This window comes from Manis javanica, chromosome 8 (assembly GCF_040802235.1).
Source record: "Manis javanica isolate MJ-LG chromosome 8, MJ_LKY, whole genome shotgun sequence".
In the NCBI taxonomy this organism is placed as follows: domain Eukaryota; kingdom Metazoa; phylum Chordata; class Mammalia; order Pholidota; family Manidae; genus Manis; species Manis javanica.
Window position 1 is genome coordinate 44,285,377 of NC_133163.1, and position 239,506 is coordinate 44,524,882.

General features: G+C 39.2%; 3 protein-coding genes across 7 annotated transcripts in view; 2 read left to right on the forward strand and 1 right to left on the reverse strand.

Annotated features, from left to right (window-relative positions):
• The window catches only part of TBPL2 (TATA-box binding protein like 2), a 23,619-nt gene extending 14,569 nt beyond the window's left edge, over positions 1–9,050 (forward strand). The window contains 2 exon segments of the mRNA XM_073212257.1: positions 1,253–1,347; positions 8,931–9,050. Coding sequence (XP_073068358.1) covers positions 1,253–1,347; positions 8,931–9,007 — 172 coding nt within the window. The 3' untranslated portion in view covers positions 9,008–9,050.
• A 10,171-nt stretch (positions 9,051–19,221) lies between these two features.
• On the forward strand, positions 19,222–57,544 carry ATG14 (autophagy related 14). 3 transcript variants are annotated; one of them, XR_005060776.2, is made up of 11 exons: positions 19,222–19,490; positions 31,294–31,356; positions 33,897–33,939; positions 36,171–36,252; positions 41,594–41,831; positions 45,074–45,303; positions 46,561–46,678; positions 47,904–47,994; positions 48,070–48,155; positions 54,631–55,013; positions 55,587–57,544. XR_005060776.2 is itself a non-coding variant. In XM_017655629.3 (10 exons), the coding sequence occupies exons 1-10, from the start codon at positions 19,270–19,272 to the stop codon at positions 54,935–54,937; spliced, it is 1,479 nt and encodes a 492-aa protein (XP_017511118.3). In that variant the 5' UTR covers positions 19,222–19,269; the 3' UTR covers positions 54,938–57,544. The 3 variants fall into 3 exon arrangements, 2 of the variants coding, with proteins under 2 accessions (XP_017511118.3, XP_036872292.2); XM_017655629.3 differs by having other exon boundaries at positions 54,631–57,544; XM_037016397.2 differs by lacking the exon at positions 19,222–19,490 and adding an exon at positions 28,690–29,059 and having other exon boundaries at positions 54,631–57,544.
• A 13,088-nt stretch (positions 57,545–70,632) lies between these two features.
• Positions 70,633–222,895, reverse strand: FBXO34 (F-box protein 34). 3 transcript variants are annotated; one of them, XM_073211211.1, is made up of 3 exons: positions 222,626–222,895; positions 212,751–212,812; positions 70,633–72,993 (listed from the first exon to the last, which is right to left on the reverse strand). In XM_073211211.1, exons 2-3 carry the CDS (start codon positions 212,792–212,794, stop codon positions 70,845–70,847), a joined length of 2,193 nt encoding a protein of 730 aa, XP_073067312.1. In that variant the 5' UTR covers positions 212,795–212,812; positions 222,626–222,895; the 3' UTR covers positions 70,633–70,844. The 3 variants fall into 3 exon arrangements, with proteins under 3 accessions (XP_073067312.1, XP_036872393.2, XP_036872394.2); XM_037016498.2 differs by lacking the exons at positions 212,751–212,812; positions 222,626–222,895 and adding an exon at positions 176,032–176,200; XM_037016499.2 differs by lacking the exons at positions 212,751–212,812; positions 222,626–222,895 and adding an exon at positions 175,594–175,970.
• Between the last annotated feature and the right edge of the window lie 16,611 nt (positions 222,896–239,506).

A 239,506-nucleotide genomic window follows, 5' to 3' on the forward strand; every position in this document is an offset into this window, starting at 1 on the left:
TTCTCAACCCCAATGAGATGTTCTCCATCCCTAATCAAAACCTTTTGTTTTTCATGCCTCAAACTCTTCTAAATTAGGCAGAGAATAAATGAAATGAAGTAAATATCTAATTGGGAATTCATTATGCTGGTACAATAAAACCCTGGTTCTGAAAGCCAAATTCAGTTCACTGTCGTTTACATACCCAAGACTTCTGTTTATACCTTTTAGAGTACTAGGGTTTGGTTGGAAGATCAAAGAGAGCCATTCCTTTTGTGCCCCAGCCATCACTTTCTTGGATCAAACCTTGTGGTTTCCAGGGCTCCAGCTAGTATCAGTGTCTCCCCAGTGTCAGAAAGTGGTTAGTGGGTAGAAGTCTTGACAGGCTTTCTGCAGTAAGGTGGAATGATGCCAGGAAGAGAGGGCCACACACAGTAACCTTCATATGTAAGAAGGGCCACTCACCACTGTGATGCACCTTTCTGGCACCTCTAAAAAGTCTCACATCTGCTGTTGTGTGGTCTCATTCACTGCAGAATGGAATGGAGTTTTTCTGTGTGGTCTGGATTCGCCCTTTTAAAGCAAGGACTCATGTGTCATCTAGTGCTCCATTTTCCAGATTTCTTCCTGTATATCTATTCACCGTTAGCCTTTGTTTTAAGAATAGTTTTATTTAACTCCTGACTTATTTTTGTAGGCTCCTTATACCTTTCTAGGAATCTCTCCTCCTCTCTATGCTAGACTATGGAGAAGCCATTCTTAGCTCTGCCATCCTTTGTTCAATGGAGAAGCCAACTCACATTTAGTAGTAAATGTGAATGAGTTAGTTTATATGAAAATTGTTTAGGTTTTATTTGCTAAACTGTTAACTCTAGCAGTTTATAAATGCATACAGAATGTGCTCATTATTGGGGAACTTGGAAACTTCAGAAAATGTATTTATTTTTGTGGATAGACTTTTTTGGAAAGCTGGAGAACATTTAACTAACAAGATCTTAATATATTAAATCTGATGCCCTAAATTACTTTAATTTCTAATACCTTAGGATGACTTGCACTTGAAAACATATTATGACCAAAATAAATTCTGGTTTTGACTGCCAAAAGAAATTACATACACCACTCAAGACTACTTTTATCAAGGTGGCCAAAAGGTTTTTGGTAGAATAACTTTCTTAAGCTGTTTTAATATGCAGCTTTAGTATACTGGGTCTTAAATATTATGGGAAAATAATTGATTAATGCTATTTTTAACTTTTTCCTTTTATATCAGTTATGAACCTGAACTGTTTCCTGGCCTTATTTATAGAATGGTAAAACCACGAATTGTATTGCTTATCTTTGTATCTGGAAAAGTTGTGTTGACAGGTTAGTTCTATGATCATTTTCTGACTTTCATAAAACTCAGTACTTTGCTTTTTCTTTTAAATGGCTTTGTTCACCATTATAAAGCAATTCTTGCTATTATAGAATACCTATTCGAAAAGTGAAAAGTAGAAAGGAATATTACATCACCTATCAGTCCCAATACCAAAAACAATATAACTTTTTTCATGTTTTTATGTCATTTTGATATGTATATTAATTTTTACATCCTGCCTTTTTATTAACCATTATAACATCTGAGCCTTAACTCATTGCTACAAACTTTTCAAGAAGGTTTTAAATAGTTGCAGAATGTTCCAACAGAGGGGTCAGCAAACCTTTTTTCTGTGAAGAACCAAATACAAAATATTTTAGGCTTTGTGGGCCATGTTGCAATTTACCTCTGCCATTGTAATGAGAAAGTAGCTATAGACCTTACATAAGGTCTCTGAAATGTGATTTTAATATAATTCACAAGATTTACATGTGTCATGTAATAGTCTTTTGGTTTTTATTCGCCCCCAACCATTTAAATTATAAAAATCATTATCAGTTCAGAGGCTGTCAAAAACAGGAAGCAGACTAGATTCGGCCAGCAGGCCAAAGTTCTAGCATGTTCTTGCATTGAACTTATAATTGTTCAGCGTTTAAATGTTTGTTTTTTGTTTGCTGATTATAAATGAGACAAACATTTGTCTGTTTCTATGTGTGGAAAATTATTTTATTAGTGTGGATGCTCAGAAATGGAACTTTTAAGGATATGATCATTTTTAAAGTTATTAGTATAAATTACCAGTTTCTTAAATGTGTATATGACATAGCTCTCCTTTATCATACAATCCTACCAGTGATGTATGTAAGTATATTTTACAAACCCTCAGCAGAATTCAAAACAAAATGATATAAAAGAAAACTTTAACAGTATAAGTGACAATGATCTCACTGCTTTAAGATCACTAGTAATCAGAAGAAGAGATTGATCACTTTTTAACATATACAACAAATAACATTTTATCTTTTGTAAATAGTGTGTACATAACTTATTCCCTTTGCCTACTTAGTTTTTATTAGTTTTTTCCCTAAGGATTTTTATGTATTCACCATAATATTAACAATTGCTTTTTGCTATACTTGTGACTTTTTCCAGTTGACTTATTTTTACATAAAGAAGGGCTTAAAAATTCTTGAAGTAAATGCTTGAGACTTTCTTCCATACCACTCTACTGAAGTCTGCTGTTTGTCTAATTTTATCTGGGTTTTTACACATTTTACCCTTCTGTACCAAGATGAATGCCAAGTTTGTATGGCATGAGCCAAATCAATTATGCCCCACTCCCAAAGAGCTGGCCAGCCATCTTAACACTACGGAGCCTTCTTCTCTTTATTAATTTATGATGACTCCTTTTGCCCTTTATTTTTATATAAGGGTCTATTTTGAATTCTTGTTTTGCTCTAGATTTATACTATCATATCTTATTATATTTCTATACTATTGTGGTTTGTGCTTTAATTCAAGTGGTCTCTGTATCTGATAGGGCTGGTTTTCCCTCATTGCATCTCTTCATGTTTGTCAGCTCCTTTCAAATATTTATTCTTCCAAACAAATGGCAGAATTTTACAAGATCTTGCCCATTTTTAAAAAAAAAGGATTTTTCATTACCCGGATTAATTTGAGAAAAACTGATAGTTACCACTCAGCATCCCAAAACATGGAATGTCTGTTCTTAAGTCATCTTTTAGAACTCTCAGTAAAGTTTTAGAGCTTATTTTTCTCTGAGAAATAAGTAACGTGTCTTCAAAGTAGGAAAGCTGTTTTGGAATTCAAGAACCTTTAGAATACAACAAACCACAGTTTCTCAGATGCCACCAATTTAGAGTCTGAAATAATTAAGACCTCCTAGTGACTGGCATAAAGTTTACCTCTGTATTCTGAAGGAAGGGAGAGAAGTCTGCCAAGTACATTGAATAGTATAGAAATATCAGAGGTGAATATATGCCTACATAAGGGGACAAACTTTTCAACACCTTTGGATGGATACTTTCACATATGTGCTATGTGTAATTACAAATCAGTCTTTATTTAAAATGCGAATTGCCAAGTACAGGCTAAGTTCCTATTATAGGTACTCAAGTTTCTTTAAATATCCTTAATTCAGACCAACTTTCCCACTTATTCAAAAGGAAAAAACCTTTCATGTACACATTTCATTGTACACACACATAAGTTTCAAATCACAAAGTAAAGGATTGTTAATACATAATACCCCAAACCCTACAATAAACTCCCCTTAAAATGTGTCACAAGACATAGGTCATCATCTTTGTGAGGAGAGTAACAAGAGGTGTACTGACTGAAGTCCAGAGTTTGGCTTCTGTTATGAAGTGAAGCCAGCCAATGTCTTACTACTGAAATATGAGTAATTATCTATTGCGATTTTCCTCCGTTTATTCCATGTTGTCTTAAAGTACTTTACCCAGAACTATGCAGTTTAGGTTACTTTTGCTCCGAACTTAGAGACAAATGCTTCTTATTCCTTTCTTGGGTACTTAAATTCTTTCACCTAGAAAGGAATTTAAAACTCAAGGGCCCAATTTTGGGTCTAAACATGGGGAAAGGGGCCAAGGAGGCCTTTTAGCCCTGCCTCTAGGATTTATTTCAGCTGGGGTGGCTGTATAGAGAGTCCAGTGGAGTCCTAGAGACCCACGTGGTCTTGTCCAATATGGCAAGACTCTGTGGAGCTGTTTTGAGAACAAGGTCCCAACAAGGGTAAATAACTTTTGCCTAGAAAATGTTAAGAGTATTGAAATTATAATGCACACTGTATTGAATAATAGATGTCAGATCTTCCCTTATGTAAGAACTGTAGAGCACCAATGCACATAATACAAGTGGCAGTTTGAAACCATTGTGTCATGCACCATTTGCATGGTCTTTGAGAATAATTTATCCATGTAAAATTGCCTTAATCCCCTGAGGTGCCCAAACTGCAGCCCAAACCGTGTCGGAGGCTACATCTGAATGCTCTAATTATCGTTAAGTGAGCTGAGGACAGAGAGGCCCTACTGTCCTACTTTGTCGTGGTCCCTGACAGCAAAAAGCAACAGGAACTGGGCCAAGTTCAAACTGCTTTCCCAAGTCCATGCTGCTTTGCTATAATAGGCATAATATTTAGGACCCATGTTTTTTCTCAGACCACAGTAAACTTAATAGCATAGCTCAGATATGCTGGAATAAAATATAATGAGCATCAGATCTGTCAACTTTCACTTCTAAGATCAGACACAATAGACTTAACATATGTTGCGCACTCATGTGCTGGGCGCTGGGATGAGGGCTTGTACTTGGATTCTAGTTAACTCTGTGTGGTTGTATTTAATATCTCAGTTTCCTCACCTGTAGAATGGGGACAATGGAGAGGGTAAGTAACCTTAACCATGTCAAACAGCTATCCATACTGAAGCACGGCTGGAAACTTAAGCTTCGTGGCTCCAGAGTCCACCATTAGCACATATTTGCCCTGTCTCCGGCTCCTTAAATGTCTATGCAAACACCTGTGTGGTCTTTTGGGCACCTTCTCCCTAACCTGATTGTCAGCTGAAGGAATGATAAGTGAATACTCTGTCAGTGGTGACAGGCAGCAGGTGTGGTAGCTAAGAGGATGGGCCCTGGAAACCAAATGTCCAGTTTGGATCCAGGCTTCATTTATTGGCTGTATGACCTTGGATGAGTCTAAATCCTCCACCTGATTTCCACATATGTAAAAGGCAGGTGACCATGGAAACCACCTGCTAAGTGTTGTGAGGAGGCCAAATCCAGTGCCTGATGTATGGTAAACATGGCAGAAACGTCAGCTATTGTTACCTCAGTTGAAGCCTGCTCTTCTTGTTCTTCCCTAGCATTGAAAAAGACTGGAATTTTGCTGTGATGCTTTGCCCCGATGATAGGAATATAAAATCTAAAGAGCCTTCAGTAAAATGCTTTATTTCCCTCCTGCGTAAAGGACTAAGAAGCTGGGTCTTTGTTATTGAGGGTCACTCTCAACTTGACATCAGTGGTTCTTGGAGTTGGGTCAGAGGGCAGCATAAAAATAGCACAGATATAGTAAGTGGGCCAAAGAGAGAACACAGTATCACGATCAGTAGTTAATGGCAGTCTCCCACTAATAGCAGATGGTATATACCGTAAAATGTATACCTCCAGGGTTTTAATGCTGTTTTTTTTCCCATTTGTAAGATTTTCACTTACATGCACTCACATATGGTACCACTGGGGAAAATCAGATGTGTAGTTGGTGAAGGCATAGAATTGGAAAATCCAAGCAGTATTGGAAATTAATATGTGGACTGGCTAAGGAGTAAGGATGAGCTTAGAAACCTTATAGACAGATGATATATATTTCATAAGCATTGGGTGCCTACCAGATACACATGCTGTTTTGGTGCTGAGGAAACAAAAGTGAATATAATGCATCCCCTGACTGTCAGGAATCCAGCTCTGGGGAAGGAGACAAACAAATCACATCATACTGGTTCCTACAGAACTGAATGATAAGCCTCATGTACTTAGACCAGCCATCCCAACATCCCTGATCCTGAGGTACCTTCTACTAGGACAATAAGCTTTGATTTTGTAAAGTATTATGGCTTACAAAGGACTTCTTACAAGCATTGGCTCATGTAACCCTTATAGGGTCCATCCATGTTGCAAACAGCAAGACTTCATTCTTTTTTAAGGCTGAGAAATAAATAAATAAATGAATGAATAAGTATATGTGTAAAATACACACACATCTTCATCAATTCATCCATCAATGGACACTTAGTTGTTTTCGTATCTTGGCTGTTGTGAATAGTGCTGCAGAATATAGGAGTATATATATTTTTTGAATTAATGATTTTGTTTCCTTCAAGTAAATACCCAGAAGTAGAATTACTGGATCATGTGGTATTTCTATTTTTAGTTTTTTGAAAAAATTTCATACTGCTTTCCATACTGACCTGTCCAATTTACATTCCCACCAATAGTGCATAAGAATTCCCTCCACATCCTTGCCAACACCTGTTATTTCCTGTTTTGTTGATATTAGCCTTTCTGACTGGTGTGAGGTGGTATCTCATTATGGTTTTGATTGGCATTTCCCTGAGAATTAGTGGTGTTGAGCATCTTTTCGTGTGTCTGTTGTCCATCTGTATGTCTTCTTTGGAAAAAATGTCTATTCAGGTCCTCTGCCATTTTTTTAATTGGATTATTTTTTTGGTGTTTTTGTGAGTTTTTTTAATGAGTATTATTTGGTTTTATGAGTTCTTTGTATATTTTTATATCAATCGCTTATTGGATATATCATTTGCCAATATCTTCTTCCATTTGATAGGCTGCCTTTTCATTGTGTTGGTTTCTTTTGCTGTGCAGAAGCTTTTTGTGTTGATGTAGTCCCACTTATTCATTTTTGCTTTTGCTTTCCTTGCCTGGGGAGACATGTCTACAAAAAAATCACTAATGCTGTTGTTTGAGTTTACTACCTATGTTTTCTTCTAGGAGTTTTATGGTTTCAGGTCTTGCATAGAGGTCTTTAAATGGTGTAAAGTTTCATTCTCTTGCATGTAGCTGTCCAGTTTTCTCAACACCATTTATCAAAGAGAGTGTCTTTTTCCCCATTGTATATTCTTGCCTCCTTTGTCAGAAACTGATGATATAAATGTGGGTTTATTTCTGGGCCCTCTATTTTGTTCCATTGAGCTATGTGTTTATTTTTATGCCAGTACCATACTGTTTTAGATTACTATACCTTTGTAGGTTAGTTTGAAATCAGGGAGTATGATACCATCAGCTTTCTACCTTCTCAAGATTGCTTTGGCTATCTGGGGTCTTCTGTAGTTCAATAAAAATTTTAGGACTGTTTGCTCTAGTTCTGTAAAAAATGTCATTGATGTTTTGATTAAACTTAACCATTTTAAAGTGAACAATTCAGTGGTGTTTAATACGTTCACAATGTTGTACAATCACCTTCTCTATCTAGTGCCAAAATATTTCCATTACTCAAAATAAAATTCTTTATCATTAAGAAGTTTCTTTCACTTGGCATAATGTTTTGAAGTTCATCCACATTTTACAGCTGAATAATATTCCATTGTAGGTAGATATCACATTTGTTTATCCATTCATCTGTTGATGGATACTTGGGTTGTTTCTATTTTTTGGCTCTTGTGAAGAGAGCTGCAATGAATATTGTCTATGTGAGCATTATTTGTTTGGGTACCCATTTTCAGCTTGGGTGGTATATACCAGAGGGTGGAATTTCTGGGTCATATTGTAATGCTTATTTTAGCATTTTTGAGGAACTGCTGAACTGTTTTCCACAGTAGCTGAGCCATTTTACATCCCCACCAGCAATGTATGAGGGTTCCGATTTCTTCATAACATCAACACTTGTTATTTTCCATTTTAAAAGTTATTGTTATAGCTCATCCTTGATTTTGAATCCTGATTTCTACCTGCTTCTCAAATCTGGTGATCCTCCTTTTGGTAATTCTCTTTCATTAGTTCTGTAATTAGAACAGATAACTACTTCTTACAGGTCATTTTTGCTCTTAGTGAGCCAGCCTCTATTCCAGCTTTATAGTCTCAAGGAAGAGTGTTTTAGTGTTTATAAACTTAAGCTATTGTCCATTTCTCTTCGAATCAACAGTTTTGATATTCTCTTCATTAATTTCCTTGCCTCCTACCCAATAATATTAAACAATAGTTTCCTGATTAGTTGACAGCCCCATATAAATGTAAGTACTGCCAGTCCATAACCCTTAGCACAACTTACCTGCATAACTTGGAAGGTGGAAGTAGTGGTGGTGGTTGGTGAGGTGAGGAGGGACTGATTTATAACTCTCAAGAGTGGAGACCATGTTGAATTCATATTTTTATCTATTTTAACTGTTAGAGAAGTATGTTATAATTAAAGATCCCCTAATATGGGTGAATGCAGTAACCACATTGTTTTTTCATGTGAAACCTTCCTAAGAGTGTATATCAATAATACCTTAATAAAAATTTAAAAAAAATAATTAAAGATCCCCTGAAACATTAAGACTCTACAGGTGACAGTGGTACAATTTTTCTCTCTAATAATCCCTTCCCATATGCTGACATTTAAAACCTTAGAATAGCTCCACTTTGTCTCTGTTAGTCAATATGAGGGAATCAAGATGTTAACTAGAGATGAGCGTATCAAAGGAAGGCCCTTTTGTTGGGAGCGAAGAGCCCACAGGTGCTGATGAAGGTCATGTTTTGTTGTGAAGCTCGTGGCACACAGACAGATAACATTCCATATTTCATACTGTGCCCTGTGAGCCTAAAGACAAATATGCCCACACAACGCAAGTACTAGAAGACTGTTCTAGGGTGTGTGTTTGTCAGAATGTGACTGTAGTCACCACATTTTTTTGTCTTGACCAGGAATGAATGTCATTTCTCAGGTATACCTAGAGAGATGCCATGGTATTAAAAGTAATTGGAGATGACAATGAAATTTCAGTCTTAAGAAAATTTTGATACAATTATATTAAAGATTGTGTTAACTTGGATTTCTTCATAGGTGCCAAAGAACGTTCTGAGATCTATGAAGCATTTGAAAACATCTATCCTATTCTAAAGGGTTTTAAAAAAGCCTGAGTGTATTTGGATCATTCAACAACTCACAGTATATTGGTTTGAATATGTGCATAAGCCCAGCATAGAAACAGCTGGACTGTAGATGTTCCATGTACATTTTAACTGTACTTATTAAAGAGTGATTCTATGTGAGTATGTCTAAGAAGTGAAGAGCCTTCCTTTTCAAAATGACTCTTGTATTTTATTTTAAAATGTGAACACATAAACTTACTTCAAAATTTGAGAGATTTACGGCCTTGCTAAAATATTATAGCATCATTAAAATGTAATGGTCTGGTCTTGTTAAAGTTGTAGTACATTAACATGGTTTCTGAAAATACGTAACAATATGTAGAAATTTCAAATAACTGCATAAAATAGATAATGTCTATAATATCATCTAGCATAATATAAATTAATGTGTCTATTTTTGGCCTTTTAAAATATTGAGTAGATCCTAATCATTAGGTACAGGCACTGTGAAGGATCTGTCAGAATACAAATGAAACATGAAAGCCTGAAACCTTATGAAAAATTAAATATCCTTTTTTTTTTGAGAGGGCATCTCTCATATTTATTGATCAAATGGTTGTTAACAACATTAAAATTCTGTATAAGGGAGTCAATGCTCAATGCACAATCATTAATCCACCCCAAGCCTAATTCTCGTCAGTCTCCAATCTTCTGAAGCATAATGAACAAGTTCTTACATGGTAAACAAATTCTTACATAGTGAATAAGTTCTTACAAGGTGAACAGTACAAGGGCAGTCATCACAGAAACTTTTGGTTTTGATCATGCATTATGAACTATAAACAATCAGGTCAAATATGAATATTCATTTGATTTTTATACTTCATTTATATGTGGATCCCACATTTCTCCCTTTATTATTATTATTATTTTTAATAAAATGCTGAAGTAGTAGGTAGATGCAAGATAAAGGTAGAAAACATAGTTTAGTGTTGTAAGAGAGCAAATGTAGATGATCAGGTGTGTGCCTGTAGACTATGTGTTAATCCAAGCTAGACAAGGGCAATAAAACAACCATGGATGCAGAAGATTTCTCTCAAAACAGGGGGCGTGAGATTCTAAGCCTCACCTCTATTGATCCCCAATTTCTCACCTGATGGCCCCCCTGCGACTGTGCCTGTCTTAGGTTGTTCCTCCCTTGGGAATCTTACCCGTCTTTGGCTAACCAGTCATCTTCCAGGGCCATACAGGGAGATGTAAAGTTGGTAAGTGAGAGAGAAGCCATATTGTTTGAAAAGGTTAGCTTTTTACTTCTTTGCAAATTTATGCCCTGTGGCTTCTATGCCCAGCATTTGTCTTGAGGTATCTTTACCACTTGGAGGAATTATGATACTCGGTAAATTCGATATGAGGCACGAATTCTATTTAAGGGTTGTAATTAGGAAGGAAGAAGAAAAGCTATAGAGGTAACAGACGGAAGAAAACGTGGGAGGATTGATTATTTCTTTGACATATCTTCTTGTAGAGTAACTTAAGCATGTTTTAAACTACTAATTAAATTGCGCACACACATTCACATAATAGGAATACAGTTACATAACCAAAGCAGATCTATAATTACTAGCCATCTCCAGTGAAAACCAGTTAGGCACCCTAGGCATTTGTGAAAATTTGTCTATGATATGATGGATATTGTCCAACTGTACTTGAACAGTCTGAGAAAAATCAGACAAAACAACCCATTCCTGGGAACTGTTCACATCCCATATGTTCTTTTAACAGTAGATAGTCTGTAGTTGTAAGACTTTGGAGCACTACAACTTGCACTTCTTCTAATTCTTGGTTGAGTTCCAACCGTATAGATCCAGTCAAATTTGTTTTACTGAAAGCACAGGCCAGCTTAGATATCTCCTTCTTCATTCCAATGGCAAGTCCAGGAACCAGTGGGATGGCTGCAGCTACAACTGCAGCATCGCCTGGATCGTTGTTGAGGTTTTTTGATGATCATATTCTGGTATGAGTCTTCCAGAGAGTGCTGATGTTGGAAGTTCTTCTTCATATCATATCTTAGTTCATTTTCTGGATAGCCAAATTAGGCTTTGATCCTCTGTATCAACACAAACAGACCCTTTGCCCACACTTTGATATGCTCTTTATACCATTGTGTAGAACTCACTGGAGGTCCCCACACAGGAACTGCTTTTTTTTTTTTTAAGAGAAAGGAATATTATCAGAAAAGTGTACCTCCATAGCTGATCATCTGACACCCTTTAAGTGATCAAAATTAAGGATATTTAAAGCATGCATTAATCATTGATTTACAGTTAGTTTTATCCTATCAGGGAGTAATCCCCCTTTTCTTTCTTTCTTTTTCTTTTTTTTTTGTTATGTTTAATCTACACTTACATGAAGAATATTATGTTTACTAGGCTCTCCCCTATACCAGGTCCCCGCTATAAACCCCTTTACAGTCACTGTCCATCAGCATAGCAAAATGTTGTAGAATCACTAGTCTTCTCTGTGTTGTACAGCCCTCCCCTTTCTCCCACCGCCCCATGCATGCTAATCTTAATACCCCCCTTCTTCTTCTTCCCCCCCTTTATCCCTCCCTACCCACCCATCCTCCCCAGTCCCTTTCCCTTTGGTACCTGTTAGTCCATTCTTGGGTTCTGTGCTTCCGCTGCTGTTTTGTTCCTTCAGTTTTTCCTTTGTTCTTATACTCCACAGATGAGTGAAATCATTTGGTATTTCTCTTTCTCCGTTTGGCTTATTTCACTGAGCATAATACCCTCCAGCTCCATCCATGTTGCTGCAAATGGTAGGATTTGCCCTCTTCTTATGGCTGAGTAGTATTCCATTGTGTATATGTACCACATCTTCTTTATCCATTCATCTACCGATGGACATTTAGGTTGCTTCCAATTCTTGGCTATTGTAAATAGTGCTGCAATAAACATAGGGGTGCATCTGTCTTTCTCAAACTTGATTGCTGCGTTCTTAGGGTAAATTCCTAGGAGTGGAATTCCTGGGTCAAATGGTAGGTCTGTTTTGAGCATTTTGATGCACCTCCATACTGCTTTCCACAATGGTTGAACTAATTTACATTCCCACCAGCAGTGTAGGAGGGTTCCCCTTTCTCCACAGCCTCACCAACATTTGTTGTTGTTTGTCTTTTGGATGGCAGCCATCGTTACTGGTGTGGGGTGATACCTCATTGTACTTTTAATTTGCATTTCTCTGATAATTAGTTATGTGGACCACCTTTTCATGTGTCTGTTGGCCATCTGTATTTCTTTTTTGGAGAACTGTCTGTTCAGTTCCTCTGCCCATTTTTTAATTGGATTATTTGATTTTTGTTTGCTGAGGCATGTGAGCTCTTTATATATTTTGGACATCAAGCCTTTCTCAGATCTGTCATTTACAAATACATTCTCCCATACTGTAGGGTTCCTTTTTGTTCTGTTGATGGTGTCTTTTGCTATACAGAAGCTTTTCAGCTTAATATAGTCCCACATGTTCATTTTTGCTGTTGTTTTCCTTGCCCAGGGAGATATGTTCAAGAAGAGATCACTCATGCCACTCATGTTTATGTCTAAGAGTTTTTTGCCTATGTTTTTTTCCACGAGTTTAATGGTTTCATGACTTAGATTCAGGTCTTTGATCCATTTTGAATTTACTTTTGTGTATGGGGTTAGACAATGGTCCAGTTTCATTCTCCTACATGTAACTGTCCAGTTTTGCCAGCACCATCTGTTGAAGAGACTGTCATTTTGCCATTGTATGTCCATGGCTCCTTTATCAAATATTAATTGACTATATATGTTTGGGTTCATGTCTGGAGTCTCTAATCTGCTCCACTGGTCTGTGGCTCTGTTCTTGTGCCAGTACCAAATTGTCTTGATTACTATGGCTTTATAGTAGAGCTTGAAGTTGGGGAGTGAGATCCGCCTACTTTATTCTTCTTTCTCAGGATTGCTTTGGTTATTCAGGGTCTTTGGTGTTTCCATATAAATTTTTGAATTATTTGTTCCAATTCATTGAAGAATGTTGCTGGTAATTTGAGAGGGATTGCATCAAATCTGTGTATTGCTTTGGGCAGGATGGCCATTGTGATTATATTAATTCTTCCTAGCCACGAGCATGGGATGAGTTTCCATTTGTTAGTGTCCCCTTTAATTTCTCTTAAGAGTGACTTGTAGTTTTCAGAGTATAGGTCATTCACTTCTTTGGTTAGATTTATTCCTAGGTATTTTGTTCTTTTTGATGCAATTGTGAATGGAATTGTTTTCCTGATTTCTCTTTCTATTAGTTCATTTTTAGTGTATAGGAAAGCCACAGATTTCTGTGTGTTAATTTTGTATCCTGCAACTTTGCTGAATTCCAATATCAGTTCTAGTAGTTTTGGAGTGGAGTCTTCAGGGTTTTTTATGTACAATATCATGTCATCTGCAAATAGTGACAGTTTAACTTCTTCTTTACCAATCTGGATTCCTTGTATTTCTTTGTTTTGTCTGATTGCTGTGGCTAGGACCTCCAGTACTATGTTAAATAACAGTGGGGAGAGTGGGCATCCCTGTCTAGTTCCCGATCTCAGAGGAAAAGCTTTCAGCTTCTCGCTGTTCAGTATAATGTTGGCTGTGGGTTTATGATATATGGCCTTTATTATGTTGAGGTACTTGCCCTCTATTCCCATTTTGCTGAGAGTTTTTATTATGAATGGATGTTGAATTTTGTCAAATGCTTTTTCAGCATCTATGGAGATGATCATGTGGTTTTTGTCTTTCTTTTTGTTGATATGGTGGATGATGTTGATGGATTTTTGAATGTTGTACCATCCTTGCATCCCTGGGAGGAATCCCACTTGGTCATGGTGTATGATCCTTTTGATATACTTTTGAATTCGGTTTCCTAATATTTTATTAAGTATTTTTGCATCTACATTCATCAGGGATATTGGTCTGTAATTTTCTTTTTTGGTGGGGTCTTTGCCTGGTTTTGGTATTAGGGTGATGTTGGCTTCATAGAATGAGTTTGGGAGTATTCCCTCCTCTTCTATTTTTTGGAAAACTTTAAGGAGAATGGGTATTATGTCTTCGCTGTGTGTCTGATAAAATTCCGAAGTAAATCCGTCTGGCCCGGGTGTTTTGTTCTTGGGTAGTTTTTTGATTACCAATTCAATTTCTTTGCTCATAATTGGTTTGTTTAACTTTTGTGTTTCTTCGTTGGTCAGTCTTGGGAGGTTGTATTTTTCTAGGACGTTGTCCATTTCTTGTAGGTTTTCCAGCTTGTTGACATATAGGTTTTCATAGTAGTCTTTAATAATTCTTTGTATTTCTGTGGAGTCTGTCGTGATTTTTCCATTCTCATTTATGATTATGTTGATTTGTGTTGATTCTCTTTTTCTCTTAATAAGTTTGGCTTGAGGCTTATCTATTTTGTTTATTTTCTCAAAGAACCAGCTCTTGGTTTCATTGAATTTTGCTATTGTTTTATTCTTCTCAATTTTGTTTATTTTTTCTCTGATCTTTATTATGTCCCTCCTTCTGCTGACTTTAGGCCTCATTTGTTCTTCTTTTTCCAGTTTCGATAATTGTGATGTTAGACTATTCATTTGGGATTGTTCTTCCTTCTTCAAGTGTGCCTGGATCGCTATATACTTTCCTCTTAAAACTGCTTTCGCTCCGTCCCACAGAAGTTGGGGCTTTGTGTTATTGTTGTCATTTGTTTCTATATATTCCTTGATCTCTATTTTAATTTGTTCATTGATCCATTGATTATTTAGGAGCATGTTGTTAAGCCTCCATGTGTTCGTGAGCCTTTTTGTTTTCTTTGTAGAATTCATTTCTAGTTTTATACCTTTGTGGTCTGAAAAATTGGTTGGGAGAATTTCAATATTTTGGATTTTGATGAGGCTCTTTTTGTGGGCTAGTATGTGGTCTATTCTGGAGAATGTTCCATGTGCCCTTGAGAAGAATGTGTATCCTGTTTCTTTTGGATGTAGAGTTCTATAGATGTCTATTAGGTCCATCTGTTCTACTGTGTTGTTCAGTGCCTCCATGTCCTTACTTATTTTCTGCCTGGTGGATCTATCCTTTGGGGTGAGTGGTGTGTTGAAGTCTCCTAAAATGAATGCACTGTAGTCTATTTTCCCCTTTAGTTGTGTTAGTTTTTGTTTCACATATGCTGGTGCTCCTGTATTGGGTGCATATATATTTTGAATGGTTGTATCCTCTTGTTGGACTGAGCCCTTTATCATTATGTAGTGTCCTTCTTTATCTCTTGTTACTTTCTTTGTTTTGAAGTCTATTTTGTCTGATATTAGTACTGCAACCCCTGCTTTCTTGTCGGTGTTGTTTGCCTGAAATATGTTTTTCCATCCCTTGACTCTTAGTCTGTACATGTCTTTGGGTTTGAGGTGAGTTTCTTGTAAGCAGCATATAGATGGGTCTTGCTTTTTTATCCATTCTATTACACTGTGTCTTTTGATTGGTGCATTCAGTCCATTTCCATTTAGGGTGACTATTGAAAGATATGTACTTATTGCCATTGCAGGCTTTAAATTCATGGTTACCAAAAGTTCAAGGTTAGCCTCTTTAGTATCTTACTGCCTAACTTAGCTCACTTATTGAGCTGTTATATACACTGTCTGGAGATTGTTTTCTTCTCTCCCTTCTTATTCCTCCTCCTCCATTCTTCATATGTTGGGTGTCTTGTTCTATGCTCTTTCTAGGAGTGCTCCCATCTAGAGCAATCCCTGTAAGATGCCCTGTAGAGGTGGTTTGTGGGAAGCAAATTCCCTCAGCTTTTGCTTGTCTGGGAATTGTTTAATCCCACCATCATATTTAAATGATAGTCATGCTGGATAGAGTGTCCTTGGTTCAAGGCCCTTCTGTTTCATTGCATTAAATATATCATGCCATTCTCTTCTGGCCTGTAGGGTTTCTGTCGAGAAGTCTGATGTTAGCCTGATAGGTTTTCCTTTATAGGTGACCTTTTTCTCTCTAGCTGCCTTTAAAACTCTTTCCTTGTCCTTGATCTTTGCCATTTTAATTATTATGTGTCTTGGTGTTGTCCTCCTTGGATCCTTTCTGTTGGGGGTTCTGTGTATTTCCGTGGTCTGTTCGATTATTTCCTCCCCCAGTTTGGGGAATTTTCAGCAGTTATTTCTTCCAAGATACTTTCCATCCCTTTTCCTCTCTCTTCTTCTTCTAGTACCCCTATAATACGGATATTGTTCCTTCTGGATTGGTCACACAGTTCTCTTAATATTGTTTCATTCCTGCAGATCCTTTTATCTCTCTCTATGTCAGCTTCTATGCGTTCCTGTTCTCTGGTTTCAATTCCATCAATGGCCTCTTGCATCTTATCCATTCTGCTTATAAATCCTTCCAGAGTTTGTTTCATTTCTGTAATCTCCTTTCTGGCATCTGTGATCTCCCTTCGGACTTCATCCCATTTCTCTTCCGTATTTCTCTACATGTCTGTCAGCATGTTTATGGTTTTTATTTTGAATTCTTTGTCAGGAAGACTGGTTAGGTCTGCCTCCTTCTCTGGTGTCTCTGTGATCTTGGTTTGCCTGTAATTTTGTCTTTTCATGGTGATAGGACTAGTTTGCAGAGCTTGGATGAGTGAGGGCTGGAAGAACTTCTCTTCTTGTTGGTTTGTGGCCTTTCTCTCCTTGGAGAACAGCGACCTCTAGTGGCTTGTGCTGGGTAGCTGTGCGTAGACAGGGCTTCTGCTTCCTGCCCGGCTGCTATGGAGTTTATCTCCGCTGTTACTGTGCGCGTGGCCTGGCTCAGGCTGCTGCTCCAAAGTGGTGGAGTCGCGTTGGACGGGGAGTGGCAGGGAGGCTGTTTATCTCCGTAAGGGGCCTCCGTGTTCCCTGCAACCCAGGGGATTAGAGTGCCCAGAGATCTCTGAGTTCCCTACCTCTGGACTAAGTGTCCCACCCTGCCCCTTTAAGACTTCCAAGAAGCACCTGCCAAAACGAAACGACGACCACAAAAAAAAAAAAAAATGGCTGCTTGTTTTTCTTTATTCTCTGGCGCCAGCCTCAGGCACCTGCTCACTTGTCTTGCTGCCCTGTTTCCCTAGTATTGGAGTCCCTATTCCTTTAAGACTTCCAAAAAGCGCTTGCCATAACAAAACAACAACAACCAAAAAAAAAAAAAATGGCCACTCACTTTTCTTTTGTTCTCCAGCGCTGGCCTCTGATACCCACTCGCCGGTCTTGCTGCCCTGTTTCCCTAGTATTGGGGTCCCTGTCCCTTTAAGACTTCCAAAAAGTACTCACCACAACAAAACAACAACAACAACAAAAAATGGCCACTCACTTTTCTTTTGTTCTCTGGCTCCGGCCTCTGATACCCGCTTGCCAGTCTTGCTGTCTTGTTTCCCTAGTATTGGGGTCCCTGTCCCTTTAAGACTTCCAAAACGCACACACCACAACAAAACAACAACAACAACAAAAAAAAAATGGCCACTCACTTTTCTTTTGTCCTCCAGTGCCGGCCTCCGTTACCTGCTCACTGTTCTTGCTGCCCTGTTTCCGCAGTATCCAGGGCCCTGCACATGCACTGTGTCTGGGCTCTGGTCTGGATGGCTGGGGCTGGGTGTTCAGCAGTCCTGGGCTCCCTCTCCCTCCCTCTCTGACTCCTCTCCTCCTGTGGGGAGCTGGGGGGAGGGGCTCTCAGGTCCCACCAGGCCGGGGTTTGTATCTTACCCCCTTTGCGAGCACTGGGTTCTCGCAGGTGTGTATGTGGTCTGGATTTTGTCCTGTGTCCTCTGGTCTTTATTCTAGGAAGAGTTGTCTTTGTTATATTTTCATAGATATATGTGGTTTTGGGAGATTTCTGCTGCTCTACTCACGCTGCCATCTTGGCTCCACCCCTAAATATCCTTTTGTTTTAAATGATCAGAGAAAATTATTTCTCACTTAAAAATAAATCTTAAGCTTACAGGAACCATTCAGGTTTAGTGTAAATTCTATTTTGAAAACATTTTGGGGAATTTTTGCTTTTGTTTTTCCTTTTTTTGACTTTTATGATACTATGTAATTGTATTAAAATAGTCAGGATAGGACTAAGTGGATAGAGCAAAGCATTCAGATTCAAGACCTACTTCAGCATCATCAGCATTTGATAGAGATGTGAGGGTTAACAGGGAGGGGAGGAGCTCTTGTGTCCAAGTGGTCAGTGGTTACATCTTTTACCAAATTGAGGAAACATTTGTGGGGTGGGAGAGTTCAATTTCTGAAATGCTGAGTTCATGGTGGCTACAGTATGTCACTTTATGCTAGTAGGCAGTTGTGAATCCTTGAGTATGGAACTTGGGAGAGAAGTCCCAGCTAGAGAGGATTTAGGGCGATCAACTGACCACCAAAATAATCCTTGAGAATCACTGGTCTAGATAATTTGACCTATAAACCCACTTTTCTTTTTTTCCTTCTGTGGTTTAGAGGCATATTCAAACATTATTTACTAACAGCCCTCCGACCCACCCTATTTACTCCTACAAAAAGAAATCTGGAGTAATCTACCTGTCTAGGTTAAATTTTACCTAGTTTAGATTCTTTCTCAGCATGGCCCAGAGTAGAGGAGCAACGTTGGACATTAATTTAAAATTCACTTTTCAAAAAGATACAACTTTGATTTGCACGTTTAGTACGGCTGTTTACACTAGTTAGCCGTTATCGGTAAATTACTATCAGATTGCCATTAAACATGTTTACTTCTTAATTCTAACGTGTTAGGTAGGTACTGTGATTATCTCCATTTAACAGATAACACATTTAAGCATTTGCCCTAAATCACACAACTATTAAGGAGGTGGGTGAGCCAAAATTAAGCTCTCTCCAAACCTGAGCCCACTCACTCGTTTTTTTTTTTTTTGCTGTAGTTTTAGCCAAATTTAAAAGCATTCATAGCGAATTAAAGAAATTCCCTTGTTTTGTTCCAGTCCGTTTCCCCAGAATCCTTAGAGCATCGTACTACTATTTCTTGCACAAGTCTGGGGCATTAACTTATAGTTTTAGCATGATCGATCGAATGATGACATTTTATTTGGCTGACTCGCTCCTCTAGTATAATTCGCCCGGCTTTGGGCCAAGAGGCCCGGCGGCAGTGGGGAAAAGCAACAACGCCGATCGCGCGGGGAAGCTGCGGGCCGCAGGAAGGGACCGGGAGGCTGGGCTAGGGCGCGCCCGGACCCCCGCCCGCCCTCCCGGTGCCGCCTCCGGCCCCTCCTCCTCGCCCAGGATGCACCTGGTTGAAAACAAAATCCCACGTGACTGGCTCTGCTCTCGGGCCATCATGGCGTCTCCCAGTGGGAAGGGAGCCCGGGCGCCGGAGGCTCCTGGCTGCGGGCCGCAGCCGCTCGCCCGAGACCTGGAGGATTCGGTGGACGACGCGGAGGGACTGTACGTGGCGGTCGAGCGATGTCCCTTGTGTAACACCACCCGCCGGCGGCTGACCTGCGCCAAGTGCGTCCAGAGCGGTGATTTCGTCTACTTCGACGGCCGCGACCGGGAGAGGTACGGCCGCCGCCACGGCCCCATTGTTTCTGACCCCGGGGCCGCCTCCGGCTGGGCGGGCGGCGGGCGGAACTTGGGGCCCGAGTCTGAGCCCCGGAGCCCCGCGAGGGGAAGGGAGATGGGGGAGGGGTAGCTGTTTTGCCCTCAGGGGACAGGGTCCGGGTGGGGGCCAGCTGAGGGAAGGTCGCCGTTTCCCAGCCCACCGAAAGCAGGCTGACCCCACGTCGCCCTGGGTGCTAGGGAACAGGAGATAGAAAGCACATTCTTTCTTTAGGAGAGAAACAAGAAGAGAAGTAACTGGTTAAGAAGGATGCGGGCCGTGGTAGCCTGTATCACAGGTGGATCTTGTTATCAGTCATGTTGACTCTAATGTGTGAATTAGGACTAGCTAGTTACTCTGTTTTTCCCCTCTGCCTCCAAGGATTGTTTTGGATGCCAAGGAATTGGGGGATGTTTGGCTTTGTTTTAAACTCTGGACTGGGTGCTGCAAGCCCTTAGTTAAGAGAATTGAATTTAGGGACATGTTTTGTCCCTGTTTTAAAATCCAGATAGGTAGGTAATTGCCAAGTCCTTCTTTAAGATAGTTGAAAATAATAGTGTGATTAACTGCAGGGTCTCTCACTCCCAACTTTTGTTTAAATAACAGCGTCCGTGATACTAAGATAGCTAACTTTTCTAGTGCAAAAGTTCAGGTTTTCATTTACAACAAGTCAAAAGCTATTATCTCTAACTTATTACTGAGGAAACTGCACAGTAAGTTCCTTGTCCTGGGTCACACAAATAATAAGTGTAGATAATAAGTATAGTATTCAAATCCAGACAGCCTGGATCTGTATAACATGAACTTAATCACTGGATTGTATCACCATTATATTTGGAAACGTTTTGGATTCCTAGTATTTCTCTAATCATGAATGGAGCTCGTGTCTTTCTCTTTTTGAGGAGATTTGTATGATATAAACTTTTTAGTTCATTGCTGTGTCTATAGCTGTACATGATGACTTTAGGAACTGCTGTGTAATGTGATAGTTTTAAAAATTAAACCAATTGTTTCATTATTAGAATATCAGGTATGAGATGGAAATGTCTAATTCATGGAATTTATCAAAGATTCAGTTCTGGACCCTCTATCTATACTTTTTCCTAGATCCATTCCCATGATTTAAATACCACCTATGTGCTGAAGACTGCCAGACTTGTATCTCCAACCCAGACCTCTCTGAACTCCAGAAAACAGCTGCCTACTCAACATCTGTGTTTAAATTTGTAATAAGTATCTCCATTTTAATATGACAAACTAAACTCATGATTTTCCATCATAAATCTGTTCCTTGTGTGTTCATCCCTCATTCCAGGCTTCCTTGACTCCTTTCTTAATTTCACCATCTCTAATCTCATTAAACAGATCCTATCTGCTTTTCCAAACCTATCCCAGATTTGACTCTTTCACCACTTTCTGGTCTGATCCACCTGGCTATTATTGTCTTGAGTCTCTGCTTTCCACCCTTGCTCCCTCAGAGTATAATTTCCATATTGCAGCCAGTGTAACCCTCCATGCATCTGTTTAGATCTTCCAGGGTTTTCTGTTTTTCCCAAAATAAAAAAAGCCAGAGTCTTTAACCAAAGTTCCTCCTCTGTTCTTCTGTTATTGTTCCCTTATCTTTTCTACAGTACCATCCTGGTCCCCTTGCCCATCTGCAAACAAACCCAGAGTACTTCTGCTTCAAAGCCATTGCAGTCTTATTCTGACTACCAGGAACTCTTCTCCCAGAAATCTTCACAGCTCCTCCCTTTGCTTCCTTTAGGCCTCTGCTCACACATTAGAGAAATTCTTTCTGACCATTCAGTGAAAATGGTAACCTCCTTTGCCACTTAATGTGCTCTATTGTCTCCCATAGCACTCACCACCATCGCATAGTATACATATCAACTTGTCCCCCATTCCAATGATGTAAGCTGTATGAGGGTAAGACTTTGATGAGCTTTGTACTCTGCAGTATCCTCACAAAGATGTTTAATAAAGATTTGTCGAATAATTGAATGAATTTACTCTTACTTCCCAGATTAGTCTTATTCTGCACCGTTTCATTATTACCCATCATGATTCATTTGTTGCTAAAGTCAGAAACCTGGAAGGTATCCTAGACTTTTACTTTTTTCTTGTTGTGTGTGTTCAGATCATTGGCAAGTCTAATTTGTCTGTCCCACAATTGATCTTAAATCTGTCCACTTCTAGTCCAGACCACCATCATTTCTCTCCTGGATACTTACTGGTTTCCTTTCTTTGACCCATCTAACTCCTCCCCACCCTCCTTGTGGCCTCCACACAGCAGCCACAGTAGCAGAAGTAAATCAGATAATGTCACTGTTTTGCTTAAACCTTTCAATGGCTTCCCAGGGCATTAAAATTCGTGCTCCTTCCTTTGGCATGTGTAGCCCCATGTGATTTGTCTACTGCTTACCTTCCTAACTTTGGCCGTAAGGTTGAGTTTAAAATGTGGGCTTTGGATTCATGCTGCATGGAATTGAATCAAAGCTCCACCACTTCCTATGTGATTTTAAACAAGTTTCTTAAACTTTTATGTGCTTTTTTATTTCATTTTGAAAATGCTGGGATCTCTAACTTCATTGGTTTCTGGTAGTGATTACATAAGAGTGTCCAGTAAAGTACTTAGCATGATGTCCAGCACTCAGAAAATAAGCTCAGTCCACGCTCCCCGCTTCCTCATACTCTCTGCTCCATCGTCAGGGAAGCCTTTTCCCAAATCCCTAAATACATGAAACTTTCCCACCATTGGGCCTTTTCCTTTGTTGTTCACTCTGCCTGGAACACTTTGCCTCCTGGTTGGCACCTTGTCGGTTCCCACTTCCCTCTTTTCTCCTGTTATTTTTTATCAAAACCTTAAATTCTTCCATGGCACTGAGCTTGGTATGTAGTATTTTTTTGAGGAAGATACCAACATCCTGAATATAGTTCCACGAAGGCATGAATTCCAGTATTGTTCAGTCAGATTACCAGTGCTGGGTCCAGCAGCAGTGGGTGGCACATAGTAGGCATGTTGTTAAAGAAATAGCAAAGGCCATACAACTTAAAAAAGTGAGCTCTAAATTCCTTGCTAAATCTGAGCATTTAAAGTTAATTTTCAGAAGAGGAGTGTGTTATAGTGGATTTCTATTTCTGGCCAAGCAGAAAAATGAAGAACAAACACCAGAAACATTCAACATTTAAAAATAAATATTAGGGTTCAGGGATGAGGACTGCCACAATGGTCTGCTCAAACAGCTTCACTTTCCATTTATCTTTTCTGAACCGTGTATTCCTTAAGAAAAGGAGTTTGTTTTCTTCATTTTCAGAACAGTGCTCAGTGTCTAGTAGGATGTAAGAATCTCTTGAGACCCAGGACCACTGTTCCTATAGCCAAATCATTTTTAATGAGCTCTCCTTGGGCACAACTACCTGCATAAAATACTCTGGCAAGTTACAGAGGAGTAAGTCACGTCTCTTTGTTCAAGGATTTATACTGACTACAAACAGGCCTTAAATTGCATGGGTCAAAGGTTGATTGTGAGATAGCCTACTGTGAAAAAGAAATACAAAATGAAAAATTTTGTATTCTGTGCATTGCTTTCAGACTTTTTCCTTGTACTTTATAAATAGGCCCTCACTAACTGTAGAAAACAACTTGGAAATAAAATATGGAAGCTTACAGCACAGTTTAAAACCCCTTGTTTAGTCTCTGATCCTTTTCAGTAAACTAGCCAAATTAGCTGTGCCTACATGGATCTTAAATATAAAGAGGGATATCAAAGTTCTTGTACATGTATTTTTCCAGGTTTCATTGGTAGGTTAGCTGAGTATACAAGTTTTAATGGCTTAGCAGTTTAAGAAAATTGGATATTAACAAACAAATCTATCTCACAGTAATTAGTTTGACTCCTAAGAAGGGAATATGTGTTTTTATATAACTTTGTGGCCAATATGACATTGGCAAATGGATTGAAAAATATGTAAACTCTTCACTTTTTTGTTACTGTTCAGTGGGTAAACTTCCTTATAACCTTGATATCCTCACCAACACTGTCTTGTCCTCATTGAAACCTTGGCCCCAGTCCTAAAACAATACTTTCTTCTCTGCCTTTTCATCTGCCCATTAACTTGTGTGCTTCTTTAAGAGATGAAGAGGAATGATATTAAGCAGATGTTAAGAGATCCAATGCAATCTTCCTTGGATTTTGTACTGGTGAACATTTTAAAATTGCAAGCTTCTAACAGGAACATAATTTTCTAGGTTGTACATTTTCCCGACACCAAAAGTAGCTCTGTTAGCCAATAGACAACTGACAAGTTAAGTAATCTTTCCATTCAAAATTGGAGAGAAAACGGTTACCAGTTTATGATAGGTGTCGGAATGAGAGAGGGAACATACCCAAGGATACTCAGAAATTAAAGCACTGACGAAAATCTGCCTGCTCATTTAGAAACCGTTCAAAGTGTGGATCAAAAAGAAAGACGCATTTTTTTTCATTGAAATATAGTTGATATGCAATCTTACATTGGTTTCAGGTATACAACACAGTCGTTCAGCAGTTACCCACATCATTAAATCCTCACTCCCATTAGTGCAGTTACACCTGTCAGCATAGGAAGATGTTACAAAATCATTGGCTATATTCTCCATGCTGTGCTACCATCCCTGTGACCAACTTATATTATGATTGAGAATTTTTGTGCCCTTTTATCCCCTCCCCCTCTCCACCCACCAACCCCAGCCCCTCCCCAGCAGTAACCACCAGTTACTTCTCAGTGTGTATGAGCCTTCTGCTATTTTGTTCATTCTGTTTTCCTTTGTCTTTATATTCCACAAATAACTGAAATCATATGGTATTTGCCTTTCTCTGCCTGGCTTGTTTCTCTTAGCATAATACCCTCTGAGTCCATCCATGTTATCACAAATAGCAGGATCTGTTTCTTTTTTTATGGCTGCCTAATACTCCATTGTGTATGTGTACCACATCTTCTTTATCCATTCATCTATTGATGGACACTGGTTGCTTCCATAACTTGGCTATTGTAAATAATACAGTGATAAACATAGGGGTGCATATGTCTTTTCAAATCATTCCTCATACTGATTTCCACAGTGCCTGCACCAATTGACATTCCCACCAGCAGTGTAGGAGGGCTCCCTTTTCTCCACACCCTCGCCAACATTTGTTATTCTTGTCTTTTGGTTGGTGGCCATTCTAACTGGTGTGAGGTGACATCTCACTGTGGTTTTGATTTGCCTTTCCCTGATGATCAGTGATGTGGAGCATCTTTTCGTGTGTCTGTTGGCCATTTCTATTTCTTTGGAGAAATGTCTGTTCAGGTCCTCTGCCCATTTTTTAATCAGATTATTTGTTTTTTTGGTATTGAGTTGTATGAGTTCTTTATATGTTTTGGATGTTAACCCCTTATTGGATAAATCATTTATGAATATATTCTCTCATACTGTAGGTTCCTTCTTGTTTTGTTGATGGCATCCTTTGCTGTACAGAAGCTTTTTGGTTTGATGTAGTCCCACTTGTTCATTTTTTATTTTGTTTCCCTTGCCTGAGGAGATGCATTCAGGAAAAAATTTCTCATATTTATGTTCAAGAGATTTTTGCCTATGCTTGCTTCTAAGAATTTTATGGTTTCGTGTCTTACGTTTAGTTCTTTAATCCATTTCGAGTTTACTTTCGTGTATGGAGTTAGACAGTAATCCAGTTTCATTCTCTTGCATATAGCTGCCCAGTTTTCCCAACACCAGTTGTTGACGAGACTTTTTCCCCATTGTATATTCATGGCTCCTTTATTGTATAATAATTGACCTTATGTGTGTGGGTTCATATCTGGGCTCTCTATTCTGTTCCGTTGATCTACGGGTCTGTTCTTGTGCCAGTACCAAACTGTTCTGATCACTGTACCTTTGGAGTACAGCTTGAAGATAGGGAGCATGGTACCCCCAGCTTTGTTCTTCAGAAAGACATTTTATGAAAATATGGATATTGCTTTTATAAGTATGTTTTCAGAAATGTTGCAGCTTTACCTTCACTGATTAGCCTTTTAAAATGCATGATTATGCTTTTACCAGGAAACAGAAATAAGGGCACTAAACAAATTGAGTGTTGGAATGAAAGATGAACAAGAAATTTAGATGTTACTGAAGATTTCAAAGGGAATACACAGCCAGTGTTGAAGAAATTACTGTTTAGATCTCTTTTCCCTCCAATATCTTTCTGGTTGTCAGCCACCGTAGCCTTTAAAAATCTTTTATCTTGAGAAGTCACTTCTCACACATATTGGTATATCCCATACAGCAGAACAAAAGCTCTTCAGGTAGCAAAACTTTCCATCTTTAGACAAGAGTTTATCTGCTGTTTGATTATGTCCTTTGGGAGGGTCTCAGCTCCCATCCCATGCAGCTTATTAGTTGTGTTTACACCATTACCTTCAGATCTGCTAGGAAAATACACCTTTTGTTTTTGATCAATGTAACTGGCTACTCTTACCATTATACTTTTTAGAATTTATAAAAAGCTTCACATTATTACTTCACTTGTTCCATTCCCTGCCACAAACCTATGAGTCAGTAACCTATTTTAAAATGAGGAAACTCAGAGTAGTTGTGCCTTACTTACTCCTAGGCTGTGCTAGTTCTTCAATTCACTTCTAGATCGATCTCTCTATCTATCTACCTAGCTTAGTTTAATACATTAGTGAGATGAAGGACAAATCATTCATTGCAATGAAAAGAGAAACTAGAGTGTAAATGTGCTAAGTTTGTGCTGATACTTTCACATTTATCTTAATCCCTATAACCAAGTAGGAAAGCATTATTCCCATATATTTGTGAAGAAGCTGAACAGTGCTTTGTTTCTGTTTTCTATTAATGAGTTAACCTTCTTTCCTTCCAGTGGAGTATGTTTTTACTATGTTTTCTCATAAATATTCTAAGATAGAAGGACCGTCCTGGCAGGAACCATGTTTTTTCTCATTGTACTTGTCCATAAACATTATACCCTTGTGGGCCTAAACAATGTAGAGAAGAAAAATTTGATGGTTAGTAATTCTTACCATGTTAGTATCCTAGTTCAAGAAATAATTAGCTCAATAATCATCTCTGTATAGGGAGACTGCTGTGCTCTCCTGACCTGAGAAGTGTCACTGCCTTATTTCTGGAAGCAAAAATCATCAACTCTTTTACCAAACCTGTATCCAAATGAGAGATGGGGAAAGTCCCCCACCACTGACCCAAAAACTCAGGGCTCATTTTTCCCCCATTGGGCTTAAGGAACCTAAGGAATATAATACGTCTCAAGAGACCTAAGAACTTTAGATGCTTTTAGGTGATTGTGTGTATTTTTTATAGGATATGATTCTCAAAGGGGAGCATGAGAAATTTAATTGAATGGTGTCTTTTTCTGATTATAAAAGTATATATGATTATTGTTAAAAACATAATACTTTAGGTATTATAGCAATACCTAAAGAAGGAAACAGATTTTATCCATATTCTCATGGCTATGTTAATATTGTGTTATATTTCCTTTCAGCCTTATTCTTACTCATGTGGGTTTTTTTCTAAACCCAGCATCTCATAAACACATACTCATATCTTTAGCTACAAAAATATTTTAATGTCTTTTATGGAAATATAGTGCCATTTGATAAATCATTCTCCTTTGGGAAAAAAGTTGTTCCCAGTTTTTGCTATTGAGATTACCTGATGAGATAACCTGATGAGATAGACTGATGAGATTACCACCTTCAAACACAAATCTTCCTTCCTCATCTCTGATTTCTTTCCTTAACCTGCAATAACTCATTCAAGGGGTTTAATATATTTTAAGGCCCTCAATTGCATATTTGAAAGATTATTATTATTATTATTATTGCCTTTCTTAAAATTCATTACTAGTGTTTCTCAGACTTTTCTATTGCCATAACCCTAGGCATAAAGTAAACATAGACCCTTCAGTTGAGGGAAAGGACTGGGCAGTCAGATGGAGGGATTAGTTATTTTATGAAAGGTGCTGATAACTTCATTAACAACACACTCCTGTCACTGGTATTCCACTTGGTATGTTGAAATGCTTTGGTGCAAGACAGATTGGCTTACCTTGTGAAACATCAGGATTTCCCCTGTGTGTAATGCCTTCCTTCCCATACCAGTGCCAACAAGGCCATCCTCCAGTCTCCCCAGGCAGGCGTGACTCCTTGGCGGTCCCCCTGAAAGCCTGCACTGCCTCTTGTACCACCCCCATGCTGGGCAACCACCTGCTCTAGTTCTCATCGTCTCCATTGCAGAGGGGCCACTTGAAAGTCAATTTAAGGGAGTACTTTTTTAATGGAAAAAAATCAGTTGCAAAATCATAGAAGAATTTAGTCTACAATCAGTTTAAGGAAGCACTTCTTTAGGGGGAAAAAATCATAAGTATGAAGAATTTGGTAAGTAATGTAGAAATCCTTTTTAAACTGGGAGAGAAAATATAAGAAATAGTGTTGTAAAAGCTATGGTGCATTGTACAGCTTCACTGGCAGATTCCTTTCCAAAAATAATATAAAACTAGACTCTCTAAACAACAGCAAAATACTTGATAACCATGTCTGCAAAAAAGTTTGGAAAATTTTATAGAGCAGAAACATAAATAGTCACAAAGCAGACTGAAAAATATAATTTCAAGATGTATGAGATAGAAATGGCTAATTTTCCTAATAAATAAGCCCTATAAAAACCTATAGCAAAATGAACAAAAGGACATAAATGGAAATAAGAAAAGAAAACAGCTAATAAGGTAGGAAAAGGCTTTCAACATTTCTAATAGTGAAATAAATAAAGGCAGGTAAGTGAACTATGAATGATCGATTTTGGGGGCAAAGAGGTGGGAGGCCAATCAGACCAGCAAAAACTGAAGAGAAATATGCAGTATTTGTGGAAAGTGTGAAAAAACAGGCTCTGTTACTCAACTGTTGGTGGGATTGTAAATTACGTGAAGTGATTCAGAGGAAACAAAGTTAATTGCAGAGTTTTATTTGTAAACATTTGCTGCAGCAATTGCAGAAAATAAATTTTCCTTATTGGAATTTCTTATATAGAAACCTAAAAGCTTATGAACATTTGTGCATTTGGATATTCATTTATAGCATTGTATATTTCTTATGTTTTCTCTCCCAGTTTAAAAAGGAAAATTTGGAAGTGTTCATCAGTGCTTGATATAAATTATGTGATGTCCATTCATTGAAGTTCCAAGTACTTTAAAGAATGAGACTGATCTATATGTTCTGACATGGAAAGAGATACAAGGTATTTTTTGTGATAAACCCAATTTGAAAGGCAGTACATAAAATATTCTTTCCCCCTTCTTTTTTTTTTTAAGGTAAAATATGTATCATTAAGTCTGGTTTGACTACAATGACTGGTCATCATTTACACTTCCTGACAATCATACTGGGAAAGCACAGAATTGTGGAATGAATTTTTTGTCTGTTTCTAGGAGTGGTGGGACGGATAATGCAGAGACTGGATGAGTGTGCTGATGAGCAGGTGAAATGCTGACCCAGCCGCACTCCTTGATATTATCTGTTTAACATAGTTAACACCACCTGTTTTTAATTTCCTTCATGAAGAATAACATTACTCATGAAGTCTTTAGTAGGGTGGGGATTTTTTATCTTCTGTTTATATTCCTGCCGTCATTTGTATGTTTATGTTTTAAACTTTTTTTCTTTTACACAAAGTGAAAGAGAACAACTAGCTTGGTACAAAGCTGGGTAGAGTTGTTTGTCATCCCAATTTGTTTTAGTGCAAAGTGGCATTTTTACAACAGATCTGGCAAGAGAACTTTGATAGCCTCTAAAAGCAAGATTTTCTCCTCCATGTCAGTCCTTGGTTTGCATGGTTTGACAAGTCTTGAGAGTTTGTTATCTCTTGCAGGTTATTGGAACATGAACCGCCACACTGCTTCAGTGAGGCAGAAGTAAATATCACACTAGTTTCTCATTTTTGATACAAGGAAATGGAAATAGATAACAAGCAATATGTTCAAGATTTCTTATATTCTGGAAGATGCTTTGTTACAGGTGCAGGCACATAGTAGAGGCATGATAAATTAATTGGTGAATTGTGGGTTTGTCTGCATTCCATGTTGGTTTCTGAGTTTTCTAATACTGTTCACTGCAGTTACCACCTTCCCAGCCATTGCAGTGCTACATCTGCTGTGACAGTCTGTGTCTGCGCTGTCCGGTCAGGCAGTCACTGGTTGTACGCAGCCATTATGGTTTTGTTAGTGCAACTGAGGAGCTGGATGTTTTATTTAACTTAAAATGTCATAAATTAGAAGTATGTAATTCTGCCCTATGTAATATTAACTGATTTGATTTTTTGCTTTATATATTGTGCATTTTCAGTGACTATTAAATGATAGGGTCATGATTAGACCATTTTATCCCTTCTGTTAAGAAGTAGATGTCTTTGGGTATGTTTCAAAGATGAGGTTATAGAAATACTCTTTTAGAGATACTTTCTATGTCTGGATTCTTTTAAGGAAGAGATTCCTAAGGCTGTCATGGTCTGTTAAATTGTTTTCATTTAAGCTAGGAATCAGGAGATAGCCAAAAGCTTAATCTTGAATACTCTGTTAGAGTAGCCTGTGGCACTACCACTGTTTCTTTGAAAATAGTGAGCCACTGTTAGCTCAGTTCAAGATCAGTTCATATCATGCTCCTCATACAATTTTTTTTTACCCAAATTCTTACTAAGCAACAAGCCAATTGAAGTACTCAGTAGCACATGTGACTGATGGCTACCATTTTGAACAGCACAGATCTAGAAGGTCTGTTAGCCACCTTCAGCTAGCTGGGATTTATAGGACACCATACCCACCACCTGTAAGGTGCACGTTCTCCCGGGTGCTTATGGAGATTTCATGAAGGCACACTGTATGCAAGGCCGTGAAACACACTGAAGTCGAAAGATTGAAATATCAATATATTCTGGGACCTCATCAGAATTAAAGTAGAAAATAGTAAGTTACCTAGAAAGGCCCATATATCTGAAAATTAAACGAAGTACTTCTAAATAGCTGACAGGTCAAGGAAGGAATTTTAAGGAAAATCAGAAATTTCAAACTAAATGATAAAATAGCCTATCATAAGTTTTAGGTTTAGCTAAGGCAATGCTTAGTGGGAAATTTATAGCTTTATATGGTTATATTAAAACGGGAGAAGCTTAAAATCAATGATCTAAGTTTCCATCATAAACTGCAAAAAAAACGCAAACTAAAATTCAATAAGATGATAGCAGGAAGAAAATGATAAGGAAAAGGGTGGAAGACTGATAGAGAAAATGAACAGCAATGTGATGCCCTTCTTTTTTAACTTTTACTAAGTATCATTTATAGGTGAGCAGAATTAAATCAAGCCTGCTAATTTAAATTATTTTTATAAAGGAAACCTCAATTTCCTTGAACTCAAATTCACTTGAGTGCTTTGATTTGCCTGTTTGGGAGGATAATTTAATGGGGCCAGGGGGACCAGGGGGAGGGAACTATAGACATATTTTATAAACTCATGAAAAAATTTTAAAGCTGAGAGTTTGAACTTAGTTTTAAAATAACCAAATGGTAAGCAGCTGTGTATATCCCATGGAGAAGATGTGTATTTACTTTCAGTACAGTGACATTTCCAGACGATCTACAGAAATAATTTCTCTCAGGAATTTGCATACTCTCTTTGAACTGAAAAAAAATGAACATCTAAATAAACATCTTTTTCTTACAGGTTTATAGACAAGAAGGAAAGATTAAATCAACTTAAGAGCAAACAAGAAGAATTTCAAAAAGAGTGAGTTTTCGTTTTGCTTTTTAATTAACAGAGGTTATCTAGTTGCCATGTGGTTTAATTCAGTGCTGTGGTATGCAGATGCATGGATTGCTAACTTAGGGAATTTAGAGTGCAATCTCAAAGGGTGGAAGAACAGTGCACCTAGGGGAAACAAAATAGAGATTATCAAGTTTCTAGAAAATCTTGATATCAGACTCAGAGCCCACACTACACAGCAGGTACTCTGAGACTACTGTTCAGATGTGTGAATCAAACCCCTGGCCCTGATATGTGACAACTGGGTCCAGGACAGTAGGCATATGAGACTTAAATTAGTGATGGTGGCTCCTGTAGGACACCGTTGCTTCCATTTACCTTCCTCTGTATCAGTTTTTTTTTTGCAAAACATAGTCTGCAGGTCATCTATATCAAAACTCAGTAACTGACTTAATGGTTTAAAATGCAGTCGTGGAATCCTTTGCTTAGATATTCTGATTCAGTAGATCTGGGGGGAAGCCCAGCAGTCTGAGTTATTAACAAGCACCCCTAATGAATCTCACCCTGGGGATTTGAGAATAGTCCTATGGATCCTTCTGTCCCAAACTGACCCAGTCATTGTTCTCCAGACACACTCCAGGTCTGATTAACGCATTTATGAGCAGACAAAAATCTTCTGAGATGCCCTGCATTAGAGAAACCTCCTTGGATTTATTTTATTTTATTTTATTTATTTATTTTTTTGAGAGGGCATCTCTCATATTATTGATCAAATGGTTATTAACAACAATAAAATTCTGTACTCAATGCACAATCATTAATCATCCCCAAGCCTAATTCTCAACAGTCTCCAATCTCCTGAAGCATAATGAACAAGTTCTTACATAGTGAATAAGTTCTTACATGGTGAACAGTGCAAGGGCAGTCATATCACAGAAACTTTCGGTTTTGATCACGCATCATGAACTATAAACAATCAAGTCAGATATGATTATTCATTGATTTTTATACTTGATTTATATGTGAATCCCACATTTCTCCCTTATTATTATTATTATTATTATTTTAAATAAAATGCTGCAGTGGTAGGTTGATGCAAGATAAAGGTAGAAAACATAATTTAGTGCTATAAGAGGGCAAATGTAGATGATCAGGTCTGTGCTTATAGACTAAGTATTAATCCAAGCTAGACAAGGGCAACAAAACATACACGGATGCAGAAGATTTCCCTCAAAACAGGGGGGGTGAGGTTCTAAGCCTCACCTCTGTTGATCCCCAATTTCTCACCTGATGGCCCCCCTGCGACCTCCTTGGATTTATTTAACTAAGTCATTTATCTAACTTACTTGGTCACATAAACTTTTATTTTTTTCCACAGAACGCTTCATCCCACAGAACAGATTTTTGCAGATGCTAGCTCGCACCATTTCTTTGGGAACTGATCATAGCATTTTAGATAATGAATTATCTTTTAACTATCATTATTAAAGATGACTGATGGAAATTACCGATTATGACTGAGGACAAGGGCTATGGCAGTTATGGGAGTTTATTGTGAACATTTATAGAAAGGCTCTGGTCAGTATTAAAAATTCAAAAGAAAGATGGTGAGAAAAAATTGCAGAAAACAGGGAACTTGGAAAACATTTTTTAAATGCTTAAGTCCCACTTTGGTATTTCCAGCCATTTCTAAGAACTTATCTTTTTTTTTTTACTAGGGTATCGTTGATATACACTCTTAGGAAGGTTTCACAAGAAAAATAATGTGGTTATTACACTCACCCTTATTATCGAGTCACCCCCATACCCCATTGCAGTCACTGTCTGTCAGTGTAGTAAGATGCCACAGAGTCCCTATTTGTCTTCTCTGAGCTACACTGTCTTCCCCATGACCCCACACACGCCATGTGCGCCCTTCAATCTCCTTCTCCCTCCCTCTCCACCTGCCCTCCCATACCCCTCCCTTTTGGTAACCATTAGTCCCTTCTTGGAGTCTGTGAGTCTGCTGCTATTTTGTTCCTTTAGTTTTGCTTCGTTGTTACACTCCACAAATGAGGGAAATCATTTGGTATTTGTCTTTCTCTGTCTGACTTATTTCACTGAGCATAACACCATCTAGCTCCATCCATGTTGTTGCAAATGGTAGGATTTGTTTCTTTCTTATGGCTGAATAGTATTCCATTGTGTATATGTACCACATCTTTATCCATTCATCTACTGATGGACACTTAGGTTGCCTCCATATCTTGGCTATTGTAAATAGTGCTGCGATAAACATAGGGGTGCATATGTCTTTGAATCTGAGAACTTGCATTCTTTGGGTAAATTCCTAGGAGTGGAATTCCCGGGTCAAATGGTATTTCTATTTTCAGTTTTTTGAGGAACCTCCATACTGCTTTCCACAATGGTTGAACTTGCTTAACATTCCCACCAGCAGTGTAGGAGAGTTCCCCTTTCTCTGTATCCTAGACTTGTTCCTAGTCTTTTAAGAACTTATTTTTAAAAGTTGTTGATTTTACATTTTTGAACTCCACAAAATTTATTATTGTCTCTTTTCCATACAGAGTGTTAAAAGCTATGGAAGGAAAACAGATAACAGATCAGTTGGTAAGCTATTAGAAGTATTTAATATTCTTTGTACTTGAGGTTACATGTTTTTAAGTTGGTAGAACTTAAAAAATAATTTTGACTTTAAATTTATTTTTGATCATTGTTTTGACAGTCCTCTGTTTGAATATATTTGTAGTATGGGCTTCTGAACTATTTCATCTAGATACCAAAACAGGTATTGACATATGATTATGGAATAAATCATCATAAAGGATAATTGTGAAGTCTGGTATTTGACATAGAAATACAAGAATAATGAGCTGTCCTTTCTGAAAAAGTTTACTCATCATAAACACACACTCTAGGTAGATTAATGATTAAATGTGAGAAGTAAATTAATAAAAATATTATAAGAAAATCTGTATTAATGTAATCTGGATGTGAGCAGACATTTAGAAGCTAGGAAGGAAAACCATTTGACAGAGTACATAAAAGCTTAAGTTCTACATTTAAAGACCTTAAGCAAAATGAACATGTACTGGGGAAAAAATCAGTACATGTGCAAATAAAGAGAGTTTAATTTTAATTTTTATTCACTGTTGGTGGGAGTATACATTGATGTATTTATTTGGGGGACAGTTTGGTGGTGGTTTGTTGGTTTTTTTGTTTTGTTCTTTTTAATGTACATGTGGTATGTCCAGCAATTTTCCTTCTAAGAAAATGGAAAATGCACAAGAATGTAGAGATTTATGGATAAAGAAGCTGATTGTCTGCAGCACTGATAGTAAAGTTAATATATAAATAATCTGTATGTTCATCAGTCAGGGTGAGATAAATAATTATGGTACTGTTTAGCTGTTAAAAACGAACATGATTATATGTTGATGTAGAATGATATTTTTTAATGAAAAAGCAAGCAAAAAGTAGGCTAGGGTAAAGTATTGACTCAATTTGTATATGTGTTTTAAATTCATACTCTAAAAAATCTGAAAAGATACATATCAGACTTTGAGATTCCAACTAAAGAATGAGAGGAAGTCAGGAAAACAATCATTTTCTTTTTTCTTCTGTGACATTTAATATTTTTCACAATAAACATCATTCATAATTTTTAATTAATACTTGTATGTGGTATAAATGGATTTTGCTTATGCTGTGAATGTTGCAGAAATGAAATACATTGTATGCAGAAAGATCATAGAAGACTAGTTATAAGGAATCTTATCCCCATTTTTCTAAATTCCCTTTACAAAATGTAGTTTTTCTATCAGAAACTTCAGTATCAATTCTTAAAGACTAATACATTTTAAAAGTGAAGATGTTTCATTGCTGAGCCAGTTGATTCCTGAATCCATCAGTCCCCATGAATCTATTTGCAAATGTCTCTGTCTCCCCATTGCAGAGGTTAGAGTGTACCCCACTGGAGCATCCCTGTAATGTTTTGTATCTCATGCCATCAGACTACTCAGACAAGTGTTAAACACCATAAGTATTTGAGCATTGTTTTAAGTTTGTAATGATCCATGGAGGCATTATAGAATGGATAATCATACTTTTAAGCAACCTACTAGATCATATTTTTCTGATCTTTTATTCATGTTGGGGGATGTTGCGCCTAAATCCTGGTAATATAAGAAGACAGTTTCATGTTTTATATAGTTTTATGAGGTTTTCAAGAAATCGTACATGAGTTAGACACTTTTAAAGAAAATCTTCTGTTTTGTAGTTTTTATTATTTTGCAAGCAATATTTGCTTATCATATCAGTAAGATAATTTGATGTTAATGGTCTCCTCAGCAACTCGCATGAAGAGTTAGAGCAGTGCATCCATAGAGCCTCCTGTGGTGATGCAGATGTTCTATATTTACACTGACCAGTGTGGTGGACATTTAGCCATGTGGTGTTGAACACTTGACATGTGGCTAGTGTGAGCAGAAACTGAAGTTTTAGAATATATAATTTTAATTGACCTTTAAATAGCCACATGTGACAAGTAGTTACATATTGGACAGAGCAGGTTAAGAAAATAGCCTTCAACATTTTTCTCTGTGCTTTTTGACACTTGTAAGAACAAGGTGGATTTTTCTTCTCTCTTAATTTCCTAGCAGTTGATATTAAAATGAGTAACATTTTTTTCTTTGTAATTCACCACAGTTTCAAAAACAGTATAATAAATATTATTATATTGGTCTTTTCATTATGTTTTTAAGATAAGTGGTGATCCTAGGTAGATAATCATAATAACCATTAGAGATGGTTTGTGATATTTATTGCATACTTTTTTTAAGAGATGGAAAATAATGTCCTGTAAGATGAGGATTGAACAGCTGAAACAAACAATATATAAAGGAAATGAAGAAATGAAGAAAAGTAAGTAATTTGCTCCCCTTCTTCCAGCTCATAAGGGGCTTGTGTGGAATTTGTGGGATTAATAAACTAGACAGAGGAAGAGAGGAGGGGTGGGGAGTGGGGAGCATAGTGACTAAAAAATTTACTGCTTGTCTTCCTCGCCTTGTAAAACATTTGTATAAGGGTTTTTTCCCCCTATGTATTTGAAACAAACACACACACACACCACCCCCACCCCCACACCACCCCTCAATTTAAAAAGTTAAGGAATGTATGTTTCCCATTTGCCATAGCTCAGAGTCTGTCTTATTTGATACTCAGTTATGATAACAATTAGTTCATGCCAGAAGCACAATATCCTGACTTTTTCTTCCTTTGTAAGTCTCACACATACTTTAATTTGTATTATTCTTACACAATGTTTGTATATTTCATACTTTATCCTGGGTGGCTATGAAAATTTGAGTCCTCTTAGAAATCCTGCATCCTCAGAAATGCTCCTTATATTTTTGAAGATCAATGTTTGAAGTTCAGAATTAGTCATCATACCTTGTGAATCCCTTTCTTGTCTACTTTTTGCTTTCAGAAGCAAGTATTTTATAGTAGTTGTAATAGTGTAAAAGCTTCCTTTGAAAATGTTTGGCCTAATAAAATACTCATGTAATGTTGCAGAGGTTTTAATAAGCTAATGATGCAGGGTGGCATGGTCAAAAGGTGCTCAGAACTGCAGACAACTGATTACCCACTGCATTTGGCATACATTCTCCAAAGGCCCTGTCTGATAGCAGTGTAGGGACTCATTACATAACACTGGCTCACCCTCTTTCCCTGTCCTCCCATCATGTTCACACCAGGCGTCTGCCACCACACAGCTTGTGACCCTCCTGAAATTGCTGAATTTACTATGCTCTTGTGTGTTTCTCTGAGGAGCAGGCTTAAAACTTTAATCAACTCAAATTTTTTTTTTTTTTTGAGAGGGCATCTCTCATATTTATTGATCTAACACACAATAAAATTCAGTATAGGGGGGTCAACGCTCAATGTACAATCATTAATCCATCTCAAGCCTAATTCTCGTCAGTCTCCAATCTTCTGAAGCATAACGAACAAGTTCTTACATGGTGAACAAATTCTTACATAGTGAATAAATTCTTACATGGTGAACAGTACAAGGGCATTCATCACAGAAACTTTCGGTTTTGATCATGCATTATGACCTATAAACAATCAGGTCAAATATGAATATTCGTTTGACTTTTGTACTTGATTTATATGTTGATCCCACATTTCTCCTATTATTATTATTATTTTTATTTTTAATAAAATGCTGAAGTGGTAGGTAGATGCAAGATAAAGGTAGAAAACATAGTTTAGTGCTGTAAGAAGGCAAATGTAGATGATCAGATGATCAGGTGTGTGCCTATGGACTAAGTATTAATCCAGGCTAGACAAGGGCAGCAAGACATCCACGGATGCAGAAGATTTCTCTCAAAGCAGGGGGGGTGAGGTTCTGAGCCTCACCTCTGTTGATCCCCAAATTCTCACCTGATGGCCCCCCTGCGACTGTGCCTGTCTTAGGTTGTTCCTCCCTTGAGGAATCTTACCCGTCTCTGGCTAACCAGTCATCTTCCGGGGCCATACAGGGAAATGTAAAGTTGGTAAGTGAGAGAGAAGCCATATTGTTTGCAAAGGTTAGCTTTTTACTTCTTTGCAGATTTATGCCCTGTGGATTCTATGCCCAGCACTTGTCTCGAGGTATCTTTACCACCTGGAGGAATTATGATACTCGGTAAATTCGATATGAGGCACGAATTCTATTTAAGGGTAATCAACTCAAATTTTAACACATTCCTAATCCCCCAAAAAAGGAACCACACAGAAAAGAAGGTATGATTCTAAAGCAGTGGGCCCTGTAACAGTGGTTTCTGTCCCCAACAAATCATGAGAGTCACCTAGTGACTTTTTAAAATATAGAGAATCTTGGGATCCACCCTGGATTTAGGAAATTAAAATGCCATGTGTGGGTTCTGGGTCAGTGGTTCTTAAACTGTCTCTAGTAAAAGACCAGTTTTTTTCTCTTTAATTTCTAATCTGTCATAAACTGATACTGATACTTTCATAAGATACAATAAAATTATTTACTAGGAAAATATTTGCACACTCGGATGCCATGGCAATGTCAGGTTGCCTTGACAAAGAAAAAAGTTTCTAACTTAACTCTGTTATTTCTGTACTTCTCTTGTCTGACTGGTAAAGGTTTAATAATGGGCCCAGCTTCATTGGCCACACTTAAATAGCCCTACTCTGGGTGGTTCTCGTGACCTGCCAGGATTGAGAAGCACTTTAGAACATAAATGCAAACTAGTTGCCATCCTATAATGAGACTCAGAAAATTTTGCAGCAATTTTAAGGGAATTAATGTATTCCAGAAGCTATGCATGGACTGAAGTCTACAGGTTAAAAGCTTGGTATCTAATAGATACGAATATATTTTTTTAACTTTGATGTTGTAATGCCACATATATTCAGAAAAGGGCATAAATTATAAACTGTAGAGCAGATGAATATTTCTCCAGAATCTTTTGATTTAATGTGTCCTGATACAGAATAATGCAGATACATTATACAGCATAGATAGGAAGTTGGATTGTATGAAATTCACGGTTGAATTGAACTGTGCAACAGTCAGTTACATACTCAAACAAGCAAGGGTAGGTTATAGAAATAGCATTTAAAGGAAAGTGTTTTCATGCTTAGGGGGAGAGGGCATGGAGAGAACAGACTAAACTCTAAGTTCCTATTCTGCACTAGTGATGAGTTCCTGCCTCCTCTGAGGGCCATGAAAATAAGTTGGAAACTCTCCACCAAATAGCACAGGGTCATGGCTAGACAGATTATTTGAGCACTTGTAAAGTGCCCAGTAGAGATCATGCAAACACATGAGCTTGCTGAAAAGTAAGTGTATGACAGGACCAGAGACTTAACTTTTTTTTATTAAAGTATCGTTGATACACAATCTTAATGAAGGTTTCACATGAACACCATTGTGGTTTCAACATTTACCCATATTATCAAGTCCTCACACACCCCCATTGCAGTCACTGTCTATCAGCATAGTAAGATGCTATAGTCATTACTTGCTTTCTCTATGCTGTACTGCCTTCCCCGTGACCTAACTATATTGTGAGAGCTAATTATAGTGTCCCTTAATCCCCTTTGCCCTCCACCCATCCTCTCCAACCGCTCCCCTTTGGTAACAGCTAGTCCCTTCTTGGAGTCTGTGAGTCTGCTACTATTTTGTTCCTTCAGTTTTGCTTTGTTGTTATACTCCACAAATGAGTGAAGTCTTTTGGTACTTGTCTTTCTCCACCTGGCTTATTTCACTGAGCATAACACCCTCTAGCTCCATCCATGTTTTTGCAAATGATAGGATTTCTTTTTTTTTATGGCTGAATAATATTCCATTGTGTGTGTGTACTATATTTTCTTTATCCGTTCATTTATTGATGAACACTTCAGTTGCTTCCGCACCTTGGCTATTGTAAATAGTGCTGTGATAAAATGGGTGCATATGTCTTTTCAAATCAGGTATATTGTTTTCTATGGCTAAATTCCTAGGAGTGGAATTCCTGGTTCAAATGGTATTTCTATTTTTAGGTTTTTGAGGAACCTCCATACTGCTTTCCACAACGGTTGAATTAATTTACATTCCCACCAACAGTGTAGGAGGGTTCCCCGTCAGAGACTTGACTTTTAGGACAGTCACATTGAGCAGGCATAGTAAAGAGGTGCATCTAAGGAGAAATAAAACTACAAGAGACCTTATGCCTGCAGCAGAACACCTAGTTCTGTAGTCCTCAAAGAGGACCATCTATCAGACATTTATTACATGCTTGTTATATTCTAGTCAGGAGACTACTTCAGTTGGACCTGTTATAAAGAACTAAGTTATGTGCTGTAGGTGAGGTACATGCACAATACCACAGACTTGCAAGGAGCAAGAGGTCTGGGGAGCAATTATGGATGGTTGGGGGGCTTTGCTGAATAAGTAAAATGTGGACATTTGCAGAATAGAAGCAAATAGCATTCCTGGAGAGACACTGATATGACCAACAAGATGGAGATGAGATATTTAGGGAATGAGGACTGGCTCAGTATCCATCCATCATGCATTTATTTAAGTAATCCTACCTTGTGAAAAGGAATTGAAGTACCTAGTAATTGAGAGAGGCTAGAGTGAAGGGTGTGCAAAAGGAACTGTGGGATAAACACCAGTTTGGAGGTGACCTGGAGGCTGAGGAGTTTGGTTTGTATTTGATTGGCTGGCAGTGCAGAAATGCTGAGTGTTGGCTACAGTTTACTGAGACAGTAAAAGAGGGTGTGGTGTGGCCAAGCCAGAGCAAGGCAGTTTGGGTGAGAGTTAATAGGTTGTGATAGTGAAAATGAAAAGAAAGCCTTATATTTAAGGAACTGTAGGACAGGACACCTTGTGGAACTGACCATCAAGGGATTGATTTAGGCAGTTGAAAACCAAAATAATCAAGTAAAATGTATCGAGGCTTTCCTGGAAAAGTAGCTTGATATTGAACTTCTTTGAGCCTCCTTAGTTGTTCCTAGGTATCTGAGATTTTACAGCTTTTTGCTGTTTTAGAAAAGTCTAGCTACAATCTAGCACAGCTAGCAGGTCTTTTTATCTAGAACCTAAAAGGAGCTCCTCCATAAGAAGGACATAAATCAGGCAGGGTGAGTGTCTGTCTCCTTTCTTGGTTGTGTGACCAGGCTTTTGTTGCCTTTGCTGGAGTTTAATTGCTGACGTAGAACAGGAGCTGGCCCGGTAGGTGGTTTCACCTGCCGGGGGCTGCTGTCCACTATCTCTGCAGGGCTCTCGGTCTATATTTTTTCTGCATGAATGCCTGCCATAACATTATTCCAGGGTTCTCTGAATGTAGCCCAAGGCAAACTCAAGAGGTTCTGATGAAAATCAGATAGCCAGTAAGTTTTTCAAACTTGAATTAGATATCTTTTCTGCCCAGTGTGGCTGTTCTTTAATGCTTACTGTAAGGAAGTCAGATACTTCCTGAGCTAAACTTAAAATGATAGGATAGTCATTGAGTGGTTCTCACTAAAGATGATTTTAAGTGGAGATCCAGTCATTTGAATGGTGGTCCCCTTTGCTTTGTGTGTAATATCTGCTTGAACTGAACTCTCAGTTTCCCTTAGTGAACATTTCCCGGTTAATTTTATAGAGGTTTTGCTTTCAGTTGAGACCTGCAGGAAAACACTCAGGCTTGTCGGGCGGGGTTCTGCAGTACCCAGGCACTATTTGTAGAGATAATTATTGGGTGTGATTTATTTCTTTTAGATTCTGAAGGCTTTCTCAAAACCAAGGAAAAGAATCAGAAGCTTTACACTCGAGCACAACGGCATCAAGAGAAAAAGGAGAAGATTCAGAGGCACAATCACAGGCTTGGTGACCTGGTAGAAAAAAAAAACATTGACCTAAGAAGTCATTATGAGCGTCTGACAAATCTTCGGCGATCGCATATATTAGAGCTCACCTCTGTCATTTTTCCCATTGAGGAAGTAAAGACTGGTGTGAGGTACAATAAGCATGTCTTTTGACTCCAGGAATAGATCAAGTTCCAAAGATTAAGTTTGTCAAATATGTCAATATGTCATTTATTGTGCCTCATTCAGGGGTCACTGGTAATGGGGTTTTCCTGGTAATGAAACTTTAGTCTTATCTTCTTGAGCAAACAGTGTACACTGAAGAAAATTGGGGAGGTAGTCAAGGTGGAGGGCGGTTGCCCTCCCGAGAAGTGGAGCCCAGGCATGTGCACTCACAGAGCTTCCAGAGGAGCTGCTGACTCACACTGCTGATGCAGAACCATCTGATGGCTGGTGTTGGCTGTCATCCCAGTTGGGCTGTTTATTAGTTATGTGCTCTGACGCAGGTTCTTGAACCTCAAAGTCTAATTTCCTTGTCTCTTAGATGGGGGTAATAAATGCCTACTTTACAGAGAAGTCATGAGCTAAAATGGAAGAAAACACTGGTGTTCACTGTCTCTTACTTGGCGGGCATGACATGTTGTTTCTGCCTTTTCCCAGTAACTAGCTGCTGTCAAGCACTGGTTACTGTAACTTCGTCTTAGGCTGTAGTGCTACAGATACCCTCAGGAGTCAGTGGGATGGGCAGGACAGTAGTTCCCCACCGGGCTGTTCATCAGGACCATTCAGGAACTTTCGAAAAATACAGGTTCTAGAGTTCACTCTCCCAACTTCCTTCTAATACTTTTATTTATTTATTTTTTGAACTTCCCCTGATAATGCTAATGATTATCCAGGTTTGGAACCTACTACTGAAGATTTTCATTTGCTTTCTCACTACCATCAGGCTGTTCCAGTTGAGGATTTCCTGTCTCTTCTCATTGCTCTCACTTTCTGCAGCTTTCCCTGGAATTGGACAGTCAGTGGCCTGTTGCTAGTTAGGACTAATACTGTTCTTTGCTACCTCAGCTTCAGTGTGTTATTTGTCTGTTGCCAGAATTAGCTTCCTAAAAGCCCACAAGTTTGACTATTGCTTCTGTCTTGAAAACTTGCTTCTGACTCTTACAGAATAACTTCTCATTAGCAGTAGTTGGCAAATATAAAAATTAAAAGGCAAATTCAAAATACAGCAGAATAGAAAGTTCAGAAATAGACCCTAAAGTGGCATTTTGGATCAATGGCAGAAAGTTGGATTATCCAAAAATTGGTGTAAAGAAAAAAAAGCTGACAAAACAGAAACATTCTGACAAATTAAATTCTGATGGGCCAAGCTCTCAATATTAAAAGACACTAAGTAAACAAAGGTTAAGACACTGCTTCAGATTTTGAGAGACTAAGGAGGTTGACAACCGGATAGAAAGTAGCAGAGGAAAAACATGGAGGAAAACCTTTTTCTTCTATACCTGTGCTTTTAAAATATTTTATTAGTGTATATTATTATATACTGTTAATTTTTTCAGCCGATATTTTTAAGTTATTCCTAAATAAGTCTTGTTCATTCACATTTCTCAAACTTCCTCAAGTGAAAGAAGGAAGAAATAGAGGTACAGCTTAGAATTGGCCATAGTGCCCTCATCCCTAATCTTCTCTGTGGCAGCCAGGAGGAGTTATCTTAGGAGTATATTGTGGCAGAACAAAAAAGGATTGGGAACCACTGACCAAGAAAAGAGAATCTAAACTTGGTGCAGCACAGAAGGCCCTTCCCCGTCTGCCTGTTTCCTACTTACTCCATCTCTGGGCACTTCCCTTGTGTGTCCTGCATGTAACTACACTGATCATCTCCACTGTGTGTCCTGCATGTAACTACACTGATCATCTCCACTCCTCTGACATACTGTGTTCTTCCCACTGTGCGTTTGTACCTGCTGTGGCTTCTCATTCCCATTCCACTCTGTAGGCTAGCAGTTCTCAAAGTGTGGTTCGAGGACCTTATTAGGTCCTTGAGACCCTTTCATGGGGTCTGTGCAGTCAAAACTATTTTTATAATCACTAACACTTTACTTTCCTTTTTCACTGTGTTGACATTTGCACTGGTGACTCAAAAGCCACAGTGGCTAAAACCTCTGGTGCCTTGATAGATACCAAGGCAGTGACTCCCAAACTGTAGTGAGAGAGTCATTGTATTCCACCAGGTGCCTGCAGCTTAAAAAGGCATTTTCTTTAACGTACTTTATTGTAAGAATAAAGTATATCATACATACAGTTTCACATTAAGAGTGTTCCAGGTGAAGCAGTAGAAACTACTAATTTTATCTAAATGTTACCGCCTTGACCGTTGTGTACATATCTTTTTATTGCACCGTATGAGGAAGTAGTAGGTATGTGAAAAGCAGTTGTGCCCCACACAGGAGTGCCATGGCAGCTTCAAAAAAAGCACTTGAGTGAGTGGCAAGTGGAACTAGTTGTTTTTTTTTTTAAGGGACTCAGTTTTTACTTGGAAGAACAACTGAAAGACTTGGGTATGAAAAGAGGTTTTCGAAAACCTTGATTGGTGCATTGTGCTCTGCAACTCAGCTGGTCAACAAACTCCACTAATTTTCTCGTTTTGAAAATACAGATTTTTTTCATTAAAATAGGCTATGTTAACACATACAGTTGACCCATGAACAACTTGGGTTTGAACCACGCAGGTCCACTTCATAATGGTTTTTTCTTTTCCCAATAAATATATTGGGAAGCCTTTTGGAGATTTGTCTCAAAAATTCGAAAAGACATTTTCTTTAACTTACTTTATTGTAAGAATACAGTATATAATACATACAGCATACAAAGTATGTGTTTACCTACCTGTTTATATTATTGGTAAGACTTCCAGAGAACAGTAAGTAGGCTATCAGTAGTAAAGTCTTTGGAGTGTCAAAAGTTATATAGATTTTTGATTACATGGGGGATCAGTGCCCTTAAAACATCCTGTATTGTTCAAGGGTTAACTTGTTTTTTTTTTTTTAATAAAAACCTTAATTTCTCTCAGATTTCTAATACAGTAAATAATCAATAGGTCTAACCCCCATACACAAAAGCTCTTTTGGGGGCCTCAGAAAATTCTAAGCATGTAAAGAGGTCTTGAGATCAAATAGTTTGAGAACCTAAAACTTGAGGCCTGAGCTCATGGTGTGGGCTTCTGTGCCACAGCTAGTTTGATCTCCACCTCTGACAGAAGTATTTCTCTTTGTATGTTCCTGTTAAATTCCTGTCCTTGAGTGCATCTTTTCAATGTTCTGGATTCCTGGCAAGTATGTTACATGTTCTTGAAAGCCCAGTCCCCTGAAATCTGTATGCATCTTCCGGTTTTTAGAGATCCCGCTGATGTTTCTTCAGAGAGTGACAGTGCCATGACCTCCAGCACTGTGAGCAAGCTCGCAGAGGCCCGGAGGACGACTTACCTCTCGGGGAGATGGGTCTGTGATGATCACAATGGGGACACGAGCATTAGCATTACAGGGCCTTGGATCAGCCTTCCCAACAATGGGGACTACTCTGCCTACTACAGCTGGGTGGAGGAGAAGAAAACCACACAGGGGCCTGGTGAGAAACAAATAGTCTCTGAAAGCTTTTTATGTGTGTGTGTGTGTGTGTGTGTGTGTGTATATGTTTTTTCTTTAGTTAAGGTAAAATTTACATAACAAAATGAATAGTTTTAAAGTGAACAATTCAGCAGCATTTACTACATTCACAGCATTGTGCAACCATCACCTCTCTCAAGTTCCAAAACTTCCCATCACCCCAAATGGAAGCTCGAAGCCATGAAGCAGTCACCTCCCCCTTCTTCCCAGCCCTCGGCAACCACTACCTGCCCTATGTCCTTACAGATTTGTCGGTTCTCAGTATTTCATGTAAACAGGGTCATGCTACATGGCCTTTTGTATCTGGCTCTTTTCGCTTAGCAAATTGCCTTCATGGTTCATCCACATTACAGCATGTATCAGCATTTCATTCTTTTTATGACTGCATAATAATTCATTGTATGGATGTACCACATCTTGTTTATCCATCAGTGGATGGACTAAAAACATATTTTTAGATATGTCACCCTTTGGGGATCAGTAATAGCTTTATTTATATGAAAAAAACCTCACTTTAAAGAAGTGTATTTAGCCCATTGAGTCCTATTTTTATAGTTTCTAACTTTGTAAATAAAAGAGCTTGTTTTAGCAGTCCTCAATAGAGATTGAAATAGCCCAATAGAAAAACCCTTTAAAACCCCTAGAGCTTCTTTTTGTTGGAGGAGTGTTCATTTACTTGTTCAGCAAATATTTAGTATATATGTGCTGTCTGTCATGCACAGTGCTGGTGATGCAAAGGTGATGTCACCCAGATAGGTGTAGCCCTTTGCCTTTCTGTGGAGAGGGCAGGAATCAACTAGTAAGTAATAATCAGAGGCACCATAGACTGGGTGCTGTGGACCAAACCGCACCATCACGGAATGGGTCTCATAGCAGAGAAATACTTTTCCATAGGGTACCCTGGGAGGCCTCTCTAAGGAGGTAACATTTAAGTTGGATAGTAATTTTTCTCATAAATAATACATTACTGGGTCCAAGCAGTTCAGACTTTAATTTCATTAATGCTTGGCCTGTTTGGGCCTGTTTGCTTAGGTTTCATTCCACTCAGCAGAAACCACAATGATGAAACATTAATGTCTGGCCATGGCCTTTTGATTAGTAAGAAGTAAAATATAACCATCAATAATGTGATGATAAAATTACAAATCATAAGTCTAGGTTCATTGTTTTTGTTGAAATTAAAGTTGTTTAGTGTATGGTTGTCATTTTTATACTTCAGACATGGAGCATAATAACCCTGCTTACACGATCAGTGCTGCGTTGTGCTACGCGACTCAGCTGGTCAACATCTTGTCTCATATACTGGACATAAATCTTCCCAAAAAACTTTGCAACAGGCAAGTAACTGAAGGGGGTGATATCATCTTTGTCATGGATCACTCATCTTTCTGTTGTGTTCTTATTTATTCTAATTAACTTGAAAAGAAGAATTTAAGTATTACCAAGACAGAAAAGGTCTGACTGAAATGTTGAGATTCATTTCAATAGCCTAATGTGTAAATTTGTTTCATTATCTTAAAATTGCATGTGAAGTCTTTGAGAAGACCACTTGAAAAAAATTGAAGGAAAAACCAGAATGTTCAGAAGGTATGCTCATGTATAAGAACTGGGTAAATTATAACATTTGGATTTTGCATTATTTTTTAAAATTAAAAACATGCCTTTTAAAATTAAAAATATATATAAAATTTTACAGTTTACCCAGTTCCTACTAAGAGCTTCCTACCCACCTATAGTTACTGTTGCTTTTCAAGCCAATATAAATACATATTATTACCATCCCCCCTACCTCCGACTTTTAAGCACAAAAGTTACCATTCTGTACTAAGGTGTTTTGCACCTTTTTAAGTTTTATTAACAAATACTTGTCAAGCACTTGTGTGTGTGCCAGGTACTGTTCTGGGCACTGAAGGGGGTACAGTGTGATCAAAACAGAATCCTGCTCTCCTGGCATTTACATTCTAATGGAGGGACAGTAATAAACCCGCAGGGTTGGGCTGACATAGTTCTCCCTGTAAAGAAGGTTAAAGCAGAGTGAGAGGGGAATGTGAAGGCAGGGAAGGGCTGGCTGTGTTTGGGCAGGTGTGTGATCACATGTAAACCTGAGGGAGGAGGGAGCCAGCTGTGTGGGTTCCTAGGGAAAGAGGCTGCAGGTCATGTGGGACCACTGTGAGCCCTCTGCTGCCATTCTGCACAAAGCGGACAGTTGCAAAGTTTCTTTTGTATAAACATGCCAAGATCTTTCTAGTCCCCTATTTATACTTAAAGGAATAATCTTTTAAGTACATTTAATTAGTGTGCAAGTATTTGTGTAGAATAAGCTTTCAGAAGTGCAATCACTTGCTCAGATAGTATGTGCATTTGTATTTGTTATTGGGGTATGGACATGCTCTCCGTGAGGGCAGTCGTTCAGTCTTAGAAAGCTTCTGTTAATTTACTGAGAGAGAAGAAAGATGAGGGATATGTTTTATCCTGAACTATATATAAAGCATACTATTCAATATGAACATTTTAATTTAGAATTTCCTCCAAAAATACAATGTTACAAATTGTGTTTTACAGTGAATTTTGTGGGGAAAATCTCAGCAGACAGAAATTTACTCGAGCAGTGAAGAAACTGAATGCAAATATTCTTTACTTATGCTTTTCCCAGGTATGCAAAGTATGCTGAACTAATTTCTTACTTGTTACGTATTAAAAATATTAATTAATTTTTTGCCTTTTCTAGCATGTAAACTTAGATCAATTACAACCACTGCATACCCTCAGGAATCTGATGTACCTGGTCAGTCCGAACTCTGAACACCTAGGCAGGTAAGAAGGTTGCTTTCCTCCAACTAGTGGTATTATGACTGCTTTATTAAGTAGAGTTGTCATAAGTGTTTGCAGAGCATAGCCTACTCCCCACCCCTACTCTTCCAAAATGGACAAAAACAATGCGTTCTGGTACAGAAATAAATGTCCTTGTGTAATCATTTCTGAGAAAGTTAATATCAAACATACCTAAAGTAGAGTAGAAGAACTCAGTGTTCCTGGAATAGGGCTTTCTGTGCTGTCTCTGAAGACCAAAAGCCACCTCTTTGAATCTGTGTCTATTTCTTCTCTAGTGTAGCCTAGTGTCTACTCCATTTCTTGTTCATATTCTTCTGTGCCTGCTCATTCCTTCCCATCCTAACAGGTCTTCACAGTTCCCTTTTGTCACTGAGTCAATCTGGCCTCCGTTTGTTGGAGATAAAGAGTTTATTAGAAGTTTATGAGATGAACTAGTTTAAGATCCATTAGCTTAAAAATGGGAGTCAGTAACAAAAGAGACCAACCAGGTTTGGTCTATGGGGTGCTGCTTTTGGTCCTTGCTCTTAGCGGGCTATCTGTGCATTTCTGCAGACTTGACCTGGTTAATGTCTTTGTACTTTGGAAAGAGAACAAAGAAAAATAAGAGGTGGGAAAGTTCTTTTGGGACTCCCCATCCTGTTATTCATTTGCTTCAACACTGGAACGCAGCTCAGAGGGGATCCCCTCCATTGCCTGGGTGACCCATGTAGTGAACTTCCCCCGGTGATCTGCCCGTAACCACTGTCTTGTGTTTCTCTCTTTCTCACACACACACGCACACCCTTTTTTTGGGACATAGACCCCTTTGGAAAAAGCTGTGAACTCTCTCCAGGAAACTGCATGTGTGCCCAGAATTTTGTGCCATTTTTAAGGAAGTTCATGCCCCTTACCCCAATCCCATTCGTTAGTTCATGAGCCACAGAAACCTTTTGGAAACCCATTCTGGTTTTAGTGGTTGATTTCTGTGGGTTTGCTTGCTATCCTTTCTGTACCTTGTTTGTAAAGGGTTCAACATTAGGAAATATTTCTTTAATAAGAATGAATGAATATTTATTGACACTGGACCAGCTACTTTATGTGCATTAAATCATAGGTAAGACTATTATTCTTTGCGTTGTGGTGTGGTCACTCATGCCCATGGGCAGAGAGCCAGAAAAAGTGGTGGAGCCAACGTCCAGCACATGTCTGGCTAATTCCACAAAGCAGTAGACACCTGTGCTTTTAACTGATGCACAGCATTCCATCACATTAACAAGTTAAAGAAGAAAATACATCAATTCAACCTGACAGATGCCAGAAAAGTAATGAGTAATATTTAGTTCTCTGTAATAATTAAGACTATTAGCAAAGTAAAAATAGATGATCAATAAAAGATATCTACCACAAACCTATACAAAATCTATATACTTAATGACATGTTACTTGCAAAGATATGTAATAGAAGCATTTCTCTACAGTCAGGAAAAAGAAAAGTGCCTCCTATCACTGCTATGCTAACATTGCTCTGAAGGCCTGGAACTTTATTTAGAAAGAAGTAAGGAGTATTTATATTAGAAGGATAGAAACTAAGTTGACATTGCAGACATTATTGACTATTGAACTGGATAGCCAAGAGAAATAAGAAGCTATTAGAAATGATAGTTCAGTATGGTGACCCAATACAAGATCAACATACTAAAAGCCATTGCTTTCTTAACATGTTAACAACTAGTCATAACATGTAATGGAAAAAAAGGGTTTCTTTTACCATAGCAACAAAAACTCTAAATTATATAGGAATAATCCTAACAAAACATGCAAACCTATATTAAAAAAATATGAAACTTTAACAAAAATTATTGAACATGTATTTCTCGAATGTCTGCCAGGCACTATATGAGGTATGGGGCTGAATGAAAGAAACAAGGTCTGAAGCAGTGAAGACCCTTGCAGGTTTCTAGGCAGCGAAGGCTCAGTATTGCTCTGGAGGCCTGGAATTTTATTTAGAAAGAAGAAAGGAGTATTTATATAAGAAAGACAGAAACTAAGTTGACATTATTGCAGACATTATACTGAACTGGATATCCAAGAGAAATAAGAAGCCTCCAGAGCAATGTGATACTACGGTTTTCTAGGCAGCGAAGGCTCAGTATTGTAAAAAAGCTGCTTCTCTCCATAAGGAAACCTGATCAGAATTTCAAAAAATATTTCATAGAACTTTGACAAACAAACTGATTCTAAAGCTCAACTAGAAGCACAATCTGCAAGGAAATTTTGAAACAGAATAATAAGAGATGGGCTTTGCCCCTTCTAAAACATAGTGTAAAGGTAATTAAAACAGGGCACTGTTAGCATGCATGTAGGTGGCGCAATTAGAGGAAGAGAATAGAGTCCAGAGGAGGCCCTGGCATCTGTGTGAGTGTAATAATATATGATAGGGGTCGCATGTTCAGTAAGATGATAATAGCTCAGTGGTGGTAGGCTAGTTGGGTATTCATATGGGGGAAAGAGTCGGATTCTTACTACATTCCATATATAGAAATAAATTCCAGATGACACAAAATACCTTATTCTTAAAAAGCTATAAAATAACAAGGAGAAAAGATAGTGTTTTATAATCATAGGGTGGGGAGAGAATTCCCAAGCAAGCCACAAACCCCAAAAACTAAAAGAAAAGGAGCTACACATTATACTGTATAAACTCTAAATGTCTCTGGTAAAAGACAGCATAAGCAAAGTTAAAAGGCAACAGATACGTTTTGCAACTTCACACGAAAACAAGTGGATTTAAATCTTAAGTTATTTAAACTCTTCCCAATTAGTAAGATAAACCGAATAGAAAAACGGACAAGTACTCAAGTAGGCAGTTCACAGAAATGAAATGCTAGTAGTCAGTATTCAAATGAAAAAAAATCTTCAACCTCAGTCAAGAAAAAAGTGCAATTCAGGAAAGTCTTTCAGTTTTCAGCCATTAAAAAAAGTTTTTGCCATTTCATTTTGACAAACATGCTACCAGTGTTGGTAGTGGCTTTCTTCTACTGAGAATGGACTTCTTTGGCAGGTCTGCAGTTTTCTCTGGGCTTACCATTGAGTTTTCCCATCTAGAAGGCTCCATCCAACTGAAGCACACATACACGTGCATATCCGAATTCATGCTGTGAACCCAGAGGTCAGAAAGTGGAGCTTCAGAGGTCATCTTTCACATTTGCCTCAGTCAGAAATTGGGCTTTAGAGATATTATTAATGGAAACTGGGTGGGACTTCCTTTTTCCACTGAGGCTAGTGTAACTTCAGGCTCTCATCCTAAACCCAACATAAATTATTTTGTCCTTAAATAAATTCAAACTTACAGAAAATTGCAAAAAAATAAAAATAGTACAAAGACACATAAACTCTTTACTCAGATTCACCTTTGTATTTTCCTCATTTGCTTTATCATTTGTGCAATGTCTCCATAAATACGCATGTGCGTGCGTGTGCACACACACACACACACACACACACATTTTCCTGAACCCTATAAGGTTAAGTTACACACATCATGGCTCTTGCACCCTTCATTAACCACAGTACAATTTTCAGCATCAGCAAATTTACCCTTGACAACAATATTTCTATTAGTCTACACATCATTTTCTCAGTTGGTCAGAGAATGTCCTTTATGACAGCAGTTTTCCTCCCCAGTGCAGGATCAGCCTTGAATTGGGTGCTGCATTTATTTGCTGTGTCTTTTTAACCTCCTTTAAATCTGGAATATTTTTAAGCCATTTTAAGGGGCAGGACATTAACATGTTTTCCCTTGTCTAAGGGAACTTTCATTTGGAGTTTGATGTTTCCTTGCAGTGAGTTTCAAGTTGTACACTCTGGGCTGGAACACCTGCCTGGGTGGGAGCATCTTCTGGAGACCACATCTGGAGGCCCATAGGAGCCACCTGTCCCTCCCTGGTGATGTAATTTGATCACCCTCAGGATGCTTTCCAGCTTCTCCACTGTGTAATTCCCGTATTTTTCCTTCCTTGCAACTAATAAGCAGTCTGTGTGGGAGACTCTCTCAGGCCACGTAGTTACCCTTCTCATCAGAATTGCCTCCTGAACTAATTGCCTCCTGAAAAATCTATTGATTTTTCTTACCTGGTCAATCTTTTCCATGATGGCACCTACATTAACACATTATCATCCAAAGTCCACAGTGGCTTGTTAGCTTCACTCTTGCTACATATTCTATCAGATAACACTTTTGAAGTAAGATATTTTGCAACAGAGACTTTTAAAAAGCCAAGATCATCCTCGTGTTGCCTTGATGGGAATAACCAAGCAGTGGGATTCTGCCTTCAGGGCCTTTGCTTAGAGACCAGTTACTCACGTAAACTGAATAGAGGAGTGATTTCAATCTTTATTCCCCAAAGACATTAGGCAAAAAAGGTTTAATTCTTTTGCTGGTTCTCTGTGATGTGTGTATGGTTTGGGGTAGGCTGGGCAGGGGCTTGGCCTCTAAGCTGGGTAACAGGTGAGAGTCACCTGTTGGGTAACAGGTGGAGATGGCTCTGCCCCTGTGGGTTCTCAGAAATGTGGTTACTCCTTAGAACTAAAAGCCTTCCAACTGGCCTCTCTGGGACTCATCCCCCAGCTTATCTTTCATGTGAAGTCCTTAATTGAGCATCTGCTAATGCCAAGTGGACTCTGCCCTGTGGGATATCGGGCAGGAGCGTGAGGGGAGGAGGGAGTCCGAGCTGGCTTTTGTTTTGAGATTGGCTGGCTGGGATGTCTGAGACAAGTTCGAGAGGTTAGCAGCCTGCAGGCAAAGAGCTCTGGCTGAAGGGCATTAGGGAGTGGAGCTAAGGAAAGGAATCTGAAAAGATGTCTTTAGAGTAGACCTGTTTGCCAAGTAAAAGACAAAGGGAAGGGAGAAAAGAAATGAACTGTAAGGAGAACCTTTTAGGAAAACAGCAGAGGAACTCAAGAGCTGAGATACTAGTTTCAGTGGTTACTGGCTTGTCTGAGGAAGTTTCAAGGGGAGGAAGGAAGACTCAACTGGGGAGAACCCCCCTCCCAGTTCTTGCTCCCTTCACCTCTTGCAAAGTAAGGACTTTGAGCAGGATGGAGGCCTGATAAGCTTGGGGAGCCCCTGGTCTGAGTTCTTGGTGTCCATTGTTCCCTCAACACCAGAGGAAAACCTGTGGCACATCTTCTAATTTAATTAATACTTGGAAAGCCCTAGAAACTGTGCATGGAACAGAAATGTTAGCTACTATTATTACTGTGTTCCAGCTGGGAAATAGAGTGAGTGTCTTGGAAGAATGAAGGCTTACTTGACCCAGAAAAAAGTGAGTCAGAAGGTGCAGGTCTGGTGGCGTGCTTTGGAGGCCAAGAATTTTGGACTATAGGCCCAACTGGTAGACTGTACAATTCTAGGATATTTATTTATTCTGTTTTTTTTTGCTAATCTCTGTCATTTTTCCCAGAGTAGTTATTAGTGAAACTCTGAGGTGAACCGAGGCATATGTCCCTATCTTGGGGGCTGCTGGAGCCACTGTGTCCCACCCTGTCGCTGGCTGCAGGGCAGTGCCCTGGAAGGGCTGGGCAGAGTGACTGCTCACTCCGAGGAAGTGCAGCCTGGCTTCTCTGAATCAGGAACTGGCAAGCACTTGAAAGGGGGCGAGGGAAAAGGCAGCAGGAGGCCTGAGTGGGGTTTGTGGACACCATTCCACAGGAGCCTTCACAGGGCTGAGGCCTGAGAAAGGTTATTAGATTTGGAGATGAGGATGTCATGAGGCACCTTTGGGAAATAAAAAGTTTTTCCCTGATAAACAGTGTATGTACTTTTCCAGATGAATATTTTCCAAACAGTTGTATCTCATTCTATGCTACAAATGTGACCCTAGAAAATTATGTGGTATCTTAAAATGTGTGCATTAGCCTGTTGTTGACCTCTACCCAAGGATGCTTCCCTGACATTCATTTCACTCTTTCTAGTCTTCAGTTTAATAATTGGGGGCTTCCATAAGGCAGAGAACATCTGTGCACTTCTCTTTTATATACGATTCATATTTGTTCCACTGACTCTTTATACACCATTCATATTTGTTCCACTGACTAACATACCAGAGTATACATCAAGTGACTGTTCTTGTCAGAATCGTCTCATTGGAATGCATAGATAAGCAGTTTTTTTTTTAAAGGAAATCATACTTTGGGGCAGCATGTAAAGTCTCAGTGGATGGGGTTTTTTTCCATCAAGATTTTCATAAATAAAGTAGGTAGAATGGAAAAAAGTATGGTATCATTATTTTATTCATTACTGGGATGGCAGTTATTAGGTAAATAAACCTTAGTTAGAGACCAAAAGTCGGCCCAGTGGTAACTTAGGAAGCCAGTGCAGTGACAGCTCTGGGTTTCTTGTGTCCCATCAGGTCTTATGTCACCTGTTGTCTGTTACGTATTATGTCTCTTAAAAAGCCCCCTCACTGTTTGCACACAGGTCAGGCCCCTTTGAAGTGCGAGCAGACCTGGAGGAGTCCATGGAGTTCGTGGATCCCGGAGCTGCAGGAGAGTCAGACGAGAGTGGAGATGAGCACATAAGTGACGAGGAAACAGACCTGGGCACGGACTGGGAGAACTTGCCAAGCCCCCGGTTTTGTGATATCCCTTCCCAGCCCGTGGAAGTCTCCCAGAGCCAGAGCACTCAGGTGGCCCCGCCCATCGCGAGCAGCAGTGCGGGCGGGATGATCTCCTCCGCGGCAGCCTCCGTGACCTCCTGGTTCAAAGCTTACACTGGACACCGTTAACCAGCACGGGCCAAAACAGGCCAAGTCTTCATCGGAAAAGTTCTGCTGTACTCTAGTAAACAGACTTTGTTTTTAGGTAAGATGAGTGCCTGGAACAAAGAGAGGTTAAACTGTTGGTTTTTTTGAGGCATTTCTGTCACATGGCCAATGGTGGTGCCTGACATGCTTATGATAGAACCAGAGGGGTCAGAAGTCCATCTACTCAGACCTGTGTTGGTAGAAGGACCAGTCACATGGCCAGTTATGTTGAGGCAGAAATTCGTTTGGGCCCCCTCTGATCACAGGTCGACTTAGGTCCTCATGACAATGAGACTGATGCTGAGCACGTCATGTTTGAGGCTGAATCACGAGGAAGTGTTGATATTAGGACTCGAAAGATAAAAACTGTTTTAATATGAGTTTGTTTATGTACCATCGTTTTTTGTGCAAAGAACCAGCAGGCAGTTTGAAAACTTGATTTCTTTATAATTTGGTCATATTCAGTGTTTAGGTCGAGGCTTTTGGTTTTGCTGGGGACGGTTGGTGTTTTGTGGGGGCGGAGGGGCAGTTTAAAATGACGTCACCTGTGCTGCTCGGCGCAGCTCCTCAGACATTCCCATTGGTCCTTCTCCCCGCACACCAAAGAAACTAAGGTCTTTTTTTTCTTTAGGGCCCACATCTATGAACAGAAGGAATCAGCTGCAACAATGTCCTAAAGGTTTTTAAAATTATTTTCTTGTATTCTGAAGAGAATAAGTTCATTTTTACCTATATTACTGAATTCCTACCATCCACACTATGTGCATTTTGAAATTATTTTCTGAGTGCAAAGTAGGTCATTGTGGTCGTTCTTTACATAAGCTAAATGCTTTCCTGGGCACAGCTTGAAAGCCACTTAATTAAATGGTGTCTGGTCACTCTTCCAGTATCCCAATTTCTTTCTAAGGGATTTAGTAGGTGGCAGGCATTTCCAGGGAAAACCACCCATCTTGTTTGTTTCCTAGAGGTCTTTGTTCTAAGGATACTACCTTTGCTCAGAAATGCAGAGCAAATCATTACAGTTTTCTGTGCTTCTCTATCCTGGGGAAAGCTCCCACAGCAAGAATCTTCCCTCACCAAGAGGTCATTTTCAGCTAATATGTCTTCTCATTCTCTTAGTGACAATCTTATAAGAAAATCGTAAAGAGGCATTGTGTACAAATATGTAAGTAGTTTTTATTTTTAATAACTTCAGAAAAAGTCCTGTGTAACAACTACAACAAAGAAATCCTATGAGAAATTCCTAACAGGCAGCATTACCTTATCTTGTTAGTGTGATTAGCATGATAGTACCTCAGATAAATCACTTGGCAGGTTTGCCCTGCTCTAGCTTCTTTCCTTATTGTAATTATTATAGTTGATACTTTGCCTCCAAATCTGAGGTGCTATATAGCTTTTGCTATTCGCATATGTAGTATTTGGTAGAGTCGCAGAAGAAAGGTGTTTATGCCTACCCAGGAGCCCCAAAGCCCCTGACTCTCTTGAACTTCCCACTTAGGGAGCAATCAGGCTGTGCTGGGGGGTGGGGGGGTGGCTCTTACCAGTGTCTGCTCTGTGATGACTAGGCTTGCGCAGTTCCATGCCAATCTAGCTCAGGGAGAGTGGGTGGGGTAGGCCTTAGCAAGCAAACACCAGAGGACCTTAGGAGTTGTCTAGGCACTTCAGACCTCAAAAAGAAGAGCTTAGTCTCAAGAGTTGCCAGACTGGGACTGGGGACCTGCGGCAAGAGACGGACCTCAGTGGAGAGCTGCACCAGTGTCATGGTTTTCCTCGAGTAAGCCTCTGTGAGGCCCTGACTGAAAGGAAGCTAAAGACCAGAATCCAGACATCACGAAGTCCTAGCTAGAGTAATTTAACACACTTACAAGGAACTATGGACATTGAGGGACTGATAAGGGTGTATTTTGTTTATATCAACTAGAGGCACTTTACTTAGCATTAAGTGAGCAAACCCATTGGTGGTTTGGAACACTGACACACTGGCTTACACTGCTGAAATGTTTTGGTTTCCATTATTCTGCACTGGATCTACCCTGTAAATATTCTTAAATATACATTTCAACCACTGAATTTTCTACTCTCCTTGCTGCTCATTAAAATCTTTTATGTAGGTGCCAGAACCATATGTAAACAGCTTTTTAAAAAACTGAAGCTGGTTATTTTTTTTTAAACAAAAAGCCATAGAACTTGGTCATGAACTTGGTTTTCCATATTAAAATGATTTGTTGAAACAAGGTAATACTAATAAAGGCCCACAGGCACCAAATAGGCTGCTTAAAATGGTCTGTTAAAGACTTTTTTTTGTAATGGAATATAACTAAGAAGTTTTGCACATCTGTAAGTTATGGGGAAAAACAGTATGTCAGTGTTGGGTATAGTGGATAGGATTCCTTTAAGGATCTGTGTGTGGGTAATTTGGGAAAGCGCATTCTGTGGCATACTATTGTTAAAAGGAATAATGTTCTTTTTGCGATGTGTGTTGCAGGAATTTCCCATTGTTCTTCCACCTCCAAACCAGTTTGAGTCATACAAATGTTTTCTAAATTTTTATTGTATTATTGCAATAAATCTTTAATAATACTTTGCTAATATGTGTGTCTTTTTCAAGCTGATTTTCAGAATTTTTTGCCAAGTAATGAAAAGCAACTATTAACATTTTTAAATTATAGATCATGGTGGTATTAATGATAATGGCCCATTCTCAGTAAGCTGGGAACCTGGTTGCTTACTAGTTATGTATTTTCTCTAAAGATGCATTTTTCTTTTGTGGCCATGATATGATGCAGGTGCCCCCAGTGATTTAGTGTCTTACTGTGGCCCCTGGCCTGGGGAGAAAGAGGATGGGCCTCTACATTACCCATATGGAACCTGCCCAGATTTTCTTCAGCACAAGGGAGGTTAGCGGGTAAACGGGACCTGTCAAGCTCAGGGAATGGAGCAGTTTTGGAGGGTGTTCCCCCACCCTTTTTGGTAACTAATGGAAATCTGTACCTTGCCAGCTGTATTACTGTGGAGAGGGACCACCTGCAGGAGGTCAGGGATACCGAGAGCAATTACTGCGGAACAGCCAGGCCAACTCGAAGAAATGCTTGGAGCTGTTGCTGTGATCTTCCTGCTCCTTTACCTGTAGGAGGCCAGCCACGAGCAGGAATAGAAGAATTCCTAAACGGCACGTGCTTTCAGTGTTCATGCCCCTCAGCCTCCCTGGTAACAGTTAAAAAATGTGTTCCCACCTGCTGTATACATGGAGGTTCCCCAGTTACATCATGATTGATGCAGGAGTCAGGTTGAAGCAGATGGGAAGAACTAAGAATTACTTTGTCCTTAGTGGTTGAGAGGAAATCTGAAACTGGGCTTTTAGGCCAGTCATCTGAACCTCAGCTGTGAAACTGAGAGTGTGCCACCACATCACCCGCTTCCTAGGATCTGGTGAGGAAATACCATGGGGGATTATCTGAGGGAGAGTTTGAATGGTCCCCTTTAAAAAGTGAAAAATAGGCAGGAGGTATTTGACAGTACTAGGTAAGTGCTGAGAATTGGGCTACAGCCAGTTGAGTGGAAGCAGCTCCCCATCAGGAACGGTCCTCGTCGCTGAGGTAGCACCTCCAGATCCCTACCAGAGTGCTCATTACCTCCTGCTTTGAGCAGGGCTTTATTAGCATTCATGTTTGACTTTGGAAGACACCTGGATTTTGAGGAAAGGGCTTTCCTACTCTTCCCAGCAGCTTATTTCCCTGTTTATTATCAGGAAGACACTTTTCAAGCATAAGCAAGTATTTGACTCTCTTAATTTGGGTAAGAAAGTGTCATGTTCAGAAGCCATAGATGGAAGAGACACCTCCCCATCCAACTGATTAATGAAAGATAGATGCACTGCCTATTTTGGGTGTCAGTGATTTAAGAGTTCCTTCAAAGTAGGAAGGACCTCCCCACACGGAAATACTCATTTCTGATTCAGTGCATGGTGCTAGCTTAAAGTTAGGAGTTCTACTTCCTTGATGGCCTCTGAGAAAAAGTCTGCTTTTAAAGCTGGAGAGCTCCTAACACCACGCCCAAGACCCTTTAGCGTCTAAATCTGGCCAGAGCCTTCCTATTCAGTGTGACCTCAGAACAGCAGCAGCATCACTTGATCTTGTTAGAAATGCAGATCCCGGGGGCCCCTGACTCACTGCATCGCAATCCTCACTTGGTAAGTCATGTACACTAATAGCAGCATTCATCTACAGCAGTGCTATGCAATGGAAATAAGGTAACCTACACGTGATTTTAAATTTTCTGGTAGTCTCATTAAAAAGGTAAATAGGTAAAATTTTTATATTTTAACTCAATACCTAAAAATACTACATATGAAAAAAATCAAGATATAAGGAGGGGGCATAGAAGAAAGGGGCTGCAGGAGGGTCCTATTTGTATTCTTATCCTGAACCACAAAAATACTGGGGAGGGCTTGCTCCTGTATCTACACACTCAAATACTCCCTGAATTTGCTCATTTTGGGTGTGCCAAGCTTCCTACTGAGACCCTAGGCAATAAGGAGCCTAGACTGAGCACAGACTGGAAGGAGGTCAAGGGGCCCGAAGCCCAACACTACTGGCCCTGGAAGAGGAAAAGTTCATGCAAGAGGTCCCAGCTTGTTGCAGGGGTAGGGGGCCAGCACCCAAGTTACTATTTCTGCTTAGAAGGAGAGTCAGTCAGGTCTGGGATGAAAGAATTGTTCACGGCAAGCCATGCACTTGCAGCAGAATCCTGCTCAGCCCCAGAGGCTCGGTGAGGAAGGCACATGAAGGCCGACAGCTCAGTCCCTGCAGAGACGGCCCCAGGGGCTGGGCCTGGTTCCATCCCTGCTCCTGCCAGACTGCATGTACTCAGTTCTGCAGATGGGACAGTAACCTCATAACGGACAGGGGACTGACAGAATTAAATACAACCTCACTCTATATTTTACTCATTGTTTGGCAACTACTGACCTTAAATTTGGTTTTTGGAGAACTGCATCAACCTCTTCATACTATTGAACAGCCATCTGAAAATACCAGTTGCAAAGCAACTGATTCTGATGGGTGGGAAACCAGAAACAGAAAGGAGGGAAATCATTTCAATAGCATAGATCAGTCTGTCCTAGTTAACTGAGACGGAAGCTGCCCCTTCCCAGGTCTCAACTTCTGCTGCAGCTAGCCTGTCACTCAACAAAAGTGTGCCACCTCCTACATGACTTCAGTTTCCCACCACGATACATGATACATATCATTCTCTACTGGGTGATTGGAATAAAGGATTTCCAAGAGTAATTTCAGCTGCATGCCATTTTCCCCATAAATGCTAACTTTACAATGTTCTCCCTGCTGTGTTTTATTCCAAGAAGAAGAGCAAAACATTTCAGTGGAGCCTTCTATTTTTAACTGCTTTTCCTAAGCCCACCTTAATACAAAAAGAATTTGAAGAGTGCCAGAACGAATTTGTTCTGAGGCTTGTTCTTTGCTAAAGAATGGGTAGGGGGCAAGTTTAATTCACATTTCAATAGAGAACATCACCTCTCACAAGGGTTGTGGTGTAAGAGTTTGCCATCTCTCTGCTCCCAACTACTTCCCAGCTACCAACTCTTAGTAGTGCTGCTCACCTAAAATAACACCAGGGTCCAACAAGCCATCCAAATGGGGTGCAGCCGAACTGTGGCTTTGCTTATTAAACCAGTTAGGCATAAATGCACTGGAACTCACCCAAGGCCACAATGATGTTTTCTCTTCCCGCAAGGTTGTGCTAACACCAGCTATGGCCACAAGCTTTGGAATGGCGTGCAGTGCATGTCAAAAAAGGGGATTGCATGTTCCCCAAACCAACTCACAGAGATTACAAAACTAGGTTGTATGAACCCCAAGGAAAGACAGGGATGGAAACTATCACATTCCTTGAGTACCAAGCACTGTGCATGCTAAAGAATGCATTTAAATACAGCATAGCACTGCCTGATAGAACTAGATAACATCAGCTCGTTACTGGCACAGTCTGTGGTGTATTGATGGACGCATGTGGTACAGACCGGCTTTATTCTTTTTGATGCAGGCTGTGAGATGAAGGGGAGGACAAATAGCTAGTCTAGTGAATGAAGGCAGGCAACGCTGTGGAGAACACCTCGGAATACCCTCATATTAAAAGTGTCCAAGGCCAGTCCAGAGAGGTCAGTAGGGAGGCCCTGACACAGCCAGGATAGAAGAGGTGGTTGGCTAGAGGCTAGGAAGGGGAACTCCTGGGCCATGAGTCATCATCAGCCCAAAGCAACCTGCTGCCAGGACCACTGGCAACAATAGGACCCAGATCACACTGAATGCACAAGTGACAGTCACCCAGCAAAACCCCTAAAGCTACAGGGGGTGTGTCCCTAACCAGGAAGTTCCCATGGGATTGGCTGTAGCCAGAGCAAAGGATCCTCCTGGAGCCCTTGATTACCCCCTTCAGGTTTCTCATACTAGACAAAAAATGATGGTATAGCCCAGAACAATCAACCTGCCAGCAGCCCTCACATTAAGATGGTCACTAGAGAGGACTTCAACCCTATCAGGGAGTGCGTACTGTGTGAGACACAGAGGGGATGGCATGACCACACTGCCCTCTTAAGAGCCCAGAGTGTAGTAGGGGAGCAGATCCATACACAAATGGGGGCATGCAATGGTACCCAGCCCAACAAAGTGGGCAAGCATGGTGGGGGGTTCCCGCCCTCCTGAGCTCAGAGTATCAGTGTGCCAAGGGAAGATATGTGGTCAAATTTGAATGATCCTTTCACACGGCCATTTTAATCCAAGTCATTCTGACAAAGTCTGGGGGAAAAAAATCAATCTTAGCACTTTCTCTATTTCCTATTCACCTGTGCCTTGGGTACCTGGTCTCCTTGATGGGTAGAGGGCCAAACCAAACTGCCCCAGAGACAGAGGGAGGAGTTGGTTTTCCCAGTTTCTGGTTTTTCTTCCAAATGATGAAGTGAGGGATGGGAAAGAAAAGTTAGGGGCAGGCATATAGAATCTCTGAGTAAAAGCTGAAGGGGGGTCTCCCAGAGAGAGGATTAAAGATGGTGGCATGAGAGATGAGACAAAGGCTGCCTCCTAAAACTGCAAATAATACGAAAATATAATTAAAACAACTAATCCTGAAAGAGCAACAGGAAAGATGGCTGCGCCAGACTGCATACACCTGGAGAAAAGAGCAGACCTCACAGAATGGGGTAACGTACCAAAAGCTGTGGCCTGGCAGGACCCAAGCCCTTCCCCCACCCCAGCTCATCAGCGGGAGGAAGAGAAACGGAGACGGGAGGGAGTGGAGGCCTGAGACTGCTAAACACTTAGCTCTGGAGATCTGCTCTGTGAGCACAAACATACATTGCATGGTGCTCTGGTGATTGGGGGGTTTGAAAGCTAAGACAGGCAGAATACCTGGAAAGACTGAGATTCTAGCCGCTTGTGGACATTAGGGATCCAAATCCAGCTGCTCTGGGACAAAAGAAAGGTGGACAGTCTGAGAGACTTCCTAACAGCGAGAGGGCTGCTAAAGGGGCAAGGATTGCACAGAGCTTAATAGTAGCTCTGGAGAAAGGACAGGTAGGCAAACTTGTCCAGGTTCACTCTGCCCTGCAGGTTGGGAACTTTCACGATCTTCAGGTGATCCAGGCCCCTGGCTGGCTATGCATCTCCAATACCCCCCTCCCTGATACACAGCCTGCTGTGCCTTCCTCCCAGACAGCCTGCACCAGGCTAGCAAACCAGCAAACCCTGCCCTGGCATGAGGCCAGCCAGAGGGAAGCCCCACCTACAGCAGCTACAAACACAAAGCATAGAGGCTTATACCTGTGTGCTCAGCCCACTAGTTCTGGCAGTGGAGACAGGTATAGCAGCCAGGAAGCAGGAAACAGCTCTTTCCTCCCCCCAGGCACCAACACCACTCCCCCTGCCACCCTCACATTGCTCCAGGGGCTGAGCATCTCTGGAGAGTAGACCTTCTGGGCACTAGAGGGCGCCATATAGAAATATGAAATGTCAAAGGAACCTGGTTCAAAGCAAAATCATTCATACACCAGAGAGTCAAATAAAACTGATCTCATGAAGCTTCCTGAAAGAGATTTCAAAATAAAAATCATAAATATTCTCATGGAGGTACAGAAAAATATTCAAGAACTCAGGAATAAATTCTGAGATCCAATCATTACAGAACACAGTATCAGAAATGAAACACACAATGAAAGGTTTTAAAAGCAGATTAGATACAGTGGAGGAGACAATAAATGAAACAGAAATTAGAGAACAGGAATACAAAGAAGCTGAGACACAGAGAGAAAAAAGGATCTCTAAGAATGAAAGAATATTGAGAGAACTGTGTAACCAATCCAAACAGAACAATATTTGTATTATAGGGGTACCAGAAGAAGGAGAGAGAGAAAAAGGGATAGAAAGTGTCATTAAGGAGGTAATTGCTGAAAACTTCCCCAATCTAGGGAAGGAGATAGTCTCAGTCCATGGAGGTGCACAGATCTCCCAACACAAATGACCCAAGGAAGACAACACCAAGACATATAATAATTAAAATGGCAAAGATCAAGGATAAAGACAGACTTTTAAAAGCACCCAGAGAGAGAAATAAGATCACATACAAAGGAAATCCCATCAGGCTATCATAAGACATCTCAGCAGAAACCTTACAGGCCAGAAGGGAGTGGCATGATGTATTTAATGCAATGAAGCAGAAGGGCCTCAAACAAAGAATACTTTATCTAGATCATAATTTAAATTTGCAGGAAGGATTAAACAATTTCCAGATAAGCAAAAGCTAAGAGAATTTACTTCCCACAAACCATCTCTACAGTCTATTTTGGAGGGACTGCTATAGATGGCAGTGTTCCTAAGGTTTAATAGCTGTCACCAGAGGTAATAAAACCACAGTAAAGAAAGTAGAACAGTTAATTACTAAGCAAATGCAAAATTAAATGAACTGCCCCAAAGTCAGTCAAGGGATAGACAAAGAGTACAGAATATGATACCTAATACATAAAGAATGGAGGAGGAAGAAAAAGGAGGAGGAAAAAAGAACCTTTAGAGTGTGTTTGTAATAGCATATTAAGTGAGTTAAGTTAGACTCTTAGATACTAAGGAAGTTAACCTTGAACCTTTGGTAACCACAAATCTAAAGCCTGTACTGGCAATAACTACATACCTATTGATAAGCACCGTCAATGTAAATGGACTGAATGCACCAATCAAAAGACATAGAGTCACTGAATGGATAAAAAAAAACAAGAGCCATCTATATGCTGCCTACAAGAGACTCACTTTAAACTCAAAAGACATACACAGACTAAAAGTGAAGGAATGGAAAAAGATATTTCATGCAACTAACAGGGAGAAAAAAGCAGGAGTTGCAGTACTTGTATCAGACAAAATTGACTTCCAAACAAAAAGTCACAAGAGACAAAGAAGGACATTACATAACAATAAAGGGGTCAATCCAACAAGAAGATATAACTATTATAAATATCTATGCACCCAACACAGGAGCACCTACATATGTGGATCAACCAGACAGAATATAAGTAAGGACACAGAGGCACTGAACAACAGATTAGAACAGATGGACCTAACAGACATCTACAGAACTTTACACCCAAAAGCAGCAGGATACACATTCTTCTCAAGTGCATGTGGAACATTTTCAAGAATAGATCATATACTAGGCCACAAAAAGAGCCTTGATAAATTCAAAAACACTGAAATTGTACCAACCAGTTTCTCATACCACAAAGATATAAAACTAGAAATAAATTATGCAAAGAAAATGAAAAAGCCCACAAACACATGGAGGCTCCACAACGTGCTCCTAAATAACCAATGGATCAATGACCAAATAAAAACAGAGATCAAGCAATATATGGAGACAAATGACAACAATAATTCAACACTGCAAAATCTGTGGGACGCAGCAAAGGCTGTGCTAAGAGGAAAGTATATTGCAATACAGGCTTATCGCAGGAAAAAACAGGAATCCCATATGAACAGTCTAAACTCATGATTAATGAAACTAGAAAAAGAAGAACAAATGAGGCTGAAAGTCAGTAGAAGGAGGGAAATAATAAAGATTAGAGCAGAAATAAATAAAATTGAGAAGAATAAAATAGAATCAATGAAAGCAAGAGTTGGTTCTCTGAGAAAATAAACAAAATAGATAAACCCCTAGCCAGACTTATCAAGAAAAAAAGACAGTCTACACACATAAACAGAATCAGAAATGAGAAAGGAAAAATCACTACGGACACCCCAGAAATACAAAGAATTATTAGAGAATACTATGAAAAATTATATGGTAACAAACTGGATAACCTAGAAGAAATGGACAGCTTTCTAGCAAAATACAACCTTCCAAGGCTGACCCAGAAAGAAACAGAAAATCTCAACAGACCAATTACCAGCAATGAAATTGAATTGTTAATCAAAAAACTACCTAAGAATAAAACTCCTGGACCGCATGGCTTCAACACGGAATTTTATCAAACATTTAGTGAAGACCTAATACCCATCCTCCTTAAATTTCCCAAAAAGTAGAAGAGTGAATACTTCCAAACTCATTCTATGAGGCGAGCCAGCATCACTCTAATACCAAAACCAGGCAAAGACACCATAAAAAGAAAGTTACAGACCAATATCCCTGTTGAACATAGATGCAAAAATACTCAGCAAAATATTAGTAAACCAAATTCAAAAATACATCAAGAGGATCATCCATCATGATCAAGTAGGATTTATTCCAGGGATGCAAGAATGATACAATATTAGAAAATTCATCAACACCATCCACCACATCAAAAAAAGGACAAAAACCACACGATCATCTCCATAGATGCCAAAAAAGCATTTGAAATAATTCAGCATCCATTCATGATAAAAACTCCCAACAAAATGGGTATAGAGGGCAAGTACCTCAACATAATAAAGGCCATATGCGACAAACAGACAGCCAACATCATACTGAACAGCGAGAAGCTGAAAGCTTTTCCTTTAAGATCGGGAACAAGACAAGGATGCCCACTTTCCCCACTTCTATTTAACATAGTACTGGAGGTCCTAGCCAGGGCAATCAGACAACACAAAGAAATAAAAAGCATCCAGATTGGCAAGGAAGAAGTTAAACTGTCTCTGTTTGAAGACGACATGATACTGTGCATAAAGAATCTGCTCCAAAACTACTAGATCTAATATCTGAATTCAGCAAAGTTGCAGGATACAAAATTAATACACAGAAATCTGTTGCATTCCTATATCCTAACGATGAACTAGCAGAAAGAGAAATCAGAAAAACAATTCCATTCACAATTGCGTCAAAAAGAATAAAATACCTAGGAATAAACCTAACCAAGGAAGTGAAAGACCTATACCCTGAAAACTACAAGACACTCATGAGAGAAATTAAAGAAGATACCAATAAATGGAAACACACCCCGTGCTCATGGATAGGAAGAATTATCAAACTGGCCATCCTTCCTAAAGTAATCAACCTATCAACCTATCAAAATACCAACAGCATTCTTCAATGAACTAAAGCAAATCATTCTAAAATTCATATGGAACCACAAAGACCCTGAATAGCCAAAGCAATCCTGAGAAGAAAGAATAAAGCTGGGGGGATTATGCTCCCCAACTTCAATTCTACTACAAAGCCACAGTAATCAAAATAATTTAGCAGTGGCACAAGAACAGAATACACCAATGGAACAGACTAGAGAGCCCTGATATAAACCCAAGCATATGTGGTCAATTAATATATGATAAAGGAGCCATGGACATACAAAGGGGAAATGAAAGCTTCTTCAACAGCTGGTGTTGGCAAAACTGGACAGCTACATGTGAGAATGAAACTGGATTATTGTTTAACCCCATATACAAAAGTAAACTCGAAATGGATCAAAGACCTGAATGTAAGTCATGAAACCATAAAACTCTTAGAAGACAACATAGGCAAAATTCTCCTGAGTATAAACATGAACAACTTCTTCCTGAATGCATCTTCTTGGACATGGGAAACAAAAGTAAAAATGAACACATGGGACTACATCAAACTAAAAAGCTTCTGTATGACAAAGGACACCATCAACAGAACAAAAAGGCATCCTACAGTATGGGAGGACATATTTTTACACAACATATCCAATAAGGGGTTAACATCCAAAATATATAAAGAATTCACACACCTCAACACTGAAAAAGCAAATAACCCTATTAAAAAATGCACAGAGGATATGAAGAGACAAATCTCCAAAGAAGAAATTCAGATGGCCAACAGACACATGAAAAGATGCTCCACATCACTAGTCATCAAGGAAATGCAAATTAAAACCACAATGAGATATCATCTCACACCAGGTAGGATGGCCAGCATAGAAAAGACTAAGAACAACAAATGCTGGCAAGGATGCCGAGAAAGGAGAACCCTACTACCCTGCTGGTGGGAATGTTAAGCTAGTTCAACCATTGTGGAAAGCAATATGGAGGTTCCTCAAAAAACCAAAAACAGAAATACCATTTGACCCGGGAATCCCATCCTTGGAATTTGCCCAAAGAATACAAGTTCTCAGATTCAAAAACACATATGGACCCCTATGTTTATCGCAGCACTATTTACAATAGCCAAGATATGGAAGCAACCTAATTAGTAGATGAATGGATAAAGAAGATGTGGTACATGTACACAATGGAATACTTATTCAGCCATAAGAAAAACAAATGCTTCCGTTTGCAACAACATGGACGGAGCTAGAGGGTATTAAGCTCAGTGAAATAAGTCAGGCAGAGAAAGACAAATACCGAATGATTTCCCTCATTTGTGGAGTATAACAATGAAGCAAAAGTGAAGGAACGAAACAGCAGCAGACTCACAGACTCCAAGAAAGGACTGGCAGATACCAAAGGGGGGCGTGTCGGACAGTGGGTGGGAAGAGAGGGAGAAGGGGATTGAGGGGTATTATGTTTAGTACACATGGTGTAAGAGGTCACAGGGAAGACAGTGTAGCACAGAGAAGGCAAATAGTGAATCTGTGGCATCTTATTACACTGATAGTCACTGACTGCAATGGGGTATGGGGTGGGGGGACTTGATAATATGGGTAAATGTAGTACCCACATTATTTTTTCATGTGAAGCCTTCCTAAGAGTGTATATCAATACTACCTTAATTAAAAATATATAATTAATTCATTAATTAAAAAATAGTAATTTTTAAAAAGGCTGAAGAGGGAGTTTTCTTTATTACGGTCCCCAAGGGGTAGGGGGAGTAGGCTAGGGTCATGGTGCCTACATGTTATTTCATTTCTTATGAGTCTAAGATACAGCAATGCAAAGAAGGCAAGTAGCTCTACTACTACAGGAAATAAAAATTGGTCTGATTTCCCCAGCTTGGCACTAGGGAGCTCTGAAGCCCAGAGTCTTTTTCCTAAAGATTAAACTAGACATGAAGACGAGGAGGGGGTACTCCCCGCTAAAATTCTCTATCATTCACATAGCTGGGAAGTGGGTCCTGAAGCACAGTTCAAGAGAGATCATTATGCCAAGACAGGGTTGGATCTTCTTTCTGTGTCCTCTGCTCTTGGTCAGATTCAGTCCCTCATAGAATCACAGCTTTGTGTCCATGAAAATCATATCCAGAATAGATGACTTGGGAAAACCACTCAAGAGCATTGTTTATTTTGTGTGCCCACAGTGGGCAAGTGTTAGAACCAATAACCAATGATAGTTGCAGCTAACATTACTAGGCACTTACCCCATGCCAAACCGTACTCCCAGTCCTCTGTGTGCACATCTCCTTCAATCCTAGCAAGGTACAGAGAGGTCGCTGGTCCACCAAACCACAAGGGAGGATGATGAGCATGGGCAACTTCAGCACCAGGGACGCGGGTTGAAAAGCTTTTCCAGCATACCTCACCTGGGGCGAGTTGTGAAGAAGGACCCGGAAGGACACTGATACCTTGAAAGAAAAGCAAGCTCTTCTCGGCCTGTCCTCCACCTGTGTCAGACAATGAGCCTGAGGGCTCCAGGCCGGCATGTCACAGGTTATCATTATGTGCCTGATGGAGGCAGACTTGCTCAGCACCAAGACAATTTTCAGTTTGTTCCCCCCTTTTGAGGGAGAAGCAGCTACTGCCTACCAATAAAGGCAGAAGACAACAGGTCAGACTCCGGTTTGAAAGCTGCTCTGTGACTACCCACCTCCTCAGCCACAGGTGACCCTGGCCCCACCCAGCTCCAGCCCCAGCTCATGCTGCTTGGCAGCCCTGCTCAACCTTTACACCTTTCTCCAAGGACCATCAGCCTCTGCCCAGGAACACTTTACCATCGCTTCTCCACAGCCGGGAGCTTAGGCTGGTTGCAGGGTTTTTGTGGATACCCGATTTCCAGCCAACCTAGTTCTTAGGTCCTCCACAATAGCTTTCTGCGGCCCAGTACCTTCCAGCCCTAGCAAGCATTATGTGACCACAGGCCTGAATATATCCTCAGTGACTTCTGAATGATTAACTAATTATGCCTGGACAAGGTGCAAGAATATCCGAGATAATACCTCATCCAAAAGGAAATACACAGTGAATGTTGGGAAGGCAATAAATTCAAAATAAGCATTAAGTTGCAAAAACGTAAGCTCAATGTTACGTAAAGATAGTTTCAGTGCAGAAAAAATTCTCTCTCCCTTCCCCTAAACTCAAAAACCTTTCAAATTCTTACAACCCTATTCACAACATCCTTCATTGGTAAGTGCCTACCAATATTAGCTCAAAAAAGGAGAAAAATCCGCAACACTCAGGTCCCAATTAGGATGCATGTTTTTATTGATTTTTTTAAATTTTGTAACCAGACAGAAAGAATAAAACAGAATGTTATAATCTGACTATATAATATTCTGTTATTCTTGGTCGATCACTAAAATAAAGCAAAGGACTGTTCTCTATGCTAATTTTGAAGTTGTCTGGTTAAACGATTATTTGGTATCCTTTCAACAGGTTAACCTCTTAACTGTTTAGAGTTTCTTCTCAGAAACATTCATATATTATACAGGACACATTCATAGTTTACTTGGGAAACATTCATGTTTTATACAGGATGTACAAATTTGAGACAAGACGATAAAAAAACCACACAACTGTAGCCGCAACACTATCCTAGCTGCATTGTGCTGATTATGTTGTTCAGTCAGTTGTCCACTATATACAACTGGATTTTAATAGTGCTATTTACAGCAGGGCCAAAAGCACTCATCCAAGGTAAAGGCGCTCAGGTTTAATGTGCACTTTCATAGCCCTAAGAAAACACAGCTATTATATACACTGTAAACACCACAGGGCATGAAATCTATCTCCAGTCACAAGCATCAATCTCACAGATCAAGCATACAAGGTGTAAGGTAAGGTGCCCGACTTTTCTTTTGTAAGCATACTTTTCAACCAAGACTGCTGCTAATCTTTTCACAGGACACTATTCCTGTACTTCCAATATGGTGCCAGTGCTCAAACCAGTTCTGGAACCCTTTTGGGGAATGTCTGCATAATCTGCAATGAACTTTTCTGAACAGCCTTGACGGTGGCAAGACGTCATCCTTTGCAGGTGGATTTGATTTGGGAAAACAGATGTAGTTATTCACCACCAAATGAGTCACCCTGGACCAAATGTGAGGTGCCACTGTAAGACAATGTGGCCAATTTTATTGTGCAGCTTGTAAATGAAGAGTTAAAAAATGCCTGAGCTATGGCAGTCCTGATGGAGTAAGTGTGGATTCTGCAGAGTGATGACCCTGCAAGGCATCACTCTCTGGAACGGTGCATGGAGGTGGTGGTCTGCAGTCCTGAAAATCGGTCCCTCTGTCACCTCTCAGAGAGACTCTAACATTCCTCTTCAGTTTCAGTCCCTTTTGCCTTCTTATGGATTGCCCGATTGAAGGTGTGGCAGGCAGGGACCCAGTGATTGTCATGCAAACCCAGCCTGCAGCCAGGGAAGCCCTTCTGAGAGCGATGGCAGCACATCCAGTACCCCGGCCCGTAGGGCAATGCCTGGCAGTAGGGCTTGGGGTGCCACCGGCACAGGGACACATCCCCTTTCACGTACTTCTTCTTGCACTGCTTGCAAGGATCGTCTCTATAGCGTGGATCTCGAACCCAGCGAGAATCAGCTGGCCTTATGTTGTAGTACTCAATGATAAACTTGAAATAGCAGCAGGTACATTTAAGAGCCACTAAACTCCTGGTGGGAAGTAACCTGAAGATTTTCACCATAAGGTGGTGGGGCAGAAAAGCCAAGTACTGCTGAGGCTCCAAAAGCTGCTGGATCTTAAACCTGGTCTCCAGAAAGTTGTGAGACACCTGCCTCCTCCAGCTGGACGCCTTGTGCCCCAGCAATGCCCTTCCCGCAGGAGAGGCTGGCAGGCCACACGGATCAGCCGTGACACTCTCTGCGTTGGGCGCACCACCGCCTGCAGCGGCAGCCTCAAGCTGGCTGGCCTCGGGAGACTCTCCTGTTGTGCTCTCATTCAGTGGGGAGCGGGTTGACTGGCGCTGATCCAGCGGCAAAAAAAACAACATCCCTGGAAGTGGGTCTTCACAGGACTTTAAACCAGAAGGCTGGTCTTTCTCTGCCTTGGACACAGTGATACTAATGCACAAAGATTCTTTCCTTCTCTGATCAAGATTTTGGCTAGTAAGGGGCACAAGCTCTCTACTTATACAGTCAACAGCACCTGTGGGCAATTCAATGGCTTTGGGACTGGTGTGAGGAGGGAAAGGCAACCCGACAAGTTCCTCTGTCATTTCCACATCATATCTAGTGCTGTTTTTCAAGGAAGTCTGCTGATCTGGCTCCACTTCTGCACTGTCCATAGAGAAACTCACACCCGCTGGCAGTGAGGGACAGCTTGGCAGAGCGCTGCCCCAGGCCTGATCCCCCTCAGGAGTACAGTGGTCAGCTCCTGACGGGCTGCCGTCCACAGACCCGGGCTCCACAGGATCCACCTGAGTGTCGGGGGTCTCCAAGATGCCTTTGTTTGTCTTGCCTTCATCAGCCTGAGTGCCACTTGCAAGCAACACCCGACCTACGTGGCGACGGAAGCTGTTATTTCTCGAGAGGCTTCCAGGCTCACGCTGGCTCTGCCGCTTCAGGCACTCGGACTCCAATCTGGCTACCATGTCAAGGACACGGACTGGCTCACTCTGTGGTTCACCAACCTCAGGATTTCCCTTTTCTGTGGGTTCTTCACAAGCTCCTGGGGCAGAGAAGGGCTCGGAGGCTGGCATCACACTTCTGGGATGCCCAGAAAACCTCACCACAGCAGGTGAGTTATTGCAGCTTTTTGCACAACTGGCTAGCAGAGCACTGGCTCTCTGCTCAAGGAAGGCAACCATCTGTATGACTGACAGAGGCCTCCCAGCACAGATGCCGTCCCCGCCGTCACCCACATAATGCACAGAACAGTGCTCAATGCCACAGGCAAAAGGCTCAGGCTGGTAGCACCTGCTGTTGACATCCCTCATCCTTTCTAACTGTATCTTGACTTTTTTAAGATGCCCTGATTTTTTCCTCCTTTTAGTAGCTCTCCCATCAATATCCCAGGAGCTTTTAATTTTCATAGATCCTATCCTACTGCTACACTGGTGGGCTGCAAAGAATGCAATTTTCTCCTTGGTATTTCCAGGTTTCACAACAGCCCAGATATCAAGCGGCCCTTCTCCTCCCTCGCCCTGGTGGATTGTGGCAGGTGGGGCATTCTTCTTGGTCTTCACATTCAGGCTGCTCTCTGCAGGACTCTTCCCGCTCATATTGCACAAAACATCTGGAGAAATTTCAAAAGGCTTTTGAGATGGTGCTTTGTCAAGAAAAGCGGAAGGAAAGACACTTGGTTTCATGTAGCTAGCTTTGCATCTGTCATCATTTACAGCCTCTTGGTGGCTCGTAGGAGTTCTCAGAGTTTCCTTGCTGGTTCCCAGAGGTGGCACTTTCTTCTGGGGTTTCCAGTATGGCTTTAGGTGCATAACAGAGGCTCTACAGGAAAGAAATACACATTTGATTAAGACAGTGATTTTAACTTACACTCACATGGTTCTATCAAGTAATAGAAACATTTTGTCAGTTCACTAAATCTTTACCATACCAACTCTCATTTCAGCTAGTTTAATGTACAGATAAAAAATTTTAAAGCTAAATAACCACTTTTGATGGTATACAGGCCAGAAAAATAAGTTGGTGAATTTCAGATTGAGTGAATGTCAAAGACTGATATTAGTTAATATCCTATACTATAAACTTAGCCCTATAAAGGTAAGGAAAGTTGAACTTACAGAAAAAATCCCAGTAAGGATAGGCACAATATAGAAGAGAGAAAAGTAGAGAAGGAACTTGTCCAGAATTTCTAGTTGATTGACACTATTTCTAAGTTATCACAAGTAGCATTTTCCTGGTGGCAAACAGCCCATCAAAACCATAGACTGCTTCCTAAGCCACTCCCATGCTGCTGAGTATCTAGATGTTTATAAATTTTCAGTTGGTTGGTTGCTTATGTTCTTCACCCATCATCAGTCTTGATTTCCTAAATAATCTATTTGTATAAGCTCTAAAATTGTCAAATTATCTACAAATACTTTAAATCAAACATAAAACCCATAATCTTTATTACTCCTAAAAAACATTTTAACTAGTTCAGAAAAACAGTGCCTTGTTTTTGTTCTCTGGCCAAGAGTGGAGATGGAAGGTCCCATTTTAGCAATCAGACACAAAGATGATTCATTACATGCAGAGATCTGTGTTCTTCTAGTCCAAGCCATATCATTAATTAGCTAGACGGAGTGATTTAACCTTGGACCAGTCACTTTTCCCCTGGGTCTGAAGTGAAATGATAACTAAAGGGTTGGAATACTAGACTATCAAATCATCTCATCAATTTATACATCAAAATAGCCCATTGCTACAAAGAACACCCTAAACGAGGAACAAGCATTTTGTAGGGATGCCTTGGTCTCCTACAAAATAAACCTACAGAATAAAAATAAACATCTGTGGTCAGATTGGTGGGAGTGAGGCAGGAACCCCACAGGTCCAAGCACACTAACATACTCTTGCTCACGGGGACCCCAGTCTAAGACATACATACAGGGCAACTTAGCATGTTCCCCTTTATTATCATTTGCTCCATAACAATTGTTGAGCGCCGGCAATATGTCAGCTTCTATGGTAATTGCTTTCAGATATTAGCTTTAATCATCAAGAATGAAAGTGATCATCCAGAAACAGGTTTAACTTTTATTTCAACTTTTAATTACTAGAGTCCAGTCTCAGCTAAGAGAACAAGTACAGATATGAATATCTTATAGCTAGGTAAAGACAAATCTTGCATTAAGGCACACAAGGTATCTTTTCAAAGATATCACTGAAATAGAGCAGACTGGTTTGTTTATGATCTTTAGCAATTTATATCCTAAATCTGCGGAGCTCTTCCCCCTTCCTGCACTGTAGCATTTTAATAGCTTCCTATCATTATACTCTATAATTTAGTTTTAACTAAAAAGCCACCCAGAATTTTTCAAGAACAAGATGAAGATATATGAATACAGGAGGCACATCTGGTATTGTCTTTCTCTGTCAACAATATTCTGGCTTTTCACATCCCTTCAGCCCCTCTCTAAGTGAAATGAAAAGAAATGGAGGTTGTTGAAAAAAATCCAATAACTTCTCACATAATGATCTCATTACAGAGTGTCTGTGAATAAATTTAAACTTCAGCAATGCCATTCTGCATTACATAATATGTTCTCATTGCGTTCCTCCCCCACACATTATTTTAGGTGCTTGTATTGATAGACAGAGACATTAAGAAAAACTAATGTAATTACAGAAGGCTTTTGTTTGCATTTATTAACTTATAAAGTCAGCTCAAGGGACACATTACTAACAGACAAGGTTTAAGCAGGATTAAAATAGGAGATGATCCAAGAAAACAGAAGTGAGGGAATTACAACAAGGAAAGAGAAAAGTGAGTAAGGTCATTTGATACAATTAGGGTGACTGCTGGAAGGTGGGGGATGGTTTTGTGGGACCCCAGAGGGAAGCAGCACATTTATGCACTGGCTCATATTCCCCACCGGGTGAAGGTTGCCTGGGATAGTAACCTCTCCCCTTTTCTTTGCTGGGCTTGAAGGCCCTGTTATAGAAAACAGAAAAATGCTGGCAAGACTTAAGAGTGAAAAACTGCAAAAATCTGAGTTTTGGTTGAAATTGGTGGTGGACTACAAGGATATGACACAGGGCACCAAGGGCCTCTGCTGCAAAAATCCATCAAAATAAAAACTGTACATCTCTAACAGATTACCCCAGATGGTGGTGCATTCCCCAGCATCCCCAGCCCCCTCCAACACAGACAGGCACGGTGGGAAGCTCTAGCCAGGTTGCCATGGTTGCCAATCTCATCATCACGATTGTACTTTAAAAGTTCATCATAATAAAGTCCTGCTCTCTTACAATAAAATAAAATGGAGGGTGACGGTACCTACTTAGACATGAGCGTTCCTTAGGTGCTCAGAATTGTCCTTGTAAAAAATTAAGATTCCTGGGCCCATTGAGTCAAAATTTCTGATTCTGTTTTTAATCTTTGATTTAATTTGGAGGGGAATTTAAAGGTCATGTGTTAGACCTGATGTAAGGGAGTCTGTCAGTGGGGCTCTGGATTAGGGCTGGGGTGCTGAACTACCAATGGAGATGAGGTGGGACTGTCCAACAAAAAGCCAAGCAGACAGCGAACACTGATGCTAATTCTAACAGCTGAGTAAAAACAGATCCATTTTCTTGTTATTCTCTTTAAAGCACAAAATAGTCAGTGCCCCTTTTATTGCCAAATTTCCTCTTCAACTCCTAACTCCAACCCCTCAGTTTCTTTGACTGCTTTCTCACCTCTCTTCTCTTCTTCCCCAGCCCTTAAACACCAGTGTTCCTCAGAGTTCTTTCTTTTCCCAGACCATTATTACACTTAAGCTATATGGTTAAGAAACCTCTTGTAGTTTTAATGACCACATACTAATGACTCTCCAGTGGTGTACTCTCCCAAACTTTACATCCTACTGCCTGCCAACTAGATGTACTAACCTAGATGTCAAAAAGAGTCTCAAAAACCAACATGACTAATTAGTGATTGCATCAAGTTTCTAGTCAACTAAGCCAGAAAGTTCAGTCACTTAGATTCTTCCCTCCTGACCCCCCACATACAATCATAAAGTCACTAAAATGCTCCCTCTTCCTCATCCCTGGTACAACTGTCCTAAGGTAAGCAGCCATCTTATCTCTGCTACACTATTGTTACCTACAGGAAAGTTGAACCTCTTTAAAAGTAATGCAAGGTCATGAAGCCCACCACTGCTAACCTATCATTCCTGCTTTACCCTACCATACCTCACACTTTGGAAGCTTGTTCACAGAACCATTACCATAGGACCAAGTAGATGAAGGCCAAGATACAAACTTTACAGCAGCCAGAACCAAACTAACCTAACAGCTGCAAATTTTTTTCATACCAAATGCCACCCATTTCCTTCTATCCATGCCTTATCAGAAATTTACTAAAAACTCTGGGCTGGATATTACTGGTGCAATTATGAATAAGACACAGTCACTGCCCTTAAGGAGACAGAGAAGTAAATGGGCACTAACAGTAGAATGTGGTATGTGTTCTAGCACAGGTGCTAGGGTGGCGGGCAGAGAAGGAAGGAATATCTGAAGGGAGGAGAGGGGACCATCAGCACCAAGCTCAGTCCTGAGGGTGTACAAACAGGTCAGAGAAGCCCTGATTTTCTAAGATAAGCCATAAAGGAACATGCACAAAATTCTAAGAGATTCAAAAGTAGATGATGCTTTTGGGAAACTGAGCTAAGGTGAGAAATAAGCAGAGTCTGAGCTACGGTACTGTGAGCTGAGAGATGACAACGGGTTAGTGAGGAAGAACAGGCAGGAACTCTGGCTGCGGACAACGGGTGAAGGCTGAGGGAGAAGAGTCAAGGATGGGTCCTCATCTTACAGCTTCACCAACTGGATTAAGAGGGGTATCTTTTAGTGAGAAAGCAAGAAAGGTGGAAGAGCAGATGTGAAGCAGGGGAAGAAGAGGAAGATTCAGTTTTAAGAAATGATGCCTACAAGATAGAGATATCTAGAAGGCAGGCTGACACAGGTCTGGCCAAAAAAAGTAGGAAGAAAGGGACAAGACAGTTGTCATATAAACATTTCAATGAGGAAGAAATTTTCTGCATAGAGAGTGTATGTGTCTTTTTCCAAAATTTCACAACGAACATCTATTACTGTTATAATCAAAAAAAAAATCTACACAAAAGGAAGGAACAGTCACTCTGAGGCCCTAGCAAGGTCAAATAAAGAATCATGTCCAAGTAGTGATGGAGACCCTTGGTGACACTGCTGTGAGGAACTGTATGTGTAGTATGTGAGCAGGCCAGAGACTGAAGATCATGGGGAACGAGGAACTGCAAGTTGAGAAAGTGAACCTTAGCAACTCTTTCACAAAGCCTGGCTGTGAAGGGGCAAGTCTTTGTACATACCTGTCACCTTAAATCCTTCCAGGAATAAGGTGAGATATAACAATGAATCAATTGAAACTTAAACAACTTTCCTCCAATGAAGGCCAAAATCCTGCTTCCAAATAATTCCAGTATTTCTTTTAGACTCTTAACTTCTGATTTCAGCCTCAAAAAGCTGGAAAAACTCTCACCCCCAACATAATTTATGATCCCAAAACAAAATCATGGAAGAGAATTTGACTTTGCTTAGGAAAAAATGTAATTGAATAAATCCCAAAGTCTAAAGAGTCATACTAAGTCCAGTCTGTGGAGAAGTAAACTTCATCAGTGAGGAATCAAATGGCCATACGTGGTCAGAGATTTCTCTTAGTGCTAACAGGAAGCCTAACATCAAAGGCAGATAGCTGTTTTCTAATTTGTCACTCTTAATCTTACTGTCTTGCCTATCAAAACAAGTTAGAAAATAAAGCATTTCTTGTTTCTTTGCATTAAAGATACAGGAATGCTAATTCCAAAAAGGAGTCATTATGTTAGCATAATAAGGGCTACCCTTTATATATTTATAAAAGATCAGAGGAAAAACAGAATTGTCCTGTAAAGATCCTTCCCTTGATACCTTTCAAAGGGAAAAAGTATACAGTAAACAAATTCACTGTTTCTTTAATAATGTAAAAGCTTCCAGAAAACATGTGATGACCACCTTCTTGAACAGACCATTATAGGAAAGATTATCAACTCCAGCAACGTACTGCATGTATATATAATGAAATCCTTATTTTTGCAAATGAGGTAACAAAGCTAAAATGACTTGAAGCCCCACAGCTGGTTAGTGGTAGAAGTAAGATCAGAATTAGGTAAGAGTCTACTAGATCTATACTTAACTTGTTACAAAAAAAAAAAAAAAAAAGCATATAAGAAACCTTGGTTTAAATTACGACAGAAATAAAATTAAATACTTCTGACAGCATCTATTCAAAGAGCTTTTATCTTTCAAATTGGGACAATTTTTCTTAAGTGCCACATAAAACCTCTACACAGAACTGTGAAGTAAAGCAGACATACCGTATCACCTAAGAAGCCATACTAATCCCAAAGTATGCAGAAACTATTTGAGGGCTATTAAAGTGGAAAAAGTGCCAAGACCAGGAAGGTGTGAATACAGAGGCATAACGAGAGACTTCCCTTTGTGATCCTCTAAACTCTGATAGGATACATCCAATTCCCCCAGAGCACCTTGAGGAAATAAAAAACAAAACAAAGCAAAAAACCTAAGTCAGAAAAGATGGTATTTCTTAAACTGGCTCCAAAATATTGGGGCTGACTTTTTTGGGGAAGGAGTTCACTCCCTTTTTTCCTTTTTAAGGAATATTCTCTAAAGCCTTTTCATGAGACCTTTGAACTTTGCTTTGGGAGGACTAGATGGTTAGTAGCACACAATTTAGTGGAAAAATCCTTTACTGTCGATTAACAGATACTGAGCTGAGTAATACAGAGAATAGTCTTTGGAAACACACGCATGGTTTTCTTAGCATGGTTTTCTTAGAACTCGTTGTTCCCAGCTTTCAGCATTCTTAGAATTCACAATGGCATTTAAAGGCAGCACACAGCTGTTTCATAGTTACCTAATACAGACTGTATCTTGATTAAAAACCAAACCTGCCTTCCCAAAAGTAAAGGTTTATGATAAGCTTGATGAGACAACAAAGTACCTAAAACACACTAAAAATGAGTATTACAAGTTGGGAAGGGAAGCCACTACTTTGCTCTTCTATTGTTATCACAAAGGAAGGATTACCTAACACAGTTCAGCAGTGAGGCAAAATACTTCGGCGATATTATGCTAGTTTACATAGGTCCGCCTCCCCTTTTCTTGGAGTAGAGAGGAAAGGGGAAGGCTTGGAGGAAAGAGCACTTGCTCAGACTGTAATGAATTATTAAATAACAGCTGAGGATAAAGACAAATTGAAATATTTTGTTTTGTTAAGCTTATCATGTTTATCTAAGTTAACCCAGTGAATAAGTAGTTCACACAGGTATTTATTTCCCTATTGCTCCTATAACTTAATGCCAAACACTCACAACACTCTGGCCTATCACAATGTATTGCTAGCTCGACAGACAAGTCAGTAGCCCACACGCCCACATGAAAACAAACATCATAATCCAAATGAAACCCAATAAAAAGTTCAGTTCCCCAAAAATCATTAATGTATTTTGAAAAGCACACTCAGCATCATCCCCAAGATCCCATCTCCACAGATTTTCATATATTAAGCATTCCTGTTAAAACTTCCTGCTTATTTTTCCTATTCTAATATTTCTTAATGAAAACAAAGAGAAAACCACTGCCTGCCCTTTCACATGGCAAACTGTTATTCCCTGAGTGAGATGATGCCTTTATTTTACTTTGAAATCAATCACTCCTCCACATATTTTCATATAAATTTAATATATTTTTAACGCAGTAGCAATTTTTGATATCACCTGCACATGCAGTACTTTAAAAGAACTGATCAGAGCCTTTACACATATCCATTTGACCAAAATATGATTCAGACATAAGGATGTCATTTCTCCCAGAGAAAAAAACATTGAAGATTGTAAGGCCAGTCACAAACACAGCTCAAAAATCCATTAGGTGCCAAATAATGTTTGAGATGAAAAATCAGAGAACAGCTACTAATTCTAGGGTGGAAGTGTACCACCACACTGTCTGTCTGCCAAGACACATACACCCCTTGGGTTGGGCTTCGATCTTGAGCCAAGTACCTTACACAGCCAATGGGATGCACACTGGCCCATCAACACCATGATAGGTAACTGAATTTTAAAATAGCTTATTCCTCAGGAAAGAAAAAGAAGAGGTTTAGAGAAAGTAAAAATTAAGGGTAACAAATATTAAGGCATCAAGCAAAACAGTTTCTTGAAGCATCAGTGCAGCAAACCTGCTGACAAGACTTTCATCAGCAACCCTGGGGTAAGGATTGGATGAGGCGGGGGATAATTTCAGAAACAGGACCCATGATGTTTATTTACCAAAGAAATAAAGCCTAATCCTACAGTATGGGAGGATTATTTGTAAATGAAATATCTGACAAGGGGTTAACATCCAAAATATATAAAGAACTTAGACGCCTCACCACCCAAAAAGCAAATAACCCGATTAACAAATGGGCAGAGGATATGAACAGACACTTCTCCAAAGAAGAAATTCAGATGGCCAACAGACAAATGAAAAGATGCTCCACATCACTAATCATCAGGGTCATGCAAATTAAAACCACAACAAGATATCCCCTCACACCAGTAAGGATGGCCAGTATCGAAAAGACTTAGAACAACAAATGCTGGCGAGGTTGTGGAGAAAGGGGAACCCCCCTACACTGCTGGTGGGAATGTAAGGTAGTTCAACCACTGTGGAAAGCAATATGGGGGTTCCTCAAAAAACTAAAAATAGAAATATCATTTGACCTTGGAATCCCACTCCTTGGAATTTACCCAAAGAATACAACTTCTCAGATTCAACAAGATATGCACCCCTATGTTTATCGCAGCACTTTTTACAATAGCCAAGATATGGAAGCAACCTAAGAGTCCATCAGTAGATGAATGGATAAAGAAGATGTGGTACATATATACAATGGAATACTATTCAGTCATAAGAAAGAAACAAATCCTACCATTTGCAACAACATGGATGGAGCTGGAGGACATTATGCTCAGTGAAATAAGCCAGGCGGAGAAAGACAAGTGCCAAATGATTTCCCTCATTTGTGGAGTATAACAACAAAGTAAAACTGAAGGAACAAAATAGCAGCTGACTCAAAAGACTCCAAGAAGGAACTAGTGGTTACCAAAGGGGAGGGGTGGGGAAGGGCGGGTGGGGAGGGAGGGAGGGAGAAGGGGGTTGAGGAATATTATGTTTAGTACACATGGTGTGGGTGATCACAGGGAGAACAGTGTAGCACAGAGAAGGCAATAGTGAATCTGTGGCATCTTACTACAGTGATGGACAGTGACTGCATTGGGGTATGGGTGGGGACTTGATAACATGGGTAAATGTAGTAACCACATTGTTTTTTCCTGTGAAACTTTTATAAGAGTGTGTATCAATCATACCTTAATAAAAAAATTTTTTTAATTAAAAAAAGGTTAAGATGATCAATTATATATTATGCAATTTTTACAAAATAAAATTTTTTTAAAAATCTAAAAGAAGTAAAGCCTAAACCACAGCCCTGAACCTTTCATTCATTTTCCAACCTGAAAGTTTCCAATGTATTGAATCAAGTTAGCAGTAGAAGCAGACATCATTAGAAACATTCAAACTTTATTTTTGGCAAAGAGAAACTTAAAAGTTGAATGTAAGTATCACAATCTCAAACAAAGGCCTTAAGACAGATGATACTATGAGAGAATAAGGCTGTGCTGGTGTGGGGTCAAGCACTGCCTGCTTATAACCCTTTGTCCCAGAATAACCATGTGTCCACGTGGCCCCTCCTTAGGGTGGTAGGCTAAGTATATGGTATGCTGATGGCCTGGGGCTGGCCAAATCCAGACTTATCTATGGAAACATTGTATTGGGAGGCAGACCTGTGTAACCAAGGTCCTGCTCCTTGGAGTGCTGGTCACCCAAGAATGAACCCTTCTAGCACAGCACGTAATCTTTGTCCCCTTGCCCCAGCACACAAGTAGGCTTTGTCTCTTCACCCCATTATCAGCAGTTCCCTCCCTGTCCACAATGGTGGTGCACAGCCTCATCTAGTCAGCCGCTCCTGGACTCCTTGTACTTAAATACCAATAAACCCTCATGTCACGTATGACGTCTCAGGGTCTTCCCTTGGGTCTTTCAAGCGCTTTTGCCCACTTGAGCATGTGCTCAGACTTATGATCGTACAACTGGAGTAATGACTGTACAAAACACACACAAGAGAGTACACAGATACTATTCTGGTACTGATTTATAACAGACTTATTTACAAAAATTAGTTCACAGAATGAGAAATGCTGGAGAGTAGAAGAGAATGACATTAAAATATAACCAACCATAGGCAAATGGGAAACTATAAAATGAGAAATAAAAATAAGATCAATAAGAATAGGACTTAGTATCTGTTACATCTTAATTTCATAGGTCCTACCATCTTTCCAGTTCTAGACTGTGGAACTATACGTAACTCATCCATAATTTCGCCAAAAATGCACTGGGGCAAAGACAAACAGTATTTCAATATAGACTTTATGGTCTTAACTGCTACTTCATCATGAGTATATTAGTCTGCTGGGCTGCCATACAAAAATACCACCATCAAGGTGGCCTAATCAACAAGAAAGTTACCTCTCAGCTTTGGAGGCTAAAAGTCCAAGACCAAGATGTCAACAGGTTTGGTTTTCCCTGAGGCCTCTCTCCTTGGCTTGCAGATGGCCGCCTTTCACTGTGTCCTTACATGGTCTTTTCTCTTGAGCACACATGCCCCTGGTGTGTCTCTTTTGTATTCAAATTTCCTATTCTTCTAAAGACACCAGTTAGACTGGATTAGAGCCCACCCTATCTACCTAACTTTAACTTAATCACCCCCCCAAATTAATCACCTCTTTAAAGGCAGCGTCTCCAAATTCAGTTATATTCTGAAGGAGGGTGGAGTATTAGAGCTTCAACGTATGAAGGGGAAGAGGGTGCACAATTCAGCCCAAAGCAATAGAGTAAATGTAAGAACTGACAGGTTACAATTTGATGTTTTAAGATCACATAAAAGTATCATGGAAGCTATTTTGATTTGATCTCCATATAATCCAAGTTGGCTCAAAAAAACACTTCAAATAATTCAAGAGCTCACTGCTCCAATAATAAACAACTGGACGTTATTTCTAACTTTCTGCAAAATACGTGTGGAAGGGAAAAAATGTTACATTCATATGAATGAAAATCTCACTTATAAAGAACACAATGGTTATTAATTTTTTGTAGTCACTAAGCCCTTTGAAATTCCAATGAAAGCAAATGGGCCCTCTTGAGGAAGGGGCTCATATCTATGAAGTTTGGCATTATTGTTTCAAGAGATTCATAAGCCACCTCCTTAAATGGATTCAGGTTAAAGAGCACTAACCTAAAGAACCATTTATTACCTAAATTAAAAATTAAGTCTATCCACAATAGAATAAATTACTTGAAACTGAGACCATCTTGAAAAAACAGAGGCTATGCAGTAACCATGACATTTAGCTACTTCCCAAAGGACTGGAACTAGCTAATGATCAACCAAATAGTATCAGAGTGAATTTTAATCCTAGTAGCCTATACTAAAGTTGGGGAGAGGGGAAAAGAGAGAAGAAATATTATTTCAGAAAATCTAAGATAAGAAAACCTACTGCAACTCAGCACAAAATCTTAGAATAAAAAAGAGAAACTTACAATAGGTAGCCAACAAAGATGATGTTATGCTGTGAAATTTTAAAACCTTCCTTATATTCTACTCACTCTATGCAAAGGTACGCTCTGACTTCCTTCAAAAAACAACTCTGGATATGTTCAAACAAGTGTGCAAAAGAGAAACTTACGTGGGCCACTATTCCATCTGGGATGTTTGGATAGTTTCACCAAGATTTAAGTTTCCAAGTCCCGGTGCCTGTCTGGTTTACCACTACTGCCCTAGAGCCTTACGCACAAAACATTTGTTGGATTTGAATGAATAAGGTATTCTAGATAAGACAACCTGAATCTGGAAAACAGGGTGAGAATCCGTCTCTACTACACAAACACCTCAACTAGGCCACTACAGCTATGTGTTAGACTCAACAAGATAAGTAGCAAGATGAAGGCCCAGAAAACAAAATAGCTATTTGTTAGAGATTTATTATGCCATTAATTTCAAAAGAGTAACCTAAAAAATAACTTGCTGAAGATTCATCTGGCAAACTGCTAAAAAACTTAAAATTTTACTTCCTGATCTATTACTTTAATTTCCCTCTTATGTCCATTTACATAATCAAAAGTCAAGTTCATCTGGAAAGCAGGTTCACAAAATCCCCCAAAGAAAAGTGAAAATCAAGTTTATTCTGTTGCAGGTGTACCTGAAGAATAAGCTTACTACCTTTGAAGAGTAGGAGAGAAGTCAGCTCATCTCAAGAGCACTGAGCTTGACCAAGATCAGAAGAGCATAAAGGAGGCGGCAATAAGAATGTATGAGGGTTAAGAAGTTAATTACCTGGTCACTTTTAGATTTACTGAAAAAAATCTCCCCTAGAAACCCTGCCAGATATTCTTAGGAGCTTCACTGAGCTAGTCAAAACACTAGGCAGGCCTTAGATCACTTTCTAGTCAATCAGTGTCAGCTGCTTGCCTTAAATGAAATACCAATATGGTACCTGGGTTTTTTTCCCAAATAAGTGAATTCTTCCCAGAAACAAAAATATTGTCACATTATAAATATCAGTAGTGGAAAATTTGGAAAACCCTCAAAGACATAAATAGGCCCCAAATAATACCCAATGTAAAATACAGCAGTTATGAAATGGGACTTAGTGTAAACCAAAACTAAATAAAATCAGATTATCTTCCAAGCTCCCTTCCCATAATTTTACCAAAAAAAGTACACAATTCTGAAACCAAGGCCTTCAACAAGCAGTAGCTAACTCTACTAAACAGATATGTTTTAAACTTTATTGCTCCTGATTCCAAGTTAGGCCTCAAAATGATTTTTAAAAATTAAACACATAAGCAGCACATTAAAAAATAACAACTTATATAAGCAGGTAAGATGTCAAACAGCAATTAACAATATTATACAACTAGGGACATACATACTAATTAGAGTGCATATTTATCCCTAATTTCTTCTAGCTGGGAAATCACTACCAGGAAGCACTCTAAGACTAGATGAAACAGGAGGGTCTCAAGTCTGCAGTAATCAGCTACCCAGTATACATATCACATCTCAATACCAAATCACATGCTATATTTTAATCACTGCTACTAAGTCATAGAAAACTAATTCAAAATAAAATATGGGTAAAGCCATTAAAAATGCCTTAAATGAAAATTTATTTGAAAATGATTCAACATAAATAAAAGGAATAATAGAAATAGCTATCACTATGAACTTTTACTGAATTAAGGGGTCTAGGTATTGATGATCAGTAGCTGCTAACAGTACAAAACTGAAACACAACCAGACACATTACATGCTTCTGATAAGGGAAAAAAAAAATCAATTCTAATCTGATCAATCCTTAAGAACCAGTTACCAGTTTACAGGAAACACAGGAGACAAAGAAATATGTTAAACAACAGAGGGATAAAAATCAGCAAAATCAACTTTGTGAGGAAACTACAGAACAAAATAAGGCTGGTTTCTTTAAACAAATTCCAAGTTACAGAGAGTGAGAGAGGAGAAAGAGAGAGAGAGAGAGAGAGAGAGAGGGAGAGCCTATACATTAAAAAAGACTAAGAAACCAATTCACCAAATATTTGGATCCTGAGCCAAACATACTGTAAAAATATATATGTGTATTACATATGTATGTATTGTTTAGTCCTCATCTCTTAGATATACAATTCTAAAATCTTTTTAAGTGATAGGATGTCTGGGATTTTCTTCAAAATACTATGGGAGAGAAGAAATGGTTGGAAGTATAGATCAAACAAGATGGCCACAAGATGATGAATTGTTGAAGCTGGGTAAGGCGTTGAACTTTTAACACTCCATTTTGTATTTCTGCACATAACTAAAACTTCCCAGAGTTACTGGTTTTTAAAAAGGAGAAATAAATAAATGGAAGCATTAGGAAAGGATTGGGTGAATGAGCTTAGAAATGTTCAATCTCCATACTGTCCATTTTGGAGTGAGAAAACTGAAATTCACTGGTTCCTGGGTAGGGCAGCTCTGCAGGGCGCACTGCAAGCCCCTCCCCACTAAGCCCCTAGACCATCGCATGCATCACTCCTTCCTGGTTCAGATACCAGGCACCAACCTACAAGAGCTCTTCTTGTCCTACCTGTTAGTGAAAAATGAACAGGAAATAAATCAGAAAGCAACGAAAAGATGAAAAGAAAGGAAGACAAACACACAAGCAGTCAAATAAAAGAGAATTGAAAGACAACAATGGACAAGACCAATCAATCAATATCTTAATTAAATAGGTACTCATTCTGTAATCTAAACAGGCAGTCTAATAATACCTGAATCTGTCTTGTGTAAGTGCACTTAATTTTCCCAACTTAAAGATAAATATAAATTAAACATTTAAATAAATGCATAGGAAATGTTGCTATTTAGGGACACCTCCTTATAAATCTATTTATAACTCCCCCATTCACCCATGGGGAAGGGAGAAATTATGGTATTAATACTAAAATATTAATAATAACATAACCAATGACACTTTATTGAGCAACTAAGCTGTAACTATTTTAAAGAGCTTGATTATATATATTTATATATTAATTTCACCTTCAGGACAACTCTATGAGATACATACAATTAGAATCATTTATCATTCCCATCTCACAAATGTAGAAACTGACAAAGTGTAATGAGTATTTTCAAATGATTATACAAGCAGCAGTTCACCTTGGAATACGAATGGGTCATTTTTTTAAATATGCTTTATAGTACATGAAGTTGTATTTTAAATGTATTTAAAGCATTGTGAAGTATTAAAAGTAGTTTAAATGAAGAACATATTTATGTAACAATTAGCAGAAGAGTCCAGACATTTGCCCAGAAGCCACAAAGTATGCTGCACAGTACAGTGTATTTATGACTGTATTTTCCTAAACCTCAAATCCCAGAGGTTCTCCATTCTTTAAAAGAAAAAGTCACAGACTAATGTCACTTCAAGTTCATTTTAATAGAAATGTTTTCCTTTGCCCAGGAAATGGTTAATACCCAAATATAACTGAACACCACACAGATCCAAGCTGAACAATTAGCCAAAAGGAAAGCTTTACATACCATCAATTCAAGGTATGATACCTTATAGATCCCACAGGATCAAGCACAAAACACTTCACACGTAAGAGGAGCTCCATGAAAAGTAAATCCAGAACTATTCTACAACAGCATCCGAGTCGCCCATATCTTCATCAATCTGGCTTGGAAATAATGCTGAAGAACTGTTTTGCCTGAAAACACCTGCCTTCATTGTCACGCAGTCTACTAATGGATCCACCTAACCTTGAGCATGGGGAAACCCAGTTTGACAAGGCAACCCTCCCTGGGGACCATTTCATAAACTCAGTTCCCCAAATCCCACCCTACCTCCCACTAGGAGAGGTCTTTTCTACTACCTGATTTCCTTATTTCTCTACAAAGTCTCAATATCCTCTTAGTCATCAAAGGTTGATAACTGAGCATGGCAGTTCTCAATCCTTTCTGGACCCTGAATCCTCTTCAGAAATCTGAGAAAGGTCTGAGTTCTCTGACCCAGAAAAATGCCAATGTATACATATAAACAATTTTGCACAGAATTTTGGGAAAGGCTCAGGGCTTCTGATTAAACGTTCCTGCCTTAGTTCTTCCTATTTTCCCCTTCACCTTTGCAGTGGCCATTTGACCTCTCTTCCTTACCTGTTAACATCTTTATCATTCTTTGCTCTTTGGAACCACTGAAACCACTTACCCAACTGGGCCCCTCCATGCCCAGGCCTCATCCACTGCCTGACCCCCAATATTACAGAACGGCTATTAATGCCTCTTGAATTCCCAGAACTGTCTCCCTTGGGACATTTACCATGGTCTACCTTCTCTTCATCTCCCCTATTACACTGTAAACTCCTGAAAGGTATGAGTAATCTCCTTTCTATAGCTCTCATTGAGAATGCAGACAGTGCCTTGAACTTGGTCAATGTACATTAGAGTGAATGAATGTCAAACCTAAGGACTTAAAACAAACCAGCCAATCAGCAAGAATCTCTTAAATGGAACACGGAGTTTCTGACTAATCAATATTTGGGCAGCCCAGGAAGTTGATACAATTAAGCAACTTTACCCACCACTTCCTGATCTAGCGCCCTGCTCTCTCAGAAATGGGAGGTGGATGAGGTAGTGACACAGAGGACATTCTCCAGGCCATGGTCACTTTTAATCTTTACTTTCCTGCAAAGCAAAAAATAGTTTGGCTTGAGTAGCAGCTTTTTACCAGCACTCTAGTTATCTAAAACATTCCCATGCAATATCAAATTTTGAAGAAAATCCTACTCACCAGCTATGTGCAAACAAACACTTCCACAATAGTTATTTAATTTAAATCTGTCAGTTTAACTAGAGGAAAAACAACTTTCATGTTGCTAATAACCTCCAGGACAGAACAATCTAGAAATGCAGGCATTTAACTATGATTTAGGCAACCTCCAGCTCATTTTCAAAGACCCAAACCACATCCTTTTAAATACTAAAACACACACACTAAGTCCCAACAAGAAACACTGTAAAGTCTACCCCATGATTCTTTACTATATTAAACACAGCCGTCTAGGGTCATATTTACATAGATTAAAAAAAAAGCCAAACCAACATAAGTGCTAAATAATTTTCTGATAAAGATTCTATATACTTAAACTAGAAAGGAAGAGGACACCAAGAAATTAAAAAATACTTTCATCTTTAAAGACAATAAAAGCATAAACTATGTCCTATTATCATGTTTAACTATTTCTGTGTATCAGTTTCATATGTACATATATATTTTTTAAAGCCACAATGCTTTATTAATTACTTCAAAGAAAACCCTAACTTTTCTGATTCTTGATTAATTACAAAGTTTGCAGAGTTTACACCCAAAACCCTAAAGTAATTCAATTATTAACAAACTAAACCACAGAGGAGAACCTGATATCCACGATTAGATTTCAATACCGGGTTAAAAGACAGCAAAACTTTACATACGAAACAGCAAACCAAACATGGTAAGAGAAATGATACAAAACCAACCTCACTCAAAATTTCTGTGATACGCTTATTCCTCTCTTTCCCACTGTCACTCTTACAGAGGAAGACTATTAGTACTTTCTGTGGAACTTGTGACTCATGGGTCCAACTCTTCCTTTCCATCCTCAAAGCAGAATCCTAACTCCCTAGGCAAGGTGGCCTTACAGCTAACAAACTAAAGTCCACTGGGGAAAAAAAACATTCTCTAAACGTAACAACACCTGAGCTGTAAGGAATGTTTTCTATGTACAAAGTGCTTATACAAACATCTCATTTAGCCCTCTTTCTGTTCCTCAGATCATCTGCATCTTGGGACCTTTGTACCAGCTGTTCCTTCTTTCTCCCCAATCTCTGTATGTCTATCCTCTTGTCAGGTCCTCTTGTCACCACAAACCTCACAACCCTCAATGTTTTTGTACCTTACACTCTGTAACCATTATGCCAAAAAGGAGAAAAAGCTCAGAAAATGAAACTTGCTCAAGATCACAGTAGTGATGTATCCACTACTTCAAAGGTCAACACTTTTCTGCACCAAAATTCAAAACACATCACATTTTAAGTTACAAGAGATTTAAGTAAACACAAGGTATACGGTATACCAAGTTCCCCCTATGAAAAATTCTGCAATGTCTGACTTCCAGACTGATACTAAATCCCATCGAGTATTAAACAACACTTTCCTCACGTTTCAGAAGGCAAAGTGACAGATAACTTGAGAAGGAGCTCCCTATCCAAAAAGCCTTCAGCAGTGATTAGTGAAGAACTGAACGCTGCCTGGAGGCAAACCAGAAGATAACTTACGCAATCTTATAAGAGGTGATGGTGCTAGACAACCAGGTGCACACGCTGAGTAGACTCTTCCCATCAGTCCATTCAGTGTTTACATAACAATGTCCTCAAGGAGACTAACACTATAATTCTTATTTCCACTGTGAGTGGAACACATAGGTGAGAAAAATGTTAAACACCAAAGGATAATCAAATAGGATGTTCTTCAGTTCCTAAATTCATGTGGAATATCATTGAACACCTACAGATACGCTCCAATGTGCTTGAAACTCTCATCTAATGAAGGCAAAATGAAAGCAAAACTGCATGCATCAGTTTAGCTGTTCAAATTTTATTCAAACTATTATCAAAATAAATAAGTATTGTATATATTATGTATTTCCTCTTTACATAGTTGCATAAGACCTACCAGAATACAAGGTTTACTAGTTTCATTCATACTTATTTAACTACATTTTAATAAAACATAAAAATTTTTTAATTCTACCTATACTGAAGGGTCTCAATGAATTTCTTCCTTTGGATAATATGACTCAAATTTATGAAATATCACTCCAGATCAGAAATTATTCACTGCAAGAGAGGATGGGGGCAGCATAAAACAGCTATTAATATATTTATAAGTATGTATCTGAAATCTGATCACAACTACAAAGAAGGTGGAGATCTCTAGGCCAGATATGCACCACTAGCATTGCACGCAAACTGCATCTATCTTGCAGGGCATAAAGAGATCAGGACCCTTAACTTGGAGAATTTTCACCAATCTCTAACCTTGGTGAATTTTCTTCCATTTCACAGGTATAAAACAATGGCCAGTCTCTAATCTGAACAGCCCAACAATCATTTCTGCTATTCAAATCTCACAGTTTGGGAGCTAAGTTAACAAGCAGATCTTTCATTCACTCAGTATTTACTGAGCATCTACTACATACCAGGAACTCTTCTGGAGACTGGAGATACAGCAATGAACAAAGTACATAAATCTCCATCATCAGCAAATGTGGTCTAGCTGGGAGACAAGACTGATAAAGCATATGGTGTGTAGAAGGTCTCCATGGAGAGTAAAGGAAGCAGGGAGCCTATTTGTCCTACCCAAACGACATATTAAAGCATAAGGTTTCAGAAAGCTATTTTACAGTCAATCATATCATGAAACAAAACTTTTCTAATAAATAAAACCCATTAGAAAGAATGTGTGCCCATTTATACGACAAATCCAGAAGTGGGAAGAGCACATCAGGGTAACACATAGAAACAAAATGGCACAAAAAGCAAGGTCTTTTTGGAACTGAATCTGATCCTGGTGTAAGCTCAAACCATTTGCAACAAATTTTACAGGAACATTATGGATACAAACACAGAAAAGAGAGGTTGAGACGATAGAGGGAAAGGAAGAACACCCAGGAATCAAGTTAAAAACTGGAAGATTATTCTTTAGGTCACTCACTGTTAGCCTAAGTATACAGTATTTGCTAAGTTGTCAATACTAGAATGAAATTTAGATGGAAATAGAAAAGTGATGTCATGACTATCTGATGCCACTCAGCTTTAAGTTCTTGCATGATTACAAGAAACACACAAATCAAAACTACCAATTTAAATGCTTTCCACAGGCTCCCATCGAGGAAGATGGGGAAGGGAAGGGAGGAACATCAGTAGTTAAGAGGAACAAAAACCAGCAAAAACAGGAAAAAAATTATATTTGAACTTAACATGAAAACAAAGACCAACCATAACGTAAATAAAAACAGCACTGAAATTAACACTATTCCTACCATGAAACTAGTAACAGAGGAAACAGGAAGGCTCAAGAGGCTAAGAGGAAATCTTAAAATATTAGGCAAATTTTATCAGAAAAATCAAATACTGTAAAATGTTCCTTTAGGTCTTAAAAAGGACTTTAATACCAAAATGTCCTCTTTAAAAAAAGTTACACAGGTGTTTTAATTCTACCCCACCATCACATTTCTTCCAATTTCCCACAAATCCCGGAAACAAAGAAAATTTAGTAACTCCAGAAATAGTACTCAATAGAAAGTTACACCTTAGAAAAGAAGTGATTCAAAACTACCAAGAAACAAGAAACTGAATTAAATATACTTAAAGATCATCCAATGCTATTATTTCATGCTCAAAACAAACTGTGTGATACTTGGTTTCCTGAGAACATCCTTGCTGCTGGAATTATAAATCCTAAGAATCGTAAAAGGAATAATGAATGATTCCTTTATTCCATGAAGGAATAATCACCTAGCCATAACTTCACCTACTAATGCAGGCCCAGAAACCCACTTTATCACTACACTGAGTTGACAAGACTCCCATGACTAGTTCATACTATAAATTTGTGTGTTAATCATATCGTTTTCTGTGTCACAGCCTTCAGTGGTTTCCCCTGAGATGGACCCTCACTGTTTCTCAATTCCTACTGTCTTCTTCACTTTGCTTACTATGCTCCAAAAGGACTGGCTTTCTTGCTCTTCCTTAAAAAATACAAAGCACAATTCCACCTCAGAGTCTGTACAACTGCAATGGTTCCCTCTGATTCTTCCCCCAGATGTTTAGGTGTGTCACTCTGACTTCTTCTATGTTTCTGCTCAAATGTCAACTTCTCTGAGAGGCCCTCCTTGCCCATCCACAGAGTGGAGTGCTCTTCCCTGCACTCCCTATTCCCTTTATCCTTTCTCTGCATTCTCGCTAGCACTTCCTCCCTCCCTACTGTCATGTGTGCATGTTGGTACAGCTTCCCCTGCTAGAACATCAGCTCTTGAAGGCAACTTAGTTTTATTCGCTGCTGTATCTACCAGGCCCCAAAACAGTATGGTACAGACACTCAATATTTTTAAAATAAAAATAATACCACTTGTTTTAGGGGGCCTTTGATGTTCTAATATCAAAATGCCCCAGAGTTTGTATAATTGGGAGTTTTCTATCCTGTATCACAAACTCTTCTGTTTTCTGAGAATTAAAATTATCCTTTCGTTGGTTATTATATCCATAAAATTATTTGAATGAACCAAAATAATAAATAATACTTTGATTTTACTCAAGTCTTTCATTCTATTCATAAACTAAAAGATTAGATAGCCTTCTATAATTTACTAGCTACCTAAAATTTAGTTTTATTTGTGACATCCTCCAACACTCAGAGTAGATGTTTCAGGCAGCAAATCTCAAATGCTGACCTATTCTTTTTCTGTCCCCACAAACTCTCTCCCTGGATCTTAGCTTTAAATATAACTATTAAGGAAAAATCTCTAAGATTTAATTCCAAACAACCTTGTCCCACAGCAAATCTTCAGTTCTAACCACACTTTAAAGGCACTTCAAAATCTAACCACAATATATTTAAACCAAAGATTACCTATCTCCCACCACCTATGAAATCCAGCCCAAATCTAAAAATTACTTTTTACCTTTGCCTCATTCAATTCTCTAGTTCCCCAGACCTTCTCTACTAGTTGTCTTCAATGTGGATTTGGTGGGGGAGGGCATTAATGAACCATAATTATAAGCGACTTGATTATCCTTAGGCAGAAAGCAATGCCCACATGGATCTGTTTTGAAGTCTTTGTAATGTGATGGGAAACCTCTATTCAGGGAATTTTACTTCCTCTACAAACTATCTCAGCTGTGACCTGTGTATGCTGAGGATGTTTAGACATAACCTTGAGCAGGCCGGCGATCTATCTACAAAAAGGTATTTGCATTGTGCTAGATCCTAAAAAGCAATGGACCAGCATCCTACCCAACTCCCAAGAATGAGTTGGCTCCTTGTTACTATGGTGATGAGCACCCTCTGAACAGTGATAATTTGCTACTTTGCTGAAAATTCAAAGCATAATGTAGCTTTCCTTTTTTGTTTTTTTACCAGGAATGAGGTGGGAGGAGGAGCAGAACCAATTACGGAGTATATTTATAAACACGTAAAGAAGTGAGTTTCTTGACTGAATTACAAGATCTTAAATCGTTTATAACTTATAGGAAAAAATGAAGGGAATAAGAGAACTGTATAAAATATAACATGATGGACTATATTCTAACAGGTACAATCCTACACCATTGCTGAACTTAGCACTACAGCCTTTCCAGAACAGAGGTTCTCAAGCTGGTTTTCAGATTAGTCACCCATACACAAAACTAATACATCTGGATGAGAAAAAAAAAATCCACTGAAGTAACTAGGAATTAACCAAAGCAAAGAGTAGTACAAGCCCAGTGCTCCTAAAACATTAGCAGTTTAGTGGAGACATTCCATATCTCAATAAATTTTTGAAAGAAAGTATTCAGCACCTAGTCCTTATTTTTTTTACTTCTTGGCAAACTAGGGATATAGGAAAATTTTACCTTAATAAAAGGAATCAGAATCACAGAGAATAGCATACACAAAAGCAAAATATTTTAAAACATTCCCATCCTAGAGCCAATAATAAAACAAAGGTGCCAGCCATCATATCCCAAAAATAAGATTAAGATACTCAAAGGAAAGAGACAGAAATGTGTCATTATTTACAAACTACATGTTTTGGGGCTTTCTGGTTAAACAATCAAATGAAAAATTATTTGGTCTATTAGTAAGTTCAAAAACCTAACAGATAAAAGATCAAAATTAAAAACAAAACAAAAAATATTAAAGAATTACCATAAGACCAGGCAATTCTACCTCAGTATGTATCCAAGAGAACTGAAAACAGGTACTCAAACAAATACATGTACACAGCAGTTTACAACAGCACTATTTAAATACCCCAAAATTCAAAACAACCTTAATGTCCAGCAGTGGATGAATGGATAAACAAATTGTGATATATACATACAATGATTATTATTTAGCCATAAAAAGTAATGAAGTACTGATGCATGTCACATGGACAACCTTAAAAACACTATGCTAAGTGAAAGAATCTACACACAAAGGGACAAATATTGTATGCTTCTATCTGTAGACAGGATATAGAATAGGAAAACCTACAAAGACAGAAGTAGATTAGTAGTTGCCTAGGGCCTGCTAGGGCAGGGTGGAGGGGCACGGACAGATGGGGAGTGATGGCTAATGGGTATGGAGTTTATTTGTGGAGTAATAAAAATGTCTTAATATTTGAGGTAATGGTTGCACAACTTTGTAACTAACATTAAATGAACTACTAAATGCCAGTGAACTCTATACCTGTAAAAAGGTGAATCTTACGGTATGTAATTTCTTACCTAAATTTAAAAAGTTAATGGAAGAGAACAGTCAATAAGATTTGAGGGGGGAAAAACATAGCTCCAAAAACATACATTAAAACTACAGTAATCAAGATGGCAGCGTGAGTAGAGCAGCAGAAATCTCCTCCCAAAACCACATATGTCTATGAAAATATAACAAAGACAACTCTTCCTAGAATAGAGACCAGAGGACACAGGACAATATCCAGACCACATCCACACCTGCGAGAACCTAGCACCTCCAAAAGGGGCAGCCCGAGCCAGGCGACGCCCAGAGCTACAGCAGAGATAAACTCCAGTAGAGCCAGGCAGGAAGCAGAAGCCCTGTCTGTGTGCAGATGCTCAGCACAAGCCACTAGAGGTCGCTGTTCTGCCAGGAGAGGAAGGCCACAAACCAACAAGAAGGGAAGTTCTTCCAGCCCTCACTCGTTCCAGCTCTGCAAACTATTTCTAACACTATGAAAAGGCAAAATTACAGGCAAACTTAGACCACAGAGGCAACACCAGAGAAGGAGACAGACCTAACCAGCCTTCCTGAAAAAGAATTCAAAATAAAAATCATAAACATGCTAACAGAGATGCAGAGAAATACGAAAGAGAAATGGGATGAAGTCCGAAGGGAGATCACAGATGCCAGAAAGGAGATTAAGAAGTGAAACAAACTCTGGAAGGATTTATAAGCAGAATGGATAAGATGCAAGAGGCCATTGATGGAATAGAAACCAGAGAACAGGAATGCATAGAAGCTAACATAGAGAGAGATAAAAGGATCTCCAGGAATGAAACAATATTAAGAGAACTGTGTGATCAATACAAAAGGAACAATATCCGTATTATAGGGGTACCAAAAGAACAAGAGAGAGGAAAAGGGATAGAAAGTGTCTTTGAAGAAATAATTGCTGAAAACTTCCCAAACTGGGGGAGGAAAATAATTGAACAAACCACGGAAATACACAAAACCCCCAACAGAAAGGATCCAAGGAGGACAACACCAAGACACATAATAATTAAAATGGCAAAGATCAAGGACAAGGAAAGAGTTTTAAAGGCAGCTAGAGAGAAAAAGGTCACCTATAAAGGAAAACCCATCAGGCTATCATCAGACTTCTTGAAAGAAACCTTACAGGACAGAAGAGAATGGCATGATATATATAATGCAATGAAACAGAAGGGCCATGAACCAAGGATACTGTACCCAGCACGATTATCATTTAAATATGATGGCAGGATTAAACAATTCCCAGACAAGCAAAAGCTGAGGGAATTTGCTTCCCACAAACCACTTCTACAGGGCATCTTACAGGGACTGCTCTAGATGGGAGCACTCCTAGAAAGAGCACAGAACAAAACACCCAACATATGAAGAATGGAGGAGGAGGAATAAGAAGGGAGAGAAATAAAGAATCATCAGACCATGTTTATAATAGCTCAATAAGTGAGTTATGTTAGACAGTAAGATAGTAAAGATGCTAACGTTGAACCTTTGGTAACCACAAACTTAAAGCCTGCAATGGCAATAAGTACATACCTTTCAATAATCACCCTAAATGTAAATGGACTGAATGCACCAATTAAAAGACACAGAGTAATAGAATGGATAAAAAAGCAAGATCCATACATGTGCTGCTTACAAGAGACTCACCTCAAACCCAAAGACATGCACAGACTTAAAATCAAGGGATGGAAAAAGATATTTCATGCAAGCAACAGAGAGAAGAAAGCAGGTGTTGCAATTCTGGTATCAGACAAAACAGACTTCAAAATAAAGAAAGTAACAAAAGATACAGAAGGACATTACATAATGATAAAGGGCTCAATCCAACAAGAGGATATAACCATTATAAATATATATGCACCCAATACAGGAGCACCAACATACCTGAAACAAATACTAACAGAACTAAAGGAGGAAATAGAATGCAATGCAATCATTCTAGGAGACTTCAATACACCACTCACTCCAAAGGACAGATCCACCAGACAGAAAATAAGGAAGGACACAGAGGCACTAAACAACACACTAGAACAGATGGACCTAATAGACATCTATAGAACTCTACATCCAAAAGCAACAGGATACACATTCTTCTCAAGTGCACATGGAACATTCTCCAGAATAGACCACATACTAGGCCACAGAAAGAGCCTCAGTAAATTCCAAAAGATTGAAATCCTACCAACCAACTTTTCAGACCACAAAGGCATAAAACTAGAAATAAACTGTACAAAGAAAGCAAAAAGGCTCACAAACACATAGAGGCTTAACAACATGCTCCTAAATAATCAATGGATCAACGACCAAATCAAAATGGAGATCCAGCAATATATGGAAACAAACGACAACAACAACACAAAGCCCCAACTACTGTGGGATGCAGCAAAAGCAGTCTTAAGAGGAAAGTATATAGCAAGCCAGGCATATTTGAAAAAGGAAGAACAATCCCAAATGAATGGTCTAATGTCACAATTATCGAAATTGGAAAAAAAAGAACAAATGAGGCCTAAGGTCAGCAGAAGGAGGGACATAATAAAGATCAGAGAAGAAATAAACAAAATTGAGAAGAATAAAACAATAGCAAAAAAATCAATGAAACCAAGAGCTGATTCTTTGAGAAAATAAACAAAATAGATAAGCCTCTAGCCAAACTTATTAAAAGAAAAAGAGAATCGACACAAATCAACAGAATCAGAAATGAGAACGGAAAAATCACGACAGACTCCACAGAAATACAAAGAACTATTAAAGACTACTATGAAAACCTATATGCCAACAAGCTGGGAAACCTACAAGAAATGGACAACTTCCTAGAAAAATACAACCTTCCATGAGTGACAAAGGAAGAAACACAAAAGTTAAACAAACCAATTACAAGCAAAGATATTGAAATGGTAATCAAAAAAACTACCCAAGAACAAAACCCCCGGGCCGGAAAGATTTACCTCAGAAGTCTATCAGACACACAGAGAAGACATAATACCCATTCTCCTTAAAGTTTTCCAAAAAATAGAAGAGGAGGGAATACTCCCAAACTCATTCTATGAAGCCAACATCACCCTAATACCAAAACCAGGCAAAGACCCCACCAAAAAAAAAATTACAGACCAATATCCCTGATGAATGTAGATGTAAAAATACTCAATAAAATATTAGCAAACAGAATTCAAAAGTATATCAAAAGGATCATACACCATGACCAAGTGGGATTCATCCCAGGGACGCAAGGATGGTACAACATTCGAAAATCCATCAACATCATCCACCACACATCAACAAAAAGAAGGACAAAAACCACATGATCATCTCCATAGATGCTGAAAAAGCATTCAACAAAATTCAACATCCATTCATGATAAAAACTCTCAGCAAAATGGGAATAGAGGGCAGGTACTTCAACATAATAAAGGCCATATATGATAAACCCACAGCCCACATTATACTGAACACAGCAAGAAGCTGAAAGCTTTCCCTCCGAGATCGGGAACTAGACAGGGATGCCCACTCTCCCCACTGTTATTCAACATAGTATTGGAGGTCCTAGCCACGACAATCAGAAAAAACAAAGAAATACAAGGAATCCAGCTTGGTAAGGAAGAAGTTAAACTGTCACTATTTGCAGATGACATAATATTGTACATAAAAAACCCTAAAGACTCCACTCCAAAACTACTAGAACTTATATCAGAATACTGCAAAGTTGCAGGATACAAAATTAACACACAGAAATCTGTAGCTTTCCTGTACACTAAGAATGAACCAATAGAAAGAGAAATCAGGAAAACAATTCCATTCACCATTGCATCAAAAAGAATAAAATACCTAGGAATAAACCTAACCAAAGTGAAAGAACTATACCCTGAAAATTACAAGTCACTCTTAAGAGAAGTTAAAGGGGACACTAACAAATGGAAACTCATCCCATGCTCATGGCTAGGAAGAATTAATATCATCAAAATGGCCATCCTGCCCAAAGCAATATACAGATTTGATGTAATCCCTATCAAATTACCAGCAACATTCTTCAATGAACTGGAACAAATAATTCAAAAATTCATATGGAAACACCAAAGACCCCGAATAGCCAAAGCAATCCTGAGAAAGAAAAATAAAGTAGGGGGATCTCACTCCCCAACTTCAAGCTCTACTACAAAGCCACAGTAATCAAGACAATTTGGTACTGGCACAAGAACAGAGCCACAGACCAGTGGAACAGATTAGAGACTCCAGACATGAACCCAAACATATATGGTCAATTAATATTTGATAAAGGAGCCATGGACATACAATGGCAAAATGACAGTCTCTTCAACAGATGGTGCTGGCAAAACTGGACAGCTACATGTAAGAGAATGAAACTGGACCATTGTCTAACCCCATACACAAAAGTAAATTCAAAATGGATCAAAGACCTGAATGTAAGTCATGAAACCATAAAACTCTTAGAAAAAAACATAGGCAAAAACCTTTTAGACATAAACATGAGTGACCTCTTCTTGAACATATCTCCCCGGGCAAGGAAAACAACAGCAAAAATGAACAGCAAAAATGAACAAGCTGAAAAGCTTCTGTACAGCAAAAGACACCAGCAATAGAACAAAAAGGAACCCTACAGTATGGGAGAATATATTTGAAAATGACAGATCCGAGAAAGGCTTGATGTCCAAAATATATAAAGAGCTCACACGCCTCAACAAAAAAAAAACCAAATAATCCAATTACAAAATGGGCAGAGGAACTGAACAGACAGTTCTCCAAAAGAGAAATACAGATGGCCAACAGACACATGAAAAGATGCTCCACATAACTAATTATCAGAGAAATGCAAATTAAAACTACAATGAGATATCACCTCACACCAGTAAGGATAGCTGCCATCCAAAAGACAAACAACAACAAATGTTGGCGAGGCTGTGGAGAAAGGGGAACCCTCCTACACTGCTGGTGGGAATGTAAATTAGTTCAACCATTGTGGAAAGCAGTTTGGAGGTTCATCAAAATGCTCAAAACAGACCTACCATTTGACCCAGGAATTCCACTCCTAGGAATTTACCCTAAGAACACAGCAATCAAATTTGAGAAAGACAGATGCACCCCTATGTTTATCGCAGCACTATTTACAATAGCCAAGAATTGGAAGCAACCTAAATGTCCATCAGATGAATGGATAAAGAAGATGTGGTACATATACACAATGGAATACTACTCAGCCATAAGAAGAGGGCAAATCCTACCATTTGCAGCAACATGGATGGAGCTGGAGGGTATTATGCTCAGTGAAATAAGCCAAGCAAAGAAAGAGAAATACCAAATGATTTCACTCATCTGTGGAGTATAAGAACAAAGGAAAAACTGAAGGAACAAAACAGCAGCAGAATCACAGAACCCAAGAATGGACTAACAGAGTATCAAAGCCTAATTTGGCTACCCAGAAAATGAACTAAGATACGATATGAAGAAGTTCCAACATCAACATCCTCTGGAAGAGTCATTCTAGAAGACGATCATCAAAAAACTTCAAGAGATCCTGGTGCTGTTGCAGTTGTTGCTGCATTCATCCCACTGGTTCCTGGACTTGCCATTGGAATGAAGAAGGAGATATCTAAGCTGGCCTGTGCATACAGTAAAACAACAAATTTGACTGGATCTATACTGTTGGAACTCAACCAAGAATTAGGAGAAGTGCACGTTGTAGCGCTCCAAAATCTTACGACTACAGACTATCTACTGTTAAAAGAACATTTGGGATGTGAACAGTCCCCAAGAATAGGTTGTTTTAATTTGTCTGATTTCTCTCAGACTGTTCAAGTACAGTTGGACAATATCCATCATATCATAGACAAATTTTCACAAATGCCTAGGGTGCCTAACTGGTTTTCTTGGTTTCACTGGAGATGGCTGGTAATTGTAGGTCTGCTTTGGTTATGTAACTGTATTCCTATTACGTTAATGTGTGTATGCAATTTAATTAGTAGTTTAAAACCTATACATGCTTAAGTTACTCTACAAGAAGATATGTCAAAGAAATAATCAATCTTCCCATGTTTTCTTCCATCTGCTACCTCTATAGCTTTTCTTCTTCCTTCCTAATTACAACCCTTAAATAGAATTCATGCCTCATATCGAATTTACCGAGTATCATAATTGTTCCAAGTGGTAAAGATACCTCAAGACAAATGCTGGGCATAAAAGCCACAGGGCATAAATCTGCAAAGAAGTAAAATGCTAACCTTTTCAAACAATATTGCTTCTCTCTCTTACCCACTTGACATTTCCCTGTATGGCTTTGGAAGATAACTGGTTAGCCAGAGATGGGTAAGATTCCTCAAGGGAGGAAGACAGGCACAGTCGCAGGAGGGCCATTAGGTGAGAAATTGGGGATCAACAGAGGTGAGGCTTAGAACCTCACCCCCCCTGTTTTGAGAGAAATCTTCTGCATCCATGGATGTTTTCTGCCCTTGTCTAGCTTGGATTAATACTTAGTCTATAGGCACACACCTGATCATCTACATTTGCTTTCTTACAGCACTAAACTATGTTTTCTACCTTTATCTTGCATCAACCTACCACTTCAGCATTTTATTAAAAATAATAATATTAATAATAAGGGAGAAATGTGGGATTCACATATACATCAAGTATAAAAATCAAATGAATATTCATATTTGACCTGATTGTTTATAGTTCATAATGCTTGATCAAAACTGAAAGTTTCTGTGATGAATGCCCTTGTACTGTTCACCATGTAAGAACTTATTCACTATCTAAGAATTTGTTCACCATTTAAGAACTTGTTTGTTATGCTTCAGACGATTGGAGACTGATGAGAATTAGGCTTGGGGTGCATTAATGATTGTGCATTGAGTCCCCTATACAGAATTTTATTGTTGTTAACAACCATTTGATCAATAAATATGAGAGATGCCCTCTCAAAAACAAACAAACAAAAAAGTAAATATACATGTATTGCTTATCAAGGTATTTAATTCATAAGTAAATAAACATATCGGGATATGCTAAAAATAAAATAAAATAAAATAAAAAACTACAGTAATCAAAAACCATATGGCAGTCAAGTAGAAACAGGCAAGCAGTTCAGGAAAACAGTATCTTAAATGATTAAGAGTATGCATAGCAACTTAAGTGGGAAAAGCAGGAGGTTTAAATTGAGAAAACTGGGTATTTGACTGAAAAGGTAGATGCCTACTTCATCAAAGAAACTTAAATGTGTCAGACTGAGTAAAATGTAAAATCCCACCCTGTCAATTATGAGAGATGACTTTAAAATCTTAGTGGGAAGTAACTCCCACTTCCTAAACAAAAGACACCAAAATACTGACAAATTTTAAACATCTATTTGGGAAAAAAATATCACAAAGTTCAAAGCAAGAAAAAGATTATGAGAATAATATTTTAAATATACACTAAGGATTAATTTCCATGATATTACGTAGTTCACTCAAGCCAACTGGGGGGATGGGGAGAACAGACAGGGAGAGAATTTTAGCATAGTGTTATTATTAGCGTAAAACAGAACTGAAAAGACTACATGTAGTTTTCAAATAACACAGAAAGACATATGCCCAGCAAACTGCATATTTTGGGAGGAGAGTTAGAGCCCTTTTGGGGGGAGTGGGGGGGCTTTTCAATGTTTGAATTTCTGACCACAGCACGTAATTTTATAGTAATCAAAAACAGTTTTAGAAGGAAAAAAGTCTGAGAGGCAAAACTTAGTAGCTGAAGGCCACTAAAAAGAATTTTTTTAAAGGGAGCAGCATGGTTGGACTAGGACTTCTGACAGATCCTTGCAGCAGCTTTACAGAGAATAGATATGCTAGGCACCAGTTTGGAAATAACAGGTGTTGATTCATTTTTCCACTCAACAGATGTTGAAAAACTACTGGGGCTTGACACTGAGCTAAGCAAGCACTGAGACTAGTTAGAAATGTTCCACGCTGTCTCAGCAAAAGGTTACATATACATACTTTGTGCAAGAGAGATAAAAGGAGGGAAGACACCTATGCCTTTTTTTTTTTAAGTCAATGAAGTAGGAAAATGTATGTAAAGCCCCGGCATTTTAAGGAATCTACAGATAATGTCCTTCTGATATTCCTTATGTTACAATAGGACCAGGTTTCCTGATAAGTATAATCCATTTTTTGACAACTCACTGAATAGAAAAAAAGACCACCATATCAGCCTTGCTTTCACAAGTTTAACTGTTATTGTCATGATTCTTTGACTTTGCAAAGTCCATGCCCTAAAAATCTCTGAATGAAGAAATTTCTTACCTACGCTTGGTCATTTTCTCTACTTTTTTTACTCTTTGGGTTTGTCAAAAGATGAATCAGAAGAGGACACAATATTAATAGTTAACCCAAAAGAGAAACATTTTAGTGAATCATATTAGAGATATTTTAAATTATGATTTAATCTGGAATGGTTTCTTTTTACAGTTGACATGTTCCCATTTTATCACAGCCATCTGCTATTTCAACAATAAGCCAGTTTAAACAAAAGTTTAAATAAAGACCATGACTGTACATAAAAGATGCTTAAACTTTATCACCTTAAAATTTACCTTCTTCAAAGGGTCTCCTAAGTGAAAAGAGATAGAAAAAAGAACCTGCCAATACATTTGGTGAAAAATTCACCCTCCCACTTAGCTTAGGGCATTTCCAAAATGTGAGGGATGTAGCAGCAGCTTCTGATTATGTCACGACCTTAGGGCTACCTGCTTCCCCAACTTAGACTGAGAAGAGGAGCCCCTCCTCTGATCTTGCTGGTTAAGCAGGCCATCACCATCACCTTGACAAAGTCAACTGCCTAAGCAAGCTTTTCTTAAACCATAATGCACCGCAATTCTCCCCACACCATGCTGACAAGGTCCCATGTTTACAGAGCTCCCATTTCAAAATGCATGCACAGTCAGTAGCACCAACACAAATGCACATCAGCTTCTGAGGAAGAGATTATGGCAAGCATGACAGTCAAAGGACCTAGATATCCCAAGACAGACCCAATCTCACAGTATTTTTTATTGCTTTCACGTAAGATGTTTGTTAAATATGTAATTCAAGGGGATTCAAGATGGTGGCGTCAGAGGTGAGATGGAGAATTCCTCCCAAAACCACAAATAGTATGAAAATATAGTTAATTGTTACAACTAACCCTAAAACAGCAACAAGAAAGAGGGCAGAACCAGACTGCATGCAGACCTCAGGAACAGAGCAGACCTCACGAACACTACGCAGGACCCACGTCCTTCCCCCACCCCAGCTCACCCGGCAGGAGGAAGAGAAACGGAGTGTCAGAGGGGGTGGAAGCCTAGAACTGCTGAACACTGAGCCTTGGAGGTCTGTTTTGGTAGCAGAAACCTACACTGTGTGGTGCTCTGGATGTTGGGGAGCTCAGACAGGTGGACTGCTTAAGAGACAGATTGCAGCCATTTGTGGAGGAGGGGATCCACACCTGGCCACTCTGGGACAAAGGAAAGGCGGTTTGAAAGGCTTCCTGGCAGCGAGAGGGCTGCTCAAGGGGCAGGGTTTTCACGGAGCTTGCTGCGTTGGGGAGGGGAGAGCTGGACAAGGTTGTCTGGGTGTGCTCTGCCCAGCTGGCTGGGAACTTTGAGGAGCTTCAGCCACCCCATCCCCCTGGCTGCCTACTCAGCTCTGAGGCCCCCCACTGTGACACACAGCCTGCTACACCTTCCTCCTGGCCTGCCAGCACCAGTTCACAAACTAGCAATCACTGTGCTGGCATCAGGCCAGCCAGAAGGAGGCTTAGCCTACAACAGCTATAGCCACAAAGCACAGAGGCTTACACCTGTGTGCTTGGCCCACTGGCTCTGACAACTGAGACAGGCACTGCAGCCGGGAATCAGGAAGCAGATCTTTCCTGCCTCCAGGCACCAGCCCTGCTCCCCTACAGCCCTCAAACTCACTCTAGGGGATGAGCAGCTCCAGAGACTGGAACTTCTGGGCACTACTGGGCACCACACAGAAATATGAAATTTCAAAAGGACATAATTCAGACCAAAATCTCACAAACCCCAGAAAAAGGGCCTAATGAAACTGAACTCACCAATCTGTCTGAGATTTCAAAATAAAAATAATAAGCATGCTTATGGAGGTACAGAAAGATATTCAAGAAATCAGGAACAAATTTTAAGTCAGAGATTCAATCATTAAGAAATTCCATATCTGAAATGAAACATACAATGGAGGGATTTAAAAGCAGATTAGATGTAGTAGAAGAGACAGCAAATGGAATAGAAATTAGAGAAGAGGAAAACAAAGAAGCTGAGGCACAGAGAGAAAAAAGGATCTCTAAGAATGAAAGACTGTTGAGAGAACTGTGTGACCAATATTCGCGTTATAGGGGTACCTGAAGAAGAAGAGAGAGAAAAAGGAATAGAAAGTGTCACTGAGGAGGTAATTACTGAAAACTTCCCCAATCTGGGGAAGGAGATAGTCTCTCAGGTCATGGAGGTGTACAGATCTCCCAACATAAGGGACCCAAGGAAGACAATATCAAGATATATAATAATTAAAATGGCAAAGATCAAGGATAAAGACAGACTTTTAAAAGCAGCTAGAGAGAGAAAAAAGATCACATATGAAGGAAAACCCATCAGGCTATCATCAGACTTCGTAACAGAAACATTACAGGCCAGAAGGGAATGGCATGATATATTTAATGCAATGAAGCAGAAGGGCCTTGAACCAAGAATACTGTACCCAGCAAGGTTATCATTTAAATTTGAAGGAGGGATTAAAAAATTTTCAGATAAGAAAAAGTTGAGAGAATTTACCTCCCACAAACCAACTCCACAGTGTATTTTGGAGAAACTCCTATATATGGAAGTATGCCTAAGGCTAAATAGATGTCACCCAAGGGATAGACAAAGAGCACAGAATATGATTTATAACATACAAAGAATGGTGGAGGAAGAAAAAGGAGGGAAAAAAAAGAAGAACCTTTAGGTTGTGTTTGTAATAGCACACGAAGTGAGTTAAATTAGACAGTTAGATAGTAAGGGAATACCCTTTAACCTTTGGTAACCACGAATCTAAATCCTGCAATGGCAATAAGTACATACCTGTCTATAACAACCCTAAATGTAAATGGTCTGAATGCACCAATCAAAAGACACAGAGTCATGGAATGGATGAAAAAACAAGACCCATCTATATTCTGCCTACAAGATACTCACTTCAAACCCAAAGCCATACACAGACTGGAAGTAAAGGGATGGAAAAAGGTATTTCATGCAACTAACAGGGAGAAAAAAGCAGGAGTTGCAGTACTTGTATCAGACAAAATAGACTTCAAAACAAAGAAAGTCACAAGAGACAAGGAAGGACATTACATAATGATAAAGGGGTCAGTCCAACAAGAGGATGTAACTATTATAAATATCTATGCACCCAACACAGGATCACCTACATATGTGAAACAAATACTAACAGAATTAAAGGGGGAAACAAAATGCAATGCATTCATTTTAGGAGACTTGAACACACCACTCACCCCAAAGGACAGATCAACTAGACAGAAAATAAGTAAAGAGACAGAGGCACTGAACAAATGTATTAGAACAGATGGACCTAATGGACATCTTCAGAACACTCCATCCAAAAGCAACAGGATACACATTCTTCTCAAGTGCACATGGAACATTTTCAAGAATAGATCATTTACTAGACCACAAAAAGAATCTCAGTAAATTCAAAAAGACTGAAATTGTACCAACCAGCTTCTCAGATCACAAAGGTATGAAACTAGAAATAAATTACACAAAGAAAATGAAAAAGCCCACAAACACATGGAGGCTTAATAACATGCTCCTAAATAACCAATGTATCAATGACCAAATAAATACAGAGATCAAGCAATATATGGAGACAAATGACAACAATAATTCAACAACACAAAATCTGTGGGATGCAGCAAAGGCCATGCTAAGAGGGAACTATATTGCAATAGAGGATTACCTCAGGAAAGAACAATTCCAAATGAACAGTCTAAACTCACAATTAATGAAACTAGAAAAGGAAGAACAAATGAAGCCCAAAGTCAGTAGAAGGAGGGACATAATAAAGATTAAAGCAGAAATAAAATTGAGAAGAATAAAATAATAGAAAGAATCAATGAAAGCAGGAGCTGGTTATTCTAGAGAATAAACAAAATAGATAAACCCCTAGCCAGACTAACCAAGAAAAAAAGACAGTCTACACACATAAACAGAATTAGAAATGAGAATGGAAAAATCACCATGGACACCACAGAAATACAAAGAATTATGAGAAAATACTATGAAATATTATATGGTAACAAACTGGATAACCTAGAAGAAATGGGCAACTTTCTAGACGAATACAACCTTCCAAAGCTGACCCAGGAAGAAACAGAAAATTTGAATAGACCAATTACCAGCAAAGAAATTGAATGGTAATTAAAAAACTACCTAAGAACAAAACGCCTTGACTACATGACTTACACGCTGAATTTTATCAAACATTTAGTGAAGACCTAATACCCATCCTCCTTAAAGTTTTCCAAAAAGTAGAACAGGAGGGAATACTCCCAAACTCATTCTACGAGGCCAACATCACTCTAATACCAAAACCAGGCAAACACACCACAAAAAAAGAAAATTACAGATCAATATCCCTGATGAACACAGATGCAAAAATACTCAACAAAATATTAGCAAACCAAATTAAAAAATACATCAAAAAGATCATCCATCATGATTATGTGGGATTCATCCCAGGTATGCAAGGATGGTACAACATTCGAAAATCCATCAACATCATCCACTACATAAACAAAAAGAAGGACAAAAAACCACATGAGCATCTCCATAGATGCTGAAAAAGCATTTGACAAAATTCAACATCCATTCATGATAAAAACTCTCAACAAAATGGGTATAGAGAGCAAGTACCTCAACATAATAAAGGCCATATATGACAAACCCACAGCCAACATTATACTTAATAGCAAGAAGCTGAAAGCTTTTCCTTTAAGATCAGAAACAAGACAAGGATGCCCACTCTCCACACTTTTATTCAACATAGTTCTCGAGGTCCTAGCCACAGCTATCAGACAACACAAAGGAATAAAAGGCATCCAGATTGGCAAGGACGAAGTTAAACTGTCCCTGTTTGCAGATGACATGATATTGTACATAAAAAACCCTAAAGAATCCACTCCAAACTGCTAGATCTAATATCTGAATTCAGCAAAGGTGCAGGATACAAAATTAATACACAGAAATCTGTTGCATTCCTGTACACTAACGATGAACTAGCTGAAAGAGAAATCAGGAAAACAATTCCATTCACAATTGCATCAAAAAGAATAAAATACCTAGGAATAAACCTAACCAAGGAAGTGAAAGACCTATACCCTGAAAACTACGGGACACTATTAAAAGAAATTAAAGAGGACACTAATAAGTGGAAATTCATCCCATGCTCTTGGCTAGGAAGAATTAATATTGTCAAAATGGACATCCGGCCTAAAGCAATATACAGATTCAATGCAATCCCTATCAAAATACCTACAGCATTCTTCAATGAACTAGAGCAAACAGTTCTAAAATTCATATGGAACCACAAAGACCCCAAATAGCCAAAGCAATCCTGAGAAGGAAGAATAAAGCAGGGGGAATTACACTCCCTGACTTCAAGCTTTACTACAAAGCCACAGTAATCAAGACAATTTGGTACTGGCACAAGAACAGAGCCACAGACCAGTGGAACAGACTAGAGAGTCCAGATATAAACTCAAGCACATATGGTCAATTAATATATGATAAAGGAGCCATGGACATACAATGGGGAAATGACAGTCTCTTCAACAGCTGTTGTTGGCAAAACTGGATAGCTACATGTAAGAGAATGAAACTGGATTATTGTCTAACCCCGTACACAAAAGTAAACTTAAAATGGATCAAAGACCTGAATGTAAGTCATGAAACCATAAAACTCTTAGAAAAAAATATAGGCAAAAATCTCTTGGACATAAACATGAGCGACTTCTTCATGAACATATCTCCCTGGGCAAGGGAAACAAAAGCAAAAATGAACAAGTAGGACTATATCAAACTAAAAAGCTTCTGTACAGCAAAGGATACCATCAGTACAACAAAAAAAACATCCTACAGTATGGGAGAATATATTCATAAATGACAGATCTGATAAAGGGCTGACATCCAAAATACATAAAGAGCTCACACACCTCAACAAACAAAAAGCATATAATCCAATAAAAAAATGGGCACAGGATCTGAACAGACACTTCTCCAAAGAAGAAATTCAGATGGCCAACAGACACATGAAAAGATGCTTCACATCACTAATCATCAGGGAAATGCAAATTAAAACCACAATGAGATATCATCTCACACCAGTTAGGATGACCAACATCCAAAAGACAAACAACCAGAAATGTTGACAAGGATGTGAGGAAAGGGGAACCCTCCTACACTGCTTGTGGAAATGTAAACTAGTTCACTGTGGAAAGCAGTATGGAGGTTCCTCAAAAACTCAAAATAGAAATACCATTTGACCCAGGAATTCCACTTCTAGGAATTTACCCTAAGAATGCAGCAGCCTAGTATGAAAAAGACATATGCACTCCTATGTTTATCGCAGCACTATTTACAATAGCCAAGAAATGGAAGCAAACTAAATGTCCATCAGTAGATGAATGGATAAAGAAGATGTTGTACATATATACAAAGGAATATTATTCAGCAATAAGAAAAAAACAAATCCTACCATTTGCAACAACATGGATGGAGCTAGACAGTATTATGCTCAGTGAAATAAGCCAGGCAGAGAAAGACAAGTATCAAATGATTTCACTCATCTGTGGAGTATGACAACAAAGAAAAAAACTGAAGGAACAAATCAGCAGCAGACTCACAGAACCCAAGAATGGACTAACAGTTACCAAAGGGAAAGGGACTGGGGAGGATGGGTGGGAAGGGAGGAATAAGGGGGAAAACAGGGCATTAGAATGAGCACACATAGTGTAGGGGGTCGGGGACATGGGGAAGGCAGTATATACAGAGAAGACAAGTAATGATTCTATAGCATCTTACTATGTTGATGGACAGTGACTGTAATGGAGTATGTGGGGGGGACTTGATAATAGGGGGAGTCTAGTAACCATAATGTTGTTCAAGTAATTATACATTAATGATATCAAAATTTTTAAAAATCATCAAAAAAATATGTGATTCAAGATGACGTAATAATTGTACTCATGAAAGACTTTTCTATGACTAAAGTTCAAAACCCAGAAAAAAATCTTTTCAGACTCCCTACAGAATTTTGGTTGTGAGCATAATCATATGGAAAACACCTAGCCTAATTCCCCCAATCCCACCTGAGAGAAGCATTTCTTCACAGGCAAGAGATCACCAGAAATTCCAAAAGATTTTTAAAAAAACGGTCATCAGCACATACAGAGTCTCACCTGTATCTCATTCTCCTAAGGAAAAAAAACCCAATTTAAAATTAAAACACAAAAAAATGGTAAGGGAAGGAGGAGCAACTGGAAAAAGAAGAGCACTAGTTGCCAGAAGCCCTTGTGAAAATGTTTAACAACTGGATATTGCAGTATACTGGATCTTCTGGAATAATTCCCATTTTCACAACTCTGAACAAGAACATGGACATCTAATCTATCTCACACATACAGTGTCAAATATTTACTTATTCCTTTTATGCCCTGTCAGATATTTATTCCTTTCAGCCACAGGTGTCACTATCTTGAGCCATGAAAATCTTTTTTTTAACATACATAAAAATATGCTCAATTGAGGAGTTTCTTAAGTGCCTGAGAGGCCCACGTGCTTCTTTTGAGAGATCACAGGCGATTTCTTATACTTAAGTTGCCACCATGATATCCTATTACCTCTATACTCTGGCCTAAAACAAAAGGTAACAATCAATAAACTAAGAGAACTTAGTGGACTATGAGGCAGCCTGGTGTGAAATTAAGACTAATGAGAATCTAACCAACTCAATCACATCAAATATAATTGGGAGAAGGGGACAATGAATTTAAGCAGAGGAGATTAAAAGTGGGTACCAAATCACAAGACTGGGAGACTCACTAGATGAGGGAACAATAAATGCCTGCTTCAGAGTGGATAAAGTAACCTGGTCACAAGATCCAGTCTCTAATGGGCCAATGAAATTACTAAATCTGGCACAATTATGTACTACTGCTCCTAAACCCCTCAAGCCAAAATGTACAAACTGAAACTGTTTTGTTTTATGTTTCCTTATATCCCTACACATGCATATGAAAAACTAACAATAGGTATTCTGATTTAATACCTATACATGTTTATTTCCTCCTTTATGGAAATGAAAAATATTCCACAATCTGCAGAGAATTTTTTCCTGACTGAATTTATATTTGACTTGCAAACCAACAGGGGATTGGCTAAGCCTAACAACCCCCTTAGATTGCTGAGGTTATTTACCTATTTTTTTTTTAAGAATTATATCCCAGACTTCTGGATAAGGATGGTGGACTAAACACACAGTTACTTCTTGATCCTTCCCCAAACACTCTTTTTTTAAGATATAAACCCAAGAGACAAAGAGAACTGGAGATTACAGCCACAAAGTTTTGAAAGCTGGAAAATAAATGTGTAAGACGTAAAGGACTCAAAGACCTAAAAAAACTGAATCCTTAGGTACACCTCAGGGAACACTCCCCTCAAAATGCTCAGCAGGGATAAAATGGGAAGGATTAACAGAAAATCCTTCTGAAATGCAATTCCCTGATTTCCCTGCTCACTCCTTCAGGCAGGCAGGCAAATGTCCTTCCTTCACCCTTAAAAGAGGCTGACTGCAATTTAAGGAGGTTAAAACAGAGAGTTAGGGATCACCAGGTAAGGTGAGTTAGTTTAAGTTAACATGAACTAGATCCCAGTCCATGGTGTGTTGATAAATAAATGTTTAACAAATAGCTGGGAGGTGGGGAAAGAGGGGTACAAGGGTAGTGTTATTGTTAATATTTGCTGATGCCTGTGATATAAATATTCTTACCATGGCTGCTTCAAGCTACCAAATGATGTCACTAAATGCAGCGTTTAGGAGAGAAGCACAGTAGTCTATTATTACACAATATTTCTACCATACAGATAGAATAGGTATAAATACCCCAATAGTATCCATAATAACAAATGTAAGAAAATAATTAGGAAGTGGTTTTTAGTTTACTGATTTTATTTTTAATATAACATTTAATTCTAAGTCTGTATAATCTTTAATAATTATTGTATTTAGCAACAGGCTCAAAAAGTTGCTATCAGCTCTGATAGACCAGTACTAGTCACCAATCCCAGCCCATTCAGCCATACCCTTCTTAAAAGGCTGACAGTCAGGCCTTACCTTCCAGGCAGGGAAGATTAGAAGAAACTTTTCTAAGGCATCTGACCAACTAGTCCAAGAAGAAAAATATAAAAGACAAACAAATTTCAGAACTAAGTTTGACCAGTCAGATCATCCTACAGTGAAGCTACACTGGTAATTCCTACATGCATAGTCAGAGCTTCCTATCAGATTTTTAGGATTCCACTCTTAAATTATTAGCAAACAGCCAAGAAGTGTTTAATATCTCTAGTATGAGATGGAAACAAACAAAGCAAATTGGAAGATAGACCAGGGTCAGCTTCATAGGCCTATGACCTCAGCAGTCACACAGCGCCCTGCTCCATGTTATAGCTTTATTGCTCAGCTGCTGCAATTTTGGAATTCTTTAATAAATGTTGAAAAAGGAGCTCCATATTTTTACTCTGTACTCAGCGCTGCAAATTATGTAGCTAGTCCTGATAGCGACTATGCAGGCAGAAGAAAACTCTGGGGAAAAAGACACCATTAATATTTTTAGAAACATGAGAAAATATTACAAATACAAAGCAAACAGAGTATGTATAAAAAAAAAGCTAAGAGAGGGCGGAGTCAAGATGGCGGCGTGAGCAGAGCAGCAGAAATCTCCTCCCAAAACCACATATATCTATGAAAATATAACAAAGACAACTCTTCCTAAAATAGAGACCAGAGGACACAGGACAACATCCAGACCACATCCACACCTGCGAGAACCCAGCGCCTTGCGACGGGGGTAAGATACAAGCACTGGCCCGGCGGGACCCAAGCCCCCCTCCCCCCAGCTCCCGGCAGGAGGAGAGGAGTCAGCAGGGAGGGAGAAGGAGCCCAGGACTGCTGAACACCGAGTCCCACGATTCTGGACCAGAGTGCAGACACAGTGCATGTATGGGGTCCTGGATACTAGGGAAACAGGGTGGCAGGACTGGTGAGCGGGTGCCTGAAGCCGACGCCAGAGAACAAAGAAATGGGAGCGGCCATTGTTTTTGTTTTTGTTTTTTGGCGAGTGCTTTTTGCAGGTCTTAAAGGGACAGGGACCCCAATACTAGGGAAACAGGGAAGCAAGACCAGTGAGTGGGTGCCTGAGACTGGCACCTGAGGACAAAGAAAATCGTGCTATTTTCTTTTTAAATTATTTATTTAATTTTGTTGTTGTTGTTGTTGCTGTTGTTGTTTTGGATTGGAGAGTGCTTTTTGGAAGTCTTAAAGGGGCACGGCAGGACACTTAGTTCAGAGGCAGGGAATCTCGGGTTCTCTGGACACTCTAACCCCCTGGGCAGCAGGGAGCACAGAGGCCCCTTACGGAGATAAATAGCCTCCTGGACGTTCCCCCTCCAACAGGGCTCCACCATTTTGGAGCAGCAGCTGGAGCCAGGCCACACCCAAAGCAACAGTGGAGATAAACTCCATAGCAGCCGGGCAGGAAGCAGAAGCCCTGTCTGCGCATAGCTGTCCAGCACAAGCCACTAGAGGTCGCTATTCTCCCAGGAGAGAAAGGCCACAAACCAACAAGAAGGAAAGCTCTTCCAGCTGTCACTCGTACCAGCTCTGGAAACTATCTCCATCACCATGGAAAGGCAAAACTACAGGCAGACAAAGATCACAGACTCAACACCTGACAAGGAGACAGACCTAACCAGTCTTCCTGAAAAAGAATTCAAAATAAAACTCATAAACACGCTGACAGAGATGAAGAGAAATATGCAAGAGCTAAGGGATGAAGTCCGGAGGGAGATCACAGATGCCAGGAAGGAGATTAAAGAAGTGAAACAAAACTGGGAAGGATTTATAAGCAGAATGGATAAGATGCAAGAGGCCATTGAAGGAATAGAAACCAGAGAACAGGAACGTATAGAAGCTAACATAGAGAGAGATAAAAGGATCTCCAGGAACGAAACAATACTAAGAGAACTATGTGACCAATCAAAAGGAACAATATCCGTATTATAAGGGTACCAAAAGAACAAGAGAGAGGAAAAGGGATAGAAAGTGTCTTTGAAGAAATAATTGCTGAAAACTTCCCCAAACTGGGGGAGGAAATAATCGAACAGACCACGGAAATACACAGAACCCCCAAAAGAAAGGATCCAAGGAGGACAACACCAAGACACATAATAATTAAAATGGCAAAGATCAAGGACAAGGAAAGAGTTTTAAAGGCAGTTAGAGAGAAAAAGGTCACCTATAAAGGAAAAGCCATCAGGCTAACATCAGACTTCTCAACAGAAACCCTACAGGCCAGAAAAGAATGGCATGATGTATTTAATACAATGAAACAGAAGGGCCTTGAACCAAGGATACTGTATCCAGCATGACTATCATTTAAATATGATGGCGGGATTAAACAATTCCCAGACAAGCAAAAGTTTAGGGATTTTGCTTCCCACAAACCACTTCTACAGGGCATCTTACAGGGACTGCTGTAGACGGGAGCACTCCTAGAAAGAGCATGGAACAAAACACACAACATACGAAGAATGAAGGAGGAGGAATAAGAAGGGAGAGAAGAAAAGAATCTCTAGACAGTGTATATAACAGCTCAATAAGCGACCTAAGTTAGGCAGTAAGATACTAAAGAGGCTAACCCTGAACCTTTGGTAACCACGAATTTAAAGCCTGCAATGGCAATAAGTACATATCTCTCAAAAGTCACCCTAAATGTAAATGGACTGAATGCACCAATCAAAAGACACAGAGTAAAAGAATGGATAAAAAAGCAAGACCCATCTATACGCTGCTTACAAGAAACTCACCTCAAACCCAAAGACATGCACAGACTAAAAGTCAAGGGATGGAAAAACATATTTCAGGCAAACAACAGCAACAAGAAAGCAGGGGTTGCAGTACTACTATCAGACAAAATAGACTTTAAAATAAAGAAAGTAACAAGAGATAAAGAAGGACACTACATAATGTAAAGGGCTCAGTCCAACAAGAGGATATAAGCACTCTAAATATATATGCACCCAACACAGGAGCACCAGCATATGTGAAACAAATACTAACAGAACTAAAGAGGGAAATAGACTGCAATGGATTCATTTTAGGAGACTTCAACACACCACTCACCCCAAAGGATAGATCCACCGGGCAGAAAATAAGTGAGGACACACAGGCACTGAACAACACACTAGAACAGATAGACCTAATAGACATCTATAGAACTCTACATCCAAAAGTAACAGGATATACATTCTTCTCAAGTACACATGGAACATTCTCCAGAATAGACCACATACTAGCTCACAAAAAGAGCCTCAGTAAATTCCAAAATATTGAAATCCTACCAACCAACTTTTCAGACCAAAGGTATAAAACTAGAAATAAATTCAACAAAGAAAACAAAAAAGCTCACAAACACATGGAGGCTTAACAACATGCTTCTAAATAATCAGTGGATCAATGAACAAATCAAAATAGAGATCAAGGAATATATAGAAACAAATGACAACAACAACACTAAGCCCCAACTTCTGTGGGACACAGCAAAAGCAGTCTTAAGAGGAAAGTATATAGCGATCCAGGCACACTTGAAGAAGGAAGAACAATCCCAAATGAATACTCTAACATCACAATTATCGAAACTGGAAAAAGAAGTACAAATGAGGCCTAAAGTCAGCAGAAGGAGGGACATAATAAAGATCAGAGAAGAAATAAACAAAATTGAGAACAATAAAACAATAGCAAAAATCAACGAAACCAAGAGCTGATTCTTTGAGAAAATAAACAAAATAGATAAGCCTCTAGCCAAACTTATTAAAGGAAAAAGAGAATCAACACAAATCAACAGAATCAGACATGAGAATGGAAAAATCACGACAGACTCCACATAAATACAAAGAATTATTAAAGACTACTATGAAAACCTATATGCCAACAAGCTGGGAAACCTAGAAGAAATGGACAACTTCCTAGAAAAATACAACCTCCCAAGACTGACCAAAGAAGAAACACAAAAGTTAAACAAACCAATTACGAGCAAAAAAATTGAAATGGTAATCAAAAAACTACCCAAGAACAAAATCCTGGGGCTGGACGGATTTACATCGAAATTTTATCAGACACACAGAGAAGACAAAACACCCATTGTCCTTAAAGTGTTCCAAAAAATAGAAGAGGAGGGAATACTCCCAAACTCATTCTATGAAGCCAACATCACCCTAATACCAAAACCAGGCAAAGACCCCACCAAAAACGAAAATTAGAGACCAATATCCCTGATGAATGTAGATGCAAAAATACTCAAAGAATATTAGTAAACAGAATTCAACAGCATATCAAAAGGATTATACACCATGACCAACGGGGATTCATCCCAGGGATGCAAGGATGGTACAACATTCGAAAATCCATCAACATCATCCACCACATCAACAGAAAGAAGGACAAAAACCACATGATCATCTCCATAGATGCTGAAAAAGCATTTCACAAAATTCAACATCCATTAATGATTAAAACTCTCAGCAAAATGGGAATAGAGGGCAAGTACCTCAACATAATAAAGGCCATATATGATAAACCCACAGCCAGCATTATACTGATCAGCGAGAACCTGAAAGCATTTCCACTGAGATCGGGAACTAGACAGGGATGCCCACTCTCCCCACTGTTATTTAACATAGTACTAGAGGTCCTAGCCACGGCAATCAGACAAAACAAAGAAATACAAAGAATCCAGATTGGTAAGGAAGAAGTTAAACTGTCACTATTTGCAGATGACATGATATTGTACATAAAAAACCCTAAAGACTCTACTCCAAAACTACTAGAACTGATATCAGAATACAGCAAAGTTGCAGGATACAAAATTAACACACAGAAATCTGTAGCTTTCCTATACACTAACAATGAACCAATAGAAAGAGAAATCAGGAAAACAATTCCGTTCACAATTGCATCAAAAAGAATAAAATACTTAGGAATAAACCTAACCAAAGAAGTGAAAGAACTATACCCTGAAAATTACAAGTCACTCTTAAGCAAAATTAAAGGGGACACTAACAAATGGAAACTCATCCCATGCTCATGGCTAGGAAGAATTAATATCATCAAAATGGCCATCCTGCCCAAAGCAATATACAGATTTGATGTAATCCCTATCAAATTACCAGCAACATTCTTCAATGAACTGGAACAAATAATTCAAAAATTCATATGGAAACACCAAAGACCCCGAATAGCCAAAGCAATCCTGAGAAAGAAAAATAAAGTAGGGGGATCTCACTCCCCAACTTCAAGCTCTACTACAAAGCCACAGTAATCAAGACAATTTGGTACTGGCACAAGAACAGAGCCACAGACCAGTGGAACAGATTAGAGACTCCAGACATGAACCCAAACATATATGGTCAATTAATATTTGATAAAGGAGCCATGGACATACAATGGCAAAATGACAGTCTCTTCAACAGATGGTGCTGGCAAAACTGGACAGCTACATGTAAGAGAATGAAACTGGACCATTGTCTAACCCCATACACAAAAGTAAATTCAAAATGGATCAAAGACCTGAATGTAAGTCATGAAACCATAAAACTCTTAGAAAAAAACATAGGCAAAAACCTTTTAGACATAAACATGAGTGACCTCTTCTTGAACATATCTCCCCGGGCAAGGAAAACAACAGCAAAAATGAACAGCAAAAATGAACAAGCTGAAAAGCTTCTGTACAGCAAAAGACACCAGCAATAGAACAAAAAGGAACCCTACAGTATGGGAGAATATATTTGAAAATGACAGATCCGAGAAAGGCTTGATGTCCAAAATATATAAAGAGCTCACACGCCTCAACAAAAAAAAAACCAAATAATCCAATTACAAAATGGGCAGAGGAACTGAACAGACAGTTCTCCAAAAGAGAAATACAGATGGCCAACAGACACATGAAAAGATGCTCCACATAACTAATTATCAGAGAAATGCAAATTAAAACTACAATGAGATATCACCTCACACCAGTAAGGATAGCTGCCATCCAAAAGACAAACAACAACAAATGTTGGCGAGGCTGTGGAGAAAGGGGAACCCTCCTACACTGCTGGTGGGAATGTAAATTAGTTCAACCATTGTGGAAAGCAGTTTGGAGGTTCATCAAAATGCTCAAAACAGACCTACCATTTGACCCAGGAATTCCACTCCTAGGAATTTACCCTAAGAACACAGCAATCAAATTTGAGAAAGACAGATGCACCCCTATGTTTATCGCAGCACTATTTACAATAGCCAAGAATTGGAAGCAACCTAAATGTCCATCGGTAGATGAATGGATAAAGAAGATGTGGTACATATACACAATGGAATACTACTCAGCCATAAGAAGAGGGCAAATCCTACCATTTGCAGCAACATGGATGGAGCTGGAGGGTATTATGCTCAGTGAAATAAGCCAAGCAAAGAAAGAGAAATACCAAATGATTTCACTCATCTGTGGAGTATAAGAACAAAGGAAAAACTGAAGGAACAAAACAGCAGCAGAATTACAGAACCCAAAAATGGACTAACAGGTACCAAAGGGAAAGGGACTGGGGAGGATGGGTGGGTAGAGAGGGATAAGGGGGGGAAAGAAGAAAGGGGGTATTAAGATTAGCATGCATGGGGGGTAGGGAGAAGGGGAAGGTCTGTACAACACAGAGAAGACAAGTAGTGATTCTACAACATTTTGCTATGTTGATGGACAGTGACTATAAAGTGGTTTATAGGGGGGACCTGGTATAGGGGAGAACCTAGTAAACATAATATTCTTCATGTAAGTGTAGATTAAAGATAACAAAAAAAAAAAAAAAGAAAGAAAAGGGGGAGTACTCCTTGATAGGATAAAACTAACTGTAAATCAACGATTAATGCATGCTTTAAATATCCTTAATTTTGATCACTTAAAGGTTGTCAGATGATCTGCTATGGAGGTACACTTTTCTGATAATATTCCTTTCTCTTAAATAAAAAACAAAAAACAAAAGCAGTTCCTGTGTGGTGACCTCCAATGAGTTCTACACAATGGTATAAAGGGCATATCAAAGTGAGGGCAAAGGGTCTGTTTGTGTTTATACAGAGGATCAAAGCCTAATTGGGCTACCCAGAAAATGAACTAAGATACAATATGAAGAAGAACTTCCAACATCAGCACTCTCTGGAAGAGTCATACCAGAAGATGATCATCAAAAAACCTCAACATAGATCCAGGCGATGCTGCAGTTGTAGCTGCATCCATCCCACCAGTTCCTGGACTTGCCATTGGAATGAAGAAGGTGATATCTAAGCTGGCCTGTGCTTTCAGTAAAGCAACAAATTTGACTGGATCTATACTGTTGGAACTCAACCAAGAATTAGGAGAAGTGCACGTTGTAGTGCTCCAAAATCTTACGACTACAGACTATCTACTGTTAAAAGAACATTTGGGATGTGAACAGTCCCCAAGAATGGGTTGTTTTAATTTGTCTGATTTCTCTCAGACTGTTCAAGTACAGTTGGACAATATCCATCATATCATAGACAAATTTTCACAAATGCCTAGGGTGCCTAACTGGTTTTCTTGGCTTCACTGGAGATGGCTGGTACTTATAGATCTGTTTTGGTTATGTAACTGTATTCCTATTACGTTAATGTGTGTATGCAATTTAATTAGTAGTTTAAAACCTATACATGCTTAAGTTACTCTACAAGAAGATATGTCAAAGAAATAATCAATCCTCCCATGTTTTCTTCTGTCTGCTACCTCTATAGCTTTTCTTCTTCCTTCCTAATTACAACCCTTAAATAGAATTCATGCCTCATATTAAATTTATTGAGTATCATAATTCCTCCAAGTGGTAACGATACCTCAAGACAAATGCTGGGCATAGAAGCCACAGGGCATAAATCTGAAAAGAAGTAAAAAGCTAACCTTTTCAAACAATATGGCTTCTCTCTCACTTACCAACTTTATATCTCCCTCTATGGTCCCAGAAGATGACTGGTTAGCCAGAGACGGGTAAGATTCCTCAAGGGAGGAACAACCTAATAAGACAGGCACAGTCGCAGGGGGGCCATCAGGTGAGAAATTGGAGATCAACAGTGGTGAGGCTTAGAACCTCACCCCCCCTGTTTTGAGAGAAATCTTCTGCATCCATGGATGTTTTAATGTCCTTGTCTAGCTTGGATTAACACATAGTCTACAGGCACACACCTGATATCTACAATTGCTCTCTTACAACACTAAATTATGTTTTCTACCTTTATCTTGCATCTACCTACCACTTTAGCATTTTATTAAAAACAAAAATAATAATAATAATAAAGGGAGAAATGTGGGATCCACATATAAATCAAGTATAAAAATTAAATGAATATTCATATTTGACCTGATTGCTTATAGTTCATAATGCGTGATCAAAACAAAAAGTTTCTGTGATGTCTGCCCTTGTACTGTTCACTATGTAAGAACTTATTCACTATGTAAGAATTTGTTCACCATGTAAGAACTTGTTCGTTATGCTTCAGAAGATTGGAGACTGACGAGAATTAGGCTTGAGATGGATTAATGATTGTGCATTGAGCATTGACTCCCCTATACAGAATTTTATTGTTGTTAACAACTATTTGATCAATAAATATGAGAGATGCCCTCTTAAAAAAAAAAAAAGCTAAGAAGTGAGAGAGAGCACAAGCATGCTTTCCTGGTAATTAAAAATTTAATAACTGAAATGGAAAACTCAATAGAATAGCATATAAGAACACTGAAAGATAAGTCCTAAGGGGGTAAAAAAAGGAAAAAGGAGGGAAGAAAGGCATTAAAGTTCCCAGACTGAAAAGGCTGATCAAGTACTCAGCATAAGAACTGCAACCAAATTCACAGTAAGGCACATTACTGTACAATTTCAATCACTGAGAAACAAAGAAAAGAACTGATCACATAAACAATCAGAAACCTAATTGCTTTTGGGTTTCAAGAGCAATGCCATAGCATGAGAGAAACAGAAAACAATGAAACTGTAAAATTTAAATTTGAAAGAAAAATTTTCAAGCTAGAATTCTATACCCAGCCAAACAAGGGTAAGGACAGAATAAGATGTTTTCAGCCATTCAATACTCAAAGTTTAACTGCCATGAGCCTTTCTCAAGCAGCTACTGAAGGATACATTCTGTCAAAATAAGAGCAAAAAATAAGAAACAAGGAAGATATGAGCTCTAGAAAATAAGAAATCCAAGACAAAGAAGCAAAGAGTATCACCAAGATGCTCATGAAGGGAAATCCCAAGATAAGCAGCTGTACATAAAAATAGTGGGCAACCAGTCGATACGGGAGCACATTTTCAGGAATATGAGAGGCTAACAGAAACCCTAAGTGTCAGAACTTCCTAAAAGGAAATTTGGATAAGTTGCAATTTGAACTTGATTAGTGAGATGTTAATATAAAAGTAATTAACAAGGAAAAATATAAATTTCAGGGAAAACTAAAAGTTGTATAGAAAATCAAGTGTTCACAGATTACTAACTGGCTTAACTGTGAAGAGCACGTTTAGTCTTACCTTTGTAACTTAGTTAACACTGAATACTAGTCTAAGCAAAGTATGCACATCTATATTGGAATGGGAGAACAAAATGGTACTGGGAATGTGGAAGAAGAACTAACTCCTCATCTGCCATAATGGGAAATCAATAGATAATTCCTGAAGCTGAGAAATCAAAAATCAGAATACAAGAATGCTGTTAAGAATGATAGTGTTCAAAACCTGCTATCCCCAGATATGGCAACTTGGCAATATTTTAACCTGAAGAAATCTGAAAAATGGCAGGTGTAGGAAAGAGTCTCACACCTTTCCTTCACCTCTGAAGCAGGTCCTAAGAACCATCACATGAGAAGTGCACTCCCTATACCCAGAGAAAAGGAGCATCCTAATTTCTGAAGATGGAGGGACACAGAGAGAAAGCCACTAAGTGGCCTTGCTAAATTCCCCCTAGTTTATTGCCCTTAGCGCATACTCTTTTGTCCTATCACGTTTTTCCATTACTTTCCATTCTTCATTAAATCCAGTATAAAAATGCACAGAGTTAAACCTTTCCTCAGGCATTCATTTCCTTATGGAGTCTCCCATGTCACATAATATTTGTTTTAAATAAATCTGTATGCTCTTCTCATAATCTTTCTTTTGTCAGTCCAATTTACAGGGCCCCAGCTGAAAAACCTAGGAGAGTCGTAGGAAAAAAATTTTTTCCTCTTTTACAAGAATACAGAGGTGAATGCAAAAACAATTAGCTTAAGAAATTAAAGCATTTGCCTCTAGGGAAGAAGTGGAAAGAGAAATGTTGTTTTCAAAGCAAGTTTTACAGAGCTATTGAATCTTTAAACTATGCACATTTGACACCTTGATAAAATATACAAAACATGAGAGAAATATGCAGAAAAGGTTCTGAATGTTTTTGTTCATTACTTCTTTTTCAGATTACAAGTTTTCTCAAGAAATTTTTCTCCTTTCACTTGTATTCCCAATCTTTTTAAATAAAAATTATTAGTTATTTAATAAAAATTTAATAATCATCTTATCTCTACCTGATATTCAAAATCATCTTAACTCCAACTATTATTTAGGGATGTTCCTACATCATGTGATACCCAATATGGCTCCCCTTAGGCAAAGGTGGTAGTGGAGTTACCTCAGCAGTTAACACCAAATTGACTCTCTATCCTTACCCTGGGTTTCCCTCTGCAAGCTTACACAGTCTTTCAGAACACTTTAAGGAGATCTGCCATTTAGCCCTGTGAGAAATTCAAATAATAAACACAATAAACTCTAGAATGTGCCTTTAAGGGGTCAAAAGTTCAATTTCTTTCATACCTTTATTAATCCTGACACTAAATTAAAAATAAAAGCTTTCTGGTACATGAAAACTGCAATATGCAATATATTAACATAAATGAACAGCATTTGTTTTTATCCTATCTTTATAAATCTGTCAGGTTGACTCTTAAGTCATTATTAGAGTTTACAAAACACAGTTCAGGTAAGTAAATACTGTCCCATCTCTGTTCACCTCCAGACTGGATGATGACGGTGGTGATGGTCATCAAAGGATGCTTTAAAAGGAATCTACTTAGCACAGAGAACTGAGCCAATCTGCAAACATATATAGTCTGGCCAAGGCAGCTACACGTGTTTTCACTTAATCCCTTTAGAGTGATTTGATTTGTTTGGATTTGGTATAGAATCATTTTTGGATTTAAGGAAAACTGAACAAGGTTTTACAGCATGTTATGCTGGCAGGCAGGCATCCATGAAAAAACTCCTAATCTAAAAAAGATCCCTTTTGCACTTAAAATAGAGGTGGGATAGACATACCTGAAGACATGGCCTACATTTCTCATCTTCATTCCATCTACCCCTGGCAAAAATTATCTTGTCTTCATTTTTAATTAGTAAGCCCTAGCATGGTAATGTGGCCTGCAGCATTATGGGCACCCCTCACACACACACTTCTAACTCCTGTCATATCCGCTCTCCCACCACCACCATAAAATACTACTTAAACTTTTCTCAGACTGGCAACAAAAATAGCTGCTACCCAGAGTTTCTTCTTTTCTCAAAGCCAAATTAAATTATGCCATGTACAGAGAACATACTTCCAGATTAGCGCCTGTGAAGCAACTTGATTTTACGACACTCAAAACTTCTTGTTCACACAAAAGTGCTTTAGGGAAACTAATCTCTCCCAGCTTCTAGACAGCTGCACTTGGGTAAGTTCATCTTGTTCTTTGTCACCTCCATCTCACCCTCCCCAAAAAGGCAGCTTGAGTTTTCTGTTTTGTTTTGTTCTTGAAACAACTTTCTTTTTCCATCCTGAGTTTCCCAAACTATTTCAGGGTTCTGACAATTTCACCAGTGGCTAAATCTCCTCCAGGGAATAGCTGCCTCATTATCACTATTAAAAACAGTCACTCCTAATACTGACTTGATAAGGATCTGGAAACTCTTTGTAACTTTGGGAATGCAAATCCCACCCTACCCAATCTAAAGATAAATGCATTACAAATGGAATAACAGACTCACCACAGGATATACCCCAGCAGTCTTTGTGTTCCAATTAAGTTATTGAGTTTTGTGTGTATTCCTAATTCTTACTAATAGGAAGAATTTGTTACTATTTCCTTCCTCCTAACTGATGAATACATAAATTAGTAAGAGCCAGACAAGCAAAAAAGAAAAAAGGCAAACAATACAAAATACACACTCACACAAAAACTCAGCAGCAAATGCCCTCATGTTTTTAAGGTCATACAGCCTTCCAACTGACTGTTTCAGAAGTATTTTGTGCAGTACACGTGTTGTGGAGGTAACTTTTGTTCTTGGCAAGGTAGTCCTCCTGGCTAAATCAAGAGCAGATAACCTCACCTAAGAGGTCTTTTCCTATACCCCTCAAACTTCAAATTAATGAAGTCACAGAGACTCCTAATTTGCTGTGGCTTGAAGGAAATGGTCAATTTCAGTTAGTAATTAGTGAAAACAAGTATCTAACACTTTTCTCACTTAAATTCATGAACCCCTGAAGCTTTTAAAGCATAATCATTCTAGAGCATTTAAAGAGACGGTTAACAGATCACTTAGTTCAACCTCCTCATTTTAAAAATAAGGTATCTATATGGAGGAATTAATGATATTACTTGCCTGAAGTATCTTGATTCCAAATCACTGTTTTTGTCTGAAAACCTGAACCTCGCAACAGTTAGCACTTATTTCAAGCTCTGACCTCAGTAAAATGAAAATAATAACTCAAAAATCAAATTTAAAAATCCATATTCAAGTACTACAGCAGTACCTTTAAGGTAAGGCTATTACCAATGAATTCTATAAGAAATCAAAGGTGAGTTATTCTTGTTCCTTAATTTACTTAAATATCATCAAATTCTGATTTAATACATTAAATATTTTATGCTATCCAGTGGATCTCCCAAACTGACAGCTAGAATTAAGCACCTTTGAGTGGAAAAGATGCTTAAAACAGAAAGTATTGTCCTTGGAGTAAGACCATTAAAATCTATGTGCCCCTAATTCTAGGCAAAATGCTTCTTTCCCCTAATCCTCCATTTCTGAATCAGTAAAGTAGCAATAAATGTTAACAAGCATATAAGACTGTCACGAAGTTCACTGTCAGTCTCTTTCTCTTGAAGGAGCTGATGAGGAATATATGATTCAAATATAACCTCAATAAAGCAATAAGGAAGCTTTTCTGATTTCTGCAAATGGATATTTAGTTTCTTCTCCTACTCAACAGTTACTTAAAATAGAATGAAATATGGCATAAATAGTAACCTTCCATATGGTCAGTATACAACCCGCAACAGTCACTCAAACAGCCAGCAGTTTTTCCATAGAAACTCCTTGTTTAAGAAGAAATTACATGGTATATGAAGAGCTCATGTGCCTCAACAACCAAAAAGCAAATAAATCAATTAAAAAATGGGCAGAGGATCTGAACAGACACTTCTCCAAAGAAGAAATTCAGATGGCCAACAGGCACATGAAAAGATGCTCCACATCGCTAATTATCAGAGAAATGCAAATTAAATCCACAATGAGATATCACCTCACACCAGTAAGGATGGCCAACATCCAAAAGACAAGTAACAACAAACGTTGGCAAGGATGTGGACAAAGGGGAACCCTCCTACACTGCTGGTGGAAATTTAAATTATTTCAACCATTGTGGAAAGCAGTATGGAGGTTCCTCAAAATACTAAAAATAGAAACAACATTTGACCCAGGAATTCCACTCCTAGGAATTTACCCGAAGAAAACACGATCACAGATTCAAAAAGACATATGCACCCCTATGTTTATTACAGCACTCTTTACAATAGCCAAGTATGGAAACAACCTAAATGTCCATCAGTGGATGAATGGATAAAGAAGATGTGGTACATATACACAATGGAATATTAGTCAGCCACAAGAAGAAAACAAATCCTACCATTTGCAATAACATGGATGGAGCTAGAGGACATTATGCTCAGTGAAATAAGCCAGGCGGAGAAAGACAAGTACCAAATGATTTCACTCATTTGTGGAGTATAGCAACAAACAAAAGTGAAGGAACAAACAGCAGCAGACTCACAGAACCTAAGAATGGTCTAACAGTTACCAAAGGGAAAGGGACTCGGGAGGGAGGGTGGGAAAGGAGGGATAAGGGGATTATGATTAGCATACATAATACAGTGAGGGCTTGGGGAAGGAAGTATGGCAGAGAGAAGACAAGTAGTGACTCTATAGCATCTTACTATGCTGATGGAGAGTGACTGTAATGGGGTATGTGGTGGGGACTTGATAATAGGGGGAATGTAGTAACCACAATGTTGCTCATGTGAAATCTGAGCATAAGATTGTATATCAATGATACCTTAATAAAAAAAAAGAAATTACATGGTAAAGATAACATTTCTGTACACTGAAAAAGTAAAGGAAGTAAAACCAAAGGCCATTCCCAAATTTCTAAACCAGACAGAAGTAAACATTTGTAGGTCAAGAGCTGCACCGCACAAAACAATTTATTAAAAGTGCATAAGCATTTAAACATGCAAGTGAAAAAAAAATACCAATAGAGGCAAGTCCACTCAACTTCTTCTATACATTTTGTTTTGTCTGCCTCCATGAAAAGAATTCAGAGTGGTCGGCTGTAGACATGTCAAAGTTGTAGTGACAAATATGCAAACATTTCAGTTGTCTAGGAATGATATACAGAAAATACAGTAGGTAGCCCAGCTAACACAAAAGGTTGTAGTACAAAAATTTGTTAAATACCAGGGGTGGAAAAAAGAATGTTTCTCTATCATGCCCTCCTGTTGTACCCTTTTATTTGCAGTCATAATTGCAAGCTGTTTTAAAGACAATGGCAATGTTACTGAGGGTAACTTCATGCTGTGCCAAAGCACATATACACAGCAATTCAGAACAATCAGTCTTACTTTCATGACAGCAAAGGTTGAGGCCAAATGAAATGGGTGGATACCATATTAAATGATCTTGGAATTAGCTAATAGGACATAGGAAAAAATGATCCTAAGGCAGATGCTCGCTGGAGACTAGTTTGACATCATATAATTTTTTAAAGGATGCTGTGTAGAAACTAAGTGAAAACCTTTACATATAGGCACTGCAACTCTATAAAGAAATAACACACATTTCACAAACATTTAAGTGGAAATGAAGGCAAAACCATAATGGGTAATGTCTGGTTTGCTGTGGGTATTCTACTGCTCCTCTTCCTCAGGGAACAAAAGTATTTGCCCATATGGTTTTCCTGACTCCATTTTTCTAATCACAATAAAGTCCAAATATTAAGCAGTTGTTTTTTAAAGTTTGGTGATTGCATAACTCAGCTTCACGTTTACTTTCAAGCAACGTATAAACTAATTATTTTTAAATGACTGACTGAGAAAAGATGACTATGTAGAGCTGACCCTTGAACAACACAGGCTGTAACTTTTCAAGTCCACTTATACCCTGAATTTTTTCAATAAACATATTGGAAATTTGGAGACTTGTGAGAATTTGGAAAAACACTTCCTTTCTCTAGCTTACTTTACTGTAAGAATACAGTGTATAATACATATAACATACAAAATACGTCTTAACTGACCATTCATGTTATCGGTAAGGTGTCCTGATCAACAGTAGGTTATTAGCAGTTAAGTTTTTGTGGAGTCAAAGGTTATACACAGAGTTTTGACTGCACAGGGGGTCAGCACCTCTAACCCCCCAGTCATTCAAGGGTGAACTGTATTATATACATGCACACATATCTAAGGAGGCCTTCCTGCTGAAATGTACAATTTATTTGATAAAAACACTGAACTACTACTAGACCACAGAGGTTTAAAATGTGATGCTTTGTAACTGTGACATGTCAATATTTTATTCGATGTATTCAGTCTAAATTAATTGCATTATCACACTGTGTTTTGTCACACTGGCTTCAAGGCAAAAATCGGAAAAGGGATGCAAAAGAGCTTTAACAATGACATGACTTTACAATCACACCAATGGAGTTTTATACACAGACACAGTAATTAGTAGTAAAATGGAGGAAAAATGGGGGATAAAATTAAGGTCTTGGGAGAAATCCCACCACTGAATGATTCAGTGCATGTTTTTTACGGAACAATTTTAATAGCTTGCTTTTAAGTCTCATATTTTTTGCACTTTTAAAGCAATTAAGTAATTGCTAATGTGAGAAAAATCTATTGCTCAAACTAAACTGAAAGGGTTGTTGAGAGAGGAGTGTCTTCTCAGACAGGCTGTTTTTAAAAGAACTCCAAAGGGTTTAAGCTCTTTGGTAGTTCCTCAGTAGGTTCAGTATCTACTGCCCTCACGGGCTCTAAAAATAGGAGCCAATTACGACAATTTCTGCCCAAAAGCACACACACAAAAAATAGGTAAAACCCATATATTTAATAATAAATCTTTTGTAAAAAATTCTGAAAAAAACAACCAGTCTCACAGAGGTCCAAACCTATAAAGATAATTACAATAAAAACGGGTTGGCCACATAAATTATTTGCTATTTATATTAACTTTAGGCAAAATAGTTTATTATTATTATGTAAGACTAAGGCAATACTTCTAAACTTATTCTGAAAATTAGGTGAGAATGAGTCAAGTTTAGCACTTACCCAAAGCACTCCAAAAAGCAAAGCAGAGGGACACCCACACATCTCAAAATGCCATTCCCAAAAACACTGCCTAAAGCAAATTTTTGTATATTGGCTTCTATTTTCCTCTTCACCTCTAAAAAAAGGACTATGTAATCCTTTTATTTTAGGTGGGGGAGAGAGAGATGGCCATACATAATAAAAAAAAGATGTACACTGCTGCAAACCTTTTTGTCTAAATTATATATTATTAAAAATAATAAATCACTTTAAAACAAGAAAACATAAATGAGAAAATTTCAGCTGTTTTATGTATTTGGAACCAACTTAAAGGTCAAAAGAAAAACAGCTTATTGAACAGAACATAAAAGACTAAAAATCATTCATTTCAATCAATACTCTGAAGTTACAGGAACTCTGCTATTTTCTTGACATTTGTGGAAGCTGCAGTTTGGGGTATTTTGTTGCTTTTGTTTTGCAACTAGCTGACTGCTATGGGTCAAAGAAAAATCATATGAAATCATAAAACTATTCAAGTTAATTACTCAAAATTATTAAAGTAGTTGATATGGAGAGAATGAAAAACACAAGGATTCAGTGAAAAATTTACCCTTAGGTGCCTTAAGATTATTTCTAATTCGTATCCAAATGTATATATTCTGAAAGATATTTTCATGGATGAGAATGACAGTGATGGTGTTAATGAAATAGGTGCTGGTGTTTCAAGGACTCGAGATAATCTGCTTTTCCCAACATGAAAAGTACAGCATTCAATACTGGCAGATGTTTTAAAGCCTTTAATGATAGAATGAAGCTACCACAGTAAAAGCTAAAATCACAAGCGTAAACATAGACCTAGAGCCAATTTTATCAGAAGTTAGACATATACTAATTCATATTAAACAATTTCATCACTTTAGCAGCAGACATCTCACTATAACTAAGCAAAAAGTCCAAATACTATTTTTTCCCTTATGTATCCTTAACAAGGTATCAGATTTCCTGATTTATTTTCTGATGTAAAATCCTAAATTTGTATAACACATATATGATTTTATAAACACCCGTTACTGAGGGCTTCTTAAACCCACATTCTTAAAAAAATGTTAATGTTAAATTAGGTGGCATTTCCCTCCATAATTTAGCTTAATCATAAGAATTTTCCTCGATGACTCTGGTCAAAGTCTAGCAATGTACCTACACTGCTTAATGCACTAGTTTATGATACTTCTCACATTAAAATTACTTTATAACATCAACCCACTAAAAAACAAAAACAAAAAACTGACTCCTGGTCAGGTACAAAACCACTCATTATAAAAGTGTCAATTCTCTCTCCTCAAAAGAGTAAGGATGCAGTTTTACAGTGACAATGTCTACATTGTTTTTGAAAGTCACAGCAGTTGAATTAAATATATGTGAAAGCCCTCATTTCAGATGCTACCCCAACTCCAAATCTAGTATTACAGGAGAGGATAACTTAATATAGAGTAGGAAAACCCCACAAAATCCTCTTTAACCAATGGAAATACTCAGAAAAGAGGCTCTGTCAGCACTTACTGGGGTGTGGTATTAGATTCCTGTAAAGTGGCATAAAATTTTTGTTTATCACCAGAAAACATTGACCTTTAGAAACATGGGACTTGCTCCTTGGTTTACTCTTTAAGAATCTGCAGTGGAGAACAGAGTAATAAATAAAACTCTCCAAGTCTAAAAGTACATACATGAAAAATACTCAGCTTCAAATCCCAATTTTGTAAAACTAAACTGACGTGTTCTGAGAACTGAGGATGGCAATCAAAAAAGATACCCCTTATTTAAAGTCTCCTAAACCTAAACTGCAGTATTAATTCAACCACTGGCAACACTAACAAATCTCAGTTCCTAGCTTTAAAAAAAAAAGGAGGAAGTGTTTCAAGTTAGGCATTTTTATATGTTGTGATGACAGCTCCTTAAAGTCTGTCTTTCCAATCATTAATAATCATTACTGAACACTATTTCCCAAGACTTAAATGAGGCCCAAAGGACAAATTAATAAAACAAACACCAGCGCATCCCTGCTATGGTGCTGACATTCTAAAGGGGAGGACAGAAAAATTATTCAATAACATGTAAGAACTAAAACTACAAAACTCTTAGAAGAAACATAGACAGAAATCTCCATGACCTTGGGTTAGGCAATAGTTTCTTAGATATGACACCAAAAGTACAAGCAACAGAGAAAAAAATAGACTCCACCAAAATAAAAAACTTTCAACTACCAAAAAAGTGAAAAACACAACCTCCCAGGACAGGAGAAAATACTTGCAAATCATGTACTTAATATGGGATTTGTTTTTAAAATATGTAATGAATTCTTGGACCTCAATATGAAGACAAATAATCCAATTAAAAAATGGGGTAAGAATATGAATAATTTCTCCAAAGAAGATATACTAATGGCTAACTAAGCACATGAAAAGATGTTCAACATCATTAGTCATCAGGGAAATGTAGATCAAAACCAGAATGAAATAGCGCTTCACACACCCACTAGGATGGCTTGAAACAAAAAGAGATAATAAACACTGACTAGGATAAGGATAAATAGGAATCCCCATACTTTGGTGTAGGAAATATAAAATCTGCAGCAGCTTTGGAAACAGTTTGGCATTTCTTCAAAAGGTTAAATACAGTTACCATATGATCTAGCAATTCCACTCCTAGGTATGTACTCAAGAGAAATTAAAACATGTCCATACAAAAACCTGTACACAGATGTTCATAACAGTATTATTCATAATAGCCAAAAAGTGGAAATGACTTAATGTCCATTAATTGATGAATGAATAAACAAATTGTGTATATCCATATAATGGAATATTAGTCTGCCATTAAAAGGAATAAGGTATGGCCATGCTACAACATTGATAAACCTTGAAAACATGCTAAGTTAAAGTAACCGACACAAAAGACCACAAAATATATGATTCCATTTATATGAAATATCCGAAACAAGCAGATCTAAAGAGACAAAAAGTAGAGTTAGAGGTTGCCAGTGGCTGGGAAGGAGTGGGAAGAATGCAGAGTGACTACTGAGTATACATATTCTTTTTGGTATCTTCATGATACTAAGTGGTACTCTCAAGATTTGAATTAAATGTTCTAAGACTGATATTGGTGAGGTTGCCAAACTCTGTTAATAGCCCTGAACTATATATACTTTAAATGGTTAATTGGTGATATGTGATTATTTCAATAAAACTGTTATTAAAAATAATGTTTACAAAGCACTGTGAAGTTGTACAGGATATTAAGGGAATACATAAAAGGAACCTTCACCTAATGTGGGAAATCAGAGGAAGTTTAAATGAAGACCTGGATGTAAAAGCACTTTAAAGTATGAAAGTGCATGGTTTGTTTGAATAGCTGCAAGTAGCTAAGTGATTCAAGAATGGCTGGACTAGAGTGATGAGGTATGAGTTAGTAGTGACAGAGCTTACATTTATTGAACATTTACCTACGTGCCAGGCACTGCTCACTCCAAACACTTAAGTATACCATACTTAATCCTAATACCTCCTTCAGGTATAGATGGTTATTATACCCGTTTTATAGACAAGGAAATTGAGGCATAGTGAAGGAAAGCAATTTAGCCAGGTCACAGCAAATGGTGCTATTATGACGTGAACCAAAGCATTCTGGACCCAGAGTCCCACACTGTAACACTTGAACACCTACCCTTTCCTGGAAATTATCTATCCATTACAATGGACACAGTTTTATATATTCAATCCTATACAGTAATCAGATCCATTATACATTTACACACAAGTTTCTTTGGTTGAGCTCAAGATGACACACTTAACTTGGGTTTACAGATCATGTTTTATAATCTTTAAACTCTGGAATCACTCTCAGCAAAGCAGGTTGATGACTTATTAGCATCTCTGAGAACTGAGATTTCCTGAAAGGTATCTCCCATCTTACCCTTAACTGGTGGGGCATTTACTCATTATATTATTAAAATTATCACTTTGTGTGTGTGTGTGTGTGTGTGTGTGCGCACACGCACTTCCTGAAAGATATCTCCCATCTTACCCTTACTCATTATATTATTAAAATTATCACTGTGTGTGTATGCGTGTGTGTGCGCGCACACTTCCTGAAAGATATCTCCCATCTTACCCTTACTCATTATATTATTAAAATTATCACTGTGTGTGTGTGTGTGCATGCGCACTTCCTGAAAGATATCTCCCATCTTACCCTTACTCATTATATTATTAAAATTATCAGTGTGTGTGTGTGTGCGCGCGTGCGCACTTCCTGAAAGATATCTCCCATCTTACCCTTACTCATTATATTAAAATTATCACTGTGTGTATGCGTGTGTGTGTGCGCGCACACTTCCTGAAAGATATCTCCCATCTTACCCTTACTCATTATATTATTAAAATTATCACTGTGTGTGTGTGCACACTTCCTGAAAGATATCTCCCATCTTACCCTTACTCATTATATTATTAAAATTATCACTGTGTGTGTATGCGTGTGTGTGCGCGCGCACTTCCTGAAAGATATCTCCCATCTTACCCTTACTCATTATATTATTAAAATTATCACTGTGTGTGTATGCGTGTGTGTGCGCGCACACTTCCTGAAAGATATCTCCCATCTTACCCTTACTCATTATATTATTAAAATTATCACTGTGTGTGTGTGTGTGTGCGTGCGCACTTCCAGAAAGATATCTCCCATCTTACCCTTACTCATTATATTATTAAAATTATCACTGTGTGTGTGTGTGTGTGTGCGCACGCACTTCCTGAAAGATATCTCCCATCTTACCCTTACTCATTATATTATTAAAATTATCACTGTGTGTGTGTGTGTGTGTGCATGCGCACTTCCTGAAAGATATCTCCCATCTTACCCTTACTCATTATATTATTAAAATTATCACTGTGTGTGTGTGTGTGTGCGCACGCACTTCCTGAAAGATATCTCCCATCTTACCCTTACTCATTATATTATTAAAATTATCACTGTGTGTGTGTGTGTGTGTGCGCGCACGCACTTCCTGAAAGATATCTCCCATCTTACCCTTACTCATTATATTATTAAAATTATCACTGTGTGTGTGTGTGTGTGTGTGTGCGCACGCACTTCCTGAAAGATATCTCCCATCTTACCCTTACTCATTATATTATTAAAATTATCACTGTGTGTGTGTGTGTGTGCGCGCACGCACTTCCTGAACCAGTATAGCAGAATGTGCTTATAACTTGTTAGCATTTGTGTAAGAAAATGGATCAAGCTTACGTTCCCAACATGAACATCTGCATGGATGACAGTGCCTTTTACTGAACCTGGGGAAAGACTGTTTGGAGAAAAATTTTGAGTTCTGTTTTGGACAAGTTGAGCCAGAGACATCAAAATCAAAATAAGTGACAGTCAGTTGGGTCTAGGACCTGGTCCTCAGAAGAACTGGACCAAGGAGGTAAATTTGGAAGTTTGTGCCCACAGCATGGTCATTCAAGCCAGGATGACAGACTAAAAATCAATGCCTAAGCAGAAAGCAGAGACAAAAAAAAGATCTTCAAACATTGGTTTTCAAATTTCAGCAAGCATCACAATCACCTGGAGGGCTTTTTAAGATACAGAAGGCTGAGTCCTATCCCCAGTTTCTGACTTAGTAGGTCTGGGTGGGGCCTGAGCATTTTCATTTTCTAACAAGTTCTCAGGTGATGTTATTTCTGTTTTGGGACTCACATTTGGAGAATCAATGACCTAGAGCAAAGCCCTACAGAACTCTAACAGTTAAAGTAGAGGATAGGAACTTCCAAAAGTGACATGAGGGGCCAGAGTAAGGTACGAGAAACACTACTCCAATTAAATTATTTTTACAAAGGTCACCAGCAACCTCCCAACCGATAATCCAGTGGAAACTTAAAACTCATTAAATTCTACTTGTAACAAGTATTTACTGAGCACCTACCATATGCCAGGCACCTCTGCCCCTGAAACCTGACCCCATCCTCTCCCTTAGCTTCTGAAATGCACTCATTTCCTTGCTGCTGCTGCTTCTGCAGCTTTTTTGAGCACTTAGATCTCTGTTCTCTTGCTCCTCTACTTTCATCCACTTAAAGCATTTCATGGATTCTGGGTCTTCTCTTCATTATGCAAACTCTCCCAGGGCAAATGCACTTAAGCCTGTAACTCTGAACATCATCTAGCTGCCAATAAATTTTCCCACACCTCATCACTAGAACTTACTTTGCCGCCAGGCTTCAGATACTATTTCCAACTGCCAACCCAACTGGACATTTACAAACTATGTGTCTTTCTTTCCTTATTTTCTCTTCAAAAAGCACAACTATCTATTCCCAAGATAAGCCAGAAATCTATGAATCTTCCTACAGCAATTGTTCTCAATTGTAGCTATATATTAGAACTCCTGGTGACCTTAAAAAAGAAAGAGTAACACCTCACTAGTAAGTCGAATAATATGACGCCCTTAACACACATGCCTGTAAAGTGCTTAGCAAAAATGCTATGAGCACTCAAGGTAAGGGAGCTTTATAAACACTTCAAATCTTAGCTCTTCTGAGGTCTTTTCTGAAGTTTCTGATCAGAATCAACAGTTCTTTAAGCTATTTCATTTTTTTAAAAATGAAAACAAAATAACTCTTAAGTTCCTCTTAGGTAAACTTACAAAACTTAAGTTCACATTCATATTTCACATTTTCCAAATATCCTTCAGTATAGGTCCTCACAGTTGATTTATAAAGGGAACACCAAAAGCTGTTTAATAATAGATCACTAGAACCATGGATTTCTCGTTGGAATTTGACCCATGGATAAGAGACAACATAAACCAGTTAGTGAAGTGTATTGTTCACAGAGTCATTCACAAAGACACTGGTGAGCCAAAAATGAAAAAAAGAGACACCAATATATTCAAACAAGCTAATAGGAGAAGCCCAGTATACAATACAATGTTACTTAAAAGTGTCTGCAAATGAGACATTCAACTCTGTAGTGATATCAAAGCACGCTTGCACCTCTCTTCTTTGGTTGCTATTTTGTATTTTGTGTATTTTCAAAAGAGAATGATGAAGATTTAAAACAGCCACTATCTTTGGAAGTAAAACGCTTTGTTTGTGCCCCTTGCCCAATGATGTTAGCAAATATATTTTTTTTCAAGAGAAATATTTCTTTCTTTACTACTCACCCACATTGTTAGGTTTTCATAGGTCTGATCAATGTCTGTAACAAATTATTTGTTTTATAAACAAAGCGTTATACTTCCGAAGATAGCAGCTGTTTTAAATCTTCATCATTCTCTTTTGAAAATACTCAAAATACAAAATAGCACCAAAGAAGAGAGGTGCAAGCGTGCTCTGATATCACTACGGAGTTGAATGTCTCATTTCAGACAAATTAATCAGAGATGGGCACATGATGAGTCACTAAGTTCATTTAAGGCTGTAGAATTCTTCCATTTTCACCCAAGATGGTCAGTTTCTTAAAACTGTAACACAATAGGATAGCTCACAAATAGCATGGAATATGTAAAAAATGAAAGAATAAAAACTACCAAAAATGTAATTGTAATAAAAGTTATGGTTGTTTTTATTTGTTGTGTATTTGCTTAAGCTAAATGAATCAGTAGTATATCTGTGTTACAAATTAATCAGAATTACATTACAAATTAAAAAAAATAAAATGTGTATGCAGAAACCACTAGAATATATAAACACACTAAAAAACCAACCTTTTCAAAAAACTGCCTGCCTAGTAAGTAGAGAGGGACTTAGTAGTTGTTAGGTGACAAACTCAATGGCAATAAGCTTTATTTATATTTTCATACAGTTATAAGGGTGTCTGGAGAGGTTTGCACTGCCCTTTTTTTTAAAGAACTCTGGTGTATTAAGTATAACCATATTTCCAAATATGAGGAAAAAAGACATTGATCAGAGCTATGAAAACCTAACAATGTGCGTGAGGAATAAAGAAAGAAATTGAAAGGCTTTTTTCCAGTTTTATTTTTCTAGATTTGCGTTAGTTTATAAATGAACAAAATGCATATATAATCTAAAGGTTATCTATTTCCAATATGATACTTGAGTCCTTTTTATATCCCTTAAAGGTCACACAGTGTGAACCTCTCCAGTGGTACGGAAGTCATTCCACCAACAAGCACTGTTTAACTTGGATAGCATTGCCAAAGGACTAGTAGAATGCTTTTCAAACTTCAAAATCTAAATGCAAAAGAAGGAAGTTTATTTAATACCATTTAATAGTAATAGACCCTGGTACATTCATGGTGACAGGTTCACGGGGGTATATGAGGTTCATCTCAAACATTTCTCAGCAGATCACCAATTCTACTGGCACAACCAAGAATCTTTCTCAAGTTCACCTGGATTCCTGTAGGAAAAGGAGCCATGAGAGATGCAATAGCAACAAGGCAAAAACTTGCTGTTCAATTCACTTCAAAATATACTTACTATTATAAATGGGTCTCTAAACAAATTGCTAGAATTTAAGGAACTGAGAATCATTTCGGTTTTGTTGTTTTCCTCTGTCACATCCAAAGAGGGGATACTCTATTGTATCAGAACAACCCAGTACTTCTACTACAGTCAGTGGTTATAGAATGTCCTTGATTACTTCTTATACTCCATTCTGCTCCAAATGTCAACAGACCCCTCACTGTAGTTTAAAAAGAAAATACTTCTCACCCACTTGGACACAGAACGACAAGGGCCTTCCAGCAGCAAGTCTAGTGAGACTTCTCTTTACATCAGCCCCACATGATCCGTATGAATGACAGTCTTCAGGGGGAACTGAAATTGTCTCTCTTTACTACCTTTGTACCCAGATTCTCTCTCCTCCAAGGACACATTTCTTCTCAGGCAGTAACTTGCTCCTGGGAGGCATGGATGCCTACCCTCCACACTTAAAAAACACTTGTCTGAACCTGCTGAGTTCACAACACCCTTTGCGTTCTTTCACAGGTGTGATTATTTCTATTGGTGGGTGGAAGTGGACAGGACGATGAGGGAGAAGGACATTAAGAGGATTCACAACAACAACAAACATGTCTCCATGCTACAAAGTCCCAGGAACTTTACAACAATGGAAATAAATGACAGGATCCAAATTCTTCCCTTCCCAACAGCCCCACGCAGGCTAACACCTAAACCAGAGACTCCAGTCCTAGTTTAGCTCCACACTGCAGGGTGGGTGAGTTGTCCCAGCTATCAAATTCTAATTTGTGATATTTGGTAAAAGTTAATAAATCATGGCATCATGTCCTTAGTTTAGACAGAGTAATTTACACAAAAGACGCCGCCCCAAATAAAATTTTAAGCAGTATGTCACCTCAATTCCTATAAAGCCTGGACTCTGCTCTAGGAGTAGCCATTTCTTAGTTCCACAGCCTTGGGCGAGTCATTACTTCTGAGACTCATTTCAGAGTCCTAATGCGGATTAGATCACTCAGCACAATACCTGTAGGTACCATAATTATGCAGATTGGTCACTGTCTACTGAGTTCAAAGCAACCAAAATTAATACTCATTCTTGTATAACTTTTTCAACAGCTGGGGCAGTTCTCGTAATGCTGTTAACAAATGGTAGGCACTAAAATTTTACTGAAAGAATGGCCTATGCTTTAAAAAAGGGAGGAAGGAGGGGTCTGTACAAAGCCCTAGAAATTAATGCATATTAAAGTATTTTATCTGCATATTTTTTTCTAGGTTGTTCTATTATATCAGAACAACACAGGCCATGGTGGGTACCTACTACTCCAGTCAATGAATGCACAATGTCCTTGACTATTTCTTATATACAGTCTGCTCCAATATGCTCAACATATTTGTTTTCAGAGTTTACTCCACAATGGGAACATGAAACTACCTTTGATTAAATTAAGTAGCTTCAGGTGCAAACATTAGTCTCAAGATTTACTTGCCTCAGGATCTCTGCATAAGCTCTGACAACTCTTAGACTGTTTACTACTTCCTTTATTCACTGGAAGAAGGAAACATATCTAGTTCAAATCACAGGCAAGTTAATCTCTTATAGTTTGACATATTTGCCCAAAAACTAGTTGGACTGGATTTATGAAAGACCTTGCCAAAGAAGGAAAAATTATTTCTTAGACGTTCATCAATTTTTTGGTAAACCCAGGAAACACCATGCAATTTATTTCCCACAGCTAGTAAGTAACCACTTAGCACTACTTTCTAATTATAAAGCCTGTTCTAGCAGAGAATATTCATATCCACTGCAAAATATGAGAAAAGTAACTACTAAAGGGAGTTTCCTTGAGAAGATTCCTCTACTCCAAAGCTTTCCCCCAAACAAGACCCTATGGAATCACTTGAGATGAGCAAGGGCATTTCGATTTCTTTCCTGTCAACTGACCCAACATGACACAAATTTCCTACACAATCAAGTAGATGCAAACTAACAGATGGTCATTATTCCAGGTCCAAATGTCTGATGTTAGCTAATAAACAGAAATAAACTCCAAAAGTCATCTCCACTTGATGTCCTGCTATTCAAACTTAGAGGCTTAGTTGGAATATTCTTGACAGTAAACTGTTTTGAGGCCTCATGAAACAAATTATCATTTAAGGAACCAGAAGTTGCTCCTTTACTTTTGTTCTCATTAGGCTTTGTGCCTGTGACTTTGCAACCAGCTTGCCCTCCCTGATGCTGACCTGCATTTACACTTGTTGGCCAGTCTGCTCCCTTGGTCCCCAGCTCTCCAATGGCCCCCTCTGCCACTTTGTCTTCTTAGCAATCCAATCACTATTCTTCCTATGTTCCTAGAGCTGATCTAATGCTTATCTTCTGAACTGTTATATCTGCCAGATGGCAACAACAGGGTGGGGCAAGAAATAATGGACTACGGGTACATGTGGCATGACTCACCTGTTCTAACCAGCTGTTCCATAACCAAGTGACTCATTCTAACAGACGTGTTCTTGACCCAACCTAACCTTTTAGAATAGGTATGGTGTCCCTGGCTACTTACCTTGTACCCTGTACCACTTACCTTTTTACTCTCAGTTAATTATAGCCATGCTTACAGAAAAGGAAACTAGCATTCAAGTGTCCTTTCCATACTTGATACTGTGCTGGGTGCTTTTTAACTCAAGACCCATCAAAAACCATTGATATAAATAATGCTCTCATTTTACGGAAGAGGAAACTGTGGAAGTCTATCTTCATATTTAAGGAAAAAAAGCTAACTGTACTAGATATTGCATGATGTAAATTTTAAAAATTCTTTTTAATGTTTCCCTTAACAGGACTGCTTTTCATGTTGTTCCTTATGTGAAGGTATTCCACTGCAGTGCCACATGATCTGGCTTACAACCTCTAATTAGCTATCATCTCACCTGACAAATTCTGTTTCACCAAAAAGAAAAGGTGACACCATAAATGTTGACTGGCATCATATATTTACATGGTATTTAAGCCAAATTCTAAAATCTACAAAATAATTGTTGTGTCTTCAGAATTACAAGAATATTTAGTATGCTCAATAGTGATGTAACACTATATAAATACAGAGAACTTAAGAACATTTTAAATTAAGCCACAGGGATATAATCATTAAAATCTAGACTCTGAGAAACTCTATAAGGCAAAAACCTGATTTCATTAATAAATAAATTCTAAGGGAGAGAAAAAAAGAGATAGTGAAGGGGAACCTCTACATTAAACAAGACTTAAAGGCAAATCAACTGCAAGGTAGGGACCTTTTATGGCTCCTGATTCAAACTATGACTTTGACACAACTCGAAATTTGAACACTGGATATTTGATGATATTAAGGAATTGGGTAGGGAGGATTATATACATATATGTAGAGAGAGAGAGAGAGAGAGAGAGAGAGAGAGAGAGAGAGAGAGAGAGACTATATTTTAAAGATACAGTAGTCTACAAATGAAATGATATCTGGGATTTGCTAAAAAATAATCCAGGAGGAAAAAGTGAGACAGGAAAAAAAATTGGGCATTAGCTCATAATTGTCAAAGCTGGGTGACAGGTATATGGAGGTTATTACGTGGCTATCATCTACTTTTATGTGTTTGAAATTTTCCATAACAAATTAAAGTCAAGCATTGCAACACGTAAGTATTTTTTTGTAAATGAAGAAAAACAGGTCATTTAAAAATACAACTAGTTGAATATATCTGGGTTTTGGATGACACAAAGGAACTTGATGATACTAAGACAGTAAAAGTCAGAAACTAGGCATCAGATCCATCTGTTAATTTTGGTTTGCAGATAATGGCATTGAGTTATAGAGAAAAATGTCTTCATACTGACTTATTTAGGGCTAAAATGACATGTCTAGAATTTGTTTTAAAAAAAATTTTTAATGGGACAAAAATAAACAACAATGGCAACATGTTGAAACTTCATATATACAGACTCAATGACTCTACTTTTGTGTGCCTTTCCATTTAAAAAAGAAACTAATAATAATAACAATAACAGATTCTGAGGACTTCCCTCCACAATATGGGAGAGGGGAAAAAAAAAACAAGATAAATAATCTAAATAAAAAGCCCCTACCACTACACAACTGAGTTTTACTGAACTCACCTAAATTTTACAAATAGTCAGCAGAGTGTGTAGTAAGGAAAGAATCAGTGTTGCAGCACAATGGCAGCAAATTCAAAGCCAACAAAAATTAAATTTTTCTTTCAAAAATTATTTCCCCTTTCCAATACCATCCTAAACATCTTTTTATAAGAAACTTAACAACATTTTCTGAAGTCCAACAAGGTACAACTGTCACTGTGTTTTATATGGAAAAAAAACTTCCCTAACATGCTAAACACATATGATTCTGATTGTACACAGATTGGACATTTCTGGGCTTGAAAACAGCATTTTTCCATTCCTAGTTTTCTGGCTGTGCTCCAAGACTACTGTTCTAATCAAGTTATCTTTAGTGGACGCTTTTTTGTAGGGAAGAAGACCAACTTTCAAAGACTTTGATGAAAATATTTGCACATACGTATTTCAGCACTTTAAGTAATGCTACCAAGTATTCATTAAGGTTTTGAAGAGAAAAATACAATCTAAAATTACTTAATTCTACCAAAAATTTCTGCTGTGAGCAATCACATCATATCTAACATAGTTGTTATTATTGGTAAAGATAAAAGGAAAATTAACACCTTCTAAGAATTTACTATAGGCCAGACATTTAGTACGTATTTTTAACTAAATCCTCCTAACAACCCTTAGATGGGTACTATTATTGTTCAAACGTTATAGGTGAGAAAAGGGGGGCACTGAGAAGTTAAGTAACTTGTTAAGTAACTTTGGTGTAACTAAGTGGCAGAACTAGATTTGAACCCAAGCAGTCTGGCTCCAATGTCTAGGTTGCTTTTTGCTATGCTACTCTACACCCTAAAACTTTTCACTCTGAACATAGAAAAGATGATTATCTGACTATTTCTAGACCCCAGATCACAACCCACTTCACAATCCTAGTTTTCTTTGAGATTTTACATTACTTGTAAAATAAACAGGCAGTCCTTCTTTAATGAAATTAAACTGACTGGACGCAATTAACAGCAGCTATAATTAGTATTAACAACACACACCAAGAATAATGGGGCTCCCTACCTGCTCACCCCAATGCAAAGATCACCAGGTGACAGACCCTGTCTAGGTACAAAGACCCCAATCAGTTTTATATTGCTTCATTCTTCTTTTTGATTAGTAAAATCAGAATCAAACATTTGTAACATGAAACAGACAAGGAAACAAAAAGCTAAATAAATATAACAAAGGGAAAAACAATTCATAAACATAATCTTGTTAAAAGCCCTCTAATTGAGATCCTCAAAAACAGATCCATAAAGCAAGACAAGATACTGTGAAAAGGCAAAAAAGATTGAGAAAAGGCTTATTAAATTAAATTAATGAATTCAATTAATCTTTTTAAAAGGCAGTATAAGTTTTGAAGTTGTAGAGATGAAATTAAGAATGCAGACAAAAACAGAGAAAAAAAAATTATCAAAGGTGACTTAGTATTAGTCTGGGAGCTCAGCATTTGATTAATAAGAATTCCAAATGAAGAGAAAAAAAAATTAACATGAGAAAGTTTTCAAAGAAATCAGAATTTTCCACAACTAAAAGATTAATACATTAATAGATTTATAGAAGTCTTCCAATTAACAGGGCCTACACAGTTCTTAAATGAATAGAGACCTACCCAAGACATATCATTCGGAAATTGCAGACAGCAGAGATAAAGAGGATACTAAAAACTTTCAGAGAAAAGGCAGCTCATTTACAAAGGAACAAGAATCAAAATAATGTAGACTTTTAATCAATAATGAAGGATACTAGCCAAAAATCGAGCATACCTTTAGAATTTTGACAGAAAATATGTTCAACCTAAAATTCTATTCCCAGCTGCACTAACATTCCAGTTGAAGAATTAAATAAACATATTTTCAGATATGCAATTACTCAAAACTTACCTCCTACACATCTTATTAACCTTAGTAACTTACCCTAACAAAATAAGACAATAAACCAAGAAAGAAGAATATATGGGATACAGGAGCATAATGAAGGTAAGTCACAGGACGTCAGCTGAGCAGCAGTTCTAAATAAAGCACAGACTGGAGGAGAAGGACAGAGGGCATGAAGAGGGAACTATGAAAAAGGGAGATACACTATCTTTAAGAAAATGGTAAAATTAAGGAAGTTATAAAAGCAAATAATACCAAAAAAAAAATACAACAGAGAACTCTGATATGGGGAGATAATAACATCCTGTTTTGTCTTTGGAGAGCTACCTTCTCCCCATCCCCATCACAAGTGATTCAAATGTAGCTGATCCCATACCCATCTCCAAGAATGTACATGTGACCAGACTTTCCAAATATTCTCTCCACCTTGCCATTGCAAATTGTCCAAAAATAAACACAGCCTGGAATCAGTACTGGTTGGGGAGGGATAAAGGAAGAAGATAGTGAAAATAAAGCTAAAAGGAGAAAAATCAGACTGATACAGTAAGAGAACAATTCTTCAAAGCAAAAGTTTGACCATTTGGATCCAACTCCACTCTATCCTCTCAGACTCTCAATTCTAGAAACCAATTTCCTTTTTCACTTAAGTTATGACTGAGATGGTTTTCTAATACTTACAAGGATCCCTATCTAAAATACTACTCTTTCAAAGCAGGAAGTCAAAAGATACCATCTAAAGTTAGTGAATAAAAATAAATGCATAGTATTTACCAAAGTGAACAGAGAGCTAAAAATAATGATATATCATAAGAAGGTGGGAAATGGGGTAGTAGTGTTGGGAAATAATTTTTCATGGGTCTGTCTGTCTTTCAAGCAAGTAAGGCACTGTCTGCTTTTTTTCTGAACTGTATTTTCAAGGATATCCATATAGCAAATAGCCTTAGAGGTTGGAAAGTGACCTCCAGAGCAAAGAGCACACTTACTGCCCATTATAAAATATTTAGAATCCAAAAGACCAGAGTTTTCTCCAATTACAAAACCCACTACGTGAATAGGTGTTTGGCCTCTCCGCAGTGCCCTATGGATGGATATTGAGGCTCAGGACAACAGCACAAATGAATGCTGATAACTCTGGCTACTGCTGCTGCCGTGAGTAATAAACTACTTCGTCTGACTCTGTCTCCTCTACCAGCATCCGTGAAACTATGGTAAGCTAACTCCTTGGCTTTGAGTAAAAATTTCAGATCCTTTATAAATTCCTAAATCTTGACTATCATTGCAGAAAGCCAACAGATAAGTTTAAAATTCACAAATCAAGAAATGGTAGTATAAGCATATTAATAATATGGGAGATTATCACTAGAAGAATCAAACATACAAACAACTTAAGTGGTTCCCCTGGAGAGGGAACTGAGGTGGAGAGGGGTAGGACAAGGGGATCACTGCTTTCATTATAAACTCTTCTGAACCATTACATGATCCCTCCAACATGTAATCAACAAGAAAGCCTTTCCTGGCTTCTCCAAAGGGGAAAAAAGGAGTATACACGAAAAAAATTTTTCCACTGTTTTTATACAACTAAAATTGAGCAGGAGAGCCAAGATATCTAACAGCTAGTTAAATATGATATTCTCATCACAGTTCTAGAAACCTACAAGGGAAACACCCTCACCAATGATCATCTCAAGTAAAAAAGAGTCTCAAAGTGTCTCCAGAAGAAATACATCATGTCTTACTTTGTAGAATTTTTTTTTAAATAAAATTATTCTTTTAGCAAAGCATACAATACTGTCCTACAACCTCTCCTATGCAAAGCACATTACTGGCTTCAGCACATAAATACATATCCTTAAGCCTTATTTCCTGCAATTGCAGGTTCTAATTTAGCCCCATAAATCACCATTTTAAAACTAGTATTAAAATTAATTTTTGATACTGGAGAAAACCAGGTATAGTCTGAGGCTCCTTAGGACAGAGCAGAAATATATTTATGCTTGGGAAAATAAAATATGCCATCTTGTAAGAAAAAAATATGCAAATAGCTAATTAAGGTTCAAAAACTAATTCACATTAAAAGATTAGAATTTTCTAATCATAATTTGAAATTGCAAATTATTTTGTGTAGGCAGGGGATGACTGTTTCCATTAGTATAAATGTATACAAATTATATGGAAGTTTTCCCTTAAATCAAAAGAACAGTAAAACCTATCCATTGTATACCCCTCTACTCCTCCATGAAATTTTATTTCCTATACAACCATAACTTTTGCCTTCCCACTCAATCTAATTTTTAGGAAAGATGGAGGAGCATACAAATTCTGCCCCAAAGGTAAACTAAATTGTTCTTGAGCTAAACTAAATCTAAGTAATAGAAGACCTCCTCAGGAGCCAGCTCTGGTTTTATTAAAAATATACTTTTACTTATATTAGCATTGGTTAAAGAATGAACTAGTGATTACCAAAGGGGAGAGATGTGGGAGGGAGAGTGGGGAGGGAGGGAGAAGGGGACTGAGGGGTATTATGTTTAGTACACATGGTGTGGGGGATCACGCGGAGAACAGTGTATCACAGAGAAGGGACATAGTGGATCTCTGGCAACTTGCTGCACTGATGGACAGTGACTGCATTGGGGTATGGGCGGGGACTTGATAATATAGGTAAATGTAGTAACCACATTGTTTTTTCATGTGAAACCTTCATAAGAGTGTATATCAATAATACCTTAATAAAAAGTTAAAAATAACATAAAATAAAAAAATTTTTTTAATTAGCGCTGGTTAAGACTAACAAAACATTACTGCTTCAATCACAAATAAAAGAAAAGGTCTCTGTGACATCAGAGGCCCACTAAGTTGTTTCCAATTTCTTCTTCACCTCTAGGTGCTTTTCACTAGGAAGGCACCTGGTGTACTGAGTCCCTCTATCCTGTTTGGGCTGTTTGGATTTGTATTCCAGCTCCAACACACATACAAACTACCTAACCTCTAAGATTTAGTTTTCTGCAAGAAAAAGGTGACAATAATACATTCCTCCTAAGGTTGTTATAAAGATTAAAAAAGATAATACACATAAAATATTTAGCATAAGGCCAAGTCCAAAGGAAGGAAACTATTGTCACCTCTTACTTTGTGGGAAACCACCACCGACAGGGAAGAGGACAGACAGTCCACCTGTACACAGATGGAGTGGAACACATTCAAACCTAGAAACTCTTTCTCATTAACCAAACCACCACTGAAGGTTATGAAATGCCAACTTCTCCAAAAAGACACTAGAGACTTGAAGAGGACAATGCCAAAACTCAGTCCCATTTCTACCAAGAGAATATAGAGTTCTTAAACTTGAACAGGTGTTTGGCTTGCTATCATTAAGGAACACAGCAGTCTCCAAAAGCAAAACTTATTAAATAATGGTTTTTAAGTATAAATTCTTAAAATGTAAATTGTTCTATAGTAAACTTCCCTATGTTACATTCTTTCCTACATTCATGCATAAATGTTTGCTGAGTGTTAGTGAGACACTTGGAATACAGTGAAAAAATAGTCAAAGTCCTCAGGGAACTAATATTCTGGTAGTGAGAGAGACAGTAAGTAATAACCACAGTAACTATGTATGTTTCAAGGAGGTAACTGCTATCAGAAAATAACAGCTCAGGGTACGGAACTTAGAAGTGCAGGAGGAGAGGGACAGTTGCCATTTTAAACAGAGTGGTTTAGCACAGGCTTCCTTAGGGGGGCTATAAGAAGCAATTCAGAGGAGGTAAGGAAATTAGGCATGAAAAATTATCTGAGAGAATAATGTCTAGGCACAGGGAACAGCCAGAGCAAATCCTAAGGCAAGCAGATGCCTCCGGATTAACACCACTAACACTACCTAACAAATAAGCAAAATGTCAGATATTACTAGTCTCTTAACAATATTCCCTCTCCCCAAAAATTTGTGCTAGCAAAAAAAAATGATTTACAAATAGTTATTCATTCAACAAATATTTACTGAACACCAACTTATAAGAAATACTTTTTTCCTGTTCTTTGGCTTATTGGGACTTTGACGCTTAAAAAAAGTGGCACCACTTTCCATGCTAAGAACACATAGAACATGACAGGCACTAGTTTCTAAACTTTAAAGACCTTAGGAAGGGATGTGAGGTTGACTACAAAGCCCATTTATTAAGTAAAAGAAATACTTCTTTCCTGTTCTTTGATTCACTGGGCCCTCAATGCTTAAAAAAAAAAAAAAATCAGCAGAGATTTACAGAAATTTGACCTCCACATAAAGTGGAACAATACTCTAGTGAAAATTTTCTCAGAGCCTATCTTTAGAGCACAGATACTGGCCCCCTATTAAGTTTCCTTATCTAAATAAATGATAATTTCAAAAGTACTAACAATTTCCTACATCAAAGGTAAGTACAGCTCATAATACCACCTGGCTGCATAAAAAATTACTATGAACTTTTTCCTCAAGTCAAAACACATTTTAAAAACACTTACAAAAAAATTACACTTAGCAGATTATATTTTACATAGTATTATCTGCATCCACTTAGCAGCTGGAGAGTTAAAGTTTAGAAAGAATCCCAAAAAATATTACATAAAAGGAAACCAAATGGAATATATTTCTTGATTGCTTTCTTTTTCCCCAATTACGTTAAGGGTACTTTAAGATTAGTTGAAAACACATTCCTCTGTGTTAGGGAACATATATGAGAGAAAACAGAGGACAAAAAAATTTTTGACCTCATGCCCTATCTACTTTTATAATTAAGAGAGCAACTCTTGAAAAACACATTACTCCCTTGTCTTCTTCAGTGCAAGAATGTTTCATCTACACTGAAAAACCTGTTGTTTAGTGCAGGCATTTCATTAGTGATCTCAGCAGACCTCCTGGAGAGCTCACTGCAGCTTCTACACATCAGCACTTGCTGCTTCTCCTTGCACTGTTATGTTATGGAGATGGCTTCTCTCCTTAAACCTCCTGAACCCAACCTCTGCTTGCTTCAGACTTTTCTCCTGCAGCTTCCTCACCTCAGCCTTCAAAGAATTTAACAGAGTTCAGGCCTTGCTCTGGATTAGGTCTGGTTTAAAGGAATATTCCAGCTGGTTTGATCTATCCAGATCACTAAAATCTTCTCCACATCAGCAAAAAGACTATTTCACTTTCTTATCATTCATGTGTTCACTGGATTAGCACTTTCAATGTCCTTCAAAAACTTTTCCTTGGCATTTACAACTTGGCTGTGTGGCCCAAGAGGCCTAGCTTTCAACACGGTTTCCTCACTGTGAGTAAAACTACATTTCCAGAATCTCTCACCTGGCCTTACTGCATCTCCCTATCAATAGGTGTTTCCCCATATCAATAGGTAATTACAAGGGGGAGTGGGCATATCTGGACGGAGAGATTGGGTGGGGTCCCTTTTTGCAGCCGGATCGTGAGAGACATGGGTGAGCAGAAGTAAACGACTGCTTGCTTGTAAGTAATAAACAGGTTTCTCCCACTTTATGTCTACCTTTGACTGATTTAAGTTTAAAGATATTTTCCCCCTGGCTGGGAAAATACCCCACTCCCCCACCCTGGAATTACACTCACTAAGTTTAATCATTTCTAGTTTTTTATTTAAAGTGAGTAACATGTTACTCTTCCTTTCATTTGAACATTGAGAGGACAGTGTAGGACTATTAATTCGCCTAATTTCACTATTACTCTGTCTCAGGGGATCTGCTGATTGGTGAAGAACACACAACACTTATCAATTAAGTTCTTCCTACTACACAGGTGAGACCAGAGAAAGAGTAATACCAACAGTGCTACACCAGGCCTAGACCACCTATGTGAACTTCTGTAATAGAAAGAAATACTTTGTTGTTTAACCTACTGTTACTTTAGGTTTCCCATCACTAATACACTCTTCATATACCAATATTTAAAGAATGACAAAATCAAGTGAAAAAGTCAAGATAACACTATGTAGACTATGCTACCATTTACGTTTTTTTAAAAGATAGAATTGGTTGCCTCCAGTAAGGGGAAGTGTGACCAGGAGAAGAGAAAGAAAACATCTCATTTTTTGCACCTTTTGCATTTTGAATCATGTGAACACATTACATATTATACATATACATATATATATTCCCTAATTCTATTAAATATTCATTTAATTTTTGAAATTTTGATATATGCAGATTTTAAGACTTAGATTGACCTTAGCTTCAAGATCATCCCACACTGACCTAATTACCTCAAGAACCACTAATACAAAAATGACAAAAGAAAAAAAAATGCTGGAAGGGGGAAAAAGGGAGAAAGTGCTGAGAACTCTTCTTTACAGGGAAAAAGGCAAGAAAACATTTTAACCAAAAAGAGAAGCATTGGGGTCATTCTGCTGGAAATATATACTATTTATCTTTTAAGTTCTCATTATCTGCTTTAGTGAAGGACAAAGGCTGCTAGCTAAATCAAAAAGGCCAACAAAGCTTTCATCTGATCAAATGAATCATACAAAAGGTTCTTTGTGCTACAGGTGCAGAGATTATGAAGTTACAAACGGTAACATGGAAGTTTGTGAATCAGATTAGAAACTGAAATAAAATGAGGATTCCTGATAAATTTATCAAATTGATCTTCGATGGTTTTCTTTTTCTCAACACTTCTAAAATATGCAAACATAAATCTGTTACCATTTCTATGGTATAAAGCAATGTAACAAAAGAGTTACTCAAAATCTAACTACTGTCAAAATAAGCCATTTAATTTTGGGTCAATTGCCCAAGTCTTGGCCTACATATAGGTATATTTTCCTGTGCAAGTATATATATATATATTTCATATTCCATTTTCACATACTATTTCTATGCAATGATACTTAAAGTGCACAAAATAAAAAATGTTCACTTTAGAAATAGCTATACAATATTGAATTTTCATTTTTATAAAGAGGTAACTCAGTAAGAAAGCTCTATTTCTCACAACAATGCCAAAAGATCACTATCCAGATCCTAGGGTAGAGGGCTCCAACCATCTATTGGTCCATCTCAATTACAAAACAACCGCTAAGTGATAAATACAAACATCTAAACACAGAAAGGTAGTATCATTTACTTCCTCTGACTGCTAACAGTGCAAAGATTAAATTTTTACCAGAGTTGGAGGGTTATAAACAAAATCAATAAACCTTTAGAAACCTTTTAAAATAAAACCTAATATTTAAGTAATCTGACAAATGAGTTGACAGATTATAATTCCCAAATTAATTTTATATCTTTCAAAGAGGCATGTTCCCCTTCTTTTTATGTCCCTTAAAAGGAGGAGAAATCCACAAGACATTCATAAGGGAACAATTCTTAAAAGATACTTTATAACTCCTCATTCTCTACTAAAATAGGATAACTAAAATTCAAACAGCAGAGATGATGTAGATTCACAAAACAAGATACAGTAAGAATCAAGCAATTTTTTGATTATACACCCAAGAATATTTTAGGTAACTGAGAATAATTGTAATATAGAGGCTAAACTCCTAGATCAAATACAGGAGGAAGAATATAAACTTTTTCAGAAATAAACAGTAACTAATAGTTTAAATTTTCACGTAAATTTGAAGACCATCAAATTTTTTTAAAAATCAGTAATTCTAAAATGTTTTACACTATTATTTTTAAATGTAAAAATATTTTATACTATACAGTCTTTAAAATACAGGCAACTAGTATGTGAAGTTATGTTCTAACTTGAGGAAAAGCCACAATCTCCTGCTAATAAAATAAAAATGTGAACATCCAAAAAAGTTAATATTTGTTTGGTCTTTGAAAATCAATTATATTAATGATATTGCCAAAAAAGGAGGAAGGACCCACAAGGTATTAAAAGAAATAGTAAGACAAAGAAATTATTAAATAATGACTGTTACTTTCCAAAGAATATGTAGATCTATAAAATAGTGCTAAGAGAAAAAGTGACAGAGCTAAAGCACTTAGTCTAATGCCTGGCATACAAAGCATACTGCACTTTTTTTAGTAAGTGAATAATGAACATGAAATTCCCCAATTAAAAATGTGATGTGTAACTATTTTAGCAAACTAATCATAGTAATATGGCAAATAAAACACAGGCAAAGAAAATGTCAAATGAAAGATAGGACTCCTAAAGCATTAGGCTGTATGTATGACCTTCTTTAGACTTATTTTCAAGATCCATCTTTCAAGTTCTTTTTGTAGTATCCCAAATGAGTGAAAAATATTGTGATGGCGACGGTAGAGCTCTTCATCTAGCAGACTGCCTGAGAGAAACCTATCCCCTAGGGCTAAAGTGATTGGTGTGTAGAAAGTACCAAGAACTTCAGAGATTAATCCTGATGACTAACTTTGAAATAAAATCTCTTGCCCTACTTTGGAAACAAGTTTGCCAATCCTAGTTCCTGGACAATAGAACAAATGTGTCCTTCAAGACTTTCTTATCAAACTCTATCTCCAGAAACTCCAGGTAATCAATAATTTCCTACTATAGTTCCAAAAGTGATTTTACAACTTCAAATACATTTTATAAAGAAAATTGAATTTCTTCATTTTCAAGAAGCAAATCAACACTTAAATACACAAACTTCTATAACTGAATCTGCAAAAAGTGCCTAAGTTAACCATCAAAGTAGGAAAAAAAACAATTTCAAAAAAATTTAGAGCTACAAATTTAAACAGCCCAGGTTAAGTCCTTAAAAATAAGTAAAAAAGCAAAGCCTTTAATTATCGGCAATTTGGGAACATAAGAGAGGAAGCTTAGAAGTCAGCCGTGGAGATAAGACTAATATACATGAAACAATAAACAAACAACTGCATATAATGAAGTGCTAAAGTGCTAAATTCTGAGTACTGATACGAGGTAGGAGATGGGGAAATGGAAAGACTGCAGAGGGATTAGAGTCCAAGGAGGTGTAACAGATGATTATACTTGGAGAAATGTAAGGGGAAGACAAGGCTGAGGAAACTACCTAACTGAGCATCAGTTTTGTTGCAGGCAGTCCAAGAGACACATGAGGAAGAAGACTGATATGCACCACCTTAGAGGTCTTAAAAGCTACTTTTAAACATGATGCCACAGAAACCTAGTGCAGAAGAGTAACATCCCAGCAGAACTTGGCGCTATTAACCTGGCAACTATACAAAAAGACTTAAGGGAGTAAGTAAATAATGGGTTTATAAAAACTATAGAAGAAGCAATTATAGAAATCTAACCTCAGAGTGAATATTGGACTAGGTCTGTGCTATCCAATACAGAAGCCACTAGTCAAGTGTGGCTTTTGAGCACTTGAAATATCACCAGTGTATGAATTGAGATGAGAATGGTAAAATGCATGAATTTCAAAGACTTTAAATGAAAACTATCTCAGTAATTTTTATATTTTTAACACGTTGAAATCATGATGTTTGGGATATACTATACTAACATTATTAAAATTATTTCCAGCTATTTCTTTTTTACTTTTTTTCATGTGGCTAACTAGAAAACTTTGAATTACATGTTGAAGGGTCCCCACCAGTAAGATGGCGAACTTCCGGCTTCTTTTCGGGGGGGGGGGGGGGGGGGGTCCTCGGTTCCCGCCGGCGCCACCTGAAGCCCAATCACCTCTCGCCCCCCTCCCAATCCCAGCACCTAGCCAACAGCCACCAGCCCCGTAGAAGTAACACCACAATCACCCTATGCCCCATCCTATATAACCCAGCACCTTTCCCTAATAAAGCGGAACTCTCCGGTGAATTGCTGCTATGTGTCGCTCCTTTCCTTTCATTGGTGCCGAAACCCAGGAGACGGGACACCCCAACTGGGCCCCGTCTTCCCCCGACACCAGCAGCAGCTTGCCCTCGTCCTCTTTTTCCGGCGCTGGCTCATCACACTCACCACTCCTCTCTGGCCTTTAGGTAAGTTTTCCCCCCGGAGTGGGCCACTTCCCCGAGCTATCGCAGTGCCATTGACCGTGATCGTCCGGCAAGGCCCTGACACTCGGGGATGAGGAGGGAACGCTCCCCACCTCAGGCCTTCACGGCTGCGGCGGACCCTCAGGCCCCTCCTCCAAAAGCCATAAATCCCCGCCTCAAGCCTTTACGGCTGCGGCGGACGCTCAGGCCCCTCCTCCGACAGTCAAACGCATTCACCATCCCTTCCATCAGTGCTGAAAGTTTTTAAGCAAAATTCCCCCGGGGTGGGCCACTCTTCCCCGAGCTATCGCAGTGCCATTGACCGTGATCGTCCGGCAAGGCCCTGACGCTCGGGGATGAGGAGGGAACTCTCCCCGCCTCAGGCCTTCACGGCTGCGGCGGACCCTCAGGCCCCTCCCCAAACAGCCATAAATCCCCACCTCAAGCCTTTACGGCTGCGGCGGACGCTCAGGCCCCTCCTCCGACAGTCATAAATCCCCGCCTCAGGCCTTCACAGCTGCGGCTGACTCTCAGGCACCCCCCTCCAACAGCTATAAACGAGGTGACTCCTTTGTGGATGAGAACGCTCCCTTTTCCCCCCCTCCTCCTGCTCCGTCCGCCGAAAACGCCTAGCGCTAGGTACCTCGTGACTCCGGCACTCTGCCTTCTTAGGGAAGTCTGGGTGACGACCCACACTTCCCAAGAAATTCCGACTCGTATACGAGTTTCCGCAGACCACCAAGGATCATCGGGGATGCCCTTTGTCTCCTTGTGGTCTGCTTCCAGTCCGAGGATCTCCGTTCGTCTTCCCCTGTTTGTCTCCTTCTCTGTCCTTTAGCCATGGGAGCCTCCTCATCCCTCCCTGAAATTTCACCTCTTGAATGCCTGCGTAAGCATCTGGCTACCCTCTCCCTGACGCCTGATATAAAACCAAAACTTCTCCGTAAATATTGCTCCCAAGATTGGCCGACATACCCCCCTAGACAATAACAAGCAATGGCCCGCAGGGGGAACTCTTGATCCTAACATCACTCGCGATCTTTTTAACTACTGCCAGCGCCTGAAAAAATGGAAGGAGATTCCCTATATCGAAGCTTTCTGCCTCCTCCTCTCCCCGCCCCCTCCCAAGTTCTCCTAGCCTGCAAGCCTCCACCCCCGCAGAAGCCTCCTGTTCACTCCCTTCCCCTTCTTCTCCTACAACAGCCCTTCTCCCTTCCTCCCCAACCATCTCCTCCCCTATCTCACCTCCTCCACCTTCATTCCCTGCAGATTAAGCCTGAGCCTTTCAGCCCCCCTTTAACTAGGTCCCAGGGGCCTCCTCCGTCTTTGCCCTCATCACCTGTTTCTCCCCTGTTAGGGACCGCCTTTGTCTTCTCACATGTTTGTAGAGAGAATGGGAAAGCACCTCCCCTCATGTCTGAACGCAGCATGGGAAAGCACAAGCTAGAGAACAACCGGTGCAGTCCTTAGAAGTTATCTGTCCAGAAAAACATATCTTGCCAAGACTCCTCACTCTGAAAATAGGGAGACCTTGAAGATGTGTAGAAACACCGCCCCTGCTTCTAGATATGCCCTTCCCCCACTTGCCAATGTGGCAGGAATAGAAAACAACGCATTCCATAAGCAATTAACTGGAGCCCTGCTGTAGCTCAGTAGAGCATGGGACTCTTAATTCAGAGTCATGAGTTCAAGCCCAACTAGAGCGGCAGAAGTAAGCAGCTGGGCTGCTAGCTGGCGACATGTGGGTCCGATTCTATCTTTCTTTATTTTCTTTGCCCCCCTTCTGCACTTCAGGACCTGCTCGACTAGGCACGGCTAGACCGCGTCACTCCCCCACAGACTGAGCCAGAACCCTTCAGTCCCCCTCAGACTCAGTCCCGAGAGCCTCCCAAAATTATCGCCCCCCTCCGGGAGGTAGCAGAATCCGAAGGCAGCGTGCGCGTTCACATCCCTTTCTCCTTAAGAGATTTAGCCCAACTAGAGAAACGCCTAAGTTCCTTTTCCACTGATCCCATGACATACATTAGGGAGTTTCAATACACCCTCCAGTCTTACAGCCTCACACATCATGACATTTTCATGCTCCTGGCCAATACTCTCCTCCCTGAAGAGCGTAGACGAGTTTAGGACTTCGCCCAAATGCAGGCTACTGAAACCCACAGGACTGACCCCACCTATTCCCCTGGCCCCACTGCTGTCCCCGAACAAGACCCACACTGAAATTATAACACCACCATGAGTCTCCACTCTCGAGATATTTTTGCCTCCTGCTTAATACCAGGTCTGAAAAAGGGCAGCTTGTAAAGTAGTCAATTTTCAAAAGCTCCAAGACATAATTCAAAAGAGAGATGAAATCCCCTCCGAGTTCTTAGACAGACTCACTCAAGCCCTATTACAGTATACCAGCCTGGACCCAGAAACACCTGAAGGAAGACATGTCCTTATGACATACTTCCTAGCTCAAGGCTACCCCAACATTAAAGCTAAACTCAAAAAGTTAGAACAGGGCCCCGCTACCCCACAGACTGAGATCCTAACAGTGGCCTTTAAAGTCTTCCATAAGCGGGAGGAGGAGAAAGAATGCCGTAAACAAAAGGCTGATCAGGCCAATTTCCAGATGTTGGCCCAGCTGATAAAACCACAACCTGGGCGCCCCTCTACAAACAAGCCCCCCCAAGAGCTTGTTTCAAGTGCAGAAAAGAGGGACATTGGTCAAGGGCATGCCCCTCCCCCAGATCTCCTACCACCCCATGCCCCAGATGCCACAAAAAGGGCCACTGGGGGTCTGATTGCCCAACCACCCGAAGGGGAGGCTGGACGAACAACCCCCATCCTAAGCCCGCCGTAGTGGGGCTGGCAGAAGAAGATTGATGGGGCCCGGGGGCTTCTCGCCTGACCATTTCCATCACCAAACAGGAGCCCAGGGTTACTTTAACAGTAGACGGTCACCCCATCTCCTTCCTCCTAGATACAGGAGCCACCTTCTCAGTCTTGTGAGAATACCGGGGCCCTACCACGCCAGCCATTACTCCTATAGTCAGAGTAGGAGGTAAACAGATTTTCCCATTAAAAACCCCCCCTTTTATGCACAATCCTAGACAGTCCCATACCTTTCTCCCACTCCTTCCTAGTTATGCCCCAGTGTCCCATCCCTCTACTAGGACGGGACATCCTTTCCCTCCTCCACGTTTCCATAACTATATCCAATCCCACAGCCCCCAGTACTCCCTTTCTGATGGCCCTCATAGCCGACAACCCCCTCTACCCAATGAAAGCTCCAGTTCTGCCCTTATACACCCTGTAAATCCCAAAGTTTGGGACATTACAAGCCCCTCCATGGCCCTATGTCCCCCTGCCTCTATCAAATTACGTGACCCCTCTCAGTATATCTGTCAGGCCCAATACCCTCTAACCACTTCAGCCCTCATAGGCCTCCAACCCATCATTCAAGATCTCTTAAACAAAAACTACCTCAGACCCACTCACTCCCCATTTAATACCCCCATATTAGCTGTGAAAAAAAACAACGGATCTTTCCGCCTTGTCCAAGACCTTCGCCTCATCAACATAGCCGTTGTCCCTATCCATCCCTTAGTTCCAAATCCATACACCCTTTTATCGCAGATCCCTGCTTCTGCATCCCACTTCTCAGTCCTAGATCTCAAGGATGCATTTTTTTCTATTCCTCTAGACCCCTCCTCCCAAGATTTTTTTGCCTTCACCTGGACGGACCCATACACCAGACATTCTGTACAGCTTACTTGGACAGTTTTACCACAAGGCTTCCGAGATAGTCCCCATATTTTTGGACAAGTCCTAGCTCAAGACCTCAAACAGTTTCACCATGATCACCCCGAGTCCACTTTATTACAATATGTAGATGATCTTCTGCTCTGCAGTCCCTCGTGGGAACAGTCTCAACTTGACACTGCGTCTCTGCTTAACCTTCTAGCTTCCAGAAGTTACCGAGTATCCCCTGTCAAAGCTCAAATCTCTTCCCCTTCTGTCACTTACCTTGGATTCCTTCTGTCTCAGCAAAGAAAGTCCATTACCTTAGACAGAAAACGACTCCTCTCTGACCTGCCCATTCCCAAAACCAAGACAGAAATCCTTTCCTTTCTAGGCTTGGCTGGGTATTTTAGAGCGTGGATCCCTAACTTCTCCCTGTTGGCAAGACCCCTATACGACCTCAGCAAGGCCCCCCCTGAAGAACCATTATCATCCTCACCCCGACACTCCTTCATTAAGCTCCGTCAAGCCCTTGTAAAAGCTCCAGCTCTCCATCTCCCTGATTTGTCAAAACCCTTCTCATTATACATTCATGAGAGGTCCAGTCAAGCTCTAGGAGTCCTAGGCCAATATTATGGCCCATCCTTTGCCCCAGTAGCTTATCTCTCCAAGCAATTAGACCCCACAGTTCGGGGATGGGCCCCCTGCCTACGGGCATTAGCCGCTGGACAGCTCTTGCAGAAAGAAGCTCATAAATTAACATTCAGAGCGCCCCTTACCATTCTGTCCCCACATCACCTAAAAGATCTCTTAACCTACAAAAGTTTACAGACTCTCCCCCCCTCCAGACTCCTGACCTTACTGTCCTCTTTCCTCCAAAATCCAAACATTTCTTTCCTCCCCTGCCCGCCCCTAAATCCGGCCACTCTTCTTCCTCTGCCCTACTCTCCTCATACTCCCTCGCATGATTGCCTGGAAGCCCTTCACAACTTCCTTCCGTGCCACTCCACGATCTCCGAAGGAGCCCTCCCACACTCCGACCTCATCTGGTTTACTGATGGGTCCTCCTTTAAACATGAGGGCATCCACTACTCAGGATATGCAGTAGTCTCCCTCGAAGATGTCATTGAAGCACGAGCCCTACCCCCCGGTACAACCAATCAGCAGGCTGAACTCATTGCAGCCACCAGAGCTTGCACTCTGGCCCGGGACACGTCTCTCACATTGTACACTGACTCCAAGTACGTATTCCACATTCTCTTGTCCCACGCGGCAGTATGGGAAGAACGAGGCCTCCTCACCACAAAAGGGAATTCCATAACTAATTCAGCCTTAATTACTAAACTTTTAGAGGCTTCACAACTCCCACACTGACTAGGCATAGTCCACTGCAAATCACATCAAAAAGATGACTCCCCCATTGCAAGAGGTAACAACAAGGCCGACAGAGTAGCCCGGTCAGTTGCCCTATCAGAAAACGCACCAGACAACAATCCGTCTGCCCTTGCAGTTTTAGCCTTATCACAAGACGCCCTCTGCTCTCAGGACAAAGAGTCTATCTTCCGCCTCTTACATGACCTGTTCCATCCCAGCCCCCAATCCTTAATCCATTTTTTACAATCTTTTTTTCCTCTCTCTCCTGAAGACAAAACCCTACTTAACCAAATCACCTGCAAGTGCACCATCTGCCAACGCACTAACCCTAATACCCCCCTCAAAGCCCGACCCTTCCCGGCTCATCAAGCAAGGGGTAATGTCCCCGCTGCAGATTGGCAAATAGACTTCACTAACATGCCCCCTGTACGACGTACCAGATACCTACTCGTGCTAGTAGATACATTTTCAGGATGGGTCGAAGCTTTCCCCACCACTAACAAACGAGCATCCGTAGTTGCCTCTATCCTCCTCACCCAGATCTTTCCTAGGTTCAGGATGCCCACTTCCCTCCAATCAGATAACGGCCCTGAGTTCACTGCCCAAATTATCCAGAACCTCTCCAAGTCGCTCTCGCTCCCCTGGCATTTACATTGTCCTTATCGACCACAAGCTTCAGGAAAAGTAGAAAGAGCCAATAGGACTCTAAAAGACATCCTGACCAAACTATCTCTAGAACTACACCTTGACTGGGTTTGCTTACTTCCCTTAGCTCTACTCCGCATTCGAGCCCTCCCAAAGAAACCTTCCTTCTTGTCACCCTTTGAGATCATGTACGATTCTACCCCCGGGGCTCCCTTCCCACAAAGGACCAATTCCTCCCAATATAGCCCTTCCACTACTCTCTTTCCTCCGCACTGAATTGTGGAAATTTCAGGATTGGCTCCTTCCTGATCCATCCACCTCCCAAAATCCTCCTGTCTTACAGCCCGGCCAACTAGTGTTTTATAAGCCACCAGAAGATCAGCCCTCTCTCACCCCGAAATGGGAAGGTCCACACCCAGTTATTCTCTGCATCCCCTCAGCCGCCAAGCTCTCACTGCCTGATAACTCTGTCACCCCTTAGATTCATATCTCCAGGTTGAAACCAAATACCCAAGACTCACCTTCTCTGGACACCCAAGACCCATCAGTCACAATCCAGAGTCCTTCGGATACAGCCCAAGACGCTGTCTACTCTACCACGCCTCATCCCTCTGATCCCTTGAAGCTCCGCATCTCCCGTGCACCCTCTTTGCCATCCATATCTGAATCATGACTTTTTCCTCCTTTACTGCTCTCTCGCTTTTTTCCCTCATTCCTATTGTCTTCCCTGCCGCCCCACCCTCCTTTGTATGGCGATTCAAAGTCAGGCAGACTTACACACAGCATTAAACAAAAGTTACTGCCCTCATTGCCACATCAGACTGCCCTCTGAAAGGCTGCTCTGAGCCTTTGTACCTCCACTTTCCTCCCTCCACTGGAGTATTCATTTACAGCTACCTTTATTCTCCCTACCTCTGCTTCCTCTATGACCAAAGACAAGCCTATTGCAGGCGATGGCAAGACACCTACGGGGGATGCCCCTACTGGTCTTGCACCATTCACTACATGGGTGACTTCCAGTACCCACAGTATTACTCCTCCAACCGTTTCATGAAATATCCCAACGGCTCATTCTCCTTATCAATCCCAGATCCCTGGGACTCTCGATGGGCTGCTGGAGTAACAGCCTCAGTTTACTACAAGGGGTCCTCGACCCCCCATGGTACCCTTCATATCTCTCGAGAGTATGTTCCCTCTCGCTCCCAGATCTCTCAAGTTGCATCAGATATCAGACATTCCGAAAAAGTCATTATCCAAACTCTTGACGGCGCCTCTTCATCTTCTTATTCCTCCTACTCTTGGTTACAGCTCATTCAAGACACCACCATCTTTCTCAACCACACCCTCAACACCGCCAATTGTTTCTTGTGCGCATCACTACAGCGCCCACTGCTGGCCGCCGTGCCCCTCAATATTTCCAACTACTCCTTCCATGCAGAAGGACAACCCCTCCGTCCCCTGGCAGACATACCCCTGTGGGAACCAGAATACCCAGATAATCTCACCATCCACCACTGTGTAGGCCCAACTCCACCCCCCTCCAGTGCACTTCACTGCCTCTCTATCTACACCCCTACCTCCGGCTCTAAGACTTTTACACAACCGGGACACTTCTTTTGGTGTAATGGCAGCCTTTTCAACTCACTACCTCTCAACTCCGATACACCCTGCATTCTCGTCACCCTAATCCCACAGTTTACACTTTACAGCATGGCAGAATTCCTTGAGCTCCAACCTCCCTTGCACTCGCGCACAAAAAGGGCTGCTTTCCTTCCCATCATGGTCGGTATCTCTTTAATCACCTCAGCCATTGGGGTGGGGTTTTCGGGAGGAGCCTTGGGTCACTCTCTATGGGCAGTTAGAGATCTCGACGCCAAACTTGAGGGAGCCCTGACATCCACTGCCGATTCCCTAGCCTCTCTCCAAAGACAGGTCACTTCGCTAGCTAAAGTCACCCTTCAAAACCGGCGGGCCCTAGATCTGCTTACAGCCGAGAAGGGCGGCACCTGCGTCTTCCTCCAGGAAGAGTGCTGCTATTACATCAACGAATCCGGCATTGTAGAAACTGACATCACCAAACTCACTGACCTTGCCTCCAGCCTCCACTCTGCTTCCAATTCCAACCCATTCTCTTCAATACTAACAAACCCCCTCCTCACCTGGCTCTGGCCCATTGCAGGCCCCATAATAGTCATTCTTCTCGTCTGTCTCTTCTTACCCTGTATAATAAAGTTCATCAAATCCCAAGTCGGAAAAATCTCTAATCAAGCTTTCAACCAGCTTTTACTCAGGAACTACCAGCTTCTGGCCACGGAAGACCCCTCACCCTCACGTGACCTCCTCACCACATGCTGAGATGGACCCCTCTCTCCGCTGGAAACTGTTCCTGGAAACAATGGCCGCAGACGCCTGGCTCCTGACACCCATATCCTCTTGGCACCATTGGAATCAACAGGTCCTCAACCTATGGTTACAGGGAACCTTCATTGATTTCCAACCTGAAGAAGTCCACATCTACTCGTCCTTACTGTGGGGAGTCCTATCAACCCTTTCCTCCCAATCCTCAAACCTTCACTCCCTTCTCTGCCCCTGTTCAGCAGGAAGCAGTCAGAGAGAAAGCAACGTCCACAAACCCATAGAGGAGAAAGGGGGGAATGAAGGGTCCCCACCAGTAAGATGGCGAACTTCCGGCTTCTTTTCGGGGTCCTCGGTTCCCGCCGGCGCCACCTGAAGCCCAATCACCTCTCGCCCCCCTCCCAATCCCAGCACCTAGCCAACAGCCACCAGCCCCGTAGAAGTAACACCACAATCACCCTATGCCCCATCCTATATAACCCAGCACCTTTCCCTAATAAAGCGGAACTCTCCGGTGAATTGCTGCTATGTGTCGCTCCTTTCCTTTCACATGTGACTCTCATCAAATTTCTGCATGTCTTCAATAGCACTGTTCTACAGTCATCTCAACTTTTCTTCCATTCCCATGATTAAAACAATTTTAACATGTACCTTAAATATGTAATATCTATAAATTTTATTTATACATGTACCAACATACCAACATATTATTCATACAGTATAAAAAGCAAACAAAAATAAATACTAAAGGATGAGAAAAATATATAGAAGTTCTAATATTTTTTCTTTTTGCAATCCAATGGACTACCCCACTGTGGGTAAAACTGTAACATTTCCAGAGTACCTGACCTGGCTTTAGTGCATTTGCATACCCTCAGGGGTGGAGAGAAGTTCATCTCCATGTCAATGGGTAATTTCCTGGGCAACAGAGGGCATGTCTGAACCTGAGAGTTTAAAGGGAGAGGCTGGCTGGCTTGCTTGATTGCTTCTTCTGGAGCAGAGGAGAGACAGTTCTGGACTGCAGTTTGTAAACAGTAAACGAGTTTTAAACTTTATTTCTCCCTTTGACTGATTTCAGTTTTCAGAGGTATTCTGCCCCGGGATTTCCTCTCCCTGGACTTACATCTGGCAGTAGTTGGCAGGGTGCCTCTGAACCTGAAATCTGTCATAATGGGTGCAACCTTTGGGAGGGCTGCTCCTGCGGATGGTGAGGAGGCCCCAGTGGATGCAGCTTCAGTGGCAGAGGGTGCCCTCTAACCTGTTATTATTCCACCAGCTGTGGGGCTTCCAAGTTGGGAACCCCTAGTAGAGAATTGGTCTAGGGTAAAGTACCTCCTAAAGGGGTGGGGCCTTTCCCAGAATTGGGGAAGGGTGGAAACACTAGAAGCTGCAGAATTAGCCCTCTGTGAGTTAGAAGACTGCTTGGAGACCTTAGGAGGCTGTGTAGTGGCTGGCGTTGTAGGGTCTCTTTTCATCGAGATAGTGGAAAATGTCATACAGGAGAAAGGATTACCGAGGGACTTAGGCGGGAGAGAGACACACTTCAGCATCGCTTGGAGGAGCTAGGCAATAACCTATGAGATGCTATTAAAGAAGAAAGACAGTTACTGAAAAGGCAGGTCACGCTCCTAGAAGATTCCTTAGCAAGGGACGATAGAGTAGTGCCTTCAGCCCCGGGAATGGTGGAGGAGGAGCCGTTGGTGGAGGAGCCGGAGGGAGAAGAGGAGGAGGAGGCAGGGCCACTGACGGATCTGCTACCCAGGCCACCACCAGAGATACCATCTTCTCCTGTTTTAAAGGCCCACCCAGCTGTAATTAAGAAAATAAAAATCAAACAACCACGGGCTCCTCAGGGGGAGGAGCAGCCCCCTCCCCAGGTTGTGGAGCACTCCATGCTCTGCTCCTATACCCAGGATGAGCTGGTGGACATGAGTGTCCAGTACAGGCAGAGGCCGTCGGAATCTCTGCCTACATGGCTTTTATGCCTCTGGGAAAATAGGGAGTTGGAAAACACTGTTGTGTCGGATACTGAGATGAGTAGAATGGCTTCCCTGACAACTCACCCTTCCCTTCAGCCACAGTTGCAAAATGCCAGTCACGCCTCAGGGAATCAGACACTCCCGGAATGGCTGACAGCTGCCATCAGGATAGTTTGGCGTAATCAGGGTGATTTACCATATTTTCCCAGTAGGTGGACAACATATGCTGTGCTCCAAAAGGCACTGTGGGAATTGGGTATGAAAAGCATAATCTATAATATGGACCCCCAGGGCCCTGATGAGGAGTTGGTCACTATAGGAATGAGAAACCTGGTGCTGCATACAACTCCCATATCTCTTTTTGGGTTCCTACTGAATACTCTTGCCCCTGATCTAGGGCAACCCATAAGAGAGGCTACTCGTACTATAGCAGATCTGGGGGAGGTTGAAACAATAAGGGCACGGAGGGAAGTGCAGGCCATGACTGAAAGGAAAGGTGCAAAAGGCCCCAGGAAGGTCTCAAAGACCCAGATGTGGGTTGATTTGATACATGCCATGGTAGTGAAAGAAAAACTCGATGGGCAGCCCAGTATAATATTGTTAGAACTGCAGCACCAATTAAAGCCAGAGCAGCAGTTCCAGCTTCTGAGGTCCAAGACACGGAAGCCAGAGTCAAGGCCTCATGCCCGGCCTGTGTCCCTGCAAAACTTCACGGGAGACAGTACTCGGGATTCGCCTGAACCCTCACCCCCACAGGAAGATGATTGGGCATCGCAGTTCAAAGGAGAGGGGGTCAAAGTCCCCACCTTGGGGGACATGTGGGGACCAGAGACCACATGTAGAATTAGCAATTCATTGGTCCCCTGTGAATGTACAACGTGTCCTAGCGCCGGTGGACACAGGAGCTGAGTGTTCTTTGATATATGGCAACCCTGAGCATTTTCCCGGGACCCCTGCAGTGATAGATGGCTATGGGGGTAAGGTGATTAGAGTGAAGAAAGCCCAAATCTCATTGGGGATAGAGTGTTTACCCCCAAAGGAGTATACTATGTACATTTCTCCCATTCCTGAATATATTTTGGTCGTAGATATACTGCAGGGCCTGTGGTTACAGACCACTACAGGTGTGTTCAGACTGAGGGTACATGTGGTAAAAGCAGTTCTGAGGGGACATGCTAAGCACTCATCTGTAGCTCTGCCTGTACCTTGGTGGGTGACAAATATAAGCAGTATAAATTGCCTGGGGGACACGAGGAAATTGGAGAAACTCCACAGGAGTTAGAGAGGGTGGACATCATAAAGCCCACTCATAGTCCTTTTAATTCCCCAGTGTGTGGCCAGTGAGAAAGCCAGAAGGCTCCTGGCGTATGACTGCAGACTACAAGGGATTGAATACAGTCACACCCCCTTTGCATGCTGCTGTCCCCTCTACAGCAGACATTCTGGACACCCTCAGCCACGAACGTATCATTATGGAGTAGACCTTGCTAGTACTTTTCTCTCTATTGACATAGCACAGGAAAGCCAGACCCAGTTTGCCTTCACATGGGAAGGCCAGCAGTGGACATTCAGAAGGCCAGCAGTGGACATTCACTGTCCTTCCACAGGGATATCACCACAGTCCCACCATTTGTCATAGACTTGTAGCCCAGGACTTGGCCACAAGGAGGAAACTGCAAACAGTGCAGCTGTATCACTAAATTGATGATATTATGCTCACATCTGCTTCTCTTTCAGATTTTGAAGGGGTAGTTCCTAGACTGTTGCAACATCTACAGGAAAAAGGATGGGCTGTGAACAGCACCAAGATTCAGGGACCCAGTTTGTCTGTGAAATTCTTGGGAGTTGACTGGTTGGGTAAAACTAAAGTTGTTTCTGAAGCACTTACAGACAAGGTCCAGGCTTTCCCCGCCCCTACCATTGTGGCAGTTTTTACAAGAATTTTTGGGTCTTTTGGGCTATTGGAGAGTGTTTATCCCACACTTGGCACAAATTCTGAAGCTCTCATAGCAGCTGGTATGAAAGGGCATCAGGTGGAACATGTGCAGGTAGGATGAGACATGTGCAGCTGCTTTTACTGCTGTCAAGTGGGCAGTCAAGGCTGTACAGGCCTTGAATATAATGGACATCAAGGCTCTGTGAAATAGATGTTCATGTAACCAAAGATGGTTATGGATGGGGTCTTTGGCAGCGGCCTGAATGGACATGCCAACCTACTGGATTCTGGTCACAACTATGGGAAGGAGCTGAGGTCTGGTACACCTTGACAGAGAAGCAGCTGGCTACTGTGTACCAAGCCTTCCTGGCTATGGAGCCCATCGCTGGAACAGCTCTGACCAAGGTAATAACCACCTATCCCATCGCAGGGTAGGTGCAAGACTGGACCCAAAGGCCATGGAGTGGTGTGACACAGACACCTACACTGACCAAATACGGCGCATATTAACAGCAATGCAGTGCCCTCTCGACTAGCCCCTTAAGTGAAGAACTCCAACGTTTATTGGGGCCAGTGACCTATACCAGTGGAAAGCAGAAGAACTTGCTTTTCAGCCCTTGGTAGCCGAGACTCCTTATCAGGAGGGAAAAGCCCCTGTACCTGAAGATGCTTGGTACACAGATAGCTCCAGTCGTGGGCAGCCCCCAAAGTGGAGGGCTGTGGCTTTCCATCCTAAGACTGAGACAATATAAGTGGAGGAAGGAGAGAGAAAGAATAGTCAATGGGCTGAGCTGCGGGCAGTATGGCCTTCCCCATAGTTGTCTGCACTGACAGCTGGGTCTTCCATCAGGGTTTGACCCTGTGGCTACTGACATGGTATCATGTCAACTGGATGATTGGTCACTGGCCCCTTTGGGGGCAAGAGTTGTGGCAAGACCTATGTGACCCTGGTCAGACTAAGACTATTACTATATACCATGTGACTGACCATTTGCCTTTGGCATCCCCAGGAAATGATGAAGCAGGCACACTGGCCCAGGTGTGCTGGCTAGAAGGAAAGCCTGCCTCTGATGTGGCCCAATGGCTACACCAGTGTTGCAGGTGGGGCAAAAGACAATGTGGGCCATAGGCCGCCCGTAGGTGGGACTTACCATTTACCTTTGAAGAGGTCAGCGGAGCCCGGAAGGAGTGCCTTGTGTGCTCTAAGAGGGACTTACACCAAGTCCCACAGCAACTTGGGACAATAGTAAGGGGGCCAATACCCCTTGTCGGGTGGAAAACAGACTATATTGGGCCTTTGCCCATATCAGAAGGATATCGGTATGCCATGACTTGTGTGGACATGGCTACTGGACTGTTGGTTGCTTTTCCTGCATGTCGTGCAGATCAACAAAACCACCAAGACAGGCCTGGTGCATCTCTTTGCAGCCTGTAGCTGGACGCAGGTGATTGAAAGCAATCACGGCACCCACTTTACTGGACATGCATTACAAGAATGGGTGCAGTTAGGAATAAAGTGGAAATTTCATGTATAATATAATCCTACCAGGGCAGGCGTGATAGAGAGGTACAATGGTTTGTTGAAATCTGGCCTGAAGTGGGACACCAATAGTCTATGAAGTTGGCCAGTTCACCTATGGATGGTGTTGCAGCATTTGAATGAGAAGCCATGTAAAGGAGCTCTGAGCCCTGTGGATATGCTCACACACCTTGCTGCCTCTTCTATACAGTTGTACGTCCAAACCAAAGAAGAGTTATTGAAGGCAGGATATGGCCAGCAGAGCAACATCCTGCTGCCAAGCCCCTACTGCATTAAGCCCTGGAGACACTGTTGAATGGACCTTGCCCTGGACATTTCGACACATGGACCAGTGGTGGCTGGCCCTTCTGGCACCTTGGGGGAAAGGCCTGGAAGCTGGCCTCCTGTGTATTCCTGGAGGAACAGCTGAATGGCCCCCAAAAGTCACGGTACTGTACCCAAAACATCCAGGAGGTAAGAGCATCCTGCAGGGAAGTTTTGTTTTATCTTTATGGCCAGTGCATGTACCTCCTGTAGCCCTATATATTAACCCATCTGTAATTCCCACAGGGAGGGGGTCAAAGTCTGGTATACTAGAGCAGGGTGAGATTCCATTCCTGCCACTGTTTTATCACAAGACCACTCTCTTGCATGTATACTAACTGATGGACAAGATTTGCCTATGCTGATATCATTAAAACATGTATCTTACTGCCCTTAAGGTTATTTTCTCCTACAATCCTTGTGGCCTGAATGCGCCCCGTGGCTGCAGCTGCCACATGATGATGGCTCTGAACCCTTGACTACTGCCTGCCTATGGAATGGATGAGCTATGGACTTAATCTGCATAAGACTTTGAACCTAGCTGAATCCTCCAGCTTGAGGATTGTCATAATTTTACTGCTGTTGCTGTTGTTATGTCACTAGTCTAGTCACAATGCTCCAGTTTTCTCGCCCAGAGAGAATTGCAGAAGAAGGGGAATGAGTAGATTGTAAGGGGAGATTTCTGGAGGGGTGGCCTGTGGGTAAAATTGTAACATTTCCAGAATATCTCACCTGGCTTTAGTGCATTTGCGTATCCTCAGAGGTGGAGAGAAATTCATCTCCATATCAGTGGGTAATTACCTGGGCAACCAAGGGCTTCTGAACCTGAGGTTAAGGGGAGAGGGCTGGCTTGCTTGCCTGCTGGCTTCTTCCAGAGCAGGAGAAAGACAGCCCGGGACTGCAGTGTGTGAGCAATTAACGAATTTAAAACTTTACTTCTCCGTTTGACTGATTTCGGTTTTTAGAGGTATTTTGCCCCAGGATTTCCTCTTCCTGGACTTACATCCACACACTCCACACTGGAAGCTTAGAATATTAGCACAGAGACCAATCAGGAAAAGACAGATCTAAATAAAAGATTCACTAAAATTTGTTGACTATGGGAGCAAAGGAGGGGGAATGGACTAAGTATGACATAAAGAACATCTACTATTTGCTATTCAGCATGCAGTAGCCCTGAATTTCCCTTGGGGAAAAAAAAGCTAATCCATCATGCTGTTTAGGTAGCAATGACCCACCCCCATCTTCAGGTGTAGGCCCAGGCTGGCTAAACCAATTAACATAATCTTGTCTGGCCTTAGTGGCTGGTTCAGAAGTCAATATAATCCAAGCTCATGAGATACAAGACATTTGCTGGGAAGACAAACTTTTACAGCCGTGATTCTTAAGGTCACAGATACCCCCAAAGGTCTTAGGTATAGAATTCAGGGTGTCTACAAACTCAGATGAACCAGAAAAAAATTGTATCTTTACTTTTACCAACCTCCAACTGAAATCTGGCATGTCCTTCTATTGTGAATTTAGTTAACAGACCACAGTATTATCTGTCACTTTGTCACCAGTAGAAATCACATATATCTTCCTATCACATGATCACTGGTTATAGACACCTACAGGTGCTAATGTTCATCACTGCCTGGAAATTATTAGACCCACACTATTTAATACTACTTAATAAAGAAGTATGTATTATTATCTTACAATTTTAAAAAATATTTTGATAACTGTATTTTAATATAACTGGTTTTCTTTGTAGTCCTATGTATTTTATTTTAAACTATTCATCAGAAAAGGGGTCTGTGAAGCAAAAAAGATCAGGAGCCCTGCCTTACAGCTTCTGCAGAAGCACTCTCCTTCCCTGCCTCTGGACTTGATGGCTTGAGGAAATGGAGCTTGAGCTGCTGACAACATGCTCTGACCACAAATGGAACACCACCATGGAAGCAGAGCTCCTTAAATAAAAGAAAGAAAAGATGAGGTTCTGATCACATAAGTACAAATGGATCAAGCTTCACCTTTGGACTGTTTTAGTATTGTGAGCTAGGAAACTTGAGTTGCTTTTCTGTTATATTGCACAAAAAATCTAAATGGTACATTGATTTCAATAGTTTATATCCCAGGAAACTAGAACAATACCCATGTCTTTGCACAGAAATAGCAAGACTAGAAAAGGCTTAACTTTTTCACATTGAGGATATCTAGGGAAAATGAATTTCATTTTCACAGTTACAGAAGACTCAGTCAACACTCACTCCAGTCTGTTCTCACACGGACTTCCCATTTCACAGATGCTGGACACCTAAAAACTACATTTTCCAGATGCCCTTGAAGCTAAGGTTTCACATATGACCTAAATGTGGCTAAGCAAACATACCTGCCTAAGATATGGAGTGCAAAAAGTAACATGAAATGATGGTTCTGCCCAAGGAAGTTAAACTTCTGCCAAATTATGATGGAAGCAGCTTCCTGATTTGACCACATGGTCCATGGTGGCAGCAGCTCCCTTAGCAGGCAAGCTGTTTAGTGTTTTTCTGGAGTTTGTTCCTAGAAGCTCAGTCTAATCTGTTCATTCAACCCACTTAAAAGTTTACATATCTTTCTCAATAAATCCTATTTGCCACAACTTCTTAGAGCATACGCTTTTGACAAAGCTTCTTGACCATTAAATACAAAGTAAACAGATAAATGCAAAAAGTAGCATCCTATTAGCAATTAGAAACCTAACAAGAGTTACCCGCTTACAGACACAGATGTAGGCATTACCTGGAAAGAATTACAAATGAGAATCCCTAAGAGCCAAGGACAAGAATACAAAGAACACACACACAAAAAAATCAATAACAAAACTTTAGATAGTTTGGCTCTGGAAAGGAACAGAATTGTCAGCAAAGCTGAGAAATCAGAGACAGGAAAAGAAATAAAAAACAAGAGAGAACTCAAAAAGATGAAAAGGCTTTCTACACAATTAAATACCAAAGATGACAAACAGGATAAGAATTTAACTAAAAGATTTGTTTTTCACATTTCTCCCTTCCTTAAAGATCATCATTGGGTACAGAATAATGCTCATATGCCCTCCAAAACTGGGTCCAAATCACCCTTGTCTGCTACTGTCCCTTTATACCGTAACTACTAATTGCACAGTCTATTTCAAAAAACAAAAACAAACCTTCTTCCCTGGATCCTAAAATAAAAGCCCAATTCAAGACCCACACCTAGGAAGCTTTCTCTGGATCCGTGTAACATTCATGTAACATACAACATTCACGTAACCCAGGTGCTGCCTTCAAATTCATGTAACATTCATCTCTTTTCATATACCTAAATAAAGCCCAAATAAATTATAAGCTTAAAGAGAGTAGGGGCTAATAGGGAGAGTCTAGTAACCATAATTTTTTCAAGTGATTGTGAATTACCGACATCAAAATAAAAATAAAAATAAAATAGAGTAGGGGCTGTGTTCTTCATTTCTTTATATTCTAAACACCTAGTATATAATGCTACTCAAACATACCAACAAAGTAGTCACTCTAAAACGGTTTCAAAATAAACTGGTATAAGATTGAAGGAGATTAAAAAATTAATTAAATTGACTTGGAAGGTGCACAAAGAAACTTTCCGTAGTGATGATAACAGTCTATATCTTGACAGGCTTATAGACTTGCACAAATGTATGAACTTGTCCAAAATAAGGGAATGGTATATACAAGATTTATGGATTTTAGTGTATATCAATTTTTCCTATAAAACAAGTAAACAAGTAGTTCATGATAGGCATATTGATGTGTTTAGGGTAAAGTATACTTTGAAATACAAAAATATAAGATCGACTGATGAATGTATAAAGGAAGAGAAGGGTAGGGTAGGATGGATGGATAGATAAGCAAATATAGCAAAATATGAATTACAGAATCTTATAACAGTAGGTTAAGTATTCAATGTACAAAACAATTCTTCTAACTTTTCTATGACTGAAATTTGTCATGATAAAATGTTAGGACAAGAAAGCAAAGCTGAAATGAAGGCTCTGTGAGCGGCTTACATGTTTCAGAAGTTTGTCAATTAAAGGAATGGCCTTAGATAAGAAAAAGGTTTATACATGCCTCTGAGAGTGGGATATCTGGCTTTTCCCTCTTCTACCTCTAATTTTAGACTATGTACAGACTAGTTATGGCCTTCAGCACTTGTTCTTGCCTCAGAGAAAGTGGGTGGTCACTCACTAACTTCCATTCAGTCTAGGACAATCCAAAACCATGGAGGACAGTCTAAACCCTTTGTCTGCCTTGGGCTACAATAATCTGTTCTCTGTTCTTTTTTACCTAAATTTCTAATACCTCTTTAAACCAACCTTTAGATGAGACTTCTGGTCAATCTGGCATAACATAAATAGTTTACTCTCTTGGTACAATTCTGGCCCCCCAGACCCGTAGCCCTCCTGGCAAGGAAATATTAAAATAAGGTGAGGGACCTTGAAGCAAGGACAAGCAAGGACCATGGCCTGAAACAAGTCACAGTCTCTGGCTGAGTACCTGGCATATACTAAAAAAATATTGGATAATGAGACCCATGCTTGATAATAATATGAATAACCACACATACTTAACACTTAGTTTCACATTCATACCTACACTGTGCTGAGTGGTGAGGGTAGATTTGTGCTAGGATTCTGAAGTTGAATATTTAAAAGGAAAGATCTGGAACCTCTTCTGTGGAGAGCTAACAAGATAGCGTTGGAAATGCAAGGTAGTTAACTCTTTCATCTAACATTAAGAAACACCTACATTTTAATCATTAATGCGTTCTTAGATAATACAATTATGTTCACCAGCTTCAAAATAATGTAAGCATGAACTAAAGTGGAGAATATAAATTATGCAAAGATAAGAACTGACAGGAATTCAATTTCCAGATGACCTAAATGCACTTGGAGTTAATCTGCTCTTTTTCGTAGCTTTTGCTTCCAAAACACTGCAGATTATGCACTTGCTGAATTCTGCCTTTGTCACACATGACCTAACAAGGAAGGCATTCATTATACCATAGTAGCTTCCCTCAAGTATGTGGTTCTAAACAGCTGCAAATTTTGGAAGATAACACTAAATGAATGATGTCTCTAATGATTAGTATATTCTCTACCCAACAAATATTAAAACATGATTAAGGTTTACAAAACTGTCCAAATTAAGCTGGCTGAACATAAATTAAACCATAGACAATACAGATTTGCTTAAGAACATATATTCTACGTATATGAATAATTGAGCCAATAAAACATATCATAAAGAACTTCTAAAATAGAGCATTTTCATTTTTCATATTTGCTTTTATCTGTCAGAAAGATATCATATCACTAGTGACTGGTTTATTTAGTCCCTTCAAATGCTGTAACTGGATAAAATGACAAAATATTTTAAAATAATAATAAACCCAATCACAAATAAATTTCTATTGGTAATAAGTAAAAGCTTCTTCTTAAACCCAAAACTGCGTGAAAAACATCCTGCCAAAAGCAGAAACTGTAAAAATGTTTCAGAATAGTCATGGCTTGTTAGTTATACAACTATACACATAAGCTGGCTTTTTTATACCCGTCATTGTTCCTCAGTCACATCAAAATACACTAAGATATTTATTCTTGACCTGTTTTATCCGTTTCCATATGGAAAAGTAAAAATTTCCTAAGTGCCAAACACAAAGGGGAGGAGGAATGCACCACCAAGGAGCTATTTTATCATTTATGTGTTCCAACTCACATTTACTTTGACTTTCATCCCTTCCCACTTAAAACACTAGTACCCTTAATCTATCTGAAACCATGTAGTCTGCCCCAGAAAGGCTACTTGAAAGACATATGCAAGTGTCCTTCTTGTATCTCCTTCAATTTCATTACATAATATCTTGCCGTGATCCTTTCATCTACAGAGTAGGTTGATTAACAATTATCAATATCAACAGTTTTCCTTTTAATTCAGTACCAATCAGTCTTGAGGATCCAAAGGCTCAAATTTTGTCTTTAGAGCCTTCATTCAACATTGTCACCATACAATTCCTAACTTCTTAAAAGAAAAAAAAATAACAGCTTTCAGTACTACACGCAACACTTAAATTTCCAAGGTATGGTGAGGATCAAAATGAGATTTACAGGAACCCTTTCTTCTGTGAACTTCTAGTCAAATCAAATAGTAATTAAGGAGGGTAAATTTTTGCCTTCATTTCCTGTGTTAATGGGGATAGCATAATTTCCATCAGCATCTTGGTGCGAAATCCAGAGAGACAAATTCCTTATCAATCACCTTTAAGAAGCAAATGGAAGGGGAGTATTAACAAAAACCCAAGCGTTACAAATCAAGGTCAGTAAAGAAGGATTGTGGACTCCTATCCGAGCTTCCTGCTGAAAACACTAAATTGTGCTTCAATTTTAAGCCATCTACATTTTAAACGAGATACTATTTAAATGATTCCATAGAGAGCAAGAAATGATGAGTCAAAATACTGATATACTGGAATACTTGAAGAGAATCAGTAACGGCAAATGATTAGCTTCTCTTCTAGCTTGATCCCTTTTTTTGGGGGGGGGTTTGTTTATTTAACAGTTTTATTGAGATGTAGTAATTCACACACCACACATCACACACTTCACCCTTTTACACTGTACAATTCAGTGGCTTTTAGTATAATCAAAGTTGTGCAGTCATCACAACCAATGACGAGTATCCTTTAAACAATTATTTGCTTTTAGATAATTTATTTATTTGTTTTTTGAGAGGGCATCTCTCATATTTATTGATCAAATGGTTGTTAACAACAATAAAATTCTGTATAGGGAACTCAATGCACAATCATTAATCAACCCCATAGCTTGATCCCTTTTGAAAGCTTTGGAAAAAAACAATATTCACAGACAGGGCACATTTAAAACTTTTTGTACCATATTTGAAAATCCTACAAAAATTCTAGTTATATGTCCAGACAAGCAGTCCTGGAATACATTGTTATGTTGTCATAGCCCAGTTTTTAAGGAGGCATGAAAAAAGGTTGATTGCTGAGCTATAGGAAACCCTCGATTATCCATGGTAGCACAGCAAATGGATAACTTGGATAAAATAGTCCTCAAGTTATTATTACTTAAGAAGAATATTGGATTAATTCAAACCTTCCTTCCCCTCAACTCCCCTTTAAAACAGAAAACGTTCATTTAAGATGCGTCTACCTCTTCCTGGCTACTCCAACAAAAACATTAACAAGCAAATATATGATCTCAAAATTGTCTATCAAAAAGAATAAGGCAAACTGAATTATCAGTACTCAAACTGGTTCTGTTTTTTTCCGATAAAAAACCATGAAACTATGACTTTGGCTTCCTGAAAGGCTTTTACATTTAAAAAGTCTAACACTCCCCCCCGCCCTGAAACACCTACTGATCTCAGATTTTTCTCAATCAGATACGTCTTATGCTAACTATACTAACAATGCTTGTATGAAATGAAGTTACTTGACAACTATTACACTCAAACTGTAAAATGCTGATATCGAACAACTTTCTATTCAAATCCGCTGCGATTCCCGGCGTTGATAAAAGACAACTTCCTTTCCTCCCCTCCGCGTCCTCCCCGCCCTTCCGCGCGCCAAGGTCCCCGCCGGGGTCTGCAATTACATCACAGTCCATCTCCAGAAAACCCCTGACGTCAAGACACGCGGATCCACAGCACTATGACTTCATCGCGGGCTGGGGCCCGAACCAGCACTAGACTTGGGCCAGCCAGGGGGCGAAAGAAGCCTCCACATCTAAGTACTGCTTGGTCCCCGAGGTTAAAGACAGGCGTCAGCTCACCTGCGCTGCAAAAGGGAGGGACGCGGGGGCCGGAACCAGGCGGACACACCGGAGAGACGACCCCCACCCAGGGCCCGACTTGCCCACAAGAGAGGGCTGGCCCAGTGTCTCCTCACGGCCAATCCGCGATCTCTCGGCTGGAGCCCGGACCCGAGACCCGGGACCCGGCGCCCGCCTGCCCCTCCGTGGCCCAAGAGGCAGCGCCGCGCCCGACCCGTGAGCGGGCGGAGGCCGGCCAGGAAGAGGTTCGGGCCGCCGGCTCCCTGAGCCAGCCAGCGCCGCAAGCCCCGCACCCGCAGGCGGCGCCCCCGCTTCCACCCGCCCCGCGCCCCGGGAGCGCCGGCGGGAGGCGGGAGGGGGCGGGGAGCGGCCACGGTGGCCGCCACCGGACCCCGACCGCGCTGCCGCACGCCACGCCCCGCTGCGGCCCCGACCTACCTGCGCTCCGCCCCGGCCGGGGCCTGGCCCGGATCTGCACACCCCGACGCGGCGGCGGCGGGGAGGCCTGTCTAGCTCCCCACCGCTGAGTCGGATCGAGAGCGCGGCGCGGCGGAGCCCAACGCTCGCCCCGACACCCGTTTGTTTGGCTAAACGGCGTGACGTCACGCGCCGGCCCAATCGACGGTTGGCCAGGGGAGGGGCCAGGGGGTGCCGCGCCCCCTGCCGGGCATTCCGCTGTACTCGGGCGCTGGGGACGCGAAGTGTGGGGGACTTAAAAAGGGTGAAGCATCTTTGGTCCCTCAAGTGGTGAAGAGTGAAAGCTCGAGCGCAACCTGTAAGGAAAGAAAGCAAACCCCCAGGCTAGTAAAAATAGTAGTAATGCCCATGCCCCAATAGCCATGACAAGTTTATTAACACTCGTGGGTAGATCTGGAGCTACAAATTAGATGCTATTAGATATCCTAATAGACTTGCGTTCCAACCTTGGTTCTGCTACTAGCTTGGGAGCTCTCTATAAAGTGAAGGGCTTGAGAGACTCACTTCTGTCGTTTTCTATGCATATCATGGCAGAAATACCTACCAGCACGTGGATAAACTTTGAGATTGACAATCTCGAACTATGGTCTACAGAAATTTAAGGAATTGTAAATGATGAATATAGAAGAGACTTTTAATACTTCAATAAGTTAACACTTTTAAGTCTTAGTGCCAGTGAGGAATCTTTTTATATGCCTTTAAAATGATAAATGAGTTCAGTGTAAAAATAATTTTAACCACATCATAAAACATGAGGACAATAAAAGAAAAAAATCCTTCACCCAAACACAGGCTCTCTCAGTATTTGTTCTATTTTAGACCTTTTGTCCCACGCATATTTAGTATATTGTGATCATAGTGTGCATACAATTTTGAATCCTATTTTTCCACGTTTATAAGTATTTTTCATATTTCTACATAAGCTACATAAGTATTTTAACACCTGCATAAAATTATATTAAGTGGACATAGAAAATTTACTGAATTCTTTATTCTTGGACAGTACTTATTTCCATCTCTTAGCCATTATAAAGAAATCATAGAACATTTTAATTAATGTAGATTTCTAAAGATAAATACCCAGAAATGGAATTACTAGGTGGAGTATCAACATTTTTATAGTTACTAATATATAGAACTGCCAAAAATGATTTTTAAAAGGTTGTACCAAGTCTCACTTAAATCAGCTTTGATTTTAATCAATCCTTTAAAAACTAGTTTTGTCCAGTTATAAAATGACTCTTGTACAATATGTGTATAAAACCTTAAATATCAAAAAGTACAAAAAAGAAAGAAAAAATTTTTCCTATAATCTCACCACTAAGAATTAAACACTTAACATCTTCATCTAGATCTTTGTGTATATATTTTTAATAAAAACTGGGAAGGGGGTCATATTGTATATATTAGTATCAAACTAGGTCTTATTTAATATATCAGCTCAATATATCATGATCATTTGAAACTTCTTTTGTCATATTTCACTCAAAGTTCTAAAACTTCAATCCATCCTTTCAGATTCACCTCAAGTACTATCCTACTTAAAACCTCTTGATTTTTTAGAGGAATTAAAATATTGATTACTCTATTTTCTTCTTCCTTTGTGGCCCTTATTTTACACTACACACATCATCCATGTGTGTATTTAAAAGCCCCTGATAGACTCTAAACTGCAGAAGAACAAGGATTACATTATAGTATCCACAAGGGTCTTGTACTTGATATTGCTTAAATGTTTAATGAATAATTATAACCATGTTAATCTGCACTTTTCTCAGGATGGTAAATGAGTGAAATCTCCCTTTTATAATAATGTTTACTGTAGTTCAATAATATACAACATTTGTTGCATTTACCTTGTTTGATCCAGATGCTGTGCTGTGATTTACATACATTGTTTCATTCAATCAGAAAAATACCTCAATAAAAGGAGAAAAAGATGGCAAAGTAGGAAGGCAAGGTAGAAACTGCCTCCCCAAAACACATAAAACATGAAAATACAGCAAATACAACTAAACCTGAAAATGACCTGAAGACTGCAGAACAGACTACCTATCTATACCTGGGGAAGAAGAGAAGGCCTCACAGAAAAGGAAAAAGTAGCAAAGCCGATTGAGTGGGACCCAAACCCTCCCCACACCCCAGCCCACAGGTGGGAGAAAAAGGAATGGAGCGCAGAGTGGATAAGAGTCCAGGATCGCTGAACATCTGGCCCTGGAGTTCTGCTCCGAGAGCCAAAGTCCACGTTACATGGTATTCTGGTGATTTGCAGAGCTGGACAACAGACAGGTAGAGCATTCAGGGAGGCTGAGATCAGCCACTGGTGAACAGACAAGCTCCACTTGTCCCCCTGAGACAAAAGAAGCAGTTTGAAAGACTTCCCAGCAGTGGGAGGGGTGTTAAATGGAACTCTCTCCTCAGGCCCCAGACTGCCCTCAGCCCCACAGGTCAGGAACTCTAGGGAGCCCCAGACGCTCCATACCCTCCATACCCCCTTGCTGGCAATGCAGCCCCAAGGTTCCTCCCTGCGCACATGGCCAGCAGACAACCCAGTTGGCATGGCAGTAGTGTCAGATTTTGCTTCTGAGTAGGCAGAGGGAGACCCTCCCAGCTTTCTTGGCTCTGTTTCAGCACAACTGGGGAGGTATCTGCAGAAGGCAGCCCCAAGGGCTCTTTCCTCCCCACAGGCGCCAGGTACTATGAGCTGGGTTTGGGCAAAGCCACACAATAGCCCAACTACTCCCATTAACCCTGCCATTGCTGCAGACCAGGCACTGCTATGTTGTCCACCCACAAGAACTCCAACACAAAGGCTCAGCCAAAGCAAACTGCCTGCCTAGGATCAGACCTTTACAAGCCAGACAGAAAGGCAGCCCCAACCAAAGCATGCCAACACCTGGGGCTCCCATACTGGGAAGTAAAAAGTCTTGAGCAACTGAGCAATAGACAGCACCTCCTTTATAAACCTATTAATCCATAGGAAGAAACAAAGAAACTCAGACAAAATGAGAAAGCAGAGGAGTATGTTCCAAACAAAACTCTAAGACAAAACACCAGAAAGAGGGCTGAATGAAACAGAAATCACCAAGAAAGAGGGCTAAATGAAACAGAAATCACCAACATTCTTGATAAAGAAAGATCAGAGCAGAAATAAATAAAATACAGAAGAATAAGACAATAGGAAGAAATAAATGAAACCAAGAGCTAGTTCTTAGACAAAGTAAACAAAATAGATAAGCCCATAGCCAGACTTACCAAGAAAAAGAGAGTACACAAACAAAATCAGAAAGAAGGCATAGTCCCAAAAGATACCACAGAAATACAAAGAATTATTAGAGAATATTATGAAAAATTATATGCAAATGAATTGGACAACCTAGAAGAAATGGACAAATTCCTAGAAAAATACAACCTTCCAAGAATGTACCAAGAAGAAACAGAAAATCTGAACAGAGCGGTGACCAGCAATGAAATCAAACTGGCAATTAAAAACTATCTAAAAACAAACCCAAGGTCCAGATGGCTTCACACCTAAATCTTACCAACATTTAACGAAGAGCTAATACCCATCCTCCTTAAAGTATTCCAAAAAATAGAAGAAGAAGGAATACTTCCAAACTCATTCTATGAAGACAGCATCACTCTGATACCAAAGCCAGGCAAAGACACCACAAAAAAAGAAAATTGCAGACCAATATCCCTGATGAGCAAAGATAAAAAATACTCAACAAAATATAGGAAACTGAATTAAAAAACACATAAAAGAACATACATCTTGACCAAGTGGGATTTATCACAGGGTTGCAAGAATGATACAGTATTCATAAAACCACGAATATCATACTTCACATTAACAAAAAGGACAAATCACATGATCATCTCAATACATGCTGAAAAAGTATTTGACAAAATTTAACATCCATTCATGATAAAAACGCTTAACAAAATGGGTATAGAGGGTATGTACCTCAATATAATGAAGGCCACATAAAACAAACCCACAGCCAACATCATACTTTAACAGTGAAAAGCTGAAAGCTTTTCCTCTAAGATGGGGAACAAGACAATGATGCCCACTTACCACTTTTATTCAGCATAGTACTGGAGGTCCTAGCAACAGCAATCAGGCAACACAAAGGGATAAAAGGCATCCAGGTTGGTAAGGAAGAAATTAAACTGTCACTATTTGCAGATGGCATGATACTATACATAGAAAACCCTAGACTCCATGAAAAAACTATTACAACTAATAACTGAATCCATCAAAGTTGCAAGATACAGCATTAATACACAGAAATCTGTTATATTCCTACATCCTAATGATGAACTAGCAGAAAGAGAAATCAGGAAAATGATTCCATTTACAAACTGCATCAAAAAGAGTAAAATACATAGGAATAAACATAACCAAGAAGGTGAAAGACCTTAACTCTGAAAACTATAAGATACTCATGAGAGAAAGAAAATGCCAATAAATGGAACTTTATTCCATGCTCATGGATAGGAAGAATTAATATTGTCAAAATGACAAAATTGCCTAAAGCAATTTACAGATTCAATGCAATCCCTATCAAAATATCAACAGCATTCTTCAATGAACTAGAACAAATAGTTCTAAAATTCATATGGGAAAGCAAAAGACACCAAATACCCAAAGCAATCCTGAGAAAGAAGAACAAAGTTGGGGGGATTATGCTCCCTGACTTCAAGCTCTACTACAAAGCCATAAAAATCAAAACACTTTGGTACTTGCACAAGAGTAGACCATTAGATCAATGGAGCAGAATAGAGAGCCCAGATATAAACTTACACATATATGGTCAATTAATATACAATAAAGGAGCATGAATATACAATAGGGAAAAGACAACCTATTCAACACTGGCGTTGGGAAAACTGGACAACTACATATAAGAGAATGAAACTGGATTATTGTCTAACACCATACACAAAAGTAAACTCAAAATGAGTCAAAGACTTGAATGTAAGTCATGAAACCATAAAACTGCTAGAAGAAAACATAGGCAAAAATCTCTTAAATATAAGAATGAGCATCTTTTTCCTGGACACATCTCCTCAGGCAAGGGAAACAAAAGCAAAAATGAGCAAGTGGGACTACATCAAACTAAAAAGCTTCTGTACAGCAAAGGACACCATCAGCAGCACAAAAAGGCATCCTACAGTATGGGAGAATATATTCATAAATGACTCATATGATAAGGGGTTAGCATCCAAAATATATAAAGAACTTATATGCCTCAACACCCAAAAAACAAATAACTCCATTAAGAAATGGTTGCAGGACCTGAACAGACACTTCTCCAAAGAAGAAATACAAATGGCCAATAGACACTTGAAAAGTTGTTCCATATCACTAGTCATCAGGGAAATACAAATATCACCTCACACCAGTTAGGATGGCCACTACCCAAAAGACAAGAAATAACAAATGTTGACAAGGATGCAGAGAAATGGGACCCCAGCTACACTCTTGGTGTGAATGTAAATTGTTGCAACTGCTATGGTAAGCAGTACGGAGGTCCCTCAAAAAACTAAAAATAGAAATACCTACATAAAAACCCTAAAGAGAGGGCGGAGCCAAGATGGCGGCGTGAGTAGAGCAGCGGAAATCTCCTCCCAAAAACACATAGAGCTATGAAAATGTAACAAAGAAAAATCTTCCTAGGGTGGAGACCACAGGACACAGGACAGCATCCAGACCACATCCACACCTGCAGGAACCCAGCGCCTTGTGAAGGGGGTAAGATACAAGCCCCAGCCCGGCGGGACCCGAGCGCCCCTCCCCCCGGCTCCCGGCGGGTGGAGAGAAACCGGAGCGGTTTTTTTTTTTTTTTTTTTTTTTTGGCAAGCGCTATTTGGAAGCCTTAGAGGGACGGGCCCCCGTTGCTGGGGAGGCAGGGTGGCGGGACCGGTGAGGAGGTGCCTGGGAACGGCACCGGAGGACAAAGAATATCCCGCGTTTCTCCCTGCGAGACCTGGGGGCGGGTGCCTGAGACCGGTGCCTGAGGACAGAGGAGGTCGCGCGTTTTTCCCCCTTTTTTTTTTTTTCTCTTTTTGGCGAGCGCTTTTTGGAAGCCTTGAAGGGACGGGGACCCCAGTGCTAGGGAGGCACGGTGGCGGGACTGGTGAGCGGGTGGCTGGGACCGGCGCCTGAGGACAAAGAATATCCCCCGTTTTTCCCTGCGGGACCGGTGGGCGGGTGCCTGAGACCGGCACTTGAGGGCAGAGGAAATCGCGCGTTTTTCCCCTTTTTTTTTTCTCTTTTCTGCGAGTGCTTTTTGGAAGCCTAAAAGGGACAGGGACCCCGGTGCTAGGGAGGCAGGGCGGCGGGACTGGTGAGCGGGTGCCTGGGACCGGCACCTGAGGACAAAGAATATCCCGTGTTTTTCCCTGTGGGACCGGTGGGTGGGTGCCTGAGACCGGCACCTGAGGACGGAAGAAATCGCGCGTTTTTCCCCTTTTTTTTCTCTCTTTTTGCCGAGTGCTTTTTGGAAGCCTTGAAGGGACAGGGACCCCGGTGCTAGGGAGGCAGGGCGGCGGGACTGGTGAGCGGGTGCGTGGGACCAGTGCCTGAGGACAAAGAATATTGAGCGTTCCTTCCCTGCGGGACTGGTGGGTGGGTGCTTTTTGGAAGCCTTGAAAGGACAGGGACCCTGGTGCAAGGGAGACAGGGCAGCAGGACCAGTGAGCGGGTGCCTGGGACCAGTGCCTGAGGACAAAGAATATTGAGCGTTCCTTCCCTGCGGGACTGGTGGGTGGGTGCTTTTTGGAAGCCTTGAAAGGACAGGGACCCTGGTGCTAGGGAGACAGGGCAGCAGGACCAGTGAGCGGGTGCCTGGGACCGGCACCTGAGGACAAAAAAAAAAAAAAAAAAAAAAATCGCTTGTTTTTTCCTTTTTTTTCCTTTTTTTTTTCTCTTTGTTTCTGTTCCCTCTCTCATTGTTGCTGCTGTTGTTTTGGTTTGGAGAGTGTTTTTTGAAAATCTTAAAGGGGCAGGACAGGTCACTTAGACCAAAAGCAGGGAATCTGGGGATCTCTGGGCACTCTAACCCCCTGGGCAGCAGGGAGCACAGAGGCCCCTTACGGAGATAAATAGTCTCCTGGCTGCTCCCCCTCCAACGGGGCTCCACCATTTTGGAGGAACAGCCCCAGCCAGGCCAAGCCCACAGCAACAGCGGAGATAAACCCCAAAGCAACTGGGCAGGAAGCAGAAGCCCTGTCTGCGCACAGCTGCCCAGCACAAGCCACTAGAGGTCGCTATTCTCCCAGGAAAAGGCTACAAACCAACAAGAAGGGAAGCTCTTCCAGCGGTCACTTGTACCAGCTCTGCAAACTATCTCTATCACCATGAAAAGGTAAAACTACAGGCAGACAAAGATCACAGAGACAACACCTGAGAAGGAGACAGACCTAACTAGTCCTCCTGAAAAAGAATTCAAAATAAAAATCATGAACATGCTGACAGAGATGCAGAAAAAAATGCAAGAGCAATGGGATGAGATGCAGAGAAAAATGCAAGAGCAGTGGGATGAAGTCCGGAAGGAGATCACAGATGTCAGGAAAGAGATCACAGAAGTGAAACAATCCCTGGAAGGATTTATAAGCAGAATGGATAAGATGCAAGAGGCCATTGAAGGAATAGAAGCCAGAGAACAGGAACGTATAGAAGCTGACATAGAGAGAGATAAAAGGATCTCCAGGAATGAAACAACACTAAGAGAAATATGTGACCAATACAAAAGGAAAAACATTCGTATTATAGGGATACCAGAAGAGGAAGAAAGAGGAAAAGGGATAGAAAGTGTCTTTGAAGAAATAATTGCTGAAAACTTCCCCAAACTGGGGGAGGAAATAATCGAACAGACCATGGAATTATACAGAACCCCCAACAGAAAGGATCCAAGGAGGACAACACCAAGACACATAATAATTAAAATGGCAAGGATCAAGGACAAGGAAAGAGTTTTAAAGGCAGCTAGAGAGAAAAAGGTCACCTATAAAGGAAAACCAATCAGGCTAACATCAGACTTCTCAACAGAAACCCTACAGGCCAGAAGAGAATGGCATGATATACTTAATGCAATGAAACAGAAGGGCCTTGAACCAAGGATACTGTATCCAGCACGACTATCATTTAAATATGATGGTGGGATCAAACAATTCCCAGACAAGCAAAAGCTGAGGGAATTTGCTTCCCACAAACCACCTCTACAGGGCATCCTACAGGGACTGCTCTAGATGGGAGCACCCTTAAAAAGAGCACAGAACAAAACACACAACATATGAAGAATGGAGGAGGAGGAATAAGAAGGGAGAGAAGAAAAGACTCTCCAGACAGTGTATATAACAGCTCAATAAGCGAGCTAAGTTAGGCAGTAAGATACTAAAGAAGCTAACCTTGAACCTTTGGTAACCACGAATCTAAAGCCTGCAATGGCAATAAGTACATATCTTTCAATAGTCACCCTAAATGTAAATGGACTTAATGCACCAATCAAAAGACATAGAGTAATAGAATGGATAAAAAAGCAAGACCCATCTATATGCTGCTTACAAGAAACTCACCTTAAACCCAAAGATAAGCATAGACTAAAAGTCAAGGGATGGAAAAACATATTTCAGGCAAACAACAGTGAGAAGAAAGCAGGGGTTGCAGTACTAATATCAGACAAAATAGACTTCAAAACAAAGAAAGTAACAAGAGATAAAGAAGGCCACTACATAATGATAAAGGGCTCAGTCCAACAAGAGGATATAACCATTCTAAATATATATGCACCCAATACAGGAGCACCAGCATATGTGAAGCAAATACTAACAGAACTAAAGAGGGAAATAGACTGCAATGCATTCATTGTAGGAGACTTCAACACACCACTCACCCCAAAGGATAGATCCACCGGGCAGAAAATAAGTAAAGACACACAGGCACTGAACAACACACTAGAACAGATGGACCTAATAGACATCTATAGAACTTTACATCCAAAAGCAACAGGATATACATTCTTCTCAAGTGCACATGGAACATTCTCCAGAATAGACCACATACTAGCTCACAAAAAGAGCCTCAGTAAATTCCACAATATTGAAATTCTACCAACCAATTTTTCAGACCACAAAGGTATGAAAGTAGAAATAAATTCTACAAAGAAAACAAAAAGGCTCACAAACACATGGAGGCTTAACAACATGCTACTAAATAATCAATGGATCAATGAACAAATCAAAATAGAGATCAAGGAATATATAGAAACAAATGACAACAACAACACTAAGCCCCAACTTCTGTGGGATGCAGCGAAAGCAGTCTTAAGAGGAAAGTATATAGCAATCCAGGCACACTTGAAAAAGGAAGAACAATCCCAAATGAATAGTCTAACATCACAACTATTAAAACTGGAAAAAGAAGAACAAATGAGGCCTAAAGTCAGCAGAAGGAGGGACATAATAAAGATCAGAGAAGAAATAAACAAAATTGAGAAGAATAAAACAATAGCAAAAATCAACGAAACCAAGAGCTGGTTCTTTGAGAAAATAAACAAAATAGATAAGCCTCTAGCCCAACTTATTAAGAGAAAAAGAGAGTCAACACAAATCAACATAATCAGAAATGAGAATGGAAAAATCACGACAGACTCCACAGAAATACAAAGAATTATTAAAGACTACTATGAAAACCTATATGCCAACAAGCTGGAAAACCTAGAAGAAATGGACAACTTCCTAGAAAAATACAACCTCCCAAGACTGACCAAGGAAGAAACACAAAAGTTAAACAAACCAATTACAAGCAAAGAAATTGAAACAGTAATCAAAAAACTACCCAAGAACAAAACCCCGGGGCCGGACGGATTTACCTCGGAATTTTATCAGACACACAGAGAAGACATAATACCCATTCTCCTTAAAGTGTTCCACAAAATAGAAGAAGAGGGAATACTCCCAAACTCATTCTATGAAGCCAACATCACCCTAATACCAAAACCAGGAAAAGACCCCACCAAAAAAGAAAATTACAGACCAATATCCCTGATGAATGTAGATGCAAAAATACTCAATAAAATATTAGCAAACAGAATTCAACAGTATATCAAAAGGATCATACACCATGACCAAGTGGGGTTCATCCCAGGGATGCAAGGATGGTACAACATTCGAAAATCCATCAACATCATCCACCACATCAACAAAAAGAAAGACAAAAACCACATGATCATCTCCATAGATGCTGAAAAAGCATTTGACAAAATTCAACATCCATTCATGATAAAAACTCTCAGCAAAATGGGAATAGAGGGCAAGTACCTCAACATAATAAAGGCCATATATGATAAACCCACAGCCAGCATTATACTGAACAGCGAGAAGCTGAAAGCATTTCCACTGAGATCGGGAACCAGACAGGGATGCCCACTCTCCCCACTGTTATTTAACATAGTACTGGAGGTCCTAGCCACGGCAATCAGACAAAACAAAGAAATACAAGGAATCCAGATTGGTAAAGAAGAAGTTAAACTGTCACTATTTGCAGATGATATGATACTGTACATAAAAAACCCTAAAGACTCCACTCCAAAACTACTAGAACTGATATCGGAATACAGCAAAGTTGCAGGATACAAAATCAACACACAGAAATCTGTAGCTTTCCTATACACTAACAACGAATCAATAGAAAGAGAAATCAGGAAAACAATTCCATTCACCATTGCATCAAAAAGAATAAAATACCTAGGAATAAACCTAACCAAGGAAGTGAAAGACTTATACTCTGAAAACTACAAGTCACTCTTAAGAGAAATTAAAGGGGACACTAATAAATGGAAACTCATCCCATGCTCATGGCTAGGAAGAATTAATATCGTCAAAATGGCCATCCTGCCGAAAGCAATATACAAATTTGATGCAATCCCTCTCAAATTACCAGCAACATTCTTCAATGAATTGGAACAAATAATTCAAAAATTCATATGGAAACACCAAAAACCCCGAATAGCCAAAGCAATCCTGAAAAAGAAGAATAAAGTAGGGGGGATCTCACTCCCCAACTTCAAGCTCTACTACAAAGCCATAGTAATCAAGACAATTTGGTACTGGCACAAGAACAGAGCCACAGACCAGTGGAACAGATTAGAGACCCCAGAAATTAACTCAAACATATATGGTCAATTAATATTTGATAAAGGAGCCATGGACATACAATGGCAAAATGACAGTCTCTTCAGCAGATGGTGCTGGCAAAACTGGACAGCTACATGTAGGAGAATGAAACTGGACCATTGTCTAACCCCATATACAAAGGTAAACTCAAAATGGATCAAAGACCTGAATGTAAGTCACGAAACCATTAAACTCTTGGAAAAAAACATAGGCAAAAACCTCTTAGATATAAACATGAGTGATCTCTTCTTGAACATATCTCCCCGGGCAAGGAAAACAACAGCAAAAATGAGCAAGTGGGACTACATTAAGCTGAAAAGCTTCTGTACAGCGAAAGACACCATCAATAGAACAAAAAGGAACCCTACAGTATGGGAGAATATATTTGAAAATGACAGATCTGATAAAGGCTTGACGTCCAGAATATATAAAGAGCTCACACGCCTCAACAAACAAAAAACAAATAACCCAATTAAAAAATGGGCAGAGGAACTGAACAGACAGTTCTCCAAAAAAGAAATACAGATGGCCAAGAGACACATGAAAAGATGCTCCACATCGCTAATTATCAGAGAAATGCAAATTAAAACTACAATGAGGTATCACCTCACACCAGTAAGGATAGCTGCCATCCAAAAGACAAACAACAACAAATGTTGGCGAGGCTGTGGAGAAAGGGGAACCCTCCTACACTGCTGGTGGGAATGTAAATTAGTTCAACCATTGTGGAAAGCAGTATGGAGGTGCATCAAAATGCTCAAAACAGACCTACCATTTGACCCAGGAATTCCACTCCTAGGAATTTACCCTAAGAACGCAGCAATCAAGTTTGAGAAAGACAGATGCACTCCTATGTTTATCGCAGCACTATTTACAATAGCCAAGAATTGGAAGCAACCTAAATGTCCATCTGTAGATGAATGGATAAAGAAGATGTGGTACATATACACAATGGAATACTACTCAGCCATAAGAAGTGGAAAAATCCAACCATTTGCAGCAACATGGATGGAGCTGGAGAGTATTATGCTCAGTGAAATAAGCCAAGCGGAGAAAGAGAAATACCAAATGATTTCACTCATCTGAGGAGTATAGGAACAAAGGAAAAACTGAAGGAACAAAACAGCAGCAGAATTACAGAACCCAAAAATGGACTAACAGGTACCAAAGGGAAAGGAACTGGGGAGGATGGGTGGGCAGGGAGGGATAAGGGGGGGGAAGAAGAAGGGGGGTATTAAGATTAGCATGCATGGGGGGGAGGGAGAAAGGGGAGGGTGGGCTGCACAACACAGAGAGGACAAGTAGTGACTCTACCACATTTTGCTAAGCTGATGGACAGTAACCGTAATGTGGTTGTTAGGGGGGACCTGATATAGGGGAGAGCATAGTAAACATAGTATTCTTCAGGTAAGTGTAGATTAAAAATTTAATAAAAAAAAAGAAAGAAAGAAAGAAAAGGGGGATTACTCCTTAACAGGATAAAACTATTGGTAAATCAAAGATCAACGCATGCTTTAAATATCCTTAATGTTGATCACTTAAAGGGTGTCAGATGATCAGCTATGGAGGTACTCTTTTCTGATAATATTCCTTTCTCTTAATTAAAAAAAAAAAAAAGAAAGCAGTTACTGTGTGCTGACCTCCAATGAGTTCTGCACAGTGGTATAGAGGGCATGTCAAAGTGTGGGCAAAGGGTCTGTTTGTTTCTACGCAGAAGATCAAGGCCTAGCTTGGATACCCAGAAAATGAACTACGATACGATATGAGAAGGAGCTTCCGGCATCAGCACTCTCTGGAGGACTCGTGCCAGGGGATGATCATCAAAAAGCCTCCACAGGGATCCGGACGATGCTGCGGTTGTGGCTGCATCCAGCCCACCGTCTCCTGGACTTGCCATAAGAAGGAGGAGGGAGATGTCTAGGCTGGCATGTGCATACAGTGAGACAACGAATTTGACTGGATCTGTACTGTTGGAACTCAACCAGGAGTTGGGAGGGGTGCAAGTTGTAGCACCCCAAAATCTCATGACTATAGACTATCTATGGTTAAAAGAACATATGGGATGTGAACAGATCCCAGAAATGGGCTGCTTTAATTTGTCTGATGGTTCAAGTACAGTTGGACAATATCCATCATATCATAGATAAATTTTCACAAATGCCTAGGGTGCCTAAATGGTTTTCTTGGCTTCACTGGAGATGGCTGGTAATTATAGATTTGCTTTGTTTATGTCACCGTATTCCTATTATGTTAATATGTGTGTGCAAATTAGTTAGTAGTTTAAAACCTATACATACTTAAGGTACTATACAAGAAGATATGTCAAAGAAATAATCAATCCTCCCAAGTTTCCTTCATATGCTACATCTATAGCTTTTCTTCTTCCTTCCTAATTACAAACCTTAAATAGAATTCGTGCCTCATATCGAATTTACCGAGTATCATAATTCCTCCAGGTGGTAAAGATACCTCGAGACAAGTGCTGGGCATAGAAGCCACAGGGCATAAATCTGCAAAGAAGTAAAAAGCTAACCTTTGCAAACAATATGGCTTCTCTCTCACTTACCAACTTTACATTTCCCTGTATGGCCCCGGAAGATGACTGGTTAGCCAGAGATGGGTAAGATTCCTCAAGGGAGGAACAACCTAAGACAGGCACAGTCGCAGGGGGGCCATCAGGTGAGAATTTGGGGATCAACAGAGGTGAGGCTCAGAACCTCACCCCCCCTGCTTTGAGAGAAATCTTCTGCATCCGTGGATGTCTTGCTGCCCTTGTCTAGCCTGGATTAATACTTAGTCCATAGGCACACACCTGATCATCTGATCATCTATATTTGCCTTCTTACAGCACTAAACTATGTTTTCTACCTTTATCTTGCATCTACCTACCACTTCAGCATTTTATTAAAAATAAAAATAATAATAATAATAGGAGAAATGTGGGATCAACATATAAATCAAGTACAAAAATCAAATGAATATTCATATTTGACCTGATGGTTTATAGGTCATATTGCATGATCAAAACCGAAAGTTTCTGTGATGAATGCCCTTGTACTGTTCACCATGTAAGAATTCATTCACTCTGTAAGAATTCGTTCACCATGTAAGAACTTGTTCGTTATGCTTCAGAAGATTGGAGACTGACGAGAATTAGGCTTGAGATGGATTAATGATTGTACATTGAGCATTGACCCCCCTATACTGAATTTTATTGTTGTTAACAACCATTTGATCAATAAATATGAGAGATGCCCTCTCAAAAAAAAAAAAAAAAAAAAAAAACCCTAAAGAATCCACTCCAAAACTACTAGATCTAATACCTGAATTCAGCAAAGTTGCAGGATACAAAATTAATACACAGAAATCTGTTGCATTCCTACGCATTAACAATGATATAGCAGAAAGAGAAATCAGGAAAACAATTCCATTCACAAGAGCATCAAAAAGAATTAAATTCCTATGAATAAACCTAACCAAGGAAGTGAAAGACCTATACTCTGAAAACTACAAGACACCCATAAGAGAAATTAAACAACATACCAATAAATGGAAACACATCCCATGCTCATGGATAGGAAGAAATAATATTGTCAAAATGGACATCCTGCCTAAAGCAAGCTAGAGATTCAAATCAATTCCTATCAAAATACCAATAGCATTATTCAATGAACTAGAGCAAATAGTTCTAAAATTCATATAGAACCTGAATAGCCTAAGAAATCCAGAGAAGGAAGAATAAAGCTGGGGGATTATGCTCCCCAACATCAAGCTCTACTACAAAGCCACAGTAATCAAGACAATTTGGTATTAGCACAAGAACAGAAATGCTAGACCAATGGAACAGACTAGAGTGCCCTGATATAAACCCAAGCATATATGGTCAATTAATATATGATAAAGGAGCCGTGGATATACAATGGAGGACAGCCTTTTCAACAACTAGTGGTGGCAAAACTGGACAGCTACATGCAAGACAATGAAACTGGACTGTTGCTTAACCCCATACACAAAAGTAAACTTGAAATGGATCAAAGACCTGAATGTAAGCCATGAAACCATAAAACTCTTAGAGGACAACATAGGCAAAAATCTCCTGAATATAAACTCCATTGTGGCAGGACAAGAATCAGAAGCCCTGTCTGCGTGCACCTGCCCAGCACAAGCTGCTAGAGGTCACTGTTCTCCAAGGAGAGGAAGGCCACAAATCAACAAGAAGGGACATTCTCCCAGCCATCACTTGGACCAGCTCCGCAAACTATCTCTATTGCCAAGAAAAGACAGAAAAAATTGATACAGAGCAAAATCACAACCCCTGAGAAGAGATAGACCTAACCAGTCTTCCTGAAAAAGAATTCAAAATAAAAATCATAAACATGCTGACAAGAGCTAAGGGATGACCTCTGGAGGGAGATTACAGAAGTGAAACAATCTCTGGAAGGATTTATAGGCAGGATGGATAAGATGCAAGAGGTCATTGATGGAAGAGAAACCAGAGAACAGGAAAGCATAGAAGCTGACGCACAGAGAGATAAAAGGATTTCCAGGAATGAAACAATATTAAGACAACTGTGTGACCAATCCAAAAAGAACAATATCTGCATGATAGGGGTGCCAGAAGAAGAAGAGAGAGAAAAAGGGATAGAAAGTGTCTTTGAAGAAATAATTGCTGAGAACATCCCCAAACTGGGGGAGGAAATAGTTGCTCAGACTATAGAAGCACACAGAAATCCCAGGAGAAGGGACTCAAAGAGGACAACACCAAGGCACATAATAATTAAAATGGCAAAGATCAAGGACAAAGACAGAGTATTAAAGGCAGCCAGAGAGAGAAAAAAGGTCACCTACAAAGGAAAACCCAACAGGCTATCATCAGACTTCTCAACAGAAACCTTACAGGCCAGAAGAGAATGGCATGATATATTCAATGCAATGAAACAGAAGGGCCTTGAATGAAGAATACTGTATCCAGCACGATTATCATTTAAATATGAAGGAGGGATTAAACAATTCCCAGACAAGCAAAAGTTTAGTGAATTTGCCTCCCACAAACCACATCTACAGGGTATTTTGAGGGACTGCTCTAGATGGGAGCACTCCTAAAAAGAGCACAGAAGAAAACACCCACATATGAAGAATGGAGGAAGAGCACTAAGAATGGAGAGAAATAATCATCAGACTGTGTTATAATAGTGTTTATAATAAGCAAGTTAAGTTACACAGTAAGGTAGTAAAAAAGCTAACCTTGAACCTTTGGTAACCACGAATCTAAAGCCTGCAATGGCAATAAGTACATATCTTTCAATAATCACCCTAAATGTAAATGGACTGAATGCACCAATTAAAAGACACAGAGTAACAGAATGGATAAAAAGGCAAGACCCATTTATATGCTGCTTACAAGGGATTCACCTCAAACCCAAAGACATGCACAGATTAAAAGTCAAGGGATGGAAAAAGATATTTCATGCAAACAACAGGGAGAAAAAATCAGGTGTTGCAATACTAGTATCAGACAAAATAGACTTCAAAACAAAGAAAGTAACAAGAGATAAAGAAGGACACTACATAATGATAAAGGGCTCAGTCCAACAAGAGGATATAACCATTATAAACATATATGCACCAAATACAGGAGCACCAATATATGTGAAACAAATACTAACAGAATTAAAGGAGGAAATAGAATGCAATGCATTCATTTTGGGAGACTTTAACACACCATTCACTCCAAAGGATAGATCCACCAGACAGAAAATAAGTAAGAACACAGAGACACTGAACAACACACTAGAAGAGATGGACCTAATAGACATCTATAGAACTCTACATCCAAAAGCAACAGGATACACATTCTTCTCAAGGGCACATGGAACATTCTCCAGAATAGACCACATACTAGGCCGCAGAAAGAGCCTCAGTAAATTCCAAAATATTGAAATCCTACCAACCAACTTTTCAGACCACAAAGGTATAAAACTAGAAATAAATTCTACAAAGAAAGCAAAAAGGCTCACAAACACATGGAGGCTTAACAACATGATCCTAAATAATCAATGAATCAATGACCAACTTAAAATGGAGATCCAGCAATATACGGAAACAAATAACAACAACACAAAGCCCCAACTTCTGTGGGATGCAGCAAAAGCAGTCTTAAGAGGAAACTATATAGCAACCCAGGCATATTTAAAAAAGGGAGAACAATCCCAAATGAATAGTCTAATGTCATAATTATCAAAATTGGAAAAAGAAGAACAAATGAAGCCTAAGGTCAGCAGACAGAGGGACATAATAAAGATCAGAAAAGAAATAAATAAAATTGAGAAGAATAAAACAATAGAAAAAATCAATGAAACCAATTGAAAAAATAAACAAAATAGATAAGCCTCTAGCCAGGCTTATTAAGGGAAAAAGAGAACCAACACACATCAACAGAATCAGAAATGAGAAAGGAAAAATTATGACAGACCCCACAGAAATACAAGGAGTTATTAGAGAATACTATGAAAACCTATATGCTAACAAGCTGGAAAACCTAGGAGAAATGGACAACTTCCTACAAAAACACAACCTTCCAAGACTGACCCAGAAAGAAACAGAAAATCTGAACAGACCAATTACCAGCAACGAAATTGAAGCGGTAATCAAAAAAACTACCCAAGAACAAAACCGCTGGGCCAGATGGATTTACCTCGGAATTTTTTCTTTTTTTTTCTTGAGAGGGCATCTCTCATATTTATTGATCAAATGGTTGTTAACAACAATAAAATTCTGTTTAGGGGACTCAATGCACAATCATTAATCAACCCCAAGCCTAATTCTCAACAGTCTCCAATGTTCTGAAGCATAACGAACAAGTTCTTACGTGGTGAACAAATTCTTACATAGTGAACAGTGCAAGGGCAGTCATCACAGAAACTTTTGGTTTTGATCACACATTATGAACTATAAACAATCAGGTCAAATATGAATATTCGTTTGATTTTTATACTCGATTTATATGTGAATCCCACATTTCTCCCTTATTATTATTATTATTATTATTATTATTATTATTATTATTTATTTTTTTTAGTAAAATGCTGAAGTGGCAGGTAGATGCAAGATAAAGGTAGAAAACATAGTTTAGTGCTGTAAGAGGGCAAATATAGATGATCAGGTGTGTGCCTATAGACTAAGTATTAATCCAAGCTAGAAAAGGGCAACAAAACATCCACGGATGAAGAAGATTTCCCTCAAAACAGGGGGGGTGAGGTTCTAAGCCTCACCTCTGTTGATCCCCAATTTCTCACCTGATGGCCCACCTGCAACTGTGCCTGTCTTAGGTTGTTCGTCCCTTGATTACCTCAGAATTTTATCAGACATGCAGAGAAGACATAATACCCATTCTCCTTAAAGTTTTCCAAAAAAATAGAAGAGGAGGGAATACTCCCAAACTCATTCTACAAAGCCAACATCACCCTAATACCAAAACCAGGCAAAGACTCCACCAAAGAAGAAAACTACAGACCAATATCCCTGATGAAAGTAGATGCAAAAACACTCAACAAAATATTAGCAAACCGAATTCAAAAATATATCAAAAGGATCATACACCATGATCAAGTGGGATTCATCGCAGGGATGGAAGGATGGTACAACATTAGAAAAATCCATCAACATCATCCACCATATCAACAAAAAGAAGGACAAAAACCACATGATCATCTCCATAAATGCTGAAAAAGCATATGACAAAATTCAACATTCATTCATGATAAAAACTCTCAACAAGATGGGCATAGAGGGCAAATACATCAACATAATAAAGGCCATATATGATAAACCCACAGCTAACATCATACTGAACAGAGAGAGGCTGAAAGCTTTTCCTCTGAGATCGGGAACAAAACAGGGATGCCCTCTCTCCTCACTGTAATTCAACATAGTACTGGAGGTCCTAGCCATGGCAATCAGACAAAACAAAGAAATGCAAGGAATCCAGATTGGTAAAGAAGAAGTCAAACTGTCTCTATTTGCAGATAACATGATATTGTACATAAAAAACCCTAAAGACTCCACTCCAAAACTACTAGAACTAATATTGGAATTCAGCGAAGTTGCAGGATACAAAATTAACACACAGAAATCTGTGGCTTTCCTATACACTAACAATGAACTAATAGAAAGAGAAATCAGGAAAACAATTCCATTCACAATAGCATAAAGAATTAAATTCCTAGGAATAAACTTAATCAAGGAAGTGAAAGACCTATACCCTGAAAACTACAAACCACTCTTAAGAGAAATTAAATAGGACACTAACAAATGGAAACTCATCCCATGCTACTGGCTAGGAAGAATTAATATAATCAAAATGGCCATCCTGCCCAAAGAAATGTACAGATTCGATGCAATCTCTATCAAATTACAAACTGAAACAAATAGTTCGAAAATTCAATTGGAACCACCAAAGACCCCAAATAGCCAAAGCAATCCTGAGAAGGAAGAATAAAGTAGGGGGGATCTCACTCCCCAACTTCAAGCTCTATTACAAAAGCACAGTAATCAAGACAATTTGGTACTGGCACAAGACCAGAGCCACAGACCAGTGGAACAGAACAGAGACTCCAAACATTAACCCAAACATATATGGTCAATTAATATACGATAAAGGAGCCATGGACATACAATGGGGAAATGACAATCTCTTCAACAGATGGTGTTGGCAAAACTGGACAGCTACATGTAAGAGAATGAAACTGGATCACTGTCTAACCCCATACACAAAAGTAAATTCAAAATGGATCAAAGACCTGAATGTAAGTCATGAAACCATAAACTCTTAGAAAAAAACATAGGCAAAAATCTCATGGACATAAACATGAGTGACTTGTTCATGAACATATCTCCCCAGGCAAGGGAAACAAAAGCAAAAATGAACAAGTGGGACTATATCAAGCTAAAAAGCTTCTGTACAGCAAAGGACACCATCAATAGAACAAAAAGGTATCCTATAGTATGGGAGAATATATTCATAAATGACAGATCCGATAAAGGGTTGACATCCAAAATATATAAAGAGCTCACACACCTCAACAAACAAAAAGCAAATAATTCAATTAAAAAATGGGCAGAGGAGTTGAATAGACAGTTCTCTAAAGAAGAAATTCAAATGGCCAACAGACACATGAAAAGATGCTCCACATCACTTGTCATCAGAGAAATGCAAATTAAAACCACAATGAGATATCACCTCACACCAGTAAGGATCACCATCACTGAAAAGACAAACAACAACAAATGTTGACAAGGTTCTGGAGAAAGGGGAACCCTCCTACACTGCTAGTGGGAATGTAAGTTAGTTCAACCATTGTGGAAAGCAGTATGGAGGGTCCTCAAAATGCTCAAAATACACTTACCATTTGACCAAGGAATTCCACTTCTAGGAATTTACCCTAAGAATGCCGCACTCCAGTTTGAAAAAGACAGATGTACACCTATGTTTATCACAGCACTATTTACAATAGCCAAGAATTGGAAGCAACCTAACTGTCCATCAGTAGATGAATGGATAAAGAAGATGTGGTACATATACACAATGGAATATTATTCAGCCATAAGAAGAAAACAAATCCTCCCATTCACAACAACATGGATGAAGCTAGAGGGTATTATGCTCAGTGAAATAAGCCAAGCGGAGAAAGACAAATACCAAATGATTTCACTCATATGTAGAGTATAAGAACAAAGGAAAACTGAAAGAACAAAACAGCAGCAGACTCACAGAACCCAAGAATGGACTAATAGTTACCAAAGGAAAAGGGACTGGGGAGGATGGGTGGGTAGGGAGGGATAAGGGGCGGAAGAAAGGGGTTATTATGATTAGCATGTATAACGTGGGAGTGGGAGAAAGGGGAGGGCTGTGCAACACAGAGAAGACAAGTAGTGATTCTACAACATTTTGCTATGCTGATGGACAGTGACTGTAATGGGGTCTGATGGACAGTGACTGTAATGGGGTCTGTGGGGGGGACTTGGTGTAGGGGAGAGCCTAATAAACATAATATTCTTCATGTAATTGTAGATTAATGATAACAAAAAAAAGAGAAAGAAAAGGGGGATTATTCCCTGATAGGATAAAACTAACTGCAAATCAATGATTAATGCATGCTTTACATATCCTTAATTTTGATCTTTTAAAGGGTGTCTGATGATCAGCTATGGAAGTACATTTTTCTGATAATATTCCTTTCTCTTAAAGAGAAAAAAAAGCAGTTCCTGTGTGGTGATCTCCAATAGGTTCTTCACAATGGTATAAAGGTCATATCAAAGTGTAGGCAAAGAGTTTGTTTGTGTTTATACAGAGGATCAAAGCGTACTTTGGCTACCCAGAAAATAAATTAAGATACGATAAGAAGAAGAACTTCCAACATTAACATCCTCTGGAAGAGTCATTCCAGAAGATGAGCATCAAAAAACTTCAACAATGATCCTGGTGCTGTTGCAGTTATAGCTGCATTCATCCCACCGGTTCCTAGACTTGCCATGGGAATGAAGAAGGAGATATTTAAGCTGGCCTGTGCATACAGTAAAACAACAAATTTGACTGGATCTATACTGTCGGAATTCAACCAAGAATTAGGAGAAGTGCAAGTTGCAGTGCTCCAAAATCGTGCGAATATAGACTATCTACTGTTAAAAGAACATATGGGATGTGAACAGTTCCCAGGAATGTGTTGTTTTAATTTGTCTGATTTTTCTCAAACTATTCAAATTCAGTTAGACAATATCCATCATATCATTGATAAGCTTTCACAAATGCCTAGGGTACCTAACTGGTTTTCTTGGTTTCACTGGATATGGCTGGTAATTGTAGGTCCGCTTTTGTTATGTAGCTGTATTCCTATTATGTTAATGTGTGTATGCAATTTAATTAGTACTTTGTTCAAACCTATACATGCTTATGTTACTCTACAAAAAGATATGTCAAAGAAATAATCAATCTTCCCATGTTTTCTTCCGCCTGCTACTTATATAGCTTTTCTTCTTCCTTCCTAATTACAACCCTTTAGTAGAATTCAAGCCTCTTATTGAAAACTACCAAGTATCATAATTCTTCCAAGTGGTAAAGATACCTCAAGACAAATGCTGGGCATAGAAGCCACAGGGCATAAATCTGCAAAGAAGTAAAAAGCTAACCTTTTCAAACAATATGGCTTCTCTCTCACTTACCAACTTTACATTTCCCTGTATGGCCCCGGAAGATGACTGGTTAGCCAGAGATGGGTAAGATTCCTCAAGGGAGGAACAACCTAAGACAGGCACAGTTGCAGGGGGCCATCAGGTGAGAAAATGGGGATCAACAGAGGTGAGGCTTAGAACCTCACCCCCCCTGTTTTGAGGAAAATCTTCTGCATCCGTGGATGTTTTGTTGCCCTTGTCTAGCTTGGATTAATACTTAGTCTATAGGCACACATCTGATCATCTACATTTGCCCGCTTACAGCACTAAATTATGTTTTCTACCTTTATCTTGCATCTACCTACCACTTCAGCATTTTATTAAAAATAATAATAATAATAAGGGAGAAATGTGGGATTCACATATGAATCAAGTATAAAAATCAAACGAATAATCATATCTGACTTTATTGTTTGTAGTTCATGATGTGTGATCATAACCGAAAGTTTCTGTGATATGACTGCCCTTGCACTGTTCACCATGTAAGAACTTATTCACTATGTAAGAACTTGTTCACCATGTGAGAACTTGTTTGTTATGCTTCAGAAGATTGGAGACTGTTGAGAATTAGGCTTGGGGTTGATTAATGATTGTGCATTGAGTCCCCTATACAGAATTTATTGTTGTTAACAACCATTTGATCAATAAATATGAGAGATGCCCTCTCAAAAAAGTAAAACTAAAAAAAATAAAAATAAAACAAAGTAGGCTGTGAAAAAAAAAATATTTGTGACATATGACCACAAAGTAATGAGACTGACCTTGACAAGAAATATAGTTACATTATCCTTAAGCCACATACTTTGTACACCTAAATAAAATAAGCTCCTTAAAAACAAAAACAAAAACAAAAAAAATGGGCAGAGGAGTTGAATAGACAGTTCTCTAAAGAAGAAATTCAGATGGCCAACAAACATATGAAAAGATGCTCCACATCGCTTGTCATCAGAGAAATGCAAATTAAAACCACAGTGAGATATCACCTCACACCAGTAAAGATCACCATCATTGAAAAGATAAACAACAACAAATGTTGGCGAGGTTGTGGAGAAAGGGGAACCCTCCTACACTGCTGGTGGGAATGTAAATTAGTTCAACCATAGTGGAAAGCAGTATGGAGGTCCCTCCAAAAGCTCAAAATAGAAATACCATTGACCCTGGAATTCCACTTCTAGGAATTTACCCTAAGGATGCCACACTCCAGTTTGAAAAAGACAGATGCACCCCTATGTTTATCGCAACACTATTTACAATAGCCAAGAATTGGAAGCAACCTAAGTGTCCTTCAGTAGATGAATGGATAGAGAAGATGTGGTACATATACACAATGGAATATTACACAGCCATAAGAAACAAACAGATCCTACCATTCGCAACAACATGGATGGAACTAGAGGGTATTATGCTCAGTGAAATAAGCCAGGTGAACAAAGACAAGTACCAAATGATTTCACTCATATGTGGAGTATAAGAACAAAGGAAAACTGAAGGAACAAAACAGCAGCAGAATCACAGAACCCAAGAATGGACTAATAGTTACCAAAGGGAAAGGGACTGGGGAGATGGATGGGAAGGGAGGGATAAGGGTGGGGAAAAAGAAAGGGTGCATTACGATTAGCATGTGTATTGGGGGGCCACAGGGAGGGCTGTGCAACACAGAGAAGACAAGTAGTGATTTTATAGCATCTTACTATGCTGATGGACAGTGACTATGAAGGGGTATGTGGGGGTACTTGGTGAAAGGATGAGCCTAGTAATCATAATGTTCTTCATGTAATTGTAGATTAATGATACCAAAAACAAAAAAAGAAAAGAATAAAAGAAAAGCCATCCTCCCATTTGCTACAACATGGATGGATCTAGAGGATGTTATGCTCAGTGAAATAAGCCAGGTGGAGAAAGATAAATACCAAATGACTTCACTTATTTGTGGAGCATAAAAACAAAACAAAACAAAACAAAACAAAAGGAACAAAATAGCAGTAGGCTCATAGCCACCAAGAAAGTACTAGTGGTTACCAAAGAGGGAGGAGTTGGGGACAGGAGGAAGAGGATAAAGGGGCACAATAATTCACAGTCACAATGTAAGCTGGTCACAGGGATAGTAGTACAGCAAGGAGAATTCAGTTAATGATTCTATAACATCTTACTACATTGAGAGATAGTGACCACACTAGAAGGGGTGAGGATTTAATAATATGGGTAGCTGTTGAACCACTGTGTTGTATATCCGAAACCAGTATAAGACTGCATAGCAATAATGTTTTAATTAAAATAATAATAATAATAATGAATATAAAATAGGGAAAAAAGGAAAAGAAAAACACCTCTATGAGGTGCATACTGTTGTTATAACAGATAAGGAAACTGAGGCTTGAAGAGTTAAACCAATTGACCAAGATTGCACAGATGGTATAGAACAAAATTTAGCAAAGACTCCAGAGCTCTTATCATGTCTCTATTGTTATTAGGAATTTCAGATGGGTTGAAGATATTGAAACTACAAAGTACAATACAGATATCCTTAAACTGAAATGACAGTGGTTTCCATGTGGATAGCACATCTTTTGATTCTGTGTGGTCTAATGTAATGTTTTTTTAAACTGTCTATGGTTAAGGATCAGTTTTCTGTTTTATAAAATGTAATAAAACAAAACTACTAGAAAGTGAAATTTTTTTAAAAAGCAAAAGCCCAAATTCTTTGTTATTAAACTCAGTACATATAATATTATTCTGTCAAATTGTTGGTGAAGTTTCCAAAACTCTTACTCTGAATTTTTGCTCATAATCATGGACTGGCTCTAAAGCTGGCCAGTGGGGCACACTTTGAATAGCACTGGTCTAGGAGAAAGACCGTCAGACTAGGGGGCAGTGAAGCCACTTTAGGCAAATGCTTCCCTTGATTCTATTTCTCCATTCACACAATGGGAATGATCCCCAAGAAATGAAGCCAGTAGAGCCAGCGCTGCAGATCAGCCCACAGGCTCTGTGGCAGGCCTTCAGGAGGAAGCTCCGTGGGCAGGCGTCAGTGTGGCACAGTGAGGCCACAGGGCTGATAAAGGGCTGGAAGAGGAACAAGATTAAGGTGGCCTGAGATAACATAGCAGCAGGAGATATATGTAGGTTATTCCATCAATGATCAGAACTTAATCATTTCAAATCAGCAATCCCTATCAACTTAAAATGCAGTAAAATAGACTTATTTGTGATAGACCTGGTTCCATCACTGCTTCCTACTCAGAAAACTAAGAACCTACCACTTATTCTTAATGAGCTTACTCCAACCTCCAAAGGGAAAACACCCACCATTTCATCTTTCTCCCCACCCCTAAATTCTTCATCCTTAGCCAAAATTAATTTCTCCATTTCTTGCAGGAGAAAGCAAGCCAAGAGACAGGCTCCATTAGACTTTGCACCTAGGCCCATCTTTACTGCCGAACTAGGCCACTGGGTGTGATAATGCCTTTTTCTACATGCTTACCCATACTATTATGAAGCTCAAGTAAGAAAAAAAGAAGTGAAAATCCTTTCAAATATTTAAAGTTTACTTGAAAAATTTTTCAAATATTTAAAGATTGTTAGGGTCCTGGCTTCCGAGGCTTCTCGGCATAGAGATGTAAATACAGGCAAAGTCTTTATTCAGCCAGCAAGCTGGGGTCGACAGCACCTCCCCTGACACGCAGGCCGAGTCCGAGCTGCCGACCCCCAGGCAACTTTAGGTATTGCTTATATAGGATTTTCACAGCGTTACACCGAAGCCCGCGCATTTCTACAACCAATAATTTTTAAACACATTCTATATTGTAATCTTTCAGGAAACACTCCAGCTGCTTGACCGCTTCAATTGTTATCTCTTGCTTACCCAAGCATGTCTATGTGACTTATCACGGATCACGCCCCCAGGCTGTTGCCCACCTCTAGTTATCTAACTTAAAGCAGGCGCATTTCTAAGCTTAGCCTCAGGTTGTTTATTCAAAACTGGATGGTCCATGCTGAGAACAAAGCACACAGGCAGTTAGGTTAAATGATGTTATTAGTCCTCTTTCCTGACTCTTGATGCCCCCTGCCCTCCTTTACAAGATAAGACATGCATTTGAGTATAACTAGTATGCCTTTAAAAAAAAAAGCCACTGGAGCATGCTGCAAGACCCGCACATATGCCCACTCAAATGCATGAAGCACAGTGGTGGCCGCGGGAGACTGGGCAGAGGCTACTCAGCCATGAGAACGGATTTCATTCATGATAAAGAGAAGAGCAACTAAAGAGAGGCAGAAGGACCAAGGCAGCAAATTGCCTACAGAGACATCTCATAATTGAGATGTGCATTGCAAAGGACATAAAGTTGAGTAAGTATTTAAACAATGAAAAATACCAAAAAATTATAGTTCTTATCCTTCTTTTGGATCTTGTCCCCCTATGAAAATATGATATAGCTAAAAACCAAGAGTGTCTCTTCTCAGAAGGGAAAAAAAGCCCTATATACTGACACACAATTTTGAAAATAATTTTAATTTCTTCCAAAAAAATCCCTTAGATTCACTTGCTTTATGGTAACCTGCATGCTTATAAAAGGGAGTAAATGACACATAGGGCAATGACTGATAGCCTCCTCCAGTGAAATGCCATGGCAAAATGCAATCCAGGCCACAAGTCCTCCTCCACCCATGATACTGCCCTTAGAGATCCCACAGTCAGTGCCCTTTGGCCTTTCAGCGATATTCAGATGATGATTTCTACAACAGCAAGCCAATGGGCCTCAGCAATATCCATCTGGATTTCACCTGGATGCATACAAAAGAGGCAATCCCTCCCGAATTCTTCATAATCTGATCATCACACTTGCATAGACTTGGTACCCAGCCACAGTGGTCTCCAAGTCCCGTCCTTAGAGTTTGACTTTTTACTAGAAATCTGGCATAAGCAACATCTGTATTTCTAATGCTCCTATATTTAAAATCTCCATGTGAGTCCACAGAATCCAAGCACAGCAGTTCAGCCAGAAACAAGGAAGGCATTTTGTCAGCTCTTCTGTCAATTCAGGCAATCTCTGTTCCATCTCTGTTCCATCTCAGTGCCTTTGGGCCTGCTCATCCCTCAGCCTAGAAGGTTTCTCTTCCCCCTGTGTACCTGGTTAGCCCCAACACCATATTAGGTATTGGCTTAAAGTCTCTTTAGGCTGCCAGAATTTCTATTTAGGAGGAAACTTGGAGGGAGAGGGAAGTACCTGGGGGAACTTAAAGTCCATTTAACAAGCAAGTCCAGTTTTTACTTAGATTTTATTTTCATTTGGGGAGAAATGGGGAGAAGGCCAAAGCCTGGTCAAGCCAGGACTTTCTAGCCATCCTACCTAGTTTCCCTAAAGTTATCCTCTCTTACAAAACTGTTCTGTGAAACTTACAACACTAATTACACAAGTTTTTCAATTATAACCCTCTGTAGAAGGACAGCTTCAAAAGAATGGGGACTGAGTTTTATTCATCACTATACCCTAATGCCAAGCCCAGTACTAGACACTCAGAAGTTACTCAATAAGTAATGGTTGAATAATTTCTTTTTAAATACTAGAAATATTCTTCTGTAAGGACAGCATTGATCTCTATTAAGAATGGTTTAGCTCTTGCTGTTATGAGAGATGGAAGAAGTTTTTGAAAGGGAGGCAGAAAAATAGAGGGATCTTACTGCTTAGAAGAATCTTCCTAGTTAGATTTTTCCCGGAAGATGGTCTCTCTACAGCCAGTGAAGTAAGACCAAAAGCAATTGGTCCAAATAAGGCTTTAGACCCGTAGCCTGAAGCCTCTCATGTGAGAATACCAGAGGTTGGGGCTTCTTAGAGGACCAAGGACTAAGTTGTGTTTAAGAGACTGGAAGCCAAGCAACAATACTGCTTACGAAGTAGAAGGAGGACACTGCTGATGGGAATGTAAATTAGTTCAACCATTGTGGAAAGCAGTATGCAGGTTCCTCAAAATGCTCAAAATAGAAACACCATTGACCCTGGAATTCCACTTCTAGGAATTTACCCTAAGAATGCAGCACTCCAGTTTGAAAAAGACAGATGCACCCCTATGTTTATTGCTGCACTATTTACAATAGCCAAGATATGAGGGCAACCTAAATGTCCATCAGTAGATGAATGGATAAAGAAGATGTGGTACACATACACAACGGAATATTACTCAGCCATAAGAAAAAAACAGATCCTACCATTCGCAACAACATGGATGGAGCTACAGGGTATTATGCTCAGTGAAATAAGCCAGGTGAACAAAGACAAGTACCAAATGATTTCACTCATATGTGGAGTATAAGAACAAAGGAAAACTGAAGGAACAAAACAGCAGCAGAATCACAGAACCCAAGAATGGCCTAATAGTTACCAAAGGGAAAGGGACCAGGGAGGATGGGTGGGAAGGGAGGGATAAGGGCAGGGAAAAAGAAAGGGGGCATTACGATTAGCATGTATAGTGTGGGGGGCGGGGCACAGGGAGGGCTGTGCAACACAGAGAAGACAAGTAGTGATTTTACAGCATCTTACTACGCTGATGGACAGTGACTGTGAAGGGGTATGTGGGGGAGACTTGGTGAAGGGGGGAGCCTAGTAAACATAATGTCCTTCATGTAATTGTGGATTAATGATACCAAAAAAAAAAGCTATAGTAATCAAGATAGTGTGGTACTGCCATTACAACAGACATACAGGTCAATGGAATAGAATTAAGAGTCCATAATTAAATCTCACAATTATGGCTAAACAAAAATGTGTATACATGCAATGTAATATTACTTAGCCTTAAAGAGGAAGAAAGTTCTGATATGCTTCAACATGAATGAGACTTGAAGACGTTATGCTAGGTGAAATAAGCCACAATGAGGTACTAGTCATTCACAGAGACAAAGTAGAATGGTGGTTACCAGGAGCTGCTGCTGACTGGGTTGCCAAAAGAATATCCATTGGGAAAGATGAGAAAGTTGTGGAGATGGTGGTGAATGTTGTATAACAACAATATGAACCTACCTAATGCCTCAGAGCCATAACACTCAAAAGTGGCTTAAATGGTAAATTCTATGTTACATGTATCTTACCATGATTAAAGAAAAAAGATTTCCCAGAAAAAAAAAAAGACTGACAACACACAGCATACATGAGGATGTGAAGGAGCTGGAATGCTCATACACCACTGGCAGGACTGGAAACCAATATATCCACCATGGAAATTCCTTTGTCAGTGCCCACCAAATAAAATATATGTATACCCTGTAACCCACCCAACCCCAAATTCCAGAAACGAGCATTTATGTCCACCAGACACTGTACACAAAAATATCGTGGCAGTTTTATTCATAACAGCCCCAAACTGGAAACAACCCAAATGCCCATCAACAATAAAAATAAATGGTAGTAAACTAATACAATGTCATTTCACACGGCAAAGAAACAGAATGAGCTACAGCTACTGAAGCATATGGATGCTTCTCACAGACAGAATGTTGGACAAAAGAAGCCAGATACAAAAAAGGACATGCTATATGATTCCATTTACACAATGTCTGTGGCGGTTAATCTTATGTGCCACCTTGATTGAGCCATAGTGCACAGATACATGGTCAGACATTATTCTGGATGTTAGTGTGACCGTAACATTTTTGGATGACACTAACATTTAAATCAGTTGATTTTAAGTTAAGCAGATTGTCCTTTATTAGCGTGGGTGGATCTTACCTAATCAGTTGAAGACCTAAATAAAACAAAAGACTGACCTCCAGAGCAAGAAGGACTATGATCTTCTGACCTGAACTATATCATCAGCTCTTTCTGGGTCTCCAGCCTGCCAGCCCATCTTGCAGGTTTTGGACTTGTCCACCTCTGTAACCACAAGCTAATTCCTTAAATAAATCCTTCTGAATTAAAAAAAAAAAAAAAGAGGTAGAAGGAGGAAAAAAATCACAAAAAGAGAATACAGGTTTGCATATCCCACTAATTATTATAGCACAAAAGGAGTTAAACCCAACCAAGAATCATGCTGCATTCCAAGTATAAAAATACAAAAGGCAAAAGCAAAGTAGCTCATCACACGTGCACATGGTCCCCAAGTCTATTGGTTCTTTTCCTTGCCCTTAGCATAAAATCAGAACTCATTACTACCACCCATTATATAATCAGACATGGCCCCCTTCTCAGTCTCTGTCCATTCTTCACCTTGTCTTGGATGAAATGTTACCTCCTCAGAGAGCTTTCCCTAACTTTCCAATGTAGTATTTATCTTTGTCACGCTTGACATTCTCTTCATAGTACCCATGCATAGCACATAACACACACCAAATAAATATCTATTGAATTGATAAAAATATTTCTTTTTTTTCCCTCACCCACCAAATAGTTTAATCTGAGATACAAGTTTTCATCACCAACAGATGACTAATGAAAGTAACAAGAGTAGACACAGAACCCAAGAACGGACTAACAGTTGCCAAAGGAAGAAGGACTGGGGGCAGTGGGTGGGAAGGGAGGGAGAAGGGGAATAAGGGGCATTACGATTAGCACACATAATGTAGGGGGTTACGGGGAAAGCAGTGTAGTAAAGAGAAGACAAGTAGTGACTCTATAGCATCTTACTATGCTGAGGGACAGTGACTGTAATGGGGTATGTGGTGGGGACTTGATGATGGGGGAATCTAGTAACCACAATGTTGCTCATGTAATTGTATATTAATGATACCAAAATTTTTAAAATAAATTAAAAAAAATTTTTTAAAGTAACAAGAGTGGACAGTCTTGTACATGAAAAGCAGGACCTGAATAAAGGCAGAATCTAAGGTAGTACTGCAGGAATAGTACTAAAAGTAGGGACATCTGGACCCTACAGAACCCAACCAGCTAGCCAGTCATGATCTGGGTGCTTCAACACAAATTATTCTTGATTATGTTTTCTACATTATTACCCGGTTAAAAGGATACTATATTATCCATTTGGCATTTATACAGGAACTAGTATTCATTGGGTAATACCAGATGACTCATTCTCACATCATTTTTAATAAGGCCTTGATTTGCTTGTTGAAAAATGGCAAGAAAGGAAATAGGGTGGGAAGGTGGGAGTCACTGCCCTTGGCTGCCTATCAAATAGAAATTCCCTTTTTCTTCCTGTTAACAGCATCCTGATCTTGGGCTCCCTCTTCGTGTTTCAGGGCAGGTGGGCCCAGACCCACGGAGTAAATAATGATTGACCTAAGCCAGTAGTTCTCAGTGGGGGTGATTGATTGATTTTTGTCCCCAAGGGGATATCCAGCAATGTCTGGAGACATTTCAGATTCTCACAACTTGGTAGGAAAATGCTACTGGAAACTAGTAGGAAGAGGCCACAGATGCTGCTCAACATTCTGCAACATACAATTCAGACCCCCACAACAAAAATGATCCTTCCCCAAATGCCAACAGTACTAAAGTTAAGAGACCTTGCTCTAAGGCAATCAGTGTGGTCCCAATCTCCTTGTCAGTGAGCGGTCCAGGCACCAGAAAATCTAGCTAATGAAATACAACGAGAAGTCTACTGAGATACTTGCGGGAAAGGTCTTTCTTGCCCTTAAAAGAAGACATTCATTTTCTGTTGAAATGCCTTATTTTCCCAAGTAAAATCATATTTACCAACAATGAGAAACAGAAATTAAAAAAAAAAAAACAGTCCCTCATCTGCTCCTATATCTCCCTGTGTGGTGTCTGATACTGTGATGGCCATCTCGGGACTGCGAGAGGTGTTAACTGAAGAGAATGTGAGAGGATGGCCAAGCAGAAAGACGGCAGTAAGCTGCACCCTTGAAAACGCCATTGAACCTCTGATTGGAACTATCCTTGAGACTTCCTGTTATATGAGATAATAAATTCTATTACTATTTGAGGTCATTTACAGGACTTTTTTAAAATTAGAAAATAGCTGAAAACATCCTGATACACATTTTATATCTATCTATCTATCTATCTATCTATCTATCTATCTATCTATCTATATCTATCTGTCTCTCTATCTATCATCATCTATCTATCTATATCTATATCTAAGGGGGATTGTATAAGAAGTAAGATGGGCAGGGGGAAACAGTAACCTACTCGTTTGGGGCAAGCTCTCCAATCATCTAATAGTAAAATAATTTTGTTTTGCTGTGCTTCTAGAATAATCTTAAACTAATGATACCAGAAGTTGATAGAATCAATGGCAAAAGAATCTTTGTCTATTAATGCACTCATTTGTGTTTTTTCTAAATAGATGAGTAGGAACTCATGTAACACTGAAATCTTTAAGAAAATGACATTTTCCAGTCATTGAAATGTAACTTGGGGGAGCCTGCAGCATTAGCACGAGCCAGTTTGTCCTTATTCTTCCTAAACTCTAGCACACCTAATTCACAGGCACCCGCTTTAGCAAAAGAGAGGCTGCCTGGTTAAAATAACCTAGTTACATCAACTTGCTAAAATGGTCCAGGGGATTGTTTTTGCCCAGGATTGAGATCTTTTTTAAAAAACCACCCACTTATTGTGCATTTTTAGGATTTTCTGACATTTTCTACCAGACATAATGATGCTTTTAATGCCTAGTCCTGCTTTGAAATACCAAAGACACTTTTCAAAAAGTAAAGAACTCAGTAACCAGCATTTCCTTGCAAAAATAATTTGTTTTATCAATTAAGTAATGTACACAACTAGATATTTTCCTTGGAAAACTGTACAATGGTTGGCTCCTTTTGAATGCATCTATTCTTTTGAACAGGCTCTGTCACACCACTCTACAGATTACTGGTACTCTGACCAAGAATCCAACCTGTTTATCACCACACCTTTCTTCTTGCCACTTCCTAAGACTTTTGAGCTATATGTAACTTTTTTGTATGCCTTTTGTATGCCACAGCAAGGCACTGTCTGAAGAGTAATACAAAAATGTATTATTAAAGTAAATTAAGCCTGTTTTGTCTTTCTCTAAATGCCCCTCCTCTCAACAAAGACAAAGTGTGCCTTCAAAGTGGCAATCCTGATGACCTTAAAAAAGGGTGCAGACATCTGATTGCTCCTCTTTGCTCAGAGCTACTCTGGGTTTTCTCATTTCAGAGCCAAAATTTTCACACTCAGATGATATGCCCCATAAGTCTCCATTGCTCCTATAGATTTTTCCATCTGGTACTTTTACTTTTGTGTGTTTTCTTTCTCTCTTCTGCCTCTGTCCTTCTGAAGCTCTTGACTTTCTTAACAAATGGCTTGACTTTTAGAAGTTATCACTAGCCGAGAAGGCTCCTCTTGATCCATGTGTGGTATTCCTCAAGTCTCTGCCTACTGATTGTAGGTTTGAGTCCTCTCCCTCTCTCACTTATTTCCTTTCTTCCTTGCTACTCAAGGGCTACTTTTGATGACTGCATGCATTTTCTTTTTTACATTTCCAGTATTGGCAAAGCTGTAGAGCTCCACTCTCTGGATAAAATTGATGTGTCATTAACATATGTGTGGTAACAGTCTCATTCTTAAGTTCAGTAAATACTTCTCCAAAATATTCTAAATATGTTTTCACCTAGTATGTGTGATTCTGCATATTGGCACATCTGATTCCTAATTTCCTGCTTTGAAGAGGAAATTGTGCTCTGATAATTAAAAGGCTCTGTTGGAACATCACACACACACACACACAAAAATGTTTTTTAAGTTTCAATATTATTGTCTAAGCCACTCTTCCTTGAAGAAGCTATAAAATGCATAAAATGAATAAAATTGGTATTCTTCATTTTTTACATTTCCTCCATTGCTTGGGTGGCTGTCAAGCTGTCCAGAGAAGAGGCAAGTACCATGGTTCACACACACACATTACTCACTTACTATAATGTTGTCGCCCTATGACGCCTTCCCTGACTCCCTAAGTGAAATTGGTCATCCCCCATAGTGTATGACCTCATGGTACTCTGTTCTACTTAAGCAGTTGCACTTAAGACATTTCGATGGAATTTATCTACATATGGAGCTTGCCTTCTACCTCTTTAAGGATGTATACTATTGATTTGTTGAATTAGAGAATGGATGGATGATCTATGAGGAAAATCTAATTTCCTACATTAAAATGTTCAGAGGGAAAAATACCTTTTCACTAAGTACAATGATATTTAAATTGCCACACTTGTTGGTTTTACATAAATGCAACTCTTTTAGAAAATGTTAACCTCTCCAAAGATCACAGCTTTGTGATCCTTTCCTGAGTAGTTAACCAGTCTTCATGACTGGAATATTGCAAGAGTGAATCTTGCTGACCTTTCTAAAGGCCCAGTGTTTTCCTCAAAGGTAAAATGACTTACATGCTCTTTCCAAAGAATTCAATGCCAGAAATTAGCACATTGGGCCTTATCCTGGATTGGACTACAATTTGTATACTGTTGCCAAAGATAAATTATGTGAATCTTCTTTTAAATGTTTTAAATTATATTAGTGAGCTTGTGCAAGGGTTATTTTCTCATTTGTTCTTAAAGTATGATTTAATATTCATTTAAGCAGCAATTGAACCTGCCAGCTTTAAATTTTATTCTGATCTGAGTTCCCTCTCCACTTCTTTTCCTATAATTTTCATAAAAGTGTCAGTCAGGTTTAAAATCCAGAGCAGGATTGATAAGTACCTAGTTAGAAGAGGGAGGAGGAGGAGAAAAAAGCTGTTTGTTTCCTAATACTTAAGAAAAAGTAAACTGTTTTCTCTATATATATTATTTGACCCAATTTATTGTTAAATAAAGCAGGGGGGATTTTTTACAAATAGGAGATAGATGATTGCATAGGAATATATTCATGCAATGGAATAAGAAACTGGAATCATATAGATTTATGTGTATCAACATACATAATTCTCAGGAAACATTTGGTTCAGCAATAAAGTTGCAAGTTGCAGATGGATACACACTATATAAGTCACCATTTATACAGTCTTAAAAACATGCAAGCAACACACACACAACAGTGCTGGGTATTGCTATGGACACTACAACTACAATGAAAGTATAAAAACATGGGAGGGAAGGGTCCAAAACAACTCCAGAATAATAGTTACTTCTGGAGAGAAAGGAAGAAGAACATTAGAAAGATTTAATCCCATTGGTAACATTTTATTTATTTGAGAAAGAAAATACCTGAACCAACTATGGCTGGTTCACTGTTAACATTTTTAAAAATCTAAGTAGTGAATACATATGTATTTATAAAATTACTGAAATATTTTGCACCATATTTCATAAATGCAACAAGTAGAGGCAAAATTGTCACTTGAACATTTTATAAGAGGTTGAGATATGAAGAATAGCTTTGGGAAGAAAACCAGTTAACTTATCATTTATTAAGTAATATTGATGCAAAGCAAAAAAAACCTTAGGCTCATTCCTATTTACTCCTCTTATCCCAAAGAGTTTATAAAACACAGACACTATTAGCTAAACATGTAGAACATGTAGCTAAGTACTGTACAAAAATGATAACTTCTTTCTTAAGTGGAAGAAGTGAAGCAAAGATTCTGTCTCTACTTACCGTGGCATTACTGCTCTATTTTTCCAGTGAGAAGACAATAACAAATCCCAGGCATTTTTAAGCCACCTGGAATTTGAACTTTGGGGGCAAATGCTTCCATAATGCTGTTGAAAGTATACACAGAACTGGCAGTGAGACAGAATAACAAAGTTCCCTTCTCATCTCTGCCCTATCAGCTTTTTCTCTGGTTTGGTTCCAACCCTCCAGAGCTGTACAGAAAGAAAGCACAGAAATATATGGTTAACATATTACAAAGTAGGACCATTCGATGACTAAGGATGGTAGAGGATGCAGGGAGCATCTTAAGGAGACATCCCTAAGGAGAAGCCCACAGAATTCCATCCTGTGTCTATGTGTCTTCGTGGAGCTGTATGTAGCAAAGGCCACCCCACCAAATGGCCAAGCCCTTGACCCCTATGTTTCACACAAATTAAATCAAACATATTGTTAGGCTAATGAAGTCCCTGCAAGTGGTAAACAAAACATTGAATAATCATTAAAACCTTTTATTTTTGCCTAAAAGTTTCATAAATCTTATGAAAAAATCCACCTGACCACTAATTTAAAATGAGTTAGTGCCAGAACCCTATGAAATAAAGCAGCAATTCAACAGAAGAAGCCATTCTGAGATAATAATAGGTATCTGATGGGAAGGACAGCTGGTACTCTGAGCTGAGAGAAGCCTGCAGCTCTGTGCAAGGCATCCTACAATCTTTTCACACATGATTCTTTACTTACCTCAGGGGAGAGCGGTCCCAGAGAATAGGAGCACAGAACTCCATGAGGTCGATTTGTTTTTCCTTAAAGAAGGAAACATCTATTAAGTATTAAGGAAACATCTAAAGATCTCTTCCACAATAAACAGATCAAAGTCTGGTTGAAAGTATTTAAAGGTAGTGGTTCTGAACCTTGGCTGCACAGTAGAATCATTTAGGGAGCTTTGGAAAAGTAGGATGCCCAAGTACCATCCCAGACCAAGAGAATCAGAATCTCTGGAATTTGTGATTCTGATGCATAAGGAAGGTTAACATCTTCTGTCATAGGACCAAGAATGTGTTGGTAAACTGACTCTCAGGTATGAAGGTGGGTTACTCCAGGGAGCTCTGATTTATATAATATGTGCTTATTTTGTGGTATACTCCCACTATGGCCAATTTCAAGACACCAAGCTTGGAGTATGTAAGAGGTGTGCATAATCAGCCCCCCAGAAGCTCTGATGCTGGCTTCACACACCACCTTGGGGATACTTGGTGATGCCCTCACAGTAGGGGTAAGAAAGTGATATCTTGCATCCTCAGTCTTTTTTACATACCACAGAATTTTAAGCCAGAGTTCAAGTTTTCTCAATTTAAAGAATTTAAGGAAAAACTAACATTAAACAATGATTTAAGCACTGCATTACTAAAACCAAAATTTATTTGAAAATATCAGTCTTATAAATAGAATTGTCTTTTTCCACTTTACTAGTAATTCATATTTGAAATTAACTTATTTTTGAAATAAAAACTTATTTAAACATAGTTTTATAACTACATCAAATTCATGTCTTTGGCACATAGAAATCAACTTCAAGTTTCAAATGTCTCTTGTGAGACTTCTAAAATAAGATGATAGCAGTTTACTTTGTAAGGGACTTGTTACACAGAAATAACTGAAATGTTATCCTGACAACGTCTAGAAATAGAAGAAATGGAAGCAATCCATTGTGGAGGTCATTTTTAAATAAACTACATTTATAAAACACTATCTTGTAAATTATAACCCCATCAAGCTTAAATATGATCAATCATATAATCCCTTATCAGAGAAAGTAAATGAGAGAAAATTCAAAATATCTTTAAAAATGCTGTTTCTGGATCAACAGAAGAGACCTGTTAAATAAGAATACAGAAATACAATGCACTAACTAGAAATAAAATAAAATAGAAATAATTTACTACTAAGATTCATTTTATGTAGTGTGCATCTAGAAAACCTAAGAATTATACTATTGAGTTTCCATGTGAGCTATTATATAATCAAACAAAAAAACCAAAGAGTAAAAAATTATTTTAGAAGACAAAACCTATATACAAACTTTAAAAATACTGAATTGCACTATCACAAATAAAGCAGAAGTGTTGTTTTAAGAAGCATATTTTAAAAATCTATAGGGGAGGGGCTCAAGATGACAACGTGAGTAGGGCAGTAGAAATCTCCTCCCCAAACCATATGTATTTTTGAAAATACAACAAATACAACTACTCTTAAAAGAGAGACCAGAAGACACAGGAAAACAGCTAGGCTACATCTACATCTGTGAGAACTCAGCATCTCATGAAATGGGTAAGATACAAAGCTGTGAGCTGGCGGGGCACGAGCACTCCCCCCACCCCAGCTCACTGGCAGGAGGAAAAGAATCAGAGTGGGGAGGTAGTGGAAGCACAGGACTACTAAATAACTAGCCCTAGTAATCTGCAGCGGGACCACAGACACACATCACATGGTGTAACTGGATATTAGAGAAACGGAAAAGTAAAATCCGAGAGACTGAGAGCGGGTCCCCACAGCTGGCTTCCCTGGGTCAAAAGAAAAGTGGGTGCTTTTTAAAAGTCTTAAGGAGACAAGGGCTTAACAGCTGGACAGAATCATCCCAGCACACTCAGCCAAGCAGGCTGGAAATCTTAAGGAACTTCAGGCTCCCTATTCCCCTGGGGGGTAACACAGCCCTGAAACCCCTCACTGCAATAAGCAGCCTGCCATTCATTCCCCCCAGCCAGTGCTGCAAGCAAATTGGCTTACCTGCACCAGTTGGGGAGCAGCCAGAAAACAGCCCCACCCACAGCAACCACACAGAGTCTCCTCCCAGCGTGCAGCTAACTGGGACAGACCCAGAGGCTGCCGCTGTCATGCAACTGCCTGATACAGACAGAGGAAGCTGGAGCAAGGTCCAGAAGGCATGAAGGGGCACTATTCTCACAAGAGAACACACCTAGTGCATCTGCGATCCCCCACAGGGCCCTAGGCTATCCCGAGGGCTGCACCACCCATGGCAGCTCAGATTACCCCAGAGACTGCCCCTGTGTGGGTAACTGACACAGGCAGAGGAAAAGGGCAAGGCAACCAGCAAGCAGGAAGGGGCTTTGTTCTCCCAGCTGACACACGTGCCACCTGCATGCAACCACTTCTATTGCCATGACAAGGGAGAAGAATCTGGTCCAGTCAAAAATCACTCAGACAACCCCAGAGAGAGGGACTGGTGAGATAGATATAACCAATCTTCCTGAAAAAGAATTCAAAATAAAAGTCATAACCATGCTGATGGACCTGCAGAGAAATATGCAATAGCTAAGGGATGAAGTCTGGAGGGAGATAACAGAAATGAAACAAATCAACAGAGGGTCTTAAGAGCAGACTAGACAAAGTGCAAGAGACTGTTAATGAAATAGAAATTAGAGAACAGGAATACAGAGAAGCTGAGGCAGAGAGAGATAAAAAGAGAACTGTGTGACCAATCCAAACAGAACAAAATTCGCATTATAGGGGTACCAGAAGAAGAAGAGAGAGAATAAGGGATAGAAAATGTCTTTGAAGAAATACTTGTTGAAAACTTCCCCAAGCTGGGGAACGAAATTGTCTCTCAGACCATGGAAGCCCACAGAGCTCCCAACACAAGGGACCCAAGGAGGACATCACCAAGACATATAATAATTAAAATGGCAAAGATCAAAGACAAGGACAGAATATTAAAGGCAGCCAGAGAGAGAAAAAGATCACCTACAAAGGAAAACCCATCAGGCTATCATCAGACTTCTCAACAGAAACCTTACAGGCCAGAAGAGAATGGCATGATATATTCAATGCAATGAAACAGAAGGGCCTTGAACCAAGGATACTGTACCCAGCACAATTATCATTTAAATTTGAAGGAGGGATTAAACAATCTCCAAACAAGCAAAAGTTGAGGGAATTTGCCTCCCACAAACCACCTTTACAGGATATTTTAAAGGGACTGCTCTAGATGGACACACTCCTAAGGCTAAGTAGATGTCACCAGAGAAAATAAAATCACAGCAAAGAAAGCAGACCAACCAAATACTAACTAAAGGCAAAAAGTAAAATCAACTATTTACAAAAGCAGTTAAAGGAAACACAAAAGAGTACAGAATAAAACACGTAACATATAAAGAATGGAGGAGGAAGAATAAAAAGGGAGAGAAATAAAGAATCACCAGACTGTGTTTATATTAGCTTCACAAGAGAGTTAAGTTAAACGGTCAGATAGTAAGGAAGCTGCCCTTGAACCCTTGGTAAACATGAATCCAAAGCCTGCAATGGCAATAAGTACATATCTCTCAATAATCACCCTAAATATAAATGGACTGAAGGCACCAATCAAAAGACACAGAGTAATAGAATGGATAAAAAAGCAAGACACATCTATATGTTGCTTACAAGAGACTCACCTCAAACCCAAAGATATACACAGACTAAAAGTGAAGGGATGGAAAAAGATATTTCAAGCAAACAATCAACAAAGAAAGTAACAAGAAATAAAGAAGCACATAACATAATTGTAAAGGGAGCAGTACAACAAGAGGATATAACCATTATAAACATATATGCACCCAACACAGGAGCACTGACATATGTGAAACAAATACTAACAGAATTAAAGGAGGAAATAGAATTCAATACATTTATTTTATTTTATTTTTTTTAAGATAATTATTTTTTATTGAAGGGTAGCTGACACACAGTATTACATTAGTTTCAGGTGTACAACACAGTGACTCAACATTTATATACATGATCATTCTAGGTACCAGCTATCACCATACCAAGTTGTTACAATATTTTGACTATATTCCTTATGCTATACATTACATCCTGGTTACTTATTTATTTTGCAATTGGAAGTGTGTACTTTTTTTTTTTTTGTGAGGGCATCTCTCCTATTTATTGATCAAATTGTTGTTAACAACAATAAAATTCTGTATAGGGGAGTCAATGCTCAATGCACAATCATTAATCCACCCCAAGCCTAATTTTCATCAGTCTCCAATCTTCTGAAGCATAACGAACAAGTTCTTACATGGAGAACAAATTCTTACATAGTGAATAAGTTACATGGTGAACAGTACAAGGGCAGTCATCACAGAAACTTTCAGTTTTGATCATGCATTATGAACTATAAACAATCAGTCCAAATATGAATATTCATCTGATTTTTATACTTGATTTATATATGGATACCACATTTCTCTCTTTATTATTATTATTTTTAATAAAATGCTGAAGTGGTAGGTAGATGCAAGATAAAGGAAGAAAACATAGTTTAGTGTTCTAAGAGAGCAAATGTAGATGATCAGGTGTGTGCCTGTAGACTATGTGTTAATCCAAGCTAGACAAGGGCAATAAAACATCCACGGATGCAGCAGATTTCTCTCAGAACAGGGGGGGAGAAGTTCTAAACCTCACCTCTGTTGATACCCAATTTCTCACCTGATGGCCCCCCTATGACTGTGCCTGTCTTAGGTTGTTCCTCCCTTGAGGAATCTTATCCGTCTCTGGCTAACCAGTCATCTTCCAGGGCCATACAGGGAAATGTAAAGTTGGTAAGTGAGAGAGAAGCCTTATTGTTTGAAAAGGTTAGTTTTTTACTTCTTTGCATATTTATGCCCTGTGGCTTCTATGCCCAACATTTGTCTTGAGGTATCTTTACCACTTGGAAGAATTGTGATACACGGTAAATTCAATATGAGGCACAAATTCTATTTAGGGGTTGTAGTTAGGAAGGAAGAAGAAAATCTATATAAGTAGCAGGCAGAAGAAAACATGGGAAGATTGATTATTTCTTTGACATATCTTCTTGTAGATTAACTTCAGCATGTATAGGTTTTAAACTACTAATTAAACAATACATTCATTTTAGAAGACATCAACACACCACTCACTCTGAAGGACAGAACAACCAGACAGAAAATAAGTAAGGACACAGAGGCACTGAACAACACACTAGAACAAATGGACCTAACAGACATCTACAGAATTCTACACCCCAAAGCAGCAGGATGCATGTTCTTCTCAAGTGCACATGGAACATTTTCTATAATAGACCACATACTAGGCCACAAAAACAGCCTCAGTATATTAAAAAAGATTGAAATTGTACCAACCAACTACTCAGATCACAAAGGTACAAAACTAGAAATAAATTGTACAAAGAAAACAAACAGGCTCACAAACACATGGAGGCTTAACAACATGCTCCTAAATAATCAATGGATCAATGACCAAATTAAAACAGAGATCAGGCAGTATATGGAGACAAATGACAACAACACAAAGCCCCAACTTCTGTGGGATGCAGTGAAGGCAGTTCTAAGAGGAAAGTATATAGCAATCCAGGCATATTTAAAGAAGGAAGAACAATCCCAAATGAATAGTCTAAAGTCACAATTATTGAAACTGGAAAAAAGAACAAATGAGGCCCAAAGTCAGCAGAAAGACAGACATAATAAAGACCAGACAAGAAATAAATAAAATTCGGAAGAATAAATAAAAGAAAAAAATCAATGAAACCAAGAGCTGGTTCTTTGAGAAAATAAACAAAAGAGATAAACCCCTAGCCAGACTTAATAAGAGAAAAAGAGAACCTACACACATAAACAGAATCAGAAATGAGAAAGGAAAATTCACCCCACAGAAATACAAAGAATTATTAGAGAATACTATGAAAATCTATATGCTAACATGCTGGAAAACCAAGAAAAAATGGACAACTTCCTAGAAAAACACAACCTTCCAAGACTGACCAAGGAAGAAACACAAAATCTAAACAGACCAATTACAAAGAAATTGAATTAGTAATCAAAAAACTACCCAATAGCAAAACCCCGGGCCAGATGGATTTACCTCGGAATTTTATCAGACGTATAGAGAAGACATAATACCCATTCTACTTAAAGATTTCCAAAAAATAGAAGAGGAAGGAATACTTCCAAACTCATTGTATGAAGCCAGAATCACTCTAATACCAAAAACAGGCAAAGACCCCACACACAAAAAAAATTACAGACCAATATCCCTGATGAACATAGATGCAAATATACTCAACAAAATATTAGCAGACTGAATTCAAAAATACACCATGATCAAGTGAGATTCATCTCAGGGATGCAAGGATGGTACAACATTAAAAAATCCATCATCATCATCCACCACATCAACAAAAAGGACAAAAACCACATGAGCATCTCCATAGATGCTGAAAAAGCATTCGACAAAATTCAACATCCATTCATTGATAAAAGCTCTCAACAAAATGGGTATAGAGGGCAAGTACCTCAATATAATAGAGGCCATATATGACAAACCCACAGCCAACATCATACTTAACAGTGAGGAGCTGAAAGCTTTTCACCTAAGATTGGGAAGAAGACAGGGATGCCCACTCCCCCCACTGTTATTCAACATAGTACTGGAGATCCTAGCCACAGAAATCAGACAAAACAAAGATATACAAAGCATCCAGATTGGTAAAGAAGAAGTTAAACTGTCCTTGTTTGCAGATGACATGATACTGCACATAAAAAACCCTAAAGACTCCACTCCACAATTACTAGAACTAATATCTGAATTCAGCAAAGTTGTAGGACACAAAATTAATACACAGAAATCTGTTGCTTTCCTATATGCTAATGATGAACTAGCAGAAAGAGAAATCAGGAAAACAATTCCATTCACAATTACATCAAAAAGAATAAAATACCTAGGAATAAACCTAACCAAGAAAGTGAAAGACCTATACCCTGAAAACTACAAGACACTCTTAAGAGAAATTAAGGAGGACACTAACAAATGGAAACTCATCCCATGCTCCTGGCTAGGAAGAATTAATATTGTCAAAATGGCCATCCTGCCTAAAGCAATCTATAGATTCAATTCAATCCCTATCAAAATATCAAGAGCATTCTTCAATGAACTGGAACAAACATTTCTAAAATTCATATGAAGCCACAAAACACCCCAAATAGACAAAGTAATCCTGAGAAGGAAGCATAAAGCAGGGGGATCTCATTTGCCAACTTCAAGCTCTACTACAAAGCCACAGTAATCAAGACAATTTGGTACTGGCAGAAGAACAGACCCACAGACCAGTGGAACAGGATAGAGAGTCCAGATATTAACCCAAACATATGTGGTCAATTTATATACGATAAAGGAGCCATGGACATACAATGGGGAAATGACAGCCTCTTCAACAGCTGATGTTGGCAAAACTGGACAGCTACATGTTAGAGAATGAAACTGGACCATTGTCTAACCCCATACACAAAAGTAAATTTGAAATGGATCAAAGACCTAAATGTAAGTCATGAAACCATAAAATTCTTAGAAAAAAACATAGGCAAAAATCTTTTGGACATAAATGTGAGTGACTTCTTCATGAACATATCTCCCGGGGCAAGGGAAACAAAAGCAAACATGAACAAATGAGACTGTATCAAGCTGAAAAGCTTCTGTACAGCAAAGGACACCATCAGAGGAACAAAAAGACATCCTACAGTATGGGAGAATATATTCATAAATGATATATCTGATAAGGGGTTGACATCCAAAATATATAAAGAGCTCATGCACCTCAGCAAACAAAAAGCAACTAATCCAATTAAAAAATGGGCAGAGAGCCAGAGACGGGTAAGATTCCTCAAGGGAGGAACAACCTAAGACAGGCACAGTCGCAGGAGGGCCATCAGGTGAGAAATTGGGTATCAACAGAGGTGAGGCTTAGAACCTCTCCCCCCCTGTTCTGAGAGAAATCTGCTGCATCCATGGATGTTTTATTGCCCTTGTCTAGCTTGGATTAACACATAGTCTACAGGCACACACCTGATCATCTACATTTGCTCTCTTACAACACTAAACTATGTTTTCTACCTTTATCTTGCATCTACCTATCACTTCAGCATTTTATTAAAAATAATAATAATAATAAAGAGAGAAATGTGGTATACACATATAAATCAAGTATAAAAATCAAATAAATATTCATATTTGGACTGATTGTTTATAGTTCATAATGCATGATCAAAACCGAAAGTTTCTGTGATGACTGCCCTTGTACTATTCACCATGTAACTTATTCACTATGTAAGAATTTGTTCTCCATGTAAGAACTTGTTCGTTATGCTTCAGAAGATTGGAGACTGATGAGAATTAGGCTTGAGATGGATTAATGATTGTGCATTGAGCATTGACTCCCCTACACAGAATTTTATTGTTGTTAACAACCATTTGATCAATAAATAGGAGAGATGCCCTCACAAAAAAAAAAAAAAGTACACACTTCCAATTGTAAAATAAATAAGTAACCAGGATGTAATGTATAGCATAAGGAATATAGTCAAAATATTGTAACAACTTGGCATGGTGATAGCTGGTACCTAGAATTATCACGTATATAAATGTTGAGTCACTGTGTTGTACACCTGAAACTAATGTAATACTGTATGTCAACTCCCCTTCAATAAAAAATAATTATCTACAAAAAAAAATGGGCAGAGGATATGAACAGACAGTTCTCCAAAGAAGAAATTCAGATGGCCAACAGGCACATGAAAAGATGCTCCACATCGCTAATCATCAGAAAAATTCAAATTAAAACCACTATGAAATATCACCTCACACCAATAAGGATGGCCACAATACAAAAGACAAACAACAACAAATGTTGGCAACGTTGTGTAGAAAGGGGAACCCTCCTACACTGCTGGTGGGAATGTAAATAAGTTCAGCCACTGCGGAAAGCAGTATGGAGGTGCATCAAAAAACTCAAAATAGAAATACCATTTGACCCAGGAATTCCACTTCTAGGAATTTACCCTAAGAATGCAGCAGCCCAGTTTGAAAAATACATATGCACCCCTATGTTCATTGCAGCACTATTTACAATAGCCAAGAAATGGAAGCAACCTAAGTGTCCATCAGTAGATGAATGGATAAAGATGTGGTACATATATACAATGGAATATTATTCAGCCGTAAGAAGAAAACAAATCTTACCAACATGGATGGAGGTAGAGGGTGTTATGCTCAGTGAAATAAGCCAGGCAGAGAAAGACAAGTACCAAATGATTTCACTCATATGTGGAGTATAAGAACAAAGAAAAAAACTGAAGGAACAAAACAGCAGCAGACTGACAGAACCCAAGAATGGACTAACAGTTACCAAAGGGAAAGGGACTGTGGGGAGGATGGGTGGGAAGGGAGGGACAAGGGGGAAAAGGCGGCATTACAATTAGCAGACATAATGTTGGGGGGGGCACGGGGTGGGCTGTACAACACAGAGAAGACAAGTAGTGATTCTATAGCTTCTTACTATGCTGATGGAAAGTGACTGTAATGGGGTATGTGGTGGGGACTTGGTGATGGGGGGAGTCTAGTAAACATAATGTTGGTCATGTAATTGTAGATTAATGATACCAAAAAAAGAAAATCTATAGCTGTAAAACATTATCCTAAGAATTTATAATCCTATCAAGCTTCCATTTGAGCCCTTGTGTAGTCACTCAACAATAAAATTAAAAGAAAAAAATCTAATTTACTTTAGTAAAGAGAAAAAATGTAACCTTCTGTGGTCTTGGATCTTCAGAGTAGACTTCTTGGAAGGCAGGATCAACTCAAAATGGAATACACTATTTTCAGGCTATGTGAACAGAGCCCAAAACTTTGGTATGGAGACATTTCTTGTTGCCAATGGATGATGTGCCAGGTCAGAAAGTCTCCAGAGAGAAGGTTGAAAAGGTTCCTGGGATGCTTCAGCCTTACTCTCCAGAAGAAAGAAAGGCTAGGGGGAACCACTTCTCAGGAATAGTCCTCTGTCCCATCTGCAACATCTGACCCCTGATGGTAGATGAGAAACTGGTTCAGGTGGGAAGTTGTGGGTGTGTGGAGCACTGGGACAAGCTCAGTCTTGCTCCTGTGAAGGATCTGAGTCAAGATGGAGTTGGTCTGAGGGATGGAACCTTTTTCTGGGATTCTGACCTGGTAGGCATGGCATTGGTCCATATAGAACACACCAGACCCTGGCTCTCCATGACATCACAGTCAGCTGTTCTTGGGCATCTGGTCATTCAGAGGATTCCCTAGTGATTCTCTTGGGCCTCTGCCAAATATCCCATCTGGATGTGTGAAACTTAGGGATCTTTTACAATTGTCTCAGTGTATTCATTTCTCTTCTTAAATTATCAAAGTTTCTCTCAACCAGCAGAGCTCTCATCCCTTTATTATGAACCTATCTTTCATGGGGAATAAACTAGCTTTGATAATAGGGAGTTCTTTTGAATTTTTTCTGGAAGAATTTTGTTTTCTGTTTTACAGGTGGAAAGGTTCTCCTCTAAATACACAGGGTAAATTCTCTCCAAATCGGTAATTTGATGAAAATTCATTTCTTTTTTCAATACGTTTCAGAAAGAAGTTAAAGTTTCTGTCAAAGCTTTGACCTATTCCTTCTGTGTTTTTTTCTAACTGCAATAATGCTTACTCATTTAGAGACTTTATATGTTCTTTAAGCACATCTATTAGCTGACTTTCTTCATTCATTTGGCATATTTGGTTGCTTTTTCTGCAAGAAGTTTTAAAGCACTATTTAACTGAACTGTGTCAATCCATTTCTTCAAAACTCCTTTTATTCATCTTCTGGGAGGTGGCCATTTTCTGACACATTCATTATATCCACTTCCAAGTTCCCACTATCCCTGTTGTCTTCTTCAAAAATAGCAGCCTTAGCTCTCATCTTTAGTACATGCTCACCAGAGGCTTGCTCTTACTTTATCAATTAGAATTTGCTCCATGTGCACTTAACATTTTCCAGCTTTTTTTCTGTTGGGTTCATTGGCTCACTCTTCCTTTCTGGCTTTCAGTTTCTCATGAGTATAGCATTATGCTTCCCTAAAAATCAGAATCCCATTCAAAGCTTCTTTTAGTGATTCTGAAATTGTTTTTTGTTCTTGTCATGTATTTTGAAGGCGGTTTTGGTTGTAGCTACTTGAAATTTTATGTGTTTTGACATATTTTCTAAAGACTGAATCTTATAATGTCCATCATCAGCTCAACTTCTTTTAAATGTTCAGCTCCTTTTCTTTCAGTCTTTTTCTCAAACTCTGTATTTTAAGCCCAAAATAAAAGTTGGAAATTTCCAGCTCTTTACTAATGGCTTCTCATATTCTGATCATTTGTCCTCAAAAGTAGCATCCATTAAATTTGATTTATGTCCTTTAAATTCATTTTTTACTTCCTGAATTGTATCCTTTATTTTGCTATAAAGGATATTACTAGGAAAATTAATGTAACTTAATAGAGCATCAAGACTAGGTAGCATTACCAATGTTAATTTCCTGATTTTGACGGTTATATTGTGATTATGTAGGAGGATGTCCTACATATGCCCCGAAAGTATTTGGGGGTGATGGGGTAGGTTGGCAACTTACTCCCAAATGGTTCAAGATAAATGTTATCTGTACTGTACTTGCAACTTTTCTGTAAATTTCAGATTAGTGTTTTTAATTATAAACTTTATTGTTTAGAGCATTTTAGATTCACCACAAAATTGAGCAGAAGGTAACAGAACATCACCATATACCCCCTGTTCACACACAGATACCCCTCCCTCCATTATCAACATCCCCCACCAAGCGGTATATTTTTTACAGTGGATGAACCTACACACATCATAATCACCCAGAAACCATAGTTTACATTAGGGCTCACTCTGACGTATTCTATAGGTTTTGGCAAATGTAAAATGACATGTATCCATCATTGTAGCATCATATAGCTCTACTGTAGTTTCACAGCTCTAAAAATCCTCTGTGCTCCAACTAGTCATCGCTTCCTCCCCACAGTCCTGGCACCCACTGATTTTTCTACTGTAGTTCTGCCTTTTCCAGAATGTCATGTGGTTGGAATCACACTGCATGTAACCTTTTCTAAATTGTTTTGAACCAAAGTTCGTGAAAAACTTGATGTCTTTCTTCAGAAGGGCACAAACTCCAGTGACCAATTCTTTGTCTCTACTTACATAAAGAAGGTTGCAATAATTAAAAATATGACTCTGAATAGAAACACACTATTTCCCACATCAGTCCATGAGAATCTGGGACTGCTCTGCTGTCCCCCATCTATCCCCACACAGGCCACCACCTGGCACAGTGTCTTCAAGACTGGCGTGACACCGGGCATTGTGGCTGTCACTTTGAACACTTCAGGTCACCGAGATCCTGCCGGCCACTTCAGACTGCAAAGAATGGTGGTGAACATTTCATCCAGAACCAAACCTGTGTGGCTGGCAATACATGCAGACCTCAGTGAAGGTGGGAGAGGGGTGCCAGCAAGACACTGGCCAGGGGCTTCCCTTTCTTGAGGAAACATTGCATCCTAAGGTCCTGGAAGCCTCACCCTGCCCACAAAGTTCACAGAGAATTCGCTGTTCTCAGCTTCCCTCCTTGGGTTGTGTCTCGCTGGCCTTAGAATGTGAGTAAGGAGGGTGCTAATGGGGTTATAGAGGACCCCACAAGGGTTTCAACTTCTTCACTAAGTTTACCTTTAGAAATTTAGGAAGAAGTGGTATTTTCAAAGTCTTCACATTTCAAAAACATGCAGTCCAACTGTGAGCGAAGAAAGCATGATTTTCAGATTGCTTCTGCACATAGAGATAACATGTTTGATGACCCAGAAGCTCTTCAGGGTGCTGTTGTTCAGAATGAGGATCTTAGGGGACACTGAGTGCTGGAATGGAGCTCTCCTCACTATGACAGGAGTCCTGGGCCATGTGAGCAACTTCTCAGTGTAGGGCCTGGTTCTTGAGCCATAAAGGGGGGACAGGGATCCAAGTCTTGTCCAGCTGACTGAGCAGCTCAGTCTTATTGACAATTAAACTGGATCAGCTGGGAATCGGCTGATGTTAACAGGGCATGAATGAATACAACTGCTGACCTCAGCTGGCCTTGTTCAAGTGTGTCGAGGTTATCTGGGGGTCAGCTGATCTAGGCTTATCTGGACAGTGCCACTGATCTCCCCTGAATTTGTCCATGTGTCTTGGGGTCAACTGCTGTATAATGGGCTGGACTTGATTGGCTCAATGTAACTCAGGGTCAGCTGGAAATCAGCTAGTGTAGATTGGACCCACATGTGTACTGGGCTCTGCCCTGTCTCACCTTCCTCCCAGAACAGCAGGAAAGCCCAATCATATCTCTGCTTGGCAATGGCAGAGGCACAAGAGAATTTTTGCATTTTAAAGTTCCCCCTGACTGCAAGATGTAAATACTGTTTTGATGGCCTTTCTTTTCTTTCCATGAAGTCTTCATCCTTAGGAAGAGTAAAGGATTCTTTGAATTGGGATATAGAGTAAGAGCAGATGTGGATACCCATTTCTTCTTCTGTTTCTATGGTCTACTTCATCAACAACAGAACTGCACCATCTTCGTCAGTGCATTCCCTGCATTCTCCCTCTTTCCCCATATGACTCCAGTCTGAAACAAAGTCTTGAAATTGATTAGCAAAATCTACATCACATGTCTGCACCGCATCAAGAAGAAAAGCTGGGAAAGGGAAATGGTTTCTACAATGAAAAGGCAAGATTTTTCACCAAGGAACTGTGATTGTGGAGAGAGAATGTTCAGAAGATGCTCATTACAGTGGCCATATTTGTATTGTGTGACCTGGGCCAGAACTTAACTCTTCACCTATAGACCAAACACAAGGAAAATGTTTACCCTTTGAGATGGCTTATAGAAAGACTCTGTCTAATGGGAACAGAGGGGTACAAATAGACACGATTTAATCCTCTCTCAGGGAATCTGAGAGTAAGACATACAATACAAAGAGGTCAGGACAGAGAAAACTGGGGTTACAAGAATGGAAAGAGGCAAGAGCAGGGAGCAGAGAACCACAAGCACCTGATTCTTGTAAAAGCCATTGTGGTGTCCCTAGATTTGCCACAGTATATGGACTAACATTCTGGTTTTATATGGAACCTGACATAAAACTCACACCACGAGAGAGGACCTGCACACGCCTCTGCTCCTGCAATCTGAGCATGTGTGACCTACAGCACCCAGCCACAGGAGAGAACATTCTAAGTGCTCCAGTGATCACCCGTCAGACTCAAGCTCCTCAGGGGACCCGTGTCTGGTGAATTTCTGGGTCGTCCAAAGCATCAAGTACTTATGGAAAGTTGAAAACTGAAACGAGGGTATAAGCAGTAAGCGCTACGGGATTCAGAACTGAGAACAACCACTGGTATAACTTCAGTGTGTGAGGTATTCTGGTTCTGTCCTCACACCACAGGTTCATTATCTGTTCTTCTGTACCCTGCACTCTGTGCCTTAGAAGGATGACCTCCAAGGACTGCATGCCCTGTTCTCCCTTATCCTGGCTTTCCCCCGGGAATGGCTCTTGAAACGGGAGGGAGGGAGAGATATGGGGATTCATTCTCTACCATGCCAGGTGAGTGCAGCAGGGCTGTTACTCTACGGCCACACCAGGTAGTCCACAGACCTGGCTGCCCAGGCCTCTGGTGACACCGCTTACAGCCTTTGCTTCTTCAGCTTGTGGTGGTGACTGCTTTCAGCTGTTGTTAATCCCGGGGTACTTCACCAGCCTTCGTTGGGCCCTTTAACCCTGCCCACACCTCAGAAAATAATTCCTTTTCAAACTTTTCAGTTAAATCCATTGAGTATGCTATTTATTTCCAGCCAGTACCCTGACTGATACCTCATATTCATACTCTAGAAAGGAGGAGATAGTATTATACTTGTCCCCAGCTAGTCTCACCATTTGGAGATGGGTCACGTTCACACAGCCTGAGAGAAGCACAAAACAACCTTTTAGAGGTATAAGAATGACTCTTCTGCTTCCTTCTATCGGATTCTACTACTCCCCAAACTCTCTCACAGGGGCCAGACCTCAACCTCTCCCTTACCCATCTCATTGTCAGAGAAGCCTCCTCCCCTGTAGCTACAAACATTTTTGTTTCGTTTTTTTAGTCTCCCTTTTTCCTGGCTCCAGGGAACCATCGTTTCTTGTGCCAATTATCAGTCTTTTGACCTAGTTAGGTTCCTTGTCAGAAAGGGTTGGGGTTTCTAAGCCCGAAGGTTCAGGATGGAAAGAGCAAAAAAAGGCCTTCTTAGTGGTCTGCCATCATGTTGTGGTAACTATAAAATAACTAGATCCTTCAGGTATAAGGTTAAACATCCTGTAGGTATTGCCTGCACTTGCTGGAAGGTTTGCTAAAAGGCTGGATGTCCTTTTTTAGGCTTGCCTGATTCTGGGAGCAAAAGGGAGAAAGTGGAGAGAGGACCTCCATCCTACCACCTTAGAAACTACTTCTTTGAGGAAGTAGAACTTGAGCTTAGCTTTACAAGAGGAATAAAACTAAACAATGGATAAGAAGGAAGAAGGCATTTCAGAAAGCAGAGATGGGAATGTGGCAGCTGGGAAGAAATAAGTACACTATTTTGCTGATTGATGGAACAAGTAGAGGGAGATTGATTTGGATAGCTGAATAAAGAACCAATTTGGGAGACCTTAGAAACCAGGGGAAAGTTTTTAAAGAGTCTTTAAAGGTTCTTAGCAAGGCAGAATTTCAGAATTCACAAACAATATATTGGAGACTTAGAGACAAAATGGCAGTTAGAACATAAGTGCAGTTATCTAGATGTGAGATTGTGACGGTCTGTGTCAGGGTAGTAGTTCTTGAAAACATTACCAAGAAACTGTACTTTGGTCACAGGGTAAACACTACAGAAAAGGGAAAGGAAAAGATAAGGGTGACTTCAAAGTTTTGAAACGATTGACAGAATGATGATGCTTAGAATAAAAAAAGCTTCTTAGAGCTAGTTTTAGATGAAAGATTTGTTAGGCTTTAGGAATTCTGCAGTTAGAAAGATAGAACCCAGAAAATTCTGGGAAGATGTTGTTTTCCCTTAGTTCGGACCAACCCTAAGGCCTGCTCAACTTGTGGTCTTTTCTGAAAAGTGAGCCAAACAAACTTCCCGTTATATTTTTTATGCCGATTTGAATTGGGCTCACTGATAATTGCATCCAAAGATATCTTCACTGATATACTTTTCAATGGCTTCAATATTATATCAATATCCAACACTGTAGAAACATTTCCAAGAAGTATTTTTGACATGAGTGCCAATTTAACATAGCTTTTTCAAGCAGCTTAATCCATTGCTTTATCCTCTAGTTTTATTTTCAAAGTCTTGAAGGATAATCATGGTAAGGCTGATTAAAGGTATTAAAATTCAAATGTACAGTTTATCCTTTCTGGAAACACTCTGGTTTTCTTCTGCTGTCTCATTTCTCTACCTTTTTCTTTGCCCATTTCTCAGACCGTTTCTGTAACAATTCATTTATTTTCTTTTCTCTATTTTCTCCTCCAGCTCTCAAAACGTATAAACATGTCTTAAGGCTTAGTTCTTTACCCCTTAATTTAATATGAAATATTTCCCGGAGGTGCTGTTCACTCTCATAACTTCAAATAGTCACCTTTCCAATTGATGTCCTTTGTGTTTCATACCTCTGTTTCTACCTCCTTAGGAGGTGTGATATTATTATGACCCATTGAATAAAACAGGAATCCACAAGTCCATCCTGATATAAGCATATGTGAATGAGTAAATAAATAAATAACTATAGGAAGCTTTACCTTATAGAATAATGCCAACTAATAAATGTAGAAAGAATGATGGAATTAGAATATCACTGTCAAACATTATAGCAATAATTAGTTCAGGGAAAAACCAACCATGGACACTAAAACTGTGGGTGAAAATGTGATGAGGAACAAGATGTTTACATGATATCAAAGTAGCTTTCCATAAAATGCATATGAATAACTTTTTAATTAATAAGTAAAAAAAAAACTTAGTGATTTCACAATGAAGAAATTTGGCATACATAATTTTAACAGAATGATAAAAGTCAACACTGATAGAAATGGGACAAATTAACATTTTTAAATTTGCTTCCTGATGATACACTGAAAAGAACATAGCATATTGTCTGTGGTACCCCTCCAAAAAATTAAATAGCCTGAATTAATCATGATAAATATAAGACAAACTGGAACTGAGGACATTCAACAAAGAAACTGGCCTATTATCTTCAAAAAAGTCATTGCCAAACATCCAAAGGACAAGGAAAAACAAATGCTGGCTAGAATGTGGAGGAGGGGAACCCTCCTATGCTGCTGGTGGGAATGTAAATTAGTTCAACCATTGTGGAAAGCAGTATGGAGGTTCCTCAAAAACCTAAAAATAGAAATACTATTTGACCCAATAATTCCACTCCTAGGAATTTACCTGAAGAAAACAAGATCCCTGATTCAAAAAGACATATGCACCTCTATGTTTGTCACAGCACTATTAACACTAGCCAAGATATGCAGGTAACCTAAGTGCCCATCAGTAAATGAATATATAAAGATGTGGTACATATACACAATTCAGCCACAAGAAGAAGAAAAATCCTGCCATTTGCAACAACAAATGGCCTGATTAATAGATAAAGTTCTACAACAAATAAAGTACAAGGAAAGGATGGAGAACCTGTAGATTCAAAGAAACTTAAAAGATATAACAAGATTTTTTTTTAATTTAATGGGCAAAACTAAACTATAGTGTAAAGAATTGCAAGACAGTGATTGCTATGAAAGTCAGGATAGTGATCATTTTGGAGGAAGAAAGGGAGCTGTGAATTGTATGAGGGATATAGATGGCTGGAAAAGTTCAGGGGTATTCACCTTATAATCCTTCACTAAGATCTACATTTGTTTTGTTTAGTTCTTTGTCTATATGCTTTATTTAAAGTTGTAAAAAAGTTACAGTAGTTTACAGAGATAAATCAACCTGGAAATGGGAAGGAAAAATGTATGCCCAGCAGACCTTTATTACAATAAAGTTTATTGTTATCATGTATTTAAGCTAGCACAGATCCATTTATATCTTCCAGAACATAACCATATGAAATAAAATCTAAAACTGATAGAGAATCGTAGAGCAGATATAAAAACTAAAACAACAATAAAAAGAACTCTAGTAGTTCAGTATTTTCTGAAAGTGGCTCTTTTGGGAACATTCATTCCACAAGAAGTTAATAAGTGCTATTCCAAAAATGAAAAAAAATTTTTTTAGGTGGTCGAATAAGGGACATAGTTAAACAAATGTGTTTATTGTCTAATGCCTTAGAGACTTCAATAAGATAGTGTGTAATCTCAAGGATTATGAAGGGATTATAACCACATCATTTCTCAAACTTATTTGACCATAGTTCTTTCCTTTTCTTTTCTTTTTAATAGATGTAAATATAGCAACTTAATTAAACAGAGTTATACCTATCTCTAACAATAGCAAATAAGGGGTTTTGTTGTCGATTTATCATTCCCTCTACTCAGTGACGTCGGGGATTTAGTTCTATTTATAACTCCATCACCAGTACCTAGAACAGTGTCTGATACACAGTAGATGCTCAAAATCAACTTGATGAATGAATTATTTCTCAGCATGGAAAAGCAGATAAGATTAAAGATCTTTTTGTAGGAAATAAAATTCACTTGTAGATTTTACAGGAAACCAAAAAGTAATGGCCTGATTAATAGATAGAATCTACTGTCATCTTGGTGTTGCACCTTTCACATTACTGCATTTCCAATAAATCTGCAGGTATGATTATTTAAAGAAAACTTTAATAGCTAAGTAAAAAGTTCTATTACTTTTATGAATAACATATAAATTAACTGCTTCTAGAAATTCACCTAAACTTTCATTTTATCATCTAAACATTTGCCTTTTTACTTTACAGATCTAAGGTGGCAGTAAACATGATGGTTAATTAAGATCACAGGTTTTGGAGTTACACAGTGACACCCCATTCTACTTATTTCCTTCTATTCTTATAGGAGGAAATATTAATACCATAACATACTATGTTATCATGCTAGAAAAGGAACCAGAGATCATCAATTGAATTAACATATGAACCAGAGACTTTGCCACAGCAATTGTATTTCCATGGTGTCTCACTCTTCTATTTATTTCAGTTTGGCATTTTGACAGAAAAAATGATCTCATGAGTATAGCCTTAAGCTAAAATTAGAGTACTATTTTTCATTTCCAGAGCTACCTCTGATAAGCCCTAATACCATGGGATATTTATTTAATTGCACATATTTCCTCATCTAAGGCAATGACAAAATTCTAATCTTCAGGGAAGCAGATAGGATGATAAAAAATACAACATAATGTGATTTTTTAAAATCTCAGCATATTAAGGAAACAGGGTGTGGTGGAGAGTGAAGTGGACTGAAAAAATTGGATTCTAGTTCTGAAATGTTATTAGATGACTGAGTAGTCTTGTACACATTACTTAACCTCTGTGGGTTAGAATCTAGCTGCTAGATGATCTCTAGGATCCTTTCCAAGTTTAAAAAAAATCGAAGATTCTAATCATTACTCTGGGGATTACTATTGTTCATGTCCAAAACTTTTCTGTAAATTGTTCTTTCTATTGCCTCATGCTGGGGTCTTTGACGGGGCCAATAACTACCACCCCTCTTTCCTGCCCTAATTCTGAACTGATGGAGAGGTAACATAGATTGTAAGGTAAAAGGGACTGGGAGAAGGCAAAATACCACTTTTATTATTAGTAAAGACTAGAATAGATAATATGGAATATACCTGTGAGCAAGTGGACTTCTTAAAACTGAACCCCACATTTAGAAGACATTCTCATCCATTCAGGCCCAGACATTGGACTATCTCAGATCTCCCAAATGGAATCAGGTATAAGTAAAATATTTGGAATGGAAGAACAAAGGAAGGTGTGGGCGCCTTGGAGAAAATTATTCATAGATGTCCTTTACTAGGAAATTCTCTTTTCTTCCTGGTTTATTGATGGCTTTTTATCATAAAGCCATGTGGAGTTTTATCAAATGCTTTTTCTGTATCTTTTGAAATGTATGGACTTTGTTCTTTATTCTATTGATATTTTCATTTCAGGTATTAAGCCAACCTTGGATTCCTAGGATAAATCTCTCTTGGTTGAGGGTGTATAATCCTTTTTATATGTTGCTGATTCAGTTTGCTTATATTTTGTTGAGGATTTTTATGTCAATATTCATGAGAGATATTGTTCTCTAACTTTCTTCTCTTGTGATGTCTTTGTTTTTGGCATGGTAGTACTGGCCTCATAGAATAAATTGGAAGTGTTCTCTACTCTCCCATATTTTAGAAGAGTTTGTGCAGAATTATATTAAGTCTACTTTACATGTTTGTTAGAATTCACCAGTGAAGCCTACTGAGCCTGGACTAAATCTTCTTTTAAATGTCTTCTAATTGATTAAGTTGAGACTACCCAGATAATCTCCCTTCTGATTAACTAATGTCAGCTGATTAGGGGTTTCAATTACAACTGCAAAATCTCTTTACAATGGCACCCAAATTATGTTTGACTGAATAACTGAGAGAAGGTGTACATTTGCTACAAAATGGATGCTGCTTCCCTCCCCTCTTCCAACTCTTGCAAGAGATGATCTCTTGCCATCCACCCTAATAGGAAGAACACTGGAAAGGGAATTCTGGGAACTGAACTTTAGCCTAGTCAAGTTGACACATCACAAAGCCATCAGTTTCCAAACCTGTAACTGCATTAGAATCATCAAGAATTGTTACAGATACAGATTTTAGGGGCACCACATTCAAACCTACTGAATTATAATTTCCAAAAAGCTCCTTTTTTAAGTCTACAGAGGATTTTGATGCAGCTAATGCATCAACTAAAATTTGACAGTGCCTAGTAACAATATAACAACACAAGTAATAACTAACATACACTTAATCCATACTATGTGCCATGTACCAGGTTGAGCACTTTATATTAATTGTATCAATAACCTTAACAACAACCCTATGATAGAGGCACTGGTCACAATTCCCATTTTATGTATAAAGAAACTGATATTTAGATAGGTCGGGTTATGTGCTTGAGGTCACATGGTGAAACCTGAGCTCACAAAACAGGTGAACAGCTTTTCAGTCTCTTGCTCTAACCATCAATTATATACAGAGGACCAAAGAAAATGTTAAATGACACCACAGGAATTTAACCAGAAAAATCCAGAATGTATGAAATTCTGTAAGACAAAGTACTTGGTTTTTTCAACAATAAAATTTCAAAGAATAAAACAGAGGGGGAAAAGAGACTTGTAGATCAGCACCGCCCTTAATACTTTGTGCAATGGTGGAAATGTTATATATCTGCACTATCCACATGGCTGTTCGACACTAGAAATGGGGCTATTGCAGCTGAGGAACTAAAGTTTTAACTTTATTTACTTTTATTTAATTTATGTTTAAAGTTAGTCACATGTATCTAGTGGCTACAATATTGAACAGAGCATTTGTAGATTGGACTAAAAAATCAGCCAAATGCTATTTGTAGACCTGATTTAGTTTCTGAGTCAAACAAAATAATTGTAAAAAAATGTATGGATGTTTGGGGAAATAGACACTAAATGGATGTCTGTTAATTTTTAAACATTAAAAAGAGTGGCTTTACAGTTATGCTTTTTAGAATGAGCATACCTTTTAGAGATACTAAAATATTTAAGGACAGAAATGATATGTTTTCTAGACAGGATTGTTTTATACTATTCCCTTTGGGGAAGAGGGAGCACTGAGTGAAACATAGAAGAACACATATCATTGACCATGAATGGATTTTGTTGAGTTTGGGTGACAGGTACATGAGGTCACAGCCCTCTTTTCTCAATCTTAGAATATGTTTGAAATTTTCAATTAAAAGTTTTAAACAATATTTGTAAAATATATATATATATATATATATATATATATATATATATATATATATATATTTGTGGTGCTTTCCCCAGGTATTATTTCATAATCATCCTGTCTTGTGAGGTAACTAGAATGACTATTTACAGAAGAAGAATCTGAGGCTCAGAGAGATTAGGTAATCTGCCTAAGGTCACACAGCTAGTTAGAGGCCTGGACTCAAACCCAAGCAATATATCTCCAAATTCCATGTTATTCTATCGCTGCATCCTGTATTCTGTATGAGAAGCTATGTAATTATCATGAGTTGCTTAATGGATAATAAAGTGAGAAGGATAAGAGAAACAGGTTAAGCACCATTGCTGTCCTTCAGAAAGATGAATTTGGAGCATACATTTCTCTAATTAGGAAAAGATTAATACCAACCACCAGCTGCTATGAGTCTACTAGTGAGCACAGAGAAAGGTATACTGCTAAACAGGGCCAGTTTATAAGTTCCAGATGTGAAAGAGAGGATCTATTAACTTTTTTCTTTATCCCATTGAAGATGTTAATAAGAGCAATTTAAAACATTACATACATTGACTGAAATTGCTTACTTAGGACTCAAATTGCTTACTTATGTTCCTTTTCCTTCAGAATATAGTCAACACGTGCTGAGGCAAAAATGTCCCGGGGTAACATCTGAAACAGGGACAAGTAATTAACTCATATTTGGATCTTGTTAATAAATATATTATCATATTAAATGATTTCTTAGTTAGGGCCTTATTGGACCTAAAGGCCTTGTGCCTATTGGCATATGAGAGTATGTTTACATTTCATACATAAAAGATTTCACAGCAGGGCACAGCTCAGCCAATGCTTTTAGCCGGTATTTTCTCTCCTTGACAATTATAACGCAGTGAAGTGTCTTTCTTAAGCTAGTAAATTAACCACTTAGGATCTAGAAGGAACTACAAACAAGAGATATTAATCTACTAATTACTGCTCTTTATATCTAGATATTTGGTCTAGGCTTCACTACTTATAGGCAGTACCCTATGATAGTAGTCACTCAGCAACTGAACGCATCATTACACGAAACTTCATCTCCCCTAAAAAGGTTTGCACATGTTTGACTAGTTCTCTCAGAATGTAATAAAAGGGACAAAACCAAGAGACTAAAAATGATGATATTTGATCATCTGCAGAAAGAGTTGGGATGTCAATCTTGAAGCAATTAAACTAAGTGTTCTGTAGAATTTTATTCCTGTGCTAAGATAGTAATGGCCTTGAAGAATTTGAGCCTTCTTGCTCAAAGCAAATGCTGCTTCCCAAGCAGCTGCTCTGAATTCAACATCTCTATCATCTCAAGCACCAGTCATTCCCTGTTGGGGTCTGAGCTTGTCCATTTCATAAGAGCTGAAGTCAGTGAAGGGCAGGAGTCAAGAATCCGGGAGTCAGAAAGAAGATAACTGGCAGGCACAGACTGAGGAACAGAGTTCCAATAATTAAATAACCAAAAGGTAATACATGAGAGATGTTGGGGCACAAACTGTAACCAAGAGTGCCTTGGAGTTTGCTGTGGGAAGAATAAGGATCTGAGAAGGTTTCGTAAACTAGGGCTGTCTTTCCATTGTCTTGAGTGAAGACTTGTTTTTTTAAGTTCTTATTAAACCACCCAGGTCTGGTCAAAAGGGTTTTAAGACTTTGACACCTTCTAAAAATTGTGAAATATTGAAAAATGAAATTACTTGCATGTAGGATTTAAACTTTTCAAGTAGATGGACATTCTTCAAAAGAAATATCACATATAATTTGGAGGAATGTCCATCTTAAGCCAAAAATTCTTCATTTAGGGACACTTAGACGGCAAAAGAAAGCAAATCCACTCCCCCACCCACACCCACAGGTAGTGTAATAAACTGTTACTGGATTTTATACTGTTATGAAATAATATGTTTTACAAAAAAAATTGAAAGTATAAAATAAAAAAAATTGTCTCTGATTATTCCAGAAGTAAAAATATCATCAGTTTATGTCAAAAAGTCATTTCTGATTTACCACACCTGATACATTCCTTGTTCACTCTGTGATTTATTGCTTATTTATACAGGACAGCTCAGCAGATGTCACATCTGGTCATCCTACTGGTTTTGAGTTTTAGTTTATTTTTAGCTGTGATGGCATGAGAAATTTTAATGCCTTGGGTAAGCTTACACTGCAAAAATTTTAGCCTGAACTTTGTTACATCTAGGACTTCTCTGAAACTTAAAGATTGACCTGATAAGGAAGAGAAAGTGAACACTATTCAAAAGAAGTAGGACAAAGAAGACAGGGGGAAAGAAACTTCAGTCCTAGAAGCCTCTAGATTAACTATTCATCCTGGACCTGATACAGTTATTAACACTGCATTAGATAACCCAGTTCTGTGCAGCGAGCAGAAACTTTCAGTGAAAAATGTCTGGCTATTACATACAATGTTTAGCACAGTTTCCTAATCACAATTTTCTGCATTTAATTTAATTTTACTGGTCACCTCTCTTAATATTTGGCAGGCAAAGCGTACAATCTGGATAGAATCATGCAGCATAATTACCAGATTTCTGGACCATTAACACTGTTCTCTTTCAGTTTCAACATTGTGAAACAAAATGAACAACAACAAAATAATATTTGCAAGTTAAGCTGCTTTAACTATTACTACCAAAACTAAACATGACAAAATAAATCTCTAAACATGATAGCATCTACACACATATACACACACCACAGGCTCGGAACCATAAGGCAACAGTTTGATAAATTACGCTGCTATCAAAATCATACAACTCCAAAAGAAAAAACATAAAAGACAAATCAGGGACAGAAATGGTATGGGTAAATAGGAACCCTCATACTGCTGGGGAAAGTATAAATTGTGTGACACACCATTTTGAGGAGCAATCTGACAATACACTGTAAAGAGGTATGCATAACTCACAAACCCAGCAGTTTCACTTGTAGAAAGATGCAGTGGAGAAATTCTCAGATAGGTACACAAGGAATATGCTTAATGCAAAATTATTTACATAATATAGAGGAAAAAGAAGCAATAATCTAAATATTTATTAATTTTAAAATAGAAAAATAAATTCACAAAAGGGAATACTATTCAGTAGTTAAAATGAATAAATTTGAGCTACATGTATCAGCATGGATACATTTCAAAGTCATTGTGAATAATCATGAAATTGCAGAAGATATGTATGGTATAATGCAATTTATACAAACCTTGCAATTTTACAAAATTATATAATATATATATATATATTAAAGAAATATAGATCTGTGAAAAAAGTATAAAACCATAGAAGTATACCATTTAAAGTGCTTGTCAAAATCTCACGTGACTCCCTTATTTAGGCTAAGCCTAATTTGGGTTCTTCTAAAATTAAGCTAAAATTGAGGTACAAGTTTCAAAATATCAAAAGGCTAAAGGTTATTCAAAGTTTCTTTTTAACTGTCTTTTAATTCTTTCTGCAAAAATATTCAGGCATGACCACACTGGTTTCCTCACTCTACTTATGAAATGTCTTCATTTTTCATATGCTCAAGTGGATCAAAACACACCCAGCCCCATGACCATCACCTTTTATGGAGGCAAACACAAGGGCTTTGACTCCAATTAATGTCTACTTTAAAATGGGTAGACAGAGGTATTATGGCTTTTTAAAAAAATAACCTCTCCTGGGGTCAAAATAAACTGTGGTATAATATATCCAAACTTAACTCAATGACCTTATCTTGAGGCAAGTTTGATGGGCAGATTCTTCTCTGTTCTTTATTAGCAATATTAATCAGAAGGCCGGCACAATTTGTGAGCAGCTTCTCATGGAAACTTTGCAAGACTTGCTATTGCAATAATGTGAAATTAATATCTCATAAAAATGCTTGAAGATCCTGGTGAGACTTACAAGAGAACAACAGTTAACACTCAATTTGTTATTGTTGTCTTTTTTTTCCCCCTAAAAGACATAGGAAAATACTTAAATCTTTGGTGCATATGAAGGGGTTTTCAGGTACATAAAGAGTCTCCAAAAACAGGTGTATATCACTGTGAAGGTGGTGATTATCTCTAGGGAAAGATGGAAATCAATGAGATCAGTGAGAAAATAAAAGAAGATTCAATTGTATCTATAACATTTATTCTTTAAAAAAAAGGTAAAGCAAATATTGCAAAATGGTAACATTTTAAAACTGGATGGTGGGCATATAGGTGTTCATTATATAATTCTTTCTTCTGCATGCATGAAATGTTATACTTAAAAAATAAAGCAATGTTGAAGGACAAATAATAAATTTGGAAAAATATGTTCAAAACATGTATGAGAAAAGGGTCTATTTTCCTAATAGATAAAGACAAATCAATAAGAGAAAGACAAATGACCTAACAGAAAAACCAGCATAGGATCTGAATGGGAAACTTATAGGGAAATAGTGAATTTATAAAATAGCCTAACATGTAAGGGTCTCTCCCTGTGTATCTATGAGTGTGTTGTATACACTCAATAAGCAAATGGGAATCAGGAAAACTGTTTTTCACTATGACATCAGCAATTTCATGTAAATTTGATCAATACAGTGTTAGCAGTGGTGGTGAGGAATATTCTCATGTGTTTCTGAAAA

Excerpts from the sequence above, each read along its gene's own strand:
- ATG14 (XM_017655629.3), top strand. The coding sequence starts at position 19,270 with ATGGCGTCTCCCAGTGGGAAGGGAGCCCGGGCGCCGGAGGCTCCTGGC. Across the intron at positions 41,832-45,073 it reads GAAGTAAAGACTGGTGTGAG|AGATCCCGCTGATGTTTCTT; the intron begins GTACAATAAGCA and ends TCCGGTTTTTAG. Across the intron at positions 47,995-48,069 it reads TTTACTTATGCTTTTCCCAG|CATGTAAACTTAGATCAATT; the intron begins GTATGCAAAGTA and ends TGCCTTTTCTAG.
- FBXO34 (XM_073211211.1), bottom strand. The coding sequence starts at position 212,794 with ATGGAGTTCTGTGCTCCTATTCTCTGGGACCGCTCTCCCCTGAG. Across the intron at positions 72,994-212,750 it reads TGGGACCGCTCTCCCCTGAG|AGCCTCTGTTATGCACCTAA; the intron begins GTAAGTAAAGAA and ends TCTTTCCTGTAG.